Source organism: Plectrocnemia conspersa, unplaced genomic scaffold, assembly GCF_051122295.1.
Source record: "Plectrocnemia conspersa isolate PC_06_02 unplaced genomic scaffold, ASM5112229v1 ptg000002l, whole genome shotgun sequence".
Classification (NCBI taxonomy): Eukaryota; Metazoa; Arthropoda; class Insecta; order Trichoptera; family Polycentropodidae; genus Plectrocnemia; species Plectrocnemia conspersa.
Genome location: NW_028277166.1, coordinates 13027006 through 13244505, shown reverse-complemented (window position 1 = coordinate 13244505; position 217500 = coordinate 13027006). Strand labels below are relative to the sequence as shown.

Here is a 217500-nt window from a genome sequence, read left to right as displayed (position 1 = left end):
TTAATAAAAAGGCAAAATATATGACAAAAGAGTGTTTCATGAAAATTACTAGTTTTTACTGAAGTTTTTTCACAGATTTGTATGAATCAGAAAAAGCAACATTAGCAAGATTTTTCTTAATATAGTTATTAACGGTTGGATAAAATAAAGATTAGCAAAACTAGTTATTGACGATGCAAAAAAGATTGGTACTTTCCATTTCAAATAAAGCGGTGTTAAAAAATGAACAATATTATATACGTTGTCATTAGCAAATTAAATTAAATTTTGCAAGAGCTAAAAAAGCCGATTTCGGAAATTTCTGTTTGAGTTGATTTTTCCGCCGGCATATCCCTAATGTTCTGACCTAATCTGTCCAACAGTATTGCACAAACATTTCAAGCAAATGCATTTATGAAAATACATGTATTAAAGTAGACAATATGGCTATTTTTTTATTTTTAGAAGTAAAACTTGATTTTACTATTATAAAAATGTGCTAAGAATTAAAAAAATATGAGACGTTAGCACATGGCCACAACTATAATATTACGATTTGTGAATTTTATTATATGTTATGAAACTACATATAAGCAATGTATTTTTTTGCATTGATCGAATTAAATAAAAATTGAGGCATGGAGCATCCGTACCTCTTCCCCCTTCCCCAATATGCATAAGTATATACTATTTATGTAAATTTGTTAAGATTTTCTTTAGAATAAAAAAATAATTTTAAAATTAAAAATATTATAAGATTTATAAAGTGAATAAAGGGATTAAAAAGTGAAAAAAGCTTTTTTAGAAGGGGGGTAGAACTAGGGGTTGGTAGTAACGCTTTCGAAAGTAGCTCTCACGTTGGCACCACTGCGCCAAGAATGACAGGTGGGCGCGTGTGCGGGTATATACTATGATTTTTTCTCCTCGGGTTCGCGTTTCGGCCCCCCGGCAGCGGGCGCAGGCGCCGCGTCAAAAGGCGCGCCGCGCCGGTCGATAGTGGCCGAGCGGCCGGCGCGCGTGCCGCTTGTGGCGTTCGCTGAGTTCGTCTCGCTCTCCGTTCGCGTCTGTATTGCCAGTGCGCGCGGTCGTCCCGTCGGAGTCGAATCCGAGCCCCCCCCGCGCACCGCGCCACCGGTCCTCTCGCGCTCAGTGTCGATAGTGCGCTCACCACCCGAGCCCGTTGTTATCGGACCATTTTGACATTTCTGCCAGAGAGCTTTCGCTCCCCCCATTTCAATTGAAAAAAAATAAACAATCGAAAAAATGTGAAAAACTGAACGGCGGTGAAGTTTCCGGTTCCAGATGTTATTGACAGATTTACCGAAGATGGAATCATCAATGAGATTAATCATCGTCATCTTGTCGATCATAGGTGAGTGTTTCTATTTATTTTTTATTAATGGCAACATTGTCAATTTCAAAATTAGGCGAAAGGACGACGAATCGCTGGACCGAACTTGGAAGATCTGAGAACTAAACCGGTTTAATACAGGTTGTCTACGATCGATTGGAAGGAGTGTTTTTTTTTTTATTAAATATATTAATCGTTTAAAGGGAGACTGATAGAATCGCAAAACATATATTTTATTGAAAATTTTGATTGAGGAGATAGAGAACTTTCTAATTGAACATATATTTTAGGTGTTTAGTTACTACAATATTTTATTATAACTAAGTACTTTTACAGACAGTATTTGCGTTGTGTTTTAAATTTTGTTAATTGAAAATATTTTAGTATAAATATAAGTACATAAACCATATTAATCATACGTGATGTAACAACAGGATTTGTATTTTTAAGGTCTTTGAAAGCAGCCAATATATTGATGATTCTGTCGAAGACGAAGAGTGTATAGAACAAATTATATCCAACGTAAAAAATAAATTTCTCTTGCAGATCATCAAAAATAATCTATTATATATAAGAAAGCTGAAATAAAATTAAATCCGCAGATAATGATTATATCAAATATCGGATTTTAACTATTGGAAACGATTGGTAAATAATCTTGTATACTATAAAACCTACATTATTCAAAACGAGCGGAAATTATAGGTTGCAAATGGTTTTATAATTAAAAAACTCCACGCTGAATGCGTGATTTTCTAAAATATTATTTTAAAAAGATTTATTGAAATAATATATCATGTAACATATATATTATTTGCAATATACACGAATAATTATATAAATAAACAAGTAACATAAATTGTTATTTGCAATCAATCATTTTACACTTTTAAAAATATATTTAATCCTTTATAAGCCTCGTTTATCGTTTTTAAATCGTTAAAAACCTATTTTGTTAATTTGACAATCGTCAAATTTGTTTTAGATAAGTATATAAAGAGCTAAAGATGAAGCATTATTACCATTGCTTGGGAATTTAACTTCGTTATTCGAAGTAAATTTCCAACGGTTAATAACACTGTAACATATTTAAAGAGATACAATTGTACAAAAAGTCAAATGAAGAAGGATAAGAAATTCAGTAAAACACATTTTTGAGTCCATATTGATGAAATGCCGACGCACGATTGATTAATCGACAAATGTACCAAGGGTGAAGGAGAGAATCTAAACCTTGCCATTTTAGGGTCGTTATCTTCTCCGAAAAAAAATTGTGTCCCTTATTTAACCCCCTACTTTAAATAATTTTAATTTTAAACATTTTTTTATTGCAAGTAAGATAAAAATAAATAAACAGCGCTTACCACCCACAACCAATGTTTTATAAATAAATTATATCTAAAACTAGTTTAAATTATGTAGTTTTATTATCTAATATATATAAAATCTCTTGCCGACCTCTAAGAGGAATTTGTATTGTATCGGACAAATAAAATTTTGCGCTGATACGACTGGGAGCAAAGTTATATCTTTACTGTGAAACATCCTATGTACATCTATCATGGTGGGATATTATTTATTTATTGTAAATCTTAAGTTGTTCCGAAACATAACATGGTAAACACAATTAACAACTACTAAATAAGTACTGATAAACCAGACTCAATTAAAAGTCTGTAAATAAGTGACATATGTTTTATGAATTATAGACTATTATACAGCTTACAATCGCTACGCATGTCTTAGATCAATTTTATTTAATTATTCATTCGCGAGATTAGGATAATCTAAGAAAATCTAATCTGTGATGATTGAACGATTTTTTAAATACATTAAAACTGGTCTTTTTGACAAACAATTAATTTTACTCTATATTGAATAATTTATGTTTTAAATACTATGTTCACCCATTGGCGTCCAAAAATTTTCTACACTACATAATCACTAATAGTAAATGAGTTTCTGTAATTTTAGTAACTTTAGCCGTCTTTTTGAATTGGCCACATTGAGGAGTTTGTGCCTCGATGTTGACGTGCTGTTACACCTAGGTCACGATGTATGTTTTTATCGCGAACATACTACGGAGCATTTACAATGTTTTCACTTAGCACGTAGCACTTTATTTTGCCATTTTTTAATCATTTTAATATGGCATTGTTTGACACATTCCCAGAAATCTATGCCGTAGACCAAAACTGGTTTCAGGATTTGATTGTAAATCTTGATTTTGTTGTATATTAATCGAAAATGCTTAGGTACTGATACTGAGAGAGAAATAATATTGATTATTGTGAAGCATTATACTAAGGACACACATCCATTAAGAGCATGCTTACAAAAATAAACCTTGCCGTAAAAAAAAATCATTCAAAATAATAAAAACGATCACTCTTTTGTTTTAATTTTTTCATAAATAAAGTGTATTAAAATATGTTTAGCTAACATGATTTACGTTTTATTATTAAATAAAATAAAATTCAAACATGAAGATTTTTTTAAGTAAGTAGATCTACTATGTATATAAAATATGCGCGAATACTTAAAGACACCTTTATTTATTATTAAAAATAGTTTATCGCTTCTTACGTTATATAAATATGACGTCTACATTATTACCTTCATATTTCGGCAATACTTCTTGTCATTCTTAATTAATAACATATCAAAACTTTTCTTCGTATTTATGTTGTATGAGTTTATCAGTGATAACGGTTTGTTTTCCACTAATTTCTTTATCAAAAACGTCTACTTTACTTGATTTAATGACTATTCAATGACTGTATTACTGATTCAACTAAGAATATCAGCACCAGTTTCTCATTTCGCGCAAAATAAATGATTCACTAAATGAACCGCTTACTTATCCAAATTAGGAATTGTTTCAATTTTAAGCAGCACGATAGACCAGTAGTATAGTTGATAAATAAAACCGAAATACATGGGTTTTAATCCCATATGGATTCTAGTGTTTTACAATTTTTATCATAGCTAAAAGATCGGAATGATTATTATATAATTATTATCATAGGTTAGGTTTTCTTAAATTTTTCTAGTCTCACGGATGAATATCGTGTAAATAATTAAAATAAAATCAAGCTAGACCGTGCATATATTGATTGTAGGCTATACTAATTGTTTTATAATTAATTAAAATTATTTATAATTAATAAAATATATCACTAATTTACGGACTGATTTCAGTCTGGTGTCTTACTACATACTTGTAGGTATTGATTGTGTTTACCCTATTGTAACACATTGGTCTCACACTTATCATGTTTCAATGGAAAATATACATCAAATGAATAAATAAATTGAGGCATACTAAAGCTACGGATTCAAATATAAATGTCGCATCCATTTTTACTGGCTTTGTATCTTTTTCTTAACAATAGGATGTGCCATAAAAATTGTTGTTTTTATTTTAACATTGAACAAGATTTATATTTATAAAATAGAGTAATTATAGATTTTCTTTTGTAAATTCCATATTTTTAAATCTCTCTCACTTGAATATAGATACTTTATTAGTTGCTAAACTGCATGAATCAATCGTATTGGATTTCTTTATACAAGCAAAGAGATTTTTATAAATTGATACGGTTGAGAGGATCCCGCCGATGCGCTTCCGCCTCGGTTTATCTCTCCATGAACTTTCTTACCAGCCCAGTACTCGGACAATCGATGTTCATTCATGTGCCGCATTTCGACTGACCCCGCTATCGCTTTCGCGGTTCTTAAGAGTATGCATAAAGATAACATCATACTATCCAACAAACGAGGAGAATTCCTGAGTCTAGATCATGTGCTATTAATAATATAATTCCATACTTATACGTGGCATGGTCGACTGTCATCAACCAAGTGCAAGCGTTCAGGTCGAACGACTCGAATCGCTGCATTCTTGAAGGTATATACCGTAACTGGACACGCGAAACCCAAATACTGTATGTTGTTAGTTATGAAAAGGGATTTATCTCAAATTCTGTTTATACGCTCATTCAGACGGTTCGTTATACAATCGGCAGGCACTCTTGGAATAAGAAACGAGGATAATGCGACTATATAACCAGTTCTTTTACAACAGCTATTTAAATCACGCACTGTCATCGAGATGGGCATCGATTTATACCACTGTTCATTATTATTTAAATGAAGATGTGTATGTTATGCGAAACGAGCTTCTTAAAAATACACTGTAAAAGTTATTTTAAATATACTTTGATATCAACTGTATAATTTTCACACATTTTTGAAATATTTATTATTAATTAAAGATAGTTTAATAGCATTTTTATAATCTTAATTTGTTTGCATTTGTTGGCAAAAACTCTCGGGGCTGCATAAAAAGTAAATATCATGAAAAAAGTAGGTAAAACTGCTATAAATATCTTTTGAATTTTAATATAATATTAAAAATATTTTTTTATTAGGAATAATGTGTGATATAATTAGTGTCGAAAAAAATCAGAACCAATATTATAATATGCGTTGCTAGATATGAAATGAAATAACCAGCACGATATACGAGTGGTATAAGTAGCTGACTATTGACCTAAAGGACTTGAGTTCAAATCCCATATAGGCTTTAGTGTTTCTCAATTTTTATCGGATTTTTTCTCTCCCTTTATCTGCAACTTGTCTCTAGCGAGGACATTGAGCAGGCTTTATGTCAAACTGAATTGGCTCGTGGGGGAGGGGGGGTGAAGGCTTACTAACAATTTCTTATAATCTCTCCGAATCAGTGATTATTATATAATTACAATTCCGATCGATCTTCATAGATAAGTATACATAGATTTTTCTAATCTCATGAGTAATTAATCCTTTCACCGTGGCTGATATTTTTGCACGCCGTTTTGAATTTTGTGGGGTAACCATTCATACCATATTTTTTTAAATATTATGGTTCAATAAATTCAAGTGCCTTAACATCTTAACCTAATTATTACGAATTATAACTATTTTTCTAATTTCATCCGCTGATCGAAATCAATTGTTTTTTTCAGTTGAATATCAACTCATTGTAAAAGTAGAGAGTTTTCAAGCAAAGAGTTGCGATTGTCCAAATCTTGATGCATCAAAAGAAAAACGAAAAGTTACAGAAAGGTGCAATTACGTTAGCTGCAAAACAATTTAAGTGCAACAGAATGATCATATCAAGAATTTGAAAACGTGCTTCCGAAAATAATTGTCAAGGTAAATCTTATGCTAATGTTGATTCTTTGAAAAAACAAAACTGTGGACGTAAATGCAAACATTATTTTCTTTTACTACTATTATTATGGGACAAATTAAATTCATTCACTGCTACTATTATTAGGGCGGGGTACTAAATAACCATATTATTAGGCTCAAAAGTTTATGGCGCCTTTAAGTGCTCAATGAGTACAATGTTTTCTTGATAACTTCTATAGAAGCCATCTGCGGTGAAAGGGTTAAAATCAAGCTAGGTCGTACGTATTATGTATTGATTTCTAATAATGAGCTACTTCAGCTCCTAGAGAATATCTTATATATTTTACTTAAATACTTCTTCAATTAAATTGTTTTTAAGATTCATTTCGAAGTATTAATATTCCCACAGTGCTATAGCATTTACATTCGTTAAGAGGCTTACTTTGAATAGTTGTGAAGCGACTTTCAAATCAAAGCAAACCTTTGAAAAGTCATATTAGTTTAATATGTATCGTCAATAACTCAATAACTTTATTTCAAAAGTTTAACATGATTATTTACGCGAGGATCTTATTCGATTAAAATAATAATTACATTTGATTCGAAACGATGATCATTTGAGAATACTTAAACATAAATCAATACTATCGTAAACAAGCATCTGCGAATTAATCGGAATGGCGACAAAAGCTGTCTCAGAGCATTCCGATGTCTCAGCTTTCAGTGTTGTTCCGGTGTAAAGTACGCATACACAGCTCGCAGAAACTTTGTTATACATCTCGGAAACAGATCGAAATTGTCCGAAACGAATAGTTGTAATTCCATAGTAGAACTGAACCTTCGCTTGGCGTTTGGATGGTTGGCGTTGGTTGCTCGGACCGCTACAACATGCGGTCTAGTCGCGCTCGTTCGACTTGTTTCGTAATTATCCGCACGTGACATTCGACGAGGGCTTTTACGAGCAAGTTTAGGGCGAAATTTCACGCCGATAACAATCTGAGCGGCGTGGGAACTTTCAGGTGTCTTCGACCCGACTAACCCATTCGCCCCCGCGCCGCTCCGGTTGCGTATCGGCGAGAGGTCATTAGCGATTTAACGCTTGACGCCATTCAGAAATTTAACCCGGCCGTTAACTGTCTTTAAGTTTCGTTAGCGCCGCGATATTGGTTGAATTTTTCATTTCATCAAAATCCTATGCCTCCGTTTTCGACGCTTCGAAGCGGAATTTTTAACAAAGTCAAAGGGCCTGAAATCAGATGAACAGAATGATAAAGAAATTTACAGAAATAAATTTGAATGATATGCACAATTTTGTAATGTCTCTTACGATTTCGATACGACCTTAATACTTGATGTGTTACAATGTAAAATGTTTGAATGGTTGTGTCGGAATTACAAATAGGGTGAATGTAGATGACTATCTGCTGGACCGTACACAGGAGTAGGGTGGATGACTCTTCTGAATCATCGCTTCGATTCGGCTCGCACTCACCCCCTGAAGTTTGGCTGTCAGACAGACACACGTCCATGATTAACGTTCGTTTGATTACATTCTCTATAATGTGTTTTATGTCAGTAGATAATACACGATAGGAAATTTAACTGATAATGAAAAAAAATTTAAACGCTTTACATATACTTTCATAAAAAATTCGTGTACAGTATGATAAAAACTTATGTATAATATTCGAAATGGTATATGAAGTAAGTAACATGTGGTTGCTGAATGCCATCGTTCAATATCAGATGAAAGAATTCAATTGAAAATGTTTCGCTGAGGTCAATGAAGCGAGCGTATACGAGATGTATATAAAAGAGGAGGAATAAAATAGGTACTAAAATAAAAAGTATATTTATTTTACTCAAGAGTGTGTGTAAATATTGTATAAAATTGTGCAAAATTATTTGGTTTTTAGGTTACATGTAAAATTATTTACTTGTTTTGTAGGAATGTACGTATTCATCAATAAGTCATTCATTGTATACATACAACGTATTACACATAGAAGATTAATAATGCATAGACTCCATTAAATTTAAAATCAAATTGAATCCCTTTGAAACTTGGTTACATGAGCTCGTAATGGAAATTGTAGGGGAACTCGCGATAGGGGAAAATATACATGCATCGTCATTATATGCGCAATATAAAGGATAATGTGGTATAGAGTTGTTAATATATATTTTTAAATTAAATATACAATATATAGTATTTTTATATTGATAAGCAAATTAACTTTTTAGGATATTTCTCCCATGACTAAGATTTTCCATAAAGAAAATGTCTAGATACAAGTACACACATAGCGTGAAAGTTTGGAATATGTGCTATTAAACTATTTTTTTTAACCCAATGGTGGCTGAAATCCGATATATTGACTTTTGCTGCTTTGGCGAGAATTTTCGGATTGGACGTCATCATTAAATGAAGAATCGGATACATTTTTAATTTGATTTTAGGGCACTTTTTTCCGAATATGTATTTATTTTACTATGTAATAACATTGATTTTTAGACAGTAATTCCAAAAAACTTGGCAACTAAAGGGTTAAATTAAATGTTGAGGTTTAATTATTCATATAAATTCTTATTTTATTAAAAGTGTATTATTTTAAATACATTTTAGGGTTCTAAAGTATTTTAATTTAAAGAAAATGGAAATGAATTTTGCTCGTGCTCTAGCTCTTGGTATAAAAACTTAGGAGGCACCCAGAGGCGATCGAAAAAATACGATATTTTTCTAGACTTGTTACAAAAATAGAAAGATTTGCCGCTCGCATTTTCAAAAATATTTTTTTCAATATGTGATGAATGAAAGCCAATGAAGAAACTTATATGATAAAATGATTTTTGTACACACTCGTCTTATTGATTTTTATTGGTACTCGTAGCTAACACAATAAATGATCAGCGTATAAAGTATTTTTAGAAGTACCTGAATGTAAGGAAGATTGTTTAAGCGCTTCTTATTGTTTGAAATACGTAATATTCATAAAAATCGACGGTCGTAGATGTCGGCAAATTAAGCCGAAATTTGACCTGCTTGTTTATTCTATTTAAAAAAAATAAAACAATAGTTGTAACACCTTTATTTAATATCTTCAAAGAAAATGTTCCGACTCTTGAATCCTTAAATATTCAACAATATATCACAGCATAAACTTAGCAATAAAGCATTCAGTTTGACTTTGAATGAATGGAAATCTTTTAGATAAGCTGAATAAACAACGTTTAAAAACACTAAACGTGTCAATTAGGTATAGTTGTAATTTAATTGTAATGTAATAAAAAAAAGCAAAATCAAACAAAAAACTCCACTAGTCACAAATTTGTAATCGGTAATACCAGTATTGACTGTTTTTCTCTTGGTAATACCGGTATTGAAAATCTTGATATAGTCGCAACTGACCAAATAGATTCGTACGCTATGCCGACATTTTTTCTTTTGTTGGAATTTGTAATGAAGTTAATCGATCTGTGAAATGCTGCTGACCTATTTGTCATAATATGACGTTTCGAATACTTTAATATATTTTTTCACAGCTTCTAGATCGCATAAAAATACGAACGTTATTTTTTTTTCATATATAAGTATACTACGTGGCATCCAAATTTTTGGTTATAAATCACACAACATCCATTTAACCATATGTCGCCGCTTCTACAAAAATAATGAATCCGTTGTGGGAACACATTGAGTAGCTTTGGTGGAGCAATTTCTGGCGGGTCTCTATATTCATTTTTATATATGTATGTAAAATACATACACATAATATATAATACGAATGAGTAACGTTGCCTGGGGCCAAGAAAAAATCACACATGTTCGAATCGTTACTCATTAGACACTTGCCGAGCGGTCTTTGGGCGGCATTCTTATACCGAAATCTCATATCTGATCGATTCAAGTGATCCGATCTAAGAATAAATCTAATATCGCGCCATGCTTGTCACGGATAACTTGTAAATTTGGTTCACAACTATGTGAGCAACAATTTCTTCGAGAAAGTTTTGTTATTGATTCTGGATGGATCGTAAAAATTGTCTTATTTTTCGTATCTATAATTTAGTTGGTTTGTATTATATTTTTTCGTAAATTTATTTCTCATCTTAGAGAATTACAATCGCGTCCTCTTCTGATGCCTGTAAGAGCCAAGACGTGTGAATTTGGCGACTCGGGTATGTCTGTCGCCATCCAGTTCCTTAGTACGCAGACACTGCACATTAATGTATTTAATGTCTATACATATTTGAATGATATTATGTCAAAAAATATTATTGGGGATGAAACATGGATTAATTAACATGAAAACAAGTCCAATAAAGATTTACCAAAATAGCACAAGAAAGACACACCACCCATCTAAAAAGTTTAAGGTCGCACCGTTGCGTCGGCCGAAAAGATCATGGTCACAATTTTATGAAACGTTGAGGGGATCTTGCTTATCGATTATAAAAAAAAGGGTTTCAACACAAGTAAACTTGTAAAATATATGTAGAAGCTATCAAAGCAAAATTCTGTCAAAAATCAGGATATGATGATATAAGCAGAGCTGCTGAGAGCGAATCATATTTTTTAACACCTTAATATTTTTTTGAATAAATAATAATAGGTACGAGCTAGCCCTTTCTATGCTACAAATAAATATAAAAATTAGGCACCGTTGCGAAATATTTTTTGGAATCATATTTTAGGTGAAATATTTTAATTAGGAATTAAAAATTATTAAAATATCTACTCATATTATTTACCTGATTATTAATCATGTTTTATTTACTGCTCAGTGTTGCCATATAGTGAATTTCCAGTCCAAGTCAAAAGCAATAAAACCGTGCCATCGTGGTGAAAACGCTCGATTATCAAGCGTTTATAAAACTTTTTATATCAATATTGCGAGTGAAAATCGAATAAAACAGATCTAAACCGAATTTTGACCAATAGGAGAGCGCAAAAAATAATTATCTCATCTCGGAAGTCAAAAATCCACGTCAAAAGCAATAAAATCGTGCCGTCGCCGTCGCAGAGGGAACGCTCGTTACCGAGCGTCCCCACTGCGACGGCACCAACACGATTTTATTGCTTTTGACGTGAATTTCTGCCTTCTGAGAAGTGATAATTATTTTTGCGTTCTCATATTGACCAAAATTCGATTTGAATATATTTTGATTAACCCTCTTATATTAGAAGACCATAGTAACATCGGTAAGGATAGCTAACATATTCAAAACATTGTGTAATATCGATATGTAATATGCAGATAAACTATGGAGCAATATTTGAGAAGCGATGTCTGTCTGTACTTATTCTTCCGCTAATTTTCCCCTAAAAGATGAGTTGGCTTAGTTTATATTTTGGACTTGAACTAATAAAAGTTCAAAACTATTATTAGTTTTAGAACTTTCATTAGGCTAGGTTTGGGTTTAAACAGCAAATGGACGTTTCGCAACTGGCAAATTGAGCTTTATAGACATTTTAGAGCAGCATATTAGCGTTTATCAGTTAAATTATATTTTTATTGGTAAAAAAATGTATCTACTGGAGAAAATGTATTCTGATATGATTTTACTGAAATGACATATTTAAAAAAATATTTTCGGGATAGATTCGAGGCTGCTTTTTGTAGATTTCTTTTAGGAATAATCACATGAAACTGTATGTATTATTTCTTTATTTTGCAGCATTAAATCCAGTTGTCAAATTACTGATAATACGATCTATAAAACTATTAAAATGATATAATTCAGCTGGTGCTGTTGTTGATTTTTCGTTATTTCTTTGCTTTTTCCTTATATATTCGATCTGAAAATTCAGAACGAATATCTAAATTTACTGCTACTAATTTACATTGGTTGAATATTTCTTCTCATTTCTAATTATTTTTAAATGTTCAAAAAGCAAACAAGTCAACAATAATTTTCGATCAAATTTTAACAGAAACAGAGCCACGTCAAAAGCTACAATCTGTCCCTTTGAATAATAATGCTTATTGTGAAAGTACTATCTAGAAAGTGGGCACTTTTGAAGGCAATGTTCCGCTTTTTTTGTTTCTTGTGTGTATAAAAAGGGCTCAAGGAACTTATATCTGAAATACATCAGTACATACATCTCAAACAACTGTAATTTAATTCAGATTTATTTGGGGTTTGTTTTTTATTTTTTTATACATATATTCTTGCTATGATTTTTTCCAGAGTCGGGCCTCTCAAAGAGAACGGACCCCGGGAATTTGTCCCCTCTCCCTCTCCTCTCGTCAGGTCTGATTATAAGTAGTTTTAATTAATATTGAAAGAGGGAATTGTAGAAGATACTTAAATCATCTTGTCTCATTCGATTTATAATGTTACATATTTTTCTTCTTTATATTCACCTTACGAAAAAAAGATTAAACGCCACGTTTAATATTGCATTCACACTGTAATATTGCGTATTTATAATGGTATGTTTTTTTTCTTCTCTTATCCGACGTTTCTCGGTCATAAATCATTTACAAATCCTACAGAACTTAGTTGGGCTGTCAGATAAAATCCGGAATTTGTTAACGCATAAATTTAGCAAAAACGCTGAGATCGCGTGTGTATCTCGTAATATCTCTCGCTCTATTCCGCCGAAAGGAGTATATCACGCGTACCTGTCTGTCTGCCGGTCCTTCGAGCACAAAGAGCTCCCCTTCTCGGTTACACCTGCCGTTTTCATCAGCAAAAAAGCCAGGTATTTTTTATTCTCAACCTGCGGGTCTGCGGAGATTTTGTACACAGCCTCCGTCTTGTTCATCTCGCTCTCGTACTCTTATGCATTATTGCAAAGCTAGCAAACACTCGCGATTTTCGCCTTGAATGAAATTCGCGCTGGAGATGCACGTGAAATTGGACTCGAGTGTGCTCTCGTAAATGTATTCTATGTACATGTGAATATATGAAGAGGCTGGGTTATGTGTAGGGCGAGTCCAAATTGGCCCAACCCAAAATTTATTAAATATTTAGCTATGCTCATACGAAGACGTCATTCAAAAAGGAGCTAAGTAACAGTTTGCTAGTAAATTGGTCACAAAAGCTTTGCTATTTCTATTTTGTTAGCTTTCAGTTTTAGTGAAACGATAATATACTATACATTTCAAATATAGACTTAACCCTTAACAGTTTTAAATCATATAAATGTATTATATCCTAATACTTCTAAAAAATATAAATACAAAAATGATCATGGTTTTCACAATGCATACTTCCTGATAAAATTCAGATGAATAGAGGCAATATTTCTCAACTACCCCCCGTCGATAAAAACTAACTTAAATTTACAAACTAGGGTTAGCTTAAACTAATTTTAAAGTTTTAGTGGTCGAGCACTATGACTTTCTCTCGATATTTAAGTGTCTAGTTTTGGTGCTTCCGAACCCATTTCAGTGTTTTTTGAAAACTTTTCCTTATGTGGAACTTTGCAATCACCAAGTGCTACTTTCTTGGCCCTTATGGTTACTGTTTATAATCAAGTGGATGGCCTTACAGACATTTCACCATCCAATTCTTTTAGCGATTTATAAGAGACTTGTTTTGTCTTTCTTGGCAGTTGTCATTCGTCTGAATTTGTACGTACATTAATTGATCTATTTTAATGTATATTGGACAGCGTGACGTAAACAATAAAATTCGTTTACTCATGGGCATGATTCAGTTATTGCGAATAATATATACCGTTAACCATAGATTACAAGACACAAGTTTTTTTCTGATTTAAGGTCTCTGAATTTGGGAGTGTTTCTCATAATCGATTTCTTACGAAATGCTGCATTACTAACGTCCTTGATGGCACGTAATACGAGTTTAACGATCCCAAGTCGTAATATGAAGTTTAACTTTATATACATATATACTGATTTTTATTGGCATTGTATTTTTATTTTCGCAAAAGAGGTTTTATAATACTTAAATAATGGTACGTCTCATAATCGATGAAATATGGCAATCATATTAAGTTTGGACATATTAACTTTTCATTTATATAATCTTATACAAATAAATAAATTAAAGAATAAAACGATGAATAAAAACACAAAACACGAAACAGTCGGAAGCAAGCGAGCGAACAATAAGACACAATCCTTATTTGATCAATCAGTAATAAGGGAGCAAATTATAGCAAAAGTTATAAAATCAATTCAGAGATTAAAACTCATTGTCTCAAAAAATATTAAATATTACAATAGAAGCTCAATATCATTTACCATTGACCTTTAAAATTTTATTTTTCGTGCTTTTGTCAAAGCAAACTTATTTTATTAAAATCAATCTGTTTTGTAAAGTCACGCTTAATCGATAAAATATTTCTAGTCGATATTTTTTCCTGAGAAAATGACGTTCTTAAATAAGTTTTTGTAATTATCTATTTATTCAAGCCTCTTTCAGCAGAGGCTACAGTGACTGGTAATGTTAAAATTATCTTTCACGTAATATACAAATTTGGATATGACTGTGTTTGATTGTATTTATGAATTATTCTTAATAGTAGCTGTCTTGATATTTGAAATTAATGCCATTGCCTGATTTTTTAAACTAATTATTTCTGTTAATAATTTATTAGAAATAATATCGTTAGGACATATAAAGGCAAAAACATTAACTGCTTTATGTTAATTTTCTGCATTCATCGACATACATTTTTCTCCTGTTAAAAATTCGAAATATGATGAAATTTTAGTTTTTCATATCCCCACCTAATCTGTGCTATTAAAATATCTATCAATCTTTTTATTTCTACTGTAAATAAAAAAATATTATCATAAGGAACATATTTTTAAGATGGATCGTCCTGAAAAATTTGTATCGTTTTGTTTTAAAATTCTGTAGATAATTCTATTTCTGAAGCAAATTCTTCACTTTTAGAAAAAAGTCTCAATTGTCGCAATAATTTAGATAATCCTTGTATTAAACGCAAAGCTCTAATTAGAGTCCTCGTTTTTGACTGCAAAGTTTTGCTTACTCTATCAACTTCTTTCAATATTTAATTCCATGCACATAGTGTACATGATCGGCTTTTAATTTCGACACTTTGTAAAGATTGTTCATTTTATAAATTTATATACTAATGGTATTTGCTGGTCCAGTTCCTTGATGACGCTTGCTCTTAAAGCCTATCGTGTGTCTGTATGATCTTTCGAAGTTGTTTTGAATACAGACATTACTTAGAATCGAATTCACAAAAAAAGTATAGATTTTCTGAACAATTCTCAACTGAAGCATTTGAAAGCAGCATTTTAAGGCTGTGAGCCACATAGGGAACATACATGGCTTGTTCATTTTTCGAATTCACTGTGGCTTGTACACCATTATAAATAAACACCAAGCACATTCGCCCCATTGCCGTCTTCTTGACTTCTGATGTTTGAAATATCTAGTCCATATTTTCTAATTAATCGATAATTTCATTTGTAAACTGCTACCTGTTTTTTATTTAGTTGCTATGAAATCTTTAAAACTTTCTTCAATCGTAATAAACTTGTCATTATTAACTATATATCGAATAATTTGGCACATTTGTTCGCGATGCGATACATCAGGTGTACAGTCAAGCAATAAAGAAAAGTATTTCGATTCTTTAATTCTAAAAATAGTAAAAGTCGTAGTATACCGGCTTATTAATTCTATTGGAATTAAAAAAATTTTTAGAGTTTTTTGCGTTCCTCTGAGAGGTAAAATATTTTTCGCACAAAATAAAATCACGTAAAATATTTCGCCAATTTTTTTTCATCTGTATTGCTTTTTGTAACGAACCGTTTATATAACCATCGGTTTACAGCTTCTTTTAAAAACATTTCCATTGAAGATATGCGCCACGATGAGATGCAGAATTGCAAATTTTTGCATTCAAAAATCTTTTAATGGAATTTGTTATGAAAATAAAATTGATAAACTTACAAATTTCAAATGTAATTTTTTGAATTTTTGAATTTTACTGACATTACTAATTCGGTGCCCTTTCCATCGTTCACCGGAAGTAAGCGTTTCACTCGTCTCACGCTTGTACCAGACCTGCTCCTTGTTGTTAGAGAGAATTCAAAGAAAATTTCTAAGTGGGATAAAAATTGTGCTGTTAGTCCAACAAGCCGAAAGTGATTGAAAACTAGGGATAATTATTTCGAATAATTTAGCAAGAGTTGACAATAATGTGACTGGATTATAGTTCTTTATAAACAAACATTTTTATGAATAAAGGTGTCCCTTGTGTATCAGATAATCAGAGCAAAAATACGTTTTAGAGGAGAAGCCATAAAGACTAATCAACATTTTAAAATTAAATCGGGAATGCATATTATGTATGCTTTAAGATTGACAATTGATTTGAAAATTGTACCAATGGCGTTTGCCATAAATAAATTACTCCACCATAGGAGTTCTGTGTATTGCTTAAAAATAATTTTACAGAAAACTTATCTATTGGTGTCGATAACAGGTAATACATATATATTTTTTATTATCATATTATGTTTTGAAGTTATACTAGAGCAAAATTACTGTAGGCTTTTGCTCTTTTTATTTAATAAAAAAATGACAGCTGATTTTGTACTGAACGTTCAACATTTTTTAATTCTTATACTCTCAGAATAATTTAAAACTTTTGAGTCACCCTGAATCATTAAAGCCCCATGCTGCTAAATTATATTAAACATTGAGCAAAAAACGATCGATCTAATTTATAACGTCGACACACTGGAATAGATAGGAGGGATAATTAACGCGTCTCGTGGGACGAGGGGTGAAAGACGCTTCAAAAAGGGTGTTATATAATAAAAAGTAGGGGGCGTGTTGTTGATCCTAATGTGTTTTCGAATTTGCTATCTGCGAAATTTATTTTTCAATCGCGTCGACAATTAATCAGGCGGTATTGGCTGTCGAAACGCTTATTAACCGCAGTCTCGCCCGAGATGATACACATCGCGGTGATAAATCAGTCCTGTAACGGCGACTGGTTAAGTAATTTAGTTGTACACATAACAATGTTTGATGGGTCTCTGAGATAAGATAAGTCTCAACAATGGGGGACACACTTATTCATTCATGTAATAAGGCGTGCGTTTTATGTTTGTGATAGTGTGCGTGTGTTTTGAATAATTTCGTCTATGGGTCAAACTGCTTGGAAGACCTTTGCGTCGTTTATTGAGATCGTGACCTTTGAGAATCTTTTTCATTCATTTGATAAATTACTATATTTTATATGACACGTATATCATTCTTATGCGCTTTAACCTAACGATTCATAATGACATCAACATCATCATTGACGACCGTTTTGTGTCCATCTTCAGTCAAAGTTTCTTTACGGGATTAATATATATACAACAACTTTACATTTTATTGCCATACAAATGTAATTTTCAATATAAATTTAGTTTTGATCACTGATTGGTTGAAATAAAATATATAATACACACAGTAGCTATGTCAGCGTAAGCCACAGCTTCCACTTATAATCCAAAAAACACACACACTAAACTAATACAATCGTATGAAGGAATTAACAATCAGCTACTGTGATATTATATATTATTTTATTTATTTTGTGCGAAATGTGCTGAAATATTTACTTTTATAGTCGAATGTAATTTAGACGAAAAACCTTGAAATGAGCATTGCCGCTTCATGCACAAGTGAGAAAACGAAGTATCTCAGAAAAATGCATTGATTGAATTATCCTGCAAGTTGACTTTTAAATTTTTTTTATAGTATGTATACATTTTTTGAATCAAAATGGGTGAAAATGAAGAATATACGATAGGTATAGGAATATACATTCCATCTTTGTGAACAAACATTCTCGAAAATGGTGTCAATAAAAAACAAAAATATAAATCGCATTCAATTAGAGACACCTCTTCGAATTGCATAATTTATAATTATACCTAGGATTGACGAACTGGTTATTAATAATAAAATAATGTTTCTGATGTGTGAAAAGAATATTGATTGATTCTGTATAAAAGGAAGTTGATTGTTTGTTTAATATTTTTTTGTAGATTTTTATAAATAGATGACTTTAAAAATGAAGTATTTTTACTTCCAGCTTAACCGTGACTTAGTTTTGAATTTTTATTTTTTAAATATGAGTATTTTATATGTATGTAAATTTATATGTTATATATATAGTGGTACCTCGGTTTTCGTCGGTTGCCTCAGATTTCGTTGGCATACGTGACCCACGCGCTACGCAGTGTTGTGTTGTTTCTTGTGACCATCTAGCCCGCATGTTTAGCCAAACAATTTCATTGCGTGTTAGTGTTTTTGTGCTTTTTTATTGATTGCGAGTGTTATATAATTGCCTCGGTTTTCGTCGGTTTCGGATTTCAACGACTGTTTCAGTATATAATTTGTATCATAATATAAAAATAATATTTTATTAATTTGAAAAATATTTTTAATTACATTTTTTAAATAACACACGTGTAAAACTCACCAAAGTATGCCGATACGCTGAAGTTTCCCGATAATAACCGCTATTGCAGTGCATGTACAAATAAAAACAGCACACAATCGTATTTTCGTGCGACGTATACGACTTTCTTCTTGTGATTGGCCCTAGTATGTGTAAAAAATTAGAAACCGTGGCGTACGCTGCTATATGTAATTGACAAAATTGATTATAAATAATATACATATTCACTTTCTCTATATTAAATCACAATTAAAACCAAAAACTAAGCCTCAAATAAATTTTATCCAATACGTCTATAATTGTTTTAATTAGTTAAAAACATAACAAATTTAATTAAATGAAAAGCCTACATATGTATGTATGTATAAAATAATGACGCTTCCACCTTTCCAAAAATTAAATTAATGTCCCTCACTCGACCTAATTATCCTGTATAGGGTCTGAACCGGACACGGGAAAACCCTCGCACAGCTTTGCCACAATTGCCACATTGGTCACAAAATCTGGTTTAGACCTTTATCAATTCCCACTTCATACTATATTTTCGCAAATTAAGCTCGACGTGACCTATTTAACGCATTGTTGGATAGTTTCGGATTGTTTTGCCGTATATTACAAAATGAATCTAATCTCTCCTTTTCAAGCGCTTTGTACCTTTATAATCCGAATTTTCTATTAAGTATACACAATAATTCTTCAACACGTAATGATGACACAAACGCCTGAAAATAAGCGTCTTTGAAAGTCGGATTAGATGTAATGATATATTTATCATTGGATTTGTTGAGTGGATGTTCAAGATAGGGACATTTTAATGGGATACGGATAATATATGTATTTAGATGTAAATTATCCTTATTGGGAATTTATTAAAACTCGCTTATCGGGCGAGGAGAAATCCCGAACCTTAACAAGATTAATTTGAAATTATAATCAGACGGATCCGAATCGCTTGCGGGAATTGTAACCTGATCCAATAATAAGCGTCGAAATTGAAAAACAATGATGCCTTAACCGAGGGATTTGTCGGATCGAATCCAGGCTTATATAATTGGACATTTTATTGTTTTACGACCAAAATTATTCCGAGATAAAAATAATGTTCTTGCTCTTCCGCCGATACCGAGTAGCAGAGCCGGTTGCATTTTTGTCTCGTTTTCTTATCAAAATGTAAATAAATCCCAGCTGCATCATAAATTCCTCTCGAGTAGCTCTCAGATTGCCTATTGTACGTGTGCTTACAATCTAATCCGTGAAAGACATTAATAAAGCAAAGTTTGCGGTAAAGTTTCCAGTCACGCAATCGCAGAAATAATTATGGAAAGCGAGATAATCAAAACTGACAAAGGTCAAACGGTCTTCGATTGGTTTTCATTATGTTGAAAGGACAGTTTTTGCTTCGTGAACGCGCCATGTGTACGAAATTGGTTCTTTCTTTTGCTATGTAATCAAATAAAAAATCCACCCTAGTCCGTTCCAATAATTAGTCTATATGAGGGTGAATCCCCTAAAAATTCTTGAACCGCTTGTGTTCGCTCAATGCGCAGTCAAAACCGTAACAATTTACGATATAATATGAAGGCAGTAAAATGTTTATGCTCCCTTGACATTTGTATATAATAGAAGCAAAATTTCACGTATTTATCATAAATTCCTTATTTATGATCAATATGTAATATTTTAAATAATACGTAGAGTATATTTGCGGAACTTTTTATTGATATAAGGATATTTTTATTCAAGGAGTAGTATTATTATTAACATATTTAATTGATTACTATATACAGTGTACTTTTAATTATCCGGTTGTGGATTACCCGTGATTGAAATAAATAAATTAAAATAAATAAATCTAAAGAGCGTATTACAATTTACAGTGTGTTTTGGAAATTAATCTGGAATTCATAAAATTTACCTTTTTGTGATTAGAAAATCAAACAAACTAGATCATTAAAGGCGACAAAAATAAACACTTTTCCTATTGATAAAAAACAAGCATCGATGGATAGAAAGATCTTCTAAGATTGGTTCAAAACCAATTTTTTTAAAAAGTAAAGGGTGGCTACAGAAAGCAGTATTGTTAAAAGCTAATTCATTAAAACAGGCAATTGGACAAATACTTTTGCAAATATAATATTTATTATATATTTGTAGCGAAAAATACCCAAAATTAAGTAGATGCTGTAAAAATTTGTGTTTTGGATGTATTATACATACTTACTAGGGCATCCAAATACCCGGCCAAATTCATTACCCATATACCCGGCCAAATTCATCAGTTATACGGGTATTTCCCGGGAAGGAACCGGGTACCCGGTTCGGTTCCGGGTAATTTTTGTAAGCCGTTAAGAGTCTAATTTTTATTAAATTTGAATCTTTGATTAAATATGACATGATATAATATATTTAATTTTACTTGAATAATTAATATCATTTTAAAAAAACATAAGGTATTGAAATAAAATCAATATATTATGTAATTATTAATACTTTACTCAATCGAAATATTTTTACATTCCATCGTTAGGTACATATATACTTACATACTACATACATGTGTAACAGTACAAAACCGAAATATTTATTTTAACACATATTTGGCAATAATAATACAAATTGCACATGAAAAATACCGAGGAAATAAATTTTATTAAAATTATAAAATAAATTAGATGATTGTATTTATTATATGTAGGTAGAGAAACAAAGCTTATTTTAGTGATGTTCTTTTTGTAAAAAGTTGTATTTTAAAAACACTAACGAATCTAATGTGTTATATTTTCACCCTACAACGCATTAAAATTTATTTTTATTTACAATTGCAGCCTTTCAAATTAATCATTATCTATGCATTTGCTTATCTCGAAATCTATAGGCCGCTAAGTGCTGTCCCTTTTTTGTCGTTCAAAGACGTTAGTCGTTTAAGAACGCCGATTCGGCTCTTCCATTTAATTTAAAGTAATGGAAAAAAATATTTAAATGAAATTAACCGGATACCCGTCAAAAATTACCCGGTTTTCGGTTCCATGAAAAACATGGGGGGATAACCGGGTACCCGGTTCGAATGCCTTACATACTTACATCTGCATCTAATAATGAAGTATAAATTTGCCAAGCTTGCTATATATAATACATATATAAAAAGCACAATCTTAATCGAAAGTAAAGCCAGTAACACTTGTTCGATTGTCGAGAAAGATTCTTGGCGAAAGATTGGATTCTGAAGTAATATTCTAAATGCTTTGAAAATGTCGATCGGGATAATATCGAGAAGTGGTTTGTTCGCGATTTAAATGAATCGGTTTTCGATGCTTGAATGATGCGGATATCACTCAAACAATAGAAGAAGAGAGTAATAGTGAGAATACAAGTGAAGAAGGTACTAAGAATTACATTAGGCACTAACTTCTGTTGAAACTTTACTGGACTAAATCGATTGAAGGGTATTCAAATATAACGATATAATTGCTCTTAGAAAAATTCGTATTGCTATTCAAAATTTATTTAGAAATTCTCAAAAGCAAATGTGAATCAACGTTTTTTTAATAAATAAAAATAAAATATATTACACATATTTTAAAATCAAATAAAAATTGATAGTTCAGATTAAACGTATTTTTCAATTATTTGCGCCATTTCTCCCTAGCATTAGCCCGGATAATCGAGAGTATGCTGTATATGTTTTAATAGCAACAGACGTTTTTACTTAAATTTTAAATGTTTTTAATAAGTTTGAACATATTAGGAGTTTCTATTTATTTTGGTACATCCCCACATGTATATATATATATTCTTAAAAGCTGTGATTTCTTAACATGTTTTACTTTTAAACCTCTTTCGGATATTTTGTTTGAAATATAAGTATCAACAACGGCTGGAAGATGGCTCTGAAAAAGTACACGAACTTTTTAAGCATCCTCGTATACTTCCTTTGTCTTGCTTGAAATCTGAAACAGCAAACTTTGACACAATCGGGAGGTGGGAGTTTAATCACACAGTGGGAAATAATAAAAATGAGGTAACAACGTATTATCCGCCGCTCCACTCCGAATTGCGACGAATTGTTCATTTCGCGCGAGCCTCCAGGGCTTTTCAAATTTAATATGCATGAAGGCTCGCAAGTCCCCGGACTGGTCCCGTTCCTTTTTTTCCTCATCCGCCGAAAAGACACGTAGCTTTACGAGCGGAATGCGCGTACGTCGAACATATCGGAAAATATGGAACGAGAATGTGCGAAAGGGGCGTATTTTATTCGCATCATGCCCGAAATGGGTTGTTATAAAGCGATACGACCCGGGGCTAAACGGCGGCATTATATTTTTTTAGGCCGCCCCATCCCCGCTTATACCGCTAGGCATTTTTTGCGATTACCACCCCGGCAATAAAATGTCATATCGAACATTGCTCATCTCGTAGACGCGTTCGTGGCGCGGTTTAATGGCTGCGAAAAACGTAGACGATAAATATTCGAACGCGCCCTTATCGGCAATGTAGAATGTGTTATATCCGCATTCTTCTTGTTCTCGTAGGGGTGTAATTTATTCAAGGGATTATTGCATGAATCCAGACGAAGAACATGTGCTTTGAACGTACACAATAAATTGTTAGATAAACCTGAGTAAAAATTCGTGATCCAATGAAGGCACTACAAGCAAACACTAACGAAACATATTATTTAATTGACGAGGCTAATTATCATAATTATTATGAACCTGAGGGATTGACAGAGACACTTTAAGAGACACAAGTAATATAAAAGCTGTAAAAGCTGTAAGGATTATTCATGAATCCTCAATACTAGAACAGAAATTCGAGTAACTTAGTTTACGAGTGTTTCGCAATACGAGTATTTAAAAATATATCTTGACTTGATAAGCGAGCGATGTCTTGCAAACAAGCAGTACTTTTCTCCCTAATTTTTTTTGAAGTTTAGACATACTTAATTTATTCTTATATTACTTAATATACATATACTGTGTTAATAATTTTTTCTAGCACTTGAATGTCTGAGTAAATATTAAAATATAATAATAAAGTTCAGATTGTAATAAATATAATGGAAAACATCTCCATTAAAGCCTTTTGCGCCACGTAATGCTCGTTTAATTGATTGCACTTCAATATGATTGAATGTTATAGTTTTTTTATATATATTTTTATTCAAGAGCCGCTGTACAACTTTTGCGCTACGAAAAAACTGGGTCAAACTTGGTAATATCGATGTTACATTAATTTTCGCAGCACAAAGGAACCGAACGATAGCTGAGCAACGTTGTAAAGTATAACTGTGGTAACAACGGCTATTATGCGCCATGATGAAGCTTTAAAAAACATGAATAGTATAATCTATATTGTATTATGAATACTAATTTACATGTGTACCTATTTGTTAAGGCTAAAGATGAAGACAAATGTTTAAAAAACTCTTTATTGTACGACACCCTTACACTTGAAAAACTTAGCAAAGACTAAAGAGTATTTGGATAAACACTCGAGTATGTAAAGTGCTGTTGGGGTTGTGCAAAATCCTCAGTTAAAAGTTTGTTTGTCTTTGCTGCTTCGCGTCATTCGTCCTTTTTCTTCTTTGTGTACAAAAGGAGTAATGTTTCGCTAAACTTGAAACTGAAATACTGGTTCGCAGCTATAATGTAATGTAATACATTTTATTATATAGATTAAAATTTATCGATATAAGTCTTCAGAATTTTCCGCTCCACATTTATAAATAGTTCCAAATATGTTTTAGCCATAGACGCGAATAAATTTCCGCGTCGTTTCAAAGTTCAGAAAAGTATAATTACCTTAACGCTTAACGTTTAGTCGGCTATCTAGACCGCGGGGGGTATTTGAGAAGCTCTTCTGGGTTGCTCAACATTATCAAATTTAATACCAGAGTATATAAACTAATTGGCTTTGTACGATCAATTACGGCCCACGTTATTTACGGCTTCAATAAAAGGCCGCTGTTGGATGCCCTAATATATTTTATGTATTTTTATTATCGAAGAGCGTTAATTTCTCATGGGCTCAACCTTTGTTAGTTAATAGGAAATTGTTATAAAATTAAAATTAATGCCTTCGGTAGACGTGCAAATTTATCGCCATTGTGTTTTTAATAGTGCTATTAATGCTTATGAAGTAATCATATTTGTACATTGTTGGAGCGAATCGAGTCAAAAATAAATTTTCATTCCACTTTACGATAATGATTCGCGAAAGTTTTACAAGCGTCGAAAGTACCGGCACTAAAGTCTTAGCGTTTGTTTTTATATGAGAGCAATCATGAGATGGGCTGAGAGTAAGATATATTAGCTAATCAAAATTTATGACGCGGTTTAGCTTTATCTTTTTGTAGCATTGTCTACTATGGTGTTGCAACGCAATAGAAGTGTATTTTTTTACATTTTTTTCCTAGGGGATTATGTGGGAGAGTTTCATAAGAAGTTTTGGCTCGCGTCCAATTTTTGTTTAACTAAATATTGAGAGCTATAAATTATTATTGAGATGGAGAAATGATGTTGAGACAGACACATATGGTGTGGTCAGATTTTATTTTTGTGTATGTGCAGAATTTTTTGATATTAATTTCGTTGAATGAATTTTATATAAAATATTCACTTATTAAGAAAATAATGTTTTTGCTATTCTACAAAAGCATACATTACCCTTTTGTTAAATTGTCGTGCGCAACATTTCACGGCAGTCACGCATGTCACTAGATCGGGTCACGTGCGACACGAAATTAAACAGATTCAAACACGGAAATTGTTACTGGCCAACATGCATTCCTAACAGCATCCCAGAGCTTAAAACTCGTAAATATTAGAACATCATAGTTGTATATATGTATGTACACACAATAATCAATCGTTAAAAATTCTGTTAAATCTTAGATCGATCGCCGTGTTGTTTTAGTCATCAATCAAAGTGTTCCTCGATTAATATTCTTGTGAAAGTACTGTCGGTTTATTTTAATTATGCCAGTAAAAATATTCTATTCTTGTATTTGGAACAGATCAAAGGGAACCCTGCGTGGACGGAAACAAGCTATTAAGGCACGCGACTAATCCGTATGATATGTACAAACGTATCTATACTTCTACTACGATAATATACAGCTTGTATTTGGCTTTTAAAAATTCATTCATTAAAAATCACCTTTTCTTTGTTATGATTTACCGTCGGTTTGGACGATGACCGTCACAACTAAATTTTAATAATTTTACTATAAAATAAGAAGAAATGGTCAATATTTTCATTTGTAAAAGGACTTTTAAGTTATGAGGGTCGGTTGATATCTTCGTGACATAATACAGAAAGAGTGCACTAATATATTTTAACATAAGTGTAGTACCCTTTTAAGTTTCTGTACTTAGTCAATCGATTAATCATTTTTCCGATCTGATAAAATTTTCTTCATGATCTGAAACTTTATCGGTGATGAAAATCATTTATACTTGGTCCATCAATTAATGCTATGATTCCGGTATAATAATCCTCCATTACGACCGCTGCTTCAACATAAATCCTTGCCTTAAGATGTTTTTTTATAGAGCTAGATCCGGTGACTAGAGAGGATGAGATATCGATTCAAAGCCGAACCGACAATTGTAATAATCGCAACTTTTATTGTGTATACTGGACCGTTATCCCGTTCTTCAGGAACAGCACACATTTATTTAGCATTTCAGCTCGCTTTTTATTTATTTATTTATGATTTTGATGTAACAAGATATAGTAATATTGTCCTGTAATGGTTTGCCATTTAGGAAAGTAATCCACCATGAATATTCCCTTCGCGTCCCTGAAAATAGAAGCTATCATTTATTCAGCGGACTTCACCAAGTGTGTTTTGTGGGAGGGAGTCAACTCCTAATCTTTTACTGTTTCCATGTCTTATACCTATGAGATTATATGAACTCTTATTAAATTATTCGCTAAGTATTGTGGTCCAGAAGATAACATGCGATCGGTAACCAAAGAGTGGAATAACAATAGTAATGTTTTGTGGGATCAACATCATGGGTTTCATTCTGCTTGTTTTGTTCCACTGTTACTAACTTTCTGTCTAACCAAAATAGTGACAAAATCTCTCGATGTAGGAATTCAAATAGACGCCGTACATACGACGTCTACTTGAATTTCCTCGATAATAATCGAGTTAAATCATCCTAAAAAGCGAAGTCTGACAATTTTTTTAATCATAACATATGACAAACCTTGTCGAAGACCTTTTCAAAATATGTAAATACAGATTTTGAAAAGGTCATGATGATTTAATTCGGTTATTCTCGAGTTATTTAAGCGATCGTAGATAGTTTGTATCGAAAAAGTATTTGATCCAAGGGTACAACCTGGACCTTCTGCTTTTTAATGATATTTATTAATGATATAAGTAAGGTAGTTACAAATTCCAGTTTTCTTTTGTGCAGATGATTTAAAATTGTTTAAATTCATTCGAATGTTGCGGACTTTTTCTCTCTACAGAGTGATTTAGATTCTCTGTGGAAATGGACTTCCATCAATCGTCTACCCTTTAGTGTCAGAAAGTGCTATACTGAGTCATTCACTCAATCCCGATCGTTACCAGATTATTTCTATGATCTCAGTGAAAACATTTTGGCTAGAAAAACACTAAAGATCTCAGAATCACTTTTTAAAGCAAGTGGAGGTTCTCTCTACACGTAAACGACGTCTGCGATGAATTTTCTAAGATGCTTATATAATATGTTTTGTTATGAGGAACGCATTTTTTTTTGACGTTACGTAAGTTATACCCGTCCTATGTCACTTTAGTTTGCAGCATTCTTGAATCGGGATCTATAGTTTGGAATACCCGAATAACCAAATACTTCTTCTTAATCAAAAAAGTTAAAAAAAAAAATTTAAAGATACATTTATTAAAGGATATTTGGTTATTCTCCGTTATTGTATCCCAGAGCCTTTATTTTAGAAGAGTTGGGATACGAATCGCCAAGTTTTTGCATAAAGTTGTACGTCGTTAAGCATTTTTTAAAACTATTAAAGGGTGCTGACGGCAATCAATATATGCTCGAGGAATTTCAGTTTTGGGTTGCGGAACGTCTTCGAGAATCATGATCTCTTTTGTCCGCACTAGCCAACTTGCCTATTGCTGTCGCCATCCGGGTCCTTAATACGCTAGCATATCACACTAATCTATTTAATGTCAGCTACGAGGAGTTGGTTCAATTCGTGTCATTTAATTTTAATGTTTTATGAATTATTTTTTATCTTATTTATATATTTTTTGTACGATGGTATTAATTTAATCGTTCTGCGTGCAGAGTAGAATAAATTGCTTAGCACGCGTTCATTTCAAACAAATAGTAGTTTTTAAGATTTACTGATGGATTATTAACGTCTCGGCATGGATGTGCTTTAGGTGGTCCATTATTATTTCCAATTATCAACGCAATTATTTGGTCACGAGATCTCTCTTCCATTGTTGTATGCATATATGTATATACTACGAATTTCTCTCTTTTCGTTTGATTAAACGGTAATTAGGGTGACCTCTAAATTATAACAAATTGTACAGGTTGTTGAAACTCCCACAAAGTGTTTATCGACTTTTTCAGAAATAGAAATAATACCAAATATCTCTACAAATACTGTTTAAAACCAAAAGAATCACTTTAGGTACATTTTTTCCTTTATACGGAATGGTCAAAAGTGGACACCTGAATTTATAAATGAGATGGAACGCATTGAGATTGATCATCACTGTAGAAAGCCTGCAACTGATACCTCTAAAGAAAATATCGATTTGATTTGACATTGTAGATCGACGAATCAAGATTCGAGTAAAAGAGTCTGTGTGTATCTTTCAATGTCAAAAATTCTTACGTGATTGCTCCACCGGCTTCTGAATATGTTAATTTTCAGTCCTTGCTAAACTGATTCTGATATTATTGCAAATGTTAATTACATAAGTATGTAATTAACATTTAATAATTAACATAATCTCTGAAAGTTGCGTTCAGTACTACCCAAGTCGTGAAGTTCTTAACCACTCCTCGTAAATTACACGCTTTGGAATGCTTCAATATTCACCTCTCAAATCGCAACAATATTAAAAATCTATGTATTTTTTTAAGTAACTATATATTTTAATATCAAAGATTTACAATTGATTTATTTATTGCTTAAGTAATATTTTTACTCAATTATATTCCTGGAATACCATATTATTAATAATTATTATATATATGATATATTATAGGGATTGTGCTGCAAGAGTAGCAAAAAATATAGATAGTCATAATCTGAAAATATGAATATAAATAGTATTTTTTATAAATAAAACATTGTTCGAAACGTTAGTAATAATAATCATCTTCTTTATTATTTTTGTAAATTAAAGCATTTCATTAAAACCTTAAATTATATTAAATTATATTTTTAAGATAATACATATTTATGTGTAATGGTTTATTATCTCTTTTTTATTATTAAATTTACATGAACTGTGTTTTATTGATAGCTATTTTATTTCATATATTATACCATATTGCTGTGCCATCTTATTTTTATAAGTTCATATACACATTTTTAGAACATATATATTCGATATATGCGGCAAAAAAAATTGTGGGCGAGAAATTGTCGGTGAAGAATGTTACTAGACCTATTTTTAATGGACGGAAAAATGCGAGGCGTGGCGATTTAATTTCTGGATTGAACTACAATTTATGTAGCATAAAAAATGAAAACAATGCTTTGGAATTTGATGAGACGAATTCGTTCTAAAAACATCTTCTACATCTTCATCGGTAAACAAATACTTAATTATTAAATCCATCGTGTATACCATATAAATAGTAAATGCATTCTGTATACACGACTGCGGTAGACTTAACCACTTCTGTTACTCTCGCCGACAATGCCTCCTGGCTTGACCGTAATGATTCATTGTCTACGTTCACCAGAAATCTGAATCCAACAATGGTGATGAAGAATGCTCTCGAGTCACGCATCGATTATCCTCTTATCCTTATTTGAGATTGACGTAATACACTCCGGTTATACTCAGTACATACACCATACACTTAATAAGGGATTGTAACCGTGTAATTTAACTTCATTATCCTTTTCGAGTGCGCAAGTTACTTTATTAGACGCGTTCGTAAACGTTATACAGACATTTTGGAGTGTAATTTAATTTACATGAAAAAAATCGCCCACCGCTATTTTTATGGGCGTATATTATGATTTTTACATTTGCAACGGTGGTGTCGCAAGCGAATCCAGCATGGCCTAGGGCTTAGTATTTTTTTATGTTTAAAGCGTTGTTATATTCAAAAATTTTTTTATTTTACTGAGAAATAATATAGTAATGGAAATGTCGAATTATATTTTATCGACTTTAATGTACAATTTCACGCTGATTTAAATTCATTTTATTATAATTAACTTAAATCTAAAATTAAATGCTAGTCTATCCTTAGTTTTATTCTTTGTAAGATCTCTTTTTTATGTATTATTCGATTTTATTTATGATTAAAATAAATACAGCAATACAAATAATAAAACTACTGAGATTTATAATTTTAAATGCATTTTTAAGATTGTTTATGACATACAGTGATATATTGCTCTATATTTTTGGCTCTTGTTATGACCATGATTTTTTATACAACAAATTTTGCAATAAAAAAACTAATGTCATTTAATTGTCACAATGATCTGTCCAGATTCTCGTGTCAGGTATTTGTTTAATATAATTGTGTAACAATTTGATTAAATTCACGTAAAGTTTGTATTATGCTTGCGTTGAAGTATGCTTGAAATATTCTTTATATGTCTACGTTAGAAGGATCTAGTCATTTTGAGTTTGGCGTGAAAAGGGAAGCGGTTGCTTGTGCGATCTTTTTGGCTTAGAGTTTGTACAAACTTAGCTCCTGGTTGAAGTTCCTTATGTATTGATCAGTTATTTATACTCATGGACCCCCCGGAGGGAGATTTAGGGCTCACCCACTATTCTTGTCACGAGCTCACGACTAATTGGCCCAAATGTGATTGTTGCGTTTATGCGTCACAACACCGGTTTTAATTGGCTGTTAAAACTGAACAATTGCGATGAAGTTAATCGTGCTCGTACGGCAATGTCGTGTAGTTTCTTAAACATTTATTCCCACAAATTAAATAACATCATTTTAGTGTTACAATAAATTCTGTCGTTTTTTAAGTTGTACTTTGTTACAGTTTATTAGTTTAAAAACATAGCAGCAGAATTAAATTACGTATTTTTTTATATGGTGCAAATGTAGGGGGTTTTAACAATGACTTTTAAAATCATCAAACAACAATGGTTTCATTTAAATTACATTATACACCAGCAGAACATCTAGAATTATAGCACAATAGCCACGCAGACTTTCTATTTTTAAAATTACCATTAATTATTACAAAAGCTCTCTAAACCCTTCGAAACTTATTAAAAAAATGTCCTCACAATGTCGCCCAAATATTTTTTAGATGCGTGGTTAGACCTTAACGTAATTGTCTCTCAAGCCTTCTCGTTTTATATTTGTCCTTCTTATTATTAAAACGACTATTATAAAAATGTTACACTCGGTCACTTCCCTCATTGACAACCAACGTCGACTATGGTACCTACTCTCAGATACGAATCATCGACGACCAGAACGAAGAATCTCACATTCGACAGACTTGCAGGGTTCGACAATTCGACTTCGCTTATCTTATATTTATGACATAAAAGTGCATTTTTTGCACGTTATTTTATCAAAAAAATTGTATATAGTACCTATATAAGAACATTTTTAATGGCTAGTGCTTTAGTTACAATGAGAGTAAATAAAATTTTAATTCATCTTAAATATAATTGTTCTAAGCCGTCGCTTCCACTTCCAGATGCGCTCCTTTAAAATAAAACGCTCTGCGTTCAACTCTGTGAATCGTATCGCTCTGTTTTTGAACGTTTTATAATAATACATATAAACAAAAAAAAATATTTAATTATAATTAATAAAAATAAAAATTAAGTTTGTTTGAATAATTTCGTAGCCTCGAGGTATTGAATTCTTTTGTTTTTAATTAGAGGCTCTGACTGTCGACCAATGAAAAATCAGCATTTAAATATAAAACAAAAAATGTGATATTAACTTTCATTTATTTTTCTTGTGTGTTGTTCGATTTAATTAAATATAAATATTCGGATTACAAATTAACCAGGTATGTTTTAACTATGAAAATTAAATATATAGATAATAGGTGTAATATACAGTGATTAAACTATATAAATAATTATAAAACAAGCTTTGTAATGAAATCTTCAAATTTTAAGTTTCGTCGACGGGCTTCGAGACCGAAAAGTGAATTTTTCATTTGAAATACATAAAAATTATCATTGCTTCTGATTTAACGCACATATTCGTTGAGAGTTGACTGAATATAATTATTAGGATTGCAAATAAACCAGGTACGTGAACATGTAACATATATTTAGTACGTATGATGATTGAAAGTTAATGTCAATCAAAGCATATAAATGTTAATAAAACGTATTTTTTTTATTTATTTATATTTAGGGATACTATGTTTCACGACGATCGCGTGACAATGATTATGATGCAAACAGTTATTTAGTTGAATAAGTTTGGTTCCATTTCTGCGTAAGGTCATTTTATTGCTCGCTCATGTCTTCTAAAAAAGAAATACACCAAGGTATATCAGCCAATGGCTAGCTTATAAACGCTTAGTTTATTCGATGTAATCTAATAGACGAGATTTTACAATGATTGTAAATATGTGGTTGTATTACAGTGTCTAATATTTATTTTTCCAGTTCCTGGCCAAAGCCATCCACATGGGTATCAATTTATTCGTTCTCTCCTTTATTTACTTATTTTTTAGGGGAAAAAAACTATCTGTTTCTTATTAAGTTAGCTAGCACTTTTTTTTTAAATATTCATTTTACCTTAATAAGGTTTTTAACTAATGGATTAGAATGATTTTTATTTCTGTCATGGTAATTTACTTTAAGTTTATCGAAGTAATCGCGTACGGAACAGCCAAATTCAATATATTGAGTTACATCAAACATATGTATGTAGTATGTTCTTTATAAAAAATAATACTTCCTGACAATGACTTGAGATGATTCACTTTTTGTTTATATGTAACAATTCTAAGTTGTCCCCATATAGGTTATCAAATTGTTCTGTCATTGCTTCTGAAAAATAATTAAAAACAATAAGACCTTTATCAAGAGTTAAACATTGAATACATTATTACTACTAATATAATCCATAAATTAAATCTAAGCGACAACTGAAGAATTTTTTTAACGAAAGTTACCGTAGAGGATTAAACACTTAGCTGATAAGTTGCTCAATACATCGTGTTTTAATTGTTTGCTATATATAAATCTTTCATTGCTTCTAAAAAATAACTGTAAACGATACTATATAGTTGATAATCGCATAAAATGTAACTTTTTGTTTAAAATTAATATCGGGTTTTTCATTTTTACATGCTTATCATACCATTGTAATATGTTAATTAACTTGATATGTATATCTTTAATTGGCAAATTACTGTGAAGTGATCTCAATATAACCAAATACTTATTAGCACAATCATAATTTAAGGTTTTGCTTATATTTTCTATAATTTAAAATCATCTTCAATTAACAGTGTTTAAAAAATGCACTGTGATTATAACATATTTCGCTGCTTATTTAATTGCACTTTACTATGCGCGGCGTGCGTTTGACAGATAAGAGTTAAAGCATATGAAAACAAATTTTACAGTTAGTTTTTTGCTCGTTTGAGAACGAAATACACAATTGGTTTTATCGATTCAAATTTTAAAACACTTACTTCTAGTAAATTATAAGTGTATGTACTTCCCTCGAGATGTTGTTTTCCGCAATAGACACATATTTATCATTTCGGTATTCTAAGAAAAATGTTCGATTTTATATTTTCAGTCGTACTTGAGGTGTTACTACATATTTATTGTATTTTTTATTACGAAAAAGTGTATAAGAAAATATTTACTTCAGCACGTATTACGTATACTGCCAAAATATATTTCTCGGTCTGAAAAATCGAAAATATAGAGCCAATTCCAAATTTATAAAACATAGCTTCAATATTTTTCTTATAACTGTATAACATAAAATATTATGCGCATATTTATATGTATAACACCGCCAGGCATAATGAATGTCTTACCGCATTTTTTCAATGCATTATAATACATAATACATGTCGATGTTCTTCGGCTGGCTCTTGTTGTACTCTGTTTATATTGTCTAATAAATCAATGATAACATTAATCTATGTATGTTTTTATTGATTTTTTGGAGTTCACGTAACGTGATGATTTATGTCCAACACCCAAGAACAGGCCAATGACAAAGGTCACTCGTCCACACGCCATCGCACATACATTATTCACTGACGGTGGTATTTTTCAAATGGTACCGAAATGCCAACGTGCGCCATTGTTGACTCCGGGGGCGGAAAGGAGGTCACGTTTAACCGTGTCTGATTATTGAAAATCCTGAGGATCAAGGCCGTTTATTGAGTCAATGATGGAAACAAACACCTGCCATTTATTCAACTTTGTAATGTCAATAGTGTGTATTTTTAAATCTCTCTTGCATTTAAGACCAGGTTCAATTGCTATGATCGTAAATGTGACTCGGGAGAATATGTAGATTGCTCCGTGCGAGTTTACGATCTAACTCTTAGTAATTTAAATTGAACGTGCAGTTAAATGAGTCGGGTTTAATCAACTTAATTAGGATTTATTCAGTTCATTTCCGTTTGCATTTTGTTAATAAATATGCGCATTAAACTACCACAGTATTTTGAAATATGTACCATTTGTATATGTAAAACTATTAAACTGAAATAAAATACAATTATGTATATATATAGTATATATAAGCACAATAGCTTAATATAATGTCATGGTTATAAAGTTTAATTTCAGCATTTTAAAGTAGCTTTAAAAACGATGAGTGTATTAACTACTTTTTAAGTCACCGTACTTATTAAAAAATGTTACTCTGATCTTAATTCTAATATATTGTTCAATACATTTTTATTTTTAGTTAAGCAGATTATTACAAAATAAATATTATCCAAATATAACATGTTACTGTGAAGTATAATACTGATTTATTTACATTTTTATTTAAATACAGAGGGGCTAGTCGTTATAATACCATATAATAGGATTAAGTAAAATAGATCCGTGTTTTGTTATGTGTAGACTGACAAAAATTACACATAATTTAGACTTACTATTATGTTTAAGCCCGAATTATAATTTTTAACACACTTCATTGAATTGCTACATTTAAGAGAGAGATTTATAATTAAATTGGATTAAGCAAGCTTTTTAAAAGGTTGCTTAAATTGTTTTTTAACGCTAGTTAAAAAAAATCAAGACATATTAAACTTAAAGATCAAGTCGAGCTTTAGAAATATTTAATATATTAAGTTTGTATATTGTCATTATTTCTGACCTTTCACATTTATAATGTCTTTTCATTTTTTTCGCACAATTTTCTTTCAACAACGAAAATCACTTAATTTTTTTTATATAATGTATACACATGCACACAAATGCGTACTCGTTCTTGGGTTTCGAATTCAATAGGTTTTATTTTTGTACGTGTTCCGTTTCCTCTTCCATATAGAACGTGCTTACATTTGTGGATTCTTTTTCTTCTTTTTTCCGCTTCTTCTAAGGTTTCTAAGATAACGATTCGCCGTTTTTGCTAAGCGGCTCGTTTTATTTATGTTTATTTACTGTCGTCTTTGTTAAATTCGATATTGGATTGTGCCACGGATCATCTTCCAGAGTGGACGTCGATCGGAATACTTCGACTATCACATTTCTCCTTTGTCTCGATTGCTTTTTCGATGTTTATTTTTATGTGCTCCAATCGCCCACGTTAGTCCGGCTCATATTCATTCTTTATACCTAATTCAAATGCATCTCTATACTCTCCAAAGGATATTCATCGACTATTGTCGTAAAGAAACTGTTCGTTTTAGAGTTATAAACTAATAAATCGTTTTTTTATTGTATTGTAGGGCTTTGAATATAAATGGGAGTTAAGTTTTAACCAAATTTTTCATTTACATGTTATAGAGCTTTTACATTTAATTTTATGATCCAAATTTATTTGGTTGTATACAGAGTAAATCAATAGAAATCAAATAAAAATCACAATGAATACTATCCCATCAATTTTAAGGTAATATAAACATTGCAATTGGGTAATAAAGCGTTTTAAAAAACTTTAATCTGCAGTGTAAGTGTAATAGTTTCATCATGTGCACTTTATGCAGATACATGCATTTTACCCTACAATTTAACTATTATATTTAAATATAAAGTTTGCGGGTTCGATGCCTTCTATTTATTTTACAGTTATAATAGTCTATAGCAGGGGTTGGAAAACTTTTTTTTAGTAAAGGGCCAGATCGGAAATATTTTAGGCTCAAAAAAATAATACAAAACGTATATTTTTGAGGTTCATTTTAATTATGCATCTATCTGCATATTTTATCTATTTTAAATTGTTTAAAATATTTGTCTCTAGTAATAAATAATGTAACTGCTTTTTTTGAGATGAAATTTTATCAAACTTTCTATCGTCAAAATTTAATGCAATCTTTTATTAATGCACTCTTGTCTGAAAGGGAATGTATCTCACCGTACGCGCCTGATATTTACCTTTATTATTGTATATTTATACGTACTATTTTTATCAATAAAAAGTGTTAATATCAGTGTAATATTTGTTTGGATATCTACGATGAATTGAATTTCTAAAATGGATGAAAATTCTGTAAATTTCATTTAGGACAAATAATGTACAATTCCTGCGAAAAATGTATTGTATTATTCTTCCTACATTATGATTTTCTTTTACAAACAAAAATGAAAACGCGTGAAAATAATATACAAAACATTTTCATCATCCCTCGAACAAAGCTTTCACCGCTAGCTCTTTTGTGTGTTTATACAATTCGCGCCACGCGATACGTCCATTTTTATTTCCTTGTTCTCGTTATCCAATCACAAATTGCTTTATAACGACCGAGCGCGAGTTACGGCTACACCTGTGTGTATACTCATATATGTAGCTACAAATCGACACAATTTAATCAATGATGCATTGCTTTTTTGCCTTTTGCCGTGTTGTACACGAGTGGCGAGCCCTTACTCTCCACAAGTTCCCTTTTCCGAAAAATCCTTATTTTTACGCAGTGAGATGAATTGTATACAAAATAAATGTTGTGGAACGTTTTCCGAGAAACGTCTGCACAAATGAGGCCTGTTAAATTTTCTTTTCGACTTCGGAAAACATTTTTGCCGCTCTTTTGTGAAGCGTTTCCTTTTTTATATCGAACCGTGACGTAATTTCTGAGTAGAATTTGTATTCTGACATTGTGTCGCTATTACGTAACACGAATCAAATATGACTTTTCATATATCATTTTTTATTAATTAATGATATTTTTACTGTAAATTTATTATATAAAAATATTAATAATGCTTTATTTTATTTGTTTCAGGTATGTAATTCAATATCTAAGCGAAATCAGCGCAACTTAGTGAGTTATATAAATTAATTTTAATAAAGTGTTAGATTAGACGGTTAAAACCTTACCTCAATAAATATAAATTCATTGAAATTATCAGGAGTTTAGTAGGATCGATGGATTAATTTAACCTTATATAATAAACAATAACCAGCTCGTTATATGTTAAATTTTAAGCATTTTTTCAGTAGATTTTAATTATTGTTGTAGTGTAATAGAGTAATACATTTTTTACTTTAAAAATGTAGGATCTTGGTTGTATGTTTTTTATTATTAATATGCTTACAAAATGAAAGCATACATATAAATATTAAATATTCTTTTAAAAATTGCTTTTAAAACATTTATGTTTTAAAAACAATTTTTAGATTTTTGATCTAAAAGTTATTTAAAAATTAATATCGTTATTGTTGAAACTTTACTTTAAAACATATAAAAATACTGATATTTAAAGACTATATGTATGTACATATATACATCACTACTATAACAAAAATATTATTTTGTAAATAAAAATATGGAAATTACTTTTTTACCAATTCCCAAGCTTTAATTACTTTATTACAAAATGTTTGTAAAATTTACTTCTCAAAGAAAATTATATACTCTGAAATATTTTTATTAGAAAATATTTTTCTTAGAAAGTCTTTGGAACAGTTACACTTTAATATGATTTTGAGGGATATTGAGCTCAATATTTTCTCGAGAGATAAGCTCCAGGTTTAACTATGCCAGCTTTTTTTTTAATTTGTAGAATTTCTTGCATAGATTCTTTGCTAGCGCGTCGCAAAGTTGGGGTGTTAAATTTTTCAAGCAAATTTGCATCTTTGATATCTTTTGCTATTTACAAGATAAAATCTGTTTTTGAAACTAAATAACTTTTAGTCGTAATATCGCGTCACTGATCAATTGCGTGAACAATAAGAGATCGTATTTTTTTTAGGATACTTTCATAATCTAAGGTTAAATGAATTCAATATGGAGAAAAGTCGATCACCTTATTACGTAAAAATATTTCTTAAATTATTTTTCAGTATTTTGAGTATTTGATAAACGATGGATTTGTAAGAACATTTTTAAAAACTTAATTGATGAATCTTTTCTTAATTTTACATATGCAGAAAGTCATCTTTAGAATGTGACAATTTCATTGTTACATTGTTTTTTTTTTATTTTCCAGTGAATGGTTTGCTTAAAGAATATTATGATTTAACAGTAATAAAGACTGCAATCAGTAATTAATACATATATTAATCAATATATAATTATTGTAAAAATATATATTGGAATAATATCTTAAAAATAAATATAATTTAAAAAATAATAGTGGTTTCATAGTCCTATATTATTCTTGTACAAATAATATATATTGTAACCGCGGGTTTATTGGGTAAACGTCTGTTTAACGCGCGTAATCCAATTGTGTTCGTATTGTAATTTATGTTCGAACGCGGCTCCTCTCCGCCAGACCTTTAATCACGCATTTTCTCGAGGACCTTCTGGGTATTTTTTTATTCCCGTCGTAGATAAATCCCATTTCCACGACGGAAAATTCGTATCGGCCCGCCGCCATTAGCATTCGCGGGCGTGTCTCCGCCGGTTCATAAAGCATTTTTTTCCGCCCAACTCTGCCCGTTTATCATCTTATTATGGCAGTTTCATAAGTGGAAGGGGTGGTCCATTGGCCTTCTGGGGTGTCCCTGCGTCTTGGCGACTAGCATTTCTAAAGAAAAAAGAACGATCGCGCAACACCAAAGGTTATGATAGTGGATTTTGGCAAATTAATCCAAATTTAGATTTTTATCTTTCAAGAAAGTGTGTTGTGAAGATGATTTATTATGCAATATCTTAAATTATTAGCAGTTGCTTCGTAGTATTATACTAGTGCAGAGATCGTAGACGAAGCTATGGTGTATATGTAATTGTCTTATATGAGATGTTATACATATTTCGAGCTTGGCCTAGATCTTAGCTACTTACTGTCGTTCCCAGGCAGATCTAGTCGATTCCCAACGATAGTCATAAGCTCTTTAGTCTTTAATACATTAATAATAGTAAAAGCTAAGTTATATTTAATTGACCTCACTTTTACTTCAAATTTGTTAACAGGTTCTCTATTTTTTAATATTTTTTTGGATGTAATACATTTTTATAATATTAAGTAACTAACCTAGGTTATAACCTAAATTTGTAACATTTTTAGTTTCTTAAAATTATTATCTATACTATATAAGATTATTAGGCTAATTATTTATAGAGGAAAATTTGACAAAAACCTATTTAATCTTCGAATTAGAAAGACTCGTTCCAAAAATACCATGAATGAAAAATGTTCATTTTTTCGAAACGAAGCTTTGAAATAATCACCGGTGGCAAAACGACACGGAAGTTCAAAAAGTTAATATAAAGGTTTATTTGCATCCTTTTCCTTTACCGAGTCCTCCCCTTTCGAATGACATAAAAGGCTGAACCTTCTTTTTCATACCGTTCTCAATGTAGCCCTTTTGAAAAAGTTTCTTATTTATATTTTTAATTAAACGAAAACGCCAATTCGTAAAAAGGCTTGTTTCCCGTTTGGCTTTATTTGACTTATTTTTTTCGTGAAGTTATCCATAATATTTTATATCTTTCTCATATTTTAGAATGCCATTCTTTCATACGTTTATAAATGTATGTGCACAAAAGCCTGTTAAAAGTATTAAAGCCAGCCATCAATCTGCGTCTCGGGACCTAGACTAGCCATATAATAAATGAAGCTCGTTAGTAAACTTATCTTTAGATATTTAAATATGATTTATACATTGAATTTAACATATTACTTCATTTTAATATTCTAATAAAGTGATATATGAAATTAATACTTAATATTGATAGAACAGGTTATTAAAAAATATATGGAAAAATATTTATATATTTTGTGCGTTTGACACTTTATCAATAAATCATTTTTCATCACTGACATGTTTATAATATAGATATAAAATGAGTTTATAGATGTTTTGTCGTGACTTTTTATTAAAATTATTAATTTAATTACATATTTTAGTAATGAAATAAAATGTAAATTTAATTTATTAGTAGCTTGTTTATAACCATATTATAAATAGTTGTATAGAAATGAGAAACATGATTTATTTGATTCTTTACTTTAGACGAATATTTATTTGTTTAGATTTGTGATTCGATGTTGCTATTTTTATGTAAATATGTGTGTCATAAGTTATATTTTCACTAGTATAAATATAATTTCATTAAATGTATCAAACAATTGATTTATTATTTCACTTGTCAATTTAAATTAAATTATATTTATTTATTGCGTGGATATTAATCCCTACAATTATATTTTAGTCGAAATTTTTATTTTTATCAAATCTTCCTTTGTAACCTGACAGGCGTAATCCCAATGCGTTACAACGGGCAGATCTATACCAATTGAGTAAGTCAATCAGACATAATGAATATCTACAAGTAATTATTTACCACCAGACTGAAAGTCTGGAAATCGGTGACATTTATATTAATAATTATAAATTATTATTGCTATACAGTTTTATAATCAATAGATGTCACTGCAGCTGGGGCCGGATTTTTTTAATAATAGCGCATTTTATATAAATAAAGGCTCGAACCCACAACCTCAGAGTTACTAGTCTGAGACATTACAGACTACGCTATTCCGTCTTAAATATATATCTACCGGTGAAAATGTGTTCAGATTTATTTTATTTTTCCTGGATAGCAGTTGTTAGTTGGTTCCAAGAAGCAGTGCTATCTCATTTGGCGTAGTAAATGTCGCTACAGAATTATTTTATTTTAAATCAAATCAAGTGGTTCACGAATTAAATAATATATGAAGCAAGTTTAGATCCAGGGTTTAGTTAAGAGTATCCATTATATAGCCGATATAGTTTGTTTTCACAAATGTTGATAGAAATGTGAAACACACGTGACCTAGAGCCTAATATTTTTACGTCACAAAGTACTACGTAAGTACTCTGTTTTCCCAATTGTGAAATAATAAAGAACATAAGTGCTATTAATCCATGTACTAAAAGCAAATGTTTTTTCAAATTTTGATGTTGTATAGAAAAGCACTTTTCATTTACTACTTTTGAAAAATCTGGTAGTCTTATAATAAAATAAAATAATATCACGTGCATGTATATAATACGTAAACAAGTTTGGAAGGCAACCTGTGGCAACTAATTCGTTTGGCCCTTTCAAACCATTAAAATTGTGGGTCCCGTGTTGAACAAAATAATTTTCACGAACTTTAGAATTAAAAATTCAAATTAGCTCTGCTAAAAAATTTTATTTATCAATTCAGTGATCTGACTAAAAAATAAAAATAAAAATAACGACAAGGACATGGTGAGGTACTGTAAAAGTAACGCATATTTTTTGGAACGGTGTATAAACAAGTCAATTCAATTTATATCTAATATACACATGTACATTGTACATATGTAGTATATTATTGCAATCCCAAGAATCTGAGCTTTGTTTTGAGTCATTTTGCATGAAGTCGCAGCCGTTTCGTATTGTTGTATCGACTTCCCTCTCCGGAGAGGCATCTAATAACGGTTAGGGAGCGGATAGATGCAAATAAACCCGTCCCGGTCTTCGTGGGGGCTATCCCGGTGGGTGTTTACGGGTCGACCCACTAATGTGGCACTCGAGCACGTGTCTCTGTCGTATTATGCGAAACGTCGCTTTCTTAGAAGACGTTCATACCATTGCTACTGCTACGTAGGAAACAGCGACCGAGGGGGTGGTGGTTACCTCCATGTCTTAATATTAGTCCTCTGTTGATTTACGATCTGCTTCTTCACAAGCTTGATTACTTATCGTCGAGTTTAGACAAGTTTTTTTTTGTTGGAAGGCAATTTTTTACGGACGTGGGAGGCTTTAAATGGAATAACTAGTATTATTTATGACACTAAAAGCCTATATAGTTATATATATATACTTAAATGCATATGTGATATTGATAAAAATATTGACTATTTACATAATATTTTCTGTTGCTTTCTTATAGATGCATTAAATTGCATAAAAAACAATAAATATTTTTATATTTCTTATTATACAGGAATTATTAAAACACCTCGGTAAATACAAATAGATTTCTTCTTTTCATAACATTACGTGAGAAAAAGTGTCAATGAAGTAAAGGTTGCAAAGCTTAACATAATATGTAGCTTTCAGAAAAATAAAAATTAAATATGCTTGGCAACAGTAACATTAAACACTTAAAAGTTGGAGTAAGCCATTGATTCTGGCGAATCCAATTTTGAGTAAAATTTAAACTTACCCATATTTATATAGTTAAATATTTATAAATTAGAGGTTTGATGTTGTGTCGTACATACAGTTAAAAAACTATTTTACGAGACATCAGATTTTAATATTAATTATCTATTATATATGACACAGTTAATATGTATATAGTACTTTCATTAAAAAACAAAATTCACATTCATAACACACATTTTTTTCTGTATTTGTGTTTGGTGAGATCGCAATATTTTTTCCCAGCTCGTACGTGACACAAAGCCGCAGGGCTCATTTGGTCCATACGAAGCGAAAAATTGTGTTATTTTATTGTACGTACTCACTTAGCGGACGTTTTGTCTCCCATTCATTGGCCACTTGGCCGGGTTCCATACTTTACCCAGACCAATTTCCCGGAACTCCGGCGGGCCTTTGAAAAACTTCTAACATACGCGCACCTCGCACCTTAGAACCTTATGTGTGTGTGTATATATGGTTCCGATTAATAATTTTACATGCAGTAGGTAGATTCCGATCGCGCACGGACGCGTTGAAAATTTACATATAAATTGAATGTTTGTGGTTGTTCCCTGGGCGATTTAAGAAATTAATATCGCGTTTCCTCGGGCGCCATGGGAACACGCGAGATCGCTGCTTTCCGCCCACGTCACTTCCATTACATAATTTTCCGTTTCGGCGTGCATAATGTAAGGCAAGCACAACAATGTCGCGAGTGGTGGAAAACGCGGCTTGGTAATCTCGAACGTTCGAAATTTGTGTTATTAGACTGATTACTTAATGGCTATTTACATTTAATTTGGGGTAGAAATGTTTCTATTAAATTATCTTGAATTTGAGAAGGTAATTAATTGAAACTCTGGTTGAGAATTTTATTTAGTATCTCTCTCTTTCGTTTGCAATACACATTTTCTGGTTTTGAGGTGGAAAAGGTGTGACTATGCAGCCAAATAAACGCCGGAAAAACAGTTTATTTTATAAACATATATAAATTACCTCATATATAGAGGAATTTAAATGCTGCAATCACGTGACGGAGTTGATATGGCAGGCCTGCGTGTCGAGTTGTATTATTGTCGGCTGTGATGGCTGTGAATTAGATGGGATTTGTCGTGCTGCGCTCTGTACAATTCATGGATGTCTTTCGTGTCGATGCAGTCTTCTGGCTCGTCTTTGCTGCTGAGGCGTCTCCCTTCTACATCTCTGCCTCTGTACCAAGTGTCACATTTCTTATCATTCTGGTTCGAGACAGCTCTGGCGATCGCATATGTTTGCGAGCGAGTTTGCTTTGATTCTTAGACACCCATAAAATGTGTTTACGCCTCAAAAGAGAAACGGCAAGCATGATTAATCCGCATTGACATTTTACTTATAAAGTTAATAATGTCTAACATACCGAGTGGATTTTCAAGATATCTTACCTACATTAAGTGGTTAATAAAATATATCTAGTTACTAAATGTAGAACAACTAAAACAACTAAATTAAAATTTACCTTAATTTAAAAATAAATTTCTAGATTGTAATACAATTAAAAGGAAATATTAGAAAAAAATTCTTTAATTATTTTTTTGTTCTCTGATTACATCTTAAATGTTTATAATCAATATAAAGTTTTTATATAAATGTAAAATTATTCATTTTTTAATGCGGTGCACCATTTAAAAACATTTTACAAGATTATGAACTTTTTAACTAAGTACCTGACTAGTTACATTATATAGTACATTTATAACTTTTAAACTGAGATAGATAATTTGTTATTATAGTTCAACATGTATTTGTATTTAAATTTCAGTGATGTTTTGTCGTGATATTCTATTCTTGATATTAGTTTGATGTGATAATGGGGAGATATTGCTTTATGGTAGTTTTGAGTTTGTGTATGGGAATATTGTTTAACGTAGGATCTTATTTAATATTATGTAAATGAAGCAGTGTAGTTAATTTTGACTGCCTTGCTCTGAATTACTTGGAATATAGAACAATCGTATTATTTTATAGTAATGTTGTTGTTATCAAAAGATTTTCATGAGAAATTACATTCTGAAAATTGTCCAAGTATTTTTTACAATAAAGTTTAATAATATTATAATGGAGCATTTAATCTTTTCGTGTGATTTATGAAGGTAAAGTAGCGCCTTAACCAGAATAAATATCTTAGCGGTAAAAGTGTCACTTTGAGTCACAACCATTGATCAAGGATTAAACCCACGTAGAAATCCATTGATCTAATCAATTTATATTCGTGTTACATTAGCTTATCTAAATAATTAGATATTATATTGGTTTTTTAATATCAAAAACAAAGTGGAATATAGAGGATAAATAAATATTTTTCGGATATGTAATCAAATAAATGTCCATCATTTTCTAAATTTAATTTTAAATGTTTTAATATTAATATTAACGACAAGCCTAGAATTTCATTTCAATGATACAATATCTCGATATGTTTATGTCCACGAATTTCCTAGAACCACGTTAAATTTACGTCTTTGTTGAAAACTCACACACCCACATCATGTTCAGCGTTGAACGTTAACCCTTTTATAATGTCATAAAACTTTATTCGCACAAATACTTAGTAACATAATAGGGTATTTAATAATAATTTAAACGAAGGGTAATAGCCCATGAAAACTGTTCATAAAACAATGATGTTCAAGTTAAATTTTATCACGTTTGCAAAGTAATTAGGCGTGTTCAAAATTAGCAAAACGATTTGCGTGGGTACATGGTGTACCAGCCGAGGTGAGTCCAGGTGCAGACAACTAGATTTGTGTCACATGAGATTATTGAGTTAAACGCGTGTTTGTGGCGTTGTCACCGCGTCACATTTGCACCATTGTAATTGTCGTTTATGATGTCCGGATAGTGATAAATTTAGGGGTCTGCAGTAAAAAGAGAATTTAAGATCTGAGAATCGATTATCTAATTTAATTGGTACAGAAAAAATATGAAGCATATAAGAGATATAAATATCAGAAAAATTGTACTTTCTAAAATATGATCCATTTCCCATGTTTACATTTTTTGTAAATTTTACACACATTCCCACGTTGTTCGGGAAGTAAGGAACAGGTGGTCACACATATGTCGTATGCTAATGACGTGTATATAGAACGGGATATTTTTTGTACTGCTTGTATATCCAATACGGAGGCAAAGATTGCGGTGATTCATTTTAAAATAAATTTTCATTAAAATACGCGTTATTAATACGAATTAGTGATTTTTCCCACTGCGAAAGCTTTGCTTTGTTCGGTCCTTTGAAACGCAAAAAGCTCTTCCAGAGATTTATTCCTCTCGGGACAAACGCTTTCATATTATTTATATCATGGTTCTGAAAAGCATTGTGTTGTTTAAATAGTGCTTTGGCGATTGTCGTAAGAGAAAACGCTCTTAGATTTAATTTATTATTTATTTGACTAATAAAAAATGTTATTTAAATAAGTAACAATATATATTTTAATTATTTTCGTAAAGATTTATTAGGAATAAATTTTGATTGTGAATAAAAATGAACACAATTAAAATGAAGAGTGTTAATGTATAGTTAAGAAAACGTGGAAACATATGTCTTAAAATATTGTAGATAATTTATATTTTTAATTGATAATACAATTTTTTCGATCAATCTCATATAAGGTGATTTTTGTGGAACTAAAAGTAATGCAAAACCATGAATAATGATATTAAAAGTTAAACTGCTGTTGTGATTGTGATGTGTGTTTAAAAGGCGGTATCAGTTTCTAATTTAATATCCGTTTCTTATGTGAAAAAAATTGATTTCACTGACGAGAAAAACGGTTTTGATAGACTTATTCTATGAAAAATGTCAATGTGTCTAATATCTTGCACAATACTAAAGTATAGCGTATTTCTCAAGATAAAACTGAGCTGCCGTGAGTCTCTGTAATGTGCAGTGCTTCCCAGACGTCACACTAAGGAATCCCTGTCTAGATTATATCCACCAATCACTAGTATTGAGAACTTTGAGAATTCAATTTTGTGCCATTTAATGACATTGAAAGGCAATTAGTTATTCAAAGTACTCTTCCATAATGAATTGAGATTAAAAAAAGAGTAATTTATGCTGTCTCTATGTCATTAATAAACAACATTTAAGGGGTGTAACTTCGCAGCCAGAAAGACGCAGGTGGAAACATGTAATAATTTATTAGTTAAGTTTACATAATTGCGAGTTACTATGATGGGCGAAATTGTTTTCTCCGAGCGGTGGTGGAGAAGTTGGCGAAGGGATGATGTCAATGAAAGATGAGAGAGGCCTTGTAGGCGAGGCAGCGAGGCAGTGGAGGTTGGTCCCTCTGCTGCAGTGGTGTTTGATGGAGTCCTTTTCTGCTGATGGCGGTCCTCGTCTACGGGCCGTATCTCAACGTATCTCTTGTCTGGGTGTTTGCACGTCTGCCGTATCTTCATGTCTCTGCCCCCTCTTCATTTGAGACCATTCTTAAATATTAAAGGTTGCAAAGTTCGCTGGTGAATCACAATAGTGCAGCGATCGTCCAGCTAATTGTTGTATTCGTTTCTTAGAACAAAGAAATATGTCTTTGTTCTAAGAAACGAAGAAATGAACATCTTTTCGAGGTCGAATTGTGCAACGGGAATATTGTGGCAATACGGTGCTTTTTGTCTTCCGGTGTTATATTGTTTCCCGTGACCGATTCGCAACAAAAAATATTCTTTCAATGCATCGGAACAAGTTATTTGAGAAAAACTTCGTGAGACCTTTACAAAATTTGATATAGATAAGTCTTATTATTGCAAAATGAAAAAAAATATGTAATATTTTTTCTTTTAAAATTTATTTTTTCAAATTATTATTTTATATTTTATATACTATAATTCCATATTAAGCAAAATTTCCAGTTAACTGTTATACAGAATTTCAAATTTTACCGATTAACTGTTAATGAAATTTTCCGGTAAATTTTCATAAACCATAATTAGCAATTCATACATAGGTATAAAATATAAAATAGCCAGTACTACTATAGACGAGTGGTATAAGTCGTTGACTATTGACCTGAAAGTCCTGGGCTCGAATCATTGTTTTTCAATATTTCTATTGTTTGAGAGATCTGAATTAGTGATTATCTTATAAATATAATACCGATCGATCGTCACAGTTTAGCTTATCATAGATTTTTCTTATATCACTGAAGAATATCGTGATGATTAATTAAAATTGAGCTAAGTCGTATATATATATATATATATATATATATTAAAATTGTGCTAGGTCGTATATTATAAAATATTGAAATTTTTTTAATAACGAACCAAAATATATATTATATATATTCACATTAATAAAAATATCATGTTTTATCCAGCGTTTTAAGTCACTGTTTGATTGTTTCAATTGTACAAATAGTAAAAATATTTGATATCGGAGTGGTACCTATAACGTATTAACCATTCAGCCGAATTTGTAAACCTTTGCGAAACTGGATATCTGCGGCTTTATGGTGTTTTAATTAAAAGGGGTGGCGCGGTAGGTGGATTTAATTCGCTGGGAGTATAAATAGAGCCTTTGTAAATGAGACATTATGAAATGAACAAGGCTTGGTAAATAGAGACGCAAACGGCTTTAAAATACTGAGATGAGTCCCAATTTAAGTCGGACTAATTAAGGTCTGGTTAGGGAATATCCGGCAATTAAGGATAAGGGTAAAATTATGCTCATAACTGATCGAAAAGCAGAGGATAACCAAAATGAATTAATGCATCTTCAGTATGCAAATTTTAATGGTATCATATTTATAACATCGTTAAAACCATATTATGTCGGATGGTTGAAGAACAAAATGAAAAGACAAACTCGTTATCGTATCAACAAGCAAGCGGCGCCTCAAAGCTCTCGCAGTTCTTTTTAGAGCTTTTTTAGATCAAAGCGGCGTTGATTGCTTCTTGTAAATGTTGCTTTGTCGAAATGGGCGGGAGCTTACTAAAGTAAATTTTCAGATTTTCGATTTATTTTTAAATGGCAACATTCCTGCAAACGAACGACCGTCAGTCCAATGTCACTTTGACCGTTCCAAAAATGGGAGCTCGGGAAGATTTATAGCCAGAGTTCGCATGCACAAAACGCGAATCTCCTACTGGAATAATGGGCGGACAGTGTCCATTTGCGAATTCCCGCGCTTGATATTCCCCTTCGTTCGGAGAAACGTGTTCGGACCTTTTGTAATGCTTCTTTTTCATACCGTTTAATGGAGACATGGGAAAATAGTACAAACCAAGCGCCACGTTAAATAAAGTATTCCGGATAAATCTAAACATAATTTGTTTGCCATCGAGATTTCAGTCCTTGTTTCTGTTAATTGATCTGAACAACTAATTAAATGCATACATTATCCAATCGTTAAATGAATAATAAAAGTTTGCATATATTTTTAAGATCGCAATGTTAATTGCATCTACTTATATTTTAAATAATAAAAAAAGTAACTTGGAGTCTTTCATGGAAATTATTTATCGCAAACAAGTTTTTGCAGCTCGCTTAATTGCCAAGAGATGACTCTTTAATGAACGTGCTTAAAAGCGCATTAAATCTTATAATTATCCAATCTTTATTAAGCTGTCCAAACTCAGCATTTCAAAGCATTTGTGTTTATGCGGCGAGTTTATAATTAAGTTCTATACCCCTGAAATTTCTATATAAACATTTCATATAACATTACATTATTGTGGAAAATTGCTTTAGAAATAACTTGAAATTACTCGAAAATGCTTCAAAAATTACCTTTTGTTTAAATAATGATATTAGCAATTTACAACTTCGACAGCCGATATTTTGCTATTAAAATTGACACCTACATATTTCGTTCTAATCTTAGTCGTTAAAAAACGACTGCGTGATGCCGATCAAAGATCTGCACGGTTAGGAAAAAATAAAGGACAGGGCATAACACTTTTTTGGTTATAACTGGTACACAATTTGAAGCTGTTTAATAAATTTTATTTAGACTTTACAACAATATTAACTATAAAATTAAATATAGTAAGTCATCGCTTTATGCGATTCAAAATCAAGTACAATAATTTATGGTTGGAATTGCTTAAATATATTGCGCTTATATGCATATAATATGAAGTCTTAAAAAATATAATTATCATTTTCACTATAGACAAAAATATCTAATGTGAAAATGTGATACCTTTATTGTATTGAAGAGAAATATATTTTTATATTTATATCGCATAAATCAAATATGTATGTCTAAGTATTTCATTTAATATTCACGCATCAATTATGCACATATAATATTATATGAGTCGGTATTCACACGAACCAAAAACTGGTTGTGGAAATACGAGCAATTTTCGAAAGGAATAAATCTTGTCGGTTACCCTCTCGGGCGCGAGAGCAAACAAATGTAGTAAAGCCGCTTTGTTTCTGTTCTCAAACGAATTGTCGGTTACCACGGTCGGTAACAGACATACATACTATCTGGTCGTTAAAAAAGTTAACCACGCCGCAAAACCGAGACCAAAAACGGTGCAATGTTGAACGTAGTATACAGTGTCGTCCGTCCTCTCGACCGAAAAGGGCGACCTGTCGCGCGCTTGCGAAATTTAATATGGAGCAAATTGAGTTTGTATAATGCAAAATGAATGGCGACAACAAATGGCGTGAGAACTTTTAATCGAATCTGTCGGTCGACGAGGTAAAACGAAAACCGATCGGTTTAGTACATTTAACAGTTGTGATGGTGCAAACGATTTTCGCGAAAATTTCGACTCGATTCGTTATTGTCGTTGTCCGGCAGAAATGTATATATCCACGTAGATCTTACATGGATATACATTTATACATCTTAGAAATACCGTTATTATGTAATACATGGTACTGAATATTTTAATTTATAAATTGCGATGCTTCTTACAATATACAATAAATTGTGCAATATTGGTAAAAAGACATTTATTGAATAAATCGTAAAATGCTCAGTTTATTATACTTTAATACAAAAATAAATACTATTTTTATATTAAAGTACAATATCACGATTTTGGTTTGACTTATTATATATTTTTTGGTTTATAATTTGCTTTAGGACAAATTTTAAAATAGTTTAAAGTTTGTCCTTTATTGCTATTTCAGCAACTGGCAATTTCTATGGATTCGTAATTTGGTTTTTTATTAGCTTTTATTAGCTAAAATATACAAATAGATAATTATTACATTATTAATTTATTTTAAATTCTTATGTGAGATAATATTATAATTTCGAGTAAAATTTATTGTTAAGTGGTAAAATTTACCAAATCTAAATATTGTCGAGTTGTATTCCGTAGACAGTGCTGATGGAGAAACTGGTGAGAAGTGATGTCATCTGGATGATCCGCTGAAGTCTCTCGTGTTTGTTGTTGTTGCTTGTTCTCGGTCTCGGTTTAGTTGTCTGCCTCGAATATTGTGTTTTGTCTCGAAATATTTTATTCTCTTGATTCAAGTCTCTATTGAATCACGGATCAGATGTTAATTGGTCAATTGCATATCTTGTATATTCGACTGACAAAATATGTTCACGCCTTGAATAAGTAAAAATGCAAGGTAAACACATTTCGAGGTCGTTAATGCAAGGGGTAGATTACAATAGCGGTTTTTACGTAAGTAGACGCATTGTCTATTGCATACTTCATGCTCAAAAAGGTAGTTTTACTGGTCATTACAACGATAGTGTTTATGTTTAGTCTCGCAATCGTGGTATTGAGAATAATGTTATTGATATTAGGCGTTTTGTCAAAACGCGTTGCTATTTCCTTTTCATAAGTTTGAAATTATCGTTTGAATGACCTTCGATTTAACTGCGCATTTGGATAAATCTCCACAAGCCGTATTTACCGGTAATAAAATAAATGCGTGCTTTATTTACAACTACTCTTTTGCTTTAACTGATATAATAGTTAATATTTACAATAATATTTATCTAAAAAATATAATGAAACTATATTTATATTTGCTATTTTTTTTTTAATTTACTGCTGTAAAATAACATGGACTAACAGCTTTGTATTGATATATATATATATATAATATAAATACTTCGGATAAATCGAGACATATTTTTTATTATGTGTACTTATTTTTATTATTTTTTGTGTATATTTACCTAAAAATTTTCAAAAACGGTCGTTGATGTAAAACATAGGCAATTTATTAGAAATTAGATAAAATTGTTTTTAATTATATTATTTTAGAAACATATAATGCATATTTAATCAATAATAAAACTTAAAAGTTAACTAGCAATAGGAATACCATCGCTTTAACTTGAGAGAATAATACATAACTGAGCGTAACCATTGTTTGTTTCCATGAGTAAGTTTGACAAACTTGAATAGTGAGTTATTAATGTTGAATATTAAATTACTTTGACTTATTGTATAACATTTACATTGCTGATTTTAAATTAAAATATACATTGAATTAACCTATTTTTATTTTTATTTCAGGTAAGCGAGTCACATCTACTGATAGTAATAATGGTAATTGAATTATATCTATATAATTTTAGATCATGTTATAACATGTAATACGGCATGCGGGTAATTTCCAAAAGTTTTGCCAATTTTCTGTAATGCGATTTCGTATTGTGTACAAATTCTCGTTGCATTGAACGAGCTTCCCAGCTTTTTGTAAGCCCCTTGGAGGTACACATTCTAAAATTACCTATTAAAGTTTGTTAACAATCTGGGGCCGGTCTGTGAAAGCCCGCACCATTGACGTCCACGGCGCAGGTTGCTGATGATCGCATTTTGATAAGTTCAAACTCCAAAAGCTCACAGGTTAGAACTTTGCTCATTCACGTTCCAACTTTTTATGATGATTGAACAGTTCGTGTTTCATTTTCCTCACGTTCCATTGCTCGCATTCGAAGTATTCTCTCGAAAGCAGTAACCATTTATTTTATGAAAAATATTTCTTTTGAGGTGGTTTATTATTAAGCATATACGAGGATAATGCAAATTCAAGTGTCACTATCTTTCATATTAAAGAGCTCTATGGTTATTATTTTATACAAGGCCGCTCTACATTTCACCAGATTCATGGTTAAGTAATGAGCGAGTCTCACGTTTGTTCAATGGCTTGTAATGGTTTTACAAGCAAGCTTACGGCCCCGCAGGGGTCTGACTATACTGTTTATCCTCTTTTTTGGTGACAATGACACAAACATAGGGCATACAATATGCGGGTTTTTATTATTTCTCTATTTTTAGTTTTGTTCGTATTTGCGCCTCGGGTATTATCCTCCGAAAACATACATAAATACTGTAACGCTTATACTTTCATAAGTTCCATCTGATGAAAGCTATCGTGATATTTTACATTTTTCAACGCGAGCTTTGAATTATTTATCAAAACGTTGCAATAATTCATCTCAGTAAGAATTAAATCTTTGACCTTTGTAGCACGCGTCTCTGTGAAATAAGGTCGAGTTTTTTTATACATAATTTATTATTGAGCTGCATTACCTATTTATGTGCAAAGTTACCCGCCTCTGTCTTGCTATATATGACAAATATATAAGAATCTAATAAAAATGACTTTTGCCCCTAAAATTTATATCGTTTGTGCCTTGTTTGAATATTTAGAAATTAGAGAAAAGTGCTATTTTAAATGTTATATCAATAACAATTGACATATTTGACACAGTTTCTAATATAAAAAACATATATTAAGCAGAGCAAGATCGCAAAGAAAGACATTTTTATTATAGTTTATGTGCATAGTCTAGTAAGCGCTGTTTTTACTGTCTCAAGTTATGTAACATTTTAATATCGAAGTATCTGCTGAAAGTTTCAGATTCAATATTCTGATAGAAGTGTATGATGTGCGCTACGTTAGTGCTTATATACACTGGTTGAGATAATGAAAGTGCTTTTGCTGTTGTTTATTAAACGCGTCTAAATTCATTTAAAAAAATTCTACGGGCTTGCTAACGTAACCAAAAATGCATAGTTTCAAGGTGTCGTTTTAATTTGCATGGTCTCATACTATCTGCAGCCAAATTTTCGCACAACACAAACACGTTGCTTTTTCCAAGCCATCTATAATATCACTTGTGAATACTAGTGATAAATAGAATAAATCGTATTTTCTTGTCTTGGGAGCTCTACGTTATTGTTCTCTGTTGCTATTTTTGTATGTATTTCTACTACCTTTACTTGAAACAGCTTCAGTATCTTCATTATTAGTGGAGTTTTTATGTAATAATGTATTACTACTTATAGAAAAGTTGAAATCATATAATTGTACTAGCATCTGCCAGATAATTTATATTTTCACTGGTAAAAATATATATCTACAGGTAAAAATATATTCCGATATAATTTTACTGAAATAACACATATTAAAAAATATTTTAGAAATAGATTCGAGACTGTTTACTCTAGATTTTCTTTTAGGAATAACCACATGAAACTGAATGTATTATTTATTTATTTTGCTGTATTTAATCCAGTCATCAAATTACTGATAATAAAATCTATAAAAACATTAAATTTATATAATTCAGCTGGTGTTGTTGTTGATTTTTTGTTATTTCTTTGCTTCTTCCTTGGGTATTCGATCTGAAAATTCAGATCATATACCTAAATTTACTGCTTCTAATTTACATTCGTTGAATATTTTCTCTCGTGTCTAATATTTTTTAAACGTTCAAAAAGCAATTAAGTTCCAAGCTAATTTTAACACAAATGAAGCCGCATCAAAAAACTACAATCTGTCCCTTTGAATAACAATGTTTATTGTGAAAGTACTACCAAGAAAGTAATTGCTTTTGAAGGCAATGGTCCACTCCTTTTATTTATTGTATAAAATGTATTAAAAGGGACTAAAGCAACTTATAACTGAAATACATCAGTATATAAGTACATCTTAAACAACTGTAGTTTAGTTCAGATTCATTATTCGAGGTCGGTTTTTACTTTTTTTATACATATATTCTTACTATGATTTTTTCCATAGTCGGACCCCTCAAGGAGAACGCGTACCGGGAATTTGACCCTTTCTCCCCTACTCTCGGCAGGCCTGAGCTTAATATACCCCACCTTAACAAACCTTATAACCTGTACCTAACCCCAACAGTATAAAACGTCACATTTAAAAAACCGACCAATCAAATTCCTCGAGCTTTTAACCTAATACGGATTTTTCAATTTATGTATATCAAAAATGAGGATATTTAATTATTTATTATATAACCTTATTCTAACAAAAATAATAAGCAAGAGTTACATTTCCCCTATCAATAACAAAACTACCAATAAATTATTATCGCCACATAATAACGTCAAAAACAAAAAACACACTTTGTCTTCGAATGACGTTTGAATTTGAGGTTATTGTTTCAATGGCAACAGTGACTAGCAATTATAGTGACTGTTTTATAAACTATGCACTTGCAAACTGCAAACCAGTGCTTATATTGCTGTTAAACTTTCCGCGCCTCCCAGTTTGGAAATTGCTGCTCTACAGAGTTAATAAGATTTTCTGTTGAGATGAGATTTTGTCAACCGTTTGTACTTCAGTATCAAAAAGTGCCATATTGTGTCATTTTCTGGATCTCGTTTGCCATCAGATTATTTTTACGATATTCTAAGAAAGCATGCATATTTCCAAACATCTGGCACGGACCCACTATTTTTATGCAACGGTAAAAGAAATGCAACATTTAAAATTATTCGTACATTTTTTTTAACAAAAAATACTTGTCTTGTCACCATAACAACATTAGAATATTTTGAATAAAAAGTATCCCAACAATCGAGGCTCAGTAATGCGGGACCCACAACTCCATTGCTACTATATCTTGAGTACCAACTATTCCTAAAATACCTGATTTTTCTGCTGCATTATGTAGAATAAGTTCATTTAAAAACACGTTTTATTATGTAGTTAAAATGAACATCGGCAACATGATTTATATTAAAACCAAAATAATTTCACCCCTTACCGCCCATAAATGTGCTAGTCCAATAAACTCCCCATCGAACGCCACTCTGCATATTCGTCACTGTCGTAAATGCGAGGGATCATCCTCTGCGGAGTGGATTAAACGGCCGAACCTTTGCGTTCAAATGAAAACGCTCGCGAGACAATAAATCACCTGAGCGCACCTGTACAGTTCCGCAAAAGCGGCGAACAATGGTACCGCAAAAACACCCCCACCGCCGCCATTGTCGACTATAACTTATCCACTGTTAACCGCTGAACCGGGCACAAAACGCCGCTAGCGTTACAGGTGATTAATCCTCGCAAAGGAGACCAGAGTACTAGACTGGCAATTTTCGAAATGTGCTCTGTCGACTTGGAGAAGTTCGATGACAAGCGACTTTGGAGTTGAAAGGAATTTTAATTCGCAAACCGTGTTCTTGAGCTGTTCTATAATTTGTTGGGTATTTGCACTTTTCGTTGCTTAAAGAGGAACTTTGAAATTTAAAAGATTGCTGTGGCATGTTTTTCTATTTATTAGACGCTATGTTGAATTATATATTATTGGAAATTTGATTAATATGAATAATGGTATTTTATTTATCTAAATTCAATTCAGACCATCGTTATCTAACAGGTTACTCCAATGCGTCACGATGGTCGAAAACGATAGTTGTATTATTTAAATAAAAAAAAAAACGCAAAAAAATTATCACTTCTCAGAAGTCAAAAATTCACGTCAAAAGCAGTAAAATCGCATCGGTTTATACACTATATTATACATTATACACTGAATATACTTAGTGTTTAATATATCAAAATAATAAGAAAAACAACAATTAATTTCGTTATAGAACTATTTACAAGGATAGAGTGAAACGTTCTTTCTTTTGCCATTGTATTCTTGGGTACAGAGTTTACCATAAATAAATCATATGTAAATAATATGTAAGAAGCTTAATTTTTGGTTTAAATAAACTGGAACGCAGTGAATTCAATAAAAAAAAATTTCCGGTAAAGGTTCAACATTTTATATACTGTATTTTATAATTATTGGTAATAATATTTTATCAATGCTTCAACTGTGAAAATTATTTAATAATAAAATAAAATACGATAGCGTGGCGCCATTAGACTTGCTATGAATCATCTTCAGACCGAAATATGAATAGTTAAGACCACATTTTTATTATTATCTTGGTTACAAATGCTCACCACATCCCGATGACAGAAAAAAACAAATACACGGTTTATGTCATGTTTTTATATGACATTCAAGTGTAATTTAATTACTTGATTGTACTATTTTTATATGTACAGTGTATTTGTCAAGATGCTGTTTGACACATTCGTAATTACGGTGTCTCCGCTTACGTTCCATGTCAACGTCTATCCAGATAGAATCCAGAAGTCGAACGGGGCAGGAAGTGTCATCTCCAGGCTAGGGCTAATAGCTCAGTGCTTATCCTTTAATGCGTAGCATGTGGCCGTGTCGTGTGTCAACACATCATTGTTAAGTGCAAACTGTATAACCCTCTTATAAGGCATTAGATGCAGGGAAGTGATAATAAAAGTGAATTACGCCTACGAACCGAAAGCCTGAAAACGAGCAGTATTGTGCGCTCGTCACAACTTCTATTGTCTCGAAATACGCTGAAATGCGTGTTAAATTTTATTTTATACCGCAGATAAGGCTTTGCGGCTTTTGTCTGGGAACACTCTAGTTGGAAAGTCAAATGAATTATTTTTTTATCAGTAGTAATAAAATTGTGTGATTTTTTATCGCAATAAAAACGAGAATCCACACGGCGCCGCTGTATTTCGGCAAACGAGAGAAATTATAAAACTTTTGTTATTTCTTTTTTTTCTGGACTGTCCATGTATAATGTGGTAAGTTAGGCGCAATGCGTAAACTGCGGACCATATGTGGTCCTTGAACCTATTTCGGATGGCCTGGACGAATAATAAAAAAAGAAGGAAATCTTTTGATCTCGTTTCCACGCTCCGAATATTGTTTAACCGTAAAGGAAACACAAATATTTTGCTAATAAATAATATATCGGAAACAGCAGCTCTGAGACATTTCCGAGAAGAAAATGAAAAAAACAGTTTTTCGGTTAATTTTTCATTTCGCATAAATGAAAATCAAACAAAGCGACGAACGTAAATTTGTGAAAAGATACGGTATTACAAAATCCAATTATTGTGTTACTACGGGGATACTAAAAATTTCTTTCTTTAATCTTAAAAAAAAATAGATTAAAATATTAAGGATTTATATACATACTCAAATAGAATATGTGACAAATTAAGTTTTTATTTTAATTTTAAAATATATTAGTGTATTTAAAATTGGTTCCTATTTATATAAATGTGTATTATATACATACTTAACATTAAAATTATTAATATATTATATGTATGTACATAATAAAAAATATATGAATATCTTGTTTGTCAATACAAATGTATGTACATATTATAACTAAACCAAATATTGATTTATTAATATAATATATGAAAAACAAGGGATATATTCGATTTACGAGGAACATTCCAAAAATAAATATATAAGGTTATTGTTTTATTCGGTTGCTATTGTTGTTATTTTCTCTAGTGATGCACAAATGTTGTCTATTTTAATAGCTGTGTCAATTTCTAATCATGATAAGTGCGAGGTCGAGTTAGTGATTCGTCTCTTCTGTGGGAAAAGAGCAATTGCGTTTAAATAAATATTATACATAATTATTTAAAATTAATTATATAGATGTTCTAGATAGAATTATAATACTTACTTATGTCTGATTGACATAGCTGGTACTTATTTACCTCGTTGTAACGCATTGGGCTTACGCCTGTCAGGTTACATAGGAAGATTAAAAACATTCAACTGATTTCTTTTTGTGGTTATGACGTTATGGAGTTATGGATATAAAATAAAAATAAGCTAAATAATGTAAAACCAATGCATTAAGACAGCGATCGCCAAGCTTTCCTTTTTGCATTATATATTTTGCATTCCAAAGTCCTATCCTTAAAGTCCTGTCCAAAGTATAAAATACTATTGTGTTGTTTTAAGTTTATTCCTTCTATTGTCGCGCACGGTTTGCACCAGTCGGTCGTAAAGCTGATAAATAATTGATTGGCGCTCTTGATGCGTAAGAGAATTTGTTCTCACTGCCGTTGCGTCAATTTTAATGAAAGCTACTTAAAGTACTTTGATATGGATTTGCTAATGTTGTTGATAAACTTATAGATGGTTCTTGTGGATCTCACATTTTTTTAGGAAATAATATAATAATATAAATATAATAGAAAAATATCAGCTAAGTATGCAAGCTTGGCTATTCAATCATAGCAAGATATCTTGTAAAATCAAATTCATCTAGAAAAATAACTAACTTAAAAATTGTATCCCTAACAAAGGTTTGAACGTACATAACATTTAATTAGGCAAAACTTGATAGTTTTGAATCGGAATATAATAAGACATGATAGTTGTTAATATTTATGATTTACTTGGCAAACCATAAAAATTCTCCTGCGAATAAGGTATATGTTTTTATATTGAAAAATAAATAAAGGTATTATATGTTATTTGATTATTGTTATGTTATAAACATTTTTAAAAGAGTTCCCTAGAAAAGTTCTAGAAAAACATTAAATAGCGAATAGTTATGGATTGATGTTACTTTTATTTTTCATCGTGCTACTGCTTGCTATAATTATAATATTATATTTTGGCTTTGGAAAAGTACAGCAATTCAGGTAGAATGTGTTTCATTATCTTACATAAAAATCAACATTCTCCCCCCACCTTTCGGTCAATTTTTTAATTACATTAGCATTAAATGTTGAAGGCTTTAATGCAAAATATTCCGATAACCTCCTTTTCATTTTGATTTTTTTCCATCTAGTAAGTGTTCCATATCTGATTCAAAAAATAATGTATTGATTCCAAAAATACCTTATTTTTCAGATATAAAAATATGTGATTAACAAATGAAGAATAATTGTAAAAAAATGGAGAATATATAATTTAGTAAAAGTATTACAGATTTTAATTCTTAACTAATTTAACCCGCACCTTAAAAATGCAAAGACAGGATAACCTGAAACATATTAATGCTATAAAAAATATTTTTATATAAAAACAAAATGACTAATTCGTAGGAATGTTATATTATTTAGAAACTTATTAATAAAATGTTTCAATGTATTTTGTGTCGGAAAGTTATGCCATATTACGAAAGGAAAAAAAGAATAGTATGGATTATGGTTAAATATTTAAATTTTAACATTAATTCCATGCAATTCGATTAAAAATAGATGTTATAAAAATATGCAGCAAAACAAAGCGATCTAGAATTTAATTTTTTTTGTATGTTCTAAAATGAAATGTTATAATGATAATAAGAAACTATTTATTAGGATATTGGATAATTAAGTAAATTCATTTTTGGTATTTTTCGTTAGTATAATTATGTACTAAAAACAGTTTGTATTGATATTGCGTTATCATTTGTATGAATCGCACATAACGAGGATCTCTATTGTATATCATATAAAACAGATATGCACAATGGAACTTGATTATTTTATATGTAATAAATGAATACTCTCATCTGATGAATGTGTTATTAATGTTTTTATAGGATTCAACAATAATATTCATATTATATAAAAAACTTTTTCGCAAAACATATTCATTAGGCAATTCAATAACACTGCTAGAGGTTTTTGTATTTCCCCCTAATTTATTTTATCTTTTATTACTATTGTATATTTTTCTTGTAAACTAGAAAATAGTTAAAAACTAGTATATTGTACTTCACTTTAAAATATGTACATATTTTCCTGTGTTCTTATTTTTTTTACTAAACGACAGTTAAATTCGTAAACTTGTCTTGATAACGAAATATTTTACACACACAATATGATCTATTAATTTGTGAATCAACAGTTTTCCTTTTAATTTAAAATGTAAGACTATGTATTATATGTATAGGTTTATTTAATTTTGAGTCATATTAAGTTGGTAAAAAAGATTTTTTACCTAAAAATGTTTGTTGTTTGATTAAAAAAAAATTGTTTAATTTCTAACATGTCTTCTTATATGAAGTAATATATTTAATGTATTCTGTCGTGATCTTACGTCTATGAAGCAACACCAGCACCCTAGTTTTTTTTTGGTATTCAAGCGACAGTTTCACTTTTATCCAACACTATATACAGTACGTCTCTAGTGACGTCCTCTTATTTGCATTGTCGCTCGCTTTTCTCCGCCTCCATTGTTCTTAGCACACCACACGTCGATCGTAGTACAAACCGAGAGACACGCTTTTCTGTCACGACATGCTTCATTATCATAAGGCACATTGTGTCACGGCGTCTAGTCCTCTGTCATGTCTGGCCTTCGTCCTAAGTCTTAACCAACCAAGGATCGCTACTCAAATTACGACGTGCCACCGCCTTTACGGCCGAACGGAAAAGCTACCAAGAATAAAGCGCTAGCGTATTTTCCCCCAAAGGAGATAAATGTAGCTGAGATGGGGTGTGCGAACAGATGCAATAACCGAAACTGCTCTTACGGCATTTCGATACGTTTGTTTTTTCACTCCGGGTTCAGCGGTGGCCCGTGGGATTTTTTTAGTTGGGCGTAGGTGTAGTTGAAAATGAAAAAAATGTACGCGTTTTATTATTGCGCATTGACGTCTCTGTTTATTTATTCATAAATGGGACATGGCACAGATGCTGATACATATTGCTTGCCTCGTCATTTTTCTAGTATCGCAGAGATTTTTTTACCGTTGAATATTTTTGTTTTGAGGTATATCAAAAATGGAATCATTTCCTTAACATTTTTCAACAATCTCTGCTGAAGCTGTTTTTTATCATGCGAACGAAAATGGAATTTTTTCTGCTATGAAAGTGTATTCGATATTCGATAGCTTGTCTAAATTTTGAGATTACTCATTTCTAAAAGTCAGGGTTCTCGAAAAGTTTATTGTATTTGATAACATGTATTGTATAACTTTAGGAGAAGTTTATCAAACATATGTCGTATACACTCACATAGGCTCAAAAAAAGAGCTGCGGTGAGAACCTGTCTAAGATTTTTTGCACTTAGGGCTCGGCGGCATAATCTTTCTTAATTTTTGAGCCAACATCATTTTGTAATAATACAGCTTTAAATCGGCAATTGCTGCTTCTACTTTTTCTGCTGATCTTACGGTCTTAAATCTGTAAGGTGTGTTCTTTTCAGTGTGGATCTATTTTCCCGAAAATAAAATTTCGACATTCAATACATTTCGACTGAGCACGAAACGTGTACGGAATGATCGTGATCACAGAATGTTTGTTCTCATAATACGCTTGAACAACAAAGCCCCAAATTCAACTGAAAACGGCAAAGCCTGACCTACAAAATTAAACATTCCCAGTATATATACCTCCATTACAGCCCAAATGTAAAATGCGTCTACGAACAAAACGGTAAAAGTAGAATTACTCAAAAAATGTAGAATTTCTCTAAAATTATTTGCAATGGTCTTAGAATAATGTCCGGCTTTGCAGTATACTTTCAGATTAATATTTTAAAATCTATCCGAATTCGTTGTACATTTATGGCAACATGCTCACTTAGTTAAATTACGCACATAAAAATGACAATGATACTCTTTTGTCATGATAATTTAGGTTCGCCGAATAATACTTTAAATTTAAAGTAATCTCTCAAATGTATTTTTAAGTTAGAAAATCACGTTTACTATATAATACATATATTAAAAAAATATTTTATTTCCCATATAATGGGGTATAAAATAATATTTTAATATATAATATATTTTATATAATTTACATACATAGAAAAAAGCATATACTTCAATTAGTCATATATTTAAATTATATTGTTAAATATTTTAACGCTCTTTAAATTATGAATTTGCCACTAATAAATATATATATATATTTTAAAATTTAGAAACATTTTGAAACGTCATTGTTCCTTTACCACCTATAACATACACGCATCGATGAATTCTTCGTCCCATAAAGGGTTCTTCCGCGCAGATCTCACGGATCAGCGATTCCGAGACTGTGGGGCGCGAATTTTGATAAATTGATATTTGCGTACGCGAATTTCACCATGCGTGAGGTGAAAAAACGCGTTAGGGATTTATGGGCGAACTTCATTCGGATATTCATAGTTCATCGCGATGGACCCTATTCGAAGGCGATGTGCCATAGTTTTATGGTAATTGTGAGCCAAGCTGACGAGCGTGAATGTAAATAAGATTTGAATGGATCGAAATGAAAGTATTTTTCTCCACAAATATATAACATTAACACAATTTAATATGTAGAGATGGTTAAGATTATTGAAGTATCAAAATACAGTATACTTTAGATTATCCGGGCTAATGTTGGGGAGGAAGTGCAATTTGGTTTTAAAATGTGTATAATGTATTTACAATACAGATTATCATTTTTTTTATTCATTAAGAAATTTGTGATTCCGTTGTTTTTGAGAATCTCTCAATAATTCTCAAATATCAGTACGTATTTTCTAAAAGCTTTTATATTGTTATATTTGAATCCCCATTGTTCGATGTAGTCTAGTAAAGTTTCTACAGAATCAGTGCCTTCTCGTTAGCATCTTTTTCATTTGTATTCTCACTATTATTCTCTTCCTCTTCTGTTTGAGTGACAATATAAACGATATCCGCGTCGATGTTTTCCTGATTCAAATTTAAGTATTTAAAATTTTTCATTAAACAGAAAATTTCAGATATATCCATGCCGCAGTCTCTTCAGAATCAAATACATATATTTATGTGTTAGTAAGAATATTTTTTATCAAGATTGTGCCATTTCATATATAGTATCGTATTTTTTTTTACTGAAATTGATCAAGTACCACTTTCTTCGTAATATATAAAAACAATTCATAGTAAAATACCAAAAAATTGCACTGCCTAAAAAAGTAATGTACAGTATGTTTATTTTTTGTTTTTAATAATATTATTTAGAAATGAAATAATATTATTTAGAATTATTTAATTTACATTTCTAGTACTGGTAAACCACAATTACTAATTTCAGCTGCGAGTCGCCCGCGGGGTACAAAGTTTGGCTATCCCTGTTATACAGCTTGTGTTAATATTATATATTTTGCTTAATTCGAGCATTAAGAAGGCTATTAATCGTAATAGATACTGAATACTCAGAATATTACGACATTTCGGTTACGTTACGTAATCAACAAAGACACTTCTCGTTTATCGAAAAGCCCTCTCGAACGATCGCCCTAATTAATTGTCCTCGTCAATTTGGTACGTCAACGTTGAAGGGCGCTCTAATTTATACAAAAAAATTACGACTGTCAAGGAAAAATGGAAAAGCCCTTAATGGTGTCCCGTTTGTTTTTTCCCGCAGGGAATTTATTTAATGGCATAGCGCCTCCAGAATGTCGACGTTTTCTTTCCTGTATTATTTCTAATGTATATGAGTGTGTATGCATTTAAATGATGTCATTTCTTCTTGAAGGAGATTTCATTGCCCCCGCTTCAAAACGAGGCAGGTCGGCGCTTATCTTTTTTGCGTCTTTTAGGACGCCTATTGTTTGCGGAACAAATTTATGCGTTCCCCGAAGACAGGTAAGCAAGTCATTTGCGGTCGAAAAGTGTCAGTAGCTGAGCTGTATAAATAAGAATTATTTAAAAAAACTTTGAACCTTATTTAAACTATAAATTTGTAAAAAAATAAGACATTTAAAAACTTGATAATTTGTAGATTTATATAAATTAATAAAAAATCAGATTTTTTAAATCCACAAATTTTAAGCGTTTTAACTACTATTAAAGTATTATAAACAAGTCTTTTAAGCGCAAAAACGAATATAAGAGGTTAACTTAAATTATTCTTTCCCAGCAAATGTTAAAGGTTTCATAATATTTTTAAATCTGGTTATTTGTGTTCTAAAATAATAGTGTCTCTTCTTGAGAGTTTCTCGCTAAATATGTCAAATAGAAAACCCTAATTTTTCGAAAACTCTCACAGAGTCCTTTTTTTGTTAAAAAATTATTGTATATTGTACGAATATTTTTAAATAATTAAAAGCGATGTGAATTATTTCTGAGCCATGTATTATTAATGTGTATAACAATAATATACCCATTAGTAATTCTATAAATATCTCATAATTATTCTTAATTTACTTAATTATCCATTCAATAAGTTAAAATATGGATAAATATGTATAGTGGAAAAATAAAATATTAATGGAAATTGTGACGTTATTAACCACTTTTCCGCTCAAGTTTATTGTTGCTCTCATATACCCGAGCTAAAAAAAGTGAGCGAAATAAAATAATTAGATCGTTAATAATAAGCTTTTTTTCTCGGGCGCCTCGGAAATTTCTTTAATTTTGCTCGAGGAATTTTCCGCAGGCGATGGAAATTCAACGCGGTCGCAAATGAAAGCGTGTTACGTCAGAATGTATAAGCGATAGAATATTTTCATAACTCAAAACGAAATTAAACTGTGCGGCGGACATAATTTCGCTTTATGTGTGTGTATGGGAAATTAGTACGTGTGCGTATTTTATGTGTCGTTTCATTGCTGCGCCATGTGTTCTATAATTATGATATGGAATATTACGTAAGAGTAAGATTTAGTACGTATACGTATGAGGCGTTGAGAATATTAGGGGCAGACATCAGCCACAACATGCTATTTTTATTTTTTCATTCAGTGCGAAAGCTTAGGAATTATTCGTAGAAACTATATTTTATCAGTAAATCATTTCATTTTGATGTACAGTTTTCGGCGATTACGTTTGCTTTTGACTGTACATTTTATTTAAAGTGATTATAGTTCTTTCATAATTATATTTGGTGGAATATCATACAGCACAAATCCCACTGGAAAATTGTGTTAGAAATATATTCTCACAGCGCTTGTAAATATTGCTTTAGGCGTTTCTCTGCTTTCAGCAACTAGATATTCTCACTGGGTCAGAGGGTGAGCACTACTGTACCAGCTTCAAAGAACATAATTTCCATGTTAGTGATAGTGATGTGGAAATAGGATAACGTACATCTTTATTTGTTATATAAGGCTTTAATTAATAATATTCAAAGTTATCATTATCACACCAAATGGACTTACCGACTTAATCCGTCAATCGCTTTATAATGGCGCTAAATGGATTTGTTGAAATTTCATAACGGTCGCACACGTTTCAAATAACATTTCGGCTCGTTTTCGCTACTATGGCTTTCCGTACTAATTAATTAATCAGGGATCATCCCCACCGAAGCGTGTATTTTGTCTGGTTTCCCGTCGATTTCGCTAAAATCTCGCCGAAACCTGCTATCGGAGATTACACACTATTGACGCTTCAATTATGAACTCGTCCCTTTTACCTTTCAAAAACTCGTTTTTGTCGCTGTTGTCTCAACGTTTTATTTGTAACGAGAGTTTCCGCCGCAGACAATACAGGTCCGAGTCGTGTTTTGTCAATTTTTATGCGATAGACAGACTCCTTTGTCTGGGAGGAGCTTTTGCAAGCTTTCAAAATTTCCGGATCGCGCTCTAAAGGATAACGCGTTTGTAAAGCCATCTCCTGCTAATGTTGTTTATTTTTATATTTTTTTATACGCTTATACCGTGTGATAATAAACTTGTGAGATGCTCTCGGAATAAACTCGCATTCATATTCAGACGCGAGAATCGTATTATTCGAGAAACTCGAACCTATGAGGGATTCTATAAAATCTGTTTTTATATCAGCGGTATCAGAAACTAATAAAAGCAGGGGTTATAAAAGTGCTTTTATTTCTTGTTTCTTATACACACATTTATTTGTATATAAAATAGTATATACATATGCAAATATTGCGCATAAATATTTTATCTTATTTTATGTAAATAATAATTGCGATAGCTTTTGATATTTTTCTGGGAAAAATCCAATTAAACATTCCGATTCATCTAATTAAAACTATGTTATTGATATACAATAGTACTTATGTATAATATAAGAAATGTCTAAATAAAAAGATATTCTATATCTATAAATTTTGCTGGTATTTAGATTCCATTTAATTTATTGTTACCACTTATGTTTTATTGAATAATATTAAAAATAGCTCTAAAGTATATCTACTTTATTGAAATAAACGATTTATATCCGTATCATTATGAATGTATACAATGAAATATTACTTATAGAAAACTAACACATAATTTGACTAAATTAAAATTTGTCTTCCAATGCACGTAAAATTTCATGTTATCTAGACAAATATTGTAACTTTTTATTTTATTTATTATTCATAATAAAAAGCCGTTATGTTTAGTATTTATTAAATAATATTTGTCATATTTAAGTGCATATATAATTTTATGCATGTTTTAATTCAAGATTTACATAATTAAATGTAAGCTTTTTAAAATGATAATTTTATGCGTGACAAAACATAAATATTTTATTAAGTTTGCATACATGTATGCTAATATTATATCAACAATTTTATTATTAAATTAATATTGCCTATAAAATACGATATATGATTTTTTTTATCATGTATGTATATATTGTAATTTACATTTATGAACATGTTAATATATATATTTATTGTACCGTTCCTTTAATCTTTAAGCAATATAGATATAAAGTCTAATAAAAACGCGATAGCTTTATTTAATTCAATCAAAGAAGGATTATCTTATACTGTAACAGATTCAACAATCTGGAGCGATGGTCTCAAATGAAAAATTGTCGAAAGCAATGAAATTTAAAGCAAACGTTGCGGTTGTATGGTAATTTTTATATTTCTGTTTATTCGTCGGTGTTGAGAAAAATACTGTTAGCATTTTTGCATCGTCAAACTTTCGCGAAAGAGATTTTCAGTTCAAATTCTCAAAGCTCGTCGACGAAAGCTCATTTTCAACAGGCGCCGCAGCTTTGTCGAAACTTTCTCAAAGGCATCGCCTGATATTGCCGCTAAAAACACGTACGATTTTACACAAATACTATTCAGATTGACGGTCGTAAATCATCAAACACACTCATAGAATTTTTATGTGATTCTAGTTTGATTTATACGAGTATATGATAGATTGCTACAAAAGTTCTTAACTGAAAGTTAGGAAATCCCTTGCTAAAATTGATGAATTAAAATTATACTACACACAAAAGTGTAATGCAAGGTGAAATATGAGTATTAATTAAATTTGTAAAATATATCAATGATTTATTATTTTCGATAGCAGTATTTAAATTCTGTTTTAGGATTAATGATTATATAATAATAAACATCTGTTCATTAATATTTTTTGCTTAATATTATGTAATTTTCAATTATAACTTAGGGTTTCGTAGATTTGATATTTCACGTTATTTGGCTAACATTTATATGAATGATCTCATTTTTCTCTTGTGTTTATTTTTTATCAAAAAATAATAATTGATCGATTGAAAGTGGCGACCGCTTTAAATCACTTGATAAATATTTTCCCATTCGGTAGAAATTGATCATGATCTATATTCCTACAATTTACTAGATGAACAGTTATAGGATGATTCTATTGATTTGCGGGAAAATCAAGTTATTGAATAGAAGTTTTGTTTTGGATTTATGGCGCAGTGAATCAAAAAAAAAAAAAATGCTGAGCCACTTCTTTAGCTGATAATAAATCACTAATTGCTATCGACTTTTTATTTCCATATATTTTATTTTGTTTTCAGTGATTTCTTAACTTAATTCTACCATATTCTGTCTATAACTATACTTAAATGTATTTAATAAATGCAGGTGTATGCTTGTGATTGAGACAGAGTATGAAATCATTGGACCATGGTGTACAAGTGGACAATATATACACAGATTTTAAAAAGGCAATTACGGTTTACTTGTAGAAAAATCGGATTTTCTGAAGGTCTTACGAAGTTATTCTTATATTACTTGCCCGATTAATACTAGTTTGTCAAGTATGCAATACTGTCTTGTATTTTCCTACTGTAATATACTATTTGCGCAAGTTAGAATTATTATGAATATTACATATATACATTAAATAAATAGTTGATACTTATATTTAATATTATACATTTTGATTTTGATCCTATTAAATTAATTGAAAATCATATAAAATAGCGCCGTAGCGCGAATTAAATTAATTCACACTGATATTCATTCCCGAGTTTTATCTGAAGCTATTGATTCGGTTACTATTTTTGTTATTTCAATTTGACTGTATGAAACATAAACCCATTTATTTTCAATTTGTAAGCATTGACTTTTGAGCTCTAATTTACCGTGCTGCCTATTTATTATTAATGTTATTTCTGCTTTTAAATATTTGCCTAATTGGAAATAAAATATGAATATCCGAATCCTTATCAGTTGATCTCCAGTTACATTATATTATTATTATTCTGGATAACATTATTACGTTATATAATAATAACAAAGAGCACCCAAAACGTAAACATCTTGTCATTTTATTATTTGGGCGACAGTAATGAAAAATAATATATAAGGTCTCTCTCCGATTGTAACATATTTTTTTGATCTTTTTCGCCTGATTACGCTCACACAATACTTTGAGACTGAATAAATCTTAACCCTTGTTGAAACACTGATATCATATTAATTAGGGATTGGCCCACAGCGCACCTGCTACACTTTGCCGATAAATATTTTACAAAAAGTGAACCCTTTTTTCAGCAAGGAGAAAAGAAGCCACTTTTTATGTCCGTCACGCGAGCAAAAGCTATCAGATCTGCGACAGGGTGGAAATACTGATACACCGTTATCAAAATACACGCCTTATACCCTTTTGGGGGATGAGGTAGAAAACTTTTACAAAGAGGCAATTTGGACACATTAAAAGCGAAAGCCGACAAGATTTATACACTTTAATAAATAAAATCTGTATCTTTGTTCGATCTAATGTTTCAACTTTACAAGGCGTTTAATAAAATATGTATTTTATAATAGCATAGAGATTTTTATCTCACGTTTTTACAATTCCACATTAAAAAAATAATTATTTTAAATTATAATAAAGATGGACTGAATTTGTTAAATTGATTGGTGTCGTTCACACTCGTGTGAATTTAGAGTTTTTTTTTTTGAATCTGTATTTCCACGTCAAGTCTACTTTTTCGATCAATAGTTGGCGTTGCTCGGGGAGTTGCGAGCATCAGGCGGTGGGCGGCGGGCCCGCCCAAGGGATGGACAGGGAAAGAAAACGCAAGAGGGTGGGTCAATAAAATGTGGGGTTTATAAACTTTTCCAATATAACTCATCAACGCCGGTGGGCGTTCTCACCTGTCATAAATACCTTGATCTTCTTACCGATGTTTGTTGTTTAACGTTAGATTTATAAGTATATATCACTGGGAAAATATGTTTTCAAAAATGTACACATTCATCAACTGAAAAAAATATTTTATGTCAATTTTGTGTACCACATGGCAACAGATTTGATACGAAAAATCATAATAACTCTTGACTTTGGATATTAAAACGCATACGCGTTAATCATTTGATTGTCAGTAATAACTACAAAATTTAGTATATCATAAAAATTAAAAAAATATATTATCAAGAAAATAATTACTATTAATATTATGAAGCATATATACGATTGTAATCTTATAGTTATATATTTATTATTAATTAATATCGCATCTTAACTTAACCCTTTGAACGCGTTATCAAAAATAATATTTTATTGTTTTTTTTTTTTTTGAAAAATGCAAATTTTACCTTGATACTGTGTTTAAATGTTCTGATTTTTTAATTTTTATTCATTTAAAATGATATTTTATGTTTATTCACAAAAAAAAGTTTTTTCTTGAAAAGCATTTTTTTACTGATTTTTGCGTAAAGAGATAAAAAAATCAATTGGGCGACTTTAGTCGCTTTCCGCGTTCAAAGGGCTAATTATAAATTACAATAAGTAAAACATACCTACAATTTCTATCGAGTAACATTAGTTTAAAACTGTCTTTTTTGTTGTTACTAATATCGATAGTTTGTAATCACTAGCCTTGTTTCATATTTTTTAAATTTTACAGTAAGTAATTCATTGTTAAGAAAACCAAATATTATAATTGGTTTAATTCGTAGATTTCTAAGTAAGTTTATTTTAAATTGATAATAATAATTTTATGGATTTTAATTACTTCTTTTATATACACTTTTTGATTTTCCCATAAGTACACTACTAGTTTTAAATAAAAAAGTACAGTGGAACCTTGGATAGAAAAAGGTATTTGTAGCAAATGTTCTACTTATGATTTTTTTACAAATGTAATGTTATTATGACAATATATTTTTTATTATTCAAATTTTGAAGATTATCTAAGTAGCTACATTATTATAAAAATTTATGCGAACTTGGACTGATTTAATTTATTAAAAGATAAATAATTTATAAAAGATTTACTTACGTATAATTATGTGTACTTCAAAGTATTGTATTTTCCTTTTTCCAGCTTCGTGTTTCAGTCAAACGAGTTGCGTTATATAAACGCGTAAAATTCAAACTTTTAATTAGTAATTGCGTATTTTATTAATTGCACGTCATTTCTATATATTTGTTTAAAAACAGGGCTTACGCGAAAAATTTTACTTGATTATTTAACTAAAGGTTCTAAGGCAAGAAAAAGTTCGGTAGCAATACACTTAGTTTTGAAATTTGAACTTGTATTTTATAATTTATAGTAAAAATAATTTTGCTTGTAGGAATGGATAATTAAATATATAAACAATTTTATTGCTATATTATTTATTTTTAGCAAATATATTTTTGAGCTTTACAGGACGAGTAATTATATTTAATGCTGAATCATTTCGTAATGTATTCTGTTCAATGGTATGTAAAGGCATTTGTACAATTTATTTAATTGAAAAGAACATGTTACATTTAAAGAGCTTAAATATTAATATCATATTTTCAGGTAAAATAAGTTTAAATATAAATAAATTAATTCTCTTAAAAGCTAATTTGAAAACATATTTATAACAAGAAAATGTTAATACGTTACTGTAATTGATATATTTAGTATTCATATAAAAGTGCAGTTAACATATTATTCCCTTGTCAGTTCTATATCTTGCAGCCGTTTTTGAGCAATGTGATTATTTGAAAGAGTATACGAGACTTATTTTAGAGGATATTATAACACATTTTCGATATAAATGTCAGTTAACATGTTCTCGCCTTGGGGTCTTTAAATGTTTGCCTCATACATTTTCTCATGCATTAGTAAAATGGAAATTTAATGCACACTATATATTTTTCGTTGTTAATCTCACGCGAACAACTTCGTGTCGAAAGTAATCGCGTTGAATAATTTATAAGTTTCCCAATCAAAGCGCCGCTTCTATGTCAACCGCTCACTTATTTATACATTAAAAAGCGGTATCTATTAGACCCATATGTATGAAGGTATACTTACTTGTTTTCGTGTCCAGAAGCCCGGACGGATCAATATAAATTCAGAATTTAATCACGAGCGATCTTCCTTACAGTATGGACACGGAAACGAAGCTTCCAACTAGATGTATGGTTAACTCGCCAAGATTTATTACTAGAATGTGTAGTGATCGCCGGAATAAATTCTCAGGAATTTTAACCGTTTCCTACTAGGTGAATAGAAACATTTGCCACGCGCTACTGCAAGATAGCATCTCTAAGGAGAATAATCCAAGAGACACAAACAAATCGATTATGCCCATCTATGGTATATTCACAGACACAATAAATATTTTGATGTTTTTCCGATTTGTGCGTAAACATGTTATTGTCTGTGTTTGTTAATAATAATCTCGCTCGAGTGTTATTGATGTTTGTTTATTTTTCGCTTTCATAAAGCTCAATTTTAATATGAAAAGGGATCAGCAGCGCTTATGACGATACCAGTTGTTCAATTATGCTGATTTTGCTTAAAGGCTATTTATGGTCGTTAACTGATTTTTTGATAAATTACTCCCGTTTTAATTTTAGATTAAAAAAATACCATTAAGCGTTGCTTTTAAAGGTCAAATGAAACGGAATTTTATCATCTGACTAGCTTATTTATTTTCACCAGTATATCATTAAGGTAGAAAACGCACGTCAGTCCTTTTTGTTCCCAATCTCTTTTCCTTCTGTTTTTGGCATGTTCGAGCTTTCTCTTTCTTAATGCTCCTCGAGGGAGTTTGTCGATCTTTTCTCTCTTTTTTTTTGTTCCCTACTGCCGGTTTTTCAGTTTGAACACTTACTCTCCCCGCTTTTGATAATTCCCGATTAAAACTTTCTTGAGGTCAGGCGGAAATTTCGTTGACGGATAACGCAAATTTAGGAAATGGAAACCCTACTCTTTCTTTAGCTATCTTTGGTGTATAATAATGGCTAAAACGATTCCGTCGAGAGTTTATTGCCGAAAGTTGGCTTAGCGGACATAGAAATCGCTTTATTATATAAAAATATCTATGGCAGTATTTTTATGTTTACTTATTCAAGATTATCCTAAATTACTGGCACTCATAAATCGTAAGCGTATTTTTTTATAAAAAATAAATATAAAGTTTGTATAGTATGTACATAATTTTTTTTATTTTTCAATCTTAATGTATGTTCAAATAATACCCATTTATTAAAGTGATTCAAGTACGATAATGCCTATAAGTTTTCCCATGTAAATTGCATGCTTTTTATTTGGATTAGATCAGCGAACTCCGCAACTCGAAAAGCAATTTCGTGCGGCCAACCACTAGCTAAATTACATATAATAAAAATTTTCGCGGACGACCTTTTTCAGGTCACTAACTAAAATCTAGATTATTAGAACCAGTCAATTTATTCATTCATTAAAGTAATTTTTATTAAAATATTTAACGGATAACCATTTTCGCGTTACCTAACGGTGCACGCGTTCAAAATTTTTATTTATATATTTTTGTTAGTTACAACCAGGCCTGCCGAGAGGAGAGGGAAGAGAGGTGAAATTCCCAAGGCCCGTTCCCCTTGAGGGGCCTGAAATCATATCAAGAATATATTTATAAAAAAGTAATAATGAATCTGAACTAAACTAGAGTTGTTTGAGATGTATTTTAGGTATGAGTACCTTCAGCTCTTTTTATACATACAATAAATAAAAGGAGCGGAACAATGCCTTCAAAAGCACCCACTTTCTTGGTGGTACTTTCACAATAAACATTATTATTCAAAGTGACAGATTGTTGTTTTATAACGCGGCTCCTTTGTGTTAAAATTTGTTTGCAAATTATTGTTGACTTTATTGCATTTTAAACGTTTAAAAAATATTAGATATGAGAGTATAAATTTACTGCTACCTATTTATATTCAACGAATGTAAATAGGTAGTTGCTTTATTCGATTTTCACTCGTAATATTGTTATCAAAAGATAATCAAGCGTTTTCACCGAGATGGCACGGTTTTATTGCTTTTATTGGTAGTTTTGTTTCATATTTCTCATTGAAGTGATTCAGTACGGCCAAGTTCAGGCATAACCTTTCAGAATTTCGGGTCCTATAAATAAAAAAAAGATAAATAAAAATCTACTGCGTGGTCTTACGGACTACGCTATTCCGGCTTTTAAGTTGTATTTGGCACCGACCGTTATAGTTTTGTTTGTGTTTTTTTGAAGTGCTTTAAAATTGGTGCTGGATATAATTTAATAAATATATCCAGCTAAAAGATACGCTATCTTTACGATAAAGCAGAAGGGAAAAAACGTCGTTTTATACGCTTTCAGCAAGCTCTTTTGATTATTTTCTTCGCAACGATTACGCTTGGTCCTGATATTTTAAATTTTTTTTTAGCTTCCGAGTCGAATAAATTTACATTTTGATATTCACATTTTTATATTATATAACATTATACTCACTAGTAAAGCCTTTGAAATATAAACTGAAAGTATATTATATAATACAAATACATATTTTCAATTGCGAATTGCGACTAACTTTAGAGCGTTACATACGGATCTGTTTGTTTCTTATAATAATTAATATTAAAAGTTATATTATAATTGTTTGCGTATTTATTTATTAAATTGATGGGTTTTCTTTTATTTTATTTATCTTGTTTCAAATTATATGTTCGTATACATTTTGACACAGCGATGGCGCAGTAGTTAAATACCAAATATTGTTATTGGGCAGAAGGTCATTTTAATAATTTGCGCTCTTAATTAAAAGTCAGGTCGTTTCTAATTAGAAGCACTTTAATTGAGGAAATAAAATGCTTCGTTATTACGTAAATAATTTAACTTGTGTACAAGAAATATTTTTAAATAGAAATTGCTTATTCTTTGCATATTTTCTTTTAAAAAGCAATGAAAATCCATTACACATATGCCGAGAAAACTTGTATCATGTTAAAAAGTTTTAAAAAGAAGATATTATTATTTTTATTATAAATCTGACTATTATGACTTGCGCCAACTTTTTCACTGCGGCATGATGGTTATTATATAAAAAATAATTCCACCAATAAATATTTAAAATAAATAAAAAAATAGTTCAGTACCTACCTTTTTTTAATGAATATGTTCTATGATAAATTTAGGCCGATTAGAGATCATTTTTAATTTTTCTGTTTAATATAATATGTATTCGTCGGTCCTGAAAGTCCTGAGTTTGAACCCCACATGGACCCTATTGTTCTTCTATATATATGTCATATCTGATCTACTATTTGAAAAATCTACATTTAAATCGCTTATATAGTTTCTGTGATATCTGAATTAGTGCTTATTATATGATTACAATTCAAATAGATTTTCACAGATTAGGGTTTCTTAGATTTTCTAATTATACGGAAGACTATTGTGACGAGTCATTAAAATAAAATCAAGTCAGTTAATACTTATTAAAATATATGTTATTGATTGATTTATTGTAACATATTTATTGTACTTTGAAAAGGGATCATAGATTATTTCGAATAATTATGTCGTTTATCTGAGCATTATTTATTTTTTTATTCGAACACTTTTTTGCTCATAGGAAACGATGAAAATATGTATGTGAATTTTTTTGGAGACAAGTTTTTCTGTTGCATTTGCTTATAAAATTAGTGAATAATTAAAGGTACAGAAGAAAATAGTATACTTACGTATATCCAATGCAGTGTTTATTTATAAAGAGGAAACTGATAAGCTGTAGTATTTAAATTAAATATAGTAATGATTGATTGTTGTATTGTATGGTAACAATGCAATGACAGCCCTATTTATCGCGATGTATAAAAAAGCTTTTTAGGCATTGAATGCAAAAAAATAATTTTATTACGGTCACAGTAGTTTTGATTCAATTTGCCATATTGAAAGTTGCGAATGCAATGGTGGAAAATTAATTGCCGCTGCGTTTCTTAGATTTTCTAATTATACGGAAGACTATTGTGACGAGTCATTAAAATAAAATCAAGTCAGTTAATACTTATTAAAATATATGTTATTGATTGATTTATTGTAACATATTTATTGTACTTTGAAAAGGGATCATAGATTATTTCGAATAATTATGTCGTTTATCTGAGCATTATTTATTTTTTTATTCGAACACTTTTTTGCTCATAGGAAACGATGAAAATATGTATGTGAATTTTTTTGGAGACAAGTTTTTCTGTTGCATTTGCTTATAAAATTAGTGAATAATTAAAGGTACAGAAGAAAATAGTATACTTACGTATATCCAATGCAGTGTTTATTTATAAAGAGGAAACTGATAAGCTGTAGTATTTAAATTAAATATAGTAATGATTGATTGTTGTATTGTATGGTAACAATGCAATGACAGCCCTATTTATCGCGATGTATAAAAAAGCTTTTTAGGCATTGAATGCAAAAAAATAATTTTATTACGGTCACAGTAGTTTTGATTCAATTTGCCATATTGAAAGTTGCGAATGCAATGGTGGAAAATTAATTGCCGCTGCGGAAGACGAAGTAACAGTTGGCACGCTATCTTCGGGTACAACGACTCTTATGCCGCAGACTGACAAATCTACTCCACATTTGGAGTAAGTCCAAGTCGTAATAAAGCGTCGACTTTGAAAAGCTCGTGGGTCAGAGGTCGACGTCTCGGCATTATCTCTCATTATGCAACACCCCCATTATGCACATCGTGTACGAATTTATGGGGTGCGCATCGTTTGCCGTCTCCTGGGACGCGTTGCGTTCGTGTAGTGTGTGCCTTATGATGGATCGTCGGTTCGCGTGACCACCGTTTCGGTTTTAATGGGACGCCGGTCGACTGCTGATAAGCCGCAATAAAAATAATACACAATAATAAACCTGTGTGTGTGGAAATAAAAATTAAACGCTCTCACAAGTGCCGAGACGATTATCTATGTAAATAAACAAAAATAATCTGATATCAAATCTAATTTGATTTCTTAATCCTGTTGTATATTATAATGGATACAATCAAGTAAAGCCATTATATTTACAACCCATGTGCTACATTGTAAAGGCGATAAATAAAATCGCAAAAAACCTTAAGCAAAAGTTAAATACGTAGACTATATAATAACAATACTAATTAAGAATAAAACCTAAATTTGGTTACACTAAATCTATAATATTCACTTCTTTATAAATCTGAAAACTAAAACTGTAGATATATTTTAATCAATTCTTGTTTTTTTCGTTCCAGGTGAGTTTTATCATCTTTTCGTCGGCCCGGTGCTAAAATAGTAAGTTCTATTTCTACGGAGCGCACGACGAAAGCTTCGCCACCAAAAATAGACGCAAAGCTTCTTATGAGCTTTCGATGTTCCGAATTCACATATACACACGATTCGGTTCGAATCAGTCGAGAAACAAAACGAACGACTAGCGTGAGCGTCCACCGTTTCGGTTCACGAATTGATTAAAATGAACCGGGTCCTCTTAATGGCCCCGAAAGCGATTAGTAAATAAATTAAACCCTTTGTGGCATTCAACCGATGGATAAAAAAACGACACTCGAAAGTTATATTCCATTAGTCTCGCTTAATAACCAATTAATCCGTGGGACAGTGTCCACTAATTGAGAATCGGTATTTTTATGTGGAAAAGTTGTGAAACCGCTTCAGTGGTACTTATGATAAATAGATCCTTTTTATTTTTATTACACTAATTGCATATTTGAAAGACAAGGGTCGTAAAATATATGACGTAAATTGCCTATGCGTATTTTTTTCTGAATTTAAAATTGCTTTCATAATTTCACAGACGCTTATAATTCCAATCTGGTACGCGGAACTAATTAACTTTAGCTTTTTGTGCAGGAAACTGTCGAAAGCGTCGAGCGCGACAGTGAAAACAATTTTTAATTAATTACAGCAAGGGTTGAGATTCTACTTTTGCAGCTATGATTAAGTTTGATGCTTGTAAATTTAATTAAAATAATATATTTTTAGCCCTTTTTTGCATACTTCATTTACGTAAATCAGTTTTAAATTGCATGTTATGAATCCAGACTTTTTAAATTTATGTAGTGTATAATATATTATAACTATGCAATAATTCCAATAGATCGCATCTAATTAAGAAATATATAATATAACAGTAGTAATAGAAGGATAATTGATAGATTCTGTAAGATTATTAAACAGTGAATAATAAATGAAAATATATTTTCACTGGTTTTTCAGTAAAATCATACCAGTAAATATTTTCACTACAAGATATATTATCTTTCTACTAGTGAAAACATAATTTATCTGACAGGTGCTAGTTAATTTTATATCTTTAACTGATAGTTGTCAACTCCATTTTTTAAATCCTATAGGCAACCAGCGAATTTAATTTTTAAAAATAGTTGTAGGAGACACATCACCAAGGATGTCATTTCAGTTTTTCAGATGAGGGCAAAAGTTGGCATTTCAGGCATTTCACATGCAAGTTTTTGACCAAATTTAAGGTTTAGAACCTACGTCAAAAGTAATTTTTAAGCAATATTATGGCTGACAATAAATGAAAATCAAATCAAGCATATTTAAAGCAAATTTAGACCAATAGGAGAGCGTAAAAAATAATTATCCCTTCTGAGAAGTCAAAAATCCACGTCAAAAGCAATAAAATTGTGCCGTCACCGTCGTAGTGGGAACGCTCGTTACCGCGTGATAATTGTTTTTGCGCACTCCTATTGACCAAAATTCGGTTTAAATATACTTTGACCAACACTCTTATATCAGAAGTCGTTTGAATATACTTTGAACACTCATATATATGGAGCAATATGCGAGATGTGACGTCTGTTTGTACTTATTCTTCCGCTTATTTTACCTTGAGAGATAAGTTGGCCTAGTTTATATTTTTGACTTAACCTAATAAAAGTTGTAAAACTAATTATAGTTTCAGAACTCATTAGGTTTGGGTTTGAACAGCAAATGGACGTTTCGCAACTGTCAAATTAAGTTTCATAGACATTTTAGAGCAGCATATAATTTCACTAGCGCCTATCAGTTAAATTCTATTTTTGCTAGTAGTAATATATATCTACTGGTGAAAATGTATTTGGACTATGTTTTCATTAATGTTGTCAATTATTTTCTCTTCACTAATTCTAAATTCTTCAGTAATTAATATCATTTAATTTCGTTACTTGTTCACTATAATGTTCAGTTTTGCTGTTTACTTGAATTTAAAAAGACAATAATGCATTATACTGAATATTTTTTGACATTTTAAGTCATCAATTATTGCGAATAGTCTTAAACGATCATTAATGAATAATGTAAACGTTATATTTTAAAACTATCCTGATTTGATACATATGTATATTTTTCCTCGGACGATTGACTCACTGTTTTCTTCATTACGCTTTTATTGTGTTTTTAATTAAGTCAGTCTCAGTTATAAGCTTGAATATGTTATTCAAAGACCGCTACTTGATTTATCAGCCAATGCACATTTTAAAATAATTTTATTTCTACTTGTAACATTACTTAGGTTATCACGATATAGCTCATTAGGTAAATAATTAATGTACTTGTGAAATATAAATAGCTCAAATCTGAAATTTAATAAGTAGCGAAAACGAAAGGTTGAAAATAGTCTTATTTATATTTTTAGTGAAAATACATTACCGTTGTAAAAATACGGTAAAGGTTATGTATTAATATGGTTTATAAAATAAACAAAGATTAATTTTCTTTAGAGATATTTAAACAGAATGAAGTGCTCTCTATTTTTTTCTGGTTAAAACTAAGCAAATAGTAGAATGAAAATGTACTTTATATTAATATAAAGCTAAAGATAATCGTTATTTATATTTTTAAGGAAAATTTAAGTTATCGTGATAAAATATGTCAAAATTTATGCATCACCTATGATAAAAGGTCATCGATTAGTATTATATTATAATATTTATTGTCGACAATCTAAAGACGATTAAAGTGATCAAAATTATCTTAGACTCGTGTTAATGATTATTTCATATTTTTAAATGTGAGATTGTTATAACGAATGTATCAGTGTAATTGTCATCTAAAAGTGGAGTTAACAAATTTACATCTAAGGCTGTCACAATATATCAAATGTTTTACATCGAAGCAGTACTTAATTTTAAAATTAATTTATATGTATATCAATGTAAATATACTTTCTCTAGTTGAGAATGTTTAGATTGTACTTAGTCATGTGCCTTGGAATCTCCATTTATTTATTTTAATTCAGGGAGGATAAAACATAATGGATATAACTCATAAGCACACGCACCTTATAAATCATCGTTAATCACAATAGATAAAGAGTGCCTTGGGTCAAATCGTCGATGGTTGGAACATTCAGACGAGAGCCATTCTTACTTTAGGATCCTTAAAATATGGTGGGCTTGTCAGAGTTGATCGATCCCTCGGGGATTGTTATGTAACATCCCACACTGAAATTTAATTGGATTGAACCTATCTAGTTGAAACGAAATCTCATCGCACCTACCAACAAATTCCTATCACGTGTCGTTACACGCTAAAGCCTACGAATTTATCTAATTGTGTGTGTCGTAATTAGAAATTTGATCTGGGTTTAGCTACTGTCGTTTTGGGCGTTCTTGTTTGTACGGTTAAACGACGCTTTAAACACCTATCGATCATGATCAATAAATTTCTTATATTTGTAATCTTTCCAACATTCTATTTTATAATAAGTGCCTTACCAAGTTGGTGCGTTGTTTTGTTTCAAAAGATTTAGTGTTTACGCCTCAACTCGACCCGTGTTTACCGTTTTCCATAGAAAGTATAAACATTAATAAAAACACGGTAAGCACTTTGATAGTGCGGTCGACAGGCGTTCCCAACCCGCCCTCAATATTATATATCTAATTATATCATTAAATCAGATAAGTTGTAGATAAGTCTATTCGGTCGTGATTTACGAGGATTTTGCACCCCGTCCGACTCTATAAGATACGATCTGGTCATTTTGGGACGACCGAAATTTCCGCAATCTGCCAGCCGAAGCTTGGCGACCTCTGCGGTTATGTAAACTCGTTTCTTGCGCGGCCAAGGAGCCGACGCTGCTTTTTGAGTGTGTTTGCTCACCACTTCGTCTCGTTAAAATTGTGAGCCTCCTCTCTCCTCTACGGTACAATAAAGTCATTGGGGAAGACTGCGTGTCATGCCTACGTTGGTGTTTTTTTTATATGGCAGACTTATTACACAGCTATTGCTCGTCGAGTGTGTACTTTACAAGACGCATCGCCACTTAGAGCATTAAAAAGCTTATTCCGCCTTATCCGGCCAAGGACGACAAATGGGATTAGGCGGCGGATGGATCTGTTTGTGACAATATTTTTGTCCATGAGCATACTACTTACATACATATATTTTCAAGTAAATCATTCTGAAATTACTAAAGTCTCTGTCGGTATAAAGCATATGATTTTAAAATATATCCTGTGAATAACACTGCTAAATTATTTTAAATTATCATTTTTGTTATTCTGGAGATATTTTGACTCTTCTGCAATAGTAAGTTTTTCATCTAGCATGTGTAGTTTGTATGTTTTACTCGTTTTTATACTTTAATAATTTAATAAAATCGTTTCAAATCTAAAATTTTAGCATTATAGACTTAGTTTCTATGTATTTACTGTAATAAATTTAAAAACTATTATTTTAGAAAATTTCATTAAAGCATAAGTTTATATAATTCAAGTAAAATCATGTCAATACAACGACACCTTATAGAGAAAAACTAATGATATGGCACTCTATTAGAATTTTATTTGATTCTGAAGTACTCTTCACATCGCCTATTACAATATTATAAATCACTATTCTAAAGCTCTTAAACACTTCATTTTAAAGTTCAACACTCTTACACCGAGCTTTTAAAGTTTAATACATTTTCTAACCAGAAAGTTATAAAGTTCGCTGATCTTGTATGTACATATGTACATATAATGACAAAAGTTTCCGAAATAGTATCCACATTATTTTTATAGCTTTTCGTTGATTTTTCATTGAGTAAGATGATAGTTAAACAATTATCTCATTTTTCGATGTTTTACATTTCTCAAGAAATGAAAATTAATCTAATTTTTCAAATCTATATATATGTAATATACAGCATGTTTTTATATTCTTTTAGTATATATATATATTTGTATACGAAAAATCTTTTTACTGATTTCATTTACAAAAATTTAGATCAATATTAATGCGTGTGAATTATATTATAGTTAATTATTAAAATATAAAAGTAAACATTCATTAAAATATACAATCCCATAATTATTATATTATTAACATTATTAATTTATATGTAATTTATTTATTATATGTAATGTTATTATAATTCTGACTAAAATATTTAATGCATTTTTAATTATTGTTCAATTTTTATAATATTAAAATAAAACCATTGACTCCTCTTTTATTCAGTCAGCGAACAAATACTTACTAAGATCTAATTTTTTTTGTTGAGTGAGAGATGTTCGAGAGTCGGAACATTTGTTTGCTAACCATAATTCCTATTCTGTTTCAAAACTTATATTGGTAAACAACATTTTTGGTGTGCTAATCAGAAATCTCTCTCTTTTTTCACTACCTGCTCTCAATGCAGCTGTGAATTTAGCAGATTTTAATCACCCTTTTATTAAAAAAATACTATTTATTATATTTTCACTACTAGAAATATAATATATGTATATTTATTCTGCCTCTCGTTTTTCATATACATACATACATTTGCTTTAAGTTACTTGCTAACATTTTTCTTTATAATATATGTACATAATATATTTTTTTATATATACTGTACACGTAAATTTATATATACCTTGTAGGTGCGGCATATTAGGTTTGTTCCTCGGTATCAGTGAACTTTCGGCAACCGAGGAAAAGTTAAGATAAGAACAAAGTTCGGCAGTAAAATATAATTTTCAAAAAAATATACACGTATCATGCTTATCTGTTAATTTACATTAGGTTTCGAGAGCATGTATGCGTAATGTAACTGTTTAAATTTGAGAATTAGACATATGGTTTTAAAACTAGTAAATATTTACTATGTAAAGTTTTATTGTCTTTATTTGTTGCATCGTCGTCAGGCTTACACGCTGTTCTGTTATTTACGTTTACAATTAAAAGAGAGTACGTAGACACTGCAAATAAAGATAGAAAAATAAAATAAGCGACCGACACACTAATGAAGAGTGGGTCCGCGTGCGCACAGGGCCGGATTGTAAACAAAAAAGTGGGCGCCCGCCGCTCCACTCATCGGCATTCAAAGCTCGTTACGAGAGTAAAACAAACACTAGGCGTCCACCGTTCGTTGTGTGTACCCCTCTCTCTAATCAGCGAAGTTCAACCATTTTTTACCCTCTTTCTTTCAACCCGCAAATATTTATCGTGCGATTCTTATCCAGTGGGATGTGACCGCCATGCGTAAAATATTTCTATTTCGATCTTTAGAGATTTGTTTGTATTTCAGTCTTTTATTATTCTTCTTGCTAACTGATTAAACTCTATTGAGTGTCGCAATATCTATTAGTAAACTCTCCACGTATGTTTTTATTCTCTAAGATATATTTGTTTAGTTTGATTCTGCATAGTCGGGGTATTGTTTTTATGTATGTACTAGAGCAGGGTTTCCCAAACTTTTTCAGCGACGGAACACTTGACAAATCCGAAAACTTTGGCGGAACACTTAGCTTATTTTTTAGGTTGGGTAACTCATAATAGTAATATCATTTATTTCATAAACATAAAAATTCAAATAAATAAAGCTCCTAATGACTCTGATATTTTGGGTTCTTAAATTACAATTTTTTTTATATCAGGCATAATATTGATCAGTTGTATTCTCAGTTTTTGGATTATTTTTTTCTTCGATGATAGATGTATCAGTAGAAGTATTTGGCATTTCTTTCGTCAAATTTCCTGTTTTCAGCCAAAGATCCATGGGTAGTTTTTGAATAATATGTAAATTCTGTAATATTTTTTTTTGTCAAAATGGAAAAAAAAACTGTATTTTAAGCAACCAGACTAAATTAATGTACAAGAAAATCAATTCTTTTTATGCAAATTTTATTTAAATCATTTATATTTCCAAAAGTATACACCCAATCCTGTTTTAACGCAATAAATTACAATAGTTTCAAGCTTTTTTATCAGATTTATGAACAATTTTTATGTATTAGCAAGACTAACAATTTTTTTAATATACTCCAAATATTTGTGAAATATCTATTTAGACTCCGCGGAACACCTATTTTGGATCCGCGGAACACCAGTGTTCCGCGGAACATAGTTTGGGAAACCATGTACTAGAGTATAAACGGCTGATAAGTACTGTTATAATTCTTACTTAGACTTCTATGTTTTATTTTTGTGATGGATTTCTAAAGCATGACTACTGTTTTATAACATTGTTTTGCTAATGATAGTTCCGACTTACCCCAAAACAGACGTATATATTCCGATTAATGATTTTGTACTTTTTAATTGTCTGAAGTTTACAATTGGAGTCGTTTGTGTGTTTTTAGTTGCTTTGATATTGGTTTAAATACTGCCATTAAGATAAAATTAAATAGATGTAAAATTGCTACGTGTGTGTCGGATGCTGAGAGCTCATTGTTCCCCGTTTCGGTGGCCATTGTGCCGCACAAAGAGCTAAAAAAATGCTATAATGTTCCCATTTGCATGGGGCGATAATACAATATTGTTTCGCAATGCGGTACAAGAGCAAAACGGGAAGCCAAAGTCGCCGGATCGATCGGTACGTTTCTCGAATGTCGCCTTTCGATGGCTTCCGATCGTTGGATTACCAAGACCATGTTTATGCTCATGTAGTTGGCGCTCGGAAGACTATTTTTCTTCGTGTGTGACGACGTGAAAAGTGGTCTTGGAGTATTTGAATGTAAAACGGAAGACCCTAGAGATTTGTGTGTATTGTATGTAGATTGTAAATGGAAGGATTTGCATTATCTACGTTAGCGATTAGATAAGAAGGAAGTGTTTTGAACAAAGACTTTTGAACACATTCCTTTTGAGTAAAGTAATTATATATACATACGATTGAGAACAATAGAACATTAGGTTATGAAGGATACGCGAAAGAAGCGTGCACATATAGTTTCATTCAAATTTATAATTTATTTTCATTATCATTATAATCATGGGCTGTGTAGCTTTTTGTGAGTCAATAAGCGTCGCGATTATATTAGCGTCTTTTAGTTGAAACTCTTACTATTTTAGTGTTGCTTTATAAAGCAAATGTAGACCTACTAGTATAACAGCGTCTATCCTTGATGATCGTCTAGTCCAGTGATGGCGAATCTTTTGAGCATCGGTGTGTCAAAACTCTAGAAATATCCATAATTTTGTGGTATTTGTAGCCCTAGTAAAAATATATACAGGCGGTCCTCGACTTTCGCACATAATTGGTTCCTGAAAATGTGTACGAATGTTGAATGTACGAAAGTCGAGGGAAGTAAAAAAATTGAAATTGTATGTATTTTAAAATATTTATTTATCAAGTAAATATAAGATGTTTAAGAGGCGCTTAAGAGACACGTTTAAGTGTGGTTTGCGGGTGTTTCCTTTTAAAAGTTATCAAGAGTTAACTGTTTTCCACTATTCTTTTTTCTTTTCTTCATATAGTATTTTATAACATGCTATGTTTTTATTGATCGCCCCACGAACTTGAGATATGCGTTCTACATTGGGATCACAGTCTTCCATAATATTTAAAAATTTGTCAAGGTGCGTGAAGGCTTCACTCATATTTTTCATTGTTAAAGAGTTTTCCAAAATAAATCTGTCTTATCTACATTAAATATTTGGCTAGATGAATATTCTACATCTTCAATAATTTTGGATAATTAGGAAATAAATTCTTTTGCAACATCTTTATCCACATCAGCCGATTCTCTAGTAAATTTAATATTATGAAAGGAATGCCTCATTTTAAAATTGTAAAACCAACGGTTACTTGATTGAAAAACCGTGTTAAAATATTTTTTTAATCTATCCTTCCAATCTTTGTGCAAACTAAGAGCTTTTGCTTGAATAATTGAAATACTCAGAAGGACATCTTTTTGATGTTGGTCATCGATCTACGATGACAAAGATTTTCCATTTCATCCATGTTTTTTTTTGCTGTGATTTTTCGGAAACATATTAAAGATTGTGGAAAAATATCTTTATTTTCCACAATTTTGAACTTATTCTTTAATTATATTTTTATTTTGCAAAATTTAACATATCGTAGACCTATTTGTATCATACGAACGTCCGATTGAAGCAAAAGATTCACCGCTATCAGAAAGTTTTTTAAAAAAAAAATTAAATTTAAAAAATTTGTTTTTTTATTAATGTGCGAAATAGCGAATTGTGCGAAAGTCGAACGTTCGAAAGTCGAGGGCCGCCTGTATGTTTGATTTTTGCCCGAATTTTATTTGATAAACATGGTTGGTAAATTGTGCACTTCAAGACCAAGCAGGCGCTACTAATTTCATCTTCCAGTCGGTTTCTTTTATTGAATTTAATATTATTTCACACTGAGAATTAGGTCTCACTTAAGGGAAAAATTGTGAGTAAACCTATCTGTAGATATTTCAGGATGCTAATCGGTTCCAAGCACTCCAAATTTTTTGTTCCTAGTGACACTATTCTTCAATTTCCGAATGCTTTCTTTACAGATTCTTAAGTTGCTGTCTTGCATTAGAAACCATTTAATTCAAAAGTGTTGTAGATTACAGCATCCGTATTATTTTTTATTTAATTGTCTGTTCCAGGCTTCTATATTAATTAAATATTTCGCTAAGCTCGTCAAGTAATTTCATTTCGTTATAGTCTCTACATCTCGCTTAAAAAATACTTCCAAACATAACGTCAATACTTTTGATAAAACCTTGTAACTTTATGTTCAGTTCATTCATATGAACAGAGTGATCTGTAATAAACATCAAAGTATTGACCTACTTATAATCATTGAGCTGAGGGAAGTTTTCCATATTCTTATCCTCAAGATAAACATTATTTACTACAAATCACTCAAATATTTTTCTTCAGCTCAGCCACCTCACATTATTGAATATTAGCAGTTCACTGTAGGTTGAATCAATTTCCTACAAAAACGCAGAAGATTATCGCTTGTGAAGGAAAGCTATTAAATTCACTATTTTTGTAACAACTGACAATTTTTTTTATTGATTTATATTTCCTAACAAATGCTTTCATAAATACAAGAAGTTTTAAGCATTTTGTAAAATCATATCTCTTAAAAAGTATCATTGTATTATCCTATATAATACAATATCGTTAGCTTTGCGCGAGATATAAAAACAAACAACTTGCAAATTCAACGAAAACGCCAAAATGCATTTTCTCGCCGACAAATGTTTTCAAGCTGCGCACTCTAGTGGTATTCCACAACTTCCTGAATGTTTCTCAGAGGGTGCTTCATTAACCGGAAAATTCATCGCTACTCTTCCATTCTCCCGGCTACGTGTAATTTCAACTTTTCCCGAAGCGCTCGCCTTCTGAAAATTTTCTTTGTTTGCCTCTAGAACTCGATCTTTATTGTCGCTAATGCCGTGAGAGACGACAGATTTAATTAAAAAAATAAAATTAGTAACTACACACACCAGGCAGTACGAGTACGTGGTTTGCGCAGCGCTAGGCACAGTTTGTGAGTGCTTTTGAAAGCTCGGAGCGGGCCTTGAGCACACTCGACTCATCTTAATTTTCCTACTTCGCCCATTTGCCCCGGTGAGATGCTGGTTTTTCGCACAGTTGTTCTTCATTGCGACTTTTCAGCGCGGCACTTGAGAATTGCACAAAAAGTTCCATTCATTTGTCGAGCGGGCCCGGCTTTACAGGAACGAGAATGAACAGGATAATGGCTATAATTAAAAAGTGAAATAAGCAAAATATAATCACGTAAACAAGTTTATTTTAGTATTATATATGAATACTACAAGTGTATGATAATAGTTGAACTTTTAAATACCCCGAAAGAGCAGTTATTAAAAGTTTTCAATGAGTGTTTTTTCAAATCGTACTCTGAAACTTTCGAAAACTAATTAACGAAATCAAGTTAGACTATATTAAAATTATTCATGCGAAAAGTTCTGGAACATTTTTAATGTAAAATTGATATACTATATTTACTTCTTAATATAAATTATTATTTTTTTGTATTTGTAAATTACTTTACCTAACAATTTGCGACAATATTCAATATTAAAACCCGCACGATAGATCTTTAGTGTATGTCGATGAAATACTTGGGTTCTCATCCTGTGATAATCCTGCAGTTTTTTTAATCTCTATCGTCTCTAGAAGATCAGAATTAGTTAATTCTTATTTAATTATAATTGTTATCGATTATTATAGATTATGATTTCCTAGTTTTCCTAATCGCAATGAAATGTATTCTTGGTCGATTCGGTGTAGCTCCACTCGGTACGATAACGACTGAACTCTCGTTATTCCGAGTCAGAAGTATTAGTTCTGTGGTCGAGTTCTGATGAAAATTATTTTTGGAAGTGATCTTTATCACTTTTGTCAGACACCCTCGATCCTTTGAATAATGTTGGTTATTCGGATTAGAATCAGACTCTTTGTTTTTGTTCTAATACATCTCTTTTGCGTGCGTATCAACGTTACAATAGATTAGAAACAGATACATTTAACAATGTCTTTGCACTTTGGATAAGGAATTACAATTTTTTGTATTAAAATAGAGTCTAACGAGTTTGATGCATGTGTTTCGGTATAATTAATGGATACCGTTAATCCTTTGAGTAGCGAGTTAATTTATACACATTTGTTAATTTGTTAGTATACACCTGGGAGTGAGTTAATTTTACGTATTTTTCCATAATAATTTCTGTTGTTATTTACTTATTATTATTTTATATTTAATTTAAAATATGTAGAAAAATTAGTGATTCTCAACGTTTTATAGCTTTGATTTATTTTACTACCTAGTATTTTTTTTAATAATTAATTTAAACATTTTTTTTTTATTAAATTTCAATAAATTATTTGATATATTTATTATATATTAGTGGATTTTTTATTTTAAATAAAATTAGAGGCTTTCAATCATTTTAATAAAATAAATATAAAATATTTTTTGTTATGTTAATTTATATCGTACTTTTTAATTTATTGGTATTATTTTCAATTAAATTTTTTTTTTTAATTAAAATTATTTTTTTTTTATTTATTTTTTAGTTATATATATGTAAATATATAATTATCTATGGTACCTCAAAACAGTGAAAGATCGACCATCGTACATGTACGGCGATTCTTATATGGTTAATAGATATTCGCATAGATATTCATAACTTATTTGTTACGTTGACAAAAACTTTGATTCTTAGTATATTCGAAGAACACAATTTGATCGGTTCTATGTCAACCAATTTTTACGCAACAATTAAGAATTGCCACGACACAAATATGGATTTTATAATGCTATATTTTCTTATTCTAGTCATATATGTATGTATATGCTGAAAGTTAATTGCTGTAATGGCATGCATAGTTTTTATTTGTTGCAGTCGATCAATTATTTCATGATGCAAGTGGCTTTTGTTGGTAAAACACTTAATAACAATATCTATATCACAAAGTTTTAATAACCCGATTTATATGCACAATAATCTTTAGACTGAAATATTTTCAATAGAATATTAATCTAAGACTCAAGCGAATAAATCACGTTTCTTATATAAGCATAAGGCTTTAATATTTTAATATTTTCACACATCACTTTCCATCGTTTACGTTTAGATACAGCCGTAACTTTCATAATTTTACGACTTGGCACTCTATCAACGATAGTTTTACGTCTTTCACACAATTGTATGCGCTCAGCGCGTAGCAAATTTTCAGAGAACACTTCTGAGAAACCCTTGAAAGCGAAACATTGTTGCTATAGAAATCTTTAGCTTTGACGGTGCTTTATTTATTAACATTTCGCCTCGAAATAAGGCCGCAAATTCCCGGCGGTGATTTCACGCGAGTATGTATACAAGTGGCGATAAAAAAATATTTCCATGTGTGTGTATGTGCTAAGCATGCAAAACTTGGCTCAGCATCGCTTATTTGGTTCGGTTCTCGGTTTTGTTTTATGTTCACCCCGAGTCGTAAGCTTTGATCGCGTTTTGATGGTCGTCCAATACGTGCTTGTAGTAAACTGACAAATTTGACTTGATGTGAAAGAAAATTACCACTAACGCCTTGTAATAATAAGCTTTGAAACTAAGCTTAATTTCAAGCTTGCTGAATTTATGAAACTGTCTTCAATAAAAATCAAACGTCTCTTTAAAAACAATTTTGTATATTTTTGAATAACAGTTTATGCTGATTACTAAATCCGATCTCTGAAGCAAGATAGAAATAAAAAAACATGTTTTTTTGGGATTCGAATCCAGGACTTTCAGATGTTAGTCATCGACTATATAATACTGATTTTCAGTAAAATATATCGGTTTTAAATACTTATTTAATTAGCAGTTCTCTACAATAAAATCATTTTAATTACCTGTTAATGATTGATTATGATATATTATGACACAATTTATTAACACTTTATATAGTTAATTAAAAATGCTGTAGATTATAATTATAGATTTGTATTATGTGAATATACGTATTACTATAATCTGTTAATAATAAAAAACTTTCATTAATTATTTACTTTTAATTATATAATATAATAATTGTTTCATGATTATATGATACAAACACTCACTTAAACGTTGTCATATTAGATTATCACATTGTCACGTGATCGCTTTAGAATGTTTGATAATAACTATATATAACCCTAAATTGCCTTCAAATGCCAATTTGTATGTGTTCGACTAACAGGTCATTAATGCATATATCAATAAATTAACGCTGATATTAGTCTACAATGACGTAAATTTAGATAGTTGCAAGCATTAGAACTACATAATATATTCATAACATTAATATATATCTAGTAATAGTATGTCGAATTAAAAATCCATTATTTAGGAATCGTTATAAATTTAGCTAGGTATGTATGTACGAGACCTTGGATATCAATTTACTAAGATTGTAAACTTTGAGCTTAATGGCGGATTAACTACGTGTATCGAATTACTCTGCGCGACGATTATTCTTAATTTATTCTCAATAGTCGCCCATTTTCTTTTACGTTAATTCAAATAATAAAAATCGCGTTTTATTGATGTCGCATATGGGATGTATTTTATTTTTGTAATTATTGCTATACTCACAGCATGAAACACACAAAGCGGAAACGTATAAAATTCCATATGTAGATAGATTGACGGTAATGGCTTTGAACCTGTGTTATTGTTTTTATATCAATTTTTTATAACCTAATCGTTGCAAATTGTTATTTTATGGCATAGAAACGGCTTTATATACGATTGACGGAGCTTTCAAATAATGTTTTATTTTATCAGACTAGATAATTACTTGTGTGTAAATAATCAAGATACGATCTAAACTATTTTCAACACACTTTTCTCCATATAATATATTTAAGTATCTAGATATTCAATTTTTAGTATTTTAAATATTATTATAGTAATACGTATGTTTAAATAGATTACCAGTAACACTCGAGATAAAGAACCTACGTATCGTTGGTAACTCGCATAAACCCTATTTTTAATCAAAAGGTAAAAGTGCGAAATAAAAGTCAACGAGTATTTTTAGGTTTTTTCTCTTCTCGTAGGTTAATTGCTTCACCTTTCCAGGGCTAATGCTCGCCGAAGCACTTAATTCGACCTCGGCATTGCGAATTTTGCTTTTAAGAATTTCTGGATGCCTCTCTTAACGCCGCTTCTGCGAATATCTCCAGGGACGCGGTGCAAAGTTTGTTTGCACAGTATAACGCGCGATTCTCACGAAATGGCTTTAATTAATGAGTCGTTTATTTATATAAGCGCATAACGAGCGTGTCCATGTAAGAAATAATTTATGTATGACAAAAAAACTATATCAGTCGGTTGTACTATATTTTAATTTTAATACTACACTAAGCCATATATTTCTCGTTCTGAGATAAATCCTCTTTTACACTTGCGTGTTTAAAAAATATTTCCGAATTACACGACAAAATAATTTAATCTGTTATGTAATTATATTGAATAGTTTTTATATATGTTTTTGATATATGAAATGACTTAGAGACCATTATCGAAGATTGTTTGAGCTCCGCGTGTAAATATTTATGTACGCACGCATAAAAATTTGTCCAATTGAAATCGTGTCAATATTTTTTTGGGATAAGCAAACTTTAGAAAATATAGCTAATTACAGATTCAAACGAGGAAGGCACTATTGAATATTGATTTAGGTTAATTTAATTTAGTAATAGCTGTTTGTTATTGATTAGAACCTGTTTTTTCAGCGTCAACGACAATACATTCATTTCTTACGATTCTATTACAAGTGTCTTGGCCTCCGCCGGTTGATTATTTTACTATAGAGTTTCGTTTCTTGCTTTCATCCCATTTTGCGTAAGGTGATCATAGCTGTTGATGTTTCTACGCAATACTCATTTCTCAAAAAAACTTACTGATATTTCGAGAATTTTTAGATATTTTTTGTTCAAAATTTTATTTGTATGAATATTTTTAAATGTTTTACTACCGCTGCATTTATTTTATAGCGCTGCATAAAAAGGGTAGTTCCGTGCCATATGTTTTAAAATATGCATGCTCATTTGAAAGCTTTTAATAGAGGTCGGAAGTATTTGAATGACGATTTTTTTTACGATTTTCTCAACCACTCATATAAAAGGCTCACTTTTATTATTGTATCCCTACAGACATTAAAAACTTCTTAATTGTTTTAAGTCTGGCTAGTTAAAGTGTATTACAAAAATTGATTTGGCATGTTTCTTCTCGTTTGTTAAAAATTAAATTTGTACGAATATTTTAAGTGCTATACACTGCTTCATTTTTTTAATACTGCTGCATAATAAATAGTGTGTCCGTGACAGATGCTAAAAAATATGCATGCTTTCTTGGAAGCTTTTAATAAACAATTTTTTAACTTCAATCGTCCTTACCTATGCTTTAATAATCTAAGAATTACATGAATAATCAGATTAGAAAAAACCGCTCTGCGTGGGAATCGGCAGATTGAAAAAATGTAAGAGGGTTTCCACAGAGTTATGCCATAAAATTTGTTTATTGGTAAGCTAAAATCTGTTTTTTTTTAATTATCTTGTTCAAAGTATCATAAAAAACAAGTAGCAACAGCTATTATTGACAATTTTCTCTACAATTAAGGTATACATATGGAAGCCTGAAATTTATAACCCGACGCTCTGTAATAAATTATTCGCGTCCTATTTTAAAAAATCATCATTCTATTAAAGTATGCTCTCTTCAATGATCATCCAGTTCTCTGTTTATTAATAATATAAATATATATATATATATATATATATATATATATATATATATATATATATATATATATATATATATATATATATTTAAAAAAATGAACAGTAATATTATAATCACATAATATAATATACGAGGTGCGAAAAAAATACGGTGAATAAATTTTTATAGCAGCAACTCCTGAAGCTACATCAATTTGAAGTAATAAATCCGATAGCCTAATTCTTTAAGATAATCACTGTCAAGTTTGAACAAGTTTTGACTTGTTAGCCGACTTCCAGAGCCGCAAGAGTTAGGTTGTGTTTATCGTATTTGTTGCAAAACTTGTACTTAATTTCAATATATGTATTTTCCTGTATTCTTAATCTTGAAAAAAACGTTTGTATAAAAAGCCGGCTTTAAATTTTTCAAATCTAATACAATGTGCTTTGGAGCAAATTCATAGTAACGAATTTATAATATAGCACTATATTTTTACATAAATAGTCGATGTTGATTTTAAACGTAACGTATTTTTTTAATACGAGTTTTAATAACAAAGACAGTATTTTTCTTAAAACGTCTAGTGCTTCGCAGCCCAAGATTCCGTAGCAATTAAAATTACTATTAAATAAACTGCATAGAATTCTTTCATTCTTTAATTGACAATATAAAAAAGCCTGGTTCATCTGCCGCAACCCATATACTTATAACTATTCTCGGCTGTACTTTGTCTACGCCTCCACGCCGATAATTGAAATCGTCGCCGCGCAAACAATATTCCTCGGAACAATTCCATTATGACGATGGTGACGTCATAACCGCAAAAATAAATTTATACCTCAGCCGCTTCCTAATGGAGTCTTAAGCGCGTTTCCGCAATCTAGATTTCCTCTCGTTCGAATTAATATTAGTTTTCGCGGTTCCCGGCGGATACCAGCGGGACCGTATTGCGAATCTTTTGTGGAGAGATCAGCTTTTTCAAAATGTACGTATCTTTCTCTTTCTCCTAACTCGACTAAGTCGGTTCAAACGTACCGAAAATAACTTTGTCGGATGTCGGTCACACCCGACGGAGTTTTCTTGGGGGAAATTAAAGAAAGCTTTTAGCCCCGATAAAGCACAGCCGGGGCGTCGCAAGCAATTGCTCATTGTCTGTGTGATTGATTCGGAGGCGAAATGTGACGTAGCTCATCTTCCGAGAGAGTTTTTTTAATTTCGCGTCTTTTAAAAATTAAATGTACAAAGCATTCTCACACTAAAGTAAAGATACGAGGCTACTGAAAATGAGAGCAATATTTTGTGATGTGGTTACCAACGCTACCATTCCCATTAGAGTCTTCGTGAATTGGAAGATTTGTTCGTTCTATTTACGGTGTGTTTCTACTCGAGAATTATTATATCGAGTAGAAACACACCGCAACTCTTCTTAACACAATTGGAAAATATCAATTCTCAGCTAAACTCGAAATTTCAACGGGAAATTAAAGAGAAATTATATAATCAAAGAATCCAGACACTGATATCATTAATTTAATATTTGCAAAATCCAGAATTTTACAAGTCAAAAAATAATGACTTTTTATTCTTCAAAAGCAGAAATATGTAAAATTTATATATATGCGCCTTTTTTAATTAAAGATTTAAATTAAATTTATTAAGAAATCCCATGTTAGTTGCAACAAAGACATTCAGTATTTGATAGTAACTCCTCTGAGTTCAAAAAATCTCAATTATACATTACCATGACTAAATTATCAAACTGCTGTATGGTAGAGCATATACAGTTTCCATTTCTGTTGAAAATAGTCACGGAACTGATGACGGTTAATTTCCCCGCTGGCACAAATAGTTCTACAGTATAACACTCTATAGATTAAGATATTTCCTACAAAGTGCCTGCTGGTAAATAATATAATGGATAAGCAAAGACTTTGGACACCTTTTTATTTACGTCTTATATGTTTTTTCTACTAAGCCCGCTTTACACATATTTTTATCACCGTTTTTTGTAAATCATTTTAGTCGATTTTACTTTAATGTTTTTTTAACTTCATTAAAAATATTTTTGTCTGTAGTCCATGTAGACTATTTATAGAAGCTTATTTTTCAGTCACTTCAAACTAAGCAATTTCTGTAAAGCCAGTGATTCCTTAAGCTTGCGGGCCGTAGTATTTCGACCCTTGTTATAGACAATATAAATAAGTGACGTGAATTGAAATCAACAAGAAGTGATGATGATGAGGAAAAAAAGAGTCAAAGGCCATCCGCTGTCTAATGAAATATTTATACAAATTGAAGAAAAAAATCGCTTTTATATTAGTTTAATGCTCGATTAAGTATATGAACAATATCAAGAAGTATCCCGAACTGTTTTAAGTTATGAAAGGGTAAAATGCTATAAATGTATTATACTGGTTGCCGTTACTTGTTACCAAGTGTTAGGCGAATTACTTTCTAACAGTAAACTTAATGTCGCAGTGGAAGATGTTTACTTAAGAGTTGTAAATAGCGCATTTGGCATTTAACCCAAGAGATAATTTTCGCTATTTTTAGTTGGATTAGGGCAATATATAGTATTTTAAAGGCGTTAAATATAAAAATACCAGTAGACGTCATTTGTCGATTTTAAATAGCTTACTTAAATATTTTCATCGACTTCTATTAATTAGCATAAGTATCTTGTGTTTGCTTATAACTCCATTACTACATGTATATCATATGGTTGTACTTCTAATTAATCATATAATATACATACATACATATGTGCCTATCTACACATAATATTATTAAAAAAAAATAAAGTTGCGTTGACCTGTATATTCGGGGTTTAAGGTGCATACAATATATAGTATGTATGAATGTATAGTAGACCAGACAAAAGTCGTTAAAAAATAATTGCTGTTAAGTTTCATTCTCGGTAATTTCGCGCTTTGCTCTCGTTAAAAACGTTCGCTGTGGTTAAATTAATAGTTTAAGTATTCATATTTCTCATTGTACAATACCAATACACTATGTAGATTTTTAAACGATTTATTTTGTCAATCTTGCCTATGTGCAACTTTGAGGGTACACAGTGATAAAATCGCGAGCTTTTACGACGCGACCGGTTCGAATCACGTTTATATCGGACGTAAAGCGTTTGATGATGTTTCTCATTGGTCGATGACGCGTTTTATTATAGTATTCTCAGCGCCTACAAAGTGGTTCGGTTGGAGCTTTTTCGATTTGACGATGTGTTCAAGTGGTGTTACACATTTCGAGTGGGCGGCTAACAAGTGGAGCATTCGTAGTATACGTACTGTAGGGTGTCTGCTGTATAAATATTCTATCACGTCTGTCTGTAAGTCTGCACGTTAAGTTTTGACAGCGAGAAAAGGCACCTCTAAATTCTTGCGAGATAAGTCGTTTAAATGGCCTTCGTTTGAAGGCTTCATTGCTCTTGATAATATTTTGAGATGAAATAAAACATGTACAGATATGAATTAAGTCCAGCTTTGCGCCCGGACGAGATTAAGCTTTACGAGTATCGTAATAAATATATTTATACATATAATACAATGTTGGTATTTAGTTGATTCAAATGCGAAAGTTTGTGTCGCTTTCGTATTAGCACTATTATGAGGTCTCGTTTTATTTCTAAGTAATCTGACGTTAAAAGCTTGTAAGTTGCGTGCAGCTTTAACCGTGATTTGCTTTTTGTGAATTCATATATAATACTAGAGTATGAAGTATCTTACTGTTAAAAAAATGAATTATGAGCCTTTTTAATGTGAAAGGTATAAAAACATATTTGTATTATTACTTCTATATAATTTATTTATATCTACAAAATTCTTCGTAAAAACATTTTTTTTAATAACTTTTATAAAGCGTTAGACAAGTTTCTAGAAAATGCAAAAAAATATTTTTATTTTTTGTGTATGTTACCAGTGAAGTTATATTTTTACAGCCAGTTGAAACATATCAAATAATTCATTAACAATTTCACTGTTCAGCATCAGTATAACTGTATTTATTCACAAACGGGTTGATAATTCACAAAATTGTGAAGTCACATTTTCGTCAAAATACTACTATATTTCAAATAAAGTAAATCAAACTGCAACCCAATTTAAACGAATTAACTTATAACTATAGTTAGTTTTAGAACCATCATTATGTCATGTTAGGTTTAGTTAATTCGTGTAGGTTAGGTTTGGGTTTAAACAAAAAATGAACGTTCTGCAACTTTTAAATTGAGTTTCATAGAGGTTTTAAAGCAGCATATTATTTCATTATCAATTATATATTATTTTCTCTAGTAAAAATATAAATTCCTCGGTAATACACATTCATTGTAACATATATAAACTATTTTACTAATAACACGTTTATCAAATCTTTTTTTTTTGTTTTTTTGAGGCCAAATGGGTGTGACTTTGCAGCCAAATTAGCTAGAAAAATAGATAACAGTATATTTTATGAACGTAGTATATAAATTACTACGTATATAGAGATACGAAAGAGTCTTCGCTGGCATATCGAGTTGTATTATTACCGACTGTGAATTCGTGGAGCAACTATGATCTGTCTTGATTTATTTTTGTGATGATGCTGGACGATGTAGTCTTGGCTCGTATCTGGATGTCGTTACTGCAGTGACTTTCACCGTGTTTTAGCCTGTGTGACCAAGTGTCACATATTTTAAAATGCTGCTTCAAAACTGCTTTGGCGAGGATGTTTGCGGGGAAATTTAACCGCTTATTGAAATGTGTTTACGCCTTAAAACAGAAACGGTCCAGATGAATAATTCGTCGATCGGTTACCAAAGGATAGAATAACAATAGTATTATGCGCACAATAGAGCGTATTATCTAGCGCGGATTCCAAACAAAAAGCAGCACATGTTTGAACGGTACTTACGGATGTGCTTTTATTTGGTTTGTGCAACATTTTTAATTAATAACGCAATTGTTTGGTCAAGATATATCTTTTTGATTGCTGTAAAAATACTGTGTATGGCCTTAATTCGAGACTTTTGATCTCTCTTTTAGTTTGTTTAAGTACTCGTTAGAATGACATATTGTACAGGTGGTTGAAAGATCCACATCTTAATCAGTAATTTTAGTTTTTAACGGATATATTATAATTACCTCAAAATTTTTCACAATTGAAATATTTTTTCAGATAAAATAAATAATATACATTCTTTCAGAAGTTAAGCGGTTTGTCATGTTATTTAAAAGTCGTTTTAGTGTAAAAGTAGAACACAAGTTTAGATGTTTTTTATTTGTTAGTGTCTTTTGTAGGTGTACATATTAGTGTCGGTTTATTTAAATATGTTGACATTTTCCTTGAGACTCTTAGATACTTAATACTTTTTTGCATGAACACAATTTTATAATTTTATCAACAAAGTTTTACGGGTTGAAAGTGAGCACCCAGTTTCCACACTGAGTTGACTTTTACTAAGCAAATGTTTCCAAGATCATAAATTACATTTTTATGATCTTTGTTTCAATGTTTGGATATTTTGTGCTGTGGTGGTTTAAACAGCCTTTCCATAGAGATGATCTTCCAGATATTCTTGTCAATCTTTAAATGTTTCCCATAGATGGACTTAACCTTGTTACGCGAGGAATTTTATGGTGACTCTTGATTATTTTTTTTAACATCAAGTTATTTCAACCATAAAGCAAGTATATTGCATTAAAATATAAGTTCAGAAATAAGCATTCAAAGCATCAAGTTGTGCTTATTTTAAAAACACAATGAGCTTCTAGCTTAACCATATAGTTTTTTTTGTTGACGTTGTATGTACAAAGGAAGGATTCATCTGATGAAGTTCAACTATAGACGCAAAATTACGATTACGAACACTTGAAAACATAGCATGAATTGAAAAAATCTGGCCCATTTGAAAAATTTTACGCTCTTCGAGTAGCCAATATAGATTTAGATATTATTCTATATAATATATGTATGAGCAAATATGTAAATGTTACAACTATCTAGAAATTTCAGAACAGTGATACGTTATGTTGTAATGGCGGCGCGATATAAAAAAAACACTCCATGTGAAAATTAATAATGAAAGCAAGCTCATAGGCATCAGCTGCATCTGCTTTAGCATATAAATTATGAGGCAGCAATAATGTTAAATGTTGTTGGCGATATGAACATGTGATTGAGTGTCTTCTTTGTTAACATTTTTATAACTGTGGTGTAGTAAAAAACCTCTCTCAATTTTAGACTGCCACATTTAACTGTCGATACTGCAATAACTACTGAGACAATTGTTACAAAACTCACCTTATCGTACTCGAACGATTTATTACTGAAAAAAAAACGATTTTGTATCTTCCTTCGTATATACAAATACATTAATTTAAATTCGTATAAATGTGCGATGATTTTTTTCATGTATTACTAATCAATACTCGATAATGAATTATATAAATAAAATATTATGTGTAAGGTAACATCAACATGTTATCACTATACTATTTTAGTTACATTTTGATTTATTCCCTATATAAAGGCATTCTATTCCATTGAATATATTATTAGCAAACAGTTCTTCGACCGCAATATCCATAAAACCAAACCTCTGTGAGAAAATACGTCAAAATCGGCGGAAGCTCGGCGAAGAGGAAACTCGGTAGCAATTTAATATGCAAAGACGTGATTTACGGCGCGGAATAAGGGCAAAAGTGCATTCGCGAGAGATAGCATACGCGCGCCATACGTCAAAGCTTTCGGCGGGCTGATTTACTATCGAGCATTATGCAGTGTAGCCAGATGTGGAAACATTGCCAGTACACATTTCTCTATCTAAAAATTTATTATTAACACACGAAAATAGCGTCTAAATATACGTATGTACAAATAGATACGGCTGCATAATATTTGACATAATGTAAAATTCGATGGACCGAAATATCGTACATTGCACGAGACACGTGAGTAAATAATTCAAGGATGTAGGTATCTCTCGCTCATTCTAAACAGCGTTAAATAGGCTAGAAGACCTCCCACGTTAAACAAACGCTGACAGTTCTAATTTCGGAGGCTCAAAACTGCAGCCCTTTGATAGGATGCAATAAATAAGGAGAGAATTATATTCTAATGTGAGGTTGCTATTTTTAACTAAATTAATAATTGGATAGATTTCATTACACATTTTAATATTTCTTACAGCCTTACTGCTCATTACATTGCCTATGTCTTTGCTATTTAATACCAATATAGAAGCTAATCAACCTATGTTTTGCAAACTTTTTAAATGGTTTCGAGAAAAACAATATTATACTTTGCCATAAAAAATATCTGTTATTGACATGAGCAGTTATATATGTAAATCAAATATAGTATTAATCTCAATACTAATGTTAATATGTACTAAAATTACGATGCTATGTATTTTTAAATTTTTATATTATTTTAATAATACTATATGTTCACATAAAACCATCTATAGCGCGCCGGACACAATTTAAACTATTTAAAAGAAAAACTAATTTGTGTTAGTATTTTTGCGAGTCGACAAGACATTTTCAACTCCAAGTTTATTTTTATGCTTAGCGACGCTTGCGCTTTCGAGTGTCGTAGACTTGAGAGCTTATACGTGTAGTTTGAAGTCGACTATGGCTTTATACTACTTTCAGTAGGTTATAGCTAAGCTTTTTGTGTCGAATAATGTAGCGTGTGTATTTATTAAACATACTTCAAAAATACAATAAAATATAATCTTAATGCGAGTTTGGTTTGTATCGCATGTTTTCATATGGTGCTCTTATCCAACTAAGATCGTGGATGTAAATTTCAATTTCTTACAGAGTGACAATCGCTTCAAGCGATCTAAACAATCCGAATAAATAAATTGAAAAAAAATATACCCACGATTGGTTTAACTGCCAGTTAAAGCTGCGCGTAGCACTAGACGGATCTCGTTACAGCGTCACGTGCAAGCTGCACTTCCCGGTATTATTTATTAGGCTATATCCGACTTCATAGTCCAGTCGAGCCGACGCGATGGCAAAATATTTTACAATTTGGTACGCGCATATATGCGCCAGTGTGGTATTCGTGTCAGTGGTAGGATTCCATAACAATGCATGCGAATTCCGCAAACGCAATTCGCATATTGGAACCGCCGAGTTGAAGTGCTTTCTTGTTCGCATTATGGTAATACGTCGCGTAAGTTGTCTAGAAGTAATTTTAGATCCGAATACTTGATGTTCTTACTCGCAAGGACTAATGCAGTACAATATAAGTTGGCAAGTCTTATCTGAAAAGTAATAATAATTAAAATAATATAGATTCATCATAATATCATATTATATTATTTTTATGTACCATATAACTTTAAATAAAACAACTGTCATCTTATGGAAAAATAATTAAGATTAGGATAAGTTTGTATTTTAGATTTGAAGCTTTTTACGATTGACAGATTATTTATCTTTGCTGTCTTATATATTTGGAGTTATTAATATATATATTTTAAAGGATGTTTCTTCTTTTTTTAATAATTTATTTCCCTACTCCATAAGGATATTTTGACGAGATAAGATCTGTGGTTGTCTCGATTTGTTTTTGCTATCTACAGCTTTTCCAAAATGTAAATTTATATTAATATAGTAAATAATAATCATTTTTTAAATATGTTTTTTTTAAATATACATAATGTATTAAGTAATTCTAGCTTTATTATCATTTAATAGCATACAAATTTCTACTAAATTCCTATTTTTCCTTCAGTGCAAATTTGCAGATTTGCTAGTCAACCTCTTTCTTTAAAGTGTTGTCGAGTAAATCTTTTTTATGTTCCTCTTACCAAAAAAATATGAAGAGTAGCACTAAGTAGTTATTAATAATGTAAAATATTTATTATAGAATTTAATGCAAACAAAACATACAATTTCATACAAATTAGGTCATAAAATATATTTTTCATTTATCAGCTATATGTACATTTTATGCAAAATGTTTTATCAGATTAATACATACTATGAAGTCATACAAAAAAGCTCCCGGAAATTCCGGTAATCCAGATTTTTGTTCGCTTACCGGTAAAATTAAAGCCTAAAATATTTATAATTAACATTTGCATTTAGTATATATGTGTGTTTAAAGTATACATATAAATTTATTAAAAAAATATTTTCGAGTTTATCAATTGAACTACTCTTCTATCTATAATTGACGGGATTAACTCATGCTGCTTAATCATACAAATGGCTAACGCGTTTTAACCGAAAAAATAGTTATTTGTTGAAATGAGACATCACCGTAGAAAACATTTCAACAGCTTAAGTCACAAGGTACGTGCTATAACGCATTGGGGTTTACTCTTGAAACGCTTGTTTTTAATCTGTTTATCTGTTTTAAAAAACTTGTTCCACCGAAAAAGAGGCAGACAACAAAATCTATAATGGAGGGTGACATGAATTTAAATATGAGAACGCGGCCAACTAAGGATCACTTTCTCTTTGTGTGACAAATACTCTTAGACATTCTTAAAGACACTTTACTGGCAGTCACACTTAAATTTTCACTCCGATGTTCAAGACACTATGACTACAACATCGAAAATTGCAGAAGCCGCCGCTTCTCTCTTCGTATCCCTGGTCCAGGTCGATTAACGGAATTCAGAATATATCCACTTCGAAAACGCCTACAGTCAAAAACATTTCTCAATTGTTAAACAACTAAATTTGTTCTAACAAAAATAAGCACTTGATCCGAAGTTCCATGCTTCGTGTCTCCAATAGATTGCATCAAATGACTATCAATATTTAAGTACTGTCACGTTTTTATTTTTTTCTTAAAATCAAAAGTTTGCAATTTTACTTTCTTGCCGTTTCTACTCATCATTCATGATATCATATCTAGGGATTCCATTACCGGTAATACCGAAACCGGTATTACCGGTTTTTGATGAAAACTACATCTTCGGTATTACCGGTATTACAAAATAAAAAACCGGTAATTACCGAAATTTATTAATTTCGTTAAAAATTATATATTTTAATTATATTTTAAGTCCTATTTCTTTGCTGACTGGCATTTCATTGTCTACGTCTACATCAACACAAAACAGATGGGTGTACATTTCTAAGAAGCTTTTATATTTTATGACCCCCAATATACCTAATTTATCTGGACGGATTGGAGTCAGCGAATGGCCGTCGGAAGTAATTCCGATACATTTGACAGCTCTTTTGAATAGCAGGTAAAAAAGGCCGGCCGGAAAGGCAAGATCTTTTTCGGTCTGTTTCTCAAAAGAGTCGCCAAATTTATACAGTTTTGTTTTGACATCCTTGCTGATCAGTAATACGCGCAGCAGAAATTAGCACAAATTATTCGAAAGTTTTACAATTTCTACACAGCCCAGAACGACAAAATCACAATGATCACAGCATATTTAAATTACCTTCGAAAACAACGATAACCAAATTAATAATATAATTGATAGAGAAATTAAATTTATACGAAGAGGAAAATGAAAATGAAGATGATAAAAATCCTGAAGAAGTTATTTTAAATGAAGATATGCCAAGTAACAACAATTTTTGCTCATTAAAAGGAAAATTATATTAAAAAAATCCATCAAAATTTTCATTATAATGTGCGAAATGAAAGAGTAAATAAAAGCTCGAATTTACAAACTACGATTCGCAAAGAAATGAAAACTTTTTGCGAGAAAAACATTCGTGGTAAACATTTAGAAATGGTTTACCAATATTTAAAAACCATTCGTCCTACTAGTGTAGAGTCCGAGAGAGCCTTTTCAGCCGCAGGATTAATTTGCACGAGAATAAGGTCTAGGTTAGAGGACGAAAGTTTAGATACATTGTGTTTTTTAAAATCCTATTTTAATACAAAAAAATATTGTAAATAAATTCATTCTATTTTTTTCTGTTTCTTTTTATAAAATATTTTGATATATTAAACGTAATGTAATGATTTGAATGTATGTATTGTAATAATATAATAATTAGTTTAAATAAATTGTTTGACCTCCTCATTGTTATTCAATTTTATCGATTAATAGTACATTTTCAAAAAAAATGTATTGTGTATCTTTTATAAAATTTAATAAGTTTAATGATTATGAAAGTAATTAACAATTAACTAACGTAAATTATCAAATTAATTAATTATTAATAACCAATAGTTACCAAATTAATGATAAATGAAACAATTGGGAGAATTAATAATATAAGTTGAATAAAAGAAGACGGTATTACCGGTAAAAACCGGTAATACCGTCGATAGAAATTTTTTTTTCGGTTATACCAGTATTTCAAAAGTCGGTATTTTTGGAATCCCTAATCATATCATAGATAGACCCTCCTCTCTTGCAGAAGTTTCACCACACAAATCTGAAAACATTTTTTAACTGTTTTTAAGAGATTCACCATGTCTTTCTATGCAGTTGTTCTTCGTTATTTTACATATCCTGGTCTGAATTTGTATGTACCGTATTTACTAAAATATTATATACTTTATTTATTTGATCTTATATTATCTAATAATACAAAAATTAAATATAGATACCGCTTCATGCTCTCATATGAACAATAGGCCAACGGTTATTTATCAATCAATTGTATATCGTAATACCGGGGAAAAACTACCTGCTAAACAATTGTGAAGAATTTTAAAGGTTCCTGCGTTATTATGACGCAGGTTGAATATCTTTTTTAAATCATAGTATAGGCTTATTATATTAGTTTTAATTACTTCCGTTTGGTTATCAAAAGTGATTTAAGCCAACCTACTGCTACCGCTTTTCGCTCGCGGCCTCAGCGGCTGTGAAATTAAATTCCACCTATGACGTAACTAGATTGCCTGCTGTTCAGGTTTCGCATCTCGGAAGCCTATTAGGTTCGTTTTGTTCGTGCACAACTAGTAAAGTGCATGATTGCACTTTATGCACTATAGAGGGAGAAAGAGAGAGAAAGGCTGCCCAACATCACGTTCCTGTGTAAGCAAGTGCATCTTCATGGAAAGCTTTCGTTCGTCTGAAGCACACTTTTCCTTATCGTTCAAATGCGCTTGTGGAAATTTGATATTTGGTTGTGGAGAAAGGCATGCTAGTAAATATCACGGCAAAGAATTGCATTGTGTTGAGGTGTTGTAGTTCTGTTGTGTGAATGCATTTCGTGCTATAAACCTTACGGAAGGTAAATGTCTATAATATTGTATGTAAATACATAATTTGATTTGGGTCCAACATTTAATATAACATTTTGCAAAAGACATCAAAAGAAACGAATATAAACACATTCCTGCTTTGATAAAATACTCAAAGAGCTATTGATTTTTTACATAGTAGGTATGCATTTAATGAATTCTCTTAAAATTAATTTTCTGTAATAATCGAAATATAAATAATACATATTTTTATATCTACCTGAGGTTTTCAATTATCGATTATTTTATTACGCTGTGATTCATTTAACTAACTTAACTCACAGTAATTCTCAAGCATGTAGATGGTTGCAATCCGTCAAATTAAAAGTTTAATATTTATAGGTAGTTAAGGGTTGTGTACAACTCACTTCATGTTATTTACATGTAGGTTTAGGTTGTTTTATTTGAAATGCTTTGGCTCATTTTTTATACGGTGCTCATTAATGTCATAAATTAATAATAATTTGTCGTTGAATTAGTATTCAAATAGTATATGAAGTATAGAAATAAATGTACACGAGTTAAATAAATAATTCTTATTTTATATGGTTTGTTTGTTGAAGTTATAAATAATTCATTTTTGTTTTGCAAACAAAAGTTTTTAAGAGATGTTTTGCTTTGTAGTATTTTTTATACTCGATTCTATTTTTATACTCAATTATATTCTCGACTGTATTAATATTACTAGAATTGAAATGTAAACAATTTTCCTTTCGCCGTGAAAAGGCTTTTTGTTAGTTTATTGTAAATGTGTCCGGGTTAGCAAACTGGTTTAATCCGCCCCTAAGCGAATCCTCGCAGATTAGGTTCTCATTATTGCGCAATAATAAAGGGCGATTATACAGCGTGTCGTTAGGCCCTGAAAAGCCTTAACGAGCTCTGTAACACGGTTAGCCTGGATTGTGCACATGTGTATTTTGAGCACAGTTAATTATTCAAAACTAGCTTATCATACGACCACTTTCGTACTCGCTTGGCTTTAGACTAAGTCAACGATCAAGCAACAATAATGAGAAAAGCAATAGTTGAGAATGAACGTTTGGTAAATACTGAATGGTTGTAAATCTGTGAATGGGAAAAAAATGCGACGGTATAGGAAATGTATAATAAAAGATTGAAACCCTATAGGGGCGAATCTTCTTTTGAATAGGCATACAAAACGTGCTTATTACGCATTTTTCTTGAATGCCATTGTGGCGTGTGATGTTCGTTCGAAGTCAACGAGAGATGGTGCAATTAAATTGTCTATTTTTTGTGAATGGTGCTTGTTTGATTAAATATTTTCCAAACCTAAGAATATTATTTTGCGTTAAATAATTAATATAAATGGTTTATGTTGATTTATTAGAGTGAACTGTTTCACGGCTATTTTTTATATTAAATATTTCTTAAAAAATAAATAAATAATATTTAACTCCAATTAAGTTACACAATATTTAAATTTTAATGTTACTTTTAGGCAATTTTATACAGTGTAATAGTTAGATGTTATCAATATTTACGAGTAAAAATATATTTATTAGCGTAATAAAAATACATCATAAATTATGCGTAAACCTTTTACCTTATTTTATTGCATAATTTTACAATCATAAAATATTTTTATCTCTTTACGTCATGTAATATCAGGTTTTTTAAAACAGTGGCGAATAACATACTTGGTACAATAACTATTTATGTTGCATTGTTTAATAGTTTAAGAAAATTAATATTTTTTAATTGTAGCGTTTTATTAGGTTGGTCAGTTTTTTATTTGCTGTCCAAATTCACTAAATGCATTCAATCTCATTTTACCCAATTTTTTCACCACGTTTCTCGTGCTCGTACGGATTTTTGCAGTTATTTTATATTATAACAGTAAACACCTTTGATTTTATCTCAAATTTTTAATATAAAAAACTATGCTGTTGCAGCTGCTGCTTTTACTCAGAAATTGAAATTTTGCGACTGTCAATTTTAACAGCCAATGTTGACTATTTGTTAAGATAAGATAGATAAAACTAGGAAATGTGTGTTATTTATTACTATTGACATCGTCATATGTTTACCGTAGGCCTTATGTAATAATAATATGCTGTTTTCATCTTAGTATTATTTTATTTTATGAAATCAATAGTCTGATGATCTGTATTTATTTTATTATTTTTTGTATTTTTTGTACAACCTAAATTTTCATCATTTAATCTACGTACAGTTCCGCGAACAAAATGATTTTTTTAATGCTTCAGTAACTATAATTTTAAGGCGGTTGATATATAACACGTTAAATTTCATCAAATTTAATCACCATGAAAATGTCGAAATTTCATGTAAGACATGTTTTGCTTTATGAATTTCGCCAGGGAACTAATGCTGTACAACATATGTGAATAAACTGTGAGAGATTTGTAATTGAGACACAGAAAGCGTGAGTCAATGACAATTATGATTCTAACGTTTTCGGTCTGGGAACTAAACTTAATGATGAGGCAAGGTCAGGTCGCTTTTGGGAGTTTAATTATGATGTATTACGAACGGTAGTAAAGAAAAATATAAAAATAATTAGTCGAGCAGCTTTATTTGAATTATTCAACGCTACGATTGTATTGATAAATATTGGTATTGTGTTTAAACTGAGGCAATTCTCGATCAACAACAACGAACGGACATTTTCAGATTGAAAATAAAAAACATTTTAAACAAATTGTTACTGATGATGAAAACCAGATTATGTATAATACAATAATATTGACCGTCAAAGACAATGGGTAACCTGCAAACACAGCCGAAGGACGCATTCATAGAAAGATTTAGCTGTTTGATAGAATATGAAAATAGTTATTTATTATGTGCTGCTAGCAGTAAATAAAACTATCACAAAGACCGACTAAAGCAATTTATTTAAAATTAATTGGATTTTTCATCATAATAACGGCTTCAAAAAAGTGATCTAGTTTAAATGGCAAGTCATGACACATGCACCATATTATCTCCATTAATCTTATTAACAGATTCAAAAACCACATAAACGGGAAATGGTTTAATATAAGGGATGCTACGAAGAGAACTGACTTATTTTTTAGCTTAAAACCGAAAGAATTATATTGCTAGAGAATTGAATTTGTAAAGGTCAGTTAAAAATAAGTTGTAAATAATAATGAAAAATGGATGTTGGATTATGCTTTTATAAATCTAAAGAAAACATAGTAAATTCAGAACGAATCTATAATTTATATTATAAATCTCACAGCTATACAATGGTTTAAATATAAAATTTAAAGCATTAAATTTATATATAGATCAAAAAAAATCAGGACGAAGCAAAAATAATAGTTAAAACTCAAAAAGTTGGTGGTCCGGCACTCACACACTCGATAGCTTTGGTACCTCACGACAGTGAGGTACCGACAGCTAGTAGATTTAAATTGTTTTTGATATAAATTGCCTATGTAGCATGTAATTATATCGTTTTTTATAAAGCTTTTCATTCGCACGCAATTGCAATTCTGCGAATAATTTAAAAACCATCCGAATTAATACGCCGCTTCCGAGTAGAACAAATTGGTTAATTAAGACTATTTTCGTATTAATTGAACGCGAGCCGCACTTTGACTACACAAGTCCCCTCTGTTCTTAGCAGCTCGCCTAATGACACCGATAAGGTGGCGCTTACACATTCGCATGCGAATAATAATTGTAAATGTGTAAGGGGGGATCGCGAATTTTGTTTCAGCGCAGGCGGGGCCCTAAAAGGGCCGTTACGTATAATTTTATGCGTTATTATCTCGTACCGGTTCGCCTCTGCGCGTAACGAATGGTCCCAAACTTGGTCCATCCACTTTTCCAGAGGGCGTCCGAAGTTCATCTTTGAAATTTGTTCCGCGCCACCTTAATGGCCGTTGTTTCGCACTAAAAGTTTCGCGAAACGGTACCGATTTAATTATGGGATTGATGGGCGGTTTTGCGCGAAAGCCTTATATCATATTTCGCAATTTACGAGAGAGAATACACACGCTTTGGTTAGACAAGCTTTCAGCAGCTTTATGAGTGTGTTGTTGTTGAGCGAGCAATTTTGCGTTTGGCTTTGACGTAGCTGTAATAAACAATTTAATTCGAAACGCAATACTGTTGGTTATAGCTATTGTGTTTTATATTCATGCTCAAGATTTATATATAAAATAATAGTTACTTTTGTATCACAAAATATGTTTGTTTTTGCCATTGCTTATCACTCTTTCGTTCCACTTTTCCTTATATTTTGCTACTTACAAAATATATGATACAATCTTTAAAATTAATACTTTAATTAATTCGTGAGGTTTTTGAAAATTTATTATTTTATTTAGATTAAAATTATATACACAGATAAACTAATCATTTTGACACGAACAGTCGTGCATTTCACTATAATAGTTAAATATAATTACACGAAAATATTATTAAAATGGGGCATGAAATATTGAAACACTTCCCAACCTATGTCTTTCATGTGAGATTAGCAATGTGCTGTAAGATCATATCATATTGACGATTTTTTCGTATTTGCTAACTGCTTCTACTAGTGGTTACCTCAGCTGTTATTGTGCGGTTTCTTTTGTGGATGTGGAGCTCCCTAGTCTTACCTTGTTTGACGCATATATTTTTTTCTTTTCTGTATGTATCGATCCCTTTCATTGTTTCATGTTTATAGAAATGCACTATTTATTATCCCCTGGGACAATTTAAGACAGAAATGACTGAGTGCTAGGCGTTGCTGTGCAAGAAATAAAGAAGCGTATGCAACGACTTGGCTAATACTAGTGTTTCTTATCGAAAAATATAAAATCGAGAATCGCAAAAAAAATATTAGTCATTCAAATACTTTTTATCTTCCGAGAAAGTATATATATATATATTCAAGCATCTGGCACGAACATCTTCGGAAAGGTTTCCAATCTGAGTGTCTTCTTTTATTACTTAAGCAAAAATAAGGCGAGTTCGAGTGTTAAAAATTTATAAACAATTTTTTGTCGTTCCTAGACACTTATTAAAACCTTCTAAGAAGTATGAATATTTGGCATGAACCCGCCTTTACTAATGCAGCGTTATAAAAAAGGCAGTGGTTGTGTACCTTTAAAAAATATTCGTACAAATTTAATTTTATTAAATAAAAACTGCTTTATAAAATTTTAAAGTTCTCGATTTGAAGTGTTCGTGTCAGATGTTTGAAAATATGCATACTTTCTCGGAAGATCGAAAGTATTTGAATTACTAACATTTTTTTCCGATTTTCTACAACTGTAACCGGTCGGCGGCTTTATCTTTGCTTTGGTGATCTAAGAACCCGCTCCGATAAGAATAAATTATGCATAAAATTGGCAGAATTCAAATGATTCTTTGTATTGTTTTTGTAAAATAGCAACAGCTGTTATTGACAATTGTTTCTAGATTATTATTGAAGGGGCATTAAAATTATTGTTAAAACAATTGAAAAATATTAATTCTGAGCCAAGCTCGAAATTTAAAGAGAAATTATATAATCGAAGAAATCAGACATTGATGTCATCAAATAAATATTTGAAAAATCCTAGTCTTCAAAGCAGAAATATGTTAAATGAAGAAAGAAATTATTCGTAGTTTATTATATGGCTCAACGAATTCTAAGGACCCTTGCGACTCCTTTAAATCATTAAAATCCATTGAAAAATATTGAAAAATTATCATGGGTGCAACAATTAGAGAAAGAAATTTCTTACAGCCTTACAGAGAGTAGAGTAAGAAAACCAAGATCTTTCGAATTAATGGAAAAAGAATTTAAAATATTTGCATTGACGGGCAGGAGTGAAAATAATTTACAGTGCCTATTTGAACCCTTGTTTTTTACAGTGACTATTTTTCTACGGTCGAAATTTTCTTAACAAAAAAAAAGAACAAGTATGTTTGATTAAACTTTAGATGGCATGAGTTTTTTAAAGACTTATTTTACAAATAATATGTAATAGTGTATCTGCAGTAATTTTTCATTACTACTAATATTTACACTAACTACAGTTCTAATATTTTTTGTTGAAACATTATATTGCTTCATTTTTGACCAGAAGCGTCAAAATTTAGCTTTTTTAATGTTCTTATCTTTGAGGTTCAGGCGAATTGTGTGCGTTGATTAAATTTTAAATAAAATGAAAAATTCATATTTACATGGGAAAGTTTTTGCAAAAGTATATAGCTTTTTATTGTTTCCTCGTGCACAGCCTTTTAAAAGCCTTTGCAGCTTTTGCTATTCAAATATTCTAGCACATCCATAATTTAAATATATTTACAACCCAACTGATATGTAAAAAATTCCATCTGAATATCTGACTTTAGTAAGATGCCTTATAGTATTCTTGATTTCATCACAAGACATATATTTATGATCTTGCAAAAGCAAAGCTAACATTGAAATAATACCTATTTTATTGTTAAAATATCTGCATATATATACAAACATCCTTTACATTTCGTTGGAGAACTTTCCAATCGGATATTGATTATAATATTCTAGATTTGTATATTCCTCAAACTCTTTCATAAAATTATTTTAGTTCTTAAATTTTTAGATGTTATAAAAATAAGTGATTTAAGAAGTATTTTTATGTTGCATATCTTTAAATTATTTTATGTTCAATGCAGCATAAGTGATTTTTTAAGCATAATTTTATTATAAGCAAAAATCACGCCGTCCCCTTAAATATAATAGTTTATAAACAATTTATGTGAGTGAATCTCACAGCTTTGTTCATTTTAATCTTCTTAGTCAATTCGTGCGTTTTCACCTGTAAAGTTGCTTCCATATAAATCTGCTTTATTATCTCAACTTATCGAGTATCATACAGCATCTTTGCACTGTTTGGAATACAGCCCATGTTTCTATGCTATCAAACGCCTTCTATAAGCCAACAAAGGCCGAGCACAACGGCTTGTTGTTCTCCTTTCATTTATCCATTATCTGCTGTATTGTATGTATATGCTACAACATGCTAAAATTATTCCTGAACCCAGTTTGCTTTAATGGTTAAAGCCCATCGAGCTTCTGGGTAATACTACTATTTATATTTTTTACAAATAATTTATACATGTGCGAAAATAAGTATGTAGGGGCAATTGAATTGTTTCATTTTTTTATTTCGATTATTGTATTATAGTTATTATTTTATGTGTAGCGCACCTTAGAACTAAACTATTAAACCGTAGACATTTATTTACAAATTAAATAGATAAATCAATTTGATAGGTTGTGAGCTAGAGTCTAGATTTTATCGACTGTAAATTATCCAGTGTCATTTGTAATAATAAACAAATAAAACATATTTTTGCTTCATAGACAGTATTGTAAGGAAAACTTATTCCTGTTTTTACAAATAAAAACGCAAATGTGATATTTTTATTTATTACAATTTATTTTAGCAATGCATTCAATTATTCCTGTTTGTATTTTTTTTTAAAAGATTTTTTATATGTATATTAATTTTATACTACTGTTTTGTTCGATATAACGAATAGCATTATTTAGTTTTTTAAACTATCTAATTAATATTTTAATTTGACTTAATAACACAAGATCAAAAAATACTATTTTTTGTTTTATTCAGAGAAAACAATTTTTTTATATCATAATTATATTTTTCTCTCTTAACGACATAACTTATTCTGCAAATGTTTTTGTTAGATTTCTCAGTAAAATTCAATTCATATTAATTTCGTTTAATAATCAGTCGAGATATTAATCTAACCATACCTTTATATACCTGCACCATCTAATTTTACCAGTACATAGGTACGACCCTCCATGTTCTGGAATCACGATACCAAAGTTTGTTATCTCCTATTTATCACCGGACGGTCTAGCATCTCTTTGGCGTGGGTGAGTCGAATTTACGACACCCTGAACTTTGACCGAAAGCTCGTAAAATTCACCTATGGGTGGATCGTTTTCTTGGGAGTCTTATAACGATTTATCGTCGTCTCGCGAATGCAACACAAATGTTAAACGTTCGGACGTTGACAATTGACCCGCAATTGTCGTCTCGCAATTACGCAAATTGAGGACAAACCATGACATAACTCCAGGATTGAGAATGCGCAGAAAATCGCGTTTATCGTTGGTTTTGTTCATGATAATAACATATAACATATGTTTTAATCTAACCTTTAACTTTAAATGGATTGAATGTGTATAATGTTTAAGTAACAATTAATTATAAAAACTATAATAGCAGTCGGGTCCTCATAACGTGAGGTACCGCAGCCAGCGAGTGTACGAAGTGAGTACCTTCGTATAGATATGCTTTATGATTCGTTTTGTTTTTTTTTAATCTAGTTTTTGTATTTATTTATTTAATTTTGATACTTAAAACATCATGTAACTGTGCGATATATTAAATTAAAATGTTATTTTTTTTGTTATTTAGTTAGGTTAGTTTTAAAACATTGATATATAATGGATGCTCAATGATTTGGAAGCATATTTAAATTTTCCGCTACTGTAGGTATATTTAATATCATTAAGTATATTTAATATTTATAATAAAAAATGTCTAGAATATAAAAAAAAATCTGTGGTAGTACATTTAAAATTTAAATACAATGAATATATTTAATGCTCTCTACATTATTTCGAATATGTGAAAATTAATTAAGAGAAATGAAAATATGTTGGATGAATATATAATATAATACATACGTATTATATGGTGTATGTTTTTGGGTCGTGTTCGAAAAATTTCAGGCATTCTGGCGCTGTAAATTCAGCACTTTTACACAGGGTCCTGCAAATGGAATTGCGCTCTAGGCAATTTAGAATTTGCGCAGTTCTTAAGAAAAACGACAAAGTCCGCTTTTCTCTTTTATACATAACTTTTTCCAATATAAAACAATCGGATAGATGCCATGATACGTACACACACACAATTAAGCGATGTATGGAGCTCCTTTAAATAAATTCCATTTTATATAATGCACAGTCGCAGTGTGTCGTCATAGTTTTGTTACTTCGCCGTTGTGAATTTCTACTGGCTTTCTCAAGGGGAACGAATTCTAAAGGGATTTATATCTCTAGACGACGTTCGTGCTATCGGAATTTTACAATTTACATATTTTATGTCTTATTGTGAATGCTTAATAAAAAATAACGCAAAAAATATTAGTAATAAAAGTCGATCTGATATTTACGCTTCTCGTCTGAGAGATGCTATAAACGGATACAACTAAGATTAGGCCTTAAAGCGACGATCGTAAATTGGGCGACCGTCTCTATCGCCATCATAATTACCTGAGAGCGTATCATAAATGACATATAAAATAGTAATTGATTCCAATAAAAATATATATTTTTAAATGCGTCTCTTGAAGGACAGATGTGTATAGATTCGGTACGGGAATATAACAAAAGATATTTTGAATACCTATGTATGTGTTACCAGCCCCCAATTTATATTATTTGGGGGTAAAATTTGAAAGCTCGCATTCCTTCCAGGTGTTCTAAGCATACCTTTTCATTATTGTACCGTAGAAAATTGGGGTATTCACGTCATTCGATCAGATAACTAGACAAATTTGAGCAATTTTATCGTAGCTTATACATATGTATATACGTATAATATATACTCATGCATATGAATCGGCATAAAAGGCAAATTCACATGTATATATTATATACACGAATGGTCGACGAAAAGAGAGTTCTTCGATGTATTATACTATATTAAAATTCCACTATAGTTTCCAGCACAACTATCGATATTCACGAACAAAACCGTGCAATATAAACGCTAGTCGAACCGTGAAGTATATTATTATATTGCGAATTTTCTTTCAATAAAAAAGGCGCATTGTGTGCCTTTAACAATGTAACAATGTCATCTATTTATGTATTTTTATATTATAATTGTGTACTGATACAGTTTTATTTTATTTTCAGGTAAGCATCGCAAATCTGTTCATCATCGTGAAATAAGGTATTTGTGTTTTATAATGCATTATATAAACAAGGTCGGTTTGGGTTATATCATAACGCCATTTCTAGCCATAAAACGCTGCAAGGGCGCCACACGTGGCAATTGGCCCTAAAAGGATTTATCCCTTGATGCGGCCCTGTCTGGGAGTAATTCCCTATAAAGCCTTAGGAGCATAATAAGCCAGAATCTTTACGGTCTTTTTACACACTGCCCCGTCACTAGAACGAGTCCCGGTTAACCTTTCGTTGTAATATTTTTTTTATACATCATATAATATAAAGCAAAGAAAAAATAATCTATATTATGATAAGGGTCACTATCTAAGCATTACTTGGGTTTATTTATTAATCAAGGTTGTAGCGCTTTTAAAATAAACAAAATATCATAATTTATTTATATGTAAATTACATACTGATTAGTTTACGCCAGTCTGTTCGTGGTACTGTTTTTAATTGATCGCTTTATATGCTTTATAAGTTTTTTACGAATGGATTATTTAGATTAATAATCGCATTGTTAAACCACGCCTATTAATGTTCAATCCTTCTAAAGAAGTAAGACGCTCAATAATTCCCGAACCCCTGAAATATTCTGTGTGGCATTTTATAAACAAAACTATTGTGGTCGCTTACTAAATGTTGTTAAAAGATATAAGTAACAATACTAAACAATACAATGAATATTTTTTGACGTGTGTCTCCAATATCATATAAATAAAAAGACATATTTATATTATGTAACTTTTCAAATTCTAGTGTTTCAAAAATACGATTTATTTTGTGTTTTTGTTTGACATTGGCTGACATTAGGCAATTACAAAGTAACTCAAACATATTTTTTTTTTATATTTTAGCTTTTTTCTTTCATTTTTCTTGGCCTGTGTTTGTGCTCTTATTTGGCAATATATGGTTAATAAAAGATTTAAAAAACGCACAGTTGACCCATACATGTTTTTTATATTTAAATAGAGTTGCCTTCTATTTATTATTAAGAATTAGAATACTGTTTAAATTAATATTCTTAAAATACATAATAATTGATAATACTGCAAATCAAATTTTATGAGTTGAAAAGTTAATATTTAATATAAATTTTATAAAGAGGTGAATTTTCACAGAACAGCTACTTTAAAGCAGTCGTATTTAGGATTATAAGATACTACACTTAATTAATGTTCTGTATGAACATTTAATATATAAAGTATATCATCTAAAAAAATATTTTCCAGGCGATAAATAATAAACCCGCCGACCATAATTTTCGTCTATTCTAGATAGCGAATTTATCTCACCGCTAGTAAATCAAACGCGAACCCAAATATTTATTACTCTCAAATAAAAATATTTCACACGCTGTTAATATCATATATTTTTGTCTGCTGTTGAATATTGAACGAAAGCAAATTCGTGCGGTGCACACAAAACTATTTTTAAAATAACAAATAACAAAAAAGGTACACTCGTTTTTCGGTACTTCCGTTTTGAATAGGAAATTAATTCTTCCGTTTCCCGTTTCCGTCCGGGGGGGTCGTTTTTGTTTTCGCATTTCGATGCCCAAAGGTTTAATGTAAATTGTGAAGCTGAGGATTTTAGCGCCATGGGCCAAAAGTGCTTTTGGCAAGTGCTAATTATAACTGCCTTTTTACCATCATCTATAATCAGAAGTACATAAGATAAAAGCGAAATTTTGCTTTTAAAATTTGATAGGTTTATCTTTAAATTGGTTTTCAAGCTCTCAGTGCTCAAATTTGATTAATTCAAATGTAATCCTCTCCTTCTTCGATTGCGGCTGTAACAAAACTTAACACTAGCGGACTTGCGAATGGAACATGCTAGAACTTGCCACACAATTAACGCTTTCAAAGCGCGGAATGATAATGGAAGTTCATCCCCAAAGGACTAATGGCGTAAAAAAGGCAAGGGTTGAAGTTTAACATAACGGTTGTCTTCCATTTTGTGCCTAGATTTAGGACAACTATTTTATGCTGGCAATTATTTTTTTAAATTAAACTTCTTGATATCGGTTATTGATTGTTCTCAAAATAAAATTTCTCAATTATTTTTTTTAAGAATAAATTTCATTTTTATTGTAATAAAATTTAATAAGATAGAGACTTATAATACTTATGAATTTGTATAATTAGCTTAATATAAGAAATTTATTTGTTTATTTATTTATTTAACATTAAATTTATTTGTTTATTTATTATTTATTTAACATTAAATTTGCCAATGATTTTGAATGTTCTTAAGAACTCTTATAATATTTTATAAAGATGTTTAAGAGGTAGTGTTAGTAAATAATAAACAATGTTAATTTGAATAATTCATTTAAACCAAAAAAATGAAAAGTTGTGTTTCTGAAATTAGGATTAGGAATTTTATCCATAGTTAAAACGATTATGAAATAAATTGTCTATTTTAACTATCTATCTAATCTGAAAATAAAATTTAACTTGTATATTCTTAACGATCGTTCGTTTCCTTTGCCTCATCATTTTATATTGTACTAAACTTTAAATTGAATTTGGCTTTTTATCTTTATGTTTTATTATATGAAGAATAAATTGTGGTTATATATTCTGAATTTGAATATCATAAGAAAGCGTAAGCCCAAAGCGAAAAAGCGCTAAAATTTAAATATAGCTTTTACTGCATATATTTTTAAACTTTTCCGCATATCGTGGATCAAAGACATGCATATGCATTAATTTTTTATAACCAGAGTAAATTTCATCCCAATATGGTTATATAAAATTTAACACGGCATTATTTAAATTTACCACCAGATAGCCTCGGCAAACTGTCTCTCAAACTATTTAAACTTTTCAAAGTATCTATGACGCTGCGCATGTTTTAAAGGGTGTTTTCCTTTTTCCGCTGGGTACTTTTCTTCTTCAGTTTGTTTTTTGTGTTTCTTCGACGACGTCAAAGTTTGCCCGTGGCACAGTTGCGGCATTCCCACGGAACTGCGCGCGTGAAAATCCGTGGGGGAAATTTAATTTCCTGCAATCTGCGGAGGAATGCCGCGTTAGCAGTTTTCCGGAAGGAACTTTCCACCGCTCTAACTGGCCTCTTTATTGCATTTCACAGCCGAAAGCTTCGCTATTCCGTCCGAAGTTATCCGGCGATAAATTGTCGCTATGGCGAACTGTTGTGCAAAAACTGCAAGTATGTAGATAGCAGTCCACCTAGCACGTTTGAAGATTTAATTTCTTATATAATACTATTATATATAGGATAGAGATTTAAGTATTTTTGTAAAACCACACAACTATATTGTATTTACATCAATTAAAAAGTGCATAGATATCCCAATTAAAAACAACTTTGCCAAGTGTACAATTTCTCATTCACCACTGCTTCATTTGACCTGAAAGCATTTCAATAATACCTCTTTGAAAGTCCATTGATAAAATAATTTCTAAGAGGAAGGTTTGGTGAGTATGGTCGATGTGGATAGCTCTCAAAGTGCAGCTCTTTAATAACCGCAATTGACCCAAATAAAATTAAAGAATGTCTTTTTGCTTCCGACTTTTTTTATAAGCCTTTTGTGGTGATTTTTAAATTTTATTTCTACCCATTCTCTATAATTTTTCTATTTTTAAAATACAGATTTAAAATAAAAATACGACTTTTAATGAATTAATAGTATAGAATTTAAGGATCATCATGTAGCAACAGTAAATATTAATCAAATTACATATTTAATGTACATATATTAATATATTTAACAGCCAATTTAATGTAGTTAGTTGATACTTACATACTATAATAGCCCACATCAGAATTTATAAAGTATACTATTATTATTTATTTTATTTTTTTATTGTAAATCTAACCTTCATGACTTTCATGACTCCTCACAGCTATCGCCAAAAATATCCTTGTGTTGCCAAGCTCGTTGAAAAGCTGGTTGGCTCGAGCAAGAGAAGCGTTCTCAAGCGCTGATATCCTGTACGCAACGGTCATGAATAAGGGACGCGATCGCGACTCTTTAGGATCGTCAACAACGCTCCTTAGCAACTTTAAAAAGTGCTTCATTGAGTATACCCTTTGCCGAGAATACATTAAATTGTATCCCAACGCTCCTAGCTAAACCTGACACTAGGATACAAATAAGAATACGACACGTACTCCCTCTTGTAGAGATATCTAATAAGTTTTCTTTATTTTTTTCTAACAAGAAGTACATTGCTTTACTTGTATTCCAGACAATGGAGCTATATTCAAGTAAGCTACGAACTAGCATATCGTTTAGAACTTGAATCGCCAATTATTGATTGAAGTGATACGCGTTCCGCATTACGAAGCCGAGCATCATTAACGCTCTATCGCAAATTTTGCCAAAAAAATATTATTTATTATTTTCACAAAAATAATTATTTTTGTACAAATTTATTATTCTCGCGCATCATATTCCATTAAGCGTTTTTTCTATTTTATTAAAATACAATACTTTCGAGAAATTCTTTATTATAAATAAATTATATTTATATGGGTAATAAATTTAATTTATTAAAACATTGTTGATTTATATGTCTATAGCGTATTTTTATTTTTAATTATTATTATTATTTGATGGTAATGAAATATAATTTATTATATTTATATAAAATATTTTTTCACGATTAAGGTAAAAATTGTTCAGACATTATTATTAATGAAAATTGCGTTGAATAGCTGCTGAGTGAGTTATTATGATGAATACTCGCTTTAAAACAACATTTATTTTACTTAATGCCTTAATTACACCTTTGAAGATATTTTCTTAACTTTTATGATATAATCAAAAGTCACTGGTTAGAATATTTATTCGAATTAAATATGTATATGATTTTGATTTAATAGATTTTAAACTGTTTATATGTAGTATGTACATATATTTTAACAAATATTAATTCCTATTTTTTTATAATTGTTTTATGACATTTAACTTCGATATATAATCGTCTTATAACATTATAACCATTAATAACTATGGCGTAGTACATAAATAATTAATTTATATTACAACCAATTATTTATCACATTAACAAACTACCATTTCATAGCAAGTTTCTCGATTGTTAAACTTTCCTAATTCATATTTGTTTAATGCGACACCAATTGATATTTGAGGATAGTTTTCCTCCTTGCCTACCCCGGCGTTATCGATTAAACAATAATAAATTCAGCTTTAATGCACAAACTTCCTTAGCGTCGTTACGGTTCAGCGTTTCATTTCATAATTAAAATATCCACATACCTATACGTATATTTTTTCTAATAGGGCCGTCCCTTTTGGGATTTCAGCTAATTTCGAACGGCCGCGCGCTCAGTAATTAAAAGCTTATTAAAAGGTCCAACCCCTTTGTGCTTTTATTGAAAAACTCCCCCAGACTCGCGGACAAAGGCCGTCATTAATCTCTTGTCTTCGTCCCATCGGATGTATTCATTTTTTTATATTCGTTTCATATATGTATGTACTTCGGAGCAAGGCATTCGTGCTTCCATACACGTTAAGACTCACACATATGCCCCACCCTGTGGAACAGTGATTAATAACGCGCATGTTTTTGACCTTTTCATCCTGCGCGTGACTCTCTCTTTTATCCAACGTTTTCGAGCAAAGGACCTGTTTTTTGTTTCCTTGACGAAAATTAAACACTGAGGTCACGGTAAATATAATATCAGCTTGGGATAAAATACGCAAATTCAGTAGTACAATACTGGTTGTTGCGGTTTTGTATTTTCCCACCGGAGCAAATTGGTGTATTGTATTTCTATGTTATACCCTCGTCGTGGTCTTAATCTTGTAGTGGAAACTTCTATTTTGCATCTAGTATCTAACAATAAAATATATTGAAATAGTGTATGTTAGCAAGATCACGAAAGACAATGGATTTTATAATAAAATGTGGTATATACTGTATGTATTCAAGCAATAAAGTTTTTATTTAGTAAAAAGTAAAGTAGATAGGAAAATATTTAATAAACTTAATTGAAATATATATGGCTTGAAATATATATTGTTTGTCGTTTTTAATATAATAATATGTACAACTATCTGAAAAATTAGTTGAATTTATTCCACTGATAATTTTTACAATATTTTAAATGTAATAACAATCTGATATGTCACGTTATGAAGCAATTAAATTTAGGGTATAATAATATTGCATATTTTATAATATAACTAAATTATATCTGTCAACACAGTGAAAATCTGTCAGCGTGATATGGGTCATTGCTTGTGCGATTTGTTCACATCGAATACGTTACATTCTTCAAGTGAGCATGAAAAATGTATAAGGCATTAAACACAAAGGTTTAACGGATTAGGGAGATTACGCAAATCGCTTTGAAAACGTGCCAACGGGGATTAACATACAGCCAGATTAGAGTCTGGATGGAGCTGCCTTATACACTCTACATATACCTACTTATACTATGTGGATACGATGCTCTGTTGAATGCATGATTTCTGTTCCAATTGTTGCAACTGTGAGGGTTTCCGTTGAACGCAAATTATGACAAGAGCAGTTGCCGAAACAATTAGAGAGTCGAACGCATCTCGAAACGCTTTTGATTGAAATCTATTCAAGTGGGTTCGAGTGTTGGCGTGTGAGTTCGAAACGGCAAAATATTTGCTCTCAAATCACGAGTGGTTCCCCGGTGAGCTTTTTGGGGGGTTCAAGAATGCACAATTGCTCGTTTGGTTGCTCCATACAAATAGAGTGCTAATTAGCTATTTGTGTGTGCGCAATTAGATTTAAATGGGTTGATTGTGCTTGAATTGCCTTTGATAATTTATTGTTTGAGGATTAAACATACAATAATAATCATTGAATGTTCGAATTATTGATTCACTTTAATCGATTTAACATTGTTTATCTATATATATATTAATAGCATAAGTTATTCTCTTCAATTGTGAATGAAAGAGTGGTTCAATTGATGTCGTATATACAGTTTTTGAGAAAGCCTTTGACAAGGTTTGTCGTGGGTTAGTAGTAAAAAAATTGATGGACCTCGGTTGCTCGGATGATTTAACTCGGTTATTCTTAAGTTGCTTGAGCGATCGTAGACAGTTTAAAACGGTCGACTGTTCCTCTGCTTTTCACGTTATTTATTTATGACATGAATACGGCAGTTACCAATTCAAGTTTTTTCTGTATGCAGATGATTTAAAATTGTTTAGAAGCATTAGATCTGCTGCGAATTTCTATTCTCTACAAAGTGATTAGGATTCTCTATGAAGATAGGCTTACGTTAACCGTCTGCCCTATAGTGACGAAAAGTGCCATATTGTGTCATTTTATCGATCTCGTTCGCCATCAGATTATTGCTACTATATCGTTAGGAACGTTACAGCTTAAACTTTCAATAAAGATCTCCTAATTTGTTTTGCAAGGAAGTGAAGGTTGTCTCTTTACACAAGCAATATCTGCGAAAAATCTTCCAAGATGCTCGGCTTTGTTATGAAACAAAACAATCCGTCAGTTAGTCATGTCTTCTACGACACTTTTTTTCGTAGCATTTTTTAATCTGTATCGATAATGTTTTTTCAAAGCATCTTTTTTTTAGAAGCGTTGGGATACCATTCGCTGAATTTTCGTAGAAACTGTTGGTAATCAAACTATTCTAAAGCACGTTAGAGCCAAAACGTCCGCACTAGCAGACTCGCCTATGACTGTCGCCATCCGGCTCCTTAATACGCTGTCATTGCACATTGATTTATTTGATGTCAGCTACGAAGAGCTGGTCTAGTTAGTGTTTCGAATTATATCAATGTTAAGCAGAATATGTGCATCTATTAAAACGATTTTTTTTAATGATACTAATTCTTTCCGGAAAATGATATTCGCTTAAAAATAGAAATATATACTAATAGCACACTTACCCAGAATTACTTGTAACACTACCCTAATGCAGTTTTTGTAAATTTCTCCATAACGACCGACTCGCTCTTTTGAAACTAAGATAATACGACTATTTAAAACTGCGATAATACCACTTTAACGAGCACTTGTGAAGCTTTTCCGACCTCGTGTAATTCCCATTTTCTCGCTCTGAACTACACTGCACACATTAAAATCCAACGGTATTATTAAACTATAAAAAAGGTAAAGTATGCATAATAAAATTGTATATATATATATGATAGCACATTTGATAGACTTCGCAGAAAACCGAACAATCGCGTGAACGAATCAATTTCGGCGATTCGTTTGATTCTGATAGGCGGAATGCTTGTTATGGCGATTTTCGATTTACGATGACTACGTGTCGTTTCGATATTGAAGTGCTGTGGTACATAAACATATGTGTGTGCTTTTGTGTTTGTATTTGTAAACGGATGTGTATTTTGACCCTTGGTAAAACAGCTCCATCAATATGATTAATTATTGGCGAGGTCCATTTTCAAAACGGCTTTGTATAATATGAACATCGGCAGTGCGGACTGTTAGCTTTGAGTTGAAAAATTTAATATTAATTTGATGACTGTATTTTTTTTAATGAGAATATATACCGGGATTCAAAATTTGCAAAACAACACATACATAAATAATCTTTGCAACTTTAATGTAATTACTATGCTAAAGACACAATTCATTTACAGTTATTTAATATATTGTAGGGGTTTAAGCCACCTAAACAATTTATTGTAATTTAATTAACACTTAATTTTGCATAGACCGCCTAATAGAACACTTGTCCCGAGACGTAAATCATTCGTAAGCACCCACAAGTATCGGAAAAACTACTTTTTGTGTGAAAAGTATGCGTTTTACCATGAGCATAAGATTATTGTACTTCTATCCCTCTGTTGAAGTTACCGGAGTACCGATCTAGCTGCTTCATTTTTAAGGTGTGAACACACTTCGTGAGTGTGCTTAAGAAGAGATGCAATAGGCAACCCCACATCCTTATCTTCAATTCGCCAGAGCTGTCTTTAACCAGCATATATGACGTGACACTTGGTCACGGACAGACAGAATAAAATGCAATTATAGACGCACAAGGAGAGACGCCAAAACATTGTTTTGATTTTGAAATGTGTATAAATGATATTCATCAAATTAATTTGAATAATATATTTATTTATTTACAAATTCCTTCAACATAGAAAATATGTACAGAAAGCATATAATATTTATTTTTCGCTATTTCTTGTAAATCTATCTCGTTTACAAATAATGCAACTTTTATGATAGTTCAAAGAAGATTTTTCAGATATTTTATTTAAGAAAATCCATTCTAGTTTCATACAAATTTTTTGCAAGGTATGCATGAATACCTTAGATACCTTAGAGTAGCGCCGGCGTTTGTTTATATAATAGCACCTTAACCAAGCTTATGTGAATGCTTTCATTATAATTAAACGATACATTTTCAACATAAGTAACGCATCATAAAATTCCAATCCTGTGGCTGCTCTTTGTTGCTAGTTGTTTCGGCTCTTGGAAAATTTTAGCTAGAAAATTGGAAAATTTCTCTCGACCACATATATGTACGTATATATGGCTGCAGGTTTTTTCGTTGATTGGATTCCCGGTAACGGTGTAATGGCTTCTGAGCGGACTTTACGATAGATGCTCTGCTAACGATCCACTCGATTATTACCAGGGGCACAGAAGCGCGGCCCGCGGGCTGATTTACGGCCCGCTAGCACACCGGCAACGCCTCTCTCCCTCTTTCCTGTCCTGGCTATAAATCACCTCTGCTCGATATTGAAAAACAGAGGGCGACCCACTAGCGCCTCCTTGCCTTTACCTACGTGTAAACAAATGTTACGTTCCCATTGCGATTTTTACGTAATTGTTTCCGATTGAAAAATGAGCCAGTCATGCTTAGGGAAATAACGAAAATACATTTTAAAATTTACACAAGGTTTTGTGGCACTTTGACCCATATCTACACAACCAACTGTAAAAAAAGCGTTTTTATTTTACCATTTACGAAAAATATTTGTATCCAATGAATTATTTGTATTGTCTACTTTTACTGCAAAATAACTGTGGCAGTCACGTGCATCGAATATAGATTGTTATTTTTTCAATATACCGGTAAATAAAATAAAAAATTACAGTCAACGTTTCCAGTGCATATTAATCAAGCTTTATTTAAGGAAACCGTTTTAGAGTTGTTTCATTATGATTCATTACAATATGTGAATCTCGGCGATGGCACTATATAGTTATGAGAGTTTCTTTTTTGTGTTAGACTCAATTTACACCCATAATTTTCGCATTGCAATTAATTGTACGCGTTGAAGGGTCATAAATACTAATGAATTTGGGTTCCTTGTATTTACAAATTATTGCGAAACAAAAAAACCATTAGGCATCCCTAATAATTCCAACATAGATAACGAAAGAATGTGCACTCCTAAAGCAAACTATCTTCTCCAAGCAAGCAGGTAGTGAACAACCGTTGCCGAACTAATATAACCCCACACAAAAGTACTTGTTTTGACGGCTAGAATAGTCTAATAAGATATTTATTAAATTAAAGTTACGGGTTTTGAAGCCGAAGGGGTGTGACTTTGCAGCCAAAATAAACGCCAGAAAATCTGTTTATTTTAATGAACATATATAAAATACCACATATATATGAGAATATACCTGCCGTTATTAGGTGGTGGAGTTAAAACCGTTGGTCTTGAAAGTCGAATAGTCTTCGTTGGAGTGTCGAGTTGAATTATCGTCGGCTGTGATCTGTCGTAATTTAATGGTGTTGGACGATACCCGTCTGTCTTTCTGACCAAGTGTCGCATCTTTTTTATTGTTAATTTGAGACAGTTCTGGTGAATCGCAGATGAGAATGAATGGGCCAATTGCATCCTTTCTTGGACACACCCACGAAATATATTTATGCCTTAAAAGTGAAACTGCCAGGTAGCTATGGCGATCGTTAACAAAGGGGTACATGAAAAAATAGTCTTTCTTGAGCAGTATTGAACGCATTGTCTATCGCATATCTTTTTCATACAAAAGAGTAGTTTTCTGCTACTTATGAGGGATTACAAGTGGCTGTGTGAAGATGTACTAATCGGTTGTCAATAAAATAATAATAATTATTAACGCAATTGTTCAGCCTTGAGCTCATTTTCAATTGGAGACGATTATGTGTATTTTTTTTCATTCGTTTGAAATGATCTCTAAGTTAATTGTGCAGTTGATTAAGACTTGGTTCAAAACAGCTCTGGCGAATCGTGGATAAGTATGTTAGCGGGCCAATTGCATCGCTTCTTGGACACACCAACAACATGTGTTTACGCTTTAAAACAGCAATTTCAACGATTTTTAACAAAGTACAGAGCAGTAGGCTTTTTGCAGGTTGTCTGTCGCGCATATTTTAACCCAAGGAATTCTTTTTTCGGTATCCTTGAATAAATAACATGTTAGTGCTATTAGGTGGTCTAATATAACTATATCGAAATTCCCCGAAATTTTTATTGCATTGTTAGTCCTTACTTTCAATACGAAATGGTATTTTTTCGTTTGTTCGAATGGTCGTTAGAATGACTTATAAAATAATTGTACAGGTGGTTGAAACCCATTTTTTATATCACAAAAGTATTAGAAAAATCAATATAATAATATTCAAGCATGTATTTAGAAGTAATCCAACTCTATAGCTGAAAATGTCAATAGTAATAAATTATATACAAATGGCTTGAAAAAATTTAACGATTTTAACTACGAGGTTTGTCTGATACGAAGAATTCGATGCGTGTACGACTGTTATTCACATATATAATATAAACATATAGGCTAATATAGATTTAATTTAAAAAACTATTTTCATGGTTATAATATCTAATATACTTCAAATCATAACTTAAATGTATCATGGCTTTCTTACATAAAAATTTGTATATAGGTTTGTAATTTATAGGTATATACTACTTTATTTTTTACCATTTTAAAGTTCTGAAAGTTTGACTGTATTTTTTAATACTATATTAATTTATTTACGATGGTAAAATAAATATTTTGTAAAATTATAGACACTTAATATTTTGACATATATTCAGATATAGTCACATAAAAATAACGTGTTAAATTAAATTGAATTTTAAATATCAACTATTATGAAATAAATATTTACGATTTCCTCTTCCTCGTAAAATCTGGATAGAGACTTTAATTACATTAGCAATTGAGTTTTCGTTGGAAATTATATAGGTTAAGTGGTTTCCTGTGGTCTTTACAACATCTCTATTAATATTATATGCTTAGGAGTTTTTTTTTCTATAGAAAGTTGTACTTTTATAAAAATATGTATTTGAAAATAATGATTTTATTTTCATATAGTTTGTAACAAATTAAATAATATAAAAATAAATAGTTATCTATCAATACATAGTAAACATTAAAAATTTTAAATGATTAACATAATCATTTTACAGTATTTATTAGCGCAAATTTAATTTATACGGATTTAGTAGCTCTAGTAGCATTTATTCTCTGCACTATTGTAAAATACATTAATATAATGGATTTTTTCACTTCGATTTTGTCTGCATAAACAAAAAATAATATTATCTGTAACTAAAATGAATATAAATTTAAACGATGCAGAGAAATTTTCACACGCCCAACATTTTTGCAAAACTAATTGCCGTCTTGTTATAGAATTTAAATGTCACGGGTCATCGTAAGTTTGCTAATTAAAATTTCTCATCCAAAATTTTGTACACGTTCAACGGACACTCGACATGGTTGTCACGAAAAGTGATTAATGCCTTGCTTAATACATATATAGAATAGAATGATATAAATGGATTTTAATCAAAACGGCGACGAAGGCAGCATCGGAGTAATCGTTCGTATTTTTCTTCGGCAATTAAACCGAGATTTACGGTCAGCACGGACACGGAATACGTTTCTAGCTCCGTTCCTTATCTCTCCGATCACACAAGAGTTCCAACTTGGGTTCTTTCCTCGGGCCCTTCTAATTGATTGCCGCTTTATTATTTTCAATTATTTTTTTCATCGCCTTCACTCAGACCGACCGTTTTGAAAGGCGCCAACTTAATTTATTATATTATACTCTGTTAAATATACGATTAAGAATGGTGCATTGTGATTGTATTATACTATTTGGGATGGTTTAAAATTTGTATTTTATACAATAGCTATGCACAAAATTTGTAATTTTCATTAAAACTAGTAATTTTCATATAATATTTTTATGAAGCGTCCCGCTGTGAATTTGTATTTTTTCAACTGCTAATAACAAATAATATTACATAGGTAGATTACTTAAATTACAAATATATAGTATCGATTCTGTAACGGGTGTTAAGTATTCGATTTTTTCGGTACGAAATTTGAATATTTATCTAAAACGAATATCTTAGAAAACATACGATACAAAAGTCGATGGAATAAATAAAGATATGATACCAGTTACCTAACTAAGTAACGTAATAGCAATTGAAAAATGTATTTTATGATCAATTTAGTGTTGAAATATTTTTTTGTATTATTCTGGACGTAAAAATGTACGATTTATTAACATAGAAAATTAAAATTCATATTTTATTATAAAATGATCATAATATATATTTAGAATGAAATGTTCGTTCGTATTAATTTAATGCTTGACTTAGGCATGTTGTTTGATTGTTTTAACCTATGAGTTATAAAGTACACTTTATTATACGTCATGTTTCATTCTTATCTTGAGCTAACATTAAACTTTGACACCTTTCAGAGAAGAGTTAGAATTGAACTTTGACGTTTAATATTACATAACTTTGTGTTTATAGTAGTAAACTTTTACGTTTTTAATATACGTCTAAACTGAAATTTCATGTTCAACCAACCAACAATAAACGCAAATCGATGTTATCGTGAAAATTGTATTATTTTAAAAAATAATAAATATTTATATCAGCTTAAAAGTTAATATTTATTACGCTTTCACGGAACATTTGAGAGGCATTACGGTTGCAAAATTTGTTTGTTGATATTTCACACAAAGGATATTTAGTTGTATACGTATTTTTTCTCTTCTGCGCGTGCTTTTTAAAACCCCATTTTTCCGAGATAAAATCTCTTGAGTGCCGCGTGCAAATATTTACTTTTGAAGCTCGCAAGAGCGCTCTCGAAATTTTCATAATTTTTGTTGTCGCAATTAAACATAGCAATTACCGCCCTTTCTTCGTTTTAAGGGCGTTGTACCATGCTTAAGTCCTTATTTATTTTTTTCAGCCCAGCTTTTCGACATTAGCGACTACTTCCGAATTCGGCGCTTGAACAACTCGCGCCGTTTATATCCACTCGGGGTTATTTACATTCTGCCCATCCCCTTTAACGGACCCCGTCATAAATCCCCGGGAAAGAGGATTTGAAAACTCGGAATTAATTCCGGTTATAACGTAAACACTTCTCGAGAAAAGCTATTGTGAGCTTTTACGACTTTTGCACGGTCGACACGTACGATTCACACCGCGATTGCCTGACGGGCAAGCCCCTTTTTCTGATTGCAGCCGACTTGTAACTTCGTTAATTTTCACTCTTATTTATTTATTTTTACAGTAATTAGTGGATATCACTCCAAATGTGTTTACCAACATCGTAATACGACTGCTATAATATTTTCGCCTGGTTTAAGAAGCGAACGATCAATCACTTTCCCAGAATACCATCATAACGTCACCATAAATTATTTCGGGTACAAACTCGGTTTTGCTGTCTAACTATTCTGGTTATTGTAGAGAATCCATTTCTTATTGCAGGTAATGATTCTCTTCAATAATGATTCCTGAAGGTTTTTGAAAAATAATAAGGTACAGATTTTGAAACGTGCATTTCGGTTAGTTTTTGCTTTATCCATTTGTCCATTTTTTCACCTTTCCTATGATATCCAGATATCGCAAAACAGTTGCAGAAAATCCTGTAAATCTTTTGCGAGTGTCCTAACAGTTGTTTGTTCATTAGTTTCAACGTTTCTCAATCTTGCAAAAATAAATAAATAAAAGTATTGATTAAAAAATGACTGTTTGTAGGGGGGCTTATATATGTATTTATTTAGGTTTATTATGGACAAAACTTGGTGGCACTCTGGTAACACTGGTGTGATGGACTATCTTTTCTTAGCAACTCTGGCAGTCTCGCACGGCCAGTGCGGGCCTCGCGCACTGTCCGCTCACACACTTTAACATGTAACTGTTATAAATTACTGACCATTTAAATAAAATATAGTTCAGAATATGGATAAACTTTAACAATGTTTTTTAATCTATTTTCAACAATAGCAGTTGAAGGTATTTTACTTAACTCATTTTCAATGTGATTATTATCAATACAAACTATCTCAAACTAATACCTTACAGCTCTCTAACTAACAGTAACCTTGTCAAATCTCAAATAAAATTATATGTAAATCTTTTGCCAGACAGTCCAGCTGCAAATAAATAAACATTTTTTGCCAAAGATAAAATAGCACACTGCTATAAAATCTTTAATTTTTTATGGTCAATTGTATTTTTTAAATATTTTGCTTCGACAAAATAATAAAAAAATATTTTTTTACTGATTATAACAATAAAATACTAACATATTTAAAATAGTACTTAAATTATATTCTTATTGTTGTGATGTAGAGTACAGTAAGTTCTCGACTTACGCGGTTAATTCGTTCCAGAAAAATTCGCGTAAGTCGAAAATCGCGTAAGTAGAGGAATACTCATCCGATATGTATTAAATATTAATACATTCCCCCAATCATCCGAACGATACTTAAAAGAACTAAATGCCGTCTTCTTGTATGTATACTTTAGGTTAAAATGAAAATAAAAGCATTATAAAAATTTATTCTATGTGTAAAATGTCTACATACATTAAATTCTTAACTTTTTTTACAAAATAAAATGAGGAACATAAAAATAATATTTATACATACATATTCATTAAAATATCATGTCATAATGTCTATACTATTCCATTTCAATATCTTTATGTGTTGGATTTCTTTTATCTAATAAGAAACCGTACTTATCCAGTGAAGATTGTACACTAGATCTTTTTTTCTCATAATAGATATTTTTATTACAGGAAATAGCGTCCTGAACTGCTTTATTGGCTTTCTCAAACTGATCAATGTCGGGATCTTGTGCTTTTAAACCAGCCATTCCTTGGTCTATCAGATTGAGGCATTCTTTCATTTTTTGTACTCAAATTCTTTTCTTTCTTTGACTTCCTCCTCCGAATCACCGCCGTTGTTTCTATATTCTTCAAGTTCTATTAAATCTTCATTGTTTAATTCCACTCTATGACTTTCTAACAATTCAATGAAATCATTTTCATTTAGATTTAAATTTAATTGGTTTGTCATTTCAACAAGATCATTAATTATGTTATCTTCCTGCATGGGGTCTTCAACAACTTCAAAAAATTGAGGAGTAAGCTTCTTCCAAACGTTTTTCATGGTAGACTTTGCAATTTCATTCCAGGCAACACCAATATTTTTAACAGCTTCATAAATATTGTGTTCTTTCAAAAACTGTGTGAGTGAAATACTGTTTTGCCCTTCAGTTACGTTTATGGCATTTCTAAAAGTAGTCCTTAAGTAATATTTTTTAAAGCTTTGTAATAGACCTTGATCCATAGGTTGTATTATAGAGGTCGTATTTGGGGGCAAAATGCTATTTTGATATGCTCGTGATCACATGGTGGATGTCCCGGTGCATTATCAACCAGGAACAAAAATTTACGCGCAAATCTATATCAACATCGATATTATAACAAATTTTAAATTTTCGAAATTTTTAACCGCGTAACTACGAATCCGCGTAAGTAGATACCGCGTAACTCGAGAACCCACTGTATATGGTTATATTTTTTTTGCAAAATAGTAGATTTCGTTTTGATTGATCATATATATTTTTTATTTAACAATTTTTTAACCTTAAAAATCAAATGTATTGTTTACATGTAAAATTTGCAATTAATTTTAATTATCAAAGATATTACAATATTTATAGAACCTAAAAGCTATAACATCTAAAGTGACTATGACGAAAATATTATGCATGTTTATTTTACAAATAAACCTTATCTTGCCGGCATAAATGTATTATTTCAGCAACCGTGAATATAGCTCCATTGTCTGGAATTCAAGTGTAGCGAAGTACAATGTACTCCTCGTTGTGGGAGAGAATTCATAAAAAATCTGAGGGAGTACGGGTCGTATCCGTATTTGCATCATAGCGCTTTTTTGTTATTCTTATAATTCTTGGCGTAGCGTCTACTTACTGAAACACGCGACTTTTAGATTAACCTAGTTGCGATCGCATCCCTTATTCTTACATGTTATGGCCAGGATGTCAGTGCTTGAGAACGCTTCTCTTGCGCAAGCTACTCAGATTTTCAACGAACTTGCAAAACGCAAGTTCGCATCTATTTTAAGTATGCACCATAACTGTTTTTTATTTAATTTAAATGTTTAATTGCATAATGATCATCATGGCGCATTGGGTAAACCTGTCAAGTCATGATGGTCAGATTTGTAATAAAAATAAAATTAAACAAATAAAAAAAGTACTCTCATTGTAGGTATAGTATATACATATAATAAATAGCTTAACATTCTAGTGTGTATATTAAGTATAAATACAATAAGTAATAATCTGTTAAATCTTTAAAACAATTTTTATATGCAATGATTTTATATTATCTCAAAGAATCAGATTCGCAAAACTTACAAAATAGGTTAATGATAGTACTATTAAAGTAATGTTGTATATTAATTATATAAGTTGGAAAGTAATATCTTAATAAGCATTTAATAAGAAATATAAATGTATATTTGCAGATGTACTAATAAACATTGAGGTATAATAATAATTGTGTACGGCTAAGGAAGTTTCTTTATAAAATTGGAGGATTATATTATATAATATACTCTATAAGCTGTGTAATTTGCAGAAGTAAAAGTTTAGTGAGTTTTTTTATGAGATTAAAGTAAACCGCGCAAAAATATCAGAATATTTATTGAATATTTTTTGTATTGTTATAATCTTTAATTATTTAGGTTAATATTAATGAGCCTGGAGCTATTAGATAAACTTACTAAGTGAGAATATTAAGTGAACTGTAATAAAAACTGAAATTTTTAATGAATAAGAATAGCACGCACCAGTTAATTCTCAAAATTCCACTCTCAAACAAACATTCAATTCACATTTTGTCTCCCATTCATTCCTTAACACCTGTGATTGAATTGTATTTGTGGTTTTGTTCAAGTTGTTCGTCTGTATTGAATTTGGTGGCATTGTGCAATTCAAACACTTAGTTCAGGTGCGAAAAATCCAAGACGTAATTATTGTTGTTTGGGTTTTTAAAGCGTTTCTCGGAAGTGTGGAGGCAGGTAAGATAAGTTTGTTTGCTAAAGTCGCATCGACTACCTCGCACCTAAATTGAATGTGTTTACTCAGTGTTATAAAAGGTAAACAATTCATAAAAATAATTTGTTTTGAGCTTATCGAACGGGCGTTTTTCATTTTGGAAAGTCGGCCGGTGTACACTTCGACTTGGCGCTCATACAAAAGGTTGAAGTATTTGAAATATTTACGCCCAAATACAGCAAGGGTCCACAATTGCAGCTATAACTCAGCTCCGCTTGTCCGAGTTTCTATACGTATAGAGGGAATGAATTTATGAGAGCATACACACATGCGCAGACTTTTTAGTATGTACACACGCACCGCCGAGGAAAATTGTCCGTCAATACAAATATTTTTCTAGACGCCAATTTTCCTCGGGAGAGTGCGAAGATACGATCGACCCAATGCGAACTGGCTCAATGCGAAATAAATAAATAATCGCCGATAGGACTGATAGGACCCCACGATAGGATTATGGGGGGAAATCGGACGCTTTTGTATATTGACCGATGAAAAAATGGCCAGTGTACGGGTTATAAATAAAAAAAACGGGGCGAGCGCTACATAAGAATTGACGATAATAGAGGCGATACAATCAAAAGGGTTGAATTGAAAAACTCTGCAATAAAATGTGTATATATATACATATACAATATTAGTAAATAATACTTTATTTATTATTGTTATAAACACCATAAGTCAAATATTACAAACTGTACAACTAGCTTTAAAGTAGGCTAAATTTATTTAATCACTACTACTCGTCGGTCCCTCACTATCGTGAGATACCGCATTTAGCGAGTGTGTGCTCATACCGGACACTCAACTTTTTGGGATTTAAATTAAAATTTTGATTCGTTCTGTTATTTTAAAATATATCTTAATATTTCAAGTTTTTTATAGCTATTTTTTATATGATGAATTAAAAATGCTATAAAAGGCATTTCTACATATGTATTTTCTTTCTGCATATTTTTGATGATATTTACAGATTGGGTTAGTTTAGCTATTAATTTCATTTAAAATCTTTTTTCCAAATTTTCCATAACCAAAACCATAATTTTATGCATCTACAATATATATATAATACATACATGTGAAAGGCATAATAGATTTTTGCCAATGCCATATCTTATATGTACTTTTTCTAAGCCTAAATAACTTAAAATGAAACATGTATGAACGCTGTATAATAATACACGTAAACAAAGGAAATATATTTAATTATAATTATTAAAAATAAAAATAGAGTTGGCACAATGATTTTCGAGCCTCCGCTAATTTATTCTTTTGTTGTCAACCAATGAAAAATAAGCATTCAAATATAAATCAAGATGGCTGACATCAACATGACAACAATTTTAAATAATTATTATTTATTAATAAAATGTTGCTATGCGACGATAATTTTCATTAATTCGTCATGAGCGTTGTTCGATTTGACTGGATATAAAAATTCGGATTGCAAATTAACTAGGTATGTTATAACTATGAAAATGAAATATATACATAATATGTGTAAGGATTATAAGAATACATTGATTAAACTAGATTAACAATCTTCGTAATAAAATCTTCAAATTTTGAATTCCCCTCGACGGGATCCGAGGCCGAAAAGTGAGTTTTTTCTTTTATAATACATAAAAATTATCATTGCTTCCGATTTAATGCACATATACGTAAAAAAATGCTAATTCAAATACAAATGCAACTGCTCCTCTCCTAAGTGACGTCCCTGATTTTTTAACTGTGTATGAAAAATCAGAATAAGTGATTTTTATAATTTTATAATTTCAATCGATCATCCTAGATTTTTTTAATCTCACTGATAAATATATTATATGTCACTGACTAATATATGCTGATTTCAGTCTGGTGTCTCACTAGTATATATAAATGTAATAATGTAAAGATTTCCATATATGTACATATATAAAAACAGTTTAATTAGAATATTATAGTATATCTTAATGTGTGTGATTTAATAAAAAAAAAGCAAAGAAATAAATAGAAAAAGCATTCGATAAATAAATATATACTAATTATATGTACCTTCATTAAAAGAGTACGATATAATAATTTAAATTTTCTGCAAGAAAACAAGGCGTATATTCAAAACATTTCTAACTTAGTTTTTTAGTATGTGCGTTTTCTTAATAGCATTGAATATCAGTTTTTGATTAATAAGCTATAAAACTTAGATACATCAAAATCTAGCGAACGATCTTTTTATAGGTTATATATAATTATATATAACTTCAGTATCACGCTAAAGATAGTAATGTACATATGTACCATATTAATATATCATAGAATAAGACATATTTATTAAATGTAACAGTAAAAAGATTTAAATAAGTAGTCTATATTAATTATATAATTAATATAGGAATAGAATTCTACATGCTTTAATCCTAATAAGGTAAATACTTAGTCTATAATATAATCTAAGATAAATTGCTTTTTGAGCTGTTGGTTATTTATAATTAACAATTAGTATATCTACGTGTAAGATACAAAAAATATAAAGCTGATTACAAATTTCGTTATTCCTAATATATATACATATATTTATGTAAAATATGTGTTTTGCTGATTCGCTTTATTTACCTCAAAGTATCTTATGTTAATTAAAAAATCTTCCTATAAATATTGTTTCCCATTTAAATTAACCCTTTTTAAAGTTTGTTTTAATAATAAACCGTAGCGGTTATTTACCACGAGAATCTCTGTTTTTGACAGACATATCAATCAATATCACAGGCAGTATCTTTATTGCGTTACGTGGCTACATCCCTCTTCCCGACTTTGGGTTATTTGTCAAAACCCTTATAGGTTGTCAAAAGGAAACGACCGCCTTTAGTGGGTATAAGCGCCAAAATAAATATATAAATATAAAATTTTTTTATTGCATGTATTATATTATTATTATAATAACTTTTATCAGGCCGGTTCTAAAAAGGCAACAACTTTTGGAGCGTCAAAACAAATTAATCATTCCAAATACAAAAAGGATGCCAAATGAATTTGTAACTGTGATTCAATATAAAAAAATTATTCTTGTCAAGGTCCTTTTCGTCAAGGAGTTATGAACAATCATTCAACCGTAAAATCAATAATGATTTGCATAATATGATAATTAATTTGATTATATGTAAATATATGTATAATTTGGTTGCGATATGTATTTGTTAAATATACTATAATATATTTTAAAGTACATAATATAGGAACATACAACGCGTTTATTTTCAGAAAGTTAAATTTTGTTATATGTTTTTTCTGGAAGACTATTTAATTTTTTTTAATAAAATGCTATGCTAATCTCTATTTGGACAATAATTTATTTTTATAATATATTGTATATATATTTCTTTATTTTTCCATTTTCCCTACAACTAAGCACTTGGGGAAGGAGAAAGAAAAATAAGACGTAGGAAGTCTCCCACTAGAGGCTTCCTATATGCAAGGACAAAATAGCCTAATCCGTAAAGTCTCAGATTATTTACTCTGAGGTTGCGGGCTCGAGCCCTGACAGCGGCACTCAAATTTTTATTTATAAAACTGCTCTATTTCAAAAAACCCGCCACAGCTTCAGTTACATTTATTGATTATATATTGTATAGCACATAATAATTTATAATTAATAATATAGATGTCTGATTGACTTACTCAATTAGTACAGATTTTCCCGTTGTTACGTATTGGGCTTACGCCTTTCAAGTTACAGCGGAAGATTTAATAAAAATAAAATAAATGTAACATGGATTGATTTAATTTCATTAGCTCTGATTCGCCATTTAAAGAGCCAAGCTTAGATTTTTGAGAGATGATCTTGAAGTCTTTTCGATGCTATTTTTGGATCAGTGTCAAACATCATTATTGTAATGTCATGTCGTCGGCAAATATAACAATTTTTGTTGAGGTGCTTTTAGGGAGATATGTCGTGTATAACAAATACAGCATTAGTCCAAAATCGCTGCCCTGAGGCACACCCGATGATATTTGGTACAGTTTTGAGATTACTTCTCCAATATTAATTTGGAAATGTTTATCTTTCAAGAAGGATTTGATTATTAAGATGATTTTGTGTGAAAGCAGCCAGTTCATTTTTTAGAGTAATTCAGGGTGTCACACTTTTTCAAATGTCTGGGTTATATCTAAAAATTCGACTGAGCAATATTTTTTATTATTAAAGTCTTCAATGATATATTTTGCCAACTTATGCACTTACTCTATTGTAGAGTGAAAAATGTGATTAATAAATTCGATTATAGATGAATAAATTATAGGATAAATATATTTCAAAAAAAGAACATATAAATAAACCTGTATTTAAAAAAAACACTTATTCGGAAAGTTAACTACTTCTAAATATGAAGTGAATTTAAATAAAAAAAAGTATTTTAAAAAATTGAGAAGTTAAGCTGCCGATGCTTATTTGTTTGTATTTTTCATGAACAGGAATTTTTGATAGACGTTAAATAATTAATTAGGTATGTACCAAAAAATTGGCTATCGGAAACTCTGCACTTTGTTTGCCGAAGATGCGCGAGACTATAACATTGCCATTATGTTAAAAAATAAATTATTCGGTATTTTACTTGTAGTATTAGGATGCCTTATTTACATTTATAGGCTTTGTATCCTTATTTTCTGCACAGATTTTTTTACATAATTATTATAATACAAATTTGCCATATATATAAATTCGTATTATTATGTTTTCGCCCACTTGTTTGCATATTTCGCTTCCATCGAAACCCTCCAACACAAAGATCGAATTTGTGCCTGAAATACGTCACATAGGGTACTTGTATACAATTTTTAAAAATAGTATCTTGTTATTGTCTCGCATTCCTAACGTTTCCACCCCAAGTTACGAACCACCCGCCAAGTTTTATAAATAGATGCCGTCCAAGTTCATTGTTTGGAAGCCAAACATCGATTTTACGTCCGAACCTTTGATAGATGATATGGCTCGGAATTTTTTGCCCTCGATATTTACCTACTACCAGTGTAAATATTTCATTGGGTTTGCTACAATTTAATACACTCGGCGGAGAAATTAATTCGCACGTTAAATGCCGATAATATTATACAATCTAGCCATATTTACTGAGCCCGATGTTGCTTCATTTTGATTTACGTTTATTACATCGGGGCCATCTTCATACCCCCGGGATAGGAAAAGCGTATCTGAACCAATTCTAAGAATTCCATCCTATATTTCAAAATAACTCAGCATAAATACATCATTAAATTTCGTTAGGCATATTGAATTTCATCACAATATACATTTTTTTATCAAGAATTTCGTATAATGATACGAATAAATTTATGAAGCGCTAATTTCATATATTCAAGCACACTTTTTTAATCGCAATTTATAGAGCTCTTTTCTAAAGTAATAACGTCTGAAGTACTTTATGGATGGTATTCATAAATGTTTCACTATTAAACTTGAAAATAAAAACGTCTCATAAATTCGTAACGCAAGACGGAGCTTTAAGAAAATTGGACTGAAATAAAGTTTAATAGTTTTTCTTCTACCTTATCAAATTACTTTATTATCTCATTGGAATTAAGTATGTATTTCAATTTAATTTAATTCTTGTTATTATCTACTAGATAATATTTACGATCAATCTGATAAAAAGCATTTAGTATAATTTTTTTTATCCAAGAGTTGTTTATAGTATATAGTGTTATCCAAATATAATACTTTTCTATTATGATTAAATAAAATGTATATTATATATATAAATAAACACTAATTAATAATTTTGATTATTTTAAATATTATGTATTTTTATATATTTTTAATGAATGGCTTAATCATTTTAATCAGTAATATCACTACCATGAATCATGAAGCCAAAATTGGCCCGTTTTCAAACGAACGACATTTACCTCAGCTAAAGCGATTTAATAGCCGTATTTTAAATGTATCCATCAGTCGTTGGATACAGCTACATAATAGAGCATTGATACAGTATCGCGTTTAAAGTCCATCAAAGCGATCCCTTTCAGGATAGCTCTGGGGGTCCGATCTGATAACGGCGAAGAATGTCAATCACGCGTCAACTTCACGAATCGCCCGAATAGCAAAGCTTATAATTCGCGATGTCTTTTCTTCTCTCTCTCTCTCTCTGCTTTTATCCTGAAAAAGCCGAATCGAGATAATTCCGCTTATCTGCAGATGCCATCTGCGAGAGCCGAATTTCTCTCGTTGTTAAGGACGGAAAGGCAATTTTCGTCCGAGCCCATCTGGCGATAGTAGTTGCGGAAACTTGGTGGCGAATTATGATCGGATCTAATCTAATAATAAGCCAAGTAACTAATTGGAATTAATTAAATTTCGCACAGTCGTCGGCCAAAAGAAACGCGCACTCCTCTTTTCTGTTTTGTTATATTTATGTATAGTAACGAGGTCACCTAGGTTATAAATCAACATTTCTAATTAATTTAATTGTAGCGGTGAGCATGGGCGACGAATGAATTACTCTGGTGGTTTGTAAGATTAAAGTTTGCTCGTATAAAATGCAAACGTATTTTTATGAAAACTAGTTGAATCTACCCTTGTGTGTTTATATAACGTATCTAAAAAATATCTTATAACTATAATTTTTTTTATATTTATATAATGGAGTACTTTCACACAATTAGTACATTAACACAGAAGCATAGGGCTTCATCGCCTCCCAAAAATTGTATTACACTGTTGCTTTAAATCAAACTAATGGATGTGAACCCATGTTTTATCGGTAGTAACAAATCTTTCCCAAAAAATATTAATACTGATTTCATAATGAAGCACTTTTTGTAGGCAAGACTATCAACATTTATGAATTGAATACATATCTGCTTGCTTTTTGATATAGGTATGTTATTGCAGTATCATATCGTGATAAAATATAGCTTTAAACCCTTTAGAATAAATATGCAAATGATGGAATAGTAAAATTTAATTTTACTATTTTATCATTCCGATTCGTTTTATATTACTTGCCTTTTACTATTCAAGAGGTCCAATACTAGATAGCACTAATAAAAATACAACATAAAAACATTGACTTTCGCTTTTTCTCTTAGAGACCTTATCTCGGCGTTTATCTTCGTTAAAAAGGCGAAGGAACGAGAATATTGCGTTATTTAGTAGTTGTCCGAAATGTTTGTTCCATGTCGGTCACGGGGTCGGTCCCCGGGGCCCTACGACATGGGCCCTCACGCCATCTGTCCATTATTAGCAGCCGAAACTCGTGACAGATCTACCCCATGAATCGACCGGCGCGTACCCCGCCGACACGACATGCCGAATTTCAGTTCCCGTCTACACTAAACTTTTTATAGGGAAAAACGGGCCGTTAACCCTTAGTGACCGACTTTGGCTCGTGTCGTGTCGTCGTTGCCTTTATTGCGTGCCTATCGTGGAAATCGAAAAGTAATAATGAAAAAAAAAATATAAATAGAGGGAGGAAAACGAACATTCGATAAACGCTCTATTCGACGTGTGTTAAAACGCGTAGGTATGTTGTACGTGTTTTACGTAAGCTCGAGGCCGGGATTTACATTTAAAACGGCTTCGACCCTTTTCGGATCAAAGGCTGTTTAAACTTCGACCTGATCACGACTCGGTGAAATTTATGCATTCTCTCACTCCATCAGGATCGTGGAATGCTACACCTTTAATTGAATATTTAACGCGTGCAGTCGCTGTACCTCATTATAATGTGCTTCGTGATTTGGGATCTTGACGTCCAGTATAACATTATCTTTATATCATATCTTAATACCGTTATTATATATATATATATATATATATATATATATATATATATATATATATATATATATATATATATATATATATATATATATATATATATATATATATATATATATATATATATATATATATATATATATATATATATATATATATATATATATATATATATATATATATATATATATATATATATATATATATATATATATATATATATATATATATATATATATATATATATATATATATATATATATATATATATATATATATATATATATATATATATATATATATATATATATATATATATATATATATATATATATATATATATATATATATATATATATATATATATATATATATATATATATATATATATATATATATATATATATATATATATATATATTAAAATTAAATAATGAAATTATTACACCGCTGATATGCTTTTATATAAAGTGTACACTTATCTGTAGTAATGATTGAATTACACTTTATATTTATAATAAAAATAAATAATATTTAATGCTTTAATAAAACTGCAATCAGTAGTTTAAAACGCATATAGTCTATGTTCTGGTTTTATTGTTTTTAAGTGTGTCAAATTTATATAAATCTTTTTAATTTATCTAAATTTTATCGAAAGTGACATTTGCTTGATTGATGGATGTTTAACGGGAATGTTGTGGCCTTACAGCGGTTTTTTGTCTTCCGATGATATATTGTTTTTCGTGACTGCTTCGTAACAAAAAACTATTCATTCAATGCAGCGGAGAATCCTTGCGTGTTATTTATGGGAGAACCCTTTAGTTCTATTCGTAACGATATCCTTTGTATGATCGCACTATTGTCTAGTTTATTCTTATTGATAAATAATTACTTTTGATCAGAGTAATTAACGCGAGTTTCAAGAATAATATCCCCCACAAACGAGGGTATCTGTGTGGTCCTACATATTATTTTTATTATTGATACATTATTTTATTTATACACACCTACATAATCTTTTCTCCATCAATGAATGAATTTTATTTTAAGTTCTTCTCTTATTTTTATACATAAATTTATTATTCAAGTTACTGGAAAGAGATTTTGAGTATTAAGATGTATACACAGATGTTATAAATTAATTAAAAGATATAAATAGAAATATCTTTTAATTAATTTGAAATGTGTGTTATATATAGATTGAAATGCCTTTAATATATTTGTAAGAGGATTATTAATTCGCGAAATATCGAAATTTTTGTTTGTAATATAAAATGAAAAGTACTTAATATGAGCTTACATTATTTATACTTTAGCATACAAAATTCGCAAGATATCTAAAATTAAAATTGCTATAAATGTACTAATTATAGGACATTGAAGTCATATATAATTTTAAATTAAATTTTTCTTTAAATAATATACATATAAATAAGTAGATAGAGTCTCTTTTTATGCAGTAGTGCATTCCACAGGACTCCTTTTGAATTTTTTTTAAAAATGTTGTATTGTGTCAAGGAAATACTATCTGCTCATTTAGATTTTCTAAATGCGGATACCTTGATGAATTATCAAAAAATTAAAATAGAGCTTTCTGCTTCATATGTCTTTTCAGTTCTAGTAAAAATCAATTCGCGAACCAATCAGTAAATAGAGCAGCAGTCATTAAGATATTACAATAATAATAAAATTTTCATTTTAATGAAAAGAAAAACAGTTATAAATTAAATAAATAAATATTTATTTTTTAAGAATTTGCATTAAATATAAACCGCAATAAAAGAGACTTTGATGTATATAAAAAAATAGAAAAATCATTAAAAACTACGTATAATAGATCTTAAAATTTATTTATTAAATAAATTGCTAATACGCGATTTATTCAGAAACGATAAATCATTATTAAATATCTGTAAAAAACAAGACAGATTGTAAATAAAAAATGAACGGAAAAAATACGGCATTTCTTTTTTCTGAAACTCTTAAGAGTATAAATGTTAAACCGGAAAGTGGGCGTATTCCATTAACTATTGCAGCACTTTGCGCCGGTTCACGTTTCCCTGCGTTTTCCAGCCCCCTTCGCATAATTTTCTCCTGGGCGTGTTCGTCTGGATGTTTTTCACCCTTTAAAGAGCGCGTTTTCTCTCTATGGTCGTTTGTGCGGCACGTTTTCGATACTCGTTTCGTAACGAAAATTTACACTCGTCTAACGATTGTTTGGTTACCGCGTAATGGTATGTTTAAGAAAGCTCTAATTTACCGCTTTGACACGCGCAGCTGTAAAAGCCTTTGTATTAGCGCTGATTTTATTGTTCTCGCTAATTAGAACTCTTTTGAAATAAATTTGAATTTACATTTTGGGTGAGGCGTCGAATGTGAAAATAACATTTTTTTATACATATTATTCAACAAATAAAAATAATGTGGAAATTCATTTAGCGGGTCGTGGGCCAAATTTGGCTTTTGGAAATTGTGCCAATTGTTCAGCGAAACAATATAACGAGTATTACAGCGGTTTCTGTTTTGTATTATGTTCCCGCAATGAAAACATTTTCATTTTGTTCCATAGCTACTGGTAATAATATCGACTTTATACAACATCGCCTCAACAGTTTAATTTGTGAATGAAGCAAATAATAATATTTTTATTTGACTTCTTCCGCTTTATAATCGTAATTAATATACTGTTATAAAGCCTCAATAAATATGGTATAAGTTAATGCGTCATTTTTGATAAGCTGTTTGATACTAGGTACTATAAAAACGTTTGAGCTTTAATACTATGTATTTTCAACCTGTATTAAAAATAAAATAAAATATAATACTATTATAATTTTAGTTGTAAATTAAATTAAATTTGCTGTATACTGACGTTTTTAATAACTCTAAATGTTTATTTCACATGTTTTAATTAAATACTTGCATGCTTTGTGTATAAAATTATATTTAATATAAATAGAGATGTTTATTACTAGTTTAGTTCATATAGTGTGTAAAACCCTCATTCCGTTAAAACTTCACTATTAAAATCCGTAAAAGCTATTATATAAATCCGTATGTTCATATACTGTTGTTAATGGCAAGTAAACTTTCCTTCCATTTCATTGTTTGCTTACACACATACTAAAACGTTCATGCTGGTTTTTAGATTAACGTTTTTTAATATCACTAACATATGTGTATAGATTATACATTGTACAGTGTAATAAAATATGTATTTCTGTATTATGCTAATTAAAATAGACTTAATATTTCATACTTTGTATGTCTTCGTTTTATAAGTACGTAAACCCATCTTAAGGATTAAGTTGTAGTATATAAATTAATTTATGTTAACGATGTTTTCATCAAAGCAGTGTAGCTACTTTAAGTTTTTTAGTACTATACATAATTATTTATCACTTATTTAAAATTAAACCCCATAGCTAATTGCTTATATCAAACTGTGCAATTCATTGAAATAGCTGTATTATAAACATGAAACGATAAACAAAGCAACAAAATTTATAAATCCATTACATAGTATTATATTTTCCAAAGACTTCGAACAAAATACAAATTTATAACGAGACACCGTCTTTAATACATTATTGACATAACTAGAAACTATCTGTAACGATTTTAATTTTGTTATTGTTCGTCTGGGATTTATGTAATTTTAATAGCGAGAATTGCAAACGTTTTATATGCACAAACCTAAATGTGAAATTCAAACCTTTGAGTTTAATAAAGCCTCGACACTAACACAAATATTAAAATTAAAACTACATGCTTTTCATGACTAAATTAATTAAGTCATATTCGAATATCAAAGTTGCTCTTTTAATATTTCTCACTCTTCTCAGTTCTACTATTTCGTTCTTAAAAAAATTGATTTTGGGAAAAATTAATAATTGAATATTAAAATTTCTTGCTTTGTGACTTGTCTTGGGGAAATTAAGCATTTTTAATTAGCATAAATCAACTGCAGATCTAGTTTTTTTATAGTAAGATTTACAAAGTTTAAAATTCAAAGTTAGAAACCTCATTACTAATACAAAACATAAAAAATATACCTCTGTTTGATATCTACAAACTTTTTATGCCTTTAGATTCATTAAATCATATTCGAATATCAAAGCTGCTTTCTAAATATTTCTCACCCTACTTATTATTATTGTTTACTTTTATGTACTAAACATGTTTACAATTTCATTATTAAATACAAATAAAAATATTAAATATAACGTTAGTGGTTACAATTCATGATTGTATGTTGCCCGTCGCCCGCGGACGCACAAATCCCGCCGCCAGCTTCTCCACCACCGCTCGGAGAAAACATCTCGCCATTTATCGTTTGTTGCAACATATGTAAATATAATGTAATAAAACTCTAACTAGATTCCACCAAGCGCCTCACTGACTACGAAGTCACACCCCCTAGGGTTCCCAAACCTTAAAACATTTAAAATGGAATCTGTTTATTTGGATAAAAAGCAGCTCTTATGTTATATATTTATATTTTCTTCTTTCTCCTTTTTTAAACAACTAGGCATTGGAAAAGAAAAAAGAAAAATATGATAATAAACATGAGTAAGTATCCCACTGAACGATTCCTATAAATAATTAACATAAAATTATAGTATGTTTAATTAAGTATAGTCTTATTCTTTTGACACTTGAAATTTCCACTGGGCTAACTTTGTAAATTGAACCGTGAAAGAATTTTATTTTATTTCTCTATGTCTCGTCTTTAAAATTATGAGCTTTGTTGGTTTATTAAAATTTAAGTTGGTTTATTAAATTATTAAATTATTAAAAATATCTTCTATACAATAGTTATATCGTACTTGTTTTGCTATAATTTCTACAAAAATCCTTGCCTAGACCTGATGAAAAATAGTTTTTCAGACATAATAAGAATTGAATGGATCACGACCCTCAGTGTTTAAGAAAAATCTGAAAAAATGAGAATTTTTTTTTACATTCGCGATTAACCCAGTTCTAATCCTTGTGAATATAAAGCTCGCAAAAAGCTCTGAAAATCCTCGCGATGTTACTCGGTCTATGCGACACGCTTAAAAAAGCTCGTTCCTTATCATCCGTACGTAATCTCGAGTATATCTCGCGCACGCGACGTATGTGTATATGTGGGCAGACTGGTTTTTCCCCGAATAAAATCCATTTCCCCGGGGTGGCTTGCAGGGGCGGATTACCGTCGTCGGAGCGCTCGCCCCCGCCGCCATTCGAGGCCGTAACACTATTTTATACAAAGACCCTGTTATACGGCAAACGCTCTATTCTACATAAAGCCTTATAACATCGCATCGAACCCGCAAAATGTTACGTGCCGCACATATACGCAGCGACCGCCAACCTTTTCGACACGTCGGCATTTATTTCGACGAGCCGAAAATGTTCAATATGTGTCGACCCCGTATAAAATGTTGTGTGGTTGATTTTTTATTTGATATTTTAATACATATGTACATATATACAAATATTCTTGTGCTGTAATACTCTTAAGAATGTATATAAAAATCTTGTTGTAATGGTAAAGTTTTTCCAGTCTTATTTACTGTTCTTCTTATAAACGTGAGTTCAAAATCAGCGCCCCTTTTTCGGTACCGAGTTTTCCTAACACGTATAATTTTCATTATTTTGTCTTAATCAGTTATCCAGTAGAATTTTTCAATTTATTGAATCCAAGTTGATTACTACAGCACAGACTAACTTTTAACGTTGATGGCTCTATATTTTATTAAGGAATGTTGATCACTAAAAATATGCAATGGAACGCGCTTGGATCTTAAGACATTGAATGCATATTTAGACAAATATTTTGAATTGCAAGTTAAAAGAGGGAAATGTATTTCCAGAGTTCCATAGGTTTATATCGATTTTCTTCTCTTTTAAAGCAGCTTAAACAAACAATAACATTCGCTGTATATAACAGTAATATACTTTAAAAGCAAATGTTGATGTCATTGTATCAAAAAACATCATCAACGGGCAAGTGTTAAAAGATACAAAAAAACGCAAAAGCGAATATTATGTAAAATTAATATCTTTTTTAATTTTAATTTATATCTATATTTTTCGTTGGTTTAAAGAGACTTACAGTAAAAAAAAGTTGAGCACTCATAAAATATGTCATATCCAGTGAAATCGCACAGCTTGTGTGTACGTTTTTCGCTTTAACACTTGTAAAAATAGTGCGCTACAATATTTGTCCTTTTGCGTATAAATCAAGATTAAGTATGATTCAGGACATTTGTGTTCGAGTCTGGTGTTTGGACAAGGGTCACATTTTGGGTCCTGAGTATGTGAGCGAGGATTGTAAGCCTTTTTTTGCTGTCAAGTGCTTCTGTTGAAAGTGTCATAGTAACGTGTTACATTATATACTAGTTTTCACTTCAAAAATAAAAATGTTCAACATCACTGCTGAGGTATGAATGTAAACGCTTTCAGGACACGTTTTTTATATTCAATTTAGTCCCTTTGATGACACCTCGTTATTATGTAAAATTGAAGCATCATAAAGGCGTATGACTATCCTTGGGTTCGTTTGAGTGTTTTTGCACTCTTGTCTATTCATAATGTTTTAGATTGGTATATAGAATTATGTCGATTATGTGTGAAGGCTTTTTGTTTTCTTTGTCCGATTAGGCGATTCAACATTTTTATTAAAAACATATGTGGAAAGGAACGTAAGCCGTAAAAAAATGCTTTTGGTATTATTTATAGTAATACTGTATATATTTATTTGTCTTGCTCTTTTATATTATTATTTTATAAATGAATTATGTTTATTGTACATATGAAATAATTTAGAGCTGAGCTTAGGAATATATGTTATAATAAAAATATATGTAGACTAATAAAATAAAATATATTATTTAAGTGTTTACTAGCGAAACAATACGTAAACATATTAAACGTTACATAAAATATTTTATAAAAAATACAATAATATATAAAATAGTTTTGTAAAAACCAATTCTATTAACACGCGATTGTTTTTAGTTTAAATTAAGCTAAAAAAATATTTTTAAGTTACGGTCGTAAAATTACAATATAGATATGATTTTCTGTACTTTGGTGGTATCGTCTGTGTCGACTCATCATAAGCTCCACTATATGCGAGTTCAGACTTATTATTTATTTTAAACAGGCCGTCTTGTCAGTGTCCTAAACCTGTCTGGGTAATAATCGGATATATTTAAAGGCGCACGTAATCTTTCATTATTTGTGATATTTTAAAAGCAACCGTTTTAATGTTTATTTTACTGGATAAAATATACATCGATTGTTATTTGTTCCTTTTTCGTAGCTTTATTTTTCAATTGCATCGTTTCTTGGACACACCAACGAAATGTGTTTATGCCTTAAAAATAAACGATCCACTTCAGCGAACGGTAACCAAAGGGTAAAAAACAATAGTATTGGGCGCATGGTAGAACGTGTTGTCTAGCGCTTATCCATTCCAAACAAAGATTAGTTTTTTAACGGTACTTATTAATGATTAACGGTCGGATCTGCTAGTAGGTGGTTCGTAAAATATATCTAATTAATAACGCAATTATTTGGTCATGAGATCTCTTTTTATTTTTGTGCGGACCTTTGAAGCTTTTAATCTCTCATTTATTTCATTTAAATGGTCGTTAGAATAACCTTAAAACTATTAAAAATTACCCACAACAGAATATTTCATATATGTCGATTTTACATTATTACAAACTGAAAACAGGTCAGACAGTAAAAATAACTTATAAAATTATTAAAAATAAAATGTTTTGAACCAATGCCGTTAAATATAACAACGATTTAAAGTATCAAACCACATGGAAAATTTAACGGAAAAATTGCGCAAAAAAACCCCACCGATTCGATGAATACAATAGCACTCAGAGATGAAACAACACACTGTGGCTCCATTATTCTTGAAACATTGTCATAACGAACCGCGGCGTTAAATCGCACTTTAACGCCGGCAATAAAGCGAAACGTTTACGGCCGTTGCTTTATCCATCCCGGATTGGTCCCGGCTGAAAAATATCATAAAGCGGCTTCGAAATTGATCATTCGTAACGAAGGGCAGGAAAAAAGAAGCGCAATTCTTTTTTATTGTAATCCGTGTTTCGGTAATACGGAACAGTCGTATCCCGAGGGCACGGAAAGAATCTTCTCGGAGGATTAGCATAATTCGGTCGTTGTTCAAAAGATCGACGTTGTACATCAGCTATCCCCTGGAGACCTTCAGGGGTCAACGAGGGTCCGAAAGACCTCGCCGTGAGCCGACATGATGGATATGCCCTGAGAATATATGGGCTGTTTATAATGTTGGCACGAAAAAAACAAACGAAAACGAACGCTTATTACTTCACGTGTGTATATATGTATATGTATGTTTATAATACATACGTACGTATATTCTTGAAGCAACATGACCTGACAGCCCTTTTCGCGAAAGTTACTTAATAATGATCACATTTCGGTATGAAACGTAGGAAATGAAATATTATATGATGTTTAAGGATCGTGTTAAGGAAGTATTAAACATGGGTGTTTTTTTTTATATGAAAAATATACTAAATAAATTGCCTTTATATATATAACTACTTTATTTCTCAAAATTATGCATAATATTTTTAATGCCAGATAGAGTTCTAAAAAAATATTTTTACTGTCAATGAATTTTATCTAAAAATCTATATTAACAATATTTCGAGTTGTTTAAGCAATATGTATTAACGTGTACAAGCTTAGAAGATGAAAACAAAAAGATAAAACATATACTTTAAATACGAACCATCTTGCCCTACTTTCATATGTGCAATGTACAAATGTCTCATGGGGTTTAAAATGTTTTATATATTTTGTTTTATAACGTAACTTATACTTCAACCTATCATTGATTTTATGTTATTATATTGTTTCTGAGAGTTGAAATTATTGTTATTATAATAAATAGTACATTAAAATATAACTGCTACCGATCATCTGAGTTTAGGTTTACCTAGCTTCTCCTAATCTGGTTGAGTGAGCATGGAGATTAATTTTAAATCGTATATTATGAATTGTTCTACTATTTTTAGATACTGTAACGGAATAATATACGTATTACATATCGTTTCAAAGAAGACAATATAACTTGAGCACTTCTTCTCATAATATTTAATATGACAATTATATGATCAGAAAAGGGAATAAAAGACACTCGAGAAAGATGTATGCATAATCCTGGATTATCTCGAATATAGACTTGAATTTCAGACAATCTGAAATTATTTTTCATACCGTGCATATTTTTGCGCTTATATACAGCATCAACTCTCGTAAAGTTAAAATTTATCGATGCAATGTGACCCCGTTGTTTATGAGCGTTGAGCCTGCGAGCGCGCGATTCGGAGCCACAGCTTTATGCAGATTTCCCCCCTAGTCTTCCAGATGTTACTCCGAATTTTCCACCCCTTAACCCTCTCCCGAATTTTATATTTGTATTATATACATCATATCGCGTCGCATGCACACACAAGCTCGTTACGTTTTCGGTCTGTTCGGCAACGTAAATTTGATATAGGGCCGCAGTTACGGCTCTGATCACGTACCACGTTGCACCGACTCACGTCGGGCCACCTTCATTGAATATTTAAAAATCGCATGTTTTACTTTTGCCAATGCGAATTTATGGACACGTAGCGGTCGCATGTGGTCTCTATCTTTACCGTACATGCGAATTTTCTTATTAGATTCGTGAAACTTGGGAAAAACTTTATTTATATATCATGGCGCATCCGGCGCGCAGATTAGCGAGACGCTAAAGTGATAACTCGTTGGAGATGTATAAATTCGATTAAGAGATTGCATTGAGAGAGAAGGGAGAGGAACGCGACGAGATGCTGCGACATGTGTACGTTTCGAACTTGCAAAGCAAACACATCTCATCTCTGCTTTCGAATTTAAATGTTAATCTCGTTAATCCAATCCGCTGCACGACTCTTCCAGCTTCTTTGGGAACGTGCTTACTGGAACAGGAACTTGATATTTTATAGATCAAACATTTATTTGTAGATCTATATTTGTTTAAACATATATTTATCTTACAAACAAATATTCGCCTCCTGATGACAGATACTGTTGATTAAATATTTTAATCAACCCTTTCACCGTGACTGATAATTTTGCGCGCCATTTCAAAATTTGTTAATATGTAAGAGGCAACTATTCATACTATATTTAAAAAAAATATTATTATTAATCAAAAATAATATTTAATTGTTTTGTTTTTTTTTTAAATGATAATTTAACCCTGATACTGTGTTTAAATGTTCTGATTTTTTAATTTTTATTTATTTAAAATGATATTATATGTTTATTCACAAAAAAAGATTTTTCTTAAAAAGCATATTTTTTGCTGATTTTTGCGTAAAGAGATAAAAAAATCAATTGGACGACCTTATTCAATTTCCGCGTTCAAAAGGTTAAAAAAAAATCGCGTGGCACCTTATTTGTAATCTTAAATGAAAGTAAAATACAAGTCCTTACTATCATACATATATAGTTTATTTTTTATAATATTTAAATTTTTAGGAAGTGTGAATTTTTGTATTTTAATTTAAATTTTGGTATTGTTTTACGAATTGTATTATATAATATCATTATGAATATATAATACATATGTACATTTTTACTAATCCTTGAAAACCTAATATTTTATTTAATATTATATTTTATTTTGTTATAAAAAATATGAAATATATAAGAATCTAGTCTTATAAAGCACAATTTACGATCTACCTTTTACACAATAGCGCTCTGAACAAAACAGATCAACTCGAGCGATGCAATATTGCATTGTAGTGGCCTACAATACCCCTTAAGATTTATTGCTATATTAAAAATATAATGCAATTATCAACGAATTTATTAATTAAATTTATGTTTTTTTTTTGTTACAGGTGAGCTATCAGAACACAAAATCTATACTGCGGTGGTGAGTCTAATAAAAAAATACACAAATCGTTAGCGGCGTTATGCGAACACATTTCCATCGTAACGACGCCGCTAAGCGTTCGTGTAATACAATTTGTCTTTTCGGTCGTAGCATATTTCATATTTATATTTTTATAATATAATACACACGCGCTACGATTTATGAGAATCTTAATACGAACTCGGTAATGTCGGTCGGCGTAATGGCCGAAAAAAACCATCAGCGTATCGCTTGATATCGTTCGCATAATGAATATTTCATCGTTTGACATTTTTCGGTCGTTTCATTTTTGACGTTGTGAAAAAAGGCTGTATAATATGAAAGCGTCTGTTGGAAAGTTTAAATGAAAAAAACCTTAAAGGGCTGCGTGACCCGAGCGCGCCGTGTGGCTTTGTAATTTTCTTTTGAAATGTTTGTTTATTTATTATTTTAACTATACATAAATATAGTACGTACGCTGTAAATGAACTATAATTTATTACAAAAATGGAATGTAACATTTATTTGATTTTAATCGAACATAAAACCAGTCTACTGATACAACTGTACACGACTGTGCAAAAGTAAGAGGCCACTTGATCCAATAATCTTATTTGTATAATGACAACACAACACTCTCAGATTTATCATATATTATCAGCTGTATTTTATCTTTTTGTCAAACAATCAAGACATCTATTTAAAACCCATGATAAACTTCTCTCGAATGTATACGAAAAAAAATATTTATGACTTACACACCCCAAGCATTTAAATATTTTATATTATTTTTTTCCTGGGTATGTTTCATTTGCGTTCGTGGCCTAGTTATTTGCACAACACGTGGTTAGCTGAATATAAATTATTTGTAGCTGTAATTTTATACAATTAATATATTTTAGAATATTTTAGTTCGCTTTTTGTATTTTCATAATTCATGAGATGTTAAGTCATAACATATAAATAAGTCAACAGTAAATTAAAAAGAGTAAAAGTTTCAAAAACCTGGAACCATATGAACCATTGTGTTTTTCAACTTTTATCACATCTGAGAGATCAGATTTACTGATTATTGTATAATTATAATTCTGATCAATCATCACAGATTATATTTTCCTAGATTTTCCTAATCTCACAGATGAATAATATAACTCTTTCGTATATTTTAGGCATAAATATATACTTCAGCTTATAGAGAATATCATATATGAGTAAAAAGCTTGCTGACCAATCACAATAATTCAGCGCGCATCTACCCAATCTTCTTAGAACAACGAAATATGTATACGCCTTTAGAAAGTGACATTTGCTTGATGGACATCTCCGAGATTGAATTCCGCAGCTTTTTGTTTTCCATGACTGTTTCGTAACAAAGAAATATTCATTTAATGCAACGGAGAATTCTTGCGTGTTATTTATGAGAAACTCTTTAGTTCTAGTCGTAACGAGGGTTTTATGTGGTCCCACTATTTACTAATTTATCTTTATTGATGAATGATCATTTTTAGTCACAGATTTTAACGCGAGTTTTAAGAATAGAAGAATAAGAATTAATGTGAGGTGTGCGTTTAAAATGAATTCTTTCCTTATTTTTTGTTTGAATCTATATTGTAAATCGCAATCCTTTGGACAAGTCACATGACTATTTGGCAGTCATTAAAAGACTGAGAGAGTACGCGATCTGCATCGCGTCGTTTGCTACTCCACATGACTGCTATTGTGACTGTTTTCTGTTTGTACCTACTGCCGTCACAGAAAATAATATAAATTTTGATAATATAGGTTTATTTCGCTATTTGACTGGTACTTGATTCTTGTTGAATAATTTATTTTTACAAACTCATAGTTTACGTTCTACTGATCTATACAATCGACTTCTATTGCCCCTTCAACTACGCGCCTAATTGAATTGGTATAAAAGGAGTGCGTGGCAGTTAAAAAAACATTTCTACAAAATAACATTAAGCAAAAGGGTCTTTGAACAAAAGCTCTACAATACTCCAGATAAATGTTCTCTAAGAAAATTGATTTAAATTTCTAAGCTTATTCAAAGTTTATAGCGGCTGCTTTTTGTGGGTTATAAGGGTTGTCTTTAGGGAGTTTGGTTGAACTCTCATTTATATAAGTATATAAGTGGTAGTGGTAAGTTATGACTCAAATGTATATAATCCTGGTGAAAGTCCCTGCGCAAGTGAGTTCAGTACGGCCGTGTTCAAACAGATATACCCTTGAAAATTAGAAAATAGTCCAATGTCCTTTTCAGTTCTCAATCGGCAAATGAAATGTTTTATGGCGGAAAAAAATACTATTTATAACTGTATAATATATATATAGTTAAACTATCTGCGTACGATGATTGTAATCAACACATTAAGAGAGCAATGCTGTAATTTCTATCGTACGTTCGAGTCCTAGTCCAGTGGTCTGCATTTAGATGGTTTTGAAACCAACCATTCGGCTTTCAGGTAGTCTTGGTCATTTTTACTGCTTTTAAATCGAGTAATAAATGTACCCTTAACGCTGACAAAAATATATTGATCAAAAATCAAAATAAAGTTATTAGATTTATAAGCTTTTAGAAAGTCTTTGCACAAAATTTTGTTTGTGTTTTATGTGTGATATGTGTTTTCTTCTTTGGCATGTATCCATTTTTTGGTTTATACATAATGAAAAAAAATGTTTTATTTTGACTGACGGGTGGCAATTAGACACAGATTGATTGACACAAAACAGGCGATTTCGACGAGATTAACCAAAGATTTGTTGCTCTTGCCGCCGCCACGTCAGTAGTGCCAGAGTTAACCTAGCTTGTGGTTAAATAAATCGGACCCCATATAAATTTATAACAATATTTATTTTTAACTTGTGTGCTATAAATACCTTTTATATCATACAATGCATTTTTTTCAAATAACGACCTTTCCAATTTTCTAAATAATTATTATTTATTGAAAATTATTATTAATATTATATTTCTAATAAACTGCTATAATTTAAAAATTAAAGTTCTGTCTATGCAGTAAGTTTTGTGTGTCGCGAAATTCTGGAAAAAGCTTTAGTTTGTTGTTGGTGATAAAAAGTTCCAGAGCACTACTATTGTTTATTATACATTGTTTCTTGAACGTTTCTAAATAATTTCATATTACAAAGTGCTGTTGTAGCCACGGTTTAATCTTATTGAAACTTAAAAATATAATTAGTATTACACAATATTTTCAATAATGAACATATTGTATAATACTAAATTATGAACATACTACTTCATGAAAATATTTAATATATCATTATATTTTTTTTAAGATATCCTCAATTTTATCAATGACATTAATTATGCGCATGTATTTTAAATACAAGAACATATTAGATTTTTATGCAGGAAAATTTTGATTTATTATTCCAGTAGGAAAATGTAGGCTACTTTAGTTTATGTGTTCATCAGTTACCTGTAAAAGTGAATGTATGCGTATATACCAAACAGCGTTTCATATAAAATATTTATTTCTAGACAGCAAAATGTAATAAAATAATATATTTAGGACACTTGCCATATACATATAAAAAAAGGTTAAAAATATTTCTGCACTGAAATCTATATAAAAAAATATTTTCTAAATATATTTTTTTGTGCAATTGATTAAATAAATGTATAATAAGTACACTCTAATTGATTTTTTATACACATTCTCGTATATTTTACTTTAAAAAATACTAAAAGTTCTGATTTTTGCCTTTGTGTAGTATCAAGTTTACCAGATATTTTATAAATAGAATTGCGATACCATCGAACAAATTTATAAATTGCCATAAATTGAATGTTAACGAGCTTTTTGAACAAATAATGAAATATTTTTATTTATGATTCTCGGAAGTTATAATTAACGGTATAAGCTATATATAATTTAAATATAAAAGTATGTTTATTAATATATTTATTAAGCATAAAACTACATATTTTATAAAAACTGTATTCATCGATATCGAAATCTCAAATAATATTTATTTCAACCAATTAAGTGTCGTACTGTCATATAATGAAACCACAAAAATGGCAATTAATTTTTCAATCATTTCAAGCCCCAGCATCTGCGACCGAGTTTTTCGTTCGTTCTCGAAAATTTTTCTTTTTTTCTTCCATTTCTGTGCGCCCATCCACCGTGACAATTATTCGTTCTTTTTATCTCCGGTTTCTGAGTGCGTCTCTTCTGTCATCCAGGTAATTAAGTTATGAAGCAATTTAACTGCCTTTGTCGCACTTTTTCTTTTATTGTGATTCGTAATAAAAAATTGAACTTTTGCGCCTGAAAAAACGTATTTAAAACAATTTAAATATATGTTAAAATAATTCTACTTGATTAGAATTTGATTAATATTACATATATATATATGTATATATAAACAAAAAAATACTACATACTATTTAAATTTCCATGTTTTGGATCGTGTATGCATAAAAAGGCGATGATTACCCAGAAAATGTATGTATTAATTCTCCTTTATGCTAACACAACCTGAAATATAACGCGCCGTTTTAAAAGTAAAGCGAAAAAATAAAAGTGGCTTAACGCAGACGAGAGAGGCGAAATGGGAAGAAAATTACTTTCATAAAGTTGCCAACTGCGCTGAATTAGGAAAACTCTTCAAACTATACACGTGAAGGCATATTCGTATTTTTATATAAATTTATATATATTAAAATGTGCAAATATATATTGCTAGAGAAAAGCTCTCGTCTCTAGTAGCTTTCGTGCATTTTTCCGCCTATTTGAATCTTTCAGACAGGATTTACGTGTTACCCTCTTTTTACTGTCATATTCAGATAGCCCGAGTGACAAGATTTAGATGGCGCGAGTCTAAACTCAGTGTTTTTACCGCCGATGGCGAATATCTCCTGTCAGAAAGTGGGACGATTTGTCAACTTGTTTCAAATCTTGAGCTCTGAGAATGGCAGAAATTTGTCATCTATCAGAATCTCTTACTTTACATTAATATACATCATATATTAAATACGTAGATTTTTATAAATAGCTGTTGTTTACAATTTAATAATTACTTATATTATATCTTTGCTGCAACATCACATTAAAATTGCTGTATAGCGTCATTAATATTACTATCTGATAGTGGTGCAGAAAATATAAGTATAAAATGAAATTTACTAATTTAAAATATCGGTGTAATATTTAAACATATATTTATATTTTTGCATAATATAAAAAGTTTCAGGAACGCTGTTTGACTTTATAACATCAATGTAAGTCGACGCGCGATAATTTGATTTCTAAGGCAATTTTCAGCGACGTCGGATTGTATGATTTTCCTCGCAGCATCATCGAATTTTCCTTGGAACAAATTTCCATATTACACTTTTCTTTTCCCACTACGCCTTGCCTTATAAACAAATTTCGCAAATGTGAAAGGCCATTTATCATGTGTTTCGGTCAGAATTTCCGCTGAGTGTGCTTTTATTCCGGATTAATGTCAGGGCGGAAAATGTTTGAACCTTATAAGGGAACTCGAGGCTTTAGCCGGCGGCCTTTTAGGGTCTCAAAACAATAAGGGGGCATAACTCAAGTGACCGGGGACACCTCAGCGATTCATGTGTTATGCATGAGGACAAGACACACTAAAAGCATATTATTTTGATGCCGGGGAAATTTGAAAACGGATTGACGTAGGAAGAATACGGTGCTATTAATTCTGATACCATAACATCCGACCTGATAACTATGGTGTCATAATGAAGTTTCCGGTTTCGCAGTATCTAACATTGTTACTGTGTAAGTTGAGCCTTATATAAAAATGCCTCTTGGTATTATTATAAAAAAATATTTAGTCTAGAATAATATGCTTCGGTCTAACGAACCACACAGAAGGATGGCCAAATAGACAGACTCGGAGTACAACTTTCTAATTATCTCCTCGAGTCTGCCCGAGTTGGACATACTATTGCCGTACTTTCCGACACGTCTTAATACTGACTTAAGCCCTTAGCTTTCGCTCGCAGCCAAACTTTGCCCGACTGGGTAAGCTTATAATTGAGAAACTTGAAATATTTGCTCGACGCCTTGTTTGTTCATGTAAAAATAACCAGAAAAAACTCACGTTGGAATCTTAACTGAAACGAAATACCTTATTGAGTTTATATTTATTTTGTATCGCCGTAAAGACGCGGAATTGAATTAACATAAATGAATATTTAGCTCGCGGTTAAAATTTGCACTGAAATATGGATTTAGGTCGTACTTTTGTATTCATCTTTATTAGAAATGTAAATTTAATAATAAATACGGAACCATATATTAAAAATAATTGATTTTATTTGGTAATATATACTTTGAAATAACATAATTTGATGTCTAAGGTATTATTGAGTTATGGAAATATTAATTTGAAACATAATTATTATTATTATAAAATATACACATAAAAATAGTAGCAATTAACTGAAATATGTTTTATTATAATATAATTTAACAATAGCATTAAAAATGGTATTTAAATAACGAATTTGAAGTGCTGGCTTTAGCAACCATTATATTTCAATATTTTAAAACCAGTCTATTCAGTAAATAACAATAAAAATATGCAATGTTTTTGCAAAAATATACCATTGAATCAAATTTATACTCTATACAGCTACACAATAGTTTAAATATTGAATTTTAACAAATAAATACTAATAACAGATTGACAAAAATCAGAACGAATCAAAAATAATATTTATAGCCCAAGAAAATTGAGGGCTGGCATTCGTACACTCACCAGCTCCGGTACCTCACGGTAGTGAGGGACTGACTGCTAGTTTATTTATAATGATTAAATATCGTCGATAATTTATAAAAAAAACCGCTGATGGAAGTAAATTTATTTATTTTATTTAATAGAAATTTACAATAGTTTTTTTTATAATATTTAAAAATAACAGATAATTTTACTTGAATTATAAAATAAATTTAAGTACCTTAATAATAATCGAACGATATGTTTAATGCTGAATCCTTAATACTACAGTAAACAGTAAAAATATTTATATAATATTACAACATATTCTATGCTAGTTTTTAAAAATATTTACTGGAATAAATAAATAACATTGATATCTTTATTAATATTATAATGCAATCCAATATATTTTGTTGTTGATTTTAATTAAATGGTTATATGTATAATTTATTTCATCTTGTTTATATACTTTTAAGACCTAGCACTGCTGTATTCATGTCATTATATTATTTTCCTACATTCACGAATGCATGTGGGTATGAATATAATATTCATAGATACTTGGATTATTTTATAAGGAAAGCGCCAACTGTTCAAAGTAGAAAACTTGGCTCATAAAACTTCCAAGTTTAACATCCATTACGAAATTTCTGGTATACGTGTATGTGGTTAAGGTCTGGAAGACAAAGAATGTCGTGATAATTCTGATAGACTAAAAGCATAAAGCAACATGCAACGTCGTAAATGTAATTGCAGTTTTGCATGGTATTCTATTTTTATTTGCATGCAATTTATGTTAACAGATATATGTAAATAGAAAATCAATTGTTCTTGACTTTCATTAGCGAAATAAATAATATATTTACTATGGTAATAAACCATTATATTTATCACTTGTATGGAATTGGTTATTTTCATATATATGAAACGTCTTTAATATAGTTAATAGTTTATGCGGTTCGAGACAGTAATGTCCTACTGTCTGGCAAATAATGAAAGTCCTGGCAGGACTGGAACACACCCTCGGTTAATTGGCAGAGTCAATTTGCCGGGTTGCGAATTAAACGCCAGACGTTCGCAGGAAAAAAGGAAGGATTTTAACGAATGGTCGGAATTCGTCCGAGGAGTGCTCTTCATATAATTTATGGTCTCGTTAGTGGAATTTGCTTTTTTTACCCTCCACATAGCTTTCTCTTTTACTCGTCATATTAAAAATATTGAAGAATGTACTTAAATATTCGGGCAGGTTTATTTTAAGCTTTCTATGTGAATTTAATTCAGGAGATATGAGGCGTGAATGGGTGAGTGGCGCCCGTCATTTAGGAAGTGTGTGGAATTATATTATATTATTTGTGTGTACAGTGTGTTTCAAAGTTAACTATTTATAAGGATAAATATATAAAGTGTCATCCTTCTTCTTTACTACAAAAACAAACCCTTCTCATGTTTGTGACCACTTACGTTAGAAACTTTGACTTCTAATTAACGTGTGTGAAGATTTCATTCTACTAATGTGAGTGAACATAAAAATCCATTATATGAATGTTTCAATAAAGTATTTTCAATATTTCTAAAAAAGAATAACGTAAAGACATTAGTAATCAAATTAAGTTACATTTTTTATTATATATATATAAGAAAATATTTTTGTAAATGCATATTAACGAAAAAATACATTTATCTTAAATAAATGTATTACATTTATCAAAATTAATATGTGGCAACCTGAACCTTTATTTTTATGATTTCAAAATTTTATATAAATTATTTTTAAATCTGGCAATTCAATTTTTAAGTTGTATCTAAGTTTTGGCAATTCTAAGTAACTCTTCGAATGACTGATTTATCTTGTCCTGGTCTATGGAAAGTATTTGTCTTCCATGGTCCTCTTATGATTTATCTCGTTAGATTTGTCATAGTTTTACAAGTTTTGTTGAATTCTTGTTTATTACAAATCAGAAGCGAAGTGGTAATTTTGAATCATAAGAGGGAATTAAGTTTATGAATGAAGTGTCTGAAAAAAGTGATATACTTATGAGAAATATGGGCAAGTCTAACGCCCCTTTTTGTCCTTGGTCCTCTGACTAATATCAATACTTCAGGGTGGAACCAGGCTCCTTATAATTGTCGTATATTGTTTCTTATTAAACTGTATAACTGTGTAAAATTGCTGTCGTTGTATCATGACATTCTGCGCTTGGTATCTGTTTGGTGAAGGTATGTATCAATACTCGCTTTTGTAGTACGGTCCACGGTTTTTATGTGTTAATATATACAGTTAATGGACATGTTTTCGTCGACGAAAAACAAATCGTTTCTTAGAAAATCCAAGAAAAACAAATCGATTAGTTTATTTTTGGATTTGTAGCCGAGTGAGTTGAATGTCGAAAAACTCTTACTAGTTAATTGTACAAAATATGTAATTTACCGAAGACATGTATAGAAAAAATAGAAATGCATTAGTCGTCGTGTTTCGCAGTTGATTTTTATTCGATGGAGTGACTGTCCTTTGAGAAAGCTTGAATGAATAAAATACATTGCTAATTGCGAGTCAATCGCATTATTGTCTAACTCTACCTTCAAAATCATCTCTTTTAGTTATAGCTGGTTAAAGGTGGACGTCTTATAATTACAGCGCTTATTTGAGAAGTCATTAGTATTTATTTTTTCATACAAGTTTTCAAGTTTAGGGAAAAATGTTTTAATGTTTTTTTGCGATAATTGCTGGCATTCGAAGTCTGCGTGGCTATTGTGCAATTCTGTGTGTTCTGCGCAATTCTAATGTATATTGTTAAAGCAATCAATTATTATTGTTAAAACCTTCATAATTTAATGAGACCCTTCTTGTGAGTTTTTAGCGTCTAATACCATCGCAATTATTGTATTATAAATTTTCCTGACAAATTTATAACACAAATTATTTTTAATTTATTAAAAATAGTACGATTTATTATACGTGTGTATAATAAATCGTTAGTGTTTTCAGTATTTTTATTAAAATTGCTTTGAAGTAAAAAATTATTAATATCACTTTTATGAGTTAAATTTCATTAATAATATAACAGTTTCTATTATATAATATAATAGTGATTTTGCTTTTAAAAAAGGATACAAATTTTGTAATTCAGTTTTATTATCGATCCGGGGATTCATTATGTATATGTACAAGCTTTAATTAAAATCATAATAATATATTAATATCATACCATATTGATAATACTTATTTTTCATAATTTGTAATAAATTTTTTAATGTTTTGCATCTTTCGTATACGAATGAGAAGTAATAAGTTATTTATATAAGCATGTAACTTTAAATCACCCTGTACAATTTACGTAAACTACAGAGACAGGTATAAATACGTATTTTGACTGCGTTCAATTATCGTTATTTATACCGTCGTTCACTTCCTGACGTGACGGTGTCCCCATTGATGGGTTAGGAAGATGATTCACGTTCGTTCATAAAGTATGTCCATTCGTGTAACACATCGTGGTTGTACTCTAGTCCATTTAGCATGATTGCTCGATCGTTTCGATCCAATCGTCCGTGACACGTGGGCCGAATCAATGATCATTTTTCACACTCGACTAACTATCGACAAACGACAATGGCGTTCCTGCGGCTATTGTGTTCCAATTTACGCAATTTCCATAATGAAGTTCGATCAATCATGGCGCGAGTTATGCAACGATGGACTGAAGATGATTAATAAAAAGTTATGGAATTGACAGTTGCAGGGAATACTTATTCTTCGACAGTTCTGATTAGAAGTGTAAACTTTTTACTATTGAATATATTTTGATGGCTCATGATTTTTTTGTTACGCTAATAATTTTTTAATAGAAACCTAATTTTATGGTATACAGCGGTATGTTGTTTATACAAACGTTCGTAGTAGTTTATCATTATTATTTATTTTAAATATGGAAATGACTCAGTGAATCGTATGTATCTTGCTTTAGCATTAAGGTATATTTCACACAACATATAGCAGTGAAATCAGGAATTTGTTTAGCGCTACTTATATTTTCAGCATTGTCTCGAATTGCATTTATAGATTATGGGTTATTTCATCAAGTTTATTCGACATATTTACCATCAATGATCGGTTTCCATGAAAAAAAATCTTTCTATAAGACAAAGTCTTGAAAAATCGCCATTTGACTGAAAGTATAACTATGTTTCTAATAGGCTTAAAAAATATACAAAATATTTAAGTGTCGGTAATATATACTATGTTAAGAAATAAACTCAATCTTATTTTTTTGCCCAACAATGGATAAAACCGAATGTTCTGTCGGTCTCAATATGCTTATGTCTGCCATCAAGAACATAATTTTATGTAACAAAACATATTGTATCATAAAAATAAGTCAAAACACACAAAACTTTCTACGTATCACGTCGTACGAGGGCGGAGCGTACAATTTCTATATTATTATTTTCAAGAGACGCCGTAGGGCCTCAAAGGGTGTCCAATTGTCAAAAAGTTGGCGCGAACGTGTCGACTTGGAAAACCTTTTTCTCTGAACAAATACGCATTTCAGACGCCACAGTTTAAATTAAAACACGACCTCGGCGACAACTTTTAGCGTCGCAAAATTCTAACATATTACTGCTGCGCCACACACAGTGGAAGAGAATAAAGGTCGTTCCAGCCCTTTTCTTTGCGGAAACTTTTGATATTATTACACACACGCATGCATGTGTGTATTTATACATACGTGTGTTTAAAAATTCGACAAAACGCTTTTTTGAAGCGTGGTTTTTTGTATTAAATTTACATTTATATTCGCTGCCTTTCGTGCGGCCTTTTGTGATCTTTAAGCGAAGGGTTGCGATTATTTATTGGAAATCATTATTATTATTCTTCCACCTTTTAGGCGCAATTTGATATTCTTTATGAAAGAGCTGATAAGAATATAAAACACGATTTCGTGCATATCTTTATAGCTAGTTATATTTTATTCATTTGCGCGATCGCAATATATCATGATTGATTTTACGCTTGACCCAATCTTTTTAGTATTTTTTCTACTTCATATTTAATTCCTCTTTTCCTTCTATTTAGCGACTATTTGAATAAAACGAACCATAAAAATTCAGTATATTTTGTCACATAGGTATTATATATAAAGCTTTTGAAAATGTCAAATATATTTTTTCTCAAAATATTTCATATCTCCGAGTTACTATTTTAATATATTATTCCAAAACTTAATAATTAGTTTCTGCGATTATCTTAAAAATTATAAAAATTTATTTTTCTCTGGGCTAGAAATGATTATTTATAGCATCCATAGTTTCCATCTGTGCTGCTTATTTACAATATGCAATAAAAATCTATTTTTAAATGTAGTAAACTTTTTTTTTAATTTTAAAACTGAAGTTCACAAATCAATTATCTGCTTTTCTATATAATGCGCTTTTTATAGTAAATATTGTTTTTTTGGCCTCAATAGCAGTGAGTTCTATAATATGTTTAGTAGATAATTTATGCTTTGAGACCGTTTAATGCAGCTTCAGTTGATTTTCCGGCGAGTTGTAGAAATCATTACAGATTATTTTTAATATCACGGATTCAGTTCAGATTCTTGAACAAAACCACTGTTTTTTATTCAATCTTAATATCTACATCTCTCGCACAACCCTGGTTTTATACTATTTATCTAGACACACTTGAACATTGTTATGATCTTATGATCGAAACTGCATATGTACTATATTGTTTTGTGCAATAAAATTATGAAACACGTACTAAAACAATTTGTATGCCACATCGTCATTGTTTATATAGTGTCCCTGTTTTCCCTTTTTCACACATGGACTCATTGCCGCCAATTGGGAACGCGCACATATTTCTTTTATTGCGCTCGGAATGCGCCGTCAAGGAATTCGCCAAGCATGAATCACGCATTCTGGGAACTTTGCCTAAAAGGAGAGTAGCTTGCTGGTACAAAAGGAGCATGTCCACCAGCCGGACGAGACCCGACTGAGAATTAGCCGCCGAGCACCTTTTCCTTGAGAGCAAACAAGCTTCCGTCGAAGACGGGGGACCGCCAACGTTTTCAATGACAGGAAAGATGTCTTACATCACGGACAGACATTGGTTCCCAGAATATTTAAATTAAGCACATGCGAGAATGTGTCAGTAGAGAATATGACATTTAATCGTCAGGTTGTAATTTATGACTGCAGGTGCGAGCGCTACATAGTGTGAAATTAATTAACACGTCAAAATGATTTGATGAATAACATATTGACGTGTGAGTTAAAATATAAACGAATACAAAAACCCTGCGAGACTTTCCAGAATCTTTCACATAAACAAGTAGTCACTAAACTGCTGTAGTTTGATAGGTCACATTTGTCTTAATGATGCGTTTTATTGTTCGTGCTTGACATGTCAACATGACAACCAGGCGCTTTAGAACGTGTTTGCAAGCAGTAACGAGCTTGACCGCTTCAATGCTGCTTTGTTCGAGCCAACCTAACCATGTGTTAGAGGTTAAATCAAAACAAATAAATACATTGCTTACGTGCTCTGAAAGTATAAGCCATAAAGCTTTAGAAGAGTACTAACTATACTGCTTTTGCTACGTGATTTTTTTCTAACCTGTCCATTAAAATGTTAAATGTTGGTATAATCTTTAATAAAGATGTCTAGATTGTGATATATTTTACGGTTGAAATATTAAGTGGATCCAATATTTATTTATGTTTATTATGAATTTCTATAAAATCATAATTCTGTTTTCATTACTCTAGGATACAATACTTAACGAGTGCATTATTTCTTAGTTTATAAAAAAAAACTGTTTTAATAGAAAAAATCACGTGTTTTTTATTTATATGCTTGTACTTTTAATTTTTGATTCAAAAGACTTGATAATAATATTTTTTTTACAAAAATTCAATAATCCTCTTTGAAATTAGTGTATAAGCTTACATTAAAATCAAGTAATTGAATCGTTTTGGATAAAAGTTTAGTATCATAAAATTAATGTAAATATTAAAAATATATAATTACAAAAAATAACGGCAATTATATTTTGCTAAAATATTCTGTATTTTGTAGCAATTTTGGCATCAAAAATATTACTTTAAAAATTATAATTGTTTTTTAGAGCGTAAAATTATAATTGTAAATTGTAATTATTAATCAGTGATGCGTAAAAGAAAAATTAAACGATAAATTAGAGCAAAAATAAACAAGACACGTTATGTTTTGGCATAACACATTTTAGAAGAAAAACAATTCTTAGAAGACAATTATTTAATGTTTCGTCACTAGTTTTAATATATTAAATTATTCTAAAAAAAGTTCTTGCACAATTGTAATTTACAATTTATATCATATATACATACATAAACTAATTACATAATTTATCTGTATACATATGTATATATTCAAGTTTAGTATTATGTAGCTATGAAACGGTCCCATATGAATACCCAACTGTTATGAATAAAGTATATTTAAGAGTCGCTATGGAGATTAACTCAAAAAGTACACTTTGTTAACTTGTAGTAGTTGTTAAATTAAATGTTAACGCATAACGAACATATGGATTTAATGTTGTCATAACAAAATGGATGAATTATCTTGTAATTTTACAAATAAGATAAAATATCTACTTATACAAAAAGCATTAATGTACAGAAAATATCAAATTGCTTACTTACATATATGTACATATTAAACAATTATTATAAATACGATACAATATATTTATTTCATTTAAAATGATTTTTTGCTCTTTTCTGTTCAAATAAGTTAATAAAAAAAATATTAGTTGAATAAAATAAGGTTTTCGTTCGTTCAGGTGATATTTTTCTCGCCGCTTGCGTCAGCTAATAAAGATCTTTCAATTTCTCTGTTACCGGTGTTCTCTTCATTTGCTTTTGTGATTTCCGATGTTCTGCTAATTTTATCAAATGTTGGAGGAAGCTTTGATAACTTGTTGATAATGATAATTGAGAACCAATCGCATTTTGTTGATGCCTATTAGAGAGAGTAGCCAGATGTGACTATCGTGGCGATCGTTAGCCAAGGGATCCGAAAAACAAAGACATTCGATGCAAGATTGCACGTATTGTTTGCGTAGTTAACTTTGTTTGTTTTTATAGCTGTAGTGAAGTGATTAATAACAGCTTTTGAAAGTTTGTGGTTATTATGCAGTATTGGGTGTCTTGCACCCTTTAGAGTGACATTGTTTAAAACCACTTATTACCATGGACAAAAACGCTATTGTCGTCTTCAAGACTTACAGACTTGGCCATAATAAATTATTGTATGCATTTTTTTATATTGTAATAAGCGTTTATATAATAAACATATTTCATGGAACACTTATCCTTAAAGTGAGCCTTTAAACATAAACGTGAATCTTTGAAACACGATCATTGATATGTTAGATCTGTTGATGTCATTAAAACACAAAACATTGTAAATGTAGAGAAATATCTAAAATTAGATGAAGGAGAAACAACTAATAACATTCATCGGGGAATCCTATTATACAATTTTGAAAATTCTTTACGAACACTTTGGCATGACAAAGTTGGCTCAAATTGGATACCAAGAATAAGATTTGTTATTGGAGATGTACACAAGTTCATTATTATAATACAATAACAAAAATGATACACAACTCCTGTAATGTTTAATATCGTATATTATGGTCACGATCTTATGATTATCGCAAATATTTACACGGATGAAAATAAGCTATCGAAAAAGAACGCCGCAAAAAATTAAGAAAATATGTTCTGCTTAAGAGCAGAACAACGAATCGTTTCAGAATAGCTAAAAAGTAATTTCTGGTTAGAGATCATTCTGGTATTTTTCCACCTGAATTATGAACTTTACTTAAATGATTATCTATCTATAGATAATTTATTGCAATATTTAAAACAAAATTTATATTTTTCCGGTAATCTATTTTATTTGTTCCTTTAAGATATAATGTCACATATTAATAATCTTAAATTGCTGAATAGCGTGCGTTTTTTTTAATACGTTCCATAATTTACAGATTAAGACATACGGCACTCGGTCGCCGAAAAGACGTTGATTTATACCGTGAACAAAATCTGGCAAAATAAAACGAAGAACCTCACCATATTTTTATATTTTTTCTCGACTTCACACACATTTTTTTTCACTTGTGAGCGATCTAATCTGGCACTAGGCACATGACGAAAATTTATATGCTTTACCGCGATCATAATGCGACGTGACGCGCTCTATAAAGTTTACATTATGATTTATCCTGTTGGTTTTTGGCACGGATATGTGTACAGTTAATTTAGCGATAATTTGTTTTATAAACGCAATTATCCTTCTGGGACTGCTTGAACTGGTTAGCGTTGAAAATCTCATTGGATCTTTTATGATGTGTGCTGCCATCTCGGATTTATCGATCGTCGCAAATGTAAGCGTTGTATTAAAACGCTTCCCAGTGGAATATTTATTTTGGTCATTCCACGAGTTTCCCTATGCAAATATAATGTCGCCCTCAGGGCTCGTTTCGCGACCGTGCTACTGACATGATAAATTAATTTGTTAATTTTTTCGTTGCAGGCTTGGGCGTGTGCGTGGAAGTCCACTTCGAAAATAAGGATGGCGGATTCTTTCTCAAGCATACGGCAAGAGGCCCGGGGGTGGTCAGTGCAGGAAGTTCAACGGACGGTGCACCCTTGTCAGTGGATAGATTCACCGTATTCCAGACAGCTAGGGCCGTTTCCGTACGTGCTTCGTACGGACCGTTTTCGACTAAACAAACGGTCCCAGCGCGTTCCTTGGTTCCGGATCCTTTAGCACCTGCCCCCATTCCTGGTTCGAGGAACGCTTCCATAGACGCAGCACCCATCAGATTAGACATGTCAGCTCATGTTGTCGTCAGGGAAATTCCTAGAGATTCTCCCGTGATACGAGTGCTGTTTCATGCCGGTGGCGAAGCAGGAGCTAGAGTTTGCGGCGTATTGCACGCTAGAGCTCCTGGTCGCGCTCCTTTAGCAGCTGCTTGCAGCCCTGAAGGAGGAGAAGGAGCATGTTTAGCTCAATTGGCAGTTCCGGCAAGTTGGTGGTCGACTGCTCCTTTGCCACCAACGCGAGACGGAAAACCATCTCCGCCTCCTAAGCAACCCCCAAGATATATACAACTAGCTTATTCCGTATTAGAACCAAGAGCCGCTGATCCCGATGGCGGTGGATGCATGCCTAGAGTACAAGTAAGTTCAACATAAATATATTTATCAATACGATCAAAACACTACAGTATCATTTCATTTTAGATACAACCAGCTACTAGTCTAGGAGTAGTGCAATTGACAGAAGCTCGCGCTCCTCCGCGAGAAGTTCGAGCTGACGATTCTCTGGCTCTGTTGCTTCCAAGAGCACCACTTTACCCGCTCGCCAGGTTTCATCTGCCGGTGATTGTGCGTCACGAGCCAGACAGACCCATCACGTTCTTCATTCTCAGGTAATTGATGGCGATAAGCAAATTTGTATGATAATTAATCCATCTGCTGGCAAAGGCAGCAGTCGTTGAATAATTCAAGTGCTAAATTCTTAACTCTACATTATTTGAACCCTGGCAAGATTGTGCCAGATGGTGCCTTAATCACAAAGTTTGCGTAGCCGCCCTGCCTGTTTCGCACAATTCCCTTATTATCATACTTGTGTACATTCAGGGTGTATAATGTATGACATTTAGAACTCAACTGAATTATTAAGCTATTTCATATTTTAATATTTCTACTCTCAACTTATATTATAATATAATATAAGAAGTCATAAATATATATACATAAATATATTTTTTTGCATTGACAAATTTGGTTTATCTAGTCCATTTAATACAGTATTAATTCTAATTAGAAGTTGCTACTTATTTCTACAGAATATATAATACATATCCATCTAATCTTTAAAAATATTTTCGTGTCATATAAATACCATGATAACATAAATTAAAATTATTAAAAATTTAAAATATATATTTCAGATACAGGATATACTATTTTGTATACTTACTTTAACACACGATCTAATTTAGATAAAAAATTGCTGTTTTCAGAAGAAAATTACTGTATTTATTTAGCTTCGTAACGAAAAATTAACGATCAAACAAAATTTGATCTTTTACCTTAAAAGAAAATACCCACATACATTTTCGTTAAAATTGCTATTTATAATTAGCTAAAAATTTAAACCATAATGTCAGTCAAGTTTATTTAGAGACGCAGCGAAATATTTCCTAAAAATTAAATTAATAAAAATTGACTGACCGCTGTCAATATATGTACTTAGGTACATATATTTCCATTTTAATTTAATGAAACAGCAGGTTTTTTAAGAAATGTTTTTTTTTATAATTTTTCTGATTACTCGAATAATGTTTAGCTTTGGTAAAATTATATGTATTATATTCATCATAGAAATAAATACCAGGGACAGAAATAAACCAATTCCTGGAATTGGAGACGAATGGCTTATTTAAATGTACATTTTCCAATAATGCTACTTTACCAGACTGACGCGAGGCTTATTGTGCGAGATAAATATATTTCCGCAATATCTCGCGGAACACAATTGAAAAACAATTCTATCGCAATGAAAATCCTTTTGAAAGAAACCGAATTTACTTTAGTGAAAATAGTGTTTATTTTAAAATAATGAATGCATTACTCCATGAGCAATTGAAAAAATATATATTAATAAAATAATCAAATTTTCATGAAATGTGTATCTTATGTATCACTTATGTTATGGATAGTCATGCAATACTATATTTAGAACTAAAAATATCGTTGTTTCTTGATAGATCTCGTTCCATACTATGATAAATTGATAGAAAATACTCTCTATATTTATCGGTAAATACAATAGGTAAGACATATTATCTGCATTGACGACTTAATAAACCGAGCATATAATAGTATTTTAATAAATTTACATAGTTCGTAACAGCAAACGACACGAGAGGGTTTTTCGTTGTATTATATTGTATTGTATGTTGATAAAAAAATATTTCCGAATTTCTAAATACTTAATAACTTCATTTATCGCTGGATCGAGAACTAGTAGCGTGGTAGAATAGCTGCATAAGTGACCAAAATAGTATTTTTTTTTTAATTTATAAACTTTGATCGTGATAGATATATTACATATAAAGATATTTCTCGTTAAATATATATAAAAAAAAATCTGCTCGGAATTGAATTATTATTATCATGACTTTGCTTATATGAAAGTACTTTCACTAAACTGTTATCGTCGCAAACACCGGCACTGGTGTTATAAATGATGCATGCGAATTAGTCGAGCGCAAAAATATGTCCTGGGGAAATGAGATATCCTTTTCACGGCGAAGCGACGCAGTGGCGATTTAGCAACCCATTCGGAAGGAAGTGCCCGTGGCAAGCCGCACATTGTGTCATGTCCAGATAGGGATCTCTAAACCGTAAATTTGGTCGTTTAGATCTTGTCCTAATTACATAAACACACACCCTTTACATATTGTGCGGTAATAGAGGCATAGCCCGCACTGAATACGTGTTTCCGTGCACTTGCCAAAACCAATTTTCGGCTCATTGAAACTTCGTAATGACGTTAAAAACTTGTTAGTGAGGTCGGCGAACCGTTTCACTGCAGATTTGATTGTTTTAATTGTTATTTTGAATCGTTTGCGAGTTTTTTAACTTTGATCGCGTTAACATACTGAAAAAATATATTCTAGTAAATAAATAAAAATAAATTTTAGAATCACCGTGTATTGAGCATTTTATATATAATAGAATACGCTTTGAGTGCTCCTTGAAGTCTAAATTATTAATCGATATAGTGAACCACGTTTGCGGCTGATACGCAATACCCTCTCCGAATCCTGATCCTGTTTCGATAAGATGTATCCTGCGTCGTTTCAAGGGTGCGTGGCAAAAGTGCGATTTTGGCGCCCCTGTGTCGCTCTTATCGCTTTTAGAGACTGCCTTGTGCTTCCTTTGAGGCGGTGAAAGTTAGACCCCTTTCTAGATTAATTTGCATGTCAGCGATGCAATCTATTCGCGTTGTCTTAAAAAAGACACACGTGCCATCCACGCCATTTAGAAATATATGTATAGAAGTTAAAAATACATTTTAATAAGATGAAGTGCTGAAGCTCATTAATTAATAATTTCAGTTTATTCATCAATATTGTTATTAGACAATTATAATTTCATTATTCTCTGATACAATATTTTGAGAATAATTAAGAGGCTTTTCGGAAGTATCATAGTTCAAAGTCCCACGCTCCCTTAAGAGTATTTTTAAGAGCTTTTTAATCCCCACCTTAATTCTCAGACCCGACTCTTGCCTAATATAATAATAAAGTCACTAATCTTACTCTTGAAAAATAAATATAGTTAGTAATACTTCAATGAATATATGTTATGGTTATATCAAACAGTATATCTAAAAATATTGTGTACTTTTTTCTAAAGAAAAAAATAAAATTGTATAAATATCGAGCGATTCTAAAAGGCTGATTAATTTTAATATTTCAGAAATGATTTTATATTATGCTTACAGAAACAATAGATATTGTTATATCATCCATTACAGTATAATGGTTATACTGTTCAACATGTATTTTTATTCCGTCTATGACGAATCATATTCAGCTCCCGATCGCAATGGAGACAATTTCACCTCTCGATATGTTTTAGCCATAAACGAAATTGACATTTTGAACATAAGTACGGTTTTGAGAAGCTCAAGCTAGTTCCATAGGACCGTACTTTATTCCTGACTTTATATTGCAGGGCTGTTAGGTTAATCTCCTAGCTCCCCTTCGATTTATTTTCAATTCGTCGCATGGAGATGTACGAAAGTCACCCCGATGTGCCAAATCGTGTATCAAAAACTTCAGACCGGTCGCCGTTCCTTCGGCACCTGCTAAGTTGTTCATCATAATGGCACAATCATTGTCGGCAAGCGCTAGTAGACCTACAACACGGGTTTCGTCTGCGTCATTGCACGACCACTAACCTCTTGTGCCTTTTGAAGGCGGTGACATTCTATTCCGACTTTTTTTAGTTTGTAAAATAAAAAATAAACGAGTAATATTATTTTTGTTGCTCAAATTCAATATATCTTGTGATATATTTGTATAATATTATATATCAAGAGATGTATTTATTATATTATATTATACACATTTGTTATTATATAAATACAAAAAAAGTTATATACATACATACTACGTATTAAGAATTTATTATAGAAACAACTCGTGCCTTTCCGTGTGTCCCTTGACATTTTTTTTCTATAGAAATTTCGTTACCCACAATTGACAATATCAAATAAAGCAACCCTGCGGGGGTTCAACCAGCTCCGCGTCCTAATTCTATATATTTGTATGATAATACGAAACATATATTACAATCCAGCTTATGAAAAATTTAATATTAATACATTTATCGTACATCAACGTCCACAATAATACACAGTCAATATTTTGTATGAAATTGTTGCCGATAAAAAAGAATCAGCATCAAACACACGAATCAACTGATTTATCGCGTTTGCGTTATAAAAACATACATGTTTTTATATTATATATAATATATTTACGTAGATAATTTTGGTAGGGCATCGAGAAAATTCGTATGTTTACGACCTTTTACGACGTCTTAAACGTCTTTTTTTACGTCTTGATAAACGATAGGGTGTTTGTGCTTGGAAAATTTATTTTTAAAGACGTGGGCGTTAAAGCGCACCAAGATTAGAATACAATCATATGAATGAAGAAGAAAAATATTAAAATGCGTTTGAAATGTTTATGTGAAAATAAACTATGAAAATGGGCATTTTAGAGTTCTGCAATAAAATAAAAATAGAATTACTTAGATGTGTAGTATAGTTATTTATATAACTGTGATAATATTAAATAAAACATTACTTGATGTAGGAGCTTATCTATGAAGATTTGTGAATATCAACTTCTGATCTAAATCCATGAAAAGGCGAAATATGAATAATTAGCGAGATGTACCGTAAAAAACAATCTGGTCTTTAACAAACAAGAGCTATATCCGGAGGATGCCGCCCACGCTTTCTAGGGATTTCGCTAATTAGGAATGATAAAGGACCCCAGCTGAATCCTTTCTTTCTTGCCATGTAATAATTTTCAATTTATAATACAAGGCACCCTCTTTGATGCTGTTGCGATCGATGCCACTTTTACCCCTATAGACGCTCGTGAAATATTTTTGTCTAGCCAGGTTTTGTTTACTCTAAGAAAATTCATATGTTATTTATAATATCACTAAGCCATGATATTTATTTTGTTGCTTTATTAAAACGTAAAAGCAATGATATTAAAATTTTTCATGACGGATAACATAATAATTTGTATGGTTAAATATCAGAACCGACTAACATAAAAGTTATTAAGCAGTAAAATTTTTTTTCAGTAACAATTCTTTCTCTAGAGCCATCACTTTCTAAATTTTTTTATATGTACGTTGGTGTTGTTTTCACACTTTAAAGTGATCATCATTGACGATGTGGTATGTGTATATTTGTCTCATTTTCATAAGTGAAGCTATTTTAGTCACTATTAATATACGATTCTCTTTTCGATCAAATCAGGCGAATTTACTACATAACTTTAAAAACTTTCTAGTTCACTCGTATACTTGCTGTAGTGCTAGACATGTATCACTATTCTGAACCTTTCCTGTTCATTACTCAAAAATAAATAGCATAGCGTCGCTCTATTTTGCAAGTGCGTCGGTTATTTTAAGCTACTGTTGTGTCTTCGTGCTTCGTGTTACTATTCAAACTATTTGTAACACTGCTGCCAATTTACAGAGCAATAAAGCGATGTATTGAATTGTTATCGTTTAAAAAAAATTTGTTAAAGTTTTTCTTTCAAGAATTTAGTATTATTTTTTTATCTCATATTTACTGCATTGCTCAAATTGATAAAAAAAACATACTTTTTTTTGATTTTTTTTTCATCGAAGGGATGAAAAAAATTCAAGACAATTTTATAAACCACGACTGTTCCGTCGATTAAGTGGATTCCTACTTTCCGAAAAAATAAGAAGCACCCCAAGATAATTTGGCTCTCTGGATTTGCACAGTTACCTGTAGACATTTTTCGCTTATAAATTTCTTTACTTTCATTAGAGAGCGTCGCTCTTAAAAACCTAACACAATTATTTTAGAAGTCATTCTAACAACCATTTTGAAAAAATTAAAAAGTAAACAAACTCGTCTCGAAATTAAGGCGTAACAATGGAAGAGAGATCTCATGATTAAACAATTGCGTTAATTATTATTAATATTATAGATTCGCGACTACTCAATGAAAATCGGTATTTATCGGTCAGATGACTGACTGTATGGTTTGAAATTATTTTTACGAAATGCTCCCGAACAAAGGAGTTTCCATTATTTATATAATTATACTAATGAGTAGTTACAGCATCACGAAAATAGATAATCGCGTCGTCTTATAATCTAAAAATAAGTATGCTGCTCAAAACTCGTACGAAGGGCGATGATATAATATATAACATTAGTATTTCATGAACCATATATTAGCACATCCGAGACGTTAATCACTCATAAGCATCCAAAAATACCGGAAAACTATTTTTGTGTAATATGGATGTGTGATGTACGGTACGTTCTACCCTGCCCAAAAAACTATTTTGTATTCTAGCCTTTTGTTAATGATCTCCGGATCTGGCCGTTTCATTTTTAAAGCATAAACATATTTTGTGGGTGTGTCTAACCGATGCAATTGACCCGCTAACATCTTCATCTGCAATTTTCCAGAGCTGTCTCGAAAAAGTATTAAAAAATATGTGACAACTAGTCACAGTGGGGCGTATAGAAAGATGAGATCAGAGACACCAGAGTCACAGCACGAAACACATCAGCGTATAGTTAAGCATAATCACAAGAATACACCACAACCGACAATAATTTAGCTCTCCGACTTTCAAGACCTACCATTTCAAATCCACTTCCTGATCTGCATCTACATTTCCCTATAAATTTGGTAATTTATATATTTTTATAAAATAAATTGTATTTTTTATAAAATAAATTATCTGAAAAGTCACAACCATTCAACCTCGAAATCTGATCTTATGACTATATTTTGAGTAGATATATCTTGAATTGCCATCATGACAAAAATCCTGAATTCCTTGGATTTTTCGCAATCGCGTCACAAATCTCTACACAAAGAATTATCTGTAATTCTATATTTAAAGCGATTCTTAGTAGTCGCTTGGAAAACGACAATCGAACGATTTATCTAAATGCCGCCGTTTGATATAATTAACGATGAACATGAAGAGATAAGTTCAAGTGGATATTTATGGCGGTGCTTATGAGTCGCTCGGACGCTTTCTCGAAATAATAACAACACGGGTATAAAGTGAATATGACTGCGAAATGCGTTATTTTCTTTTTCGAAAAAAAATTACAATCATACGTCAGTGTCGACGAGAAACGAAGAAGAATAGGGAAATACGAAGGGAATGCAATCACTTTATAAAATATGCATCGCGACAGCGCGTGCCCAAATGTCGCAAACTGCGAAAAGCGACTACAAAATATAAAATAGAAAGGAAAGAGAAAAATAAAAGCTTGCAAAAAATCATATAACAACTGTCTTTTTTCTTTCCATAGATCGCGTTCCACATTTATACAAGTTTTATTTCTGTTTCTAAAATAAAATGTATATATATGTATGTATATATATATATATATATATATATATATAAATATATATATATATATATATATATATATATATATATATATATATATATATATATATATATATATTTATATATACTATTCTGTTTCGTTAGTAATTGCTATTTTTTTGATGTTACAAAAACAGGGATATATAACCGTCGGGCTCTGCGCGTCATTTTTAATTAAATTTTGACGCATATCTACTGGTGGTTTGGTCCATGGACAGAATCCAATTTTCGATTACCACACATGGATTACAAAGTTGACGTTATATTAATTGTTCGTCAAACGCGTGTTCTAGTCAGATTGTTTTTAGACCTTTATATTTTAACATCGGTTTTTATATTTTAGTTTAAAACGATAAAAAAAATTATCCTACAATATAAAAACGAATATATATTTTTTAAAAGAATGCAAAAAATCAATCCATTTATTATTTAATATTTTCTTTGCTAACTTTTAAAGTATTCTGTGGACTCTTTAAGGCTTTCAAGATATTCTTAGATTGCCCCGTTCCTTTTTTGGTAATTAGTTTTTTTCAGTTATTTTTTTTTATTTATTCAATTTGGCTTTGTTGTGAGAATTTTTTATCTAAGCATTTTTAATATTTTTTAACATAACTTAATTTATCATTTAAACGTTTTAAAACAATTAAAGTCAAGATGTAATATTGTATTAATAATGTATTCTAAGTTTAGTTTTTGACATGAATCAATATGATATTAATACGAAAATGTATTATTTTAATAGTAATAAATTATAATATAATTAAGATAATAATAATTGACTTAATAAAAACATATATATTCAAAATGATAAGACAGAATATCATTAGTATTGATATTATGTTATTAATTATTTAATTTAGAAGCTATACAAATATTTCAACGTGTACTAAAAATAGCATTTTAAAAAGGTATTGCCTGATAAAAAAATTTTAATAGCAACAGAAAATTTAATATTCGAGTCACTTAAATTCCTTTTATTGAAATGAAAAACGTTTCAATTTAAATCCAAGCAACTTTAAAAACGACACGTATCTCTGATTTAGTAACATTAAAAAAATCGCTAATGTTCAAAGATTAAAGACCGAAAGCGAAGCCTATTTTTGTGGTAATAAAACACGTCCCACGCATAAAAGCCGAGTACTTTCATACTCGACAGACCGTGAAATACGTATCTCACCCATATACATTTTTATAAATAATATATAATATATAAAGGATGGATCACTTTATTGCTTTCTTATATTGTTGATCGACAAATATTACATAATACTTATAACAATGAAATGAATCAAATTTCCAACCACACTGTGCTACATACAAACCGAACATATAAAATAAAATGTCGGCCATGCTAACTCCGACAGAATCTCATGCATACATATTGCTCTCATTAGCCGAAGTTAAGCGTTTCAGCCTCTCGGCCTGAAAAAAAACCGAAGGAAAATGTATTTTCGGTACAATATGAAAGTTTCGGAAAAATGTGCCTCATTTGTGTTTGTCGTACCTATGTATGTACATCATCATTTGATACATAGTCTCAATGAATACTTGAATGGAAATTATGAATGAAGATTGTGTCGTGAGGTGAGGCAGTGGCAATGAAGGTCGCGAAGGCTACGAGGCAAGCTAATAACATCGAAGCTTTCCAAACTGTGATCGTTGTATTTAATTTATACTTTTTTATTATAATATATTTTATAAAATGCACATATTATCCGAAATATAATATTATATTATCATGATTTAACATTTCGTAGCAGACATGATATATTTCATGCGATGTCACTCAAACGTCACATATAAATATATAATAAAAAATAAGAAAGAGCATCCATCATGTCTTCTTTAAAAACAACATTATTTTCCAATGTTATATAAGGTAACACATTATTTTTCATACGTAAATTAAAAAAAAATGAAAAGTCTAAACATAAATGACTTTTTTAATGTAAATAAATAACGTGCATATAATAATCTAAATAAAGTGATAAAAAGCTTCATTTTTGGTGAGCATATTTTCATACAAATATTGAAATAATATTTTTTTATAACTGACTTTTTTTATAACTGATTTTTTTATAAATGACTTTTTTAATGGAAATAAATAACGTGCATATAATAATCTAAATAAAGGGATAAATAGCTTTATTTTTGGTTCATACAAATATTGAAATATTAATATTTTTTTATTACAAACCGCAGTATTATTCTTACATGTCGAAATCAATTGAACGGATTTTAAAGTCTATTTTAATTTATAATTACCTTAAAGTTGGTTTCATCGGACCAAATGACTTTCACCTAATCGGTGTTACTAATTTCCGATATATTCAGTCAATAATATGCTATAAAATTATATTCGCTCTTTTAGCGCTTTTTTACATTTTTTTAAAATATTTATATAATATTCTAAATAAATTAATATATAAAAAAATTGTAACAAAAAATTAAGGTCAAAATCACGCAACTGAGCATAAAGTTACTTAAACGAAACAGGACAATTTAACCTGCAATCTTTTTTTAAAACTCAAGTTAGCAATTAAAAACGACCAATTGCTTTGTATAGGTTAAAACTACCTGCTAAAATATTTTGGTCAGTCTATGCACTTGTAAAGAGTTACACACCATTTTAAGGGGTGCCCCATTATTATGGGCAAGGTTGTATATTTACTTGATACAACAAAATAATTAAAATGATTGAGATAACTACCAGCGGTATTTTTAACAATTTAATGCTAGGTTTTTTGTACTGAAAATGTTTCAAAAACATAAGAATTTTTGTGTTATGTTTTAAGTTGATACACTTTCCAATTGCAACATAGCAATTTAAACATTAGGTTAGCTAAAGTCGATACAAGCGAGCGTGACTCGGGTTAGCAGAAATTGGAACGCTTTCGGCGCGCGTGTCACGTTCAAATGCATTGAATGATAAAGAGTCTAATCTTATATATTTTGTTATTTCTGCTATTAATATCTGATATTGATTCTAAACGTCACAACTTTTTTGGCTGAATGTGTAAGATATGATATGAATTTGCTTACGTTTAACATATCTTTTAAATTTCAATAGCCGTATATTGTTTAACTAGTAGATATATATCTGTTTGAAAATCAATGGAGAATTCAATAAGATCGAAGAAGTTAATAATGATATTTTGGTTAATAGTCAAAGGCAATACCACTAAACTACAAACAATATGACAATGCCACAAGACTACTCAAAAAATATCATTTTGGGAAAGAATAGGGGACTAAGATAATAAGTTTTGTATCTGCTACATTCACATGCCATTGTGCCTTCAGATAATCACTTTTTCATATCTATAGAGCATTTATTTTAAATTAAAAAAATACAATAATTTAGCATTGACTAGTATAATAAATTAGTGGCCGATTTATATACTTAGAACATCGAATCTCATATGAATTTATAATATAATAGCAATTGATTATCACAGATTAGGTTTTCCAAAATGTTCTAAAAAAATATTACAATCACAAAAAAATGTAATTGATTTTTTTACATGAGAATTAAAAAAAATGATCTAATCTATAGGCAACATTGTAAATTATTTTACAGAAAAAAATAATTAATTTTTTACAATTTTTTTATTGTCATTTCTAAATATGTATAAAGTACTCAATAATATTATTGTATTTTATAAAAACAGACAGAATAGTATAATTCAGATATTATATATCTACTTATACTATAATCATGATTAGTTTTACATATATTGTATATGTAGATATTTACAAATAATAATTATGAGTTATTTATTATTTTACTCGAAATTAATTTAATTTAAATCCTGATGTTTTTCATAGTAGTAATTTAATTCGGTAGTTTAATTATTCCTACGACACTATGATGATATGATGTATTTTACAATTTACTGGTTTATATTTTTTTTTAAGAAACCTGCTGCCATAATAAAATGGTTTAAGGGTGGCAATATTTAACCGCTCGATATCTGCTTTTATATCTGAGACGCAGTACTTTCCGGTGATGATTTTTGCACTCGTTACCAACCCACCGGGTATATATCGTATCTCGCGACGCCATTTGTATTCACCGCGGCGACGATCTCAGCCTCCCATTTGCCTTTATTGCCTTTCTCCACTTACCGAAGGCAATTTTGACAGGCTGATGACGCGGAAATACCTGACTTTATCGTCGACTTGAGACTTTTTTTTACTTAAGAGCGAAATTAATTTCGCCAACGTGCTCGCACATTCGACACCGTGTTAATATGATATGAGTGATAAACTAAACTTTATTATGTTCGCAGGGCTCGAGTCAAGTCTGGATTGAGGCTTTTGGGCGCAACTGCTTCGTCGGATCAATGGACTGTGACTGTGGAATTAAAGTCGAAAGTAGCCACTGTGACTGCTGTGAGGAAAGAGTTTCCTGATCAGCAGCCGCCGCCCAGGTTTGTAAATTCTTAATTTGGTGACATAAAATAAATAAAAAAATTCGTTGAAAAGTAATAATTTTAAACCATATAAACCAGACTCACTTGATTGTTTTATAGAATCATATTTTTATTATTGACTTAATAATAAAAATATACTATATGAATAAAAATAATCTTATACTTTTATATACAATTTTCTTAGAATGCTTTTCAAGTTGAATAAAGACACAATATCTGGCTTATTTTAAAGTAGCATAATTATGAAAAAATGGAGGATTCGTTTATCTAATTTGAAAGATAATAAGGATGTCTTGTTATTATCTTATTTAAACAAATTAATGCGTTATGTACATTAATTGTATTTATTGTCTTGTATCATATTTTATTTTTTTCAAACGTTAGTATATGTTTCATAATAATTTTATAAATAAATATAATAGTTCGTATATTTGATTTTGTGGATTGATATTAATATTAATATTATTCAATGATGATTTACATTAGAATTGATAATTTTACGCAATATGATTTTTGTATCATCTTTCTCTCTATTTGAGCTTTTACCGGTAACTGTATAAATATGTAAATATATGTTTTAAATGATGGATCGCCTACGTTACGAATGTCATCTTAAAAACGCAAAGCTTGTTTTGGACGTCTGAGTCACTTTAATAGTGCTCTTGATGGACTTTTATTGCCAGATCCGACGGATAAATTTAAAGAGATGTATCACCTAAATTATTGTTTTCACTTAGAAAGCGCCAACTTTGAATATTTAATTTATATATAAATATATATTATACTCACATTGTTAAAATTGTATTTTTAATTGAGTTATACATTTATTTTTGTTAGCGTGGGCTTCGGTTTAATAATAACAACAACAGCGCCGCCAAATGAATATACTGCATGTATTTTCTATAGGGGATTACCGTTAAAATCGTATTGTTGGTATTAATTAATTAATTTGCTTCGCAGGGCGGAAGAGGTCCTGACGTGGTCAGGGGAAGCTGGGGCGGGGGCGGGAAGAGGGGCGGCGCGCCTCTCCTGCTCGGTGAGGTACGTTAGGCCTTCGCCCCTTAACGAGCACGCACCCTCTGCGCATCCACCCCCTAGGAAGCTCACGGCCAGAATCGACATCGACAAGGACGATATACAAGCAGTGTTGCCGATATCTAAGGTAATTGCTCTTTGAAAAAATATCTTAGCTATAAAACAATAAATACGTTTACTGACGAAGCAAAAACTCTCGTACAGTGAACTCTGTTGTCATTAAATTTATAGCTTATTATGTCTGAAACTTTTATTTTTATTTGGTCATGGTGAGTAATATAACGTAAAAAATTAAGTATAATGATATTTTTTAGCAAAATTCAGTTCATATCATTTAATATATATATATATTTTATGATTTTTTTATTATTTATTTTTTACTATATATTATTCTTAATCGTACTTATATTATGTTTTTTGTATTGAAATGTGACGCATTGGGGTAACCTGTTAACTCATGATGGTTTTAATTAAATTTATATAAATAAGTAACTGACTTATCGGGTGTTGATGCTGAATGGTGTGATTTAATATTGCACAAACATAAATTATGTATATAAATATATATAACAGATAAAACTCAGGCGGCGATATGGAATGAGAAAGAGTCCAGTATGTTCCAAAATATCAGGTGATCGTGAGTAGTAGAGTCGCAGTGTGATGTTATAAATATGATAGTCCTTGTTGATTCCTTTCGAATACGTGAATCACTATATCTTTCTTTGAAGTCGATCGCTCTCTTTGATTATATGCTTTCGATCACCACGTATTAGGTTTTCTTAGATTTTTTAATCTCACAGAAAAAATCGAGCTAGGTTGCGCATAGTGATATATATTTTCTTAAAGCTGTAATCATAGCTTATAATTAATAAAAAAATATCTCACTGATTTTATTCTGTTGTATCATAAGTATTAATTATATTTACTCTCAAGAACTATTTACCTCAAAAACATTTTGAGAATTCTTATAAAATATTTTTTGTTTAGAATTAAATTTCAAGAATTTTTGAATAGTTTACAACTGCAGCAATTTTTAAAATAAGTAGTGGTTAAAATCAGCTGCATTCAGAGCAGATTTATGAATAAAACTCTGAAAATATTGGTTAACAAAGTTTTATGACCGACTATAGGAGTTACGATAAACAAACATTTTGTGCATTTGCTGACTTTTCTGGTCAACAAATCATTAGGAATGCAAGAATGAATGACTTAAAAATGATTATATTATTTAATCTTTAGTAAGGATTCGTTCACGGGCTAAAATAAACAAGCAAATAAAATATATAAACCTGCGTTGCGTTGCAGTTAATTGGTTTTTAAACATAAGCACCTTTCCTGAGTAAAACCACAATTAATTTATAGTTCTTCTTTTATCATTTTTTTCATATTCTTAAATTGCTTCAAATCATAATTCACACAAATGCTATGTTTCGTCTTTAAATGTGCTTCAAGACGACAATTTTTCATAGATTCGTTGATAAAAGAGTGTATCACGCACAACAGACAGAATGGTATACGAACATCACGAGTAGCTGGTATTTGAATACTGACGAACATTTTCTTGCTTTCATTTTGCGCAATGGGGTGAGTTAGGAACTATAATTAAAATAAGTTTATAAAGTTCACAGAATACAGAATTTAATTCGCAAATGTCAAATTTTGACATCGCAAGAACCACTGCCGTTACCAGTATTAGAGCCCTACGAGTCCAACTCAATGGGCGGCATCCAGCTTTTAAGGGCTGGATGAGTGGGATCCACTATTTGTTAGAGTCTCAATAGTGTTTCTCCCGAGCAGTGGCGTAGCTTGGGTGTATGCCGCCCAGGGCGATCCTTAAAATTGCCGCCCCTCCATCCCATACATTTTTTGCAAGGTCATAAAATCAGCATTTCTTAAAATAATAAATTGGTTATTATGAAGCTCTTGTTAATCGTGGAATTATATATGTTTTAGTGCATTTAGGGTTAAGAACCACACTAGACGATCCCATCGCGAATATGCCGCCCCCAAGCAAGTGACGCCCGGGGTGCCCCCCCCCCCTCCGCCCTCCCCCATAGCTACGCCACTGCTCCCGAGCGTTCTGGGAAACGCTCTCCTTACTACCTGCAAATCTGTTGCATTGCATTTGCATAGCATTAGCTTTGCATGCTATTGCATTTCGGTGCGCTTCATCCTTGTACATCACTTTAAGTGATGCCTCAGTTCCAGCTTTAGATCTCGGTCCCTAAGGGCCGAGCCCTTTGACCAGCTGGCGTTGAAATGCAATGCTATGCTCGTCATTGATAGTTCAAAGGACACTACCTCGGTTGGGTAGTCACAGAGTTTAGCTTCCTCTTAAGAGCTTGGGAATTCAAGCTCAAAAGTGGTCCTCACTCTCCAACATTGTTAACGGCGAACTCCAGCGTGTGGTCGACTGGCGCCGAGCAACATCGTCGTGTTGATATTTGCGCATTTTTAACAAAAAAAAATGTAGCAAATATTAACGATTTGCGCATTGCCCCCCAAAACATAAAAATTGCGCCCCACGTTGAGATGTTTCTAGCAGTGTTCTTCTCTAGACGAAAATTGGGACTACACACTAGAGATAATATACCAGATCGAGAAAGCCAGGACAACATTCAATCGAATGAAGAAAGTCTTCTTTTATGTTTATTTTATGATAGGGTTTTTAGGTATGTGTAGTTGGGTTCTGATTAAGACGTAATTCACCTCCCTGTTGTAAAAAATGTTATTGAAAATTAGTCTACATGATTGTTTGCAACACATTGAAATTATTAAAAATACATTTATGTATGGATAATTAATACATATTAATAATTTATCTCCCTTCACTTTATTATCGTTTTTATTTTATTTTAACCTGCTTTTACTTTTTTTAATTCTCGACGATTTTTAGTAATATTAAATATAAAACTCGTTAAAAAAAATAGGTCACCTTTTGCACGATCGTACATGAACCACACAACATACAACACAAAACCCGTGCGACGTATTTCGCATACAAATTTCTACAAATTAAATAACTCAATCCGACTTTTATACATGTTTTTTAATTTTATTAATTCACCCTCGGCTCGCACACCGCCTACACGGCGCCCCTGTTCCCTTGTTCTTCTGGTTTAATTGATACCCGCGCCGGTCTTGGCCGCAAGCGCTGCTAATTAAATGTTGCAACCGTGTGCCGCATAATCGGAAGCGCGGCCGAGTGTTGCAATGCGGCCCGCGTGCACTTTTAACACGCCAGCCGCAGAATTAAGCTTAATCGACCCAATTAGAGAGCGACAGATGCGGCCCGCGACACGTTTGCCGGGTCATTATCGGGCCGCGACACGAAAGCCCGGCTCAGATTCAGACGAGATTGAATAGTGCAAAATGGTTTCAATTAGGCTGAATAGTTTAGTTACTCAAAGTTGGAGGATGTCGTTAGCGCGATGTGGTAATACTTCCCACTAGATCAGCGATTCCTAAGCTATTATAAACGTGAAACCATAGTAAATAAAAATCTCATATTACAAATATAAATCCAAAAGCATTTTTAATTCCATGTGTTTGTCATTCTTTGGACCTAGGCATTGTTGATGCTGTAAAAGGGGGCAATTGAAATTGTAAATACAATTCAACCATCCAAACTATTAAGTTTCTTTCGGGATCGACAAAGCATTTGGAAATTTTCTAGTTTATGAATTGTAAATTAACGGTGAAATTATTGAGTAATACTACATAAGAAACTCCGTGAGTGCTTTGAAGACCAGATTAAAAGCCATTTATTCTGCTTTAATATAAGTTGTTAAATTGGTGAAAGATTCACTTGGTACGTGTAACATTTTGACCACTTTTAATTTACTTGTGTATTTTTTATCTGGCATAAAGTGCTTACAGAAATAAACAGAGGACAATTTAAATGAGCAATATATAAAATAATTGTTCCATAAAACGAATCGTTTGTACATTACATTTGGACAGATTAGGCGTAAGCGAGCATTGGTCATAACAGTGAACACCTTATGAATAACTGCAACGAGGAATACTTTACATAAATGCATAAACAATTCCTTTTGTGGAACAAAGTATTTATTTAAATGCACATATCTCTTAAAATAATTTCCTGTTAAATCTCATCCAAATAAATTTCACAAGTAAATTTTTACAATCTGAAAACACGGACGTGGAATCCGCAGCTACTGCAATGTAAAAGACAATTTTCTTGTGTCTCGCAACTACGAAGATTTATTCGAAAAATGTGTTTTAGAGCAAAAACTCTTGTAAGAGATGCATATTTGAGAGACGATTTTAATCTTGAGCTAAAAATAATCGCAATATAAAAAGAAAAGCTTCTTTGACGAAGAGCCATTATCACTTCTAATCCGATAATAAAATTTAAAACATTTTTTTTGATCACCAGCAATCGTTTCCAATTAATTAAAAATAATTTAGACCCTTTCGAATTTTTGTATAGAATCAAGCAAAGTACTGAAATGGAAAACAAGAAATTAAAAAAAAATGAATAAACCCGAATCAATTCTTAAATAGATTTACAACTCTAACCTCGAAGAATTATTTCCATATATAATAATGACATTAATAATACTAATGACTTTGCCCGTATCAGTAGCCAAGGCAGAGAGAACTTTTTCAAAATCAAAAGTTATTAAAAACTATCTACATTCGAGCTTGAGTCAAGAAAAATTGGAAGGTTTGGCAATAATTTCAATAAAAAATGAAATTGCCCAATTTCTCTATATTGATATTTTGCGAACTAATTTCGCTAAAATAAAATCCAGATTAATTGGACCAAAAGATCATTGGGATACAATTCGTGTATCCATTGATGCCCTTTTTGTGTGCTAAACAGTGTTTTTACAATAATCCGTCAATGCTAGGCAATTTTAAACTGCGAGCCATATTCATATTTTTGTTTGGTTACCATGACAATGTATACAACAAAAGTAGTTCGAACACGTACGCGAACGAAATAATATATAAGGAATGAAAAAACATTCACCGATTTCAATTTCTTTAATACATCATGTGACTTTCATATACATATGCAGTGTATATTTATTTTTTATTAATGATAAACCTATTATATATTATCTAACAGTCGCTTTCTCTAACGCTAATGACATTACGACAAAGCTGCGAGAAATATATTGTAAATATGGCATTGCTACTCTTCGTAATAATTATACTCATACCACTGTAATTAAACTATTGACCTATTTTTAATTTTATGAATCTGAAACTAATTTACGAGCACAATGCGCTAATGGAGTTTGAAAGAAGTTCGCCATACCACCTCCCACCCCATTACAATCCCGGTTACCTGAAGAGGACAAAGTTTCCAGATGCCTTTAACTTCAAAGTTGATTCGGTACGAAGCTAACTAAATATTTCGCGTTCTTCAACCCACACCCCTCTATCCTTATCTTATTTTGCGTCAAGCGAAATTAACGATTGTATACGTTGCGTGTACAAGGCTGTATAATATGTACAAATGATACATTCGGCTCGGTTTAATCTGGAAAATATGAGTCGTGTGCAAGTGTCACGAGCTCAACCCCAATATATTTTCATTAAGAAGAACCAACAGCCTTAGGGACTTTCCTATCTCGCGCTCGCCACTATTTCGGTATAATATAGATTTATCGATCGCTTTCCATTGCAATATTTACGGTGTTCTCGGAATCGTACATACGAAGCCTTGACACGTTTGAATTACTTTCAAGGAATCGTGATATATTTAAAACTAGCATCGTACTCGTTGAAAATTCAGCGGTTAGCTACTTTAATCGGCCAATAAACTATGTACGTAAAAGTAATAACTAATCAGCTGACCTAACCATAAATTTACTATTACTGCAGTGTCACTATTTTAATTCACAGCGATCTTATTTATATTTCGATAACTAGTGTTTCTTTTTCTTGAAAAAATGTCTAATCAAAAATTCTTATTTTTTGAGAAACTTGCTGATTTCTCTAGAATTTTGGTAGAGCCTTTATTGGTAAAAATTAAATTTATACGAATATTTTTAAGCGTTTTACAACATCTACGTTTTTTATATCGCTGCATAAGAAAGTGTGTGTCCGTGCCAGATGTATATACAAGGTTAAAAAATACATGTTTTTTTGGAAGCTTTTAATTTAGATCGGAAGTATTTCAATGGCAAAAAATCATTTCCGACTTCATTGATCGGTCTTATTTTTGCTTTAATAATGTAATAATAATATGTAGGAAAAAACCGCTTCGCGTGGAAATCTACAGATTGCAAAAATGTATGGGGGCTTTCCAGAGTTATTTTTCACCGTAAATTTCCAAACAATGATGGCCGATTCCACTTTAGACGGTATGTGCTTTTTAAAAAAAATTAAGAATAATATGTGGAAATGTATCTACTAAAATGTTTTAATAAATGATTAATGATTTACTATTCTTATAGTTCTTTTATGTTTTCATACTATGAATAATATAATTCACATTCTTAAATATTAATAATAACTATAATAATTAAATAATATTTGTGTGGAAATATATAAAAATGAATTATTTCTATAATAAAAATACTTGGCATTTTTATATAATAATAATAATAATATTTTAGCGGTTATATAGTGTTATTTATTAAAGATAATTTTATATTCTACTCTTCATTATCGATATAATTATTGTATGCGAGTATTGATTAAAATCGTTTTGTAATAATAGCTTTCGCCGCTCTCTGACTACTGAGATATTACAAATAACTGTAATGGCCTCCGCGTAGCTGTCGGATCCATTGTTCGATCAGATACATTCGTTAATTTATTACTCTCGGACCACTTTTCAATTCGTTCCTAGATAAAATCTGCACTTCTTGAGAACGAGCTGGACGTTTAACGTCCGCGAGAGACGATAACGTTTTGTGTTCCTTATTTGGTCTCATTAATAGCAATAACTTCATTAATCTCAGATGAAAAGGAGCTGCGCAAAAGTTTGCGCAACTCCTTATCTTTACATCCATGTAATAATACCAGTTCAGTGGGTGGACGTAATAAATCTTTCCGTCATTTTATCTGACACAATCCCTTCGCTTAGAACCCTTCGGCGTAGGGATAACCATCGCGGACAATCCGCTTTAGAACCAGTCTTTCGCTTCATCGAGCTACCTCATCTCTCTCTCGGCAATTCTATGACCCAAAAATTTATAGCTGATTTTTTTTTCCAGAACTGGGAAGTATTGAACACGGCCGTGATCACCGGTCGTCAAGTATCTCAGGCAATGAAAGTGCTGATCGTGTCTCAAGCTGGTCAAGTAGCCGATGTGACGTTGCAAAGTTCTTGTCATTCGGAAGACGAGAGTGTACTCAAGGTAAGTCGTTTTATTAATTTTGTTATTTCAATATTATTAATATTTGTTTCGTCATTTTCAAAATAAATAAATCGTCGAGCGTGACAAAATACGTTGCCATACTTCACTGTCAAATACAAACTACGCATCGTAAAAAATAAAGTTTTAATATCGGTATTCTCTTTTTAGTATTTCAGTATAGATATTTCATTATACCATACACCAACAGGGATGTTATTTGGGAAGGGCAGGTTGGGGCATTTGCCCCCCTCCCCTTCGTCCCTTTGAATTTGGCTAGAAAAATGTCATTTAGAAATATATTTTTACCAGGGAAATTATAATTTATCTGGCAGGTGCCAGTAAAATTATATGATTTCAACTTTTTCATGCGTGGTAACTAAACTATACATTTACATATTTATCATTATTTATTTACATCTTAAAATGAATGTGTATTTTTCAGTGAAGTTGTATTTTCACCAGTGAAGTCCAAATACATTTTTACCATATATATTACTACTAGCTAGATACTACTAGCAAAAATATAATTTAACTGATAGGCGCTAGTGAAATTATATGGTGCTCTATAATGTCTATGAAACTCAATTTGACAATTGCAAAACGTCCATTTGCTGTTCAAACCCAAACCTAACCCAATGAAAGTTCTAAAACTAATTAAAGTTATAGAATTAAGTCCAAAATACAAACATAACCAACTCATCTCTCAGGAGGATATAAGCGGAAGAAGAAGTACAAATAGACGTCAAGTCTCACATATTTCTCCGTAGTTTGTTTACCCTTTAAAAAATGATAGCTATTTTTACCGATATTAATACGGATTTCTGATATGACAATAACAATCAAAGTATATTCAAACCATTTTGGTCGATAAGAGAGCGCAAAAACAATTCTAAACAGGGACAATCCTTAAATTTGGCCAGAAAAATACCATGAATCTTAATGAAATCAAAATATTAAAAAAAAGACCACCAAATGGCCAACTTTTGCCCCTCCCTGAAAAAACTGAAATGCCGCCCCTTAACACCATCTAACATAAACTTTTTCTATAGGTATCTTCATCGTGCAGCTCCGTATACGTAGACGGCTCAGAAATCAGAGGATCTTCCAACGCCTCAGTCATTGTGAAATATGGAACTTACACAGGATTGGCCAAGTTCACGGTCTGGATGCCAGAATTTCCATTGGAAGTAAACGTCGATGATTTTAGACTATCGCAAATCAAGGGCTGGAAAGTTCCAGAAGAGGCAAACTCCCCAAGCAAAGGCAAGAGGAAACGTCGTTCGTACGGCGCTCCTCCTGGTGAAGATTTCAGCAATAGTGTCATCACAGACAGGCACTCTTGTCGGCTTCGTTTCCAACAAAGTCCCGTTGATGTAAGTGTACAATTTATATATTATTAAAAACAAAAAATAATTGCATAATAATATTTTTTTATATTCAGGTTTATGCTAGATTCTTAGCAACGGATCACGATTCTGGTAGAGTTAGTTATTTAGTTTCAAGACGCACTTGGTTAAGAGTGACTGAGCTTGTCTTACCACTTTTGAGGGTTGCTGATCCTAGATTGGCAATCTTACGCGGTAGGACACTGCAAGGAAGAACCACTGGACGCACTGAAGTTCAAGTTTTATCTCCAATCACTGGTAAGTCTTTTAATAATTCTTTAATACTATCGAATCTGAGTAACATATCATTTATAATTTAACAGGGAGAGTGATCGGCGCTAGAGAGATTAGAATTGGTAGTGATAAAGTATCGATATCAAGAGTTATAGTTAAAGTAATATCTGGACTTCAATTGAACATATCTCCCGACAATGCTATTGAAAACGGATACATATCTGAAACTACTGTAACAAGAAGATTGACAGCTCAATATCAAGAAGGATTGTTAGATATTGACATTGAATTCTCTGATGGATCTCATACTCCACTGCGAGATGTGGCTGTAGCCGATTATGTGTTGAAAGTTGAGAGTTTAGATCCGGATGTTGTAGCATTTGCACCGATGGTTGCATCACATCATCCGAGAGTCATTGCGGTCGGTGAAGGTAATGATATTTTATTTATAATTCATAATATATATGAATTATATGTAATAATTAATATGATTCATATTTTTAGGCAATGGTGAATTGTTGAGAGTGGCACTTTTATTATCAGAAGAATGTAGAGGAGCAACTGGAGTCAACGGTAAAGTCAGAGGACCTACGAATAAAATCGACATTGCTTCAACTGCAGGAGGTGTGGTTCTTGCTTCAGCTTCGGCTTCAGTACAAGTCGATTTTTCTGCTAGTGAAGTACCGCAAAGACCGGATACTCCTCAAAACGATGATATTATGCGAAGCGGTAGCAAAGGACCACTATCAGATTTACACGATATACTCATTGGTATGTATTTCTAAACAATATTGTCTTATAGAACTAGTACTATAGATGCATTTTCATTAATATAGGAATTCCTTTGAAAGACGAAAATAACCATGAACCTACAGTACAAGCCCGACAATTAGGTGGTTCTAGAGGACAAAGGATCAGACACACCCCTCACATGACATCCGTAGAAATCGGAATGTATGTTCTATTAGCTGTGTTTTGCTTTGCAATAGCGGTGAGAATATAATATATAATAAAATATAAATATTATTCAAGCTATATAATGACATATTTATTTTATTTTAGATATTCGTGGTGTCGTGTGTGGTTTATGCATCCAAATTTAAACCAATCGGACCTGATACAGTAACGACTGGCATAAGTCCAGCACTGCCGCTACAACCGATTACGGATTCTGGCAATATACAAGTTGCAGGTCTCGTCGGTACTAGTTTGGGTATCGGAAGAGACAGAAAACCTCCAAAAGAATCAACTACCAACGCTCACGATTGGGTTTGGCTTGGTAATTCAATTGTTATTTATTTACACTAAACAAGATAACATAGCTCTATTCAAATGTATAATTACTACATGCTATTTCTAAATCTGTATTTAGTTTTCTCACTTTTTATTTTTTTAACAATTTTGAGTAAAATATAAAGCAAGCTATCTTATCTTTGTAATAATAATCAGGTACAGTGTTATCTTTTAAATTTATTTTACTGACTAAAACTATTATTATTTTAGGACGTGCAACAATCGAAAGGCATACAGGACATCAAGTACAAGCCGTAAACCGTAACAGTGCAGTGGCACCTCCTCCACCGCAGCACAGCGAAGCAGCTATTCGAAATCATTTGAGTCGTGATATAAGAATCACTAACAATCCGTTAAACTTGAACTATGCCGATCCGGACGACGCCATAAAATCTGATCAAGCTAACGGAAACGTTATGGTCACAAGTTTCGACAATCCCAACTGCATTGAACTGCCATCCCAGAATAATGTTGAACGAAGAAACAGAAGTGCTAGTAACGATAGCAGGATGATTGATACGACGACTTACACTAAAAGAGATAGAGTCTCAAGACCTGGACGTAATCAAGGATTGGAAAATACTAGGAGCTGGCAGTGAGTTTTATAGTTATTTTATATATAAATGTTAGAGATATGTATTTATGATTTAACTTCTTAAAGACCCGATTCAAGTGCTCCGCCATTGCCACCACATGGTATACAATTGGATATGAAAAATTTAACGCCAGATGAATACCGACCGCCAGTACCACCGCATCGCAATCCACAACCGCCTATTGTTAGCGGTAGAAGTACGCCACATAAGGTATGATATTATTATCAACAAATCTAGTGTAAGCAATAGAAAAACATTGCATCTAATCTTCCTCAAAAATATTCCAGGTACTTCCAGAAACCATAATGCCACCAACTCGACGTAATCATCATTCGCGCCATCACAAAAAATCCGATAGATCACAAAGTGTCAATTCGCCTAATTCAGGATTAGGAAGTCCCAGAAAATCTAACAATAACGAGAAGTAATATATTTTAAATCTATAAATAAATAACATTATCGATTACAGTACTAACTTTTTATATTTATTAAATAGGATGTTAAGAGATAAATATTACATGAACGATCCGACATTAGGCGCTTCGTATTCGGGTGATTTTAACAATGGAAACGTGCCTAACATGCCTGCTAATTCTTTAGCTGAGAACATCAGTCTTTCAAAAGAAGAGTGTTCGGGGATGTTTGAGTTCGACAACGATATACATCAACCTGCGGAGAGGGCAAAGTTAGATTTACCTTCTAAGAGCCCGCCTAATGAGATGGGTAAAAAATTAGATCTTTCGCCAAACGTTCACAGTCCTGATTTAATGAGGGATTCAGGAATCGGTATGTATATTTAATTATAGTTAAATGCTATTTAAACAAGGTGGTCCATAAGCTGCATGAGTTCCTACTTGGTTTTGTCTGTTCGTTCCCAGTTATATCAGAACATTTGGCATATTCTTTTTTTTGTGTGGAATTATTTTCATCTGCCCGCATATACATATATAGTACATGTATATATATATGTGTGTTTTGGATGCTCTCCTCGTTACGTTGTGAAATATAATTGACCATGAGAGAAGCATTAATCTCGCAAGTGAATTACATTCAAACTGAGAAACTGTCTTTGTGACTTATTTATTGTCATGGCCAGAACCAGATCATATGACGAGATATAAGGATTTTTCCTGAGGCTCCGTGCTTTAAGGTAAAGTGATCAGAATTTGAAAATATCAAATTCTGGTCACCTAAAAATAAAAAGGCCATCACGGAAATTTTAGTCAGCAAAAACATGTTGCAATATTTATCCAACTGTTCACAGGCATCGCATATTTTGTTTCTGGGGACTCTGCATATAATATTTTACCGAGGCCCCGCAAAACCCCCAGCTGGCTCTGATCATGACTAAGGCGAGACTAATTTGAAAATAACAAACACCTAGGACTATGAATACATATTCTCGATTTGAATGAAAATTTTGGTGGATCTCAATCCCTAATCATGAGATCTTTATTGATAGTTTGATCTATAAGTTTTGACTCATAAGCGCACTGCTACTGTAAAGGCCCAACAAGCCAAGGGCAAAGCCCCGGTGCTGGACCCGAATAAACAATCACTGCTGATTATGGCTCTCAGATATCTAGCGAAGAATGGGGGTTCTCGGAACCAAAACTTCACAGAACTTTCTATCGTCAAATTACCTTGAAAGCTAGTAGTTATCTAGTTCCGGCGTAGCACGGTCGTCACACTAAAAAATCTATATGCATCTTAAAATATCTATAAGTAAATAAAATGTATCAAGTAAACACTGGTTTTCAATAAGCAAAAATATATTCAAGTCTTAAATAAATAATATTATTATATAATAAAGCAACTTGTGGACCTTTTTGTATATGAATTTTTTAATAATTATATGTATTTTTTAGGTTTGGGGGATGTAGTTTATAGACCGAAACCACCACCGCACGCGTCAAATAAGTCGGACGCGAGCAACTCTGATTTTGTAGAAATCCCCAAAGAAAGTAATGGTAAATCAAATTTTATACATATATAATAATATAAGATTAGTTGTAACATTGTAAATTATCATCAGGAGTTGGGTCACACGGTTCAAGTCCAGAAGTAAAACGAGCTACAATAGTCGGCAATCCTATGTTTTCAAGTCCGACTGATAAATGCGAAGATTTACCAACAGAGTCTTTGGGACTCGATGATTTAGAAATGGATTATGAACAAATTATGCATTATTTTCACAATCTAAAGGTACTTTCATATAATTAATAAATGTTGGTTTTTTAACGTGTCGTCTCTTAGAGTGTTCTTCCTTGATTGAATCGTTGTGTATAGATAGATATTGAATAATAATTAATACGTAGCCACCCAAATATTATGGTAATGTTTAGTTTATAATTGTAAACATTTAATACTGTTGAATTTCAACATAAATGAGCATAGTTTGTGAATAATCCAACAGGAGTCGAATGCCTGAGTAGAGGAGATCATTGCAAAGATCCGTCAGATTCTATCAACGTTTAAGTATCAACACCTGATGAGCGGGATAGCCAGCGTCCATAGCACGCCCAACAAGAAGACAACACTGTTGGCGATAACAAATGGACCAGCCGTCGCCCCCACCAGTGACACTTTTACGAACAATAACAATAACAACAACGTAGAATCGGACAAATCTGAGGTGGGTCTGTTGGACATCGAGAACATACTGAACGGTAACGTCGCATTGTCGAAACCCAGCGTAATAACCAACATCAAAAATTACACCGTCAACCAGCTGGAATACCTGTTTGATAATTTAAGTGAATCGTACGCTTAAGTTATGATGTAACATTAGGGAGAAATTTGTATATCATGTACAGTGTACATTATTTCAGTCATCAAATATTTATAAATATTTACGTCACCCATGTATAAGATGATTGATGATGAGATTGTGTAACTTAATAGTACAATACTTCCTAAATACATAATAAACAGGTGTAAACATGCACATCAACCGATAACACCCGCCAATAATGGATTATTGCAATGATCAATAAAATTGAACATATTATTAATAAGAATAAGATACGAATACAGTTCGTTTGAATCTAGTCATTTAACCGATGCACGTGTCTACATAGCTTTAATTTGTGTAACGTTACATAAAACAGTGATTATCTTATTTATACTTTATTATTACGATCGTGTATTTTTATTTATATGTACTCATTTTAAGAAATTAATTAATATTTCGTGTTATAGATTTCCGATGATCGGATTTGTTTATAAATTAATTGACATACTCGTATGTTTGCCAGCTGTTCTCTACGTGTATAACTCATTTAGTGTTTAATTCACAATGCACAAATATCATATATGTACATATAGATAATATAGAATCGTTCATTCGTTCGTACAGTATTTATATCATCGTGCATTCAATTTTGCAGCAGCTACATACCTGTAAATTTATTATATTATATATATATATTTAACATTGTAAATAATGAAGATTTTGTACACATTATTAGTATGAGCTTATTTTTAAATTTACAAGATGTTAACATTTCTGCAAAATTGGCAGCTGTATAATTTTGTATGAAATTATAAAGCAGTTATAGGTAATTGATAGTTGAAAAAATATTTATTTATACGCATAATTATTAGGTTGCTGGGTAAGTTTCGACCATTGTTTATTCAAAATCAGTTTTCGATCTACAGCGAAAAAGAGACGGTTCAAAACAGAGCTGAATTTGGACATAATTTATCACATTTTTGTAGGAAAATGAAACCTATTTCCCTTCATATTATTTATAAAAATTTATAAATTTCTCAGTGCATGGTATTATATTTTTAAATATTATGAAAAATATGATGTAATATATATCACGTCATTTTCTTTTAATAATAATTAAGTTTATTTTTAAATCTAAAATTTTCTTGCTATGCCGCCTAACAAAAATTTATATTTTCTTCAAGTTAAACATAAGTTTTAAACAATATATATTATTTTAATAGATAGCTCGTTTTAATCATCTTAAATTGTATTTAGGGCAAATTTATTAACCTAACTTAATAAAGCTATCCTCCTCCCCCGAACCCATACCGTCCAGATTTATGTCAATGAATTATGGTCTGCTTATTTCTTCATTGACCAACTTTAAACAAATACATACATCATAGACCTTTTATTAACTTAAAGTAGTACTTCTTGTCTTTTTTTTCAATTGAAGAGTATTATTTATAATTGGTTTAAATGAAAACTATAACACAAGAGTGACAAACTTATACAGTAACCTAATATTATATTAAAAGTATGACCATAAATTTACATCTATCATATCAACTTTAACTCATACTTTTGTACATATTAAATATAAAATAAATATATAATATATTTGTGAGGACAAACCATCTATCTGTAGATTGTATCGAGTGTGATAGATATAATAATCTGTTAAAAAGTATTATACAGAGAAAATATTAATTATTTTATCTGACGACTATAAATGAAAGTGAATAGTGTTTTAAAAGTTGGGGTATTTATTCGAAAGTTTTTTTAACTAAATAAGTTTGTAAATAATGTAACGACTGTATTCATAGACGGGAGTGGCTCTGTGGAGATTTCGACATATAGTAGTCAGCTTGCGTGTATTTATATATAAATGTTGTATTGTTTGTAATATAAATATAATAGATTGTTCGTAAATGAGTAACGATAAAGACAATGTTGAATCCTTTTTAATATAACGATCGATATGTATATCACTAGGGAATGCACTATGCAAAAATGACGTGCAGTAGATATAGTGTGCTTTATTTGTTACATTACATTTGAGTTTCTCTTGATACTGTATATTTATATTTATACGTAAATATAGAAGCATACCACTATTTTATAAATAATGAATGATGCGCTTTGAAGTGGTTTTTATATACATTTTCCGATAATGACGCTTACTGGATGGTAAAAGTGTATTTGTAATACGGTTTGATGGAAAACGAAAGTACGGCTCGCTTTAAGCTTTATAATCGAAACTGATGAATGTTTTCTAAATGATGTTCTTCGTTTAATTTAATATTAAAAATTTAAATACAGGGTGGCACAGTTAAAAATTGGCGTTTACGTATTGTACGGGTGTGTATATATTTTTAAATAATAATACGCCTAATCGAGTTATATATTTCAATGATACGAGCTACTTTTAAGTGTACCATCTTGTATTGTTATTTCAGTATGAAATATAAAGCTAACAAATACAATATTTTTATAAAATAAATTATTACAATCCATCGTGTTAGAGTTATCATCGATAATTTTGATAATCATACATTCTAAAATACAGCTTATCCACTTATAAAATAACAGTAGTAGAAAACATTCATACTATATTTTTAATTTCAATTCAACTTTCGGGAGCTTCGTTTTAAATAATATCCGACTTTTGTACATTTATAACGCAATTCTAAGTAAATATATATCATTGAAATAATACATCCGCTTGAAAGTAGCTGATTTTTCTAGTCAAAAATCATCCCGTATATATACATATTGAGCTTATGAATGCAAATCAAACGTCAAATGCCCGCTTTTCCTGTTGTATTGTACCAATAATCAACCTCTATTGATACAAATTGAATTTTATACCTCAAATCTTCCTATTTTATTCAATGTGATTATTGTATTATTACGATATAATTTCGTTTAATTAATCGTGTCCCACCAATTGTTTTATTTATTTGTTAAGTACCTCTTTACTTTGTCATACTGTTGTAGGTTTGTTGAATTAGTTTTATTTTTGTTTATATCATCAGTCGATTTATTTATTATTTAAAGCTTTACGAATCGAAAAATTGTTGTGTATGTATAAATACAATCATAGTTAAGTGATAATTTATGAATTATAAAAATCAACATTATAAATCGTGTTTTAATATTTGTTTGTGTTAGAGAATATATTTATATACATCTCGATGATCAGATCTGTATGTGTGTGCATGTAAATTTGCACAAAAATAAAACATTCCTTTTAATACAAATATTGTGTACTTCCATTTTTATAGCCTTTAATGTTGTTTTTTATATGAGTGTATATGCGATTGTGTATGCAACTGTATGAAAGTTATTGTTATGTCTGGTGTGTTATCTCAGATGTCTTATTTTATTTTTTACATGCGTGTTCCTCTACACTGAGATGTTCAATCGCAAGTTACATTGTACAATCTGATAGTATATATCGAAGAGCAGTTACCAAATATGTCATTGCATTTTTAAATACATTATTTGTCATAAACATATATATATATATATATATATACATATATATGTATATGAATATTGAAAATGAAATAAAATAAACGTTATTTGTAAACTTTTTGTGTATTTATTTCATAGAAATGTTATAATAATCAATATAAAAATTTCAATTAAACCGGATGCAGAAAAGGATGTCGATTATAAAAAGAGGGAAATTAATATTTTACCATTAGTGTGCTTACCGACTTGAAAACAATCTACGAGCTGGTTAAATAAGATCCAATATAATGTTTATTTGGTTGCTAACTATAAATACTTTCACATAATATATTTTTAGTATGTTTCTTGCACTTATAATATAATACCTGACAAATCTACTCCTCTCATTTTTTTAATAAAATACAATTAAATAAAATTTATAATATTATCGACTAATCATAAATTATTTATGAAATTTCTTCAATTCTTGCTAAACGCCAAATATATACTATATTAGGGATAAACCTATTTGAGTGTATTGCCCAAAGCAAATGTAGTTGATAGTAATTTCTGGAAAAGCTGACACATAAAGAATTCACAATTCCTCAATGGGTTTTATATTGTCTTTGTAAAAAGATCGAAATATTACAGTATTAACAATAATTTCTACATTCAGTCAGGTAAAGAATTTTTAAGTGAGGATAGTTAAATTACTGGCAGGCTAAATATTAATCGTCGACATCAATTATTACAGGATGGGGACAGTGACAGTGACAGTGAATGTAGCAGTGAAAAAAGTGATAGTGATGAAATGGTTGAGTGGTTCAACCTCGGTGTAAATACTGCACAATAGCTAAATAAAAAATAAAATCGTTTGTGAGTTCAATGAGAGTGAAAAGTAATACTACTGGATCTTTTGCTTGTGGAAAACAGCATGAACTTCACGTGTTGCTGGTGATGGATATTTTTTAAAATAATGGCATTGAAACGAATCGATATACCTAGCAAGTTATTCAAGAAAAATCTCTGAAGCTTTTTTTTCGACTATATGCCTGGGCAGATAAAAATAAAGATGAGATCATTTTTTGGGCTTATTTTGTAGATGGGACTCGTAAAGCTTTCCATTAATCAACTATACTGGAGTCAAGAGATTCCATTTCGACAAACTTTCCGTCATCAATTTCAATACTCAATCAATACTCTGTGTTATATATATATATACATCAGAAAAATTCAAAGATTTTAATTAAAATATTGTTTTGCATATGCTAGAGGCCATGGACATATATAATTAAATCTAAGCATCGAAATGGCCAGCGACCCCTGGTAACTTTTCGTGAAATTTTTGTCAGCCATGCTTGGCCACCATGGCTCTGCGCGAATCTTACATTCCGGCCATATATGGCCAACATGGCAGTGAATGTGTTAAATGGTGCAATTGAGAGCAATAAATAAAAGATAACATATTAATTTAAAGTTTATTTGAAACACTAATATACAATGAAATAGACTATACATTAGATTTATCTATATTTGCCAAAATATTTGTGATCGACTGGTGATAACCATTTCTTACAATTTAACATGTTGTTTTGAATGATGTATTTCATGGTATATTCATTCAAATTTTCATCTTCAATCCATTTTTCAGTTTTTGCTTGAAAATCTAACATTTCTTGAGACACCGCTATGGCTGCAAAGGGCAATCTACAAGCTATGCCTTCCAAAATTTTACGGACTTCTATAAATTCACATTTTCCAGCAACTTCGACAATGACTCTTTCGGCCTTAATCGGGGTAACGTAATGATTGATGGCGCCTTTGCCACCGCCCATACGTTGTCCTTGTCCTTTTTTAGTTATAGGCTGCCACGGCGCATCTACGCGCCAAACTACGAACATTCTTTTGAAATCCAATTTACGCACAAGACTTAAGCGGATCATATCTAAATGTTCCCATTTCAAGCGCCCGCCAGATTTTGCCTACAAACATTTGACATGATATAAAAAATAATTATAATAATAACGTTCAGTTAACATATGATTGTACGTACTACTATCCCATATTGTTTGTGAATTAATGTATTATGGACGGGTTCATGTCCTCGCATGTATTTTAAGCGCTTCTGCATCTTAGGCGGTCTTACGCCAGGTGGAAAAATTGGAACCCGGTCAAAATAGCTAGGTTTTGGATGTTCCGGCATTTCAATTCCTAAAAGAATAATCATCAATTTACTTTTAATCAAACAATTGAAATATTCCAATAATTGAAATAACACCTTCATAAGAGACCGGTGGTGCGAAGTATTTGATACCGCGTGATGGAGTTACGGCATTTTTAATAATGTTTGTTTCTAAAATAAAATATATATAAAATATAACTTAATCATGTTATGTATATTGCATTTATGGAGAAGTACATCATACGTATAATAAAACAAAAATGTTAAATGTTAAAAGAAACTAATTACTAGTGAAAACACTGCTAAATATCGCTTTGATGCTCTGCATCTTGAAGAGTGTCACTTAACCTATATGACAACTATTGTGCCATAAGAAGTCTTAAGACACAAGTTTTCGACCATTGACTACATATTTTATTTATGACCAAAAACTTACATATTTATAATAAATATAATTAATTGCTAATTAATTATATTTATTGAGCATGTCTTCGTGGTATTTTATGTTTCAACCCTGAAATAATGACAAAATATACTTTAGGAATTATGTAACTTATATGCTGCACAAATATTTAAAAAAGAAACATCAATTTGATGAACGATTCTCCCGTTTCAATTTTTTTTGAATAAGAGCCATTTGTCTTTTTAAAAAAACTGCCTTCCTGTAATTGGTGTAATTTTTAAAGATAACGGCACTGATATTTGTTCAGTAGTGTAGCTAGAATGTGTAGAGGGGGGGGGATTATCCCGGATGTCACTTGCTTGCGGGCGACATTTCCGCAGTGAAGGGACCGTTCGTGTAGCGAATATATATCCACGAAGAGAGCTAAGCTGAATATGTGTTACGTGTTCGAGTCGAGCACCTTCTAAAAAAATTAAATACCTGATAACCATTAACATATTTCATCAAACTTGAAAACCATTTTTCACATTTTTTACATGCATATAATATATGAAGGATCAAAAAGAAGTTTTGGCATATTGAAGACATGCATTAAGTTACATATTTTGAATTAGATAATTGTATGGAGAGGGAGGCAAAGTTTAGGATTGCCCGGGGCGATACAGCTATAAAATATGTTAATTAGAAATATGTGAAGTTTTTACCAAGCTTGTTTGAAGAAAATTCAGTGACGTATTTATCTACACCACTAAATTTGTATCATACGTTTTTAATCTGTTGCCGACATCTAAATATTATTTTTATGTAATCGCTTTTCAGTAAAAATAATTCTCTTTTCGAATAAAAAAATCTCCTAAAAATCGTCATAATCGTATTCTGCATTTTCTCTTATTTAATGGTTTTATTTAAAAAAATCATATGAAAAATAATTGTAGAAAATATGAAGTTTATATAATTTAATAAATTTAAAACTTGAATTTTTACACCAGCACCTTTAAAAACAAGCTGATATATTACAATTTTAAGCAAGCCCGTTAAAAACACTTTTTTTCTAAATATATATTTTAGAGCTTTATGGATAAACATGTTTATTTTTTATTTAGAGATATTTTATTTTTTATTAAATATATTTTTTAGAGCTTTATGTATACACGTGTTTATTTTTTATTTAGTCATACAATTTTCCTCCTCCTTCAAAGTCACTTTTCATCGCAAAATCTTTGTATCCCCGTCTAAATTACGTCACATTTTTACACCATCTTCCAAGTGAAAATAACGGCAGATATTCTTTCCCCTCTCTTTATACAAAAATAACAGGAATACTATAATTCTATATTTTATATAAAAATAAAAATGCAATATTGTTAATTTTAAGTTAGTCAAAAAACAAAACATTTAATTTCAGATAAAACAAGTTTATTGACTTTAAAAATAAGCAGCGTTCTTTCACAAATACTTTGAAGTTGTAAAATTCAGATAAAAATGGTCCGGTCCATTCATAACGTTCACAGCATTTCACGATGCCGTAAAACATGGTACCGGTTACCAAAACGCCATTTCAGATTTCTGGACTATTTTTATGCCTTTAAGACATTCTTGCTATATACTATATTTACCTTTTATATAAAATGGAAGTTAACATGCTACTCGTTTGAATTACAATATTGTAATTTTCTGTCAGTAGTCGTGTTCTTGCATTGAGACTAATTTTTATAAACTATTTCCGGCAGTTTTTAGCTTTGTATTATTGCTACAAACACGAATATTTCATTTGATTGCTTAATTATACTTTTGCACACATTGTACTGATAATTTTACTTCGTTTATTTCAAAAGAAAGTTACATAACTTTTCTCACGAATAATTGGAAAATATTTGTTGCTAGAGAACTCGTACACTTAATCATAATGAATTTCGATAGAATTTATCTCTTCGGTACTCAAAAGCAGCGACCATTTTAAGCTACTACTGTGTTGCATGTTGCATGCTTGATTGGTACTGCCAACTGTCAGTTACTCTTTATTATATGTAGATTTGTTGCCAGTTTATAACACAACTGAGTTATTTTGAATTTTATTTTACTTTGCCTCATTTTTGAACTATTATTCTGCCAACTACTTGATTAATAAAAAAATATATTGCTTAAAAATTAAAACTACAATAATTTAAATAAAGATCGAAATATGATGGCCAATACAGTTTGGACGCAAAATGTGCAACAGTTATATAATGAAGAGTTGTTATGGTGATATTACATCAAAACAATGAACAGAATGGAGTGGAGAGAAACAGTAACTGAATTTACTGCAAACATTTTTCCAGATCTATCTATACCTGAACCACCATTTGAATTTGGTTCGACTTTTTTATAAGCTTCTACAATGTGATATTAAAATGATGAAACATAAATTTACTTCACAGGAACTTACAAACCTTCACCAAGTATGCCTCTACAAATGTTTTTATTTTTTAATGTACATTTCTTTCCATTTTGGGCAGTTTCATCAATTCTATATCTATATCTAAAGGTAGCTATTGATTTTTAACATATGTAAAGATATTGAAGGGAAAATTGGGTGATATTAATTGATAAAACGTTGCATTGCTGCTTTATTTATAATATACCCGTAGATTTAGTGTATTGATATATCAGAACGGATCCTGAGTGAATATTTTTACAATTAATCTCGATTAATAACATTATTGATTTACCCACTTTTCTCACATATGTCTTCATTTATGAACAATTGATATTGTTATTTATATTGTTTCAGTTTAGCAGTCTTGGTAGTCTAACAAAATTTTTAACAATTGCTGTTATGATAATGATTCTATTTATAGAATGTATTCGCCTGTATTTGGGTTATCTTGGTAATTTATCAGAAAGGGTAAATATGCTTTATCGATATAATTTTCTTAACATAGAATACACATTAATACAAATGTATTTTTGTACTACAGATACCGGAATTAGCAGGCTTTTGGATGTTGTCAATACTGCTCCAATTTCCATTACAGACATATTTGCTATGCAATCCTTATTTGGAACCGAGACCAATTGAATTGACACTGAATAGTGTGATGTGGCTTTTAATTTTGTCAGAACTCATCACTGGATTTTACGCCTTGAAAGCAGCCGCAGCGAGAGCTAAACAATATTACACACTAAAATCTCATCTATATAAATCACTGCAAAAGAATAAAATAAAAGATGAATAGTTTGTTTTAAATTTACTTTTATTCTTGTATGTATGTATTTAACATTTTTTTATTAAAACTATTACATCATTTTAAGACTAATAAATCCAGATACTAGATACGTTTGTCGAATTAAAAGTGAAATATGTATAAATTTTCAATCTAACATTAAAAATCAATTTAATCGGACGCTGTGTTAGGCGAATATATATTTGTATTAAACATTTTCCACGACTAGGATAGAAGAATAGGAAAAGCTAGAATGTGACAATATACTTATTTAATTTTGTCGTTGAATTTTTAGGTTAAGGTATTAAGTTATTTATAAATTAAAGGCACTACACATGAGGCAAAGTTACACAAACTGTTGTGATTTATAAAATTTAGTAAAAATAAAACGATGTATCTAATTTAGTACATTTTTTATGAAACTATAGAGAAAGCTAAATATGTAAATATTCAATCAACTTTTATCGAAATGAGGAACTTTGTTTTGAACTTGATTTGTAAATATGATTTTTTATTAAACTAATATTAAAATAGTGGATAATTTATTTTGAACATGCAAAATCAAACTTACCCTGTAAATCAAAAATCATTAAAGCGATCAAAGAAAATAAAGTAATAATAACAAATATAAACATTTATTTATGAATAGATTGCGATTTGTGTAGAGCTGGTTTTGAAATAGGATAGTGATAGCAGGTGATTATTCTACTATTGACCATAATTTTGAAATTTTAAATGAAAATAATAAAAAATATATTAATGACCGAGATCTCAAGAAATAAAAATATTAATTATATTATGTGAGCTATGTTTATAAGTTTTCACTAAATCAGATCTCATTATGATTTATATAAATGGTAATATTATTTATATTAAAATTACACAAACTATAATACTCATTATAATGTACTAATTACCTTCATTTTAAATAACAGTCCATTTATCACAATTATAATAAAATAATCAGGGCATTATATAGCAAACAGATAAATAGAAAACAAAATTAAAATAAAATACATATTCACATTGTATTCTAAACTTACATATTTAATTAAGGTACGTGTTTAAGAGTACATACATATATGTATATATTTTAAACTACATAGTATAATTGTTATAAACCTTTTGTCTACTATGAGTAAAAATATATAATCAAAAGGTCACTTGTAGTTGTCGTAGCGTGGTGATTTCGAATCGTATCTCAAACCGTATCTTCATTGTTGAGGTTATTGGCTGCATACAAGCAATTAATTTGAAGCCTGTTTTCACGAAGTGTTTCCACGAATGATTCGGTGTCTTTAAAGAAACGCTTTAAATCATTGTTGTTGCTTAAGGATTTCAAAAAGTCTTTCCTCGACGGACACATTCTGCAAATCACCTGTAAAACGAGTTTCTCAATAAATTTTGCAATCGAAGACTTACACGTTACGTAAAAATTGAGTTACTCACAAGAAAAACTTTTTGATTCAACCATTTGTGATACTTTTTCAAAGAATCTGTATACGCTTCGGACAGTTCGGTTGTCAAGCAGTCCGAAGGATTTTCATCGTAAGATGATTTGATTATTTTTTCTAAAAATACTTCCATAAAATGTAAACCTCTAAAAGTACAATAAAATTGAATTAATACAAAAAATGTTAAATGCTTCATATAATACAAATGTATACCTTGTAAGCCATAATAGGGCCGTTATTGCAAAATCACATCCTTCGTGCTTTTCTGCCAAAATCATATCATGAATCGTTCCATTCTTAAGTTTGTCTAATTGGTATCGTTTGTTAATTTTCTGAAATCAATACAAAACAGATTATGTAATCCATTCATAGACATGCAATATTAGGTCGTGCCATTTAAATCAATAGCAATATTTAATTCTGCATTAAATTGACAACTTAAAATGCTTCATACTCTTTCATATAAAATGAAATATATTTGAGTTTATTTACCTCGATATTTCCACCCATGTCATTTTTGACAGGTTTGAAGACATGGCCAAGTTTATCTGAAAAATTAAATAGTAACTATCATTATATACAAATGGTGTACTTATGTAATTATGTTCACAAACTACTTCCACACTATTTTAGCTAAGAGCCAGAAATTTTGAACAGAGAAACAGTGGACATTTTGTCACTTCTGATATTTCGAAAAATTATTTTGTATAGGTTATTATGGTAAGGAGTAACCGAATAAAAACAACAATTAGTGTCTAATAGTAAATATAAATCTGTATAATGAGTTAGGGATAGGGAACAAACAGAATAATTTCCTACCAAGTTCTTTGGAACCATCTGAAACTAGATTGTGCATTAAAATATTGCTACTGAATATAACTGAGACAACAATTTTGACCGACTAAAGGTAAAGTTTTCATTCTTCGCATTTCAATAATTTTATCCAATGTGTCATTTAACTATAAAAAATTACAATTTCTGTTAAGACTTGCTTTACTTGATCATACATTTCAGGGACAATCTTTTAAATTTACTAAAATAAATTTGGAATTACAATGCTTTTATCATGGTCAACTATATGTGATTTATTTAACCCTTTGACCGCAGATTACATCTATAAATACTATGAATAAAATCGCCAGTTTGCATTGGACACCTTAAGGTGGATTCACGGCCATTTTACCATGTACATCTTATCGTGCGAACGTTTTTACCATGTGGACGTATTACCGTGGAGACTATTTACCGTGAGGGCAATTTTTCATGAGAAAAATTCACATACTCCCTATGAAATAAAATGTTTCTTAATGTTTTTTTCTGTTTTAAATTTTTTAAATAAAATAAATAAATAAATTAAAAGTTGTTTACTTGTTTTCTTTTATTTTAGTATTATTGATATATCATATTTGTGTTTTGTTTAAATGTATTTTTAATTTCCTGTTTTTTTTTTATTTTTTAAATACAATAATTGGAAATATTGTGGTAATCTATTTTTTATTTCTGTAATTATTTATATTTTTACCAATTATTATTTCTTTTAGTCTATTATTTCCATCTTCTTTCATTTTTTTAAATTAATTATATTTTTCATTACTTCAAATTATTAAAACTATTTCAAGCAAAATTTTTAATATTTAAACATTACGACATCTTGGGTTTGAGTTGGGTTCACTTCTAGAAAACACCCGTCCTAGAAAACACCCTGTTCCCCTCATCCCACAAAAATAATTCGCAATAATTGATGCAAGAAAGTGTGATTTACATTTAAATATAAGCGAAAGACCCTTTCGTTCACTATGTGTACAATTGTACACACCAACTTTGGCTGTTTGGATATTTCTGAACCTCTGCGTAATATAAAAATAACACAGTAAAAAATCTCGACGGTAAGACAGACACGGTAAGAAGTCCAGACACACCTAAATGTGCCATGAACTTTTCAGCCTAGTAATTTGGTTTTTTATATAATTTGAGACTGAAAATCACTTTAATTTAATGAACTATAACATTTAAAACATTTACGGCATAAATAGATGCCCACCACATAGTCACCAGTTGCAGTCAAACTGTTAAAAGTGGGTACTTCAAAGAGATTGATTTATGCTACTCAGTAACATGGATTCAACTAGATTATGAATCAAAATACCAAATATAATAACTTGATCTGGCTGTGCTAAAGCCAAAGATGTTTTTATTTCTTGCATTCCGTTAATACCGAGTGACGTTTTATCTCGGTAAAACTTCGTTTTGCAATGACTGTTAATATATTTAAGGGATAAAGTTGTTAAAGTAAATTTGGATAAAGTATTACAATAGCAACTTATAAAATGTACTAATATCTAATAAAAACAATATTTGTATTAAAGAAAACTATTGCCGTCTTTTTACATTCCAGTTTTCAATCGCAAAAGGCTAAGCAATGACGTGTATTTCTGCTACTACATTATACTAGTGAAAAGATAAGCCGGTAAAATAAAGTGTATTAGAAGAGAATCGGTGTAAAATAGTCGGGTAAATTAGCTATTGATTGCAGCAAGATAAAATTACAACAAAAATTGTCCGACTCCACTTCAAATGAGATTATTAAATATAAATCATTACATTACATTATGCATTATTTAAGTTAATACAAAAGGTGCATTAATTGAAGTGCTAAAAGTGAATTTAATAATGCAGGAACGTCTAGAATTACATTTAACGTGAAAATAATATTGGTTTATAAATGAAAACATTAAAATCGGTTCGAGTATATTTTGATTTATAAGTTAAATAAATTAATATGCTCAACATAATTTAAAAATTAGTGAAAGCATTAAATGATTTTTTGACCATAACGTCGATACTGACCGACCATGTCCACGACGCCATTGGCCGCATCCAGAAACTGCTCCGTATCAATCTTTCCATCCTTTATCGGCGGAAACGGCCTGAGGATGGGCTTGAAGAAAGGGTCCTCCTCGTAAACTGCATCTCGCTGCGGGTCCATAGCAACCACTGAAGAATTTAAGCATGCTCAAGTTATTTTGACAGCTATCAATGTCATCAACGTCACGTGGGTCGATCCTAACCCCCTACCGCCCGCCGCCAGGGTTTCCGATCGATAGCGCGCGGTCAATTAATTTCACTTTTAAAACGTTTAAATATCAGCACTCCCTTTTCACCGCCGTCGAGCGTTTCGAACGAATCGATCACAGATTTTTACTGCTCCGTCGCATATTACTTATTTATTACGCTCTTTAATTACAACTACAATACTGATCACGTATATCATTATAGCGAAAAATAAAAAGAAAAATCACGTAAACAAATGAAATTTAATTTATTAGTGAAGTATATTTTTAATAATAAATATATCATAATTTATTATGTGTATCGTTTAAATTTTTCGGTGGCACTGATTGAGATCCCTTCGTGTTATATCATGATTATATCGTTATCAAGCTTGACACACGTGTTCTTTATCGGTGATTATCCTGTCTGCGAAGCTTACGAATGTTTGTCGAAGACTAAAAGCACTTGGTGCCACTCACTCGTATTAATAATAATAATAATAATAATATAATTAAGCTCTAGCATCTAATAACTCAGCGCTTATTGTCGAATGGGCTTAATTAATTATATAAACAAACTTAGTAATATGACTTTTAAGCGAAATTTACACGTTTCAATAAGAAAACAACTGCTTGAGAACATTGCCCAGATCGTCTTCGACGACTATCACCAATATCTTGTTCTTAGCAGCTGAAGTGAAAGGTATCAAAAATCGCTTCTCGGGACCGGGATCTATGAATTCGTACGCGTCTATCACCATTCCCGTCGCTTCTTCGCGCACCTCCACTACCCTGATTCCGGCAGTAGATAAGATCATCATTTTATTTTTATCGAATTTCAGATATCTCGTGATCACTTCTCTTTCTCTGCCGTATTCGTTATTGAACCATCTGTGATAGCTTAAAAATACTCCGCAGCTCTTGGTCCAGTAGGTATAGTCGTTGCTCGATCGAATTATCGAATTTCGCTTAGATTCGTACATACTTTTACTATTAGCGTTCGAATTGAACGGTAGTCGGTTTATCGACGTCACGTTGGGTCCTCGCCTAGTTTGGTCGCTCATCGAGATAAAGTTGCCGAGTGTCGTTTTGCTCCTGGGTCCCAAAGTCCTCAGCGGTTCTCCGATGTTCATCGTGACGTTTATACTCCTAGTGAGCGAAACCGTCGTGTGCTGAGTGGGTTTGCCGCTAAAATTCAAATTGGCGTCTTTATACACCAACCCTCTGCGATCGCCGACCGTGAACACTCGATCGATGTGATCGAAGCCACGTCCCATTATGCCGTCTTTCGTATGACCCAAGTCGAAAGTGTGCCCTAATTCGTGACATACTGATCCTAGAGTGGTAGCGAAACAGCCGCCCATCGTACCGCGATAGCAACTGTCGTCCATGAATCGTTTAGCGTCGATTATTGTCGTATCTAGGAATTTATTTACGATTTCGTCGGCGCGCGTAGGCCAGGTGTATAGGCAGGCCGAGCCGAATACTGCTAATCCTCCGCCGCCCAACGCGGCGTGACCTTCGGTCATGGAGACGATTTCTTCGTGAGTCAAAACTTTATCGACGTTATCCATTCCTTTGAATCTAGTGCAAGATATAAACGCTAAGAATTTACGTTCGTTGCTGCCCAATTCCGAGAGCATCAGCTCTCGTCCGAAATGGCACCACAATTCGCTCTCTTTCATTTTTCTAGCTTTGTTAACGTTTAAATTGCTTCTGAATATTATGCATTCTGGCTTTTTAGGATTGACTTCGTTTTCTAGTTGGAACGTTTTCCGCCCGAGGCCTAGTTCGTATAGTTTTTCAGCCATGATGCACTGGATGAGTCGCGCGCCTATCGCGATTCTAGAGCAGGCGCTCTCGACGGAGTCGTCCATGTCCTTGGGGCTCTGAAAGCGCCCGTCGTGTCCTTGACATACGATGTAAACGGGCGTTACCTTGAGATTCGTCTTTCTCGGCGCGTATTCGAAGACTAGGTCGCGAGAGTCGGAGTCGTAGCGGAGATGTATACGATTCGAGCCTCTCTTGAGATCGAAGATGCACTTGAATTCGCCTTGAACGACGTCCCATGTCGCCGAAACGGTCTCGCCGCCGTGCGAAATCGTAGAGTATAATTTGCATTCGTCCCCGGCCTTCCACGGTACGTTACCCTTGAGGAGGACCAGGGAGTAGTTGAACAGTTCTTGCTCCTTGACGTTGGTGAGAGCGATGGCGCTGGTCGGCGCCGGGTTGTTATTGTAGAGATCCATCACCTGGAACAAAGCCCGTCGGTTAGCGGAAGGCGTACCGGCGCGTCGCGGACGCCGATTCGCCAGTCCTGGAGAATTGGGCGTGCGTGTGTGTATGTGCAGGAGCTGACGTCGAGACTCACCATGGCTCGGTGGCGGCGCTTGGCCGAGTGTGACGTTCGCGACGGACAAACGGCGCGCGCAACGTAACGATTGGCGCTTCCACTGCGGCACTGCGAAACAAACGGCGCCAACTGCAAATTTGACAACACCACACCTATTATACGCCAAAGACTCACGATGGCCGTAAATTAAAAATTAATTAAATGTCACACTGGAAATGAAAATGTGCACGACAGGTATAAAACAGGACCGTTCTTAGTTAAAGCAGAGCAAAAATATTTTTGGGGTCCATACAAATACGAGAACACAACAACTACTGTTTTCAACCAGGGACGTCATTTAAGTGGAATGGGGGGATACATGTCATTTAATTAAAAAAATATATGATTTCAACTTTTCCATATGTAATAATACATATTTACATACTTATCATTTTTTATTTACATGCTATGTATATTATATTTTCACTAGTGAAGTCCAAGTATATTTTCACCGGTAGATACATACATATAAGTATATTTTACCTAGCGAAAATAAAATTTAACTGAAGACGCTAGTGAAAAATATGCTTTTCTAATAAAATGTCTATAAAATTTAATTTGAGATAGGGCATCTAAATATCCGGTCAAATTTATTACCCGGTTCTCGGGTATTTTTACATAAACTACCCGAGTAAACGATTCTTGAATTGATTCTTGAATTTTTGTTCACTATTATATACTGACACAGAGTTATAATTTATATTATAAACATACATATGTATATTATAAATCAAAATATCTGTTTTCGAATTTTGATACACTTTGAAAAGTCCGTTTCATGGCAGTGCTGGCAGATATTTTTTCATGAATATATTCCACATATCATATATTCGTGATAATGAAATCTGTAACCATAAAACCGAATCGCATACCAGGAAAATAAAAATGTATTTAAATAATTTTTAACACTTTACGGTCAATATACGCGGTGATATTCGCACGACACTAGAGCATTCAAACACCCGGTTTTCGGATATTTTTCATTACTTAACCGAATTTTGATCCACTATGATATTTTAAATAAAATGATACATGATAAATGAGGTTTATGGTATGATATGTGAGGAATTTCAACAGTGCTGGAATATTTACCATGAAATGAAAGGATATGCCCAAGGTATTATTTATCTAATATAATTCATATGGATATTTTCCTTTTATTTATATGAGAAAGCTTATATTGAAAGCACTTGCATCTCATTGAGTTCTAGTGAAAATATTAATGTATATTACCATTTATACAAAGACATTATTATATATATTTCAAAGTTTTTTTCTCTCTGGAACACGCTTTATCCTGCGATCTCCCACATTGTTTCCACCCGTGCTATGGTCTTGAACTATCCCTTTGGGGCACAAACTTTGTTTGAACAATAAAAGTGATCAAAAGGTCATATATATGTATGTATAGTTATATATAGTAGAATAATAATCGATAGGTCATGTTTCACATTTTCCAGGCGCTTTAGCTATGCATACAAAATCAGATTATATATATTATTTAACGATGAATTAAAATTTCAATGGAATTGGCTTTAAGTGAAAAGATTGACTAAAAAAATTCAATCTGCAATACAAGCTCAATACAACCAAAGGTTCTGAAGAGTGTATATATTAACGTTATATTTCCAACAAAGTCCAAGCGTAACCTAAGATTATCTAAATTTATTCTGCTGTTTTTAATAGTATGTAAATATGGAAACAATTAAAATAATATTAAAGATATACCAGCGTCGAATTTAAATGAACTTTTAAAATTATTAAAAAATGTCCATGTATAACTATTGTGAGGGCAAAATATTAATATTTGTTTTATTTTTACTTCATATTGATTGATTGCTATGAATTATTTCACTAGAATTTAAAATCAAAAATATGATTATTACACAAGTGTGATTAGTTAAACGCCACTGTATGTAAGACAATCGTAAAATGAAAAAAACTGGTTACAAATAAAATTATTTAGCACGTAAAAAGTAGAAAGGATAAAAAGTATATACATATGTATATTTATGATAATTTATTGCCAATTTTTAACTCTTATGTAGCAATTCATAATACCAAGATATAATTGCCTCATACAAAGTCTGATTCTAAAAATCAACGATTTTATTTACTTTTTTTCTGTTACCAAGTAGAAAATTATTTATAATAGTTGCACATTAGTAAGCGACTTATCTTATTTGTAATTTTTATCTATAATAAATATTATGTGAAAAAATATTAACCTGTCATAGAGGTAAGTTCACCGCGAGGAAATGATTTTGAGGATAATGAACTATGCGATGTGATGCTAAAAAATCCTTTCCGGCGCAATTAACACCAAAAACGCAGATAATAATTTAATTTCTGAAGGAGAACAAACTCTTTTATTTATATTAAAAAGCATATGTATTTGTTACAAAATACGAATTCAAAGGCAGCATTAAGAGAAAGACCTGTTCAAGTAGAACATATTTTTTCTTGTTCTATAATCATATAAGAAGAGTACAAAGCTTTAAGTGTCATCTAATTGAACTGTGATTGATCAAAAAAAAATTGGGAGGACTGATAAAATATGTTTTCTCTTTTCTTATTCTTCAACAAAATAAGAGCCGGTACACCGCTTCGAATTAATCACTTCTAACTTAACATCTCCAGTTCCAACTTGCATCAGTTCAGACTTTGAGATAACAGCTAGTGGAGCCAAACACACACCAAGCTAGCTGAGAAGCATTTCCGCTTCAATCGTTAGACTTTTAATGCAGCACAGCTTTCACTTCTGAGTTGCCATAAGCTAACTCGGCCTTTTAAAATGCCTCAAAAAACTACTATTCTTAGCCATACAGTATATTTTTCTTAAAGACCTTAAAGATGACAAGAAAATCTCTGACGGAAAAATGGCTTTTTTTATTAAAATATATTATTATTAGATTATAATTTAAATGCTAATATATTGTCATTTTAGAGTTTTGCAAATTGAGTGTGTAAAAGCACAGTTTATTACACAAAAGTATATTATATATACTTAAATATGTATAATAAAAATGCAGATGTTAATATCGAGCGCTGATGGGAGAGAAGGATAACTTAGAAGCAATCGCGTTATTGTTTAGCTCCGCTTCCAGTACATCCTTTATTTGAAGCATAACTTCCAAAGTGGTTATTTGTAGACTAGCATTAAAAAAATACAAATGAAATGTACAATATATTATCCATGGGCTTTTAAAAAAGGGTTTGAAGAGTTTTTATCTTGTAGTAATTTATCACTTTCGAAAATCTAAGTGGTGATTCGAAATGCTGATTTAAAGTTTTGTTTGTCTGAACTTTTGCTCTTGTAGCTTTCTATACAATTGCTAAACTCTCTAATTTACAATTCAGATTTTCTATGAATTAAGTAAAAGAGGAATAAAAAAGTGAGTTAAATTAATTTAATATAAATCCACCAAACATTTGCAATACTTTTACAAATATATATCGTATTACCAATGATGCATTTTTAATCAAGATATAATTTTTAAATACATATATAAATATTAATATATGTACATACATAAATACATAATATCTAATATGTTTATTTCATATAAAACGTTCTTTATATTATGTTATATAAAAGTTATGCTATAACTACGCAATTGTATGAGCAGTTCATTTGTATTTATTTATTCGTCAGAGACCGGAAACATTTTCAGTGAGTCACAAACGAAGAGAAATTAGATTTTTATTGCCGCATTACCTGAATTTTGCACCACTTTTAATAAATACCTTTGAAGTGAAATATTAGCTCGCCATTTTTCATCATGAAATCTGACTTAATGTTGATGTTTTTTTAAATATATGGGTATAATACATACTCATTATAGAACACTTAATACCATACAAATGTATACATATATACTTTTCTACATAATATATTATGTATGGCTTGCATGTATACATATACATACAAGCCATTATTGTCGCATTAAACAGACAGAGCTTTTAAATTTTGACTTATATTTTTATGCTGCGTGCCCTTTTAGGAAATATATTACAAAGTAGTGGTTTCCCTCTGTCTTTTCAATGGTCGTTGGATTGTTCAACTTTTGGTATATTTTTACGGAACATAAAAATATCGCGTGGGTTCCCAAACAGTGTGTTATTTTCATCACACTGCTAAATGTAACCAATAAAAGCTATTTTCAACAGGATATAAAAAGCTTTGATTAAACCGTCAAATTCTTACATAGCAAATTGGTTAATAAACTGTATTTATCAGTAATTATTAATAATAAGGAACACATTTAAAGCTCCGTTTTTTATTTTTAAAATTACAATGGTCAGATATTTTTTTATAATATAAATAATAAAATATAAATAAATACATATTATGCATTTTGAAAATGGAACATAGTATATTTTAAAATAAAAATCTGACTATTTATAAATTATATAAAAACATAGAATTTTATTTAATAACACTAAAATGTATTCAGGAAAAAATACGATTTAATTAACTCGGAAATATTTTACGACTTCTCATAAAATACCGTGAAACATACAGAAGTGAAACAACATTAAGGCGTATTTATAGGTCGTTAATGTTGGGTAAAAACAAAAGTTTTTTAATCCAACACCCAAATAATTGGAATCATAAGCCATGTTTCAAAACCGAATAAAATTTCTGGAGCTTAATCAAACGTTTACTTTATTTTGAATATTGGATGTATTAAGGTGGGTTTATATTTTTGACCTTAATTTTCAGACAGTCCATGTTTTCACAGTCACGCATATAAAGCCAAACTCGAAACTTTTGAAGCAATTATATCGCAATTTAGAAATTCGCTATAATGGCCATGACTAACGCTACACTTTTCGTGAAAAT

General features: G+C 31.1%; 5 protein-coding genes across 9 annotated transcripts; 2 read left to right on the top strand and 3 right to left on the bottom strand.

The window, feature by feature from the left end:
* The first annotated feature begins 974 nt into the window (after window positions 1-974).
* Window positions 975-196411, top strand: dtn (transmembrane protein 132C dtn). 5 transcript variants are annotated; one of them, XM_088203838.1, is made up of 19 exons: window positions 975-1351; window positions 169273-169922; window positions 169986-170173; window positions 181760-181900; window positions 182864-183065; window positions 190141-190284; window positions 191334-191657; window positions 191726-191927; window positions 191993-192334; window positions 192408-192674; window positions 192740-192894; window positions 192966-193182; window positions 193407-193791; window positions 193858-194002; window positions 194080-194216; window positions 194289-194578; window positions 195661-195762; window positions 195828-195997; window positions 196190-196411. In XM_088203838.1, exons 1-19 carry the CDS (start codon window positions 1282-1284, stop codon window positions 196268-196270), a joined length of 4212 nt encoding a protein of 1403 aa, XP_088059964.1. In that variant the 5' UTR covers window positions 975-1281; the 3' UTR covers window positions 196271-196411. The 5 variants fall into 5 exon arrangements, with proteins under 5 accessions (XP_088059964.1, XP_088059986.1, XP_088059956.1 ...); XM_088203830.1 differs by having other exon boundaries at window positions 1141-1351; window positions 195661-195756; XM_088203849.1 differs by having other exon boundaries at window positions 1141-1351; window positions 196209-196370.
* Window positions 196412-201433: 5022 nt separating this feature from the next.
* mRpL16 (mitochondrial ribosomal protein L16) lies at window positions 201434-202565 on the bottom strand. The gene is made up of 4 exons (XM_088203822.1): window positions 202438-202565; window positions 202246-202320; window positions 202021-202178; window positions 201434-201949 (listed from the first exon to the last, which is right to left on the bottom strand). Exons 1-4 carry the CDS (start codon window positions 202475-202477, stop codon window positions 201491-201493), a joined length of 732 nt encoding a protein of 243 aa, XP_088059948.1. The 5' UTR covers window positions 202478-202565; the 3' UTR covers window positions 201434-201490.
* A 2212-nt stretch (window positions 202566-204777) lies between these two features.
* Window positions 204778-205770, top strand: LOC148237716 (transmembrane protein 17). The gene is made up of 4 exons (XM_088181365.1): window positions 204778-204906; window positions 204973-205079; window positions 205326-205439; window positions 205513-205770. The coding sequence occupies exons 1-4, from the start codon at window positions 204816-204818 to the stop codon at window positions 205768-205770; spliced, it is 570 nt and encodes a 189-aa protein (XP_088037491.1). The 5' UTR covers window positions 204778-204815.
* A 1008-nt stretch (window positions 205771-206778) lies between these two features.
* LOC148237715 (glycolipid transfer protein) lies at window positions 206779-210198 on the bottom strand. The gene is made up of 5 exons (XM_088203809.1): window positions 210060-210198; window positions 207705-207760; window positions 207426-207544; window positions 207208-207358; window positions 206779-207136 (listed from the first exon to the last, which is right to left on the bottom strand). The coding sequence occupies exons 1-5, from the start codon at window positions 210196-210198 to the stop codon at window positions 206960-206962; spliced, it is 642 nt and encodes a 213-aa protein (XP_088059935.1). The 3' UTR covers window positions 206779-206959.
* A 1-nt stretch (window position 210199) lies between these two features.
* On the bottom strand, window positions 210200-212955 carry LOC148237714 (uncharacterized). The gene is made up of 2 exons (XM_088203799.1): window positions 212634-212955; window positions 210200-212514 (listed from the first exon to the last, which is right to left on the bottom strand). Exons 1-2 carry the CDS (start codon window positions 212634-212636, stop codon window positions 210877-210879), a joined length of 1641 nt encoding a protein of 546 aa, XP_088059925.1. The 5' UTR covers window positions 212637-212955; the 3' UTR covers window positions 210200-210876.
* Between the last annotated feature and the right edge of the window lie 4545 nt (window positions 212956-217500).

Bases quoted from the DNA above. Each gene is read 5' to 3' on its own strand.
- mRpL16 (XM_088203822.1), bottom strand. From the start codon at position 202,477: ATGCAGAGCATCAAAGCGATATTTAGCAGTGTTTTCACTA. The intron at 202,321-202,437 runs GTAATTAGTTTC...ATTTTATTTTAG, and splicing joins ATTTAGCAGTGTTTTCACTA to AAACAAACATTATTAAAAAT. The intron at 202,179-202,245 runs GTGTTATTTCAA...TTATTCTTTTAG, and splicing joins ACCACCGGTCTCTTATGAAG to GAATTGAAATGCCGGAACAT.
- dtn (XM_088203838.1), top strand. From the start codon at position 1,282: ATGTTATTGACAGATTTACCGAAGATGGAATCATCAATGAGATTAATC. The intron at 193,792-193,857 runs GTGAGTTTTATA...AACTTCTTAAAG, and splicing joins GAAAATACTAGGAGCTGGCA to ACCCGATTCAAGTGCTCCGC. The intron at 194,579-195,660 runs GTATGTATATTT...TGTATTTTTTAG, and splicing joins AATGAGGGATTCAGGAATCG to GTTTGGGGGATGTAGTTTAT.
- LOC148237715 (XM_088203809.1), bottom strand. From the start codon at position 210,198: ATGGACCCGCAGCGAGATGCAGTTTACGAGGAGGACCCTTTCTTCAAG. The intron at 207,359-207,425 runs GTATACATTTGT...TTGTACTTTTAG, and splicing joins GCCCTATTATGGCTTACAAG to AGGTTTACATTTTATGGAAG. The intron at 207,137-207,207 runs GTGAGTAACTCA...CTCGTTTTACAG, and splicing joins TGAATCAAAAAGTTTTTCTT to GTGATTTGCAGAATGTGTCC.
- LOC148237716 (XM_088181365.1), top strand. From the start codon at position 204,816: ATGAACAGAATGGAGTGGAGAGAAACAGTAACTGAATTTACTGCAAAC. The intron at 205,080-205,325 runs GTAGCTATTGAT...ATATTGTTTCAG, and splicing joins TTCTATATCTATATCTAAAG to TTTAGCAGTCTTGGTAGTCT. The intron at 205,440-205,512 runs GTAAATATGCTT...TTTGTACTACAG, and splicing joins TTGGTAATTTATCAGAAAGG to ATACCGGAATTAGCAGGCTT.